This window comes from Centruroides vittatus, unplaced genomic scaffold (assembly GCF_030686945.1).
Source record: "Centruroides vittatus isolate TY-2023 unplaced genomic scaffold, ASM3068694v2 contig_452, whole genome shotgun sequence".
Lineage (NCBI taxonomy): Eukaryota > Metazoa > Arthropoda > Arachnida > Scorpiones > Buthidae > Centruroides > Centruroides vittatus.
Window position 1 is genome coordinate 1633260 of NW_027122248.1, and position 263491 is coordinate 1896750.

The 263491-nt window shown below is 31.6% G+C and overlaps 6 protein-coding genes and 1 long non-coding RNA gene across 8 annotated transcripts; 3 read left to right on the plus strand and 4 right to left on the minus strand.

The window, feature by feature from the left end:
* Window positions 1-2941: 2941 nt before the first annotated feature.
* Window positions 2942-50392, minus strand: pic (DNA damage-binding protein pic). The gene is made up of 25 exons (XM_067272664.1): window positions 50175-50392; window positions 29668-29816; window positions 25040-25156; window positions 24815-24960; window positions 19932-20122; window positions 19743-19840; window positions 19475-19633; window positions 19010-19210; window positions 18760-18938; window positions 18581-18689; window positions 17084-17262; window positions 16833-16996; window positions 16633-16763; window positions 12914-13098; window positions 11816-11911; window positions 11601-11720; window positions 10319-10440; window positions 10079-10243; window positions 9728-9993; window positions 9531-9640; window positions 9379-9464; window positions 8299-8382; window positions 8122-8224; window positions 3677-3800; window positions 2942-3597 (listed from the first exon to the last, which is right to left on the minus strand). The coding sequence occupies exons 1-25, from the start codon at window positions 50233-50235 to the stop codon at window positions 3514-3516; spliced, it is 3429 nt and encodes a 1142-aa protein (XP_067128765.1). The 5' UTR covers window positions 50236-50392; the 3' UTR covers window positions 2942-3513.
* A 4201-nt stretch (window positions 50393-54593) lies between these two features.
* On the plus strand, window positions 54594-81203 carry LOC136977202 (uncharacterized). Its single transcript, XM_067272665.1, has 8 exons — window positions 54594-54762; window positions 59072-59114; window positions 59231-59404; window positions 60249-60343; window positions 64103-64247; window positions 69779-70132; window positions 73162-73251; window positions 80276-81203. The coding sequence occupies exons 1-8, from the start codon at window positions 54649-54651 to the stop codon at window positions 80794-80796; spliced, it is 1536 nt and encodes a 511-aa protein (XP_067128766.1). The 5' UTR covers window positions 54594-54648; the 3' UTR covers window positions 80797-81203.
* Window positions 81204-81589: 386 nt separating this feature from the next.
* LOC136977236 (uncharacterized) lies at window positions 81590-83128 on the minus strand. Its single transcript, XM_067272707.1, has 4 exons — window positions 83033-83128; window positions 82245-82337; window positions 82001-82171; window positions 81590-81928 (listed from the first exon to the last, which is right to left on the minus strand). The coding sequence occupies exons 1-4, from the start codon at window positions 83126-83128 to the stop codon at window positions 81590-81592; spliced, it is 699 nt and encodes a 232-aa protein (XP_067128808.1).
* An 801-nt stretch (window positions 83129-83929) lies between these two features.
* Window positions 83930-86417, minus strand: LOC136977250 (uncharacterized). Its single transcript, XR_010881056.1, has 3 exons — window positions 86103-86417; window positions 85698-85781; window positions 83930-84285 (listed from the first exon to the last, which is right to left on the minus strand). It is a non-coding gene; the product is annotated as an uncharacterized lncRNA (long non-coding RNA).
* A 4692-nt stretch (window positions 86418-91109) lies between these two features.
* LOC136977210 (transmembrane protein 267) lies at window positions 91110-101073 on the plus strand. The gene is made up of 2 exons (XM_067272677.1): window positions 91110-91445; window positions 100648-101073. The coding sequence occupies exons 1-2, from the start codon at window positions 91143-91145 to the stop codon at window positions 100984-100986; spliced, it is 642 nt and encodes a 213-aa protein (XP_067128778.1). The 5' UTR covers window positions 91110-91142; the 3' UTR covers window positions 100987-101073.
* Window positions 101074-101136: 63 nt separating this feature from the next.
* On the minus strand, window positions 101137-178606 carry BRWD3 (bromodomain and WD repeat-containing protein). Of its 2 annotated transcripts, XM_067272666.1 has the most exons (33): window positions 178431-178606; window positions 178269-178327; window positions 178152-178181; window positions 177958-178017; window positions 157204-157354; window positions 153270-153374; window positions 151415-151575; window positions 149260-149481; window positions 145839-145939; window positions 145447-145517; window positions 143999-144102; window positions 143212-143351; window positions 141519-141672; window positions 141290-141424; window positions 140903-141031; window positions 140604-140829; window positions 137853-138029; window positions 135826-136067; window positions 133747-133875; window positions 131655-131746; window positions 131381-131579; window positions 127295-127507; window positions 127016-127220; window positions 122657-122830; window positions 121585-121858; window positions 120706-120831; window positions 111853-112000; window positions 109954-110109; window positions 106586-106738; window positions 106371-106495; window positions 106009-106247; window positions 104385-104498; window positions 101137-104272 (listed from the first exon to the last, which is right to left on the minus strand). In XM_067272666.1, the coding sequence occupies exons 1-33, from the start codon at window positions 178477-178479 to the stop codon at window positions 103452-103454; spliced, it is 5484 nt and encodes a 1827-aa protein (XP_067128767.1). In that variant the 5' UTR covers window positions 178480-178606; the 3' UTR covers window positions 101137-103451. The 2 variants fall into 2 exon arrangements, with proteins under 2 accessions (XP_067128767.1, XP_067128768.1); XM_067272667.1 differs by lacking the exon at window positions 122657-122830.
* A 32285-nt stretch (window positions 178607-210891) lies between these two features.
* On the plus strand, window positions 210892-229719 carry Dhdds (Dehydrodolichyl diphosphate synthase subunit). Its single transcript, XM_067272676.1, has 7 exons — window positions 210892-211062; window positions 213313-213501; window positions 216037-216179; window positions 217138-217254; window positions 223966-224067; window positions 229222-229438; window positions 229509-229719. The coding sequence occupies exons 2-7, from the start codon at window positions 213322-213324 to the stop codon at window positions 229716-229718; spliced, it is 969 nt and encodes a 322-aa protein (XP_067128777.1). The 5' UTR covers window positions 210892-211062; window positions 213313-213321; the 3' UTR covers window position 229719.
* The last annotated feature ends 33772 nt before the right edge of the window (window positions 229720-263491 follow it).

Genomic DNA, 263491 nt, shown 5'->3' on the forward strand with positions numbered 1-263491 from the left:
AGATTTTATTCAAAAGTTTTTTGGAAGTAAAACTTACTGTAACAGAAATGAAATAGTTTAAAACGGGTCAGCAACCTATGGCACGCATGCCACACAGGACGATTTTCAGTGGCACCGAATAGAAATGTAGTAAAAATTATATTTTAATTATTAATTACACATTTAAATGAAGCCATAATACAGTGTAGACCGTAGTATATTAAAAATGAATCTCTTGCTTGTGTATTTATATTACAATGCATGCATTTACGCTCTGTATTGCCATTTACGTGTTGTGCATGTGCTTCGCATGTAAGAACATAATTAACAACTAAACTTCAAAATCAAATTTTTGAAGTCCATTATAACCGGACCAATTTTGATAATACTGTATATGTAACAAAATTGGTAGAATCATGTCGGCACCAATATAAATTAGGTTTGGCACAACACTGCCGAAAGGTTGCCGACCCCCAGTTTAAAACAATACATGCGAGTTGGAATTTTAATGGTAAAAATTTTTCCATAATTTTGTAAAAACTACAATATTGAGCGAAATCTGTGGACAGCAGTATGACAAAATGAAATGTGCCTGACATCTATGAACAACTTTGTCCAAGTTATTCTATATACAACTTCATGTTTCAAATCGGGTAATATTTTACAGAACTATTTTAGTTTGGACAAATTAACTAAAAATAATAAATTAATATTAAATTTGGTACTTATGACTCAATACCATATTTCTTTTATACTTTTAATTAGGAATACACTAGTAATATTTGAGTATAATAAAGAATGTCAATTAATATGTATTTTTGAATTGGTTTTTGGAACTTTTTATTTCATTTTATTTTTATTCTTGACTAATTATATTTGTACAAGATTATAGTTAGGAATGATAATTTTACCAAAATTTCCAGAACATTGAGTGGACCTTGTAACATTAAATTCAAAGTTTTCAGATACAACCCCGTTTATTGTTACTTTTTGCCTATCCTCGATGCACCATTGCATGCGGGAGAATAGCTCTGGAAGCACCGACATGAGTCTTCTTCCAAGATGTTTGTACATGGCAACTGCTCCTTCTGGACTCCCAAAATGATATTCCTTGAGGACCTCCTTGGCTTTGGAATTTGTAGGGTGCTAAATCTGGACTAGAAAGTGGATGGGTGACCAACTGCACTTCAGAGTCGCTCAAGTAGTTCACTGTTCTCGTCGTATGCACCGTTGCATTGTCACGATGCAGCAAGAGTCCACGAAGGCCTGTTTTTGGGCACCGTTTGTGGATTTCTTGAAAGACTAAGACAAATGATGGCAAACCACTCAGCATTAACTGTCTTCCTATCCTCGAGGGTTACGGTGGCAACACAACCCCGTCTTCCAAATAATGTTGCCACCATTTTCCGACAGACACTTCTTGGACATTTGACTTTGACGGGTGGTGCTTTGTCGGAGAAGACCCAAACCGTCGTGGACTGTCTCGCTTTCATGGTCGTACTGGTAGAGCCAGGTCTTGTCACTAGTTACAATATCCCACACACATTTTACGCAGCTTCTCTGTTGAAAATTCCCAGTTTATACTGGCACCATTCCACACTTTCTTTTTGCTGTTCAGTCAGAGAACGAGGTAGACACAGACACAATCTTCCTGACAAAGATGATTGTGCAAGATGCCAGTCATTCTCGCCAATCAAATACCAAAGTGTGCTCGATATGCTTATGGGTTATACAGAGGTCTTCGCTAAGCAGTTTTACGACACAAACCACATTTTCCCAAGTCACTGCAGTTGCAGTTAAACCACTTCTCTCCATCTTTAAGGCTGTCTCTGCCACATCTAAATTCTCCAAACCACCTGACTACTTGCATTCTGGATGGACAAGAACTAGGAAATGCTGCTTGCAAACAGTGGAAGCACTGGGTTTCTGACAAACGAGATTTAAAGTCATAAAACATCATTGCTCAGAAATGCTCTTGCATCAGGTCCATCTTCAACATTCAGATTTGGTGGCACAAGGGAAATTTCAAAGATGCAGGTACACTGTTGAACTAGTGCTCAGAAAATGTTTGGCAGTAAAGTATCCCAGACAGTTTTTTCTACCTTCAGTGGTTTTCATGTATCTGGAAATTTTCAGAGTGGCCTTCATAAAACAGTCTTGAGGTTATGTATGTTTGTGCTTAATTGCGAAAATAATTTCAGAATTTCTATGACTATTTCCCTGATTATATTTAGCCTACTTTTAAAAAGCTCTGACCAGTAGACACCGAGAGGGCCTTTTTTCCGAGTTTGCATTGCAGCAGCCAAGTGGCAACGGGCTCGATGCGTACACAGTTTGCAAAACATTCGTGGGTTGTTTGCCCATCCGGATCCAATCTGTGGTCTCCTGGAGTGGTAAGCCAACACCTTGACCATTTTGGCCACTCGTCTGCACATTTAGCACACTATATTTTGTCTCTGTTGGTCTTTTTGACTGTTTTCAATATGACCCAAGTCGGAAAAATTTTATTTTAAAATTCCAGTTTTCTCCGAGAATTGTCGTCATCCAACAAACTTAATATTAAATTTTTCTTTCCTTGCCTAAAATTCAATTTAACTTTATAGATATTACTGAAATTGAATTATTGCTGGCCATCTTGTAATTTGAGATTCTCGTGACTGTCCAGAAATCTTTAAAATACTCAAACTTCAGTGACAATAAAAAAAAAATGCATTTTAATGATTCTTTCTAATTCTTTGTCACTAAAACATATACGCTTGTTCTTATTTGTAATGTAAAGAGCAAAAGATAAGTTATTAAATTAGTCAGCCATCATAGATGCCTAAATTTTGAAATTAATACGATTCTGCTATTGTAAGTAAGTTTTGGAATGAATACGTAATTTTGAAAAGATATTATTGTTGAAAACTAGAAATGAAATGGATTAATTTTCAATTTCCAAGTACAGAAATTCAAGAACAAATTAACCTCTTTGTTAAGGAATTTATTAATATCAAACTCTATATACAGAGAGTCAATGACATTCAATAAACAAAGAGAAATACAACACACGTGGAACAACGATCGTCTTTATTCCTTTCAGAGTATAAAAAGTTTCGCTCAGATGCTATCAATGCATTTGTTCTCTCTCTTTTCAATTTAGATTTATTTTTTAGCTAAATGTTAAAAAATACATGGCAACTATTTACAAAATGTTCTCGTAAAGACAGATAATCATTGACGAAAATTTGACATCTCTGTTTTGCCAATCACAAATCTAACTATAATAATAAGAAAGCCGAATTTTCTCTTTCTTCAATTAAAAAACAAAAAAGCCATTTAGACCGTGAGAGTGGCACGAGTGCAGATTCGGCAAAATGTTAACTTTCTGTGGAAAACACGACGTATCCGAAGGCGTGCCAGAGAATGAAATTTTACTCGCGTTCCATCTTTATTTACAAAAGGAATCTGGAAGATGCGATACACGGTACGGCATGCACTTACTAAATAAAATAAACTTAATGAATAAAGAAGTAGGGTCAAAAAATATCACAATTAATGAATGCGAGTCAATTCTTCGATAATCTTCACCAGATCGTCGATCGTGGCCTCTCTCTTCATCCCGCTTCCGTCGTCGATCTAAAATTTACGAAACCGCCCGATGCGTAACAAATTTTTTTAAAGATGTAAGAAATAAACGCAAGTTAAATTATCCTACCTGAATGCCTTGGACAACTTCTTGCATTTTATCCCTGCTGAGATCGAGAAAACTTTCTATTAAATCTCCGTCTATGAAACCCGTAGAAGGTTCGGTTTTCCTTTCCGTGGAGAAAGCTCTCCAAGTAACGTAAGTCAAGGAAAATAATTTAAATATACAACCTTCATATAACTTATTGAAACTAGATCTTAACATTATCCATTTCTAGTCACAATAAACAAACTTTCTATGCATTTGATTATTGTAAAGAAAAGACCATCTAACAGAAGATGACAATCTCTTCGTGCTATCAGTCTCAACGTATGGTCTTATTATTTTTAATGACTGCATGTTAAGACGATTAGCAGTTAACATTTAAATTATTGTGCGCTCTTAATGAAAAAATTTATAGAAATTAAAATTTCTCCTTTGTACTGTAGTCTTATTTGCTCAATGTCACCAGTTTAAGGAAATTGCAAGACATGTAATATAATATAAATTTATGTCACTTCGAAATTTTTACAAAGCAAAAATAACGTAAATTTACTTAAATTCTTAACACGTTGACTGCCACGTGACTTTTCAGGATTCTGTTGTAAAACGCCAACTTAATTTAATTATATTATATTATTAAAAACTCTAATCAGAGTACATAGAAATAATCAAAAAGCATATAGAATGTGTTTTTCTTAAAATAAAGGTATTACGAATTATCTCGTAGTTGGCTTATGTAACAGAAAGCTCTTCGCTAAAGCCAAACTACGAGTTAATTCGTGCACAGACACGATTTGTCCTGTCACTTCGCTACAGCCAATCAGAGATGTGCGTCTAAATTCATTAGTAATAAATCGGATATAGAGGCGAGCACATCACATTTACGTCTTTTTTGAGAGTGTTATTTTTTATTTATTTTTATAATCAAATTATAAATATCCCAATATGGATAAGAAAAGACCACTGACTAAAAAACAACTTGATTACTACACTAATCTAAGTGATTCAGAATCTGACAAAATTTTTGGTGAGGATGGTAACGACAGTAGCGATTATGTACCATCTGAGGATTCAAGTGAGGACAGTGATTATGACGTCGTCTCCGAACCTGAAGATGAGACTATTCTCGAACCTGAAGGCAATGACGATGCGTCTCAAGCAACCACATCAAATCCAAACGATAATTTGTGGACAGAAACTCAACAAAATCCTGAACTATTTATTTTCCAAGAAAATGTTGGTTTGAAATTGGATACGACAAACCTTACAGTGCAAATGCTGGTAGACCTATTTTTTTCGGAAGAATTTCTTGCATTACTGGTCGAACAAACGAATTTGTATGCTGCACAAGAAATTGCAAAACATAAAGAAATAAAAAAATCTAAAAGGGTATCACAGTGGAAAGACGTCAGCACTGCAGAAATGAAAGTTTTTATTGGACTTGTATTACAAATGGGTCCTTGTTCTTTTCCTTCAATAGAACATTACTGGAGCACAAACGAATTGTATAATATAATGTTTTGGCGATCACATATGAGTCGAAATAAATTCCAATTGTTACTGCGTTATTTTCATTTAGTTGATAGCTCAATACCATCTTCTGACAGATTATATAAGGTAAGACCTATACTAAACCATTTCAATAATATTATGCACCAAAACTATGTGCCTGATAAAAATATGTGTATCGATGAATCAATGATGTTGTGGCGTGGAAGATTGCATTTTCGCCAGTACATAAAAAATAAAAAACACAAATACGGTGTCAAACTGTATGAACTATGTGAATCCGATGGTATTGTTATGAAAATATCAATTTACAGCGGAAAATCTGAAGGAATTGACAGTAATTTAGGCCACACTACTGATGTTGTCTTACACTTACTTGAAGACTATCTTGATAAGGGATATACCGTATACATGGATAATTTTTATAATTCTGTTGCTCTTACGAAATTACTGACTACACGAAAAACTTGTGTGTGTGGAACTCTGCGAAATAACAGAAAGGGGAATCCCAGAGATGTGGTAAATCGAAAACTGAAAAAGGGGGAGTTTATTTGGCAGCGAAATGGTCCTGTTACTGTATGTAAATGGAAAGACAAACGAGAAGTCCTTACCATTTCAAACATGCACGTTGTTGAAATGGTAGAGGTGTTCAATCGCAATGGAAAATGTTCGATGAAACCGAATATAATTCGAGATTATAATCATGGAATGTCTGGCATTGACCGATCAGATCAAATGCTATCGTACTACACAGCTCTAAGAAAGACTATTAGATGGCCCAAAAAGGTTGCATTACATATTATAGAGATATATATACATAATGCGCACAAACTCTTTCAAAAAGCAACTTCTTCTAAAATAAAACTTATAAAGTTTAGAGAAGCATTCGTCAAAGCGTTGATTGGAGAAGAGATTCAACCAGTTTCAAAAAAAATTAAATTGCAAGAGCTTCACTATTTACAGAGTATCCCACCTACTCAGAAAAAACAACATCCGACAAAGCCATGTCGAATTTGTACCAAACCTAAGAAACGCCGAGAAACGCGTTATTTCTGTCCAATCTGTCCAGAGAAGCCAGCCCTTTGCGTAGAAGATTGTTTTAAAAATTATCACAAACAATAAAAATATCGTTTTGCTTTCGATTTTGAATAAACTTTTTATGATTATATTTTCTGTTCATTTATTAATAAATGTTCTGTTCATGTAAGCCAAACTTGATTTTTTGTTCTTGCCCCTGAAGCTATCTATTCATATTTACACTGATATACTACGAATTACATCGTAGCTGCACAAATATGGCAAGGAAACAAACTACGATATAACTCGTAGGTGGCGTCCTAGGCAGAAACGGTAACTACGAGTCATCTCGTAGATGGCAGTCAACGTGTTAATGATATATTTTTATAGTTTATGCAAAATATTCTCACCCTCTTTACAATGGCAAAATTGTGTTACAGTGTTGTCTTTGGTTAAAACTTTTATATCTAAATTTAAATACTTTCAATTTGCATATTTTAAATAAATATTATGTAACAGCTTTAGACTGAATGGATAAAATATTTGATAGGATCGCAAAATATAGTTGCATTGCATCAAAATGCATTATCTAAAACTATACGTGCTTGGTGATAAAATTATGTACCGAGGATGAGGTATGGAACAGAATGAAACTTCATTTGTACAAATTAACGATTATAGTAGTAAGTGATAGTATCATAGCAAAATGGCAGTTTCCTACAGAACAACAGTACAATTTAAATGAACCGTTAGACCCATGAGATATAGAAGTTGGAAACCTTATAGGATATCCAATTATCTGGATATATATGGTGATATGATTCAGTATGGAGGCACACGGGCATCAAATGCCATCTCCTACAACAAACGTTCCTATAGATGTTGCGACTGCCACTCCAGATCTTTCACGCTCTTAGATGGCCGAATTGGCGTCCTAGATATGCACGGTCAAACATTATATTGCAGGAAAATGGCTGTTTGCAGTTGTCATGAAAGGAAATACGTAATGGCTCGGGATTTCCCAAATGTACTGCTGTGCCATCAACACCTCTTGTACCATTACTAGGGGCAGTCAACTGTCATATAAAATAGTTTCCCAGAATATCATACCAGCAGTGATAGCAGTGTGCTGCTCAACAGTAAAGGACTGAAGCATTCACCACTGGTTCTTTACACTAATTGTTCCCAAACAGAATCAGGCTTTGCCTTAAAGATCATACGCTGCCAGCACAGTCCATGCTTCTCTTTCATGGCACCATTGCAAACAAAGCCAACAGAATTAGCATTAACAGCATGAGATATAGAAGTTGCAGCACAAATTTGCCTCTGCTAATTCCCTGACAAGGGTAGGGTTCTGTAATGAGGCTTCCGCCTGTCTCTGGATGGTGGACAAAGATGTCATTGAAGCTGTTTGTTTTTGTCTCACAATTAGATGATCATCTCTCTGTCTGTCTGTAGGGACATAGATGCAGTGGATATTTGGGGGCAGCTCTCAAACACTTTCTCACAGTATGGCAATTTAGCAAAACAGCCATCCAGCAAAATCCATGCCCCATCTGATGATGCAGATTTTTCAAACTCCATCAGTGTTTTTGACTGCATCGTATAGGCATGTCTGGCATTCGATGTTCTCCAAACAATAGGTACAGTAAAAATTCTGACACAGCCTGTCTAAACCTTTTTATGTGATATAGGGGTAATAAATTTTAAAGTATTCTGGTGGCATTACCTGGATGCAATTGGATCACAACTATATTCACATATTCATATACCTATCCAAGACAACTGTATGCCAACTTTTGCAGTAACCGCAATTCTAAGTGTGTAACTTTTTTGTCGAGTGTAATTTATAAAATTACTAATTTACGTCTGCTCTGGAATTTCAAATTTGCTTAATTGTTACATTTAAAAATTTCAGTTTATTATAGAAATTATAAAAAGGATATGAACTATGGCTTATTTTCCCTACAGATTTTATCACTTTAGTCAATTTGTTTTGAACTTCAAGTAGGAAGTTATAAAATTCAGCTGGCAACTGTGTTACAAGTCCTAAAAGAAAACAAATTGAATTAAAATCTTTAAATCTAGATATCCTATTAAAAAAAATATTAAATAAAACTTACCAATAGCACCATAAACAGTACCAAATAAAACAGATCCTTGGGTTGGAGTAGTGCTTTCACCAGGATGTTGCATCACTAACGATCCTATTTTACAAATAAAATTGCTTTTAACACATTTAAATTAGGATTCCTTAAAAAAATCACTAATGGTAATTAATGGATAAATGAAATTTATAAACTAAACAGTATATTAATATATTTATAAAAACTCTATATTCTATATTAATATAATACAGGGTGCACCAGAAACACCCAATGGTCTTTAACTTTTAATTTGCAGGATACCCATTAGGTATCACTGTAGTAAGATGATGTGCCTCGAATTTCTGCTTAAAATGGAGTATCCGTTTGTGCAACATTGCACTGCAGAGGTAGAAGCATTTATCAAAGACAGTCTATCGTAGCCATACAACATGACTTTCGACACGTTTGGTTGATGTGATGTCCCAGAAGCAATACTCTGTGCTCACAAATGAAGAAATAGCATCAAGAAGGAACTATGAAGGGCAGGAAATGTCCAGATCCTTGTTTGGCACTTAAACCAGAAGACATTGATCTTGTGTAGTCCTTGACGATCAGCTCAGTAGCAATTGTGTAGGAACACTGGTATCTACCAAAGTTCTTCACTACCACCCTTACAAGATCCAAGATGTTCAGAAGCTTATTGAACAGGACCAGGCAAAGTGAATTCAATTTTGTAATGTGAGACTGCAAGAATGTGTACAAAATGTTATTTTCAAGAAATAAAAGTGATACACATACATTCTTTCTTTAGTAGAGAATGAAACTGTGCAAAACAAATATTTATGCTTTCCCCTGAAGTGTTTCTTTATTATAAAAACTGTCAAACATTTCTGGCACACCTTGTATATAATATATACTATATTATTGTAAATAACTAATGTTTTCAGAAAAATAACAACTACTCAACAGTATTCTAAAACACTAAATTAGAGTTTCACAATTTGCCCCCTTTCACACCTTACAATTGAATAATAGAATCTGAGCAGAGCTTCCACCTATATTTTGAGGCTTTTTAATTAATCTAAAGTGTTATTTTGAATAGGATTCATGATTTACCATGTCTGAATACATTCACAAATTCTCCTAAATGAAACTGTCCAACTTCCTGTAAATATTGTCTTTCTTCATCAGTTGTTGCGGCACTAAATAAAATGATTATTTGAATAATTGCATATTTCAAAAATTTTCTTATAGAATTCATTACTCACCTATCTTTCTGGCATACAAAGAGATTAAATGAATTCTCTGCACCTAAAAAGGTATCGTCGTCAAGAATCTCTATAGCCGACATCCAATTTGGTTGGTAATCACGAGCAATCTAAATATATTTGAAAAATGAATCGAAATTGCAATACGAAATTAAATTTTTTCAATTTCTGAAAAGGCAGGTCGATAAAACAGCCACCTCTTCGAAACTTCCTTCCAGTGGTTTATACGCCAACAGAGTCACCGATCTCATCAGGTCTCCGACAAGTATGAAATCGCCTTTCGTCTTCAAGAAGAGAGCAATAATATTGTTGAAATAACTGCATTCGTTGTGTAATTCTCGTTCGGCGGTCCATTCAAAAAGCCTCACTGTGCTATTTACACTAGCCAATAACTTTCCATTAAACTCTAATAGAGTATATGGAGCACCTTTAATTTCTTTCTCTGCCACTTGTTGCAATTTACCTGTAGATAATATTTTTATTTTAATAATAATAAAATTGTAAATACTCAAACTATCAAGACTATCGTAAAAGTTCTCATTACAAACCGTCATTCCAATGAAAAATGACGATTCTTCCTAATTTTGGTTCAGATTCGTCGGGATTAACAACAGCTGTACCAACAATGTAATAAGTATTTGGATCTTCTCCTAATTTTGTTGATATAATACTGAGAGCATATTCATTGGTCATAAAATGATGAGCATGTAATACTATAGTGTGACGAAATGCTGAATAAGTTATTTATATTAACAGAACAAATAATTTTGCCAGTTACAACAGTTTACCTTCAAATGTATGTTGATCAAGTATTAGAAGATTGTGTATTTCTACTTCTTGGCCAAATTGTTCACTTGTACTGCTACAAAGTCCCATATTATTTCCTGTTTTAATGATTGAACCTAAAGAACTAACAAATAAAAATTATTCTTTATATACAAGTAGAGAATATTACAGTTGGCTGTATTATAATTTGTGTTTTATAAATTGACATTACAGTAGTTAGTTACAAAATCAAAAGTTTAAGTTTTATAGAATTTTATTTATAAGCTAATTTGCCAAAATAATTAAAAACAGCTCAATTTCTTTAAAAGCAAAATGCAAACTATTCTTTTCTTAGTGATTTATTCAACAAAATATCTACATGAATTGCTGAGCATCCTTATTATTATTTATGTAGTAACACAAAGGGATTAACTAGGGAAGGAAAGGGAGTTCGAGACTAATTTCTATAACTACCCAGATGTAAAATCCAATATCTGATAACAAATATAAATTTTTTATCCTATTTTAAATTATATTCAGCTCTGTATATAAGAATTTTGTAATGCTCAAGCATTAGCAAGTTTAAATTTACCAGTTTTGTTAAGTGCATTTAATAAACACTGACAGTATACAAATGCACCTACTCCAGCATTTATTGTTTTTCTAAGTCACATTTTTTACTTAAAAATAAAACAATTTATATTGATTTCCAAAATATAAAATGCATTTTAGCATAATGATGTTGTCGTTAGATGTTCAATGGGAAATACATTTCATTTCATATCATTAAAAATCTTTAATTGAAGTTCTTGTAAATAAATCAGTAATATTAGTTTAATAAATTTTAATTAAACTAGTATTATCAATCTGTACATGAACTACAAGCAAATGGTGTCATTAATAAAGCAAGGACATCCCAGTACTAAAGATCAAGCAAGTTACAATTTTTATAACTATTCGTACGATTTTTAGTGCCTAAATGTCCTAGCTCTAGTCATTACACTAATAATTAAAAGATTTAAATGAAAACTGAAATATTGTTAGTATCGAATAATAAAATATAACAACTAAGAAAAAAAATTAAGTCGCAAAAAGCTTGTAAATGTTAAAAATACAATAAAAACTAACATAAAATAAATATTTAACTGGTATCCAATCAATAAAATATATTTTAATACTCAAATTTAATTGTCGTAAATAATGAACTGAATTGCAATGCAAGAGTAAATAATAAAGCAAGGCAAATAAGTCACACTGTTCTCCTATGAAATTTGAATTATCAGAACTGAAATAAATATGAGTTACCTATGTGTAACATTCTGTGCTTGTGTACTGGCACTCGGTCTTATTCCGTTACTATCGGGAGTATCGATGCGTGCAGTAATAATGCCAAATGTTTGCGTGTTTTCTTGGTAAGCGATACGGCTATAAATAAAATTTATACTCAATTATTTACTGTAAAAATCTTAAAAATAGTTATTTACTTTGAAATAACTGTTAGGAGAGAAAATAAAACTCACCGGGACGACTCTCCGAGCGGCACAGTCCGTATATGCAACTTTTGAATTTCGTCAATTGTACCGATTAATAAAGTACTATGATTTGCTAATGCTAAACTGTAAAATTTTAGTTATATTTTATTAGAAAATTTAAAATGAGTATAAACAGCAATAATGTTAGATCAAGAAGTATATGCAATGTTTTTTTTTTTATCATAGAATATAATGAGCAAATATTTATTGTGATATTGTCACAATGCCAGGCTACAATTTTTAAACATATTTTAAATTTATTTATTTGAATATATATGCTCTATACCTCAACTTAGTAGTGTCTTGTCCCTGTACATCATACTTTTCCTGTTAGCAATAGAGTCGTGCCGATCATATAACTAACTCCTTTCGGGAAAAGTCTGAATTGAAATACCATGACTTCCGGTTTGCATTGGAAGTTTGTATCTAGTTAATTGGAGCCTCATGCCCCTAAGCTTTCCATATCTGGTCTCGGCTTTCATCCAACTAACTCTGTTCTGCAGATTAAGAAAGAACAGACAGACGACAGTGGGAATTTATAGGTCTAACAATTTTTCAAATTGCAGACCAATAATAGAAAATCAATACATGCATCAACACACACCCCACAGTCTTAAAATTTCAATTTGATTTTGATTTATTTTTTGTAAACTTCTTAATATTGGTAGAAACATGGTGATTAGATATAAAGCTGCATTACATACATGGCTTCTAATGACTTACTGTTATCAACAAATCACTATCTCTGTAGAATATCATTAAAAAATTCAGTAATTAAACTTGAACAGAATAAAGACATTAGGAATTCGCAGGCTGAAATCTCAATAAATTCAGTCTGCTAATTCCTTCCAATAATAGATATTTTTTAAAGGAGACAGACAGGAGCTTGGTCATTTCTATCTATGCCTATTTGAATGTCAAAAAGACTTCATTGTGACAAATTGTTGACAGTACACATATTAGTTATATTTGCCATTTGCGTCAAATGGCAAATATAGCTAAATTTACACAATGCAATTTATTTTATAGTAAAAAACACTGCATTTACCTTAAAACTGAACTTAATGTAAAAATATATACTTATACCTGTCAGGATATCCTTCAGAATTTAAAGGACACATATGATACACTTCTTTCAAGTTAACATTTGAAAAAACTAATTTATGATTGCTAGAATAAATAACAGTTGGTCTATCAGAACATGCAAATACATTTGTTGTTTGAAGAGATCTGAATGTCTTCAAAACAGTAGGTTGTGTTCCTAATGTAACCTATTGAATTATACAAATGTGTTTTTATTAGAACCTAGTAAACAATAATTAAAACATTTTTCAGCTTATAAATTTTAAAATAAACAGATTATTTATTATTAAAAAAATATACATACATATATATATATGTATATAGGGGCTCTTTCCAAAAAGAAATGCTGCCATTTTTAATTCTTGTAATTATGTTAATTATTACCTAAGAAGTACAAGAAGTACGCAATGCACACAAATCAATGAAGTAACTGTTTGAGTTTCGTCTCCCATCAGCATTCAAATGTCTTTTCATCTACTGTCCTGTCTGTAGGAAGTGCTATAAACAAAACATGGCCGTGACTCTGAATCAAGGAAGTGCTTTGCAGTCCACATGCTTGGAATCAATCATCATTGTGTGACAAGAATGTTTGTGTTACGTGGTGGATAACTCTGAAATTGTCTGCGAAAATGTTTCACAACGATGACCAATTCTGAATATGTGGACTGCAGAACACAAAACACAATTTCCACTGCAGAGTCTGTCTACTGCTATAAACAAAAATGACAAAAGATGTTTGAATGCAGATGGTAGATTAAACCTGTTACTCTAGCAACACACAATTCTCAAGCAATAATTAATGATTACGATAATTTAGAACAACATTCTTTCTGGAAGATCCTGTATGTATATTACTAATGTATTACTTTGAATATAAGCCACAGTAGGAGTTCAAAATTGGAGAAAATAAAAGTGATTTTATATATATGATTTACATCAATTGCAGGGTATCTTCCTTTTTTAAACCCTGAGAATGATTTTCTGTCTTTTTTACACTGAAATAACTTTTCCTTTACGGTTCTCCAACGATGCACATTATTTTTTGTCAACCATAAATCTACCAACTGTGCAATTTCCAATTTCTTCGGCATATAATATAACTTTTCTTTTGAATTTAGCATATGTAAACTGCTTTTCCATTATTAGTGAGTATAGGTAATTTAAAAAAATGTATACGGCTACTATCAAACAGCAACTAGATTAAATCAGAAAAGTGTAAAAGGGAACAACCGAATAAACTGCTGTCAATGATCATAATACCATGCACGTGTGTAGAATATAAAGCAAAGACCCGATTGTTGGGGAAGAGAGATCGCAAAAGTGAGAAGTTAAAATATTTGCTTTGAATTTAAGCCGCACCATAATTTTACGTCTTAAAAATTGAAATAAAAAGTGCAGCTTAAATTTGAAGTAATAAGGTATATTGTTTTTGATGTTAACATACTGAATTTCTCATGTATGTTATGTACTAACACACTTTTTCAATAATTCACTTAGAAGCTTTACAATTTTATCAACATATTTGAAGTTTTATATTTTGTGCATTCGGTAATTAATTTTATTTTTCTTCATTCCAATGTTGTTATTTTTAGTTCTTAAAAGTAACTAAACACAGTTTTACAAACCAAAATAAACAACAAAAGCAAAAAGAAATATTTTAGAGATTATCCATTTGATAACTATTATCATTAATAAATAAGTTTTACTGGTATAATTGAAATATTTTAATAAAGATTTTGCATTTAAATTTACTATAATTGTTGTTATATTGAAATTAATACTTAGCTTTTCTAAAATAGTAAAAAGAAAAAGTAGGATAATAGGAAAGTAGATAAATACAAGCTTTTTAAATTACAGGAATTTAAAGCACACTGATAACAAATTAACTATACTGAATTACACATTAAACCAACTCCTATCTACTGTGCAGATGCATAATTGGTAATGCATCTGCAAAGTAGACAGTAATTGCAGGTTTGAGTTTCATTCTAGATCAATCTTTTCTTTTTGGCTAAATCTAAATTAATTTCTAATGATTATATTTAACATGGCAGTTTAACCATCCATCTCTAGTATAATTTACTTACAAGTTAATATCTTAATAGTCAATTAGACACATTGTAACCTGATAAGAATCTGGCTATATCATTTGATTTCATTCCAGCTATTGATTCATTTTGAAACAATCAATTTTGGCTAAAGAACAATAACTCATAGAAAACAGTAAAAAAGATATTTTCTAGTTCTATAATTAAATTTAAAATTACATTCCATTCAATGAGAGCTGATTTAATGTGATAAAGCCCTAACGGATTGTATGCTCAGGCTATCCAATGGATGGTCAAATTCTATTTTGTTCATCCAATTAATATTTAGAAAACAGTAGTAAGGTAAATGTTTATAATGTTCTTAACTATTAAATATTTCCATGCTATCTCAAAGTTTAAACTATTAAATAACGCACTATGGGAGCCCTTCAAACTTTGTAATAATATGAAACGAGTTCAGCTGGAAATAAACAATGGAAAGGCCGAGATGTTTCTCAGAAGAACCAGGAAATAATTCTGTATTTTTCTGACATGAAATAAAGCCACAAAAACATTTAAATTGTTCAAGGTCATAATGCCCCAGACTATCTTATGAGGACAAGCATTCACAGTCACAGTGACTTGCAGATGGCCATGCATAGCTGACAAACATCCATGACATCATGAATATCTCTTGAATATGATAGTATGATGATAAAATCATACATGATTGCATGTGCACGACAGCAAATTTCTGCAGAAGTTAAAAGCCTGTGCTTAAACAGAAATTTTTATTTTTTACCAAAATTTTTACACAGATGGACAGCTTGCATTATGAGAATATCATGGAAGCACAGCTAAGTAAGTCAATTAGATAAAAAATGTCTGCAAAAAATACTAGTAGGCATGAAAAAATCCCTGCTATTCAGCATGATCATGAATTAAGATTACACACATATATATATAGACCTGGAATAGAACAAATTAATGCTAATAAATGAAAAGAGTAAATCCAAGCTAAAACAGGATAAAGAGACATTATAAGAAACTGTCATGCAAAAATGTCAATCCAAGCAAAGAAAAATATTTTAAGCAGTTGTTTCCTTTTAATTACTCAAATGTAGAATAATTATTTTCCCATTTTATATATTAAAAAAAAAATCTGCATTTACTAATTTAGATAAAAATCAATACAATGGTTAATTTGGGTAAAAACATCCAATGTTTTTTTTATATCAAAATTTGTCACGTAGAAAATTATATGATGTATCAAATATGTATATTTATATAATTCTATGATACTTTTTATTTACAGAACAAAGTTTTTAAACTTGTAATTTCTTGAAAAACTATTAGTCTACAAAAACAAATTATCTAATCGTTAATTATATTTTTCCCCACATTTATTTTTAAAACTTTATAGAAATACACAACCATTTCACCGTAATGAAACACATACACATGTATATTGATTGGAAAGCGGTGTGTGTTTTGCATGTATTTTGTTTTAAACAGTTTATATTTTACAGCAACTGTGAGCATCTTCTCTCAGTACACCTATGAAAACATTAGGAAAAAGGTAGGAAGTAATAACAATTAAATTAGCATATGACAAGAAATTCATATCTGACCATTTTTCTCATATGAACTAATTTTTAGAAGAATTATAAATGAATGACAATTCAAAGACATCACCTTTTTCCTATCTGTTAAGAATCCAGTTTCTGCATTTAAAATAAAATAGAATAAAGAACCATCTCCTAATGCACATAATAAATAATGAATTCCTTCAAATGTTGTCGCTAATACAGATCTAGGAATAATATCTGAAACAAAAGATATTCTATTTTTTATAGCTCAAATTATCAAAATATTTAATTTAATTAAACACTTACCACCGCCGAGCATTTCTTTATGCATCTGTTGTAATGAAGGAAAACTTAGAATTCGGACAGATATATCTGTCCATAATCCCACAGCGCACAAAGTTGTTTTTTCTGAATTTTCATCTAATGGGTTAATATCGAGACAAGCTACTTCATGTTCCATTACTGTAGAACTAAAATTATTTTTATCAATTATCAAAATATTTTTATCAAATTAAATGTAAAATTTGTTGAATATAATAAAGAGAATAAACAATTACCTTATTTGTTTAATTTCACCGGAATTAATTTCCAAATAAAATAATTGATTTCTGACTGCGCATACTATTTGACACATATTGCAAGCAACGACGCTTATGTTCTGTTCCGGAGGTGGACACCATTCAAACAACAACTGTCTGTTTTTCTTATTTACTAGACGTACCGAAGCAGCAGTAACCTTTCGTTAAAATAAAAATAAAAAATTAATTTTTATAATATTTTTACAATTCTGCTGCAAAGTATTTTTCATAAAGCACAAAGTACATGATTTTCTTTATGGAAAAAGTTAATGCCTCAATTTATATTGTTTTTCTCATACCTAATTTGAGTTTTTTGGATATTAATTCTCTCAAGATCACTTACACAAGAATTTGTTTCAAGAATACTGATCTAAAGTCATTTAAAATTTCTTAGATTTTATTCAAAAGTTTTTTGGGAGTAAAACTTACTGTAACAGAAATGAAATGGTTTAAAACAATATACCTGAGTTGGAATTTTAATGGTGAGAATTTTTCCATAATTTTGTAAAAAATACAATATTGAGTGAAATCTGTGGACAGCAGTATGATAAAATGAAACATGCCTGACATCTACGAACAACATTGACCAAATCACCCAAAAGATGTCGCAGTAGTTGTTTGAAATACTAGTGTTTGAACTACTCTTTAGCCGAGAATGTTGTAATCTTTGAAAACAGTGTTTTCAAAAATTACAACATTCTCGGCTAAAGAGTGAAGTGGCGCAGGATCAAACAGCAAAAAAAAATGGTGCTCTATCACATAGGTACAACAGTTCAGACGAGAACAAGTAAAAGTGTGCAATGCAAACCTGCAGTTGAAGAGCAAATGGTGGAATCACTGCTGGAAAGAGAGATTGTGGTCAATTTGAGAACTTGTTGCTGAAGTTGGACTGGAACAGTCTGCATACATTACAGACCAAATCACAGATGAGGAAAATTGCAGCGTTTTGGGTTTTCGTCATTTGGACAGCTTTGGTAAAAGACATGTTGACTTGATGCCATTGGAAACTTATGAAGCATTCTCCATACTCTCCCATAATGACTTCAATCTTTTCTGTAAAGTGAAGGAACCAATTCATGAGCAGTGCTTTAAATCAAGAGAAATTATATGTGCAATAGAGTACACAGTGGTGGTCATCAACTGAACTAAGTCTGATGATGGCACCAAACATATTCCAAAATTATGGCAACTGGTAGATGGATGAAGCTATACTGAAGAAACATATCTAACAGATACATTTATTTCATTCTGGGTATTTAATAAAGGCAACTTTCTCACTATTAAGATTCCAATATTCATACAAATATTAAATGTATAATACATTTATATAAAAACATACTTTCTTCTAAAATACTATTTGTGCAAATTGATTTTACCAAAATTTTAAGTATGCTAGTTTAAATAAAAATTTCAAGTCTTAAACTAATGAAATTTTAATTTCTTTGTTTTTAATATATAAAAACTTTTACAAATTACCTGAACAATTTGATCATATTTTACATTGGCACAGTAAAATGTTTGTTTTGAAGTGTCGAAACCGGGAATTTGTGTTTCCTCTACTTCTTCTCCATTGAAAGATACAACCCTAACAGATGCAACTAAATGTTATAATAATATTTTTTCTAATCAAAGTCAACTAATTAGTTTTTGCTTACCTAGTCTGACCAACAAAGGCAAGAATCAAAGTATTATCATATTGTTCTGAATTATCAATCTTTAATGGCCAAATTCCTTTTATTCCGGGTAGATCGATACTTGCATGCTCGTGTATGCCAATTCCATTTCGAATTATTCTTAATGAACCTTCTTTGTAGGCTCCAGAACATGTCACCAACTTTATAATTAATACGTATTTACTACTAATTTCAACATAAATTTAAAGACATCAATTTAAGTTAATCTCACCTGTCCTTGACCTTGTCTCTCTAAATCAACAACACACATATCTACAATTGGTCCTAAATTGGTAAAAGTTTCCATAACTTCTACGTAAGTACCATGATCTCCTCGTTCAACATTTAATTTGATTAACTGTGAATCTCCTAATCTGGACCCCACGTAAACAACACCATTATCTAAGTATGTGAGGCATTCGGGAATGGTAATCTATGGAGGAAAAACTATTATTCAATAAGAAGCTTAGATTTTTTTTAAATAATAAAATTTGTTAAACATTATTATTTGAAACTTATCTAGATAATGGAAACAATGATCTAATATTTCATGTTTTTAATTTAATGACAAATCTTTAAAATTATTATTATAATAAATTTATGATACAAAATAAAATATACAGAAGATTAAATTTTATTATAACCGATAGTAGTGTCTAGATTCCAAAAAATGTGATAAGCAAATATATGATCATACCTCACCCAAATATTCAAGTTTCAAATCTCTAACAGAAACAGTTCCATCCATTTTCTCTTCTTTTTCAATTAGAACCATAAATAATCTTCCAGACATATTACCAAGTAAGTAACGGGATCCGTTAGAATCTATTTTACCATAACACACAACTGTGCTTTGCTATTAATTAAATACAAACAGATTTATAAATTAAGAAAACTGAATTTTTATAAACAAATTAGTAAAAAATACAATTAGATTTCTATTGATAATTCAAATTTTATCTTGCCTTAATGATATGAGGAGCAATAGCAATATATTTATCACCATTATGATATGTAATTGATTCTTGACCAATAATCAGTGCCCCACCAAAAGGTTCTGGAACTACAAATGAAGTTTTTCTTAATTACTACATGTAAATCTAAATATAGCATCAATCAGAATAAATAATAAATAATGAAATATTCATATCTACCAGCAATAATTATGGATGCTTCACTTTCAACATTATCCTGTTTCCAAGGACCTTTAACAAATTCTTTATCTCTTAAAGATATCTCATATGTTTTCACATGACGTCCCTGAACATCTTGATGAATGAGAGCAATTGTCGGGGCTTGACAACCATGAAGGAACTCTATGTCTTGAACATTCAATTCTTCCATTCTATAAAATTATTTTATAAATCAATAAACTTTTAAGATTAAAAAAATCTATCATTCCTCAAATTTTTAATATAAATTAATACAAAAATGACAATCTATGCATATGTATATGCCTACATATATGCATAAATTAGATTTGGGCTATGATTTGTATTAAGATATTTCATATTTTAACAGAAACCATAATCTAAATCAGTGTTCCACAACCTTTTTCTACTTGTGGCACACTCGTGATTCAACATGGCACACCAAAATGTTATTACCCTCAAAAATATATATGATATGATACTATTAATAGAATTACGTAATGCCACCAACCTATTATTATTATTAAATAGAAAAGAATAAACAAACATCATCTTATTTCATCAGTGCTGTGGCAGAGAATGAAATACAAGCATAGGAAACACAGCAACTCTGATAAAAATATATAAATAAAACTTGACAATTAATAGAATAAGTAAAAGTTCACATCGCACCTTTCACTTTGCGATGGCACACTGATTGCAGAACACTGATCTAAATTACCATAATTTTATGTGGATGACGTGTTGTATTTAAAAATCAATTTGAAGTAGATGTGGATTACAGTTATGTGGGTTATCTGTTGATTTTAATTCATAATTATGAATTAAAATCAACAGATAACCCACATAACTGTAATCTTTAACCCCTTAACGACCATTGACGTGCATAGACGTCCAAACCCGAGATAACTCGAGCAAAATTTTATAGCTTTACAAAAAAACGGTACTTTGGGACCCGGAAAAAAATTTTTTGATCTTTGGAATGTTTTCTAAGTCTCCAAATTTTTTGAAAAATTTTTACCCGCGCGAAAAAATTTTATTGCGATTTTAATTAACCTTTAATGACCGTAATTAACGCTTAATTGTTTTTTTATGGGATTTTTTTCTGGAACTTCATTCATCCTTCTAAACTTCTAGTGCGTCGATTTTACTTCGGTAAAGTTATTTAAAGCTATTTTCTGATGTCAAAAACAACATCCAATAGTTTTTTAATTTTTTTAATTAATAGATTTTTTTATAATTACGTTTAACCCCTTCGTACCCGCAATCGAACTGAGTTCGATCGGTTTACATAGCGTTACACAGAAAATGGTGTTTTAGACCCTCGGAGAAAAAAAATCGGCGAAAAAAAAATGTTTTTTTGGACTTTCGGATGTATTTTCAGACCCCAAATTTTTTGAAAAATTTTTTCCCGCGCGAAAAAATTTTATTGCGATTTTAATTAACCCTTAATGACGGGCAATTAACGCTTAATTGTTTTTTTATGGGATTTTTTTATAGAACTTTATTTATCCTTCTAAACTTCTAGCGCACCGATTTTACTTCGGTAAAGTTATTTAAAGCTATTTTCTGATGTAAAAAACAACATCCAATAGTTTTTTAATTTTTTTAATTAATAGATTTTTTTATAATTACGTTTAATTAAGTCGGGGGGGTCGGAAATTTCAATAAAATCGTAATTAAAAAAAAAAGTTTTGAAATATCCAGCCATCTAGTATTCACCCTACTTTTTACCCTTCTCCTCCCGAGAGTTTCATGAGAATGTCCCGCGAAACACGACACCAGCTGTTCTCAAGGTCATCCAGCTGTGTAAACAATGACTCATCAGTGTCAGATTTCGCGATAGGCGAGAAAAAGGAAATTGTACTTTGAAGCTTTTTCTTCAAAATTAACACATTTCTTTCGTTTTTTTTTCGTTTTTATTATTTTTTAATTATTTTTAATTATTCTTAATCATTAATTTAAATTTTTACGGGGAAAATTCGGTGAATAAGGAGTTAAAGAAGCTGGCAAGGGCTCTCGCATGACTTTCCTGCCATTCATTATTTACAAAGTAAGTTATGTATAGCACCATCTGTTATGAGATCTTATTAAAAAAATTTTTTACATTATTAATTATTATAAAAAGGCAAAACTAATTTTAGGGTAGGAGTGCATTTTTGAAGATATTGTAAATGACAATGAGTAAAACTTCCTTCTTTCCAAAGTGTGTTAATTTGAACCTTTTGTGCACTAGTTAATTACCTTCCAAATCCCATTTTCATACACAGAAATGATAAATGCTTGTACAGTCAAATACCAGATGTTCTACAGTCCATAAAGAAATTATAAACTCAAGTGAAAATTTTCTGTGTTTTAATTTCTTTTCATCCACAGTCAATTGTTGCTATATGAGATAATTTTAATTAGTCTTAAGAATATATAATGAAATAAACAAGTCTTTGTATTGTATCATTTTAATAAACAATCAAAAATTTGAATTGTTATAATTTTTTTGTTGTAAACAATTTATAAACTCAAAGGTGAAAACTGATTATTACCGTTGAATGTGTAAAAACCGGGTTAAACCGGCCCAACAGATTTAAAAATTTTATTGTTCGAATCCCCTCGGGAGATAGCGATCAAGATTCAAAGGATGTGCAGCCTTCCGCCGTCAAACACGCTTCCCTCCTCTCCGGATCCGACTTCTGAGTCACGGAGATCAACTCATCACCCTCCGTCGCGATTGGTAATCGCAGCGGACGAGACCTGGAGTATATAAAGGGGGAAGATATCTGAGAACGGAGTCGCTGAAGGTCCGCATAAGACGCCCGACCCGTAGGATCAGTCCCGAGAATCGAGGGCCGAACCCCCGAAGCTACCGAAGCCCGCCAACGACACGCCGCCCCGACCGATCCTCCTGCTTACCTCCACGACCGGAGATCCGAGACGATTTCACCTTCGATTCCAACCGAGATATCAGAAGACGAGGTATGGTCCCCCAACATGTGTAAACTCTCTCTCCCGCGATTAGGGCCGGGACGCGTTAGACGTCTGTATGTTGTTTGTCCGTCTAAATAAATTGTCATGTGTTTTCATCCTGGGTCCGTTTATTTGAATATCGCGTTAACCTTATCGACAACCCACACACTTCCTCCACTCGACTTGACAATTAATTACCCAATCCCGACGAGTCAGGATATCATAAAAAGTTTGCCATCCTTGACAGTGGGGTGGGTCTTACCGACCTGAACGCCGACAAAAAGGGGGTACGACTCCGTCCTACCTCCCGGCGTTCCCACAAATGGAACAATCCACTATGCATGTATTTATGTAAATTAGTATGTGTAACATTTTGGGAGAGTCTAAGAAATCAAACTAAAAAAGTGACAAAAATGCCAAGGGGAGTAACCTTAACTGAAAGTGAAATACAAAAAATCTATTTCTTTAAGGGAAAAAGATGGCCAACTCATAAACTTGCTCCAAAACTTGGAATATCTCAAACTGCAGTACAAAATGTACTAAAAAAGGGTGATAATTATAGCAAAATTAAACGTACAGGACGAAAACCAAGTCTGCAGCCTCGTGATCATCACTGCATTGCTAGTCTTGCAACAAATGAATCATTGTCTACTCGTGAAATAGGTGCAATTTTACCAACTCCAGTGTCCCACCAAACTGTGTGGAAAAGCTTGAGAAAGAATAAAACAATAAACTTTATGAAAGTGAAGTCCAAACCAAAGCTAACAGAGTTACATCAGTCAACAAGGCTGCAATGGACAAAAGATCATGTTACCTGGACAACTGAATGGAGAAAAAAAGTTTTCTCAGATGAGAAAAAGTTTAACCTGGATGGCCCGGATGGCCAAGCATATTATTGGCATGATACAAGAAAGAATCCCAGGGTCAAATCCAGTAGACAACAAGGTGGAGGTTCAGTAATGATCTGGGCAACAATCGGATATGAAGGGAAAACAGATTTGGCATTTATTAATGGGTGAATGAATTCTGAGACCAAGCTATGTTATATGAACATCTAATCCCATTTGGTCCTCTCATTGGTAATCAAGACTGGATCTATCAACAGGACAATGCATCTGTTCACAAGTCAGCCAGTACTACAAAGTGGTTTTCACGTGAAAAAATTGAAGTGATGGTTTGGCCAGCACATAGTCTAGACCTTAATCCCATTGAAAACCTTTGGAGTCAACTTGCGGCATTAGTTTATCGCCATGGAAAACAATACAACACATCTGATGAGCTTACAGTTGCATTGTATAATGCCTGGGACAAAATTAAACTAAGGGACATTCAAAACCTGCTTGATTCAATGCCTAAACGAGCTGTGGAGGTAATTGAAAACAAGGGAGGGTCCACAAAGTATTATAAACATACTAAATCACCCCTGAGTTTATAAATTGTTTACAACAAAAAATTATAACAATTCAAATTTTTGATTGTTTATTAAAATGATACAATACAAAGACTTGTTTATTTCATTATATATTCTTAAGACTAATTAAAATCATCTCATATAGCAACAATTAACTGTGGATGAAAAGAAATTAAAACACAGAAAATTTTCACTTGAGTTTATAATTTCTTTACAGACTGTAGAACATTGTATCAATTCAAATGTATTGCAAAGCATGCACTGTTATACAAATTCCAAACTTTTGAAACTTTCAAAATAAGCTAATGTGTTAAAATAATATTAATTTAATTGTACGTTAAATTATTAATGTATTGATCTTTATCATATTGTTTAATATTGCTCTTTTGTATTTTAAAGTGAAACGTGTTCATACTTTGTTATTAATTTTCAAATTTGCTCATTGAAATGTAATAAAATGAATCTTTTCACAACATGACAAATATGAAAAGTAGTCATAAATTGCTGAACTTACCTAATATTAAAAGCTTTCAGTTCTCTATTTTCTCTTTCTAATGGGATAATTTTGAACAAGCCATCGTAAAGTCTTAATCCAATAACACGACTTTCTGGATCAATAATTCCAATACTACCTGTTTCTGAAGGTCTTGCAATTGTATCCTATGAGTTATTATAAATTAATCATTAGACAAATTATTATTTTTTCATTTTTTTTAAACAGAAGAAAAAAATCACTTACAGCAACATTTCCATGTGCTTTAGTAATAATTTCTAAAGACTCTCCATCTTGAATGCATTCTAATATGGCTGCATTATATTTATACGTGAGGAAAAAAAGAAAATCCTTTTTCTCACCCTAGTAATTACACAATACAGAAAATTTTTTAAATTTTATTATTATGAATAGTTACAAGTACATATAATAAAGTACATATAATAAACTTGAGTACAGTAAATGTATGATTCTTAAAAATATCATATTTACTTGAATAATCCATGCACTTTTTTCCAAAAAATCATGACAAAAATCAGACTATGTGATTTATTTGAACAAATTTGGTGACACTACTTGACAAGTTCAGGGAACTTCCAGTTATTAGTTACTGTGCATTTTGCTTAGTTTGCTAATGATAAATACAGTTGATAGTTACGAGTATTATTATTAAATGTAGTACAACTAATTTTGTGGAAATGATAAATAAAGTAAGTTACTGACAGTAAATGACCATTTTACCTATATTACTTCTTACTTTAAATTATTAGTCTATCAGCAGTTTTTCATCTATGATTCAAATTAAATAACACAAAGAACTCTTATTTCCATTTAATTATTATATTTATAATAAAATACATTATTATAATTTCTTATTTTCTTCCTAAGTACTTTTATCTTTTAATACCAAGTAGATTTGTAAACTGGGAACCACCATATTGAATGCTACAAAATACAGTAGAGCATCGATTACCCGAAACAATTCGGGACTGGGGTTGTTTTTCGGATAACTGATCTTGTATGAAAAATATATTAACCTATCCCATGTTGAAATTTTTCTTTGTTGTGTGTCGCTTCACATTGAATTTTCATCAATGTTAAGCCTAATGAAATTTTTAAAAATAATAATTGTGGCTATTGTATCCATAAAAATTATTTCTTTATTTTGTGCAAACAAAATAAATATATTGAAAAATATAAAAACAAAAAAAAATTATATTTTGCAAGTTAATCTAATATCAAAAACATCCCAATTCAGCACGACACATGTCCCGACACACAGTCCTCAGAAAAACACCACACAAAACAAGCAAAGCTCACCACTCACAATGGGAAAAAAGCCTCATTCAAATACTGGCGTGTCCTTAAGTACCCTCTCATGGTTGCACCAGTGCTGCCAGCTAAAACACGCACACCAACAAAAATAATATTGGAGTAGCCCAAGACATAGCCAAATATTGCAGTGCTGCCAAATTCAAATTTCTGCTAGTGCCACAGCACTAGCAGAAATTTGAATTTGCCGACTGGAACGCTTTTGGTTAACCAATGTTTCGGTCGATTGATATTCGGATAATCGATGCTCTACTGTAGTGAGAGTGAAAGTTGCTAGTTACAACCATAAATTATTAAAATTTGTTAAATTCATACATAGTTAATTGGGACCACCTGTCCCTAAGCTTTCCATACTTAATTTTGATGTTCATCTATCTAAATCTGTTCTCGAGATTAAGGAAAGACAGACGGATGGACGACAGTGGGAACTTATAGGTCTACAATTTTTTCAAATTGCAACCCAATAAATTAAATTGATCAAGTTGGGATGCACAGATTACTTAAGTAAATACAATATGTTTATAATTCTTTAATTTTTAAAACATTATAAACACTTAGTTATATCCAACTACAGTTAAAAAGTGACTTATTTTTTTTTACTAAGAATGTTGTACTGAACTACAAAAAATGTATATTTCAAATACATTGACAAACAAACTTTATATGAATAGCCAAATAAAATGAATTATCATGACAATTATAATAGCTGATTATCTTTGACAATAAGTTAGTATAAAAACTTGTCTACTTAGTTATGTATACAACTCAAACCAAATTTTTTTTTATACAGTAGTACCTCATACTTTGAACAACTGCAGCTTCAAATTCTTCAGAGTTTAAATGCTAAATTTAACAAAATTCTGCCTCAGAGTTCAAATGATGCTTTGAAGTTTGAACTGTGTGTGAAGCGAAAAAGTGTGCTTGAAGTATAAACCCCATCTGTTGTGTGCATTAAGTTGTCTCTCACGTTATACTCACATGTTTTCAGTGCTTTTTTCACTTTACTTTTAGTGTGTTTGGTTATATATATTGTGGGTTATTCTTCAATTTTTTAAAATTTTTCTTCATTGACAGTTTTTGGGCATCTGGTGCATTTTGTATCCTTTAATTCAAAATTTTCCAAAAGGAAAACTTTCTAATCCACATTTGATCCATTCAAAGTTTAAGAGCATCTTCTCCATAAAGATTAAAAATTTTTTTTACTGTTTGTATAGTGGTGTATCCTTTACAAAACTCACAAAGCATAAAATACCTGTTATGTTTTTTATTGGAAGAAATTTATACTTCAACTTGATTTTATTCAAACAAAATCTGAAGCAATAAGTTCAAAATGAGCCTATAAACAAAGAATAGGATCTCACATTTATTGATAAAATAATGTGTTAAATTTCACAACTGTTATATAATTAAATCACACAACTATGTTAGTTAACGACAACTGCTAAAAAACACAAAAACTTTCTGTTCAACCCAATTAAATTTGAAGTATGAGACACCACTGTATTTAAATTATTTCAGTTTACACTAACTTAGCATTTTTTGCTTTAATATTTTATTTTAAAAAAATTAAAAATATATAAAATTAAAATTTTGAAAAATTTTTCTGTATCCAAAGAAAAAAACAATTAAATTGGGAAATTATGTTCTATTTTTATTTTTTGCATCAACACACGTGGGCAAGCATTATCTTAGTGAAAGATGATCCTTTTCCAGTTGATCAAGTACAGACATTTCATTTTAAGATTTTCATTTACTCAATCCAATTGATGATAATAGATACAAGAATTTATTTTTATTATTCAGTACATTATCTAATTCTGTACCGAACAGTACAGTAAATAATTCAAACTTTCATACAGGGTAATTGTATATTATATGAAAGTTTAAATTACTGTATATTACAAAGAATGTATGCATAACATGTGAATTTTTTACTGTATTTTTTTGGTTTACTTTTATAATTTGTATTAAATTTTCAGCAGGATTCAGTGTTGTATTCTAATTACACTTCCGTGAATCAATCTTTTCATAACCCCATCCAGTTGACCACCTCACTTATGTGACCAGAAAGTGCATACCCCAAAAGTGGCCATATAAGTGAGGTTTTACTATATTATATTAATATACAGTAGAGCATTGATTATCAGACTCAATTGGGAACTGGGGTTGGTCATATAACTGAAAAAACAGATAACTGAAAAGTATGAAAAAAAAAATACATTATTAATATAGTATATTAGTATATCACTATTAACCTACTTCGCGTTGAATTTTCATGGATGTTAAGCCCAACAAAAATTTTTTCTTAATTCTGCACAAAACAAATACAGTACTGTACTGTATATTGAAAAATATAAAAGAAAGAAAAGGTTAATGTTACCTTAGGTAGCCAAGATGGCGGCTCGTCTCTAATTCCAGCAAGGAAACAGTGGGACACACATTCTAATCTAACCTATTCTAATAAATTACCATAATTATTAGCAACCAAATTATTAGAATAAGTTAGGTTAGGTTAGAACGTGCATTCCACTGTTTCCTTGCTGGAATCAGAGAGAAGCCGCCATCTTGGCTACCCAAGGTAACATTAACCAAAAAAAAAAAAAAAAAAAAAATATATTCAGGTTACATATTTTACATAAAGTAGGCCTATACATTAGAAAAAGAAGTCCAAAATTTTCTTTTGCTTCACAGTTGACACTCGTTTTTTTGCCGCTAAATCTCGCACACGTTTTAAAAACAGCAATTGGATAGCGTCGATAAATAAAATTAAGCCTCGTTTAAATACTGGCCTCCCTTTCATGGTTGAGCCAGTGTTGCCAGCTAAAACACGCAAAAATTTAACAAAAATAATATTAAAGTAGCCAAGACATAGCCAAATATTGTAGCGCCACATCACTAGTGGACATTTGAATTTGCCGACTACAACGAGGTCGGTTAACCGACGTGACGTTTGATTGGGGGTCAGATAATCGATGCTTTACTGCAGTGTTTTTCAACCTTTTTCATTGAGTGGCACCCAATTAAAACACGGCACCCTTGACCAGCAGTGGATCTAGAATCTGAAAAAAGGGGCTTTAATGGGGGGGCAGATGAATCTTTTGCGAAAACAAATATTATGAGCAATGCTGGGGTCAGGTCCAGGGAGGGAACTCCCTCCCCAGAAAGAAAAATTTTAAAAATTGACAGTTTTAACTAGCATTTTAATGCAAAAATAGTGTTTCTACGTGTTCAAAATCAAAATTTAAGTCCATTGAATTTTGTTGAAATACTGACAATGAGTTATCTTGAACACTTAAGTAAATTTCCAAGAAAATGCCTAAAGGTCTTAAACTTTGCGACACCCCAATCGTGGCGCCCTGGCACCCCGATTGAAAAACATTGCTCTACTGTATAGCCAAATTAAATATTCAATATTTGGTTGAATACAAAACAGCAATAAAAATATTCATTATACTTATGTTACTTACTAAACTTTGAAAATTTTTTAAAAAAATCAATATATACTTTCAAGAAATTATAATATTTCTTAAAAGTTAGCTTACCGGTGGTCTGAAAAGTTTCATACAAGTAATCTTTCCATAAATATTTATTTCTTTGATAGGTCTCAATCCTTCTGGAGATACAACGTATATTTCCAATCTAGTATTTTTTGCTAAAATCAAATTTATATCTTCTGGAGATGTAAAGTTACCTAGAAGTAGCATATACAATAGCAAAAAAATTAGCTTTCTTTATATCAAATGTACAATTTCAGGAAGAGTTTTACATTTGTAACTTTTAAAATCATAATTTGATTATAACAGTTATATATATAACAATATATAAAATTTAATATAAAATGAATAAAAATTTATTATTACAAGTTTCTAACACAACATTAATATTAGATCAATTCTGTTATCATATAATGTAAGGAATTATCATCATCTATTAATATTAAAATTAAAAAATATATTAAAAATCTGTATCTTGTTGAGTGTATTCATGTTCTCTCTTTGATACATATTACCAAATAACTATATTTCCTTTTCCTTGTTAAACGTTTTTATGTATAAAATTAGGTTTTTATTCCACTTTCTTTATGAATAATTCCAGAAAGAATTCAATAATAGGTCTGTGATGCCCTTAGATGTGTGGGGCCGCACACGCCCGACGCTGAAGGAATCCGCACGTTTTTCAAAATTTGCTTTTAGTTTTACAAAAGTCAACAAAACTTTTGTATTTTTTAGATTATCATTATTCTATTTATACATTTGAATCTGAAGATGAAGTGGATTAACTCCAACAAACATTTTATCTGGTCAGTGAATTTTGTTGGCAATTTTGGTGTGATTTAACTAATCATGAATTTTTATTTTCTGTTATATAATCATGTTACAATTAGGTAAGATAATCATTTTGATTTAATATGTCAAAAAGGAAGGTATGTTTGCCAGTAGTCCAAACAAAACAGGACAAAAATTTTTTACACAGTTACATTAGAGACAAAAATAATGGATTTGTTAGAGAGATCTTGATGTGAAAGATGGAATCTTGTTATTGATTCAATTGAATTTGAATCAAAATGTTAAGTTAGAGAAAATAATTGTAAAAGTAGGTACGATATTCTCGTGGGTGAAGAATTTAGATATTATGAGATTTGAATCTAGAGTGGAGCTACTGGAGAATTTCGTGCAGAAGGATTTGGCTTCAATTGCAGAATGAATGAATTTGCAATGAATATCTCAGAAATTAGTTTAAGTATGGAGTGTTACAAGATGTAATAACATGGTTATTTTGAGTTTACCTGAGTCAGATCAGGAAGATAAGATCCAAATTAAGAATACTGTGTTAAACATTTTTCATGATAAGTTGAATGTTGATAACATTTCCCTAGATGATGTTACAGATTAGGATATTGTAAAATTGGAAGGAAAAGATTAATTTTTTTATAATTTTTGGGATTATAGTGATAAATGTAAGACCAAAAATGTCATTTAAGCTGAAAGGCTCTGATATAATGGATGACCTACATCCTTTGACTAGGGAAGTTAGGAAAATAGTGAGGGCTTTGCTAAAGAAGAAAAAGGAGCACAGATGAAATTCATAACGCATCCTCAAAGAGGATGGAAATGCAAGGTGGATCATGACCTAGTTCTGATGTTTTGATAATGTCGTGGAATTATAAAAGAATTCTGAATAAATCTTATTTATTTTGTCAATTTTTGTCTTCTTTTGAAGTTGTCTTTCTCTTGAAAACTTGGTGGAAAAGTAAATCTGCTGTTATGAAGTTCTGCGATCATGAAAATTTTGTGATCATTCGGGAAGCTGGTTTATGCAAGATTAATAGAGGATATTATATAGGAGACTGAATGCTCTTGTTAAGTATATTGTTATCTTATAGACTTTTGGTACAGAACAGGTTTTATTTGGTGATCAAAATTATATAGATAATACATTGGTTGATTTTGTTTTTTGTATCTAAGACCTGTTATTTGGGAAGATATTTGGAATGAGATTGTTATGGTATTCAAAGTAACATGGGTGACTTTAATAAACATACAGGAATGGACTGACAGGATTGGGTCCTGGAAATTTTGGGCGACTGGGACTGATGTTGGTTATCAAGAATATCACAGAATCTAATAGTAAATCAGTAAGTCAGTTTTAAGTTTTTGTGAGAATTTTGGCTATCTGATTATGAATGGTAGAGGCCCATTTGCCTCTAAAGACTGTTATTCTTATGTAAATTTATTAGGTAGTTCACTTATTGATTTGGCTCTAATTGGATTAGGTCTTATACTGCTAGTTTCAGGTTCTGCAGTTTTGAATAAAGTATTTAGTAGTCATTTTCTGATTAGATTGAATTTAAACTGTAATTTGAAAGAGAAATTAGTTAAGAAAGTGGTAAAGTCAAGATCAGTAGATTCCAGTGGTGGTAAATCAAAAATATAATGAGTTAATATAGATAATTCAGAACCATTTAGAGTTGACTGCTGGTTTGTCAGTCCAGCTGGTAAGAGATTTTTGCTGATTGGAATAAAAAAACCTAAAGAGTTTGATAAATTTTTTTGGTTTGACCTGGACTGTAGAACGAATATTTTCAGAAGGTATCGGGAATTGAATGAAATGAGACAGGCAAAATTTAGGGATTGAATTGAGGTAGATAACTTTGTCAAGGAGCAGAATATTGCTCGTAATCTATGCAAAGAAGAAATTATTTTTGCAGAGACTATATAAAGACTTGGCTTTTGGAGATAATTAACACATTTCCAAAATTGCAGACTTTCTTCGGGCCAAGCATGTAAGCCTGCCAGATCTGAATTGAGTAGAACATTTTGTAAAAGCATATGGCTCAGTGTTATAAGCCAAATCTTTTCTTATGTAATTTGTGTTATAATTGGAAAGATAATGTTTCGGTTATTGAAATTACCCCTTTGTAAGTAGAGTCAGTTGTTTCATCAACGAATGACAGTACTACTCCAGGAATGGATGGTATTTCTGTAGAATTTTATAAAAATTGTTCTGGAACTTTCTAGGTAAAATACCGGTACCAATAAGTATCACCTCTAAGTCTTTAAGCCTTTAGAATTTCCAGTACAGTTCAAAGATAATGATGTACAAATGTTTTTGATCCTTAATCTAGATCTGCTTCAGGTTCAAAAATTGTTCCAATTGTAGAATGCCAAGAACTTTGAATGTTTTCAAATACAAATTGCTTGAATCATTAATGTATTGATAATAAAGATGTGAATGCTTGCACCCCATAACTATATTTTAATGCTGTGGCCGATCGTTGGAGGGAATAATAAATATCTACTGATGTGGATGATCTTCACAGGCATATTGCCACGCTTGTGATATCGTGTTGCTTTTCTTGAAGTTTATACAGTCCCCCAATTTGCTTGCCTTGTAAATTTCTAGTGTTTCTAAGGCCCTGATGTGGTCCATTTGGAAGGATTTCTTTATGATGTTGGTGTTGTCCAAGTCGGCCTCTACATCAGGGTTGGTAGCATATGTTGTGGTGGTACATCTTTTTCTGGTGATGTCATATTTGTGTTCCTGGTGATTGTGTATTTGTATTATGCAGATGATTTGTTCTAGACTATTTAATTATTTAGCTTCTTCATTTAATAATATCTACAAATCAGGAGATATTCCACCAGATTGTCATGTAAGTAAAATTATTCCAATATATAAAAAATGGTTCTAGAAATTGTTCAGAGCAGAGGTTGCAAACCTTTCTAGCCTCACAGACCACTAAATTCACAATTTCAAATCCCACAGACCACTGTCATAAATTTTTTTTAAACGGTACAAACATCTATAGAATAATGATCATAAAAGTTCCATTGTACTTTATTAATACGAAATTCCTTTGTTTAATTACAACAAATTAGTGTGGAGTTTGTTGCTGCTTGTTTGAAATAAGTTTTTGGATTCTAGAATGCTTCCCACAAAAGATGACAATCGCACTCACATTACTTATTGATTTATTGACATTATTATTTATTGATAACAGTCATTTCATGTCTGGTTTAAGATTTGAATTAAAAAAACCCCCTAACGAATGAGAAAAAGCATTTATTAACTATTAATGGAAAGAATACAAATCTATTTGTTATGTATAAAGAGGTTACACAGGGATGTGTATTAAAGCCCAATTTTGTTTAATTTGTATATCAACACCTTCGTTAAGGAATTATGTGCTTTAAATGTAATGGGATGCAATCTGAAAGGTTGTGTTGTTTTCTTACTTATGCAGATGATTTGGTAATGTTGGCAGATTCTCCAATAGAAAATGATTAATTTCACAGTAGAGGTTATACAAAAATTATGTCTTTGTATTAATATTAACACATCTAAGATCATGGCATTTCATAATGGAGGGGTTTATGCTAAAAAAGAAAAGTGGTATATTAAGCATAACTTGATTGTAGTAGTAGATAAATATAAAAATTGGGGAATAGTTTTTCAATAAAATAGATGATTTTCTAGACATTTAAATCATATTGTTAATAAAGCAAAGGTTAGTATAGATAAGATTATTGAAGTATGTAAATCTGGTAGATTAACAGTGTGATCAGACAATTATTTGAAGCATGAAACAGCTATGTCTATGATTTTACATTTACATAAACTAGAAAACTCTACAAAAAAGCTTCAGAACACATTATCCAATATTTATGTTCCGTTTTTGTTTGTTGATTCTGATGATGGGATTTGTCCTGAAACTTATTTAAATCTGAATAAAAAATTTGACTCCTTAACTGTTCTATCATTACTTTCTTCTAATATGTGATTTTGTTTTATTTGTCAATGAATGTGATATCCACTCTGTTGCAATGGTTTGTTTTGTCTGTGATTATGGCATGATTATATTATATTTTGAGTGCATTGTTAATCTGATAACCTAATGTCATGTTGTATAAGATTAATGACGTACTGTTTTTGTCTGCAAGAATTACAGCTTTGTGTAATTCTGATGTTTCTTGTTTTCTACAAAAAAACCTCATATAACACCAGTGTTTGTAATGCAGGTTTAAAATATGTGAGGCTATTCTATGAACAACTTAGGAATGTTTATGTTGCTCACATTTTTCTTTGCAGTTATTCTAGTTCTGTTTGTATACAATGTAAAACTCCAAATGAATATGTCAGTACTAAGGTGACATATGTGTTGATAGCTTTACATGTATGTTTTGCATTAATCTGTGTTGTTAGTATTAAGTTTAATCTGTGTCATATTCATTTGTTAGTCTTTGTTTCATATGAGTATGATCTGTAAGTTTGGCTTGTTGGTATCCAGCATAATTTATAAGAGTAAGTTAATAAACTTTCAAAAAACAATAAAAATGTGATAATAGATCATCAGTACTTTGACTCATGAAAGTTGATCATATTCCACCAAGCTGACAAGTTTGCAACAGAGCATTGTTTGTGTTTAACAGAGTTCCAAAAAAGATATATAACAAAAATTGAAGTCAAGATGTTTCATAAAATTGAAAATACTAATTTTTATGACAAACTTACACTATAATAATGTTTAACTAAATGTTTTATCTTTTATTTTTAAATTCCTACTATTAGTTCACACTCTCCCTATATATATATTTATATATCTTGTTCAAATTTTCAATTGTTAATAAAATACTTTTTATTCATCCACTCAAGTTCAAATACATTTTTTAAAACTTGTAGTGGATGACACTTGATGTTAATACAGTTTTTTCAAATATTAATTCATTAATTAATTAAATTTAAACTGTGACACCTGTCAGCAATATGCCAATTCAGACTGACAGAGGACGCGAGGAGAAAAAAGAGAACTTTGTAATTATTTAATAAAAACTAACTAAAATAAAATTTTTCTTTGTTGACCTAAGTAGGAATTTACTTTAAAAAATTTATTTTTATATTACTTGTTTACCTTTAATGTAAGAAACAAAAAAATCCATCCAAATTACTAGAAATATGAAGTTTACTGTCCTATTCTAACTTCTTGACTTTGAAAACTAACACTACACCACTGATCCAAATATGTTAACAAAGTAAGCTCTCATATAATTTCTTTATCAGATGATGTCAGATCCAGGATTAAGCACAAATTTGCCTATAAGCTCAAATGGATCTTCAAAATATATATTCCCAAAATACTACATCAGTGCTTGATCCCACTAATTGGTATAACAAGGTATGTTTCAATATATTAAAAAAAGGACCCTAATCTTATTCCCCAGAGAAATAAGTTTCGTACACATCATCTCAAAAACAGAGAGCAAACTAAAGAAGTCAATAGTCAATTACAATTACCTTTTTAGTTTACTACCATACATAGAAAGCAGTTACATATTACAACTCTATCCCACACACTTCTCATGCCCTAGACATACCATAACAAACAAAAAATGGCTTATAGACAAGATAATCACTAGAGCTGATAAAAGCAAACACTTCATCCTGATGAAAAAATTCATCCATTACATCCAAGAAACTTAATGAAAGGAAGTAGATGGCCACTACCTTAGCTTCATCACTGCCTAAATCTCCAAGGCTGTTTACATTTGCTAAAGTCTATGAAGAAGGCATAAAATTAAAAGTGATTGATAACTACCATTCCCATATGTACAATACTTTCTTGATAAACATCTACAAACCTTTATTGCCCATTACCCTAGAAGAATATACCTTTCTGCCATCAACTCAACAAAGTAGTCATTAGTCTTACAGGCATATCACTAATAGACAACTAGGTTGCATCTATATCTGACTTTGTAAGCCTGTGCCCCTCCATTAAACTTGAACTTTGCTTCTGTGCCTTAGAGACTTTCTACTATCCCACATTCCAAATGCATACCAATATCTCTCTGAAATCTTGGAGCTTAGAGATTTAATATACCATGCATCCTTTTTCTCCTTCAATATTAGGATCTATAAGCAGAAAAAAGTCAAAATAGCCCAGTGTCAAATTTGCTTTGTGAGGTATCATCAGAAAAAACTTAGTGCTCTCTACCCCTCATACACAGAACCATCCACTATAAACACTACATAGATGATGTCCTGATCATCTGGAAAAGCAAACTTGACTTAGATATTTTCTCTAGTGTATGAATAGTAATCCCTATGGCCTAACATAGGCCTGCACAACTTGGAGTAGATAGAGGGTCAAAATTAAAATAGATTAAACTTCTCCAGGCCACAGATAGATTTTTCAGTAGCTCACTTTCCAAGTACAGGTATAATTAATGATTAAACTATTTTGCGAATGAACCATATTATAAAAATCGAAAATTTAAATTAATATCAATTAATTACACTCATTACTTAAGATTTTTATATATCATGAAATCACAATAATATACTCATTACATCTTTATAGTCTTTTACATCCTGTACATTTTTCATAGCCTGTATGTTGTGCAAGTCTGGTCTATCACACAACAAATGGATCAGATAAGCACAGACCAACAAACTTTATTGACATTAATCTTTTATTTAGAAAGGAAATCCATACAGTTTACGTACACTAAAACTATTCAACCATTCTATATCCAACTTCATTCTTCAATTCCTTCAGCCACAAAATTTTGGCCTTCTGCATGCCAGTCAAGCATGCCTATACTTATTTAAACTCAATAAGCTGAATATTAAATTAAACCAGATTATTGATCTAAAATGGCCTCTAAGTAACATCCTCTATCTTGTCAAGAACGTTTCACACACCAATCAAATACAGCTGAATGTAAACAGTCCTCTTCCTTCTCTATGTTCCCATACTCCAAAACCCTTCAATCAATGGTGATATTCGAAATAGTTAACAAAGGGTTCGCTAGCAGAAAATTTTTCCCTGACAATCACCGACAAACGAAATGGAAGTTTTGGCTAGAAATAAATACAATACCTTTTCTTGCGATATATCTAATAATCAGTGGCATATTTGGAACGTAAGGGGCCCTGGGCGAAGACCAGGCAACAATAGTATATTAGTGCTGTCAACCTTTTTTTTTTTTTGAGGCAGAGAAATTTTTTACCCCAAATGGCACTGCTGATAATAGACAGATGTCATCATCTCTCGAAATACAATATCCTTTTTATTTCGCTGTCCATAGCCCGACACGTGTTCTGCAGCCATCTTGTATTTTCTCGCGTGCGTGGAATTCTGGGATCTCTCTTATGACTGGTCTAGTTTCAAGAACTCTCTTGAATCGATCGCAATTAAACCTCGTTTTGGTCGAGATTGAAACGATCGAGAGATATTGCACCAAGACATAGTCCCCGACCTTGCTCACAATCTAGACTGAAATGCTCGGTGTGAACGGGGTATAAGGCTCTAGTTTAGTAGTATTACAGTGTATAATACGTATATTTTAATATATTTTTTTAAAAAAAACAAAACCGCTGAGAAATGTTCCGTGTGTTTAACAAGGTTCGGAAAACTGAAAATTTTAACAACGGGTTCAGCCGAACCTGTGCGAACCTGCTGGATATCACCACTGCCTTCAACCTATTTTCAGATCCATTGCTAATAATAATAATAAATGCATAGCCTTCCAACTCAACCCAATTCTTTACTGCCTCCTACAGAATAGTCAAGACCTCATGAATGACAAATGGCACAGTGATGTGTACATTATCCTGGATACAAACCAGACTGGCATCAACACAATCAATGTTCCCTCTAACTTTTTTGTATATGAGCGAAACATATACAATAGAGAGTCGTTAATCTGAACCCTGGTAATCAAAACGATTTTCAGTCAAACTGTGTCATGCTGAATCGAACGTTTTTGATACTAGATTTACTTCTAAAGTATAATTTTCATGTTTTTATATTTTTCAATATATTTATTTTGTTTGTACAAAATGCAGAAATAATTTTTAACAATACGATAGCCTCGATTATTATTATAAAAATTTTCGTTAGGCTTAAAATCGACGAAAATTCAACACAAAGCGACACGCAATGGAGAAAAATTTGAACATCGGACAGGTTAATATATTTTTTCGTACATAATTGGTAATCCAAACAAATCACTAATCTGAACAACCCCAGTCCCCAATTGATTCCGATTAATGACTCTCTACTGTACTTCTCTAAGCAAAAAAAATTTTTGCTGAGCAGATTCTGAACAAAAAATTTCTCTGAGCATATATATATATATAAAATCTTATTTTTTCTATAAAAATTAAAATAATTATAAAGTAGATATTAAAATTCATTTTAAAACATACTTCCATACAAAATATTATCTTTTGTCAATAATTTAATGTATTTAATCGAAATATATGAAGCAACAAACATGTTGCAGACAGACTGAGAAATAAGTAAACAACAATTCAAATCAGTGTGCATGCTTGCCTGCGCAGCACATAAATTCTCATGTGTGGCAACAATTTGAGCAGTGCACGACTGTGCAGCCATGCAGCTTAGAGGGAACATTGAACACAACATATATCAGATACATCTAATCATGAACTCACTGAATAAAGAGCAACATTAAAATAGGAGGCTCAGCTACAGTTTTATCTTTCTTTGCTCAACTTCCTAGTACTAAGGTAGATTGACATGTGGCCAGAATCACCACAACAATCTCATCTCTTCCAAGCCAGTCATTACTAACACCATCACTAACACATGTTTAACCAGTCATTTTGACCCAGACAATTTTCAAAGTGATATAACATGGAAATGGTTAATTTTCCAGATTTATCACTATGTATTTTCTTTCGCCTCTTCTAAATATATATTAAAGAAAAGGAACTTATATTGCTTTCCTGATTTGGGATAGCTTATTGTTTTTATATGTTTAGGAGGTCATAGAGAAGCCATGGTACTTAAGGGAAGTGTCTTACACAACAAGTATATAGTACCTGACCTATTTAAAGTATATTTTATGTTGTTTGTTAGAATAAAACTAGAAATAGGTATAAATTATTTTGTATGACTCATTAATTCTTGCAATGTAAAATTGTGTTTTTGTTCTGGTATCACTTACTAGCTTACTACTATTGTATGATCTTTACACTTGATAAATGAATTTACATATTATAAAATACTGTCAATTATAACTCAAGAATATCTTAGTATAGAATTAAATTAATAGTCAAGTTCCAGCAGCTACACTGCAACCAGAAAAACAGCTATATCTCAGAAATAAAGACAGTAAACAAGTAGCTAGTACAATGAATGAAATATTTTTTACAACAATCACATTATAATCATCTTGAATTATGAAAATATTTTCTCTGAATTATTTCAATAGATTACATGAAAAGATATTAAAATTTAGGAATTTACTTGAAATTTTAACAATTTTGTGTCATTTAATAATTAAGAATAAGCAATTAAAAATTGGTTTTTATAACTATAAATACTTAAAAGTGAGAAAATGTTAAAAATAGATAATATCAATGTAAATTAAGTGAGAATATAAATAATCATTATTTATTTGCGTGGGTCAGATTGATTCCATAATACTGTACTAAAATATACATTTTTTTTAATGGTATCTAACACAGGTTAAGCAGCAGAGAGACACTCCCTCCCCCTGCCTGGTAATATCTGTCTTTTGTATCACCTACCCACTATCATAATCCACTTCCTCCTATTTGTTTATTGTATTCAATCTTTATTTCCTATCTGGCACTGGCTGTGTCCTTGCCCAAAAATAGCCCTTTACTAGATCAAAACACATTAGCATTTCTCCAATTTTATTCACTGTTAAAAAAGTATTGCTTATTTCAATTAATTCAGTATATTTTATTAATTATATTCAAAATGTTTAGTTATATTTGATATTCTTGGTATATTTATACAGTATATCCTTGATTTAGGAGTGTACCTTGTTCTTGAAAAAACCTCTTACAAATTGAAATCTCAAATGGTGGACAAGCTTCTCCATTATTTCTTATGGCTAAAATTTGTATCCTGTTTTGGCATAACCCAGTCATTCTATATTCCCCAAGTAACACTAAAGTGATATAAAACACCTATTTACCAATCATCCAATGATTCTAAATAAAATAAAATAAAAATGTTGAATTAAGTTATTCACTGATATAAAATGAATTAAGTATTTGCATTTCTCATCTTATGATAAGTTATCACATCTTTTTTATTTAATTAGAAAATAGAATTAACTGAGATAAGAAAACAAGCAGAGTAAAATAATAAATGAAATTTTAATCACCGATAGAAGGATCTGTAATGTAGAGATAAAGTTTTCTAAACTGCATAACTGCATTAGAGTAAATGGCACTATCTCTAACAAATAAATACATACAGACTAGGATCCACAAGCCATATAATTGGAGTGTACAGGAATTCGATCATAATTACAATACAGTATTTTGTTCTTATAAATATCAGTTGACACAATACAATGAGGGGTTAATATTACCTTAGGTAGCCAAGATGGCAGCTTGTCTCTAATTCCAGCAAGGAGGAAACAGTGGGACGCATGTTCTAACCTAACCTATTCTAATAAATTACCATAATTATGGTAGCAACCAAATTTATTAGAATAGGTTAGTTAGGTTAGGTTAGAATGTGCATCCCACTGTTTCCTTGCTGGAATTAGAGACGAGCTGCCATCTTGACTACCTAAGGTAACATTAACCCAATGAGGTATTAAAAATTTTACATCATTAATGGAAAAGAAATAAAAGGAGCTTGTTATACCAAATCAGGTTCATAGTGTATGCCAAATTTTTAGAAATGGGCAAATATCACTTTTCTCAAATTCAAACATTAGCCAGATCTCGAATATTTGGATATTTTGAATACGGTATGTCAAAAACTCAACGAACTTAATTATCTTATACAACTTATTTAGTTAAATAATAAATATTAAATAAATTAACTTATTTATTTCAGTATATTAATTAATTAAAAAATTTTGGCTTTGAGTTTTAAAGTAGCTTAGGTAATTATTAAATTATTCAAATATTTTTAATTTTTGATTTAGCTGTCCTTTGGGTACTTTAGGTCCACCAGTGCAATATACTAGAGGTATATATTCCAGCATAATATTTGAGATTTCAAATCTTGAATATTAGAAAGTATTCAAATATTGAAGTGTTTGCAGATAGTACTCCCCATCAACATTTAAACATAATACATAAAATAAGCAGCTAAGGTTGTCGATAAGTTTCATTCTAAAAAACATTAGCTATATCATCTTAATTTATATCTTCTTTTTTATCATAGTTTTTCAGTTTTTTACTGCCAAGTCTTTATGGCAAAAATCTGTCTTTAAACTTTAAAAAAAACTATAGTTTTTGAATTTACATTCTTTTATATTATATAAAAATGAACATTACAAATACCTAAGATATGTGCACCTTGCTGGTATCTTAGGTGTTTGCAGTGTTCATTTTTATCTAATAATAACCAGTTGTTAAGTAGTTGTCAGATTACTTTTATATTATACTAAAATTGCCTCTACTCATTGAAATTTAGTTTCATTATTATTCCACGTAAAAAAAATTAAAACATGAGTTACAAAGCAACAGAAAAGAAAAGAATATAAACAAAAGTAATATAAGAAAAAGAAAAAAATTGATTATGATGAATTGATACAGAACAAATGACAGAAACTGAAGAAGATATTAATAGCAGTAGTAAGAGAGAGACTGAGTTGCACAAAAATTAAATAAATCAGATGATGAAAGTCAGAAACACAGTCTACTGATGCAAGAAGTTAACATTTAAAGAATAGCAAATATATTTCAACCGAGCATGGAAAAAGGATATAGCTAAATAAGCAAATATTAAAACAGCAATAAAAAATAGCTCATTATGAAGCAATGCAAGGATGGTTTAAGAAACTGGAAACTAAAGTAAAAGAAAAAATTATATAGAACTGCCTGAGAAAAGTCAGTAAAGATAAGATATAGACTATTAAAGTTAAGAGAAATGGAAAGAAATAATTGAAAACTTGCTAAATATTGAAAACGAAGTAACAATTTACACCATATGCAAAGAATAGAAGAATCAGCAAAGATCATACAGAAAGGAAAAATAAAAGGAATTCATCAGAGAATGAAAAAGGGCCAGAAATATCCAAGGCATCTATTGAATTTGCCAAAACACTAGATGAAGCAAGATTAGAATGACTATGGACCTATTAATGATGATTTGAGAAACAGAGGATTGGAAAAAGAGCAGTTATATCAGCCTAGAAAAACAAAATGTTTCAATTGAACAACAGCTACTCAATGGATATTATTAACTTACAAGAAGAACATCACTACCTGAAACTTGTGTAATACTTAGTACTAACATTTATTTGGTAGTTAAACACATGCTGTTTACCCACCTAAGAGGATATTTTTCTAATGCAAATATTTCTATTTTTCTTAAGAAACTAAAATATTGACTATTTGATGAACAGAGTGAAGGTTTAAAGCTGATTATCAGTGACATCATTGTATTATCATAAAATGTTTCATCTTAATGCAATGAGATCACTGTTATACAAGTTTTCTAGCCACTCAGAGAAATTACTTTCCTTATGAAAAAACATCCATATTATAATTGGTAACTTTGGAGAGACGATGATAGGCAAATTCCAGATGATTCAGATGATATGCATATGCTCAGTTATGATTCACTGCACCAATACATGTACATTTTTTATTTACAAATTTCAATACATATAGAGGGTAAAGCATACTATTTTACTCAATTTGAATTGAAGTGTAATTTCAAATGGAACAAGCTGTTGCATACAAGTTTGTTTTCTGTTACTAAGCAATCATTTTACATTCTTCTTCCAAAGTATCTCATTTTTTACTCAAAAAATGCCAAAGAAATTTGACTATTGTTGGCAGTCAATGGTATAAACTAAAATTTATACCATTTCCAAACTGGGTTTATCATCCTTTTGCATTTTAAAATAAGTGTATAATAATAGTATTGTAATTTCTCAAATCTGTATGCAGCATTATTAATTTTAATGGACTAAGATGTAAAGCAAAATGAGTGTTCATACCCAGAAGGATGTCTTGTCAGGACTTCAGCAGTTAAGTAGGAGATTGATGATATTAGAGTATGATATCCAAGCAACTGAAAGTATCACAGCTGATAAAACAAAAGGTCATTAGAGAAGATTTGGATAAGAAGTTAAGCTGGACTCCACATCACCTAAATCTGTAACAGAATCATAAAACTGATAACCAAACTGACGAAACTTTCAGTTTTGGAACATTCAGTTGGACAGAAACAAGGCCAAAAGCAGAATTAAAAATTATTTAACTTTTCTATTTTCATTCTGCTTTTCTGTCGTACTTCAACCAATAAAAAAACACAGATTTGTGATGTGTAGCCACATTCAATATTCATGTGTAATATGATTGTTGTAATGGCAGAAAGTATAGCAAAGAGAATGAGAATCAATTTAGAAGTATTTATTTTAAAAGTCAGAAAATATAGATATCTATCCAACAGTGGCATGCCATCATTGGAAGCGATGGAAGCGCCACTTCCACCTTCCAATGACCTTTCCTTGTATTTTATAAAATATAAATTTTCATATTTTAATGTACTTTTAATTACCGTATTTTACGGACTATAAGACGCACCTTAATTTTTAAGCAATTTTTTTTTTAAAAATACCTATAAGACGCTACGGACTATAAGACGCACCTGAATTTTGGAGGCAATTTTTCGAAGAAAAAAGTGCGTCTTATAGTCTGTAAAATACGGTAATTAAAATTAATATTTTATTATAACTGCATTATGTATCTTTTACAAATTTCTATACTACATGTGAAAAAAATGATAAGATTGCTATTGTATATTCAAATAATTTGGTGGCGGAAGGAATGTCAAAACCGGATCAGTTTCCAATCAGCCAGATTATATAGGCATTGGCACATGTGGTTTACAGAGCACCAACCTCACCCGGTTTAGCTGGTAGAAGCAACACACGCGTAAAGCGTCCAATTTTATATCCCGAACCGGTTGTTGGCTGTTAGCCGCCTGCCTGCTAGATATTCGGCCGCCCTCGCCCGATTATGTGAATCACGAGTAGACTAGATCAACAGCGAGCAACCCCCGGCCCGCGGGCCAGCTACAGCTCGCAAAAAGTTTCTATCCGGCCCACGAGATCTTTAATAGATTATTAAATTGGAAAAATAACTAATTAATAGTTATTTTTCCAATTCTTTGTAATTTTCGAAAACGATAAGAGAAATAAACGTAGTAATTAACTTTTTATTTATTTATTTCATATTTGCAGACTAAAAAAATTACAAGTCACAAGAAGGCGTCAATTAACTACTACGGCCTGCGGAAAAAACACAAAATTTATTCTGGCCCATATTATAAAAAAGTTGCCCACTCTAGACTAGATTTATAACTTAACCCAACCGATAGGAGTTTACTGGCATGTTTTTATGATAGTTCTGTATAATTGACTGGAGTTAAAAAAAAACTCCATTAAAATATTTGATATATTTATTCTGCGTTTATTCTGCTCTCCCATCTTATATTACTCACAGATTTCAATGTTAAACCGGTGATATTACGATTTAGTATGTCCCATCTGTAAGGGGATGGAAAAAAAAAAACGTGTACAATTCTAGTAGTGTTAAAAAATTAACTGTTACTTTGGCAGCATTATTTACAACCAAATTTAATGAATGAGACGTACAATGGTACAAAAAAAGCTCTAGAATTTATTTTCCTTAAATTTACGATTTATATATCTATTGTCATAAAAATTTGTCTTTCCACTTTTTTCCCAAGACTACAGATATTCAGGTACAAGGAACTGGTTTCGACTTATTTCTACTAAGAAGTAGTTAAATAATTAAGAGATTAGGGAATGGGAACATAAATAAAACCCTGCCGAAAGAGCCAGAATTTTACTTAAACAAAAGCTTAACCGAACCAATTACTAGCTCAGTACAGTTGGAAACTGATTTCCGTGTACACCTGGTACTAAAATGAATTACAGTAGTTAGAAAACAAATGACTATTAAGTTTAACATATTTACATCTATGGTGAGAAACGTTTAAAATTTACAACAGCCCTGTGGTGTCCTTTGAGATATACTAGTGATGCGCCAAGAGGCATTTGACATTGACTGGTATCGGCACCCTTGGGATTTGGCAACCTGCATGCATGCATGCGCCTCACACCTACCAGGACGCCTCTGATTCCATTCATTAGCCACTCGTAGGAGCTATTTCACTAAGTGGATTGTTTTAAGATTAAGAAGTAAAGAATATTTTGTTCTTTTTATGTACATTTCTTCACAAAGTTATATTTAATTATAAGTTTCTTTAAAACTATATTCATACAATTGAAGAATTTTTTTGTACTAGGCATGTATATTCATCACACATTTTGTTTTACCAAGTTTTTTTTATAATTTTAATTTTAGCCCTTATATCGTGGCTAGTGATTAAAAAATTTATTTTAAAAAAGTTTAGGCTCAAGACCATATAATGAAAAAGAAAACATTATTAAAAGAGAAAGACCAATGCCTAAATTAAATATAAATACGTCAACAAATAAATTTCGACATTTTGACAATAAAATTTATGACGAATGACGATTCTTTCATAAAATTGAAGCAATTTGGAAATCAAAATAGAATAGAATTTAACATTGGTAGACAACACAAAATAAATATTGAAAATTAGAAGAAGATAATTACGATTAATAGATATATCTAAATTAATAGATGTTATATGTTTTTTCTCAAAGCAAGAATTGGCATTTAGAGGGCATTAGGGAATTTATTGAATCTAATAAGAACACATGTAATGCTTCTCTCAACTAAATAACAGGGAGAAGAAAAGCCAAGTGATCGTTGTAAGCACTATATTGTGTTCATAGTCAACAAGAATCAAGCGTGACACGGTTTCAAGTCATTAATCTAATAAGAAAGTTCAATATAATTACCTCTTATTTATTAAGTACATCAGATATTCTATTAAAAATACATTTAAAGAAGTATATGGTTTTTACTGGCTTATCGAACAAACGAATACGAACAGGATATGACGCGCAATTAATTGATTGGCCCAGTAAGTCGGCTTCTTACAGAAACACAGCTTCCCTATCATCAAATGTCACGGCACGCCACTGCTATCCAACAAAAAATATAAAAAATTTAAGGATACATCATTAAAACACTGTATGAATAACAATTAGCATGAAATCTGGAATGAATGGCAGGAAAGTTTGGTATACTGCACCAATACCCTAAAGTGAAATCATTTAGTTATAAAATGCTTTAAATAGAGAATGAAGCAGAGCAGAAATGGAAAGTACAGAAGGATTACAGAACTGATCAACAGGTGGAACATTTCAGTGTAACATTCATTTTGGTCAAGTTAAAATGTAAACATAATTGACAACAAAAACCATGTTTCAGATCTGTTTCTGAGTTTGTTTTCAGGTAATGTGGAGTCCAGGCCTTAGTCAGAAAAAGGTTTCTGCATACACTTTCAGTCTCACAAGGTCAATCCAAAAAAATCTATTTTAAAATAAAATTAAAACTGAGTAAAATAGAACCTCTCATCCTCTGTATAAGTATTGTTAGAAAATGTTATGATAAAATATTTGATTCCTTGATTGATATTTAACAGTTTTATATATATATAGTTTTTCAAGACTCAGCCACTTAAAAGTCTGTCCGTACCAAGATTCAGCATTAAGTCTTTTCCTGTTTGTATTGGTTATAGACAGATACAGCAAACAGAAAATTAGATTATAAAATATTGTTCAAAGATGACTGAGTTATTACAACAGATATAAAAGAGGAATTACAAATGAGAATTTAACTGTTGCAAGAAAAGATGAAAGTAAAAATTAAGGCAAAACAATGCAATACATAACCAATCTGCCAAGGAAGAAGTGATTCTTTGGAGGACTTTCTATGAGAAAGTGGCTCACATCTTAGACACATGAATAAAACCAGAGAGACTCCACAAGCCCAACCTATTGGTTGGACAGAAATATGTTACCAAGCATGGCCTTTCAGAGAAAATGCAAGGCTCGGGGCACTAGCAAAGGGATAATCACACAAGCACAAAGAAAGACCTTTGACATTATCAGGTGTGCTAGTGCAAATTTGCTAGAGTTTTACTCTTAGTATCATAAAACACTGTTAGCACAGAACTGACCAAACAGATCTCATTCTCTACTTTTATGCCCTTTTTGCTGGGGAGTGGGATTCAGTGATAGAAGAAGAGGTTACTTTTGAGTGTGGGTGTGTGTAGTGATTGGCCAGAAAAACATCCCCTCCAGCCTGGAGTTAGCCAATCAGGGACTGGCTCATATCACTCAATCCTTTGGCTTCTCCTACATTTTTGTCTAACATATTGAGTTGACAAGTTGAGGTCTCTAATATTGCAAGGCCCAATGCAGCTGCCCCTCCGATTGGCACTGGTACAAACTACCAGTGTTTGATGGTAGTTGGGCTTGGTGTAAGTTGTTACCAATATTTGATGGTGGTCCACTTGGCTACTGGTGGGCACAACAAACTACCAGTATATTTTTCAGATAAAAAGGTGAAGCCCTATAATAAATACAACAGTTTAAGTACTTAGATGCAGTTTTTCTCTTTGCAAAGGATATAAAGCAGAAGTAAAGAAAACAAAAACAACACAAGTAATAATGAAACATTAGGAACAGTATATGATAGAAAAACTAACCAACAAAATTAGTCTTCAAAACTATAGTAAGACTTGTACTGCTATAAGAAGCAGAAATATAGATCCACTGAGAGGCAGAAAAAAATTATGAAGAGGCCAGAAATGAGAATAATTAGTTAGATAATAAGATTATTATTAAGAAAAACCTGAAAATCAGAGAGAATATAAATAATCAGCATGAAAAGAACCCAGGGATATTATAACTATACAATGTGTAAATAACATGTCAATCTAATGAAGATAATTTATGAAAAACAATGGAGAAACAGATTAAGTTGGCAAGAAAGTAAGAAATGACGTAACAGAAAAACATCGACAGACGACAACGAAGATGAAAGAGAAAAAGGCAGACCTCTAAATATAAGTCAAATAGTAAATCGAAAGAATTAAAAAAGGTTTTTAGTTATTTAAATTCTACATCACCCAGTTTGATCATTTTGATTTTAGCAGTAATAGTACTATTTCATATTCTTCGATATACATCAGAACAAAAATAATACATTAATAAATATAAAAAACTAATAATGCACAAACTTACAGGAAAAACTTTTACGTAAATATTTTTAAAGCCGGGAAAGCAACACACTCTTATTAAAATATTTTGTTTAACAAAAATAAAGTCGTGACAAAGTCCATAATTTCATTTTGTAATACAACCTAACATTAGAAAAGAACTCCAAATATAATACAGCTGTCTTTTGATAGTCCGACATTTTGTAATTCGACATGCTCAGTAGTCCGACGCACCTCCCGTCAAGGTCACCGTAGTCCCCGTCCCCATTATGTGTCTGCTTGCACAGAAGGATATCGTGACACAAATCTCCCCCACCCAATTCTTACACGATTACACACATTTCTTGTGTTTTCTGTGAGCAGTTCTGTATGTACTGTATTATTTATGCCTATACATACTATATGTACATTTATTGGCTTCCATATTTCTTTTAATAAAAATGTTTTAGTTAACTGAAATGGGTGTTTCATTTTCATATTAACCTAGGCAGCACTTTACTCATAAAATGTAGGAATATTGTAGGCTACTGCTAGCAAAACAATGCCAAATATGTAATCACTTTTGGTAATACAACACCCCTTTGGTCCCATACCTGTTGGATTATCAAGAGACAACTGTACAGTAAACTCCCAATTATCCGGGCTAATGGTGGGGAGAGGTGGCACGGATAATCCAAACTATAATTATTTATTTCTAAAATACAACATATTACACATTTCTAAGGAAGACAATTATTTTAACATGTTTAATGCTCATTTTTAATGATTTTTTTAATGTCAGTTCGAACTTTTCTAAGAGCTATTATGTTGTTATACTCGAATTACCATTGGTCGATGTACTCCAACAAAGTGTCGATAGAATTCAGGGTCGTGTTGTAACTATTTAAAAAATACATACACATGAAATTATTTTTTAAAAATTAAATTCATGCACAGATAATCCTCACACGGATAATCGGGAGTTTACTGTAAATTTATTACATTATTTACAATTATAAATCAATTATCTTGCAGACTGGAAAAACTTCAAATCTAAAATTAAAAAACAAAAAAAAATATAGGATTTAAAGACCTTGTTATCACATATATTATGCAATTTTAAACGGTCATTCAATGTTAAAATAAGCATTTAATTGTTGGATAAGGCAAGGCATTGAATAATTTAAGACGAAAAAATTGTATATTTTTGGAACTCTTCTAATTTGGAATCAAATGAGGACATTAATAATATTTTGATGAAAATGATATCGTACGCAATTTGTGTCCACAGTGAGAATTTGTTTATAAATGACTTCGGCAACGTGGAATAAATAAATGGCGTTGAAATTAACCAATAATTATTTAAATATGAAATTTAAAAGACAAAAATCGTCAATTTCATACCAGTAGCACATGCAGAAACACCAGTTGGCTTGTGTGCCGTCACAACATAATTGTACGACATTTTAATTGAAGAATGTTCTCAAAACAAATTACTATTACAATCGTGTTCGAATAATGACGAAATTTTTTGTTTTCAAACCTTCTTAGTAACCAACTTTACCGGGTTTTTTGATTCGCAGAGACACCATATTAACCAATGCTCGTAGCCCGATTGTTTAGAATCGTATAAAATAAGTAACATATATATCCGCCAAAATTAAATTTAATACAAAATAATAATTTATTTTTTATTTAAAATTATTTATTTATTTATTTTTTAAAAATTATAATAATTAATATTTTTATAATTGAGACAAAATATAACTTTCGATTGTCGTGAGTGTATTTTTCCTCGGACTGGACACTAAGCGGACGAACCCACGATGGGCTTGAAACTCCCACAACGGCCAGGTGGGCCGGGGGTGAGGAACGGGGCTTAAATATGTCGGACCCCGTTTCTCATCCTCGAAATCCCGAAAAATTCCTAGAAATTTTTTTGGGGATTTACGGGATTGCCTGGATGCCTTCCCGAGTCACTCAGAGCGGTAACCACGCGGCCATTTGGGCGGCTATCGCGAATGTACTGTATTTTTAAAAGTTAAATAAATTAATGCCGTAATCTTATGAATATTTTATTAAGTATATATATATATATATATATATTGTTTATATTATCTATAAATATAAATTATTTCTCAAAATTTTTACAAGAATTTCTTCAAGAAACAATGCCGCAACTTTTAGAAATTTGCAGTCGGCAAGATGCAGTAACTGACTTGCTGATGAAAACTATTAGCACATTACTAGCTAATAATTTTAATTTCCTTTTTTATAATGGGATTAATTGCAGTATAATTGCCTACATAAATAAGAAATGAAAAAAATCAGTGCTTGTACAGTACCTTACTATTAGTCGAACTATTCCAATTACTCATAATGACAGTCGAAAGATTAGGAGGCAAAAGTGTAATTCCGAAATTCTGAGAAAATTTTTATGGTAGCCTAATCCAAATATATTGGACACAATCCTTTACCAACTGGCAATTTCATATAATAAAGTGTAATGTTATTGTAATAAAGTTTGCCTTTTCTTTATGCTTTGAATGAAAAATCTTGTATGTATGTGTAAATATGCCTAGTTTTCAGACATTTATAGTAAAAATTAAATTATTCCTCAAATGTTGTTATTGTAAAATTTATTATCGATTTAGTTAAATGCTGATATTCTGTCACCTTTCCTACTTTATTTATTTTTTTTAGCTCAAACTATTTGAATCCTTTAGTTATTTTTTTGGAAAATCTGTTGGTTTCTTGGGGTAAATATAATATGTAACCTAATTTAGATTATTACAAATGTTGCTTCTAGCCCTTGATATAAGCGGCCGGATGGCCGAGCGGTCAAGGTGGCAGCCTACCGCTCTGGGGGACCCGGGATCGAATCCGAACGGGTCGAAAAATCCCCAGGAATTTTTCGAGGGGTGGTCCGTTCGGATACGTCGGGCCCCGTCCCTCACCACCCGGTCGCCCCATTGGCCTGGCCGCCCATGTGGCCTGCGAACCCATAATGGGCTTGCTATAAGAGGCCCTCTTAGTGCCCACAGGGCGGAAAGAGTTACAAAAAAAAAAAAAAAAAAAAAAAGCCCTTGATATAATATATAATTTAATTAATTATAATGTAACCTGTTTCTTTCTTAATATCATAACTAATACAATAAATTTTTTATTTGTTATTCTGGATCGTTTCCGCCCTGTGGTCACTAAAAGGATATTTTTTCATGCTCATCGTGGGTTCGGCTAGGACTTCAACGGAGAGGTCAAGTGATGAGGGTCGAGGCCCAATATATCCGGGACAGAGCGCTCATGGAAAATTCCTGCGAAGTTGTTTACCCAGATTCGATCTCGGAAACCCAGTTTATCGGCCGTATATGTTAATAAATGAAGAATATATAATACTAGAAGACCTTTTCTATGTGAAATATGTTTATAATCGTCACAAACATTTTTCGTCGTAAAAAAAAGAAAGAAAAAAAGGCGGCACCAGAAATTTTTGAAGAAATGGTCAAGCCCTCTAGTTTATTTATAATATTTTTACCACGTGAATATTATTATTTATAATGACTTTAATAATACAGTAGAGCATCGATTATCCGACCCCCGATTAACCGACCGCGTTCTAGTCGGCAAATTCAAATGTCCGCTAGTGATGTGGCGCTACAATATTTGGTTATGTCTTGGCTACTTTAATATTATTTTTGTTAAATTTTTGTATGTTTTAGCTGCAGCACTGGCTCGACCATGAAAGGGAGGCTTTTTTTTTTTTTTTTTTAACTCTTTCCGCCCTGTGGGCACCAAGAGGGCCTCTTTTTTAGTAGGCCCATTATGGGTTCGGCCAGGCCCACAATGGAGCGACCGGGTGGTGAGGGACGGGGCCCGACATATCCGAACGGACCACCCCCCGAAAAATTCCTGGGGATTATTCGACCCGTTCGGATTCGATCCCGGGTCCCCCAGAGCGGTAGGCTGCCACCTTTACCGCTCGGCCATCCGGCCGTCTAAAGGGAGGCTAGTATTTAAACCAGGCCTAATACACTACTATACTAATAATGTATTTTTTCGTACTTTTCGGTTATCCGACCAACCCCAGTTCCCAATTAAGTCGGATAATCGATGCTCTACTGTACTTATAATTGGTTACTAAAATTATATGTTTCGAGAATATTAATCTCAAATAACTTTCATCGTAAACGATAATTATTGAATAAATATCAGTATTAATTACATATAATCAAATTCCAAGAGTATAAGGTCGACGGCCGGATGGCCGAGCGGTAAAGGTGGCAGCCTACCGCTCTGGGGGACCCGGGATCGAATCCGAACGGGTCGAATAATCCCCAGGAATTTTTCGGGGGGTGGTCCGTTCGGATATGTCGGGCCCCGTCCCTCACCACCCGGTCGCCCCATTGTGGGCCTGGCCGAGCCCATAATGGGCCTACTAAAAGAGGCCCTCTTAGTGCCCACAGGGCGGAAAGAGTTAAAAAAAAAAAAAAAAGAGTATAAGGTCTATAAACAAAAGGTCAAGACATTATATCGCGATGTATCGCGGTGGTCACCATATTGAGTCTTTTTCCGTGTGTACGGTGGTTTTTTTTTTTAACTTTTTCTGCCCTGTGGGCACTAAGAAGGCCTCTTTTAGCAGGCCCATTATGGGTTCGGCCAGGCACACAATGGGGCGATTTTATAAATATAATTTTATAATTATTATGGCTTTCATAAATTTATATTTGGTACAAATAACGCCATTTCCTTCATATAATGTCTTTCAGTGTGAACATGTTGCATTTTCTGAAGTATTGTAGTAAGTGTTGAAGTATTGTATTTTGAAGTATTTAAGTAAGAATGTTGCATTTGCTTAATAATAATTTTATTATAAAATAAACAATAAATAAAGTTGAAGTTGATATTTCCACTTGTTGGTATTGTCTAATTGTCTACAATTTTATAAATTCTTATTGATGTACTTATTTAATTTTCTATAAAAATAAATAAATTTTGTTTACATGTAGGCCTATAAGATAGTTTCTAAATGAAGAAAACTATTATCTCTTGCAAACTTTTGAAAATTTACTTTACATTACATTTAAAGTTTGTGAAAATGGTTTTCTTTTCATCTAAATTTATAAAAATGTTTAATCTGAGCTCCTGTTTGCGGTTTGTGTAATGTAGAAGTGCACATGAATATAGGAAACTAAATATCGATATGTTTTTGTTTTAAGAAATATCTCCAAATTTCTTCTCTAATTTTGCATTTCAAAACTAAATAAATTTATCCTCTGCTTTATTATATACAAGAAATCCAATTAATTGAGATCGAAAGAAACAAACAATCAGCTTCGCTCTAGAAACACCGAACACACCGAAAAAGACTCAACACGGCGACTGACGCGATTATCACGGTATCGCGTCTTGACCTAACGTTTATAGACTTTGCAAGAGTACAGTACACCTATCGCCATCTGTTGAGCACTCGACGTCATATAACTTATATTTTTCGCTAATGAATTCAGTAGAAAGTCACGATGCTGGGTCTGGTGCTAGTTAGTTACGCTTGTATAATGTTTCTAAGAAATTAATTAAAAGAAAAAAACAAGCAACTTAAGGCTGAGTGCCACCATTACGAAATTTTTGTGAAAAGTTGCTAGTGCCATCTTGTGTCAAATTTCGAATGACGAAACCTGTTGACGTAAACTTACTCGTTCTTACCGTTGATTGGGCAATTTCCCGTCAATAAACAAAATCGAAAGTAATTTTAAGTTTCATATGTCGTTCATTAATTAGGGTGTGGCTTACGAGATGTAGACTTATTTACATTTTAGAGTTATGGATTTTATGAATTTATATACTGAACATAGATTTTTATTTAAGAGATATTTTAAGAATGTTTTTTAATTTCGGTGTTTTATTTATCTTTGCTTGTGTTTCGTCATGTTTTACCTTGGAAATAGTTAAAAAATATCCCACTAGTTGTGCGACACGTGACTGTACTCTCTGGGTAAGAAATTCCAACTTTAAATTTATTTGTGTAGTTTTCATAAATTGAATATTTATTAATTACACGTGTTTAATTAATACGTGTTTATACAGTAAACAATTTCGTAAACTGTGAACACTCAATGAGGGTTCCCCCCACAATTGTAGACCCCTTGTAAGAGAAGAAAGTCAAAGGAACCGCACCTGCATATGCGACCCTTTGCGAGATGTTCGTCTCCAAAGACCAGTTTTTACCGTTTACTGGTATACGTCTATTCTCCGTGCTCTATGTTGGTCAAGGCAAGCGATCGCTCACCTTTCTTGGCTGATGCTTTGCACGTAGTCGCTCTACTCCACCTGATCTTGATGACTGATGCTTGACCTGTAGTTGTGCGCTTTAGTGCTTGCTATCACTTGCACCTCAGTATTCTCTTGAGGTAAGCCTCTACACCCCCTAAAACTATATAGCATCAAGTACTCCAAACAGTTGTGTGGGCTATTCAAAGCCAGCATAGTTGCTTGGGCTAAATAGTTAAATGCAATAGTCTTAGTGGAGTGACATGACTTACGATCACACGTGACCTGGAAGTAGGGTAATTTCGGAGGCTGTATCTCCTGAAGGGTCACATATAAAGGTATGGTTCATTTAACTTTTTTGCTCCTATGGATATGGTCTACAGCTCTGATAAGGTCCTAACTGTCTCATTCAGAGGTGTAATTGTATCGAGGCAGTTGAACAGCTTTGGAGCTCTCAACCTATAATTTTGAAAAAAGCTAGTATTGTGGTCATAAAACCCAAAAGCCAAAATTTCAATTGAAATGTGGCTTTAACAATTTTGAAAGTATTCTCTACTGCAAAGTGTACAGAAATGATAATCTTTTTTAACAATTTAACTTATTGCTCCTGTTTTGTACTTTTGATCATTTTGCATTTGTTATATTAATGCATTCAGCGCCGGATCCAATAAGTGCGAGGCTGATTGAATTTTTTTTTTCCGGGGCCCCTCAAACTTTAAATAACAAAATTAATTAACAGTTAATTTACATATTGAAATATGCCGTTTTATTTTTTAATAATAATATACCTAGATATTTATTTTTGTAACGTACTATTTTTAAATATATAAATTTTGACGTAATGCGGGGCCCGATTGGTACCAATCACTCCAATCGCCTCAAATCCGGTCCTGAATGCATTAGTGTAGAACAGTGCAGGGTCGTGCCGTGCTGTGATGCAGAGAAGCGGCTGCATCAGGTGGCACTGTTAGGGGCGGCATAAGCAGTAAAATCAAAATATTATTTGAACCATTCAATAATTAAAAATTTTTATGCAATGCTTTTCTATATTGGTCTATGTTATTCTGATATTGATGTATACGATTTATGATTTATTGCACACCTCCGTTTAAGTGCTTTCGGTTTATGGTGCAGGCGCATTGTTGGTGAGTGCTCGCCAAAAGGCTTTTGACGTGACAGCACAAAGCTATTGTTTTTGTTTGTGATATACCAGACGACTGCTCCTAAAAGCCGAGGCAACAATTATCATAAAAGACAATAGCACGTATAATGTGTCGATAGTTCTGCTTTGAGCTTAAATTATTGACAACATTTGATTTTGACGTCAGTTTGTTTCGAGAAGTTATATTCATTGAAAAGGATTATGTTGTGACAATAGGGACTCAAATTAAAAAGTAGCATTTGCATGGACTGGATATATATCAGGTGCAGAACATGTGCTTGTGTGTGATAGATAGAGAGTTATTTAAGTAATATTAGACTACTTTTACATTCTATGTGTGATAGAGAGAGTTGCTTGATATTTGCATTTGTCTACTTTTGCATTTGTTATTTTTTGCTCTATTTTTACTAAATTCATATATGTTGAAGTGGAGACAATACATTGACAATTTAAAGAAAGGCTTATGTCAAAATGGCTGTTAGCTGTCAATTTGACAGATATTCTTTATCTATTTGCTTGCAGATGAGCCTGGCATTGCTCATGCAAAAAGTAATGATAGCAAAGATTAAGATTTTTAGATTATAGCTGATCTTACCCATTTTCACCAGGTGCAAGAATTAGGTTTTCCTCTTTCAAGATTAATTAGAGAATTTTTACATGGTCTGAAAATATGTTGGATTTTTTGCAAAAATGCAAAAAAAACTCCATCTAAAATAGTACACTAAAGCAGAGTTCTTTAAGATAATCCTTAACACTTCCTCTCCCCCGCGGAGAAATTTCAAAAATTCCCTTCTTAGCATACATTCTCATGATGTATCCTAACTATGTACCACATTTCAACTTCTAACCATTTAGGCTCTGCACTTTATTATTATTATTATTATTATGTTGGGTTTAGTGGGTTATACTCTGTTGACACCGGTGGCTGTGTACTATGCCAGACCAGAGTCAAGGCATAGCAACCAAAACAAAACTAAAATTAAATAAATGTGTCATTGTCAGTATTCAGGAATTTCCTAACACGCTAGAAAATTATTGTACCTGTCTCCAGTCAATACATTCAGTCAAAAATGAATCAGATATATATGCAAATGATCTTCAAGAAGAATTACACGATACATCCCAAATGCTACCATATTCTATGAAACCTTTGGATGTTTTAAATAATTTGTGCCAAAATAACTTAATTACTTTGTATCCGAATACTGTTGTAGCTCTGAGAATTTTATTAACACTCCCTGTCTCTATAGCTAGTGGAAAAGAAGTTTTTCCAAATTAAGATTAATAAAACACTAAAGAAGTTCAATAAGCCAAACAAAATTTAGAAATCCATCGTTAATTTCTATTGAATTTACACTGGCTGCCACGCTAGATTACACATTCCTAATTAACTAATTTGCTAAAGTTAAAGTCAGAAGGGTAAAACTGTAGTAGATTGTTGTAGTTGGTTGATACTTGATATCATTATTTTAAAGTAATTTATATTTTCAAAATAAAAATAGTATTCGTACAATTTGTGCATTTCTTTAAAAATCACAATTGTAGGTTATTTTAAAGAAAAACATTTAAGGGGCGGCATTTTGAAGACTTGCATCACACTGAGAAAATCTACGGCACGGCCCTGGAACATTGATGCCTAAACTATGGCCTATGGACCAGTTATGACACATCACCTTTAAATGATACAAATAGACTTACTTTTTGTATGTACAGTACAGAATATATAAAATATTAAAAAGTTTAGAACTGGAGTAGAAAAGTGATTTTCAGTACGGATTGCAATCCCAAGTGGGGTCACAATTCTTTTGTGATTGCACATACACTTTTACATAAACATTCCTCTGCTTTAAAACTCTGAAAATGTTATCTATGCTTATAAATATTAATTAGAAAATTCTTGAGAATTCCGTAATCCTTCATCTGCAGGTGTATAGGAACACTACCGGTAAATCAATGTTGAATTATCAGTAGTGTTCCTATACACCTGCAGATGCAGGATTACGGAATTCTCAAGAATTTACTAATTGGAATATAGCTGGTAATTCAACAAGAAAGGAACTTATATGTATATATTATTTTTTTCTTTAGCTTTCTTTGGCAGCCAAAGAAAAACTATAGACAACACTCAATTGATTGTCAAATACAATTAACAAAAAGGCTAGTGGATTTACATGCCTATATTGTGTATATGACAAAACAAGTGAAAATAAAATAAAATTGTAAGAAAATGAAATAAGTAGCAGAATTTTTAAAATATAAATTTTCATATATGGAAATTAATGGCAAGCATCTATCTTTTTATATTATTTGTAGCAAAACTTTTTCAGATTTCAAGCTTTTAAACATATTTGGAAACAAATCATGCAATGTATGTTGGAAAAGCTATTATATTTTTTGAAAGAAAACCATTAAACTTCTTCAAAAAATTTGAAAAAAATTGTTGTTATTAAAATAAAACATAAAAAAAAATACCTTTAATTGAAGATTTGATAATTGGAAGTTTTGACAAAAAAGACAAATGACAGACACGAAAACAGCATCCTCAAAAAGCTGATTGTCTGCACAAAAAGTGGGCAGTTGAGAGCTCTGCAGCTTACTGTTCCAGGAGAAGTGGGATCAAATCTGGGCAGAACCCTTGGGCGGTCTGCCCTTGATATGTCAAGCTCTGTCTGTCATTACCCAGCCATTACCACTGTGGACCTGTTTGAACCCACAGTGAGTTTGATTAAAAGACCCTCTTAGTACCCACAAGGAAAAGAATAAAAAAAAAAAGTATATAAATATTAATAAGCATTTTGTTGTACACTATAATATGTTATGCATTATATTATATAATATAACTGAAAATGAAATTAAAATTTTGTATTTTTAGGCAGAAAATCAAACATATGGTTGTTTTATGTATAATAATACGGGTAAGTAAAACTTTGTATCGTATATGATATAAAATATAGTGTGTGTGTATATATATATATATATATATATATATATATATTTATTTATTTATTTATTTATTTTATAAAATTTACAGAATGCAAAGTATTTGACTTTTCAAACTGGACATCTGTTGAACCAACTACCAACCTCGCAACAGAAAATGATGCTCCTTTCATAGTCGATGTTATTTCATATATATTGGATGATGAAAATATATCTATCTCAAAATCACCCAGTTTTAACATAATGGTTACAAGTTATTCATCAGGTATAAATTATTAGTAATAATTCTTAAAAGTCAGAATTGGGCAAAAGGAATGCAAAATATATGATCCATAAACTTCAGAGTTAGTCTAGCAGGAATCAAATATCACTTTTCGAACAAAAACATTCGAAAAGTGATATTTGGTTCCTGCTGGACTAAGTCCGAGATTTGTGGATTGTATATTTTATAAAATTATTACTATATTTTATTAAATAAAATTGAAAATGTATGATTTTAAAATAGTTTTTATTAACATATATAAACATCTAAAATCAGAATACTTTATAATGAAACCAAACAATTTAAATTGGACTACATAAAATACTGTAATTTCTTTTTAAATCACAATTGTTTTCATAGAGAAATTAACCTGTAAAGTAATACACAACCAACTGTCAATCATACTAATTGGGCAGATTACAGCAACAAATATTAAATTTGGAAATTATATGATAAGGTATTAGGTGCCATCTTTAATTTAATCACTCATCCAAATTTAATGTTTGTTGCTTGTAATCTGCCCGATTAGTACAGTTGATGGTTAGTTGTGTATTAATTTATATTTATCGGGTTAATGTGATGATGTGTTGTTGTTGTTAACCTGCAAAGGTTGATAATCACATTTTTGATTTTGAATGGGAAATTTGAATAATAAATTTATAAATTTTGATTCTCTTTTACAATATTCTATGTAATTTATATATTTTAATTAGTGTCCATATAATAAATGATATATTTTTATAAATTTGAAACATTGAGAAATTAAATATATAATTTTAAAAAACATTTATAAAAAATTATATTAATTTATAAAATAATTTTAAATTTTTATCATTTTTAATTTCAGATATTACCGGATTTTTGTGGACTTTATCCTGTGGAACCTTCAACAGTTGTCGCATTTTTGATTTTCGGAATTCTTCTTTGCCAATAAAGACACCAGTATGTTTTTAAATTTAACATAAAACATATTTTTAGTATTTGATAAAATTATTAATTAGGATCTTTCAATCATTTCAAAGATTAAATGAAAACAAAATTTCGAGGCTGTATATTACCTCATTTGAGAAATATATATATTCTTTGCATGCAGCACTAAAACCAACAATAAAAATGTCTATGGGTGGTCACTTTGGCTCTGTAGTAAGAGATAAAATGACCAAGATTGGAAATTTGGTGCTCAACATGTTGAAATGTTTATAGTAGCAAAATAAAAGATCTTTATTTTATAAATGATTTATTTGTATATATGTTACAGTAAAAACCAGTTTTTAGTTAGAATATGTTTTAACTAGTTGAAACTAGTTTATACTAGATGCCTTTGTTATAACTAGAATTTACTACTAGTCAAAAATGAATTTGAGTGAAAACTAGTTTTAACTAGTCAAAACAGGTTTTAACAAAGACAACATGTACAGTACGAAGTAGTCCCTGATGAAGCTTCTGAGGCTCTTAAGCAAAGCCTGATTACTGATAAGTGCCTGTGCTGAGCAGGGCCAGTTGACTCCTTCGGAATTTGCCACCATCCTGATTTCCAGGTGGAAATTTTTCCATAATAGGGCATTCATAAAGGTAATGAATAGAGCCATCCTCCTCCCCACATAGTACACAATCCTCATCGCCCTGAATATCAGACAGACACAGACAGCTGAAAAAACAACAATGCCCAGTGATAAATTGAATTTCCTTGTGAGAGAGGCTGCTTTTTTCCAGGTGCCTTATCGAGTCCACTGTTGGGAAAAAGAGATGAGTGATTTCTCCAGTGCCCTCACCTTTCCACATTCTTTGCTACAGATAGTAATTGTGAGTATTTATCCAGGATATTATTGAGCTGAGTGGCTGAGCATTTTAGATGCAATCACACAGAAACATGCCTGCTGCCTCGTTAGCAAGTTCATCTGCTCTATCATTACCATTATTCCCTTGGTGACCTGTAATACACATCAAAGAATACTGATTGTTAGAATTAATGGTGCTCCAATTTATCCTGTTAACAATGCAATGGGTATTCCTGTCATTGTTTAGTGCAAAAACAGAGTAGCTAAGTCAGTGTAGATGTCAATGCATTGTCGATGACAGTAATTATTGCACCATTCGACAGCACAGAGGATAGCATACAATTCAGCCTGAAAAATAGTGCAGCTGTGCTGAAGATGACTTTGCCGAAAGGTAGTCTTTAGGTTGTTGGTATATGCCACAAAGGGACAGCCAACCCTGCCAACCAGTTTTTAGTTAGGATGCGTTTTAACTAGTTGAAACTAGTTTAAACTGGATGTCTTTGTTATAACTAGAATTTACTGCTAGTCAAAAATGAATTTGAGTTAAAACTAGTTTTAACTAGACAAAAAGGGTTTTAACAAAGACATCCAGTATAAACTAGTTTCAACTAGTTAAAACGCATTTTAACTAAAAACTGGTTTTTACTGTAACATATACAGTATATCTGCTTATTTTTTTATTTTTATGAGCAAGAAATTAAATTTATTATAACTTGTGCTGTTGAACCGAATTTATTTTAAAAAGACTAATGATTCAAAAATAAATGAAAAATTATATAAATTTGATGTTTCAGTCTCTAGAAATCAATGATGTAATATCTAGAAAAAGATTATTTCAAAGCAAAATAAATAAAACCAAGTACATAAAAAATTGATTATCGTTTTATAAGGTAATTTTTGTAATTTCGATTATTATTTTTCAAGAAATTGACCATTTCATTCGTATCATCGGTTTTTTATTTTCATTTTTTATTTTCATAATTTTATTATTATACTGTTTCACACAATTGTTAATACTGGTAAATTTAATTTCTTATTTAAAAGCAAACATTTTTGTCAGGTTCTTTTATGTAATATACAGTGAAAAATTTTTAATTTTATAACTTCTAGAATAATTAAGATAATTTTTATGCTGGAATTTTGGAAATGCCGGTTGCTAACAAATTTCTGACACCGTTGGTTCAAAATCTTACCAGATTAACCACTTTTCCAGATCAACCATGGTCACATATAATAATTTGTCCATGAATCAGGCAATAGTTGTCATATTGCCTGATTCATCTCAGTTCGAAATTGGAATAATAGAATTTGAGATGCGAGAGATGACTTGGAAGTACAGTACAACAAATAGCATTTACGTAGAAAGCACATTTTTTTACTTCACGCGCAGTGAACGTAGAAAAAAGCACGTTCGAATGTAGAGCATCATTCTAACTCCAGGTCAAATTTCTCTTGAATTTAGCATTCAAACTCTGGAACATTTGAAGTTAGTCATTGAAAGTATGAGGTAACACTGTATTAAATAGAATTGAACTGGATAACAATTTCAATTTGGTTGTTTTCCTAAATTATTTATGAGGAATTATTAATACTTTATATTTATTGTACAAATCAAATTTTGAAAAAATTTACTTGGATATCTGGAAGATATTTTGATCATTTGTTTTTGAATCTCTCTTTCAAATTGATAGATAGCTATTAGAAAATTTATTTCTGTAAAATACTTTCTTGTTTGTAATATTCTGAAAGATATTTGAAAACTTATTTAAAATAACTTTCGGCATATTCTATTGTACTTACTATTTTTATGTGATGATAAAAGTACAAGTATCCCTCGTGTAACATGGCAGATACGTTCTGAAAAATTGCCATGTTATGCGAATCCATGCTATATTAAAAAAAGGACTAATGCAAAATGTATGGTTACTTTCCAGAAGCTAGCAAAAGTATGCTATTTTTCATTACTAAGAGTAATATGTTTAATAAAGCAATCAATACTTTATTTCCAATCAATAATTATCTAACAAGCACAATTAAAAGTACTGTTAACATTAATTAATTTTAGTTAAATGAGGGTGTTTTCTTTGTATAAAGTATTGTCACCATCTCCATTTTTTTGTTGATCTTGATCAGAAGTATCAGCAACATTTTTCATATTTTTTACTTTTATCACAAGTAATTTTTTATGGATGACAAAATAAAAATATGTTATTAATCAAAAATTTGTACTAGCAGGTCACATTTGTTCAGTCAAGTATCGAGTGACTTTTTTCCAGAATTTGTGTTTGAATATTGAATTGTTCGAGTAATGAGATACTGCCATATTTTGTTTGTCATTTTACAAATGATTGCTTATCTACGGTTTAAAATAGTTTAATAGCACTTATCTAAAAATGCTTAAATAAACTTTACTAAATATGAAGAATAATCTTTAAAAACAAAACATGGGATCTTAAAGGCTAAGAAAACGGTAGGAAAACCGATAGGACAAATTGTCCTATTGGTTTTGATTAAAGTAAACCGATGAAAAGCACAAAATAATTCGAAAATTTCAATATTCTAAAATTAGTGAGCAAATTTGAGACAACACGCATACTTACTTGAATTAGAAAAAATATAGAATAGTGAAGTTTACACTTAAAAACTGTGAAATTTTATATGGAGGATTTCCAAAACTGGAAGTCGTGTTGTACAGGGATATCCCCAGTTTTCAAATTGTGTTGTAGAAGTATTATGTTGTATGAGGGATACCTATATTTGACATACAATTATCATTAAATACTGTTAGGATGTTTTTAATCTAGCAGTTTATTTGTTTTTTGGCTCTGTTTTTGGAGCTATTATTTAGTTATAAAATTTAAAAAAAATTAATTTTAATTTAATTTAATAAAGCATTCATTTTACTTTTTAAAAATCTTTTCAGTTTTCTTTTTCATATAAATGCTACAAAATGTTGGATTTAGATGGTTGTCATCATTATTCTTTAAAAGTGAAGTCCCTACCAAGTAATAAAGAATTTATATATGAGATAAATGTTCCTGAAATAAACCAGCTAGAAAATGATAATGGTTAGTACTTTATTTATTTTAATAAATGCAGTTTTTTAACATTTGTTTGAAATAAATTGTTTGGAAAGTTTTAAACAGTTTGTAATTGATGTTGCAATTAGCACTCTTGGAAAGCTAAATGTGTTTTGAAAGTTTTGACATAAATACATACCTAAAGACTATACATATGTACTGTACATGTGTATTCAGAAAGGCAACATTTCAATGTTTCATGTAAAAATACTTATTTCATTGTTTCTTAAATTTGTTTATTCCATTTCTTAATGTGTTCTTTTTATATACAACTCCTAAAGATGAACATTGCTCATTTGAAAGCATTTAATCTTTGTTTACTTACATTTATGGAAGTGCAATATCTATTAAATATGACTCAGGTTAATATAATAGGTTTGGAAAAATATCTGCTCTATATATGTATTTAAATATTACAATATTATTTTTTTATCTTTATGTAATAATGATTTATACTTTTGAAGACGACACTTGATTTTAATTATTTTGTTCTAGTGTACTACATTATGTGGACCAACATTACATTACTCACTCTTTGAAGGTTTTTTGGTACAGCTATTTATGGACTTGATATGATCAGTTTCAAATATAAACATCTGTAAACTTGATAGTTATATTAAAGCTAAACAACTGCCGGATTAGATCAGGCTATATTACTGCTACTATTAATAATTAAATGCCTAGAAGTAGGCATTAGGTGCCATTTCTAGGCCAAATTTGGCAATCATTTGGCTTTAATATAACTATCAGGCATACAGATGTTTATACCACTTGCATGTGTATACATTGTGCCGGGGTCAAGTGATGGCTGGTTGAGTGCCATACAGTGAGTTTATTGGCCATGGACAATGTTCCCCTTAATTTTTTTTGTAGATGAGCGGAACATATAATTCTTTGAGCAAAAAAAAAAATTTGCTGAGCAGATTCTGAGCAAAAAATTTTTCTGAGCATATATATATTTTTTGCTTAGTTGTAAAAACGGGTTTTTACTGTAACATATATATATATATATATACATGCAGTAAAAACCCATTTTTAGTGAAAATGTGTTTTAACTAGTTGAAATTAGTTTTTACTGGATGTCATTGTTATAACTCGTTTTGTCTAGTTAAAACTAGAATTTACTGCTGTACATGTTTTGATTTTAGATAAAACTAAAATCAAACATTAACTTTTTAACTTTTAACATTAGTTAAAACTAATTTTAGCTACATAAATATGTTTGGGGGAAATAAATAAAGTGATGATTGGGATTAAAACATTTGTATTATTTAATACGATATTTATTGAAAATATTGGTCACACATCTGTGTTATTAACATTAATTAACCCTTTGTCCCTGAAGGCACCGATCGATTGGTACCCTGGCTTTTTAAGCAAAACTTCGAGGGTACCGATTCATCGTTACTTTGGTAAATATTGATTTTTGTAAAATTTATTAACAACAGATATAATCTCATTCGATATGAAGTGAATAAAGTATAATAATTCATTATATTAGTTGATAGCAGTATAAAATTTTGATTTCAAACAAATGTTTGATATAATGTGTGATAATTTCACAACGAATAAACATACATGCATAAGTGTTATATCGAATTGTACAAAACAATATTCTACGTCTTTCTGGCTCAGTGCCAGCAAACAACTATGTAACTAGACAATGTTAATTTTCACAAAATGTTACAAATTATCAAGTTTATGTGTCAGTTCTGATATATATATTTTTTTTTCTTATAAATTTTTCTAATAAAATGCATTGAAAAATATCGTATTTAAAACTAAAAATATTAATAAATGTAAGTGATTTTTTTTCATATAGATATAATGATAATTTGATTTTTGGTGAACTTTTAAAATAATATCGCCTGACTGACCTATATTGCTTTAGGAGGGATTGCAAAATAAATGTAAACAAGATGTCGGGGGAAAAGGGTTAAAGCGATACGAAATTCATCATACGCAATAGGAATGTGTTAGCTGAATGACCTTGTCGAAACAGTTTTTACTAAGCCATTTTGTTAAAACCCATTTTGTCTAGTTAAAACTAGTTTTAACTCAAATTCATTTTTGACTAGCAGTAAATTCTAGTTTTAACAATGACATCCAGTAAAAACTAGTTTCAACTAGTTTTAACTAGTTAAAACGTGTTTTCACTGTAACATATATATGCTCAAAAAATATACCAAATATAAATAACAACACGGTTTCGATTGTACCAAAATATATATATATGTAAAATTTATTTTTTCCTATAAAAATTAAAATAATTAATTATAAAGTAGAGATTAAAATTCATTTTAAAACATACTTCCATACAAAATATTATCTTTTGTCAGTGATTTAATGTATTTAATCAAAATATGCATAGCAATAATCATGTTGCAGACAAAATGAGAAATAAGTAAACAACAATTCATATCAGTGTGCATGCTTGCCTGCACGGCACATAAATTCTCGTGCACGGCAACAACTTGAACAGTGCGCAGCCGCGTAGCTTAGAGGGAGCATTGGCCATAGATGATGAGTCAACCCCAGTCATCAGCATTAGTAACTAGTCTGGTTATATCTAAATTAATAGTTCTGGAAGTGACGATCAGATGGAGGTCTGGAAGGATTATTGAATATGGTTACTGAGAAAATTTTGTGCAGTCACTAAGTCAGTCTGTTGCTGGTGATAGCAATTCTTCAACCCAGGGAGAACATCTTGCTTACTATATTGTCAAAATATTCACCAGTTTGGATAGTTTTTAATTGAATTTTATCTTACATAGATTAGTCATTTCATTCATACTTTTTTAAAAAAATCTTGTAATATTGTAAATGCAGAAAAGCACAGGTATGATTATGAAAAAATGTTTTCTGAGAACCTCTGCACTAAACTATACAAAGGCACTAATGGAGCAAATAATTAGTATTCTAGAAATCAGCCATATCTGGATTATCTTCTTTGATCAAAATCAGTTTTTGGATTGGATGAAAATCAAATTTGGCTAAATTATATATCAGTATGAAGATTTATATAGCAACTAATTAGACTAATTAATTGAACTAATGAAAAACAAGATTTAAAATATCAGAGGTGTCACTTAATTAATTATCAAAATACTCCAAATTTATTCTGATTTATAAAAGATTAGTTATAGTATGTCTAGTGTTAAATGCAAATATGAAAGTAATTCAAATTTTTCCTTAATTTCAGAAACTGATGTAATAGCTAAAGAATTAAGCAACCAAAATTCATGAAATTTTCAGAATAACTTATTTGTGTATATGAGATAAATTGTACAGTTTTTGATAGAAATCAGTTAAGTGGTTAAAGAAAATATAATAAAGACTTAATTCTTAAGCCAATAGATGACATTTTTATACACGTGCCATGTTATTTAAAGTAAAAAAGCACACTTAAATAGTTTGCTACCATTCCTTTTTACATAAACTTCTATTTCGTCCACATTCTCTGAAAATTCTTATTAGTGAATTACTTTTGCAACATTTTCATTTTCTATTGTTTTTTTTGGGGGGGAATTATTTTTCTGTATTTTGGTTTCAGTGTTTATCTATCTCCATACGCTTTCAAAAAAAGTTTATATCAAGGAATCAACTTGGTCTAAAGGTAAATTGTTTAATACTATTTCATTTGTTAGTTATTCTGTTTTTGTTTTGTTTTTAAAAAATAAAGATGTCTAAAATGAAAAAAATCTGCTAAGACAAGAGCCATTGAAGCAAAACCAAACTGAAAAAAGTAAAATCAAGTAGTAGTGAGGCTGATTTTGTGCTGGAATTTGAAAAGCAGGCACTGGAAAGGCCTACTAATTAAGGCTTAGTAAAATTAGTAAGCAAAACTCTAAGAAATGATAGTATCCAAGTACTTCTCCACCAGTGCTACAGCCATCAAAGTGAATGGGAAAACAATTCACAGTTTTCTAAGAATTCAAATTTGTTCTAACGAATTAGTTGGAGAGTCACTTCAGAACTTTCAGGTTGCATTAAGTACTATTCAATACCTGATTTTTGATGAATATTCTATGATCTGGTCAAGACTAATGTAACAAATTCACAACAGATGCTGTGAAGCAAAGGGAACCATGAACTATTTGGAGGCATTTGTTTACATCTTTGGAGATATCTGGCAGTTGTCTCCTGTGAAAAGATATACCTTTCTTTGCAAATTCTAAAGACAAATTTTCTTCTTGAGGATAAACTTCTTTTAGTATGCTGCAAAGAAATGTTTCAATTAACTACATCTATAAGGCAAGATACAAGCCAACAACTGTTGAGAAATATATTCATGTTGCAATTGGAAAACTGAAGCAACAAGAATGGAAGACATTATTGACAAGAAGGCAATTTTATCTCCTTTAGATAAAAATTTAGTGGTGTGGATTGCATGAGAAGACAATTTCCAATTTTGATCATATTCTCATTGACCATAAACAAAACTCAAGGACTAACACTGGAAAAATCAGTAATTGATATAAAAGAAAAAGAAAATGTTGCAGAGTGTGAAAACTGGAAGATATGACGATAGATCCATATTTCAGTATTAATAGAATAAATAAAATTTGAAACTACAAAACAAGTACTATAAAGAGAACAGTTTTTGAATAGTGTAATGTGTAATCAATAAATAAACAATACAATCTTTTAAATTTATGTATTTAGACTCAAAATTTTGTTATACTTTAACTCATATGCTCAGACTTACCGTATATCTCGGCAGATAAGACGACCTTCAGATAAGATGAGGTATAAATTTTCATTAAAATTTTATAGTTTTAGCATATATCTGTCCTATAAGATGACTCCTGAACTATTGATGGCCTATGAATTTAGTTTAGATCGACAATCATCATCTGGATAATAACACTGTATAGCATATACGGAATTATGTCCTATTCGTAATTTTTTGAAAAACATCAAATTTTAGTTTCTTGCATCTGCAGCACTGCTTATGATTGTTGTAAACATTCACACTGATTCGGTCATTCGGGTAATGACCTTGACTATTCACAAAAACGTCGTATGGGCTATTCTATTTTGTGGACATACCCTACTCTCTATTAGTAAATAATTACGGTTTGTCTGTTTTACCATAATGGTTTTAATTTATATAAATTTTAATCTATTTTTTTTTTTCTTTTTTCTGTATCTGTCCTATAAGATGAGCCCGGATTTTTGGGGCCTTTTTTTATGATTCAACTATCGTCTTATCTGCCAAGATATACGGTAAATGCCTTTCATTTATCCAGTTTATAGTATCATCGTTTGCTTTACATGTGTATATTTAAAACTATAAATTATATTCATTTAAAAATTTTTAATAGATTATTTAATATTTTATTGTATCACTTTTTAAAATTTTTATATGAAAAGATTCTTATATAATAATTTGAAAGATATTCCAATAAAGCATTAAAAAGTTTTTAAAAGATTGAATTAGAGTTAAAATAAAATGGAAAATATTTCTATGCCTATTTATATTTTCTACAATAACAATTATTAATATTTATTTTCAGATTACTTGCAGAATACAGTAAATCCTTGCAAAATAAATACTAGTATCATGATAAATTTAGAAAGTCTCAATGAAAATGTTGTCAGGATTAAAATTCAGAAAGCAGCAGAAGTTTGGAATGTATCTCAGTATGAAGTGTGTTTGATATCTAAATCCGAAAATCGGGACAATGTTATCAAAAAAGAAATATTAATAGCAGAGAATTCAAAAAGCAGAAGCAATAAAATGATATTTAAAGAATTCCCAAATGTGAATAAAGGAAGTTATTATGTAACAGTAATGCCAATTTTTCCAAATAAATTTCAGAAATGTAATAAAAGTTCTTCCAAAATATTCCACATATATAAATCCATAAGTAAGTAAATGCAATTAATATATAAAATATATAGCATATAAGTATATTATTTCCTAGAATCTATCTTGTAATTATGTAAATGCTATATTTTTATTAAAACTGCAAGACGTGACTAAAAAAACAATCCAATTATTATTACTATAACTTCTTCCTTGATTTTTAAATTTGATAGAAATCAAATTTATTTCAGAAATAATATGATACTAACACTATGCAGCTTTCCACATAGTGTTAGTATTTTTTCAAAACATAACTTTATGGGATCAATACTTCATTACAATTATGCATCCTTTCTTTTTGCAAATGCTTATAATTTTCATCTGTATATTAATTAATTATGCAATGTGTCTGTATGTTGCAAATTTATTCTTTTATTTATATATTGCTATGTTTGCAGAAAAATATTTTATGGAATATAAAAAATTAAGTGTTATAATTTTAAAATAATTTTGAATCGTTAAAAGAAAATAATTTATTATAGTACTAACTTACAAAATGAAATTTTGCTTAGAAAAAAATATAATATAATAAACTACATCAACAACTGTAATATACTAAATTTTCTACATATGTACACAGATATCCCTCGTATAACATGGTAGTTAGACTCCAAAAATGTGCCATGTTATGTGAATCTGTGCTATACGAAACAAAAACTAATACAAAACATAGGGTTAGGTTCCAAAAGTTAACAAAAGTATATTGTTTTTATTTCATTACTAAGTAAAACGTTTATTAAAGCAATCGATAATTCATTTACAATCAATAATTAACTAACAATTGCAATTAAAAGTACTGTATGATGCATTAATATTAATTTTAGTTAAACAAGAGTATTTTTTTTTACAAAGTATTGATATTTTCTGAGCTTTTTTGTTGATCTTGTTCAGAAATATCAGCGTCTTCATCTTTTTTTATTTTTATCGTAATTGTTTAATGGATGACAAATAAAAATATGTTATCAATCGAAAATTTGTTTTAGAGGGTCATGTTTGTTCAGTCAATTACCAAACAATTCTTTTTCCCAGAATTTGTGTTTGACTACCAAATTGTTTGAATTGGGAACAGTTTGAATATCAAAATACTGTTGTATTTTGTTTGTTATTTTTATAAATAAAGTAATCAATCATAAGTAAGTACGAGGGTTGATCCAAAAACAAGGTTACAAGGGTAATAAAAAATTATTTATTAATAGACTGAAAATACAAAAGGGAATTAAGAGGCATACTTGCCAATCACTTTTCTACATAATTACCAAATCTATTTAGACATTTGCAGGACCAACTTGTATAACCTGGCTTGGTAGAAATCATGTCCCTGCCCATTGAGCCAGTTCTCGGCAGCTGTTCCACATCACTGAAGAGAGTCTTGTTCCAGATAAGTGTTCCTTCATCTTCGGAAAAAGGAAATAGTCACTGGGTGCCAAATCTGGGCTGTATGGGGGCGGCTCCAGACTTCCCACTTGAACTTTTGCAGCGATTGTTGAGTTTTGCAAGCAGTATGGGGCCTGGCATTGTCATACAAGAGGATGACACCATCACTCAACATGCCAGGGCATTTGCGTCAGATGCCCATAAGAAACGAATCACAGCTCGCACCGCCAAGCGAGACCACTTTTCTAAACGTCTTGCTATTTCAATCACTCTGATGTGTCAGAGAACTTACACTACCTATCTGTACAACTGCTGTAAGACAACTAGTACCATCAGTCTCCACTCTGGGGAAAAAATATTCCTACCACATTAATTACTTTTCAAGTGCTGCTGCTCGTAACCTTTTTTTGGATCTACCTACATAATATCTATACTTAAAAGAAGTTTAATAACACTTACCTAAAAATATTTAAATAAACTTTATTAAATACAAAGATTAATCTATAAAAAGAAAACACAGTGACAGTCTTACAGCCTAAGTCTGAAAGTAATGACGATGACACTTGGTTGATAGGAAAGCTAGGACAAGGAATAAAAAAATTGCACTATTGGTTTTCATTAAAGTAAACCTGATGAAAGGAACAAAACAAATTGAAATTTTAATATTCTAAATTCTGTGGGCAAATTTTAGACAACATGTGTGCTTATTGAATAACGGAGTTTGCACTTAAAAATTGTGAAATTTTGTATGAACAATTTCTTAAACCATGCTAGAGCAAAACCAGAAATCATGTTGCATGGGGAATATCCCAAATTTTCCAACTGTGTTAGAGCAAAGCTGTGTTATAGAAGTGCCATGTTGTACAAGAGACATCTGTGTTTTACTACCCTTTATTAATCATATTACTATACTATGTTGGATAACTGTTTTTCTACATATTTATAAATATTTATATAATTCCATAAATATTCATTATCCAAGCTATTGTGTTTTTAGTTAGAAAGCTATTTTTTATTATATATTTGGCACAAAATTATCGTTTTTAACTAAAATTGTATAATAAGGATATTACAGTTTCAGAAACAATGTCTGCCTGCTGTAAAGTACTTTTCAGAAACATTTTTGGAATGATGAGCTAAAACAGGGGAAAAAATTTAAACGTAACAACATATCTTGTTAACCTTTTAGCCAAACAATTGCATAATTAATTATAATTGCGTGGCTGATCAGAATGAAAGTATTTGTATTAGTGTTGCAAAAAATGGAAATAAAACAATGATCAAAAAGAGCAAAATTGTTTACATAATCAAAAATTAAGAAAAGTATATTTTTACTTCATTCAATTTGTAACAGAATAGCAAATAGTGTGTTTACTTAAAACTCGAGAATAACTAAATTGATGCTTATGATATATGCTCAACATGCTAAATTATACCCATAAAAAATTACAGTTCTGAGGTCCTAATACTTGATTAAGCTTTCATAACACTAATTCTGAAATCTGTACAGTTTATTTTTTATTTACTCATTAATATCTTAAAATGGATTACTACTATTATTTTTTGACTCATGACTTTGACTTAAATAAAAATATATTAATTAAATATAATAAATTCATTTAAACTAATTAGATATTGTTTTTATTTTTTTAATAGATGGAATAGGTTATGTCTTGGCTTGGACAATGGGTGGTATTTTTGTATTCATTTTAATTGCTATCAGTTCATTTTTTATATATAAAAGAAGTAAGTTAAATTTTAGAATTATTTAATATAATTTTTATTTAATAGATCAATTCTTGTCATTTTTAAAATTACTTATTAGTTCTTAATGTATTGTTGCTACATTTTTTTTTAGTTCTTAATATATTTATTGGTATATTGCATGATGATAAATGATATCTAATCAACACATCATATATCGTCAGAAGATAACAATATCAAACCAATCTGGCAATTGCTCAGATTGGTTTGATATTACCAGAGAAATCAATCTTGCTAGAGATTGTTTATCATCTCTGCATAATTTAAAAAAGTTCTATACTATACCTCACTTTAACCAAACTACTGAACATGTAGTTTGGTTAAAGTGAGGTTGTATAGTCTCAATTTAATAGTTCTTATTTAAAGTTATAACACCCAAGAATTATAGTCACAATACTTCAGCATTGTTAGAATTATTCAATTTTCGAACTGCCCCGTTTTATGACATTTGAGTCCAATTATCAAGTTTAGATTTGTTCTAAGAGAACCGTTTATTTGTAAAACATTATGTTATTATTGTAGATGATTTCTAAATCCTTGTTGTGTCTGCAAAAGTTGTCAAACTGATGAGGAGCCATCGTACGAAATACATTTTTGGCTGAAATGTAGACAATGAAATACTTCTAATATAGTTAATTGTCCTCGTTGTGTGATTAGATCCAGAGAAAGTATTGCAAAATGTATGCATAGATTGCACCTTATTATTATACTATTTATTTATTTAACATATGGCTACACATCTAGTTAGTAAAAAGAACAGACAGGAAAAAAGAACACAAATTATAAATGTAAATCTAAGTCATAAACATAGTTTAGAGCACTTTCAGTCACAATCAGGAAGTCACTCTGTTGTCCTGGATAAGATCTTATTGGACAGTCTTCCAAAATATGATGTATAGTCTGATATAGTATAGACATATTATTATATAGTCTCGTATAGATGTATTATTATACTAAAAAAGTATTAATTCACCATTCAATTCAGTTCAAATTTTATAAGGTATTTTATAATTTATTTAAATATAGGCTTTGTTCTCCTTTCTCAACCTTTTGAAGTATTGCAGATCTTCACGATTCCATAAATACCTTTCTTCAGTATACATATCAGTAACACTTGATATCTGACATGATGTCTACAGTCATTTTAATAAGAAAATGCTAAAACAAAGCACATGAGTACAGAACCATTTGAGATACTTCTAATGCCACGTGACATTGTAATTTCACTTTAGATTTGATATTATATGGAAGAAACTGTCTGATCTTATTACAAGCTGATTATGAATAAATCTGCTTGCAATAAGATGACAAACTACATTATGTTGCCAAAAATGTCTAGACACCACATGTTGGTGCAAACAGCAGTGTCCACACTGTTATTAATATGAAGTCTGACCTCTCTTTGCCACTATAACAATCATTATCCTTTGGTTGGCTTTCTCCCAGGTGTTGTTACACTGCTATTGGAATTTTCTTCCATTCTTCTTGTAGCATGGTGAACCATTCACAAGCAGTAGTTGGTTGGTTAGGTCTGACATGCAACTGTTGTTTGAATTCATCCTAAAGATGCTCAACGGGATTGAAGTCTTGTCTTTGGCTGGCTAGCTAACCTTTTCTACCTGCATATCTTTAAAGTACAGCACTAAGAACCTTGCTTTGTGAGTAGGTGTGTAATCATGCTGATAAAAAAATGGTTTGTTCTGAATTGTTTTCACAGTATGGGAAGTACGTACAGTGTTGTCCAAAATGGCTTGATAGGCATCAACATTTAAATATTTGCCCAAGAAACAATGGGTCCAGTCCATACCAATGTGGTGTTTACAAAGATAAGATATGAAGATAATTTTAGTTTTTTCTAAATTTTGAATATGTTTAATAATTATTACTGTCCTGGCCATTGTATTATTAAGACAAAACTTGTTCTATATCTGTTCATCAGCAGTTCTTTTAAACTTTCAAACTCAGTTTCTCATCAGTTACAAAAGTGAAGATTAAACTTTTAAGTGATTCTCAGCCATAGATATAGCTGCGTGTATCTGTGGCATAGATATAAATTACAAAACTTATTTTCAAAGACCTCCAGGAACTTATGGGGTTATACAAAATAATGTGAGGTTGGAACACTTTTTTCAGCAAAACATTTATTCAACATGGAATAGACAAATAAAGATTATGGATAATGTCCAAAGTAATATGTTCACATTCTTTATGAAGAATGAACTAAAGTTCCAAAAAGTGTTTGTGGAGGAGAAAATCCTCTCCACACCTAGGCCTACAAGATTTCTCACAATGGTTCAATGATGATGAGATCTGTGATTGCAGAAGCCAAGAAAGCTGTCAAACTTCATCCTGATGTTCATCAAACCACAAATGGACAAATTTGGCAATGTGGGTTGGCATTTTATCTCAAAACACTGCAGCTTAAGTTGGAAACAAAACTTGCTCCATGGGATAGAGTTTGAATGCTGAAAAGTTCAACATAACATCATACTGTTGAGTGTTACATAGATTTCTATCAATGCCAAGATGTTGTTGTTCATATCATTATAGAGCTGCAAGTGTTTGCATTATTTTGTTTAACTGCTGCAATTAAATACTGTAACCAGCTTATACTTTAAACTTATAAACGATTTGATAAGAATTGATCAAGAATTAAGAGATTTTTAAAATTGTTCAAGAAATATTCAGTTTTTTTCCCCTCTTGGCATCTGTCAATAATCTCAGTCTGATATAATTCATATGAACTTTAGTCATACTCTATTATAATTTGAAATACTGTATTCTGAATTAAATAGGCTATTGGTTATTCTCTCAATATGTTGACGAACAACAACAACAACCTTGATTTTTGATATACCAGTTCAATTTGAATTTGTATAGAAATTTATTCAATATTTAATATAATGATGATATACTGTATTCTGAATCTTAGTGCAAAAGTGTTTGTCTGATGTATCAACTAGCTTTATTATAAAAGAATACAGCTGTGTAGGCCTAAGCAGAACAATATTATTCCTATATTTTCTTAGTGATTGAAAATGTATAAAAGATGGTTAATTTAAGAGTTGGTTAAATATCAACTAGGAAATATTTCATAATGCATTTTTATGATGATTTAATTGTAATTGATTAATAATGGTTTATAGCAAGTATTTTAAAATTTTAAAGATAAAAAAATGAATACCAATAATTACCAATAGAGTAATTATATTATTAATAACAGTGAATTCATGTTAATTCAAATTATAAGAAGTGTCTGACAAATTAATAAAAATTTAGGAGGCAATACAACTTTTTACAAGAAAGGAGTATTAAAACATATTGAAATTGTAAAATGTTATTTAGAGTTGTGGGACAATGACTTAAAACTGCAGGGAGATTTCATTTTAGATTAAAAAAAAGGAAGATGTAGCAAGGTCGACTAGGTCATTTGGTCAATCTGTCTTTCTTATTTATGTAACAAACATCATTTATAATGCATAATGCAGTGTATTTTTATTTGAAAGATTCTGAGGTTAACTGGAACATTTTGAATGATTGCAGGTAGCGTAATGTTAATGTCAGCAGAGAATGATACTAGAAGGTATTCGATTCAAATTAACCAAAAATTAGAATTATTTGCCTTCCAATTAATAAAATTCTACCTTATCACAAAAGCTATTTTTTGCATTATTGAAAAATATATATGTATTTATAATTTGTGTCTGCTTGTATTGTACTTTTTTCACTTATTGATACATTATTGATTGTTTTGATTATTCATATTCTTTGATATTTTGTTTTCTGATATCAGGAAAATGTATCACAATGCACTGCTTAATTGGATTATTTTTGATATTACACACATTAAGTTATAAAGGTTGATACATGAAATTGTTAAAAGTTTGTACTAATTTTTTATTTGAATATTTCTCCCAAAGCCTTGATATTAAAGGTTGGTAATCCTAACCTCACTCTGAACATAATGAGGTTTAGAAAGATAGAAGGACTATAAATATATCTAGGACTACTCTGCTCAGGCAGATTCTAATAACCTATATTGATTGAGTGACCATATGCTGTCTATGTAACACATTGTTACAGAAACAAGATTGAGACAATTTGCTGAATTGTGTTTGATGATAAATCACACTTTTCTAGTTTATAATACTTTGCTTTTATTTCTTATGTTATTATAAAAACTTTAGCATAAATACTTTTAATATATTAAATTAGTTATATCTAATTTATTCCCTTACTGCAATAAGAGTAGAAAGGGAGATAGACGAACACAATTTTGCATAATTTAGGAGGTCAACACTATAGTTATAATGCCTCCGTGGAAGAGGAGGGAACAAAAATGACAGAATTATGTTTATGTAATACTTTAATGCCTGGGAGTTAGGCAGAAACACATTAATCTTAAATGTTGTCATTGAATAAGAGATAATAGTATAGTAGGGTTCTCGTTTTATAGTAGGCCGAGGTTAGTTTTCTGGAGATGCAGGAATATAAGGATTAAGTGTGTATGAAAGATGAATTATAATGTGTTTCATTTGAATGCGTTCCAGATATATAAAAGTTAATGTTCGATTCTTATGTAATACTCTATTATTATCATATTTAATCTGTGTTTAAAAGAAAACAGATTACAGACCAAGTGTGCATCTAAAACTTACAGCAGTTTCCTTGTAGTTTTCATTACTATTTTAAAATTTTATCTGCATGATACATTATTGTTACAGTAAAAGGAGTCGTATTTAAATCCCTCTCGAGATTACTCGTTCCATTTTTCTATTAACTTCCATCACTTCTTCTATTATTAGTCTTGCTCTATCTTCCACTCTTAGGACTAGTTAAAATGCCACTTTTATTCTTTTGTTTTCAAATATAAATGAAAATAATTAAGGCGCAATATTAATGTGTACAATGGAGTTGTGATGTAGCGCAGTTGATTATAAGTTACAGCATCCAACGAGTTTTAAAATAAAATTGACGTTAAATAATAATTCACTGTAGTTCATAACGGTGGATAGATATTATAGAGTTTGCGCACGACGTATTTTACGTTATAAAAACGTCCGTTATAACTTTATAAATAACGTTACCAGTATAAGCATAAGAAAAGTTTCACGTTAGAAGTTTATATTATAAATTACGGGGCCAATCATAGTTTATCCTTTATTGACGCCAATGCATAGTCATCGTTACGCACGCCATTGCGTTATGCGCATGCCCACATAAGAACAGCACTTGTGTTTGTCGGCCATATTGTTTTTTGCTTCGATACGCGTGTTTGGATTTTCTTAGAAATTTGGGGAAAACGAGGATCGTAGAAAATCCTTAGTTCGTGGATATTAAAGTCGGTATACAATAATTTAAAAATGATTGCTTGGAAATTGTATGGATGGATTGTATTTATATACGGCAACGTAACACGTTGGCGATGGACCGAGGGGAGATGCCTCCGGAGAGGACTTCGTAAGGGAAAGTGGCCACTATTTAGGTGTTAAAAACGTGAAGAAAACCCGGAAAACTCCACGAGTTTTCTTCACGTATGAAATGGGTTCCAACCTGGTCCGTAGTGATCGCATGTCAATCGATTTATCTGGAATTCGATACGTAGAGATCTTTTGATGGGATTAAATTTAGAAATGTAGTAGTAATTGATATGTTGCTAAGTTTCAGTAAAGTAAAAAAAAATATCCAACAAGTTGCTTAACTTTCCCGGCAACGTTTAAAACTATACGTGGCGCCATCTGTTACGATATTTTATTAAAAACTTTTTATATTTTTAATTATTATAAAATGGGGTAGGGATGAGTTTTATAAAAAGTTGTAAATGCTGATAACGAGTAATAAAATCGTCATTAAGTCCGACCCTACTCGAGATACGACACATGACCCCCTTTATCTTCCTACCCTTTGACCTTTAACCACCAAAATTTAATAGCATCAACCCCCTAATACAGAAACCTCCCTGAAAAATTTCAGAAATTTTCGACAAAAAGCACAAGAGTTATTAAGCTTCAGAGTAAAGAAAATCGTGTCCCCCACACACTATAAATTCCTAGACCTATAAATTCCCACTGTCGTCCGTCCGTTCGTCCGTCCGTCCGTCCGTTCTTCCTTAATCTTGAGAACGGAGTTAGACGAAAGCCGAGAAAGCTTATGGGTAGGTGGTCCCGATTAGCTATATACGAACTTTCGGCGCAAACCGGAAGTCACGTTACTTCAATTCGAACTTTCCCCGAAAGGAGTTAGTTATATGACCGGCACGACTCTATTGCTAACAGGAAAAGTATGATGTACAGGGGCAAACCACTAATTTGAGGTGGAAAGCGTATATTTTAAATCAAATAAAAATATGGTTAAAAATAGCAGCCGGGCATTGTGACGATGCCACAATAAATAATTGCTAGTTTCTTACATATATAAATATAATTTATTCTTATTTTACACGAGCATAGAAAAATGGTTGGCGAATTAAATGTAATTTTGGAAAGGGGTCTGTCTACTAGTAGAGAAGGTTGGAAAGATTTTCAGATGGTCTCGAGTTTTCTTCACGTGCAGCCCTTTGGTCCTGATCAATGGGCTGCACGCGAACAAACCTGGAAAACAAGTGGAATATTCGGGTTTTTTTTTCACACGTGTAACATCTGAATAGGGCCAATTTCACGTAGAAAGTCCTCCCGATTTATATTTGATACAATTATTTTCTGGATAGATCTCCTACGTGTTGCATTACCCAGTACAATTCTGTTTTAAAATCGTCTTTAACCCATTGACGAAAAGTTAGCGATAAAGAAATTAACCTTTATCGACAAAACTTGTTTGTTTTTAACGAAAAACTATCATTGAAACGACCTTAATATTTTTTTTTAACCTATATTTGATTTTGTTAATTGACAGAAGTCGTCTTAAAGAATATAATTATTATTTTTGAAAATGATAATAGATGATTTGAATAAACGTCTATATGAAATTATATATATATATATATATTTATAAATTTCTATTATTTTAGAATTAAAATTTTCAAGAAAGACCATTCTTTTACTCTATTGTCGGAATTCGAAAGCCCATACGAAAGTAGTCGCTCTACTCTCACGGTACTTAGAGCAGTGTTTCAAAATCAACGTTTTGGTGTACATAGACCAATTAGACCACCCCACTTCGTGGATCTACGAAAATTTGGACGGTGTCGATTGCATCGTTATCGTTTTTTCGAACGGTATGATCGAAAGTACTTCGCCAGCCGGACTCGAATTATATTTTCGAAACGATCTAATCGCAGTCCTCGACGAACGGGGACGTAAGAAATTTGTTAAAGTTTACTTCGACTATTTTAATACCCGATTGATCCCCAGAAATTTGAAACAGAGGGTATACGGACCGGAATATCATCTAATGAAAGATTTCGGGCGATTTATGTGCTATTTGTGCGACGTTCATCCTTGTTTCCGTGCCGTTTTCTCTCTCCCCGAATCACCAGAGAAAGAAAGTTTACTAAAAGCAGTCGACGCTGCTAGAGATGATAGTAACTAACAAAGTAGGATTTAATTAAAGATCCTGATGCTGGAGAGGGAGAGGGGGGAGCCGGAGAAGAACAAGGCCCCGTAGTGATTCCAAACACTATAAAATTAATGTTATTTTTGTTGACAGAAGAACAGTACATAAAAATCCTCAACATTACTGTTTATTAGTAAAGAAACATTCTACGTATTTCATTTGTTCATAAAACAAAAGATAAAGGGGCCCCTACTTGGGGGGCTCTACTTGGGGCCCCATACGAAAACTCTCGACGGCTCCTCCGCTAGTATCTATTATTTTTACAAAATAAATGGAAATTAAGCGTTTTTATATTTAATCCTGTTAAGATTTGTGGTTAAATTTTAAAAATATTTTTGTAATATTTATATTTACTTTATAAATAAAATTTAATTTGAAAATAACTTGTATTAAATTATTGATCTATTGGCCTAACGTTTACATTTAAGTAATGATATATGAGAAAATGTCTATAAATCAATATTTTTTGTTGAATAAATGTAAGTTTGCTTGTGCCTTTAAATAGCAATTTAATGCTTAAGAATATACAGCATATATTAAATTTTATTATTGTTATTTTCCATAAAAAACTAGCATTCATTATATGAGAAAAATGGGACATATTAAGACTATAAATAAAAAGAGGAAAATTTCTACTGGGTTAATTATTTAAAAGAGAAATTCTTCATTTCCTTTTGAGAAGTTATTAAATTCACTTAAAATATTATAAAATTAAAAAAAGGATAATAATTGTAAATTTTGTTAGGGTGTTAAATGTACAACTCGTATCTTATCGACATGGGCAATAACAATTTTTGGATTTCTGCTTAGGATCCTCTCTTTTTCTCGTAATTGCCGGTTTGTTAGTGCTTCTGTTTATCGGTGTTCGAGGTTTGGGAGGAACCACTTTTTTCGGTTCGGGTATAGGTTTGGTTAAGATCTTCCTAGGCGCAGGAGGAAGAACAGGTAAAGGTGGACGACGATACTTGTTTTGCTCGTAAAACTTCGGAGCTTGAGAACAATTAAAATGGAACCACCAGTCGCATACGAAATACCTTTGGTGAAACACTGTCCCGTTGACGCACAGGAAACTGGCATTTCTTCCATCCGGGAAGCAAACGTGAAATGCCTGAATGAATGCAAAAAAGCGCCAGATAATCTTTAAAATACAAAGAAATAAAAAGGAAAACAGAAAAATTACCTGGCATCCAGTTTCCGGGTCTCCGAAATATCCCGCAAATTCATAACGTAAACACTTAAAATTGGTTTTGGGCACAATATGATATGTGGGATAGTCTATACCCGCTCTTCCGGGGATATTATCGTCTAGATCTATAAGATTTGTATCCAGATCGTTCCTAATTGGAGGCCTCTAGTATTTAAAAAAAGGAAATATTCGTCAGTTCCGTTAACTTGTGAATAACTTAATTATAAAAATCGATTACCTGAGAATGTATCCTAGTTTGAAAAACACCTACGGATAAACGAATAAAATAATCAGATTTAAATTGCAATACTTCAGAAATATTTAAGATTTTCTTTCAGATTAATCTATGGAATTTAATCTTCCCATAGATTACAAAATATATCTATAAATGTTTATAATTATTTCTATAACTGAGCATTATTGAGTTACCTTCAGTACGTGAAATTTTAGAAACACGTGAATAATTTAAAAAATAAAAGATGGAAATGTAATTTATGCTACATGGAGTTATATTAGGGCCATATTTGCACGGAAGCTAAACAAGGACCTCGACTTATGAGTCTATGGTAGAGCTGAGGACTTCACATACAAGATGGAAGAGAAGGGCCTATTGTATGTTATGGTTTAGAGCCACAGCCCTGTATCCATTAATATGTTTTAGCCGTTATTCATGTAGGATTTAGCTAGTTCCAATTTTTGTTACCTTCCATTGTTACTCGAATTAGAAAACTTAACAAAGATACATCAATAGCAGACAGATCTTTCTTTCTTTACAAAAATCCCAGTGTATGGCGATGGGGGGAAAAAGATAATCGAAATCATTTAAACGAATAGAAGTAAAATTTACTTACATAAAAGAGCGAAAATCAGCTCGACCGATAACATTACAATACAAAGAGTATTCGTTGGAGTAGAAAAAAATCCAACAGTAAGTGGCACATATATAATATATCAGAATGGCAGGTGCTGAAAGTTTCCGTTACTTTCCACAACTATTACAACCTTCAAACATTTGTAGAGATTCACCCGAGAGGTCAAGTCGCCCGAGGATTTGGATTTTAGAAGATGACGACACGAAAAGAACTCTCGAGTCGAGTTGTCCAATTCTTCCCTGACCCACATCGTCAACAAGGGTGCAAAGGGTAAACAGATTCGTGATAGTTGCTCGGGAGGAAATTATTTGGCACTTCCTCAATTCTGTGAATTTCTTTATGATAATGGCATCTTTAAAATAAATTATCACCGTATTGTATTTGGTATACACAACAAAACAACCAATGAAGAAAGTCGTAAAGTATACGAGCTTAATTTTTATAATTTAAAAGTTGGCATGTGTCTAGAGGTACTCCTCTCGATGCTTTGGCGAAGAGGAAAATATGACTTCCCCACATTAAGGAATGTAATAATTATACCAAATGTGGCGTTCTTTAGTGGCAGGTGAAAAGGATGAAGCTTACAACTTACTAAAAAAAGGGTTATCGAACCTTTGATCCTGCAACCTGTGCTAGAAAAGAAACAGGAACTTTCTCGCCTATCGAAATTTCACATTAAATATCCAGCAGACAATAAAGATACATTGTTCCGTATTTTGGAAAGTTGAGTAAGTTATTATCTTCGCTAGTATGCTAACCGCAGGGCCCATCCACCCAGTAAATATACATTAAAAATGTGAGGCCTGAGCTGCAGCTTAGGGCTTCCGTTTGCTTCTATATCAAAAACATAACCCAATTATTATATTAATAATGGAAGATCGACGAGATTTGTGTAAGGGAGAAACTAATTTATTTGGTAGAATGAATTCTTCATTTAAAGGGTTAACGAGATGGACAAATTGTAGGCTATAAACTAACAAGAATCAAAAGAACGAGTCTCTCCAGTTTGTTTAGCATAAATGAAGGCTAAACTTTACATAGTATTATTAATTTCTTTATTGAAAAAATATATTAAATTATCATTAAACTTTTATAATTTTTTTCTTCGAAATTATGATTGGAATGTCGTTTAATTTTACTAATTAAAATAACGATAAAAATGATTAATAAAAAGGCATTTATTTAATAAGAATTTCTATCGTTTCACAGCGTTACGATGACAAAGTTCATACTTTAATTACAGATTTTAGAATGTGATATATAATTTTCGTTTATATTTTGAATTTGTGCGCGTTGTTTTATGTTTTCTTGCCTTCTGGAATGGAAGAATAGACGACATGGGCGTTGTCACTTCCCTCGAAGCGGGAATCTGTCTGTATGGACGAGAATCTTCGAAATCTTCCACATCTATGTTTAAAAAAATGTCTAAAGTAACTATTAATGTTCATGATAATAAATTGTTCAACTTAGTCTAACAATATTTCTGATTTTTAAAAATTTTTGTCTCCATCCTGTGAACATTAAGAAGGCATTTGTAATCATTCTGGGCCTGGTCGAACCCACGACGTGTACGTCGTGGGTTCGACCAGGCCCAGAATGATTACAAATGGAGCCGGAGAGGGACCTGGCTCGACATATCTGAGACTTACCACCTGTGGAAAATTCCTGAGTATTGCTCGCCCGGATTCCTGATTTTAATTCTGTAGGTGCCCACCAGTGGAAGAGTGGATGAAAACGTCTGAAAACTTATAGTTAGTCACGGGTTCGTGTCTCACCAGTGGGTTGGCACGTAAAGTTTTTTGGGCTTCCTTCACGTGCGGCTAAATTTACATTGAAAGTCTTTCCTTGACTGATCATTCGTGTGTTGTCTATCGCGGTGTCTTATCAAACCAAACCAATTCTTTACCTGTTTGGAGTATGTATTCTCCAGAAAAATATCGAATTTAATACAGGACTACTACAAATTACATGACTTCATATTGATTTTAACATTCTACTTTCCATATGTGTGTTCAATTTCGATTTAGTGGTAGTTTCCATTTAACCCGTGTTTTAACGAAACTACCAGTAATTTAATGGAATAAATTAACTAAATTTATAACGTAGGGTTTAATCAGTTTAAAAACATTAAAATTTATTAAATTCGAATTTTATAAACTTACTTAATATGTGTCATAATTAACAATTTTTCCCCATAAGAGTCATTTTACATAAACAGGTTTCCTTCGTGCACGCGTTTAGAATAATAAACACGTTTAAAATTAATGAGTAAGCTTTTAAGGTAATAAATATTTGCTTAATCTCTTCGATTAAAATTTTACTCGTTAGGGTAAAGACTCGCACACGAAGTACAAAAAAATATTTTAATTTAAATAAACTTGACACTAAAACGTTTCTGTAACGTTAATGAAGTTATTTTTTAATTAAAAGTACGGGTCAAATTTTAATCGCAAAGCTCGCTTGACCCAGTAAGCTTCGAGCAAAAAAAAAAAAAAAAAAGTTACGATCGATCTATCAAACTCGATCGAGACTTCGATCGCCATTTTTTTTAATTACGGCGGAGTTTGAATTTAATTCTATTTTGGAAATATTCGTGCCTTACCAAATATTACGTTGGCAAGATAATGCCAACAATTAATCCATCTCCATATGTTTCGTACCATATCTTGAGCATATTTTAGTCGTTCGAACGCATTAAAATACTGCACGGACGATCGATCAACATTAACAATTGATCTGATTCTCCGATACTATTTTTATCCTCATTAAAAAAAACCCCATAATTTAACGGTCTCGAAAATTATACAAAGATCACTGACCTGTAAGAATGTCCACCAACGGTGAATGCCCTTTTAGAGAGATGTCCGTCATGTCTTCGTAGTGTGACGTCTTAATTGAGTATTCTTAAAATGGTGGGGGAAAAAAATCGAATTAATTGATATCAACTACAGGCAAAGTTTTTGAGGACAAAAGACAATATGTTTTTAAAACTAGTTTTTTTTTTTTTATTTGTCTTTCGATCGTTTCAAGGTTTTGACCTAATTTCGGATACTAAAAGGGTACCATTGCCATCGATTAAACGCTTAAACGTACGAATTTTACGTTATAAATAGGTCTTTACACGTGGCATCTGAAAGAATCGTCTTATTTTACATATTTATAAAAATTATCTAGAAAAATATCTCAACTAGTAACGATCGGGTTTCATAAAATATTCTACTCACCCGTCAAAATCCCGCAGAAGAGTGCCAAAAAGAAGATCCATCCGATCATAATCGATTATCGACCGTTCGAGTCGTTTAATGTTGAAAAATGTCTATCCATCGCGTATAATCCAAGGTGAACTCCCTCCACGTTAACCGGGGCATTACTTTTCGCACGTGAGGACCTCGTTTGACCGATTCGGACACGCCTTCATCACTATTGTTTCCTATCCCCGATTACTTCCTTTACGTCGGCCATTGTCATTCGCCGCGTAAAACGATATTCAATTTTTATTTTTCTTTTTTAAATATAAGATTTTCACTCGCGTGTTAAAGTGTCTAAACCAGTTTCCATTTGTTATAAAGTGGAAATTATTAATTACGCATTATATAAATCGTGTTTTCTTTCTGCCCTTTGATCCATTTTTCGCGCGCGTAACAAGCCAATATCTGTTAATGTCGATGAGACATCAGTTCAAAAATATGAGGAACCAACCGGTATTATTATTTTTTAAAAATAACAAAATCTCCATCTAGAAAGTGGGTTACGTATACAGTACTTGTTACGTTTATCTCGATTATGTTACGTCGATTTTTCTATAATGTAAAATTCCTTTAGAAATCTCACTTAAAGTATTGATTCAACAGACTTTGATTATTAAATTAAAAGTTATCAACCATGCGATTAATGAATTTCACGCGTAAATTAACGAGTTACGCGTTTAATACGGCGTAAACAATATACACGCCACGCCATATTTGCTGTTCGTATTAAACAATACTTGTACATTAATCAAATCAATTCCTTAGAGGCTCGATGGATCGGATTTCACGTTAAGATTTCTTTCCTTTTTTTTTAAATCCTTTTATCTACGCCTAAAATCTTAATTGTTTCGTTTTGATTCGTTCCCTTTCCGTTTTATTTTAGTGTCATTATGAACTTCCTTAATCGCAGATAATGCAGCTATTATGTGTCGGCCGTTCTCATTATGTTAAATTGTAAAAAGGGAGACTTCACTACAAAGACAATTAGTATAATTGTGATGACAGAATGTCATCTTTATATTATGAAGAATTGGAACAACAGGAAGAGTTTTCAATATGTTATACAACAGAAAGGAAGAGTAAAACCAGATTGGATCGTCGTATACAAGTATAACAAAGCACAATTCTGTTTGACGTTTGTTGGGGGCATGAATTGTCATTATTATTTTTTTTTTTTTCTATTCCTGAAAATACCTTGACGTAATTATCTTCCTACGAAACTTCATTTTAAAGATCTTGCAGTTCATTTCTACTACTTTCAATTGTCAACTGTCCAATATATAGGCTATACTTCAAATATTTATTCCTGTTCGATAGTACTCATTATATTTAAAATCGGTCGATTTAACATATTGCGTGTATAATAATTACAACACTACATTTCTTAATCTAGTCATGGAAAAAAATTTGATAAGAAAAAAAATCCATCCGTACCAAGATGTAACAACGAAACAAATTTTTCCTTGTAGAAATGTTTTGCCCTCGATTTTAATTTATTTGTTTTGATATAAATACTTATTCTTTAATAAGCAAGCTGATTAATAAATTTAATTATTTAAAATATTATTATTTAAATTTAACGGACAACAAAATCAAGCATTACGTTATCCTGTGTTTACTTTGATTCTTACAAACTGTTGGTAGAGTGGATAACACCACTGAATACTGGTTAGTCGTGGGTTCGAGCAGGCCAGGTAGAGTTTTCTAGGTTTTCTTCACGCGTGAACGTACGTAGTGGCTAATTTTCCATTGAAAGAAAGGTCTTTCAATGAGGCACCCCCTTGGCAGATCGCACGTTTGTTGCGTTGCCTTATCCCATCACTCCCACTCCTGCTCGTCATATAAAATTGTGCGCCATGGTTTTTTAATGTTAGTTATTTATTATAATTTCTATGTTCCTATCTCAGTTTATTTTGCTACGCAGATATTTTTATTTCAATTTGTTAAATGTATTTTTCTATCTTTATATACCGACCAAACATATTAGAAATTAACAATGCATGTATATGTTTTAAATAGTGAATAAATAAAGTAATCTTGCTCTAGAAAAGTTTTATATTAAATATTTTTGAAGGTATTTAATAACCTTGCCGCAAAAATTATGCACACTTATGGAAAATCATAATTTAAACCCAGAATGATAAAGTCAATAATATCTCCCGTGGAACCCAATAAATGGGTATTTATATAATAAAACTAGCGATTGTAAAAGGAACAACAGTGCTATTTATTCATTTATAAATCTAAGAGTTAGATTTTAAAACAAAATTTATCTGTTTAACTTGGCTTCCCCAAAATTAAATTTTGAATGTGCCACTGCTTGACTCAGCAGCGTAAGGGATCGTCCGTAAAATTACGTAATGCAAGTTTCCAACTACCATTTCATCATCCCCCGACAGATTCCAAAATTACGTAACGCATATCCCCTATCAATCACCTTAATTGTACTAAGGAATAATACACGACACGAAGTACGTTGACGCCATTTGGCGAAAAATACTGACGGTAACTTAATCCGTATATATTTAACAAGCATCAGTCGATTTAAAGATTAGCGTTACGTAACGTTTTGTATATACTTCCACCTTTTTGTAACGCATGGCAACGATCACCCGCATACCCACTTACGTTTGTAACACCTAAATAGGGACCAGTTTCCCATAAAAGTCCTTCCGGAAGGCAGCATCCCTCGACAGATTGCCCACGTGTCGCGTTGCCGTAAACAAAATGTTTATCATGAAGTGTCAAGGAGATCTAATCGGGAGAAGAGTATGGTGTCCAGTTCTCTCGGAAGTTTATATTTTCAACGGAGTCCAGAAAATAAATGTGAAAAAAAAATTGATACAGATGGATCAAAAAGCTTAGAGCAGAGAGATAAACATTCTATCCTTACTTATCCCATCACTCCACTTCTGCTCGTCATTTAAAATTGTGTGCCATTGTTTTCGTTTAATATAAAGGTAGGTTCAAATTTAGTTACAATGAGCGTGAAAAACACGCATTACTCGTGGACAACACCATCTCGATACCAGTGTAACTAAATCTGAACCTAGGAAAACACCAAAATTTGAAAGACCAAAGGAGCCACACGTCAGCAATCGTTCCGGTGTGCCCGGTAAGATGCTAACAATTTAGCTAATTTTTATAACATATACAAACTACAGCGCCATCTTCTCGGAAGGCCTTGTACTTAAGCGTTTTCAAAATCAAAATAATTTTGATATTTTTATAATAAATTTTTTTTAAGGTCTTTTCGTCAGAAATTATTTCAAAAGTTAATTATAATGCTATACACGAATCAATAATTTAATAATTGCAGTTATTGCACGGTAAATTGTTACAAATAATATGCCTACTTTGTGTAGACGTGATAGGATTGTCATTGGACTGCAATTTGAAAAAATTGTAGACCTATAAATTCCCATCGTCCGTTTGTCCTTCCTTAATCTCGAGAATGAAATTAGATAGATGAAAGGCGAGATCAGATATGGAAACCGTAAGGGCAGGAGGCCCCGATTAACTATATAGGAACTTCCGGTGCAAACCGAAAGTCACGTTATTTCAATTCAAAACCTTACCCCCGAAAGGAGTTAGATGACCGGCACGACTCTATCGCTAACAGGAAAAATATGATGTGTAGGGGCAAGCCACTACTAATTTGAGGTGGAGAGCATATATTTTAAAATAAAAATTGCTGCCCGGCATTGTGACGACGTCACAATAAATAATTGCTCGTTTCAATATAATATACTTTTATCAACCAGTGAAACTATGGGTACGTTCGTAAAGTCAAACGAGTTAAACGCGTTAGTAACGAATCATTCGAAAAGTAGTAGTCTCGCTCAGTGCACATGCATATGTTTTAAATAGTGAATAAATAAAGTAATCTTGCTCTAGAAAAGTTTTATATTAAATATTTTTGAAGGTATTTAATAACCTTGCCGCAAAAATTATGCACACTTATGGAAAATCATAATTTAAACCCAGAATGATAAAGTCAATAATATCTCCCGTGGAACCCAATAAATGGGTATTTATATAATAAAACTAGCGATTGTAAAAGGAACAACAGTGCTATTTATTCATTTATAAATCTAAGAGTTAGATTTTAAAACAAAATTTATCTGTTTAACTTGGCTTCCCCAAAATTAAATTTTGAATGTGCCACTGCTTGACTCAGCAGCGTAAGGGATCGTCCGTAAAATTACGTAATGCAAGTTGGCAACTACCATTTCACCATCCCTCGACACATCCCAAAATTACGTAACGCATATCCTCTATCAATCACCTTAATTGTACTAAGGAATAATACACGACACGAAGTACGTTGACGCCATTTGGCGAAAAATACTGACGTATTTTACGAAAAGTAGTACTCTCGCTCAGTGCGCATGCTCCGCGGTGATGACGTATCGAACGAAACTCTAACGAAGCTCACAAAGGAAAGAGTTAGTTTACTTCGTTAAGAAAATGGCGCCCGACGATATCGATGTTTCTAGATCTACTCGAGTGTTTAAATTGTGAATTAAAAGGTGAAATGATTGAAATAACTGTCCATCCGAAGCAACCTAAGAAAAATATTTTGGATAAGGCTGCACTAGCAACATTCATATCTTCGATTTTAGAAACAGCCATTTAGTTATAACGAATCGTTCGAAAAGTCTAACGAAACAAGAATAACGATGACGTCATTCTCGTTTAACTCGTTCGACTTTACGAACGTACATTACTCTATGATTTAATTAAAGGTGCCATTTGTTCGCCTCCGAAATTGGCGGTGTATCGAGTTTGACGCTAAACTGAAGTGGGCCTACCTCAAACAATAAGAATTATTAATATTAATAAAATATTAGTAAGCCGGGGCGACATTTTAAAATTTTACAAAATCGTCATTTGAAAGAATCACGACACAGTATTATTTTTAGGGTAATCGGTAGCCGAGGCGGTGGCAACGTGTAACGGGCTCTTCAGCGCCATCTATCGCGGAGTTTGGGCGCAATCCTTCGAAACGACGGGATGTCGCCGGTATCCGAAGGAGCGCTTCTGTTCGCCTTTAAATATTTTATATTATCGAATATTCTACTGGCGATCGGTATATACGTAGACAGGTGGGCTGCGAAAACCATAAAGGGCGACAATCTGGCCTTTGTCGATACTCTGGTGCATTTCGCTCTGGGTTCCGTCAGCTGGTGCATGGTGATTTGCAAAGAAAGTTTCGCTCGTAATTACAGATTATACAAGGAACTGTTCCTGTGCGGGTGCTTGTCTAGTTTTATAGACGTCGATCATTTCCTCATGGCTAAGTCCTTTCGATTGAGAGTGAGTATCTTATCCTCTGTCAAACCACAGCCTAGTCAAATGGATGTCCGAAGGAAAATACTTTCTTCCGCGAGATGGAGCCACACAACAGACCATAACAACACACTGATTAATGCTGTCATATGCTTGTAAAACAAAACAGTAATTCAAACTTAGAATATAGCAAATTATTAGATTTTTTTAATTAAGATTTTGCCCGGATTTGTGCAGAACAGTCTAAAACAATAAATATATTATCAATAATCATCTAGACGGTTAAATGCGATGATAATTAATAGTGTAGATGTACCGTACTTGTGGCCACATTAAGACAATTTTCAACTTTAAAAAATATTTTTATATTCTTACAATTTTTTAAAGTAATGAAACATAGTAAAAATAATGCAAAAACATGTTCTATTTTACTTTATTACATTCATTTTTTATTAATTTTAATATTTTATAAACAAAATTTAGAATTTTTTAAAATATTGCAAAAATCACCAGTTTTGACTATGCCTATACCAGTTCTGGCCCACCCGTGTACCAGTTGCGGCCACCCTGTGTTTATAGAGGTGCCACTTTTATTATTTTCCGTGATAAAGGTTTATTATTTGAAGTTTTGGGTCTACGATTCTTTGAATATGCATGTCATGTGTAGTTGGAAATGTAGGGTCTGATGAATTTTCTTAGAATTAGATTACACAGTAAATTTGGGTGACCATCTTTATCACACATAAACAATGGATTTTTCTCCATCCAAGGAAGAATAATATAAGATGCATAAATTATGCATCATAGCTGGTTGCCGAATTAAAGATGGTAAGCCTGCATGAACGGCCTTCGAGTTGCTGCAAAAACCCAATAAATTCTACTTTCGGGTATAAGCCTGCCTAGATCATTTAAATTTATTATGCCCATGATAGGTGCAGGGGATTTCACCGATGGAAGTATGTCCGAACAGTCAGTACATGCAATATTCTCTTCGGTGATACGTACTAAGTATCCAGCAATGTATACCATTGTAGCGGATTAAATGTTTGACTTTATAATATTTGAAGGTCTAATCTTAGCTGTTTCAGTTGTGGCTCAATATGCTTAGTAACTTCCTCGAAAGTATGGTTCTTATCCATGCATACCTTTAAAAATAATAAATTATTATTATAATGATTACTTTATTATTAATTAGGTCTATTAAAGTAATTTATTAATTAAAATATAATATCTGATTTACAATAATGGCATGACTTTGTCAGGAGGCAACCATTCCTCAAGCTAAGCTTTTTGCATTGCTTTTAAGGGATGCACTAATTAATCCTGTTTTAAGAATTGTATGCAGTCCTTGCATTATGCTGCGGGCATTTGTTTGGTCATTGGATCCAGACATGGACCATAGTCCACTAAAAAGGTTCTCTATATCATCTGAATTGAATTTTCTGGTTAATATAAAATCAAAACCATTCTCCAACAAATATCTGATACACAGAACAGTGGATCTGGTTGTAAGGCAAGCAGCTTCATAAGTTTGCTTACTGATAAACTGAACATTGGGACTGTCACAGCTATCTTTCCAGGACTGTAAATATCCCAAAAACTCATCTTCCAACTAATCGAGCCTTTCGTCATTAGCAGAAATAAACTGCATCACTGTTGCATTTCTGAAATGAATGTGGTGTTGAGTATTGCTGATATTGTGAACAGCAAACCATTTTTGCATCATTTCCAAATACTCAATTGTGCCCTCGGCCTCAACAAAGTTCAACTTCCCAAATCTGGGTCCGTGCTTCTGTAAAAACTTCAGTGCAGCAATTGCATTTTGGCTGCATATGTCCACTGCATGCTTAACCTTCATCTTATTAAAATTTGTTGGGTAGACATATTTAAAAGTTAAGCGTCTTACTGGTTTAATAACATGATCTCTCTGTTGGTGAAACAAGTTTTGGAGAAAAAAACCATTATGTTTTCCTTGATTCACCATTACCCTACTTGGAGAAAGAAGCAATGACCAGAAATTTTTTAATATATGACATGGATCATATGATAGGAATATTGAACGATTATTGTCCAGTGGGTATGGAATCTTCAGAATTGGAGAGTTTACAGCACTAAGTAATTCAAATAACTTAACATTTTTACTATGGCCATATCCTGAAGTACTTTTAGACCTGCTGCCTCCACTGAATGGATCACATGTAAAGTTAAAGTATGAAGTTCCTGACCTTTTAAATCACTGGTAAAAAATATGCAACAGGAATTCGAAAATCCTGAAAACACAAGAGACTATTTGCTGTGACATGTTCAAGTCCGAGTTGTTTTTCCAGGCCATTCATCTTTACTGTTCCCACTAATTTGTCTGCTTGCTTGTTATACTGCTGATTAGGTTTAATGGTCATTTCATCCGAAATAAGTGAACCTAATTTTCCCCTTGTGACAACTTTTTTGCCTCCTGAGTTAATCGTTGCTTAATTAGGGAACCCTTACTAACCCCAGAAACAGAGCCTATATATCTTTTCAATGTTGATTTTAATGGTAATAATAAAAGTGGAGTTTTTCTAGCAAATGTAAATGCCGTAGAAGACTTTTTGCTCCATAAGACATAGTATTTTACCATGTTGTCTCCAATGAGGCTGTTGTTCATTGTAAACAACCAGTTGTTCAAGTATGAAATCTTCTGTGCTGTTACCTAAAAATACATATAATTTTATTAGTCACTAACACAGATCGACCAAAAAAATTAAACAATCAATAGTAGACTACATAAAACCAATTTTGTGTTATAATGTACTATATTGATATAATAGGATATTAGGAATATTAATATGTTATTGCATAAATTATTGTAACATACCTTGGGCACTGTCATTCTCTAAGCTTTTTATATGATATTTTTCAAGTTTTCCAGCTAACAATTTATTTTCTGCTTTCATTCTATGCTATTCTTCATATAGATGCTTGATAGTGTGATCTTGCTTCCTGCATTTCTGCTCCAAAGTTTTCAGTCTTGTCAGACTTCAGTAGGGACATTGTATAACTTGTCCCTACAGAAACTTCTATACTAGATGCAGAACTAGATGGCCCTATGTCACAGTCTGAAAGTTCACATGTGGGTGTGGAACTGGAGAACTTGCTTTCATAGTCTAAAAAAACAGCTCCGTGCACTGGACTCATTAATGGGATTTGATCATGTACATGTTGCTCAGATTGAACACACTTTCATTTCATACCAGTACAAACTCCTTTCTTGGGACTAACCTTTTTTACTTCTCTTCTGGCTTCTTTACGAACAACCTGCTTATAGGATGGGTATTCGTGAAAAACGCTTGGGACGGCATTTCGAATCAATATTCTCTTTTTCAATCCTGGTTTATAATCTTATTCCAGAAAGTGCTTACTGCAGACAACTGACCAGTCACTTGGCTTCCAAGTTTTGAACTGTTTTCATCTGTAAATTTTAAAAAGAGTTAGTATAACTAATAGATTTACTGTATAAGTTATCTATAAATAATTTGTATGCATAAATAGATAAATTGTACAAAAGTTTAAAATGCAACCGCAATATAATCTCATTGCAGTTAGAGGTGCAAAAACCGTACGTGTCCTCATTAAGGGAGGAGTATATGTATTTAATTTTATCTTTATTTAAAAAGCTGAAATTAAGTGCTTTTCAAATACACCCATGTCATTTTTAGCAATATCCTTTTACCGTTTTCGAAATATCCGAGAAATTCGATAAAAGGGAGTGATATATACATTTTTGGGGGTTGAAATTTTCCATGTGTTTTTTTATGGGGGTTTTATAAAAGCCACAAAAGACCACAATGGGGAGGTAAATTTTGGGAAATATGGGGACACGTGGTTTTTGCACGAGGTTTTTGCCCTTACAGTATATAATAAAATAATTGCAAAAGTAGCATCAAGTAGCATTTTTCCTACATTATTTAACTATGAAGTATTAAATAAATCTTACCTTTTCTGCTGACAGCTTTTATCCATTTTAAACATAGATTCTCTTCCGCGGAATATTCGTGAAAACTTGTTCCATCTTTTTTCGATTTATTTGAAGTACAAAATGACAGAGCAATGAACCATTTTAAATCGAACCTTTTTAAAATTCACTAGTATCTTGATATATAGTATTTTCAAAATATACCATAAGCATGTCTGCAATAGTATTATCATTGATCACTTGTATATAAGTAACATTGCTATAAAGCTAACTCCAATCAAATGCCGAATTCTATTGGGCTAGATATGGCTAAATACTAAATAAATTATTAGTCTCTTAATAAGAGATGGCACCTAACACCTCCCTCTAGTGCCAAATTGGTTGCATAATTTATTTAGTATTTAGCCATATCTAGCCCGATAGAATTCGGCATTTGGTTGGAGTTTAGATTGATCACTTGATCAAATAGTCTGGTCGTCAGTGCTCCTAGTGAAGAAAATGTGCAAACTGCCTCAGCATCGACATACGTGTTCAGAGCAAATGACTAGGCTCTGTTTTTATTGTAGGCTGCGGTCAAACCTACCGAAATGCCAATTATTTAATCAGTTTATCAGATGTAATTGTCGAGGTACAATTACACATCTGAATTAGATGGTCAGAACCACATTACCAAAGTTGTAGACTTTTTTTGCTCGTACTATTCTATTGAGATCCCAAACGTATCATTGAATCGAGGCCATTTTTACGTGTTTTAAAGAAATTTCATTATGAAAGATGCTCCAAAGGATTAATGCATAACTGTTTTAATAATGGAGTGCCCGCCGGCAGCCAAGCGGGTACAGCCACCCAATGCCGGAGGTCTGTCGTGGATTTGCACTTCTCCCATCAGCAAGCCCTGTGGAGTTTGCCATGCTTAAATGGGGGGGTCCGTTTTCTGTTGAAAGTCCCAGACATCTCCCCATAGCAGATTGCTCATACATTGCATTGTCTTATCTTGTCGGTCTATTAAGATTGGATCTCGTGCAACACTGACAAATATGGTCCGGATACTTTAGACTGAATGTCTGTTTTGAATGGTGTTGACCCGTTGTATTGTTTTATTTGTTAGAAAACATAAATCTAGAAGCCATTGTTCATTGTAGAACTCAGAAATATCATTGCCATCTTTAATCACAAAAATCCAAATTTCCTCTCAAGTTCCAAAATCTTTGTAGGCTATTTTCTAACTATTGAAGGCTGAATATGATCAAATATAATAAAAGATTTATTAACTATCACTCTTAAATACTGGAAGTTATAATATGTCTTTTTAAAACCTTTCTATTTCCAGTAAAACATAAGAATATTAGCTTGTTCAAACAAACGTTTTCGTATCTCTATCGAGAACTGCTTCAGGTTCATTAATGTTCTAAAATTGGAATGCGCAGAGTTTAAAAATTAACTGCCAATCAATACAGGTGTTCGAATTATTTGATGTAAATTATTTTGGCTATTTATGCTTTTCCCCATTATAGGCTTTCACCGATTGCATATTAATACTCTAGCCCATAATTCCACGAGTAAGATGTCACATCTGCTGTCCCTGGCATGCATATTGCCATGCATACGATATGGCGTTGCTGTCTTTATAATTTATGCAGTTTCCTGCTTTGCTGGCCTTGTATATTTCCAATTTTTCCAATTCCCTTATATGGTCGGTTTGTAATGATTTTTTTATAAGGGTAGCGGCCGTTAGGTCAGCATGTATATCTGGGTCTGATGCATATGTAGACAATTCGGTTGTATTCTTATTTTTGTCTATTGTATTTATGTTTTTTTAGCCTTTTTTGTATCGACTTTTTTGTTGATCCTATATATACTAGGTTCTTGTGAAATCTATTATCCTTGATTGGTACTTTGTATACTCCTGGTGCTCTCCTGGTGTTCATCTTGTCTTTGTCATTTCTTAGCAGCTCGTATATTGTCTGGGTCCTTGTATATGTTAATTTGATTCCTTTCTCTTCCACTATTTCCCTATATGTGTGATGGAGGTTTTTATTGTATTGGACAATTACACGATTTGTGTTATTTTCTTGCTCAGGAATTCTGGTATATCCCACTTGTCCTATGTCATTTCAGTTTCTATTGTGTGGATGGTGGAGCTTCCAGGCTAACTTATGAATTATGCTTTTGTTATATCCATGATTGGCTGCTATATCTCCCAGACGTTTGAGTTCTTTAGCAGTGTCTTCACTTCTGCTGTTGTGGGTGAACGCTCTTTTTACTAATGCTCTAAAGGCGACTATCTTATATTGGTATGGGTCTTCTGATTGTGCTGGTATATATAGTGGTCAGAATCCTGGTTTATAATATACCTTTGTTTGTATTTCCTTATTGTATTAATATTTTTATGTTTTACTGGAAATAGAAAGGTTTTAAAAAGACAAAAGATTTATTCTTTTACCTTTTTTACTTGTATGTATTTATTATCTATCATTCTCATGTATCAACTCATTAATTTATAACATGTTTTTGTTGACTTCACTCATAAATAATATATATATATATATATACATATGTTGTTATTAAAAACATGTGCATCTTGTAGATGCAACTGAACTAATCTGCTTCAGTTAATAAAGCAGCACTCAAACTGACTCAGATTGGAGTCAATTGTTTCTGCACCATAGAAACACTTGACACGAGTCAGCAGAGTTGGTGCACACAGAATTGACCGGTAGTTTTGGTGTCTTCATGGAATTTGAAATCTAGTTTATACTTGCTTGAAATGTGGATGCTCAATGCACTTTGTATGTTTAAATATAACAAAACTGCTTTTCAATTTAATCTGTGCCGTGATGTATAGAAATGCGTAAGACCGATCAACCCTCGGCACAGTTTTGTTACTTCAAAACACCGGATGAGCTGATTCAAGTGGAAAGGTCTGACCAGAGCAGAGTTGAAACAATTCACTTTGGCAGACGTAAGACTTACCTTCGGTTGTTTGTTATTGGCCGATATTGAACACATGCACGATCTGCTTGCTTATGATTTTTTACATGTTAAATCTACTTGCGCACGATAAGATTATTTTAATGTCATGAATAACAAAATGTAAAATATATAGATAGATGCAAACTTCAAAAGGGCTGTAGGAAAACTCCATTTTGGGCTGCATGCATCCTGTGGCTGTGGTTGGACAGGGCTGGGATAGGGAATGTTACTTCTAAAACTTTTTGGTAATTTTGGTGGTGGTGATAAACTCATATAGAGATATCCTGTAACGTACATTATATCATTCTCACTCATAGGAAAACTGTGTCCTAGTTTGAACAAAAACCTTGAAAGTAGAAATATACTGGCGAATGCGATAGTTTTAATGCTTTGAGAAAGATATTTCCTTTTCTTCATGAATGATGAAGTGTATGTAGATAAGTATCAAAGATTATACTTTATAACAAATTGTATAACACATCAAATCTTCTGAATTGCAATAAATTTAACTTATTCTGATCAATTCTTAAAGATGGATCTGTTTCAAATATAATAGGTTCAAAATTAGTAACACAGCTGTCTATTGGTGTTACAGAAAAAATTTATGTGAATACTTTCGACAGTTTATAACTGTCCTCTTCAGGCAATATAATCGTACACAGAGAACATAATGCTGCTATTTGACGAATGGTAAAGAACATTTTTCAAAATTGTTCCTCTTGCATAAGAATGCAACCGAAATATATAAAATTACAAAATTTTAATAACCAGGGTATACAATGAAACAAAAGTAAAAAAATTTATGCCAAATCAAAATACAAAAGTAAATTCTGTAATGTTGATAGACAGTTGTGTTGTTAATTTTTGTAGCATTGCACTGAGTGTTTTTACATTTCATAATATAATAGTTTCAAGAACAGTTGAATCAAATCAATTATTTACAAAAATAATTTACTTAATTCAACTTAACTCCATAATTTAATTTTTAATTGTATAAGCAAGAATGGTTTAAGATAAATCTGAAACGTTTTGTATAATTGATTTCTATAAAAATAAACAGAGATGAAGTGTTAATCTTTCATATTTTTCAATGTATGAATAAGGATATTTTACAAGGGCCAGAATACACGAATGGATATTTTTGCACGTAAAATAGGTGCAGAATTCTGTACCGTCACACCTGATGGATATTTATCACACAGTGGAGGACTGATCCAATTCAAGCTTCACTTGGTAATGGATTTGCTGCTGAAAGTTCTGTGTAGTCCACATATTTGCTCTTTTTTCAATCCATGTGTTGTCACATAGAAAATATCCATCTGTGTGTTGTGACAGTCAAAAAATTTTGGAGAGCTGATGTACTTAGTTTTCTTACAAAGTTAAAGAATGTTGTCCCCGTAAGTTCTATTTACAGATATATCAAAAATTTAAAATTAGAAGGAATTTTAAACTCAAAATTTTAAAATTTGCCTCATGGGTCCTAAGAATGTCTTTTTAATCATACCAGTTGAGTTTTGCCAAGACAAGGAACAAGACCTGACATATCCGGGACAGACTGCCCACGAAAAATTCCTGGGTTGCCGGCCGGGATTCAATCCGTCCCGACACCTTGTTTTGGCCATCCGGCCGTCAAGTTCACATATTTATTTTCTAGACTGGGATATTATATTTATATTGTCTAAAGAATAAATTCATTGTGTCTGCAAACTATCAAAATTTCAATGTATCGTAAATGTGACTGTCGTTAAAATATGAAAGACAAATGTTAAGGTCCATTTTTTAGTGATATGAAGAATCTTATGGGACTGCTATATTTCTGCAACCAATTATTGTTAACTTTCTTGTGGCAAGCGACTCCATCTTTCATTAGAAAACTAGAAACAAAAGCAATATTATGGTGCAGTAGTTAAAGCTGGTTTATTCTGGTAAAATTTTTTAGAAACACGTCATCTCAGTTGGATCAAATACGTAATGTTGCGTTTGAATCCATTTATCTTTAATAAATTTGAGTAACTTGTAAGAATAAAAAACATTCTTTAAAACTACTTTTGTTTATGAACTTAATTGTTCCAATAACAATATATTCTTTGTCTCGAAGTTATTAATTCTGTCAGTGTTAATTTTAAACAATTGCTAAAGAAATTTAAGGAGTCAGCATACTGATTTTTGATTAAACATTAGTGTTGCAATAATTTTCTTATAAATTATCAAATTTAATGTCTTCCATAGATGACAGCAAATTTAAATTTATTATTATTATTATTATATTGTATTTTATTTAATGCCATTTTTTTCCTTTTCTAGGATGCGCTGTCTCTACGACGGAGACCGCCACTTCACTGCACAAGCTTACTGCTTTCTGCCATTTTGGCACTCGTCGTGCTCGGAAATGTGTTGGGAAAGGAATCTGCCCGAATGGGTCTGCTGTCCCTGACCGCGGCCTACACGCATCACTTCAGAGACGGATTAAGAAGGGGCCTGTGGTTCTGGCCTTTTGGCTCCACTCCACCCATTACAAATCTGTATTATGTGATTTGTAGTCTGACATTCCCCTTACTATTTAACTTGATATTGTATAGCTCGGAATGGAAGAGCTGGTGTGGATTTGGCGACAGAAGCGTTAAATCAATCAGCATCGTATAGTTTATTAAATTGTAATTGCAAGTCATTCTCAAATGGTCACCTGTAGATGTCAAAATTTATCATTAAACGTTTTAAACTGTATATAAATTGTCACTATATTACATTATGCATTTAATTTTATTTATTGTATAAAAAAATCTTCACAGAATGTACAAAATTTCAATAAATATTTATTTTTACATTTATCTATAAGAAAGAAAACATTACAGTATTGAAGAACTGCACTATTTTATTTCCTGTCCACATGAAACAACCAACAGCCATACCAACAAATAAGCAAAATTAAATTTATGGATTCATTTTGATCGTGGAATGAAAATCTTTATAAATGGAAAGACTTAAAATTTTATTCGATACTGCGATAAAAAGATGTCGAAGGAATTAGTTTCGTTCGAAAGTTACGCAAAGTAAAACTTTTTACAGATGATTACGATCGTCGGACCTCTGGAGTACATCAACAATTTAACAAAGTGTACTAAAAAGTAATTTCCATAAATTGGCAGTAGTGGCTTCTCATAGAATTATCGTACATGAATGTCATAAAATATTTCCGTCACAAAATGAGACATTCTAATTTTCCACACGACAGAGTCGATGACCGAACGAGTAAGGAATCTCGAATTTAGTCTCGGATATAAATCTGTGCATCTTTATGTTACAAAAGGCAATTGTTTTAGTCATTAAAAACACCTTAGTTGGTCCACATTACACACAAATTCATAGCAATCTTTAAAGCTCTTCATTTATAAATGTAAGCTTATTTTGTGACATCTAAATGTTAGGCAGTGAGATTTGACCAGATGTGGATACGTACCGATGGGTCAAAACAAAACGGAGTGCTGCGGGCAATGAAGGCACTATTGAAATCTAATTTAAACATTAATTACCGATAGGAATTAATAAACATATACAGTAATAGCAGAATCTTTGTATTACAATTGTCAAATCTTACGTAAACAAAACAGAATTACAGTGTTATTTTAAATACAGGAAATACTTTAACGGATACAGAACATTTATGTAATCCCAACATAAAATAACTGAATCTTACATTAATAATTAAAAAAAACGGAACAATACAATAAAATAGATTTCAAATTTATGTGGAGTCGTCTCCCCTACTGGTGTATATATTAAATTGGTAGACGAGATCTTTTTTTTTAACAATTAGTGTCGAAAGTTTTATCGATTAAAAATCCAAACTTTTGACTTCTTTAAGTACAGCAGTTTTACTTTATTTTTAATGTAAGTTATAATTTTTACACATGATTCACTGCGACATTTGTAAAAAAAAGAGCCAAATTTAACCGAAAAAATTAACTTTTTTATAATTTCTAGTTTACAAACCTTTAGAAACCAATTTTAAACCTTACTACTTGATTCTCACCATCTCTATTGGGCAAATTAAATTTTCAATTTGTCCAATCCATTGTCGTCACTTAATAATAATACATTACAAAATATTAAATACTCTTACATGCAAATGACTAGCTTTTATAAGAATTAAATAATTGTATTTATAGATGTATGATCAAAGATCGGAAATTTTGTTGGACCTTGGAAAATTAAAGAGATGCGGGAAACCTGTTAATGGCTAATTAATTATCCACGTGTGTACGACGGTGTTAACTTTCAACCGTGTCATGGGTGTTTTTTTTTACTTTAGATGTACGACTGCTCTCTCTCGTCAGCAATTAAAAATTCGAGATACTTCAAAAACATTAATAATTTAAACATTTATCTTGAAGTGTTTAATGGCAGTAAGATATTCTTAAAGATATAATAGTTAAATATGACTTTTTAATAGCACTTTTATCCTTCATATCAGATAATTGATATTATTAACAATGGGGGAAAGAAAGGGAGATACACAAAGATACTAATCAGCAATTTCTTAAAGATTGCATAATACTTAAAGGGAGGGAAAAAAGCACTTGATTTAATTTATAGATGATTAACAATATATTACATTGATGATTAGAAAAAAAATTTCTAGAAAAATCAAATTTTATTGTCTGATAACCTCCTTTTGAATTTTGTGGCTAAATTATGTATGGTAATGGTAACATAACGTAACATGTGCCATGTCTTTAAGTCTCGACCGAGAAATTGATCAATGGCATTTTGAGTAAGTAGTCCGTTTTACTGATCTACTTGGAAAATAAAGGAAAAAACATCGTATATCACAGAAAATGAGATTTTTCAGAAATTAATATGAATGGAATGATGATTATATGTTAACACAACATCTTTAAGGAATTAATTGTAACTTTTCTAGTGACAAAAACGTTATGTCACAAAGAATCCCTGATGTGTGCCGATCTCTTCCTTCCGATGATTGTACAAGATGTTACGGATATAAAAAAGGAAGCCGCAACGCACTTAAATACAGTATGTTAGGTAGAGATCTATGAGCAAATGATATTGACAATGACATTCCATCGGCTATATCACACTAAATATTATCAATCGTAGAACAAGGCTCGAACGTGGCGTGTCAGTTTTCTTCTCCTACCTCTGCTACTCACCGAGAGTACTTCCCTGGCTTCCGAACCGATCGTGTTATCAGATTCTGGCTCCCCGTCACTCTCCTCGCGATATCTGACTGTCCTCTGTCCTCGGCTTCTCGTCTGCATTCTAGAAGATAATCGACTAGGTGCATCGGCGTGACGAGTGTGTAAGGCACTCCTTGTAGCTCGTGTGCAATTGCGTGTGGCCGTACGTGACGATCGGCGAACCGGTGCATCGTCGTCGTCCTCCTCATCTTCCTCATCATCGTTTTCTTCTTCACTGAGGTTAGATGTTTGTTCGGTGTTGCTGTCAGAACTATCATCATCACTACTACTATTCTGTTTGCTATTGTCATTAGAACTATCATTTTCACTTTCATCTACTCTGTTATCTTTCTCTTCCGAACTATTTGAACTAGTTTTTTCTTCTGATTCACTTTCCTCACTTGGTTCACTTATCACTGCTCTCAATCTTGTCCTTCTGGGTCGCAGAACAATTTCCGGTTCCGGTTTACGTACAGAATTGACAATTCTACATCTTCTCCTGAGACGAGTCCTTTGTGGTCTAAGCTCTTCTTCAGAATCTTCTTTGTCGACATTGCTGCTAATTTCGGTTTCACTATCCATGTGATTAGCTTCCTCCCTTAGTCTAGAATCCTGTCTTGTTCGTCTCCTAGGAACTGTTTCTTCTTCTGAAGAATGCCTGATAGGTTTAACTCTTTTTGGATGAGATCGTGTTACTATTTTTCTGGTTTTAATTTCTCCGTTAGTCACTCCTAATGTAAATAAATGTAACGATTAATAGTTATTACAGAATTTCATACTTTTATCTGTAATAATATTATGTCTTTTATGCATCAATATTATATTTATAAATTACTTATTCACCTGACTTATACTTGCTCCGAGTATTAAGTTTTTTCGTGGCTCCTCCCGACGACGACCTCGAATTATCTCCGTCTTCCTCGTCGCTTTTAATAATTCTTTCTTTTTTCCTTGGACCTAAAATTTAAAAATGTACTTATAATTTTTCAAACTACACGTTGGAAATTTTTTATCGTGTAAAACTGAAAATTAACATGCTGAAGGTAAGCAGAAGAAAATAATTAATATTAAAAAATTAACACTGTATAATTACAGAAAAAATTTCAATATAAATATTTTGAATTTATACTATAATGACATAACAAATAATGTCAATGAGACACTATTATTTATTTATGATAACATTATGCCTGAAAAACAATTATTTTTAGGTATAATGTTACCATAAGTAACTCTAAACAAGTTAGCCTTGCCATGTTATATACAGAGTTACACTTGTCTCAGTAATTATAAGAAGAGCTTTAGATATTAATGTAACAATAATTTAATTATTGTTTACAGTTAATGCTTAAATAAAAAATTTATTACCATCAATATTATTATTATTTAAACAGAGTAGTTATATTTAGTTATTCTTCTGGAGAATGCGTATAAACTAAAGTTTGCACAAATCTGAATAAGTTATACTGTAGAAATACACTAAAGTTTAGAGGATGCATTTCACAAATGAAAATACAATGACATTCTGCTAATCTGGCAATGAGACCAATGTGGAACTGGGTTATCGAATATGCCGACTTATTGGATAATGGAATTTTTTCCGGTTTTTCAATTTCCTGGACACAATTTGACATATCTATGCATGTAAAACTATAAATCTGCCTTTTATGATTGCTTAACACACCATTTCAATTTTTCCAGATTATTCCTACTCCCAGTTGGTTTGAAACAAGAGCACCTAGTCTTATTTTGTCCTTTGTACACTTAGATTTATCTGTCTACTTTATTTTCTTTATATTTTATATATTAAAAGCAAAATGTTCCATCATTGCCACAACATAACATGCCTGAAATCACAACTAACACTTTATAACTAAATCAATCAAGACAGACATGCACATTATCCTCACTTTCCAAAATTGATTTGATTTTAATTTTAATTATTACTTTTAGTTTTAATTAACTGGGTACTGGGTACCTAGTTGCGTATAAATACAGATACTCGATGCACTGATACTTCCCCAAAGATGAGCTGAATATGCCAGCTTATTGATTTGCTGGCATACCAGATGCACTGTTAATGGAATTTCACTGTAGCCACATTTACTTGAGAAAATAAGCCAAAAAACTGCTAAATGAAATTTTTTCAACATACAGTTTAGTTTTTATGCATAATAAGAGTTATTTATCATCATTATTATTTACACTATATTATTAAAGTGCATTACTTCAAAATTGCAGATAAAACACCATAAATTACAACCCCTGTATATTAGGTCTGCAAAATATAAGTTTTATTATACTTCAAGTGATTTTTGTTCCAAATAAACTTGGATATAATAATAACTGAAAAATATATTAATGAATTCAATAAAGTAAAAGAAAAGATTATTATTATAATTCACAAACATGTTTAAAAACTCTTAATGTAAATGGATTATGTAATTGTTTCTTTCAACTATCTTACCTGTTCCATTAGTTTTGGCTTGGCTTGATTTATTTTTAGATTCTGTACATGAGGTATAATTGCGGCTAGTACTAGGACGTGAAATATCTCCATTCCTTAGGGAGTAGGAAGTGGAAGGCTGTGACATGTTTGAGGTACTCGAACGACTAGAAGTACCGCTTGTACTTGGACGGTTTAAGGCACGTGATGAACTTAAAGAAGGAACTATGTCTGTTCTAACTTGTGCAAAAGGTCTCCTCCTATGTAATTTATAATATTTTTATGGTAAAAATTTAATTATATGCTTGATCTAAGTATATGACAGATATGAGTCCGTCAATAATTTACCAATGTCAAAAACACAAGTAAAAATATGAACTAACCTATGACTAACGTACTGGTTGTTCCTTAATTTTTCTTCATATTTAACTGCAGATCTCCAGTCGCTAGTAATACCTCGTATGTGTTCTTCGAACATTGCCGATAAGCGAATGGTCATCGAATAAATCTAAAATGCATATATATAAGATTTTATTATAAGAAAACTAATGATACGTACTTATATTTTAATAATAAATTATAGAAATGCATTACTTACACGGGATTTCTTATTAGTATTATAATTTCTAGAATTTTGAAATAAAAGTCTCATATCTTTGCAAAACTTAACAGGACTCTCGTAATGATCTGCTAATAAATTCTCTCGAATTTTTCCTAAATCCGTCGGGTTATCTATTATATCACGATAATTCTATTGAAAGAGAAAAGAAAGTTATTTTAGAATCAACTTTTCCAAATAAAACTTTAAAATATTTATGAATTAAAATAATAATTTATTTTACCATTTAAATTAGAAAAAGCTTTACTAAATTAATAAAATTTAACAAAGACACTTGGAGATTCTCAATCAGAAATGAATTTAAATCAAAGTGTCTCAACTAAATACATCAAATCCAAAATTAAAATTAGGAATTAAGAAATAAATTTTGAAACAGATTTGAGAGAAACAAAACCAGAACAGGATCCAAGCCAGCAATTTCCTCAATGTAACTCTAGCTTATCATTATGGCCAACATGATTATAAAAAAAACCATTAATCCATCTAATTACCATGTGAAATTGTTTGGATTAGTGGAGTCATATGTAAAGAAAGGTAAGCCGAAAAGGGTTAATGACATATTCAATATGCTTTTAAAGATTAATTCAAGATTTCTATTTTCCTGGCTAGAAATTTTAGTGAAAAAATGAACAAATTAGCAATGAAATTAGGAAAAATGAATGGATTAGCAAGAGTGCACTGCATTTGTGACAGAACCTCCTAAACTATTTAATCACGAAAATATAAATGGCCATCAAACACAATTTTTTATTGTTAAGTTTAATTCCTGTTTTATTTATCAAATAATATCAATTAAATATGTAATGATTTTAAATAATAATAAATGTTAAATTATACTGAAAAAATGAAATGCACTTTTAAGATCGATAATATCCAATGGCACTAGTTTGAGAGTTAATCGTTCGGCTTCTGTTCACAGTGGAAAATAAAAATACAGCAAAATTACAGATGGCTTCTACACGAAAGCTTTTAAACAATTTTTCGAGAGCCATTATATTTGAGAAATTAACAAAAACTCATCTGCCTTCAAGATACAAGTTCAAGTAAGTGTGTCTAATAATATTAAAGCATGAACTGACAAATAGAAAAATGAATGAAAAAGAACTGAAGACTAGGAATATGTATACATGCTTTTGGCAGTTTCGAAAAAAATCATAACAAATGAATATATCTATGGCATTCAAAAAAATTTCTCTTGTTTGTGAAGATGCTCTTGGAAAGATTAAATGATGGAAAAGCTGTTTAATGAGTTTTTACGAATAACTGAAAGTTAAAATAAGCAGACAATCTGTATCTGCTTTCAAATTAACTTTTATCAATAAATACAGATAATCTGCAGGTTATAAGCATAAAATTATAGTATTATTTAACTAGTTATTAGGTATGATTGGAACTAAAATACAGTCAACTGCCAATTATTTGTGGGTGGACTGTCTGCAAACAAGATCGATTACAACCACACCTGGTATAGTTGTCTATCAAACTGACCAGTCGTACATACGATTGCTAAGTATGTTCCATTTTCATCAATAGGGATGATGATTTTATATAATAATAATAATTTATATTTGAAAAAATGCTAATTACTATTTTTTGAATTTACTGTCATATAGTGAATTTTATATTATATATTTTTAATTTTTTACAAATTTCATTGATATTTATTGAACTTCGCTTGCTTGGCTCATTTCTTTACTTTCATTTCTGGTTTAAATGGAATATCCCAAGAAGCCTGGAATAGCTAACTAGACATTTGTGGTTAATGTAGACATGTTTGTAATGTAGTGGCCAAGTGCAATATACCAGTAGGTATCAGCATTAGAGGGTACAGAGAGTTCCAATCCAAAAAAAGAACAGTGTAATGGCTGGAAAAAAAAGGGTGGTTTTAACAATTCAACAAAAACTTGAAATTATAAACAAAGTAAAAAAAGATTTAAAGAAAGAGCAAATTTCTACACAATATGAAATAGGAGAATTAAGTATGTGACATTTTTAAACAAAAGGATAAGTTGTTACATTTGCATTGTCATCTGATTTGTCTTCGTAAAAAAAGTAATAAAGCTGTCTACATATGATAAACTTGATAAAGCATTATGTAAATGGTTTACAAAAGTGTGAACTAAAGGAATACCAATTTCTGGGCCTATAATTACTAATAAAGCAAAGTTTTTTTTGACGTACTTGGTTTGGATGAAAAGTTTGATACATTATTGGGATGGCTGACTCATTTTAAACAAGACTCCACATCAAGTCAATATGATCTGCTTACCAATACAAAATTGTCATATGATCAACTTTTTAACACAATGTCTCATTATTACACACAATTGTAAAATTTCAGATACATACTGCTGAATTGAAATAACTAACTGTTCTTCAGCATAGAAAATCATGTATACAGATATTTAGCTTTAAAGGAGACTCATCTGCTGTACAACATTCACATGATTTGCTGTAGTTCAAAAAGACTAACAAACCATTCCAAAACCAAAATTAAAACTTTGATAGTAGGAAGAACATGTATCATATCTATACTGATGATGTAACACACATGAACTACTGAGCAGAATGAAAATTAAATGATGTGAATGAGACCACAATAAGTCAACCTTGTACCAGATTCTAATATATACCCAAATTTTTTAGACTAGAAAAATCCAAAAAAAAATAATAATAAATAATAATAATAAGATGCACATTAGAATCTAGAAAACACAGTATTACAAAAAGAAAAAAATGGCTCGATGGACAAACAAATTTATTTATATGTAAGTATCTGTAATAAAAAAAGTATTTTTCTTTAAATTTTAAGTTTTTTTTAATATCTTTTCCTTTTTTCCCAATTATCATATTATTTGTGTAAGTTAATTATCCACAGTAATCGTGTCACCTATTACAGAGGGTAATTGGAAGTCAACTGTAGTCTGAATTTATTTATTTTTCTATAATCTTTATAAAAATTTGCAAAGATTACATTAAAAACAAAGTAAATATAGATAATTACCGTATTTTACGGACTATAAGACGCATTTTTTTCTTCGAAAAATTGCCTCCAAAATTCAGGTGCATCTTATAGTTCATAGCATCTTATATGTATTTTATATGTATTTAAAAAAAAAAAAAAAAGCTTAAAAATTAAAGTGCGTCTTATAGTCTGTAGCGTCTTATAGTCCGTAAAATACGGTAATATATTTAGTAAATAATTATTTTTCATTGTTAACTGAAATTCTTTGAAAATCAAATTCTTATTTTCATGACAATTTCATATCCGAATACTTGGCTGAAATAAACCAAAACTTTAATACAAACATTAATAAAATATATATAAAAATAACACATTATCTTACTGGATATTCATTTAAATCTACAGGATTTCTAAACGGAGTGGAATCTTCACATTGAAATATAATATCTAGTAAGTCTGTACATTGCTGCTTCCAAGATCTCGACGTGTATACTTGTGACGATTCTAATCGTCGTCTCTTGTTCGCACGATGAACGTTCTGTTCAAATCATAAAAAATATGTTACAAAACTTTGTCATTCAAAATTAAACCAAAAAGTTTAATAAATATAATTACTGTGATAATTTATTGGGAGATTAGTATGTAAAAAATTTTCAATTGTCTCTTTATAGGTAAACTGTATGTCAAATTGATAATATGAAAAACTCAAAACTTTGATCGCACATAAAATAAATCGATACTTTTTTTATATATATATAATCTGTTTCAGCATTTACAATTCACTAAAATCTGTGAACTATCATAACCATCAAATAATATTAATTTTGTAGATATATTTCTAGCTAACTTTTTAAAACACTGATTGAAAAATTAGTCAATAACTTTTCAAGAATATAATTTTCACTTAATATTTACTTTACCAACAAAAAGAAAAATCTTCAGGCCCTAGTTTTATTATGATTATATAAAAAGTTTTTTCATTATATTAATGAGTGAAATGAAAATCAATTTGCAAAATTTTTATTAACTGAATTCTTGACAACAATTTTACTTTTATAATTCATGTATAACTGTTTATTAAAATTGTTAAAATTTTTTAATAGCAAAACTTGAATTGTTGTAAGATGATTAGTGAAACAACATTTTTTGCCTCTTCTCTGATTTTTCTTTTTCTTTTCTTTTCTTACCAATGAGCATAATTAGAATTGTGTTCACAGAGCATAATCATTAGCCAACTTTATTAACAATTAACAAGTTTGTTAACAATTACGCATTTCATTAATATTTGCTTTAATAAATTTATTGTTTATATTAAATAATAAACTTAACTGTTTTAAAAGTAAAAATTTCTTTAGGTATGTATTATATTATTCTATAATATATATATATAGATTAATTTATAATCAGTTCTACACATCATTTAATGATTATTCCTTTGGATCAGTTTACATTCCAATGGCAGCATGGTGCTGCAACAAAGGAGTTCTCAGAGTTCTCTACATTCTCTATATTCTGCTCTGCTAGATATCAAACTATAGATGCATACTACTGGTCTAGTGGTGCAACTCCAAGGTTAAATAATGTCCAACGTCATCTGATGCCAAAGCCATGCCATGTCAAATTAGCTGCTGGCCAGAGTTTGACTATAAGCAAGACTCCGGCAATGGTCGGTGGCCTTAAAACTCCACAATGCTGCTGATATATAAACCAGCTTTTACTTATATTTATGCTAGAATATTATCATAGATGACAAGCATAGGCAAACTTAAGCCAGTGGATAATACTAAAATTTAAAATAAAGTTGCATGTTTCCATATTATTTTTATGGCTCATAATAATAAAAAAAATAACTTTAATGCTATAACAACACAAACAAATCATAGCAATTAATCAATAAAGTGCACATTAAATCTTAAAAATCCAAATTATGTAGTATAAATTTCAAAACAGTTAAAAAGGCATATTTATTAATTATCTTTATATTATTTTCATTATATATTAACATGATTAATGCAGCTATTTTAGAACATAATATCATTTAAGGGCTTAATATTGCTTAAAAGAGCACATTTTTTGTAAGTCTACATTAACAATTGAAGAATTAATTTAGAAAATTTTACATAGATGCATTAAAATAAATTCAATTTATTTTATAGCTCAAACGTTATAATTTGCAAAGACTTGTTTACAACAATTCAAATAATAAATTTTCAGTTTTATATTATGTTGTATTTAGTTCTGAATCAAATTCAATTATAATTAATTAATAATTTGAACTCACCATTCTCCGCTTTCTGTCGTTATTCTGATTGATATGTTCTTCGTCCGTGTCGGACATATAACTGTCGGAAGTGGCATCCGATTCATTAAATTGTCTAGCTTCCATCATTTCTTGATATATTTCCATTGGATCTTCACAATTTTGGGCACTGATTAAATAACAAAAGTCATCTTACTATATTTAACTGCAATGTAACTTTTAGATTATTATTAACAGATGTGAACAGCACATTTATATTATTAATAATTTTTAAGAAATATAATATAAACTATTAATACAGTATATAAAAATATTCCTTTTGAATAAACACAAAACATCAACCAATTTAAAACACTAAAATTAATTATTTTCAATTAATTTAAGTATTAATTCTTATCTCTAATTAAAAATAAATCTCCATTTAATTTGTGTTTCTGAGAAAATTGTTCTAGAACTTAGAAAATATTCTAGTTATTTAAACATTTTGTAAATAAAGAATATAATATCTAGATATTTTATTGACTGTTTTCATTTAATTACCTCTTACTTTCATTCCTAACTCTTATTTAAAAGTTAAAACTAAAATATCATACACCTATTGCATGAATTTTTATAAGGACAAAACTGTACTGCCATAAACCATTGAGTTATAATTTGGCAATAATAATTATAAATTACTAATAAATATAGCCTGATGGTTTATGGCAGTTGAAGGTGTTATTGCTATGTATCGGGTTTAATAAAGATGTTTATATTTAATAAATCTAATGGCAAAAGACAGTACAACATCTTCCTTATACTACATTTGGTGTCCTATGTAAGTATATAAAGTTTTATAATCATGAATTTTTAATGTGACTTTTCACAAAAGAAACTGAAATAATCAGAAAGTAGGGATTTATTACAGATTACTACAAAATTAAAGAAATCAAAAAAGTTTTACCTAATCTTATTCTTTCCTTCTACATTAAATCATTAAGTATTTTTTTTAGTTTATTACTCTAATAAAAAATCAATTCATTGTGAACCAATTTTGATTTATTTCACCAAACTTTTCTTACTTCTTTTAAAAATCTTTCCTTACTCAATATTTGTATTTTATTCCTTATTTATTTTAAAATATTTCATAGAAACAGATTCCTAAAAGCATCATATTATACATTATCATAAATAAATAAATAAATATATATATATATGAATGTGAAATCTGGAAGTTAAAACCCTAGAAATTTCTGAATTTGTTCACTCCAGTTATAAACAACTTAATCAACAACATTCCATACCCGGGAAATTATTGACCCTCAAATGGCAACGATTGTCCCCTATCAACAAACCGTTATTCCTTCGGAGCAGGTAGATCATCTTGCACGATGGTTTATAGTTAGCGCCCGAACTAGTCGTTTATTTAATATCCCGGGAACACCTATGGCCCTAATAACGATTCGTTTTCGATCACGTGACAGGTTTTCCCATCAAAAACTTATAAAAGACGCTTCCTTCCCCCCCTAAGGGGCTCTCCGATCGTCTTTCGAGTACGACGTACAGTACACTGCGGCCTCCTCCGGACCCACAAAAAGCTTCTACGACTCCACTCGCCGGACTCCGTCTATTACGGAATTTATAGAGGTTTTCTAAAGTTCTAAAGAATTCTACAGTTTTGAGTGCCCGTCTACGACAGTCTACAACTTTTTTTCCGGATTCCGTCTATTACGGACTTGTTAAGAGGTATGAAAAATAATTGTAAACTCTCTCTCTCCGGCCCCTTTTTGTATACGAGGGTAGAAGTGTACTTTAGTTCGTTTAGCTTTCATTAAATTTTGTTTTTGTTATAAAATGGTGTCTTTCTTGACTGTCGGCTTCGCCTTATCGTCGACCCCATCCTTCCTCCTCCTCCACTCGCGTAACGCGTAACGCGCCGTCGACGTAACAGCCATCCTTGACAAGTGAGTCACGGGAAAAAGAGGTACGACTCCCTCTTACCTCCCCGAGATCTCACACATTGGTGACAATCGAAGGGGTTGGCGTCTTTTTAGGCACCCCCGATTTCACATATTGGTTTGCAGGAGTGGGGTCTCGACTTTTTCGAAAAATCGATAAGGCGAAAAACAGCCACAGTCGGGAGAGAGGTCGAATTGAGTTGAATTAGGAATCATAGGAGTAGGGTCGTACTAGAATCTCCGACCTAGTTGTAAGAACTAACGAAATAAACATAATGGAAGACGATCCCCGCGATGCGGCTGGGCCAGCCCACCCAAATCCTAATCCGGCACCGAATCCCCTTACATTGGGAGGTTTAGGCGGAATAATACCCCTATTACCCGTATTCTCGGGAGAAGCAGGAGGCCCTCGGGTAACGGACTTTTTTGATTCGTTAGCCGATGTTACTAAGGTAGCGGCATGGTCCAAGGCCCAGATGCTGGCAGTGGCAAAATTAAAACTTACGGGTATCGCGAGAGAATTCGTCCGAAAGGACCGAAGAATAAAAGAAGTGGAGGACTTCGACGAATTCAAGCGATTGATGATAGCGCGTTTTGAACGGGAGCCATTTTCCTTTCGATTATCTAAATTTTATGCGTGCGTGCAGAAAAGGGACGAGGACGTACAGACTTATGCTGCTAGACTCCAAGCACTGGCGATGGAGATAGAAATTACGCCGGAGCCTGGCGCGACTGCCGCCGAGACCGCGATTATTGAACGAGTTCAGAGGAAGGAGTTAGATGAAAGGCTTAAAGCGCAATTTTTGAACGGAATAGACATAAGAATCCGGCAGCGCGTAATGAGCCGTGAGGCTGAGACATTCGATGAGGCTCTAAAAGCCGCGATCAGTGAGGAAACAATTGAAAGTCTCACCGCGCATCCAAGAGGAATCATGCGAACAGTAAGGGAAAGCGATAAAACCTCATCTCAGGAGGATTTAGCGCAACTAACGTCAGCGATGGAGGAATTAAAAGCTAAAATGGACGGACTAATCCGAAACTCTCCTCGATTCGGCTCTAGAGATCCTATATCTCGCCGGAATCATCGAGGAGGCTATACTCCTAACTCCTACAATAACAATTCCTATAATAATCCGCCTCTTAAGCGCAACGAAAATCGGTCGAACGCCCCTAATCGCCGATTCGATCGACCTAATCAAAATCGGAACCGGAACCGATATAATAACAGTAATGACCCAAACAATGATAGAGATAGGGTTCGATTCAGATCCCAGTCTCCAGCAGAGGATCGAAATCGCTGGAGAGGCCAAGTTCAGAGAATCAAAGGTCAACGACCTTCAAATAGACCTAGAAGAAATCCTACAGTTGAGCGGAAACGACGCTATACTGATTCAGGTAGAACCTTTTCTCCTCCTCAAACAGATTCATCAGGAGAGGAAAGCGACACGAGATGGAAAGGCAGGATAGGACTAACGACAATCTATTCAAGACCTAAACCTGTTATATTGGTTTATGTCAATAATATTCCTGTGAAGATGCAAATTAATCCTAGAGCAGAATGTACGATCATATCGAATGACCTAGCAAACAAATTGAAGGGAAAAGCATCTGTAAAGTTTGGACTTAGACGAAAATTAGGAAATCCTTTAGGGAAGCCAACCACCGCTATTGGAACAGCAACCCCCAGGTTCAAACTACGGGGAAAGAAATTTTCCATGCCATGTGCCATCGTGCGAGCCGAGATCACAAACCCGTGTGACGGGATATTGGGACGAGACTTCATCGAAGCCCTACAATTAACACTAGATTTTGCTAATGCACAGGTGATTTTACCCAATCAGAGGACTGTTCATTTCTGCACTTCCCGACGGCCGCGCAGGAAGAAAAGGAAGCGAAGAGATACTAGTAACAGGAAGAAAAACTTCTCTCAGATCACTACCCTAAATGAAAGCTCTTCGGACATCTTCCGAAATGAACGAGTTACTCCCGCCGAAAGGAAAAGGAATCAACAAACCCGGAGCACAAGAGGAATAATTGCAGCCCATAGGAAAAGAAAGCGACCTAGAATACAGCAAGATGACACTAACACGACTGTCGATCAACCTATGGTATCACAGGGAGAAAACCCATTAACGGCCACGCCACTACCTGGCAAGCTATCCGACTCTGAGGATGACTTCACTCAGTCCTCCATACTCCCTTCGCTACCGGAAGAACAGACAGAACCGGATAGCGAGAGCGAAAGTGAGAGAGATGACCGCAAGCCCGAACGCGAAGTTTCCGAACCGGAAACGGAAGAAAAACAGGAGACCACTCCACCCTATGCTCGTCGCAGTCAAGGGTCAGCTGCTGATCGACCTTGGGTTCTATCGAGACCCACTCGCAGTCGAATTCCTCGACTTATTTCTCCTGCCGTTAGTCGGTCATCCTCCTCCTTAAGCCTGTAAACGATTTATAACATGTTGATAGGACATTAGTCGCACTTCGAGAGTAGAAGTAAAAGTAATATAGAAAGGACTTTAACATAGAGGCATTCCTTGTGAAAACCTCATTCTTTGATTTTCATAAGGAATATCGAGACCTATCAGCCCTAAACACTTTACGCCGAAGTTTAATACACGGCGGAGGAAAAATTCTAAAATTCCTCTTCGGAACAGCTACCTCCGAGGATATTACGACCTTAAATGTCGAAATCTCTAACATCAATGAACAAAACGAGAGAATTATTCATTTACTGCGCTCACAAGCCACCTTGTTGAATGATACTCTAAATATCAGCAAAAATAATCGACACCAAATCTACGTGTTATTCAAACGGCAAGAATCATTTAAAGAGCTATTAAATCGCTATAGTTACGAACTTGCGTTTGAAATAATTAGTCGGATACTCGAATTCTCTATTCAAGAGTTCCATCTCCAACTAGTAGCCTTACGAGAAGCGATTGATATACTAGAAAAAGGTCAACTAAGCACCTATTTCGTATCACGAGAAATCATGTTACGTACCCTCCGAGACATTCAACTACAGCTTCCGGAAGGTTACACTATGGTCGAACCTATAAGACCTGACACGCTATTTAAATACTACCAGTGGATTACCACCCTGGCTGTAGCAGTACCTGGTAAGTTGAGAATCTTTGCTAAGATCCCATTAATCACCCCTAGTGGATACTTCGATATGTACGAAATTATCAAATTTCCTACATATATACCTGATCTAAATACATTCGTACAAATCCAGACTAATTACCCTATAGTCGCCTTATCCATGGACAGACAGTCCTATATGTTATTACAACACTACGAATTAATAATTTGTCAAATGGATCACTTTCCTATTTGTTCCGTAAACGGACCTATTCGACGTTTCCCTCAACAAAGTTGTGAATATGCACTCTTTAGTGGCAACGAAATCGCGGTCAAAGACCTTTGTACCCGCCAAATCGTTCCACACTTTCCGCCAATTTTTAAGAGGATTGATCAACTAGGATCGTGGATTTATTCTATTCCAAATCCTCTCACCCTAACTATTAGATGTCCCACTCGACATCAACAATCTCCATTTTCATCCACTACTCATAAATTAAACAAAACGGGAATACTCCATCTCCCAAACGCATGCACCGGCTATGTACCTGGATTCGTCCTTACTTCGCCGTTCCGAATGCAAACCACCATACAATTGGAGATAGCACAACAATTAATAGTGCCACAACTAGAACAAATCGTCAACAAATCTGAGATCCTGTTGCTGCAAAAACGCCTTAAGGATCCTGACCTCCCGAAACTCACATCGGACTACGATATTCGATTAGCAGACCGTTCTTTGAACAACGTCCAATACGACCTAAATCACCTGTTACGGGAGCCAACAAAATCATCTCCCATAACTTACCCATCTTTAATAATAACCATTATTGCTGGTTGTCTAGGCGCTATCCTCACGGGACTTTGTTTATGTTATAGTTATCGCAATTACTCACGATGCAAGAAGTACTCACGATGCAAGAAGACCCGTGCGACTAGTCACCGACCTCCGCCGGAAGAGGAACACGAAGAAACCGCCTTCAACGGAGACGGAAATCCGCCCGTACCTAGCACTCCACCGGGCACTTCTCACGAAGAAAAACCCCGAGGCAACCCGACTCCACGAAAACAAAAATCTATTGTTCAATCCTATTAACAAGGTCATCCCCCCACCGCCATTTTCCCTTTTATTCCTCATTTTAACGTACTAACGTTTATACCTATATTCATAGATTTGTCGCGAACGATTCTAATATTTAGTTCGTATCCTAGAATTGTAGATTAACTCTCTTTAACGGGATTTTTTTTTCTCATACTAATCTAGATATATATTGAATCTTATTTTAACGAGAGAGAGAGTAAAATAACCTTTTTATGTAACCTTGCATACCTCTATCCGGAATTCAAGGATTCATAACTCAAAAAAATGACTTATTATTAACATTTATTTTAAATCCGAGAACAGTGTCTTCATCACCTTTACCGAAGATGGCTGACTCACGCAACTTTACACCCGATTCACCAAATTAAGAACTATCCACCCGAATTTAATTTATCCACGTGGACGGACAACTCTATCAACTTACCTACGAGTCTTGCCCATCCAGAACAATTTATATCCAAACATCCAAGATTGTGATAGTGTACTACACACCACCCAATTCCAGCGAACAAAGAAATTCCACCAAACAGTCTCAACTCATGTGAACTTTGAACTGCAGTCTCGACCCTAGGTCAACGATGACGTCATCCACCCACCCAACCACTTCCAAGAACTCCAGACGCTCGCCTCTCCTAACCTCGAGTAATAAATATTGTCACGCGTCTAAAACGCGTCGGGATATATATTTTGTAAACAACTTTGATATTATGTATTATCGCAATGATGTCACCTATTAACCTAATCCTTTCCGAGAGAGAGTAATATATCAATCTAAATTGTAAACATACCTCACCCCCCCTCTTATGAATCAAATCTTTTAAAATCACACTAACTAAGTGATGATTTTAAAGAAAGCATGGAGTGAATGTGAAATCTGGAAGTTAAAACCCTAGAAATTTCTGAATTTGTTCACTCCAGTTATAAACAACTTAATCAACAACATTCCATACCCGGGAAATTATTGACCCTCAAATGGCAACGATTGTCCCCTATCAACAAACCGTTATTCCTTCGGAGCAGGTAGATCATCTTGCACGATGGTTTATAGTTAGCGCCCGAACTAGTCGTTTATTTAATATCCCGGGAACACCTATGGCCCTAATAACGATTCGTTTTCGATCACGTGACAGGTTTTCCCATCAAAAACTTATAAAAGACGCTTCCTTCCCCCCCTAAGGGGCTCTCCGATCGTCTTTCGAGTACGACGTACAGTACACTGCGGCCTCCTCCGGACCCACAAAAAGCTTCTACGACTCCACTCGCCGGACTCCGTCTATTACGGAATTTATAGAGGTTTTCTAAAGTTCTAAAGAATTCTACAGTTTTGAGTGCCCGTCTACGACAGTCTACAACTTTTTTCCGGATTCCGTCTATTACGGACTTGTTAAGAGGTATGAAAAATAATTGTAAACTCTCTCTCTCCGGCCCCTTTTTGTATACGAGGGTAGAAGTGTACTTTAGTTCGTTTAGCTTTCATTAAATTTTGTTTTTGTTATAAAATGGTGTCTTTCTTGACTGTCGGCTTCGCCTTATCGTCGGCCCCATCCTTCCTCCTCCTCCACTCGCGTAACGCGTAACGCGCCGTCGACGTAACAGCCATCCTTGACAAGTGAGTCACGGGAAAAAGAGGTACGACTCCCTCTTACCTCCCCGAGATCTCACACATTGGTGACAATCGAAGGGGTGGCGTCTTTTTAGGCACCCCCGATTTCACATATAAGAATAAATCATTATTGAACACTGAAATAAAACCTTTTGAATATATTTAATTAAATATGAGTAATTGTAAATAAATATCAATGCAAAAATTAATTTCTCATTAAATTTAAATGTTGTATATAGTTATTGCAATTATTTCAGAATTTAATTCTTAAAAAATAACCACAGAAATGGGGATGGAAATCAACTGCCTGACAGCATTTTCAAAATTAAATGAAAAAATAAATAAAAAGTTTTTATGAATTATTCTATTTTACTAGTTATTGTTTTAATGTAAACTTTACAATTCTTTCCTTACTTTTTTCCATTCATTTCTGATATGTGGAAGCTAAATCAATATTTCATTTAATATCCCATCAAATAGTAATCTTAATTTGTATTCATTTATCAAATAAAATCATTAACATAATTTTTTCAAGTAGTTATGTCCTGTTTTATATACAATATGCACTCGATTAGACTCATGGTTTCACTTATCCCACAGGCTGAAATATATCCATGTCCCAGCTGCATCTAAAAAAAATAAAGCCACACATGGATTTATTCAAAACACATTTTGTAAGCTATGCATTACTATAAACAACCTATTCAAAATTGTAACTATGTAAATTATTGCATCACATATCTTGTCATCCATGTTACTTTTAGAATTTTAGAATTATTTTTTAGTTTTCATTTAATGACTCCTGTCACCACTCATGCCAACAGATATGAAAGCACGGATTCAAATAGCCTGTAATGAGTCTATTTGAGTGCATACAGTATAATTATATAAATTAATTTTTTTCATTTCTTATTTACATACAATTAATTAGTTAATTACCAAATTTCAGTTAAATTAATTAATGTATGATAAGTAATATTAATTTCGGATCCACGATTCTAATTTAATTTTTTAGATTAATAATGATTAAAATTATAGATATTCCTTACTACTTTGCTGAAAAAGTTTAACTCTTATCTATTGCTGTATTAAATATTTTGACTAATAATTTAATTTGAGTTTTCCCAATTTTATGCAAAACTTACTCGATAAAATGCAGCAACAATTCGCAAACTATTCTAGCATCTTGCACGATTCGACTACTCGGTTCGTTGAATTTTTTAGCATTTGTCTCGATAAATCCGACGTCGAATTTTACGGCTTGAATTCTCCTAGAAAATTCAATTACATTAAAGGTTTAGCAGACAAATCTAAGATTATTAAAGTTATGGTAAAATTATAAATATTAATTAAGAAAATAAATTTGTCTCTGATAACAATTTCCTTTTAATACAATGGTTAGTCTGCAGTATTAGATTTAGTACAATTAGATTATAGTTTACAGTAATTATACATTAAACATTTACTTAGAATATGTATTTAAATATCTTACGTATGTACCGACGATCACGAAGGGGGCCTAAGTCAGTTTTCATTTGAAGCTAGTTTGACTTTTGAATTTGTAAAAATTAAAAATATACACATTTTTTTTATCATAAAAAAGAAAACACGTATATTTACTCTTGCAAAATAACTTTTTTTCATGTAACTGTATAATTTTATGAATAGTTTGTAAAATAAATTTAATATTTTCTCATTCTTAGACCACTTTTATAATCATCAGCATATATATATATATATAAAATAGCAGCAAATATAGTCAATTTATAAAATTAAAATCAAAAATATTTTTGGTAATCATCAGCATGATTGACTATTAACCTGTTCAAGGCGTTATTTCTTTATTCCTAACATGATACGCCAATAAAGACATCATCACATATAAAAACTATTACTTAACTTCTACAAAATTTAAATTAAAAAAGAATTAATCTTAAGAAAAGTCAAATAAACTTAATTATATGGTCGGTCCTAAAATTCTATTGCATTTTTAATTCACGCGCCTAATATTTACTTTTACAAACCTGTAATAATGATTTTCCAATCTTGCCTTTATAGTACTCAAATCCATGGGATATTCGACTACAAATGCATACATCGGATACTTGTTTAAATCTACCGGCGATATAAATGACTCCGCACAGGACAATTCCATTATTTTTTCGAGTCCTCGGATAAGTCTGTTACATTCTGCCACTTGACCTCTGGGAGACCATTCGTTATCTTTAGGAGAATACATCATTGCGAGACGTTCTTCCGGAGTGATGTCGACGCTACCGCCCATGACTGAAGGCATTCCTGTCGTAAACAAATTGACAATTTCTGTAATTTTAGTAAAGATCAAAGTATACAATAATTTTGATGCATTATTGAATATGACATTTAACTTCACATTCATATATTTTTTAAAATTTTAATCAGTGTGGTTATTAAATAGAAAACGTATTTGTTTGGAAATATATTAGATTATGAAAAAATTTAAGAATTTTATCTGTATTATCCTAGAGACTAGTAATAATGCGTGAGTCTCCGTGTTTAATACAGACAATAAATTGTCTTTGTTTATTGTGTAAACTTTAATAAAAATGTTTCAGTAACAAAATTTTTACACAGTTCAACAAAAGAGATTTTGCAACCACAGTATACCCAAGTTTAATGATAATTGCTAAGTATATTTTCACGTTCTGAATTTCCAATAAAATCAAGCCAGGATCTACGAGATAAAAATAATTTAATGCTTTTTCCTAAACTTACATCATTTATTTTGAAGAATTAAAACATGAATGCTAGAATATTGCCAAAAAATGAGTAGATTTGATGATAATTACAAAAGAATGATGAAATAGATATATAAATATTTTCTATAGAACTGTAATTATGTTTAAATGCACACATCTTATTTATGAAACGTTCTTTGTTCAACAGACAGGAAAAAGTTATTGGAATGTCAGAATTCAAAAATATACTCGTCAAATCATTACGTCTGCAAATCATAATGATTTCTCTCAACATTTGATATATCCGTTTCAATTTCTTCATAAGTCACATACAAATCTAATATTTTATAATGAATTGGAATTATGAATATGAACATACTACTTTCATCCACTCGTTCAAAATCCCAGGGGCTCATTTTCTCTGTCTCTCCATTGTCCCACATAACAAGAAAACATTGGAATGTAGAATCAGGCAATGAGCTATCTAAGGGTTCTTGTTCTTCAATTGTCCCTAACCACCATGCATTGTCTATCACAGATCTAAATCTATCACCTAAACAATTATAAACATCATCAATTTTTCCATACATATTTTCTTTTATTAAAATATACAGTAGACTCATGATTATCCATGTTTGCTTTTTCTAGTTCTATTAAAATATCTTCTATAATTAATTAACTGTTGGTTTGACTTCGCAAAGAAATAAAAACATCGTGAAGAGCAAGGTTTATCCCATGGGATACAAAAAATGGATACATACTAGTCATATGCTCGTTAAAACGATACATCTAATATCTATAAATTAATTTTAATAGTTATGAAATTATTTTAAATTAACCCCTTAAACATATGTCTTAAACAACTACAAGTGAGTTTTAATGATGATAACCAATTAAATAACAAAATCGCTAAAAATTATCATTGTGAGATGGTTCAGACTTCTTAAACAACTCTCGAACCTTCACCGACAGAGTTATTATTTATTATCTAATGTTTTCTGCTATATTATATATGACGTTACTCAAGAGTAAATAAATATAATATATTTAAAAAATTTTTTCATATGTTAAACATTGAATCTAATCTATATTTAAAAAGAACTAAGAACTGAATTCTGTCCAAATAATTACATTAAAAATTTGGAAAAATTTATAAATTTAAATTAGACGATTCCAAATGATTTAATGTCATTACTACAATGATGGTCCAGAATTTAATATAATATAATTAAATTTAATTTGTAAGAAACAAAATTAATGTTTATACAAAATTAAGTGTTATAGAAAAATAATATATAAATCTTAGGGAAATAGATAATTAAAATTTGGTAATATTTATTTCAATACTTAAAGAAGCTATGTATGGACTCATATCATTCATGCTTAAGGGGTTAAGAATGTGTACGTACATACATACACAAACACATTAGTTTTAAGTTTATCAACAATTTTATAAAGAGCAAATTTGTTTTCAATTTTGACAAATTTGCTTATTTAGATTAGAAAGAAAAGTTTTGGAACAATTTTCATCTTAATAAATATTTAATAAATCTTAATATATAATAATAAATTTTGAAAACGTCCTTAAAGTACATTAGATGACAGAATACCGAAAATGCCATTCTTGTATTCTTTCCATCTTTCGACATCCATTGGCATGGATAAACGAGAGTGTACTGTATATGAAAAATTAAACTAAAAATACTACAGTATTGACTTTATAATATTAACAACAAATAATATACATGTATTCAAACATAATTATATGTATATATTTACGTGGCACTTCTTATTAAATTTTTAAAACATTACTTGGTAAAAATAAATAAATAAAAGTTCCAAAACTTGTTTATTGCAACCTACTAAAAACAAATTCTATTCTTTCGAAATAACACGTCTTTATTAATAACCTTTTTTCAACAATCAACAACATAAAATCAATTGTCAACAGTGAATGTGAGAAATGCAAGTTGCAACTTTAACAGTACTCACTTTAGATTTTAATGCAATATCAAAATACTTAACTCTTCTATATAATAAATTAGCAATAAACACTACTGAAAATCCCATCTCGAACAAAATATTAACGTTTTTATTTTGTTTGAAAGAAAATTAAGATTGTTAGATCATATAAAAGCAAAATTTGTGTTAAATAATTTGATGAGAATTATAAATACTGTATTTTAATCTTTAAAAACAAATTTTAATAATACAAATTGAACAAAGCCTTAAATCTAGTAAATATGAAACACTTAAGATTCTTTATACAAATATTGTCTGTATAGAGAATTTGAGGGCTTCATATTTAAATTTTAAGACCCTGTTAATCTAAATTTTATTATACAATAAAAAAAAAATTTTGACCGACTGATGTATAAAAACTATTATAAAATTTATTTTAAATAGGTTGCATCAGTATACTGAAAATATTAATTTAACTTTTAAAATATAAATTTACAATAAGAAAAATTTCTACTGCAATTTAAAAAAAATTGGAAAAATTATTCTAAAATAAAATTAATATATTATTATTATTATTACTACATTTTTAATGAACTACTACTAAAATAATTCACAATGACAATTTCAAGTTATTAAATTTCTGAAAAAGTATTTTAACTATATTATTTATATTTTCATTTAAACAGAAAACTTATGATTACCTAATACGCAACATACAATTGCAAGAGTTCATGAAATAAAGATTTCAAATAATATTTATAAATTTATAATTAAAATAACAAATCATTAGAAATAAAGCAATAATATCAATTTAAGGATTCAATTCTTTCTAGAAAACATTATGATTAAATATTTGATCAATTACTGGGTTTGTGCATAAGTTTACACTGCATCATTTCTCATTTTTGTAGTACAGTAGAGCGTCGTTAATTGGAACGTCGGTAATTGAAATGGCCGGAAATTGAAACAATTTTCAGTCGAACTGTGTCGTGCTGAATCGAACATTTTTGATACTAAATTTACTTCTAAAGTATAATTTTCATGTTTTTTATATTCTTCAATATATTTATTTTGTTTGTACAAAATAAAGAAATAATTTTTAACGATACGATAGCCTCGATTATTATTATAAAAATTTTTGTTAGGCTTAAAATCGACGAAAATTCAACACGAAGCGACACGCAACGGAGAAAAATTCAACAGGAAGCGATACGCAACGGAGAAAAATTTGAACATCGGACAGGTTAATGTATTTTTTCGTACAAAGTCGGAAATTGGAACAAATGACTAATTGGAACAACCGCAGTCCCCAATTGACGCCAATTTTCGACGCTCTACTGTATTATGTTCTTGTTACATGTAAGTGTCATTGTTAGATTCATTAAGGTGATGGTTTGTTTTTTACAGGTTATCAAGAGAGTCAAGTTCAGAATGAAATCTCAAGTTTATAAGAAGAAACATTTCTGACACCTGTTTCACGAGTTCAGCAAATGTGCCATCACTACTGACACTGCCAGAAACATTTGTCCTGTGCACGGGGAAAATGTTATATCACAGAAGACCGCCCACAAATGGTTTTCCTGTTTTGGGGACAAAATTTTTTACCTCAATGAAGCACTCATATCAGTCATCCACTGAATTTTGATGAAGACCATCTAAACACATCATTCTAACAGAATTTGCCACTGAGATAGAATGCTGTCAGGCAACAATCATTTGACATCTACAATTTATGGGTAAGGTCCAAAAACTAAAAATGTGGATACCACAAAACTTCATTAATGCCAACTATACAAAAGCAGCAATTCATAACATGAACTGTAAAACCATTCTGCATCTTCTGTACTGTCTGGACCTGGCTTCTACAGATTTTCATCCTCTCTTGAATATCCTACAAGAGATCAAGAGATCTCATTTCAAGACAATGCTGTACCAGAAACTTGGGCAGATAACTTCTTCACGGTTCAACCCACGGCATTCCTCAAGCAAAAATTTAATTGCTTGTCCAAGCACTGGGAGAATGTCATTAACAATAGAGGAGAATATATAGTCAATTGTATTTCCTGTATTTCACATCCAAATTCCATCATTCAGTGCCAAAGTCAGCAGCACAAACTTATGCATCAACCCCAATAGTTTTCTGATAAAATTCTATTCATCATACACTAATATAAATCAGATATTTAAATAAAATAATAAATAATTATGCAAACTCTTCTCCAAAAATATTTAATGCTTTTTTTCATGAATTAAATATAGAATTATTTTTGTTAATATCCAAATCTTCAAAATCAATTAATTTTCAGCATTAGGAAATACTACCATATGTTTAATATGAAAAATAGCAAAGAAACAGCAAATATTTTATTTATATATAAACAATATACTATATTTGTTCTAATAAACAGCATAGCAGCGAAATAAAAAGTTTTTCTAATAAACTGAGTGCAACAGACATGCTGTTTATTAGCAAAAATATGGCATGTTTGTTTATAAACGCTTTATTTTAGTATTTTATGAGCTAATTTTTTTAAGTCATAAAAACTTTTAAAATAAAACAATTTTGGATATTTTTTTCCTTCAACATCAGTAAACATTTTTACAAGCAAACAATGTTCAAACATACATGTAATGAAAATGAAATTGTTTTTTGTTTGAATTTAATTCATAATGTATGTTATAATTAATTATCATTAGAAGTGGTTATTATTCAAGGTAAGATTAATCTTAAAGATTCTACCTTTTAAATAAAAATTCTGAAGTTCCAAAAACTTACCTGGCTTCCAATTACGTTGGATTGCTTGATCATAATTTTGTTTTAACACCAAAAAATCAATAACATCTGGCATATCGTGATATCGAATTGTAAATGTATCTCCCCCACTTTGATCAGAGGGATTAACTAAGAGAAGTTTTAAACAACAAAGTCTAGGTGGGCGGATCTCATAATTTATATCTACAATTTTTACAACTTCTTGCTCCTGAAAATATTTTTTAATTTTAAATTATAATAAGCACATAAATTATAGGTTAGTATTGAAAAAATTTTACACACTCTTAATTTCAATTTTTTCCAAGGCAAGTTCTTTGTATCGATTTCATAGATTTTCGCTTTCTTTACAGCTTCTATGTAGTTTTCGTGTCCCTGACGAAAATAAATATCATCATCTCCAATTTGAGGAACATAAGGAACTTTATGAGGTACAACATCTGTTAACCATTCAGGAGGTCTGAATTCATTCGGAATCTCCTTAATTCCTCCTGGAATCTGAATAAACATTTTCAAATATTAATAAAATTTATCTTATTATGAATATGCAAGCAAATAAACTAAGTTAATTTTGAAACTATTAATTTTTTTTACAATATATAATGTATGAAACTTAATGTTATTACATATAATAAACAAATATACAAATTATATACAGTAAAGTCATTAAGTGGAAGTTTATGGGGTAAAAATATCTCAATACAAAGGTAGAAAATTTTGAGTTAATGAGTTTAATATACAATTTTCTCAAATTTTTCTATGGCAATAAATTTCCCATATTAAGCTGTTTCTCAATAATCTGTTCACCAGAGTTGCTAATCCAAAACTGTTCTCATAATTACAGATCATAATTCCCACTATTTCCCACCACATTAAAATTTTATTGTTAAGAATAAAAAAAGACTTATTTATTGATATTTAATATACAGCAAGACCCCGCTTAATGCGGGGATGTGTTCCTAGACAACAAAGTGCTAAACAAAATAGTATTAAACAAGGTCATTTTAACACAGTAAATAGGGAAAGGGGAACATGCAACCAAAAATAAACAGATTTTACTTTAATTTTAAGTTATATTATTATACAAATTAATATAAAAGTATGTTAAATAACACACAAACATATGCACGCAGAAATGTAAAGTTCATTTTTTGTGATAAAGGTCCTGGCTTTTCTGAAATTCTTGTTTTTTTGTGATAAAGTTGTGTAATTTCATTTGTCACTTTTTTTCTTTCCTTAAGCAAATGTTGGTAGCAGAAGATCACATTCAAAACACTTCATTTTGCTTTTGTACTCCTTTCAAAATCTGGATCGATCACTACAATTTGATCAACGATTTTGGTTATCATTACCAAACTTTTACCAAGGAAATTTGTAGAGAAATTCTTTGGTGTCTTTGTTTTCAGAATCACTATTTTCCAGTTGTACACAAGTTCTTTGTTCTGCTAGTCTTGAAGGTCATCATTGGTAAGGCTCTTACCACAAACCTGCAGTAACTCCTCAATATCCTGCTTGTCTATATCTCCTAGTCCTGCTTTTTTTTTTTAAAAACTCTTTCTGCCCTGTGGGCACTAAGAGGGCCTCTTTTAGCAAACCCATTATTGGTTTGGCCAGACCCCAATGGGGTGGCTGGGTGGTGAGGAATGGGGCCCGACCACCCTCTGAAAATTTTATGGAAATTTCTTGACCCATCTGGAATCAATCCCGAATCTCCCAGAGCAGTAGGCTGCCACCTTGACCACTTGGCCATCCTAGTCCTGCTGTATCAATTGGGTTGACAATTTGGTCAACTTAACAATACAGCAATAGGCTCTTCTCGTTCAGAATTCTTGGATACCTTCAGCCATAACTTCTTCCACACTTTGTTCATGAATTTATCGGTTAATTCTTGCCAAGTAAAGTCGATATTTCCTATGGCATCCACGATGTTATATGTTTTCCAAAATTGTACAAAACAATCATAGATTTATGGGAAGTACAGTGCTATGACGAACTGCCACCTTTTGCTGATTGGTTCATGCTCATAAATAATCATATTATATATATTAAATATCGTATTTTACGAACTATAAGACGCACTTTTTTCTTCGAAAAATTGCCTCCAAAATTCAGGTGCGTCTTATAGGTATTTTTTTTAAAAAAATTGTTTAAAAATTAAGGTGCGTCTTATAGTCCGTAAAATACGGTATTAATAAATAAATCTTTTTTATTCTTATTATTTTTATTATATATATAAAAGTTAGATAATGTTTAATAGAAGTTTCTACATACGTAAAAAGAAATAAATCTATTCCTGATGATATATTGGTATAATGTATTTTTACATTGTACAGAGCAGTTGCAATCCCACCAAATTTCCTAGAAGCAAGTCAATTTCCCGAAATATGGGAAGTTTCTTGCCAATTGGCAACATTGTTATTTAGAGAGTGATAAAATTGCTCACAGTTTGTGATGCTTTTGAGTGTGCTTTCAAGGCACCCCTTGTGTCTCAGTCAGAACACTGATAATATACTGTATCAGGATGTTGACAAAAGATTTTAATGGTATAGTGTTGTGTTTGGCATGGAGCCATAGTGTTTATCTTAATTGTCTGTATTCACACAGAATATAAGAGAAAATGAAAATCACAGGCCTACCGAAGAATCAGGAATACATAGGAAAATAGGTATGAGTTAAAATTACTAACAATTCTGCCTTAACAAGACTGTATTATCTGGAAACCCCTACATACTGTGCCTAGGACTTGTGGACAACTTCAAGTTAACACAGTTCAACTTAGCAAAGTTTTACTGTAAATGTATGCTACAAATGTAAATCCATTGTGTTTTTTCTTGTAAAAAATAAAATTGCATTTAGATTTGAAGAGATTTCTAAAGATAATTGATATAAAATGTTCAATAATAAATTTTTATATTTCAATGTAAAAGTAAAACTTAATTGATATTTACAAAGAAAAATTTTTATAAATTTGAAAAATTCTAACAAAGCAACTGTTGATGTCAATATGACAGTTGTTGAAAATAATTACACAGCAGGAATAGCAAAAGAATGAAAATACAAATGGACTCTAGATATAGCAAACTCTTAAAGAACTGAACCAAAATATTCACTACATCAAGAGTTTTTAAAAATGTATCAGTCAATGTGCCTGGATTTCACTGACCATCATCTTTCTGAGGATACCATTTTAATATGATAGCTTTTTCAGACAGAAAGTAATGTTATTTGGATAGTTTGGACAACATGTACTGTACCCACACATGTTCAGATATGATCACATTGCCTCCAACCCATCAATGTGCGAAGCAAAAGCAGCAGAGGAAATTTCATAATTTTAGGGGCAGTCACTTCTAGTAGTATAAAAGCAATGTTTATCTGGAGGACCTTCTGCACATCTTTCTTCCATGGATCGAGTGCCAGTTTGACTGCAAAAAACGAATACTGTAACGATACGATACATCAATACATAAAGCCAGTCAAATCATCCAGTACTTCCATGCAGTGACAATATGAATGTTCTACGTTGTTTGAAAAAACAAAAAAAAAAAAAAAAAAGCTTAAATCTAAGTATCATAAAATATATCTGGCATTTTTTAAAAGTGCAGATTTACCAAGATCAACAATACAAACCTCAAGATTATGATTCAATTACTTGAGTTATTACTAATTTGAACAAAACTGTGATGAAAGACCTATATAAAACTGTGCCAAAACAACTTGAAGTGTGGACAAGTAGGATCAGATACAGTAAAAAACCAGGCCTATTTTTTGATATGTTAATTGCTTGATTCTTTGGTGGAATTAACAATATGTCCATATTAAGACCTTACATTTAATAAAAACTGTTTAATGGAGTCTCATACCTCATTGTCTGTCTCCCCATACCATTATGTATTCAAACCTCTACACTAGCCTAATTTGTGAAACACATTTTCTGCCAAATAAGAGTGCCAAATGGTAAAAAAAATTTTTGGCTTGACATGTAGTATCTAATCTATTTTAAAATTATCAGTTATGTTTTAATTTAAGAAATTTTTTCCTTGAATAAACTAAAGAAAATCTGTTGTTTTTTTTTTACAAGTCAAAATGTATTTTGTTCTTTCAAAAAAAATATATTTTGAAAACCTCCGGTTCGAAATCTTTTAAAATACAGTTGAATTTGTGGTCTTGCTTCAGAAGAAAACAAGTCTAAAAATTTTCATTCTAAAAACATTTTCATATACATATACAATGTCAATTCATAAATATGTAATGTTTGAAGTTTCTGTAAATTAATAATGTTAAGCACAAACAAGATTTGAATACAAAATAAATGAATTATTGAATAGTACATTATACTAAAATATTTAATAATATATAATAAATTCATACTAATTTTCTTCTGGTTTTCCTAGTTTTTTCTCTTCTGTGATGATTCTCAGTTTGTTCTTCATGTTCTTCATTCTCATCTTCATCCTCTTCTTCACTGTTAGATACCTGTCTTCTAGCTACCCTTTTTGTTTTATTTGTTTGACGGGATTTGACATTAAGTCCTGCATCAGCAGTCCAATCAGAATCCTCTCCAGAACCACTATAATATTAAGTAGAATAATAATTTTTAAAAATTTTGAAGTTTATAAATAACTTTTTATATTAAATTTACTACCTTTCACTATCCCTTGAACTATCTTCCCAGGGATCACAATTGATATCAGTATCCGAAGTGTTACTGGTACTAATGTGGATCGCAACTGGATTCTATAATATCATAAAAGTATTAATTAACCAAACTTTAAAAAATAAATATTTAAACTAATTTGCATAGAAAGTGAATTTTAGAAAAATATTCTTATTAAAAACAAATAAATATTTAAAATATTTTATTTGAAAAACCTGTAAAGTATTTTTATTTAATGAAAACATCTAACTTTATATAATTAAATGTCTTGCTATACAAAATTATTAAGCATATAAAGTATGATTATTAAAGAATTATAAACTTTGCTTGACTAAGAAATGGTACATTTATATGTATTTCCCTGCAATGACATTCCTAATTTTTAAATAAAGATTAATAATAATAATAATAATAATAATCCACACAAAAACGACTTCATCAACTCCTACAAATCACACATTCATACACCAATGACATACAAATGGAGTTTGGCCTAGACAAATGCAAAACACTTCACATAGAAAAAGGAAACCCGAAGAAAGAAGATTTGCACTTGGAAATGGGGACGTTATTGAATCCATGGAAGAGGGCAAGTTCTACAAGTATTTAGGATTCCAACAGGCCAAACTAACAGAACATGCACAAATAAAGCAAAGATTAATTAAAGAATACCAAAGTAGGTTAAATGCTATTCTCAAAACAGAGTTAAATGCAAAACACACAGTTAAAGCAATAAACACATTTGTCATCCCCGTACTCACATATTCTTTTGGAGTTATACATTGGACTCACACAGATCTTGAGCAACTCCAAACAAAAACAACAACAACACTCACTATGCATAAATAACATCATCCTAAATCTGCCATAGAAAGACTAACCCTTCCATGTAAAGATGGTGAACATGGTCTGATTGACATAGTTAACCTTTACTACAAATAAATACAGTCACTGCGAGAGTTTTTCTACAAAAAGCAAGAAACATCACAGTTACATAAAGCAGTAACTCTAGCAGATTCGAATAACACACCATTAAACTGTCGTGTCCATATGTTGTGAGTGTAAACTCACAACATGTAAAAAGCATAGACACCATTAAGCAATCATGGGCTCAAAAGGCACTCCATGGCAGGCATCCTTACGACCTGTCCCAGAATTTTGTTGACAAAACAGTGTCAAACAGCTGGTTAACTCAAGGATGCCTCTTTAGGGAGATGGAAGGATTCATGATTGCCATACAGGGTCAGGTCCTAAATACTAAAAACTACAGAAAACACATACTCAAAGATACAACACTCACAAATAACACATGCAGAAAATGTCACATCATGCCAGAATCTATACAACACATCACTTGTGGTTGCAAGCTCTTGGCACAGACAGATTATTTACATAGACATAATCAAGTAGCAAATATAATACACCAAGAGCTTGCAAAGAAATACAAATTAGTAGACATCCACGAACCATACTACAAATACATTCCACAGACAGTATTGGAAAACAACATGCACAAACTGTACTACGACAGAGACATAATCACAGAAAAAACAATTTACCACAACAGACCAGACATCCCACTCATTGACAAACACAATAAAATCACATACATTATAAACATATCCATTCCAAACACTCACAATATACAAAATGCATGCACTGAAAAAATTAGCAAGTACACGGAACTCGCCCAGGAAATAAGGCATCTGTGGAGGATGGATAGGGTGCTTATTGTACAGTACCTGTTGTTCTCTCCTCTACAGGTGTCATACCACACACACTACACAAAAGCCTGGGCACATTACAATTGAATAGAAACACATACATCACACTACAGAAGGCCACTATATTGAATACATGTCATATTGTGAGAAAATTCCTGAATACAGACACACACACACTGATACACTTCTTCAATTTCTGTTTTGGTTACTATGCCTTGACTTTGGTCCGGCATAGTACACAGCCACCGGTGTTAACCGAGTATATCTCACTTAACCCAACAAAATAATAATAATATTTGGTAATAATTGAGTATATTTCCCAAGAATTAAGGTCTTCAAGATTTTTGAATATTTACCTCATATCGATCACCATAAACTGCATTTCTCCTATTTTCTCTTGTTGCACGTGTTTGCAATGATGATTGCTGTTTATTCATTCTTTGCTTTCTTCTTTCTATTCTATTTTCTGTTTCATTAGAATGATTCTATAAAATATAAAAAATTAATAGAAAAAGCTTTAATGATGTTGTGTATGCTTAAAAAATAATAAAATTTACTAGTTTAATGTGACCCCGCATGTTTAAGGGGGCAAATTTTAGAAACTTTTAGATTGGTAAAACATTCTTTTTTCGAAAAGCTCATGTAAACATCCATCGCAATTGATAGAGAAAAAAAAGCCATTGCATAGCATTGGATAAGATGACAACTCAACTGTCAACAACCAAGTGGGAAAATCGATGCTATTGCAAAACGATGGTAGTCCATTATGAAACAACTCTCTGAAGAATTCAAGTCATCGCACACCTGCAGAAGTAACCTTTGGGATCATAAACAACCAATAAACACGTGATCCGTTTCCCACAGAAATTATATAAAAGACGGAGACACTAGAGGCTTGAGGCAATCGGCCCAGGAAGTTGTACTTGTGCTAGTGCCCATGTTGGTCTCCTGTCTCCCGATCCTGTCCAAGAAGACAACGGAGGAAAACATTTAGGACATTCACATCTTCCATACAGTGAATAATCGTCACATACAATTCTCCATTAAAACTTACAGAGGTATTTTAGCTAGAAACTGTAAACTCTCTCTGTGCGAAAAGGGAATTAGACACGCAGCATAGAAATTAGATTAGTTGCCATTCTTGTCTGTAGATAATTTGCATGTTAACTGCAGTTAACCTTATTTAGCCTTGTATAATCTGTATGTATTTGGACTTAGATGTTCAATAAATTCTTTTGTTATTTGTTAAACCCGATCTATTATTTGGAAACGGACACCTATTGATGTACTTCCGCACTCCCCACCCTCAAAATAGCCCTCCTACTCATCTACACTGTTAGAATCGCAAGTTAGGATGCAAAATAGAACTATCCTAACTGGTGTCAGTCCTGACATTGGCCGAATCTTGCCATTCCGCCAACAATTTATCCTCCAAGCCATCCAACGACCCCGAGGTTGGGTTCCAACAACCCGTGCAGTAAGTGGTTCATAGGGAGCCCCCTGGAGCCCCCTGCTTGCCTCATATTTAATATGACTAAACATATATATAACATATAACTAGCAAATTTGCCTGACACTGCTGAAGCAAAAACTAAAAACAAATGTTAAAATGAAAATCAGATTAGGAATTTGGTCACTTTAGCCTACTGTTTCATGTTTATTGCAATACCCAGGTGTTACAAAATAGCACACTTTCATTGGTCTGGTAGACAGGAATTGGTGTCCTTCAACAGAAAATAGTCATTGACTTCTGCCTGTATGAGAAGCAAATTCTAAACATCCAGATTTTTTCTAATGTTAACTATAACATCATTCACAGCTGAGTATGAAATGGAAAATGGCCAATCAATCAAAGTTTGCAAAATTGGACCAAATATTTAAACTCAGCACTCTTAATCCCAAAAATATATTTTGTACTCACTGGTAACTTTGTATTAAATAATTTTCTGTTTTGAATGCCATCATCCAGATGTTCAGAGAGAAGGGAGATCTGTTGCAGGCAAGAGATTTAAGTTAATTCAACTAAAAGTAGTCGTTGACCTCCTCCTGAATGAGAGGATGGTCCCTTGAAAAGTTTCATAGCATTTGCTAAATTGTGTTGAAATATACTTGTATATTTTATACTTGTAAGAACAAATTAACAAACTTTCTTTTTTATATATTAGATTAAAAAAATACAACAATTCGAACGACACACAAATTGTTAATATCTTAATAATCAATAGTTTATAAAAATACTGTACATTTCCAAATAAAGTATAAAAATGATAGATTAGTCATTTTTATACTATAATTGACTATCTTGAATTTATATTTCTAAAATAAAGGTCTCGCTACTCTAAATATTATGATACTTTGTGAAGAAAACATTTCAAAACGAATTAAAATAATAATTTGTAAAATTTTTTGATTAATTTAACAAATATGATACATACCTCTTTCACTACAGTAATAGGTCTTCTTTTCTTCTCTCTTAAATAATGTGCTAATTCTGCATCTGAAAGCACTGTCCTACGATGATACTGGTATGCCATCATTGCGGATGATAATGGTTTTACAACGACCCGTTTTGTCCACGTTGGCATTTCACTACTGTTTCCTCGCGACTGCCAATTTCCACTAGATTGACGAACGCCCTCTATATCACCATCATTTCTCATTCCTACTAATCGGTGTCCTAACATTTTTGATAATAAATTAATTTAATTATTTCGGTTCTTACAGATGAATAATTTTCTTCAGTATAAAACAATTTTACAAATAAAATAATTTACTAAGGTTACTATATAATAATAGTAATGTAGATATGTTAATCGTTTGCACAAGCAAAATGAAAAAATTAATCTTCCATCCATAAATAAGTAATTTATATTCTGAGATTTTTCATTCAGCATCACAGACATTTTTGAAAAGGCCCAAAAACAAACTTTGTCAGGTCATTGACAACTTGATCCTGACATATCAGCATCTTCATTTCAAGAATAGTCAAGAAGACCTATGCAGTGTAATTTGGTAAACTATGTGTAGTCTACATTGTATTGTGCTAAACATTGCTTTGTTAGAACTAGTATATATGTTTTGTTTAGTAACGTGCATGAATAGTGATTATTGTTTATATTCTGTCATAATTTACATTGATATTATTTACCTTTAACATTTTTCCCCTTAGAAGTACTTATAATCATATAACCCATTTGTTAATTGATAATTGTTAAAGTTATTAAATGACACAAAATTGTTAAATTTCATGTAAATTCCAAAATTCTTTATTTAATTTATTGAAATAATTCATAGATAAAATATCTCTTTTCACAATCCTTACAGATGATTTTCTTGTGATTAATGAAAACAATTATTTCATTTGTTGCACTGGCTACTTGCTTACTGTCTTTATTTATGAGATATAGGTGATGTCTTAAACTTTTAGTCTCTTTTTGTGATTGTGCTGAACATGCTGGAACTTAACTATCTGTTTTAATACCAATGCAAGATATTCCTGAGTGATGTGAATTGACAATGCTTTATAATATGCAAATTCATTCATCAAGTGTAAAGGTTATATGATTGTTCTGACTTGTTAGTTTTTCTTACTAACCTATAATTATTCCAACATTGAAAGAACTAATAAGTCATACAAGTAATCAATATCCATTTCTAGTTTTATTCTAACAAACAACATAAAATCCACTTTAAATGCTATGTAAAAAGCTACTATGGGGTCTATATGACCACAAAATTGAAACATACAATATCTTAAACCAATAAAGCAACATAAGTCTCCTTTCATTAGTGTGTATATTGAAGTGGCATGAGAAAATAAAGCAATAAACCTGGAAAATTAACCATTTCCAGGTTATTTGAGATCAAAATGATCCCATGGTATCTGACATTGGTTAAAATCAAATAAAAATAAAATTAAGTTTTGATAAAGTCATAAGATCACAGTATGATTTTTTCTTCATGATTTGACGTACCCAAATGGAATCTAGTGATCTCTGTTATTACATTATCAAGTAGCTTAATTTAACCTTAATCAATCAGATTTTAAAGTAGGAAAAATTATTAAAAAAAATCAATAATTTACAATTAGTAAAATGACAGTATATTTTCTCAACGTAAACAGTGCCGGATCCAATAGGTGCGAGGCCAGATTGAATTTTTTTTTGCGGGGCCCCTCAAACTTTAAATAACAAAATTAATTAACTGTTAATTTACATATTGAAATATGTTGTTTTATTTTTAATAATAATATACCTAGATATTTATTTTTGTAACATGTACTATTTTTAAATATATAAATTTTGACGTAATGCAGGGCCTCTTCAAGCGCGGGGCCCGATTGGCACCAATCGCCTAAAATCCGGCCCTGAACGTAAACCACACTGTACTATTATTGTACACTTTTGTCACCTGTAAAATCTAAAATTCTCTATATAGAAAATATAATTAACTTTAAAACTACCTTGTTGAGCAGATCGGCTACGAGGAGAAAAAGGCTCTTGACCACTTCTTTCTCCTGCTTCTGCAGAACCTGCAGCTGCTTGTTCGTGTTGCAATCGTTCAATCATATCATCAATAGTTGGACGATGTGGATCGACTACTTCAACTTGTCTCACAGGTTCTAATATTTCTGCTTCACCTGTTAAAATATTGAGCCATATTTTCAATAAGCCAAAATTAAAAAATGAGAAAAACCAAGTAAAAAAATTTAGATTACTATAAACATGAAAATCTTTCAATGTTGTTTAATAATTTATCAATGTATAATCTAACAACATTCAAGGAAATATCAAAATGAGATTTTACTAATAATGACTATTCAATTATCATCAGTTATAATAATTGGATTAATGCTGTATTTTATTATATCATACTAGAAATTCCCCCATCAAGTATGAAGGAATACTTTTTATGAGAAAGTAGAGATTGAAGAATTAAGAAAAGTATATATTTCAAGAAAATTTGTTAATATTTCTACAAATTAAGTAGTTTATACTATCTGTTGTAATATAGAGTTGTTTGTTTTGTTATGTACAGCAATACAACACTTGGGCAATCTGCCTAGTGGGGATGCCTTCTGGGAGGTCTTAAGGGTAACTGGCTTCCAAATCTTTAGTACCTAAATAGGTACTAAAGATTTGGAAAAACCTGGAAAACTTCACGTGGCCAGCCCATCCTGGCAAGAAATGACCCACAAGTGATGTTCTGAGAATGAAACTGCTTGGCCACTGGTGGGCCTTGAACATAAAGAGCAACAAAACAAAATTTCACCTGGAGTGGACAAAAACAACAGGAGTAATAGAGAATTCATTTACTCACACATAAATAGATGATGCCCTTTATATTAAAAGAAATATTGAAATCTTTCTTTATAAAGTTTTTTTATACTCTACATTCTGAGTAAATACTCCATTGTGTTTTAAAAGGTTTCCTTGCTGTCTTCCTTTAGTAATAGACAGCCTAATATTGTTTTGGTTTCTTGAACTGGATTAAGTAACATAGAATTGACCAATTTTACTCTTATGCTTTCACCTAATCTTTTTTTTTTTTTTTTTTTGACAAAATATTGAGTCTCTTTAATTCCACATTGATAAAACAAAGATGAATTGTATGTATGGTATGTTAGTTAGATGAGTGATAACACTTTCTAAATAATGGGCTTGTTAGGTCATTACTTCTGAATGGATAATAGAACAACATATAATCACTATAGAGAGATTTTTTTCAAAGAAGTGACCCAATGTGGCTACCCTTTTTAAAGTTTAAATTTAATGAAGTAAGTTTAAAATATGCCATTTGCCTAAATATTTAAAAATGTCACTGACATCACTACAACAATAGTGCAATCACTGATCCAAAATCAATAAAAATGTTTATTCTATAGCTAATATTTCTGCAAAATAAGTAGTCTATACTTTCTGTCAGAACATAAAATGAATATAACCAAAATTTCATCTGGATTGGACAAAAATTGCAGGAGTTATAACAAATTTGCACACATAAACAAGGGCTATTATATTAGTAGTTCTATTTAATATTAGATTTTAAAAATATTTGTTACACTTTATATAATTAGAAAGTACCACAAATACAATTTTATTATAAAAATTCACAAAACTTATCATCATCATAATTTTTGGTAACCCCAACTTTGGCAATTTATTTACTTATTTATTTATATTGTTACAATTTCATCGATGCATAGTTTATATTAAAAAATAGAGAAATAAAAGCATTATATCCCATTTATATCTAATCATTAATTACTGAAATATCAGAAACTTAAATTAATACCTCTCTTCCCATAAATCATTAATGAAAAACAAAACACACTGATAAGGTACTAAAGCTTAAAAACATTTTTCATTATTATTATATAAAGACTTCTTAACTAGTTTTTTTTCATTTGTTGTTTATCAAAAATACAATAATTTGTTCCCAAAATGCTCTGTACCAGGCATTAAGCAGTAGCTATCTGTTTTATAAATACTTTATTTGAATATTTGCATATCTTAAACATCTATCTAGCAGGAGCAAAAATTCCACTACTGTACAAGTGTACACAGGAGGTAAATGTTTGTTTCAATCTAAAATATCTAAAGAGAATTGATTTAAGACAATTCAGCATGCATAACCAATAATTTCTGATAGAAAATGATATAGAACACTACAGATTTAATACAAAAGAGTAAGCTTTATTTTGTCAGAGAACATGTTCAAAATGACCACCTTCAGCAACAATACAAAGATGCAGACAATTGAGCATGTATAGAATTATGAATGGCTATCCAGAAAAAAGTTGGCATGCCATATTGCTGGTACCAAACCTTCTGAAGTTGCACCAATGGCAAGTCATCAAGCCATTCACCCACCATCACATTTAGGACATCAAGATATCAATCACGATTCAGGTTGTGTTTGTGTAAAGATGCTTTGCCTAGTGGCATTTTTTAAATGAATTCATCTTTTGCTCCTATATATATATACATATACACATTAATGGTATATACATATAAATTTTTGAATATTGACATTTTCAGTATAAAACAAACAACGTTTTAGTTTAAAAAATTAATAAAGATTATTCTATATTAATGGAAAAATATATTTAATGTGAAATTTTACAATATGAAATAAAAATAATTTAAAACAACTATATAATTAAATAAGTAAAAATTTAATGCCAGTTAAAAAACAAAGAAAAATATCTCACCATTAGCAGAAACAGCAATATATGGTATTAACTGACTATCATTGCAATTTTCTCTTCCAGGAACCAATCTCTGTAAATTAGGTGGATAAGGATTTCCATCAATGTCCACCAGAAAAGGAGGAGGCATCAAATGAGGTGCACATTGTGTCTGTTCGTCTAATACATGATGATTAGCATCTCTAATTAGTGGACGATAATCGGTATGAAAAAACTGTTCATCCGGAACCTAAAATTGAAAGTTCCAAAGTAAATATTCCAATAATTATCCAGTTTTACATTACTTAAAAAGAAATATTTACTTTTTTATAATTATCGTTGGAACCATATCCAAAAATACTAAGATGACCATGAGAATCAGTTGATGCAAATATAAATCCATCAGGAGAAAATTTACAATCAAATACAGCACCATGCCCTTGACCTTCAATCTAAAAAATTAAAATTTATCGTGTTTATTAATTATTATAACATAACTGCAAATAATAAAATATCAGATATACATAATAAACAAAAAATTTTGATACTATCAGATGTAAAATTAATGATCTTTTATTTAAAATTACATATAAACAGTAAATTGCATTAAAAGAATAAATGGGATACCATTTACAAACATACAAAATTAATAGACAACTTCAATATAAATTTTCACATAATTTATATAATTATGGCAATGGAATACTTACAACATTAAAGAAACTTTTTATAACTGTTCCAAGTGTTAAATCCCAAAGCACAATTCTTCCATCGTGTCCCCCACTTAAGAGGACGCGAGGATCAGTAGGATGAGGTTCTAAAACAAATACTTCATCCTCATGAGCCTAATAACATTATATTATTTTATAAGTTTGAAATTTAACAAGCGAAAATTTTTATGAATATGATACTTGATAAAAAGAGAAAAAAACTACTCACAATTAACACATGCTTCAATTTCCCAGTATAAGAATCCCAAACTTTCAAAGAAGAATCATTTACAGCAGTGATTACAACAGAGTCATCAGTATTCCATCCAACCATTGTTACCCGTAATTTCTGTTTATTATCATCAACTTCATCTGTAGGTTTTCTATACAAGGCATAAAATTACAAGTTGTATTCATAGAAGTTACATAGTTACATAAATAATCAATAAATTCTCTATTGTTATATGAGAAATTTCACACAGCACCAATAAAAAAAAATGAAGTAAAAAAATTTTTAACAGAGGTTCAGATAAAATCATTTTTTGTGACAAACATCTCATCTTTAGTGCAATATTTACTTCCTTTTTATTGTGAATACTATGTCAAATTTATCATGCCTACTTCTAAACAACTGAAAGCTCCAATACATAATACATTAAGAAGTTAATAATGCAATTAGTTAAAAACTTTTATTTTATTAAAGAAAACAATAATTATTTGACATTTATCGCATAAAATGTATTCTTAAATTTATAAATTCTCAAATAAGTAGGAATTTTCAGATTTTTTTCTTAATGACAATCAAAACAAATGTTCCATGCTTCTGCAGGAAAATTTATTCTATAAATTTCATACATTGAACTCTGTAAAGAAATCTAAAGAATAAAATTTTAAAAAAAATTTTGGAGATTTTTCTCAACTAGAAATTCTTGACTTTCTCAACTAACATTCATTCCATCATCAGTAATTTGAGAATTTATGAATTTATAAACTATATTTGAACAAAACTGCAATATTTTACTAACTAAATAAGTCATTTAACATGTTATAGAGTAAAATTAATCTTTAGTTTGATATTAACATTAAAACTCCGATTATCTTACTAGCAAACACTTAATGTCACTAAAGAATATGTTTATAAGTAGTAATGCAATAAATATGTTTCTATAATACCTCACATTAGAAATTGTATAGTTTCTATAATTAGCATTTTCTTTAATATGAGGCAGACCTCAATAAAAATCTTGTAATCATACTGTACAGTATCCAATATTAATCTCCAATTCTTGATAAGTAACATTTTATAGTAAAATATTACTGTGTAAAATAGAACAACGAAAATAAACAACTGGAATAGTGAAAAATCTATTATAATGAACTGTTAAGTTGTAAGATTACACTGAAGTTTTTTGATAAAAATGACTTTAAACTGAAAAATTACATATAACAGATATGTGATAGCATAAACCATAGTCTTGTATTCAAATAGCCAAAGATCTAAAATGGAATTAGCTAGTTAAAGATCCTTGTTCTAGTAGGATAAAGAAACCAAAGAGCCATTGTAATTTCAAAAATTCTTAAATAGATTAGCCTATCAGTTTAGTTGGAAAACAATATTCTATGTTCCATATTTTTGTATGATAATCAGTTTAACCCATTGCTAAAACCGAATAATACATTCACAACATTTTCAATTTATAAAATAATTATTAATAATTTAATCTTGATATCAGTATAAATTCTTAATGTAAAATTTATATCATCAATAAATATATTGAATATTATATTTTAATGAAAATATTTAAAAGTAAATTAAATATTTTTGTATTTTAAATTAACTAAAAGATGAAAATATTAGAAGCATTTAAAAAACAAATATAATTTATATATGATAAAAAGAACATAAGTATCATAATATTTACCCTTCCAATTTGGTTGTCATCCTCAAAGTAATAGTATGCCAATGCTGACGTTCATATCTCCAAATAAGAGCAGTTCCATCTTTACTACCACTGATAAATCGGCATCCAATATTACTAAATTGCAAACTATCTACACGATCCTAAAATGTACAAATATTTATATATTAATAAACAGAATAAATACTATAGAAAAATAATATAATAATTATAAGTCATAATTTATATATATTTTTAAAGATACAAAAGAATTTTATGGGGCATAGAGCAAAATTTCCTAATTTGGTTTGTAAATATTTTGTACTTAAAAATTTTTTTACAATATTATCCATTTATTGTAATCATAGATATTGATATCAATCATTTATTATTATCAGAATTAGAATGCCCCAAAATATGAAAGTTATAATGTTTTGGAGAAGAATGAATAATTTAACATCATCTACATAAAAATATTTCAAAATTTTTTGAAATTTTTTATAAAGTATACAATACATAAACAGTTTATTATGCTAAAAGTATAAATTTAATCTAACAAGATTACTTGGCACAAGTAAAAGTTTTGAAATGAATATCTTGTAAAATATATTTTCTAGTAATTTTTAAAAATTTAAATTTAATGTTTTAGCATATACAACTAAATATTAGCAAATAATTGAAAGAAATGTATTCCATTAAGTGAGATAAATAGTCATATAAATTTTGATTGTTTATTTCACTGAATACATTAATTAAAAATTAGTAGTAATAATTTATAAAGCAAACATTAAATAGAAGCTATAATACTCACTGAATGAGATTCCATTTCTAAAATTTTTTCTGGTCCATTGTTCCCTAAAATATTATAGACCCGTACATGATGATCAGTACTACCTGTAGCAAGAAATATTCCCCCTGTAAATAATAACCAAAATATTAAATTCTGTAAAAAAATTTTAAAAATTACACTTAAGTTTTCTGTAATTTACACTGTTATCCAAAATCAGTCTTACTCTACATATACTTTTAAATTTAATAAAATATTTATTGTTACAGGCTAGTGCAATAAATTATGATAAATTTGTAGAAAAATATTTTAAAAAATTAAAGTAACTTGCAGTTAAATTAAATAGGTAACAATGAACACACAAAAGACCTTAACAAATTAAAAACCTTTTATCTCATAACAAGAAACTATGGGCCAGATGGGTGAGCAGTCAAGGTGACAGCCTACCACTCTGGAAAACCTGGGATCAAATCCAAATGAGTCAAAAAATCCACAGGAATTTTATGGGAGATGATCTGACCAGATATGTCAGGCTCTGTCCCTCACCATCCAGCTGCGATATTGTGGGGCTGGCCAAACCCGTAATGGGCTTCTAAAAGAGGTCTTAATGCCCACAGGGTAAAAAAGGAAGGAGGAAAAAAAAGAAGAAGAAACTATGAGGATTAAGAAGTGTAGATTTGTACATTTCAATTTTATTTTATATTCTTGAACTAAGCATTCATGATGTCTGCTTGGTTCAAGAAGGATAAAAAAGAAGCATTCATCATAGGTCTGATAAGAAAGAAAACAGATGTTTTTCTACAGAAGAGCCTGCTTTTCTACATTTCAATTATGTTCTATATTTTGATTACAAAATTTTCACATAAATTACATTACAATTAATAACATATTCAAATAATTTTATTTAAAATATATAACTACTCTGAATATCTCTAAATATATTAGAAACAATTTACATGTCTTGAAAATACCAAGTAGTCATTATTAAAGTACCCTTCTTCAATGCTGTCTAAGAGAGATATTTAGCAGTAAATGCAACCAAATCTAGTATGAAGATATTTCAAGACATACAAAAGATATTTCCATGAAAAAATAATTAGTACTAAAACTTGTCATCATGCCAGTTTTGGTACTGCAGTACAACATTTTATTTATATAAGACAGTGAAGCTGAAAAGCTTAGCTAAGCAGGGAATGCATTCTCCATTATAAAGGTATAAAACCTGGAGGCAATAAACTGTATGTGTTCAATAGTTGACCAACTCTAACTGATCCTCTATGGTGCTTCTCACATGCAGTGTAATACTGTCTTTTAAGGCTATCAAATATGCAGCATGTCCTCACTCAATAAACAGTGCTACTCTAGACAGTGCTGAATAGGGGTACTTTAATTACAATCACCCAATATAATAAATTATTTTATAAACATACATATCTTTAATATCATAAAAATGATTACAAAATTATATATACCTGAACTGAATGAAGAACATATCATCTGTGCTCCAGCTCGATTGCGGTCTGTAAATTTTAATGGTTTTGGACTGAAAGAATAAATACTTTTAATTAGTGATAAAAATTAAACCCAAGAAACCTTTAGAATTATTATGATGATAAAATTATTACTTAATAATTTTAAAGTATAACAATCATTTATAGTAATTTAAGCGAAGAAAAAAGTAAAAACAATTTTATTTTAGAAAACTGTTTGATAAGGGGCACTTTTCAATGAGGAAAGGGAACACGTTTTTTTTTATAAATACACAGTAAATAATAATTTTGAAATTATTCAAAATAAAAATTACATAGTTTAATTTATGATTTTCAGAATAATGTAATAATTTATTAATTTAAAATATTCTTACTTAAATTCATTTGTTTTAATATTCCATTGCCAAAAACATACACAGCCATCATTTCCTGTAGATATGAGGTAACGCTGTTCTCCTTTTGGATATGGGCAAAACTAAAATACAATAAAATTACACAAAATTTTTAATGAAAATAATATGTATAATATATATTATTAAAAAAGTTATCATAGAAAGAAATATTAGTGAGGTTGAGGTCAAAGTTTTAAACACGAAAATGTGTACGTTGGACGTCCAGCACCGCCTTCCTGTAAGCCTAGAAGTTTGACAATGACATTTGAAATGTCAAGCACAATTCCACTGACTTTCCAAACACCATTGTCAAACTTCTAGGCTTACAGAATGGCGGTGCTGAACTTCCGACATACACGTTTTCATGTTTAAAACTTCAGCCTCAACTTTGCTTAATTTTTACAGCTTTGCTTTGATTAATACAGTAAAACCTGTCTAAAAAGCCAAATGAACATTATGTTTGCTTTGTTTTTTAGACAGGTTTCACTGTATTACTTTTTAATATTATATGTAAACAGTAGCAACCAAAATTTTCTGTTTTGGCAATTTATTTTATACATGTTTATGTACTTATTAATACAGAAAAAGAGAAAGGTTAAAAATGTCACAAATTATATTTAATCAATGATGATCAAGTGAATGTACCACTTGCTAGTCAGCAACACTATTTAATGAAGTAACTGCTGACTAGCAGTTACTTCATTAAATAGTGTTAAATAATACAGAACTTTTCAATATTTATTTAAAGATAATTTTCTCTTATACAGTATACAAGAGTAATTGCTTCTATAAAGTAATTTTTGTTATTCTTCATTTCATTAATACAGTATTGAATTTTGGCTAGTTCTACAAATTTTGCCAAATGGCAAAATGTTTCTTGTTTTGTCTACCTAACAGAGTGAAAGAATTTCATCCTAAAACATTTCACTGTAAGTTATTAATACTTTTTATTTATGAAAAAACGGGAATACATTAAATTATTTTTAGTAACTGCTTTTTTAGATTTTTAATACATGATATCTTCCCTATTTATGATTTATGGGGGGGGATATTAGTATGTCTAGTTTGGAAGAATTACAGTATTACAGTGTCTGAACTACTTTCCAGATAACAAGACTACAACAATATATCTGCAACTCTTATCAGTGAGAAATTGACCATAATCCAAGTCATAGCATTAATTATGATTTAAAATTAATTGATATTATGCAGAAAAATTCTTCTTTGCTGTTATGTTATGCAATTAGTACACAAAAAAATGTTCCATTTTAATGTTAGATATGTTTCCAGTTTATAGTAGTATTCTATATTGCAGATAATTCCATTCCGAGATTCACTTTCTGTTTAAGTAGGTTACCATTTCGTAGATAGTCCATTTTAGACAAATAAGAAAGTCTTTAAATTTAAGTACAGTTTTTATCCCAAAAATAACACGAAAAAAATTAAGTGTAGTCAAGCTCAAAATGATGTATTATAATTTTGTGAGAAATTTGCAAAATAAGACAAGAGCATCTTATTCAGATACTAATGATATAAGTTATCAATCAAATAAATTTTTTGTTTATTAATAAAAATAAAACACGCAAGCAAAATAATCTATTAAAAAAATAACTAAGTACCACACATTAACTGACGGATGAAATGAGAAATGTGTCGTCAGCTATTTAGAATAATAAAACAAAAAAGCATGAAACAAATTATAGGTTGATGATTTTCTGTGATGATATATTTATTTATAAAAAATATAAAATAACTAAGATTTATCAAAAACAAGATATAAAACATTTATTAAGTAAAAAAGATTAAATTTCAATTTATCAGAATAATCGAATGATACAATCAAATTAATTATCAGGGAAAAACTTGAAAAATTAATTACACAGATATTAGATTAGCTGTATAATTAATTCAGACTAAAGGTAGGTAGTTATGCCATCATCTTGTATTAAATTTAAAAATTAGAAACAAAATAATCAATTAGGTCTATCCTGGAGAAAAAGATCAATATAGAGCAGAATTCAAACTGCAACTCCAGCTTACTGTGCAGACATGTTGTCAATTATAATACCTGGACCTTCATCTGATGTTCACTTCCAGATCAAGTCCAATAATTAACTGAGTTCTAGTCCAATAATTAATTCGGCTCTCTCATTTGATTATTAGTGCAATCAAGGCTTTGGTTTTCTATTGGAGAGAGGTAGTAATCTGTAGGTGCCAAATCAGGGCTATAAGAAGGATGAGATAGACCATTTCAATTAATCTTTTTCAAGTTTTGTTGTGTGATGATTTCAACAAGGGATTGAGTGTTAACATGTAATAAAATAATACTCTTCCTGTTTGTCAAATAAAGAGGTTTTTCTTGGAGTTTTTTACAAAGATTTTTCATTTGCTGACAGTATAAAATATTAACAGCATTTACTGTTTTGTTTGATTTCAACAACTCACAATGCAGTATTCCCCTCAAAACCACATGCAAACAGCAATACCTTTCAAGAATGATGACCATGCTTTAGTTCTGGAGCTAGAGTACCCTTTAGATCTAATCACTGTCTTTTTTGAATGTTATAAGCATATAATATTCATTTCTTGTCCCCAATTAACTTTTTTGTCCAGAAATGGGGTTTGTTGTTGCCTATTAATAAGTGAAACACACATGAATAATAAAGGAATATAAGGTAAGTCTTGGACAATCCAGATGATTCTGTTCAGTAAAGTCACATGGAACAGATATCCCATACTTGTTTATCTTTCCTAAATGGTACAACTGTCTAATTGCTATTGATGGGGACACAAGTTTTTCTGCAATTTTCCATTTAGATAATTTTCAGTCAGTTTCCAATACTGCAACAATATCAACATTTTCTAAGCCAAAAGGTTGTCCAGAGTAAAGCTCATCTTTCAGATTAAAAACCTCCAGTCTAAATTTTTTGAACCAAAGCTGATATTTTCTAACATTTAAAGCTTCACTGTCATACACACTACATATATTTTTTGTTGTGTAACTGCAGTGTAAACTTTTTAAACTCAAATAGCATTACACGCATTAAATATTCTTCTCATAAGCTCATTTTGATTGATGCTAATAATTTAATTTTTTAAAAATAATAAAAACCATTATGAAAATCATTACTAAAACTTATGTAATTAAAAAATTACCATTTTAGCTGATTACACCAATCAGCAATTATACAAGTTATGCTATAGAATGAAAACAATTATTAGAAAATAAAAAATTACTTATGTCTCAACAAAATATATATCAGAATAAAATCAAATATTATAAGAAAACATAAAATCAATATATCCAATTTAAAAAAAACTATTAAAATTGCATATATATTTTATATGGTTTTGAATAATCTTGTCTTATACAAATTATTTTTAAGTTCATTAAAATGATTACCTGTAATGATGTAACCATTCCTGTGTGACCAACTAATACAGCCAAAGGAGCAATGGTACGAAGGCACCAAACTCTAATAAGTTTATTGCAACTGCCTGCTGCCAATAATGTATTTTCATAATTAACTGCCATATCTGTAATTTCTGCCGAATGTCCTCGTAATGTAGCTAGTAGGCGACCATCTGAAGCACTCCAAATTTTGACTAGAAGATCATCAGCTCCCTAAAATAATTAAAATTTACCATCAGTATGCTTATATAACTGAATTATCACCAAAAGTTTTAAAAGAATTAAATTTATTATTCATGTAAAAATAGTTTAACTCATTTATTTTTTGAAAAACAACTAAAATAAAAATATAGATATCAATATTAAATCAAAGAAAAAATACTCAAATTCTCTTAACGTACAAAATTAATGCTTGTTAAATGTAAATAAAAAATGAATAAAAACAAAACTAATTGTTTAACAAACTGAAGTATTTGCAAATTAAAAAGAAAACATAATAATTACAATTTATCATCAGACAAACACTATTATCTAAAAATATTCTTTTATACAAGCGAAGTAAAAAATTTTGTTCACCATAACGTTTACATAGACTATTCAGTAAACATTTAACTTAAAACTTTCAGCATCTAAGGACTTCTCTGCATTAAATTTCAGATTAAAAATGACTATTAGATGCAAAAAAATTAAAAACAAATGACTTACAATCATAATCTTTTTCATTTCTAAATGAAAAAACTTATAAATATATTTTTATATTGTTAAAATTAAATTTTAACTTAGATGTAGTTGCTAAACCTTTGGGAAATGTTCTGCAGAACTCTAACAATTCTATAGATTTATATCAGTGAATATAACTGGCAAAAATTATTACACCATGTAGATCTATCTGAAAAAACTGTTGTTTATCCAGCAATATATAATTTTATCCAAAACTTCATTTAACGTTATGAATAATTATTATGAATATTAGTATATTCAAACAATAAAATAAAACTTAATAAATAATTTAAAAATTGAAATGGAAAGCACATAATATGAGGGCTATTTGGAAATCAATCTCTGGAGAGCAGTTAGAAAAAACAAGAAAGAAAGAAAACAATTGTATTATGTGTAAAAGTCAGTTATGTGTTGGGCTATTCTCAATACAATTGTCCTGTAAATTCAGGCACTGTCATACTGTAGGATAAGATTCTGTATCATCTCATCAAAGTTGCCATCTGGGAGCTGAGCCAGTCATTTTTCACCATCTGTCTGCTCTTTATTTGTGTGGAAATGCTTCATTCTCAGCCAAACCTTCATCCATAAGAAAAGATAAAAATCATTAAGAACAAGGTCTGGACTATTCAGTGGGTGTGGAAACAATTCCCAACAAAACTGCTATAGAAGATCTTTTGTGCATGCATCTATGTGTGGGCTTGCATTGTTATGCAGAAACACAACATCTGACATCAACATTCCTCTTCATTTGTTTTAATAGTTCTACATAGAATCTTCAAAGTTTCACAGTATGTCTGTATAGTTCCATGGTTCACAAAAACCAAAAACATTGCTTGAATTTTTTTGGTTTTTGTGAATATGTGAGTATCCACTTTCAAGACTGTTCTTCAATTTCGACATTGACAAACTTTATCTACGTTTTATTGCCTGTAAAAAACTTATCAAGAAATGTGTCCCCTTCATCATTATACTGCTGCGAAATGTCAAAGCAGCTGATATTCTTTGATTTTATGAACGGTGGTGAGCATTTCTGGTACCCATCTCACAAAATTTGTGATAATCAAGTAAGACTTGACAATCTCATACAATTGTATTCAAGACACTTGAGAGAACTCCAGTGAAAGCTCAGAGATTGTAAAATGGCATTGTTCACAAACCTATCTGTCAATTTGTTGCACATGATCATCAATCAATATCAACAGTCCTATTGACCACCTTTTCATTGTCTACACATTCCTATTATTATGAGTTAGCTTTAATAACAAACATTTTGTAGAATGTTTGATATAGAAAAAACAATGTATGGATATACTCTCCATTGTGAGACATAAATATTGGACTTTCCCATTCTATTATTCCCATCATTATTCTAATTATTCAAAAAATAATAATCCTAAAACATTTACAAAATCTTCTTAAACCTTACCGTAATGATATACTTTCCACTACGATCAAATAATACACAGTAAACAGATGAAAGATGACCCAAAAGACGACGATACATTTGTTTCCTTGAATAAAGCCGATATGGAAAGGAATGCATTCGACTGGATGGACCACTAATTTCTCTAGCCACAAGTACTTGAGCTGTTAATAGAATTTAAAATAATTGTATATTCTCTTAGTATTATAACATTTTAGTTCAAAATTTTATATATATTTAATTAATATAAATTTATTTTAAAAAAATGAATAGGAAGGAGAAAGGGCTTAGATTACAAACATCTATCTTTTGTACATCTCATTATCTTAATTGTTTTAACTAAATTTTAAATTCTCTAAAATTCTATTTTTCATTCTTTTGATTATAAATAATATTCATCTAAATGAATAAATTATTTGGACATTAAAATTGAATTTATTAATTAATTCAGTCAGATTAAATAGCATTTAAATCTGTAACTTCATTTATTTTTTACACTTACTTAACCTTTGTTGAAAAAAAAGGTCAAATAAATGTCCTTCAAACCTGCCCAAACACATCTAGCACCGATATATCTGAATGAAATGTAATTTAACTGGTTTTCATGAATCCAGTTATTTTAGTTCATCAGCATTGTCATAGGTGTTATATAGTTCATATTCATTGATAATTAGAAATGATGTTCCTTGGATTAGTTTCACTTTATTATTCCCTATATTACTAATACTTTTTCATAATTTATATTTAATTGATTGAGAATTTATTTATTATAATTTTTATATGTTTTTTTCTAATTTGAACTGGAAGTTACTTTGTTTTCTATTTATTTATTTTTTTTTTTAATGGACTTTATTAGCAGGTTGTAAATTCTAACCACTAGAAGTCAGATTTCTTTGCAGATAGTTTCATGTTATAATTTATTGTGATTAAAGTTATTAAATTTTTGTAAAATTTTATTCATTTATTTACATGCAATTAAAATTTAGGTTAATGAGTAATTTTAAAATGTTTTTACTAGAAGGTCATATATTTTTGTGATAATATGAGATAACATTTTTTTTAGTAGTCCTTCAAATTTAAAATATAAATTTAAATTCAATATTATAATATATTGAAATGTTTTCCATTAAATGCTACTTTTTTATTATAATTTTTACAGTAATTTTTTCATTATTTATCTTCTCTTATAGTCAAAGTTCTGCATAAATAATTTTTACTAGAAATTATAAGTACACATTCTTATGTGCATATTCTAACAGCATGCACATAAAAATTAAATGTTGAGAGAATAAAAATTTCTTTATAATTACAAAATTATTATTATTATTATTATTATTATTATTCAAAATAATGAAATTTATTATAATAAAATGTTATCATTTCTCACAGCATATTACTGTACTCATTACAATTTAACTCATCCAACATGTCTGACAACTTCAACTTGTTACCCCACTAACCTCAACAGGACCTGAATATATTTAACAATTTTATGAAATGATAAAGCAGAAAACATAATTTTTATGTTTAAATGTTTTAAATGTTAAAACTGACAAAATATTTGGACTGTCTCTTAATATTAATAAAGAGTAAATATAATTTTTCTCATAATGATAGGAAATTATAAATATATTTTTAAAAAGTTTAACATTTTACTAATTCATTTTCAATTTGTTAGATACATAGTTTAAATGTAAGTACATTTATTTATTAAAATTTAGACAAAATGTTCTTTAAAATCCATTAAAATCATATATTTATGTTTTGACTGTATAATTTTAAAAGGTTAGCAGTGAATATAAAGAATACTACCAAATATATAACAAATTTAATAAATTTATTTCTTATAAATACTCACTAATATTAGGAGGATAATTATGTAAAACTTCTTTTGAGGGAAATGGTGGATATCCATGACGACGAACAATAAGACTTGCTGAAGTAAATTTTGGTCTTAATAATTCTGAAATATAAATATACATAAATAAATTAGTACAAATCCCATTATCTCATCACATGATTTAATTCATATGTTACAAATATTTAGAATCAATGTAATATAGAAAATTTCAATGATTAAAAATTTCTAATTATTATTTTGAACAACAATCTTTATTTATTATTCTAGTATAGGAAATAATTTCCTAACGGATAGAGTACAATTTTCAATTATTATTATTCAATCTAAGTGCGATACTTTACTTTCACTCTTACACTTTAAGTAAAGTACTGAAGATGACATTGCAGGTTTTTACAATGTTCTTTGCAGCACGATAATTGTAAAAATTGTATGCTGCAATATAAGTACAGTAAGTGAAAGAAACACTCTGACTTCAAACGTTAAAATAGTATAATTTTACCATATTTTCATGGAATGATGGCATACAGATCTATCTGGGGAAACCACGAAATCAGATATTTTTGTATGGTAAAAACCAGCATGCTGGTTTATCCCAAGAAAATGCTGGCATGCCAGTTTAAGTGAGGTTATAGATCCTCTCTAGAGGATACATTAAAAAAACAAACAAAACAAGTTACATCACATAAAAATGAATGAGTTTTTATTCTAAAACTGTGAAACTGTCAGCATTACATCAAAAACTATGATTATACATTTAATTTCTTCATTTTGTCTTCTTTCTAACAATGTAAAACACTCTTGGAATGCCAAAAGTGTTTTTTTTTTATGTGTATTTCATTGTTATTTGATTCAAAAACCCAAAATAAACATATTAAATTTCAGAAACTGGCAGTAAATTATCTTGACTTATTAACATCTGCTTTGTAGGAAATACAATTTGAGAGAAAGCTGTTATTTTTAAGGTCAGTGCAGCCCACACTGACTAACTTCTAATACTACTAATGTCAATAAGCCATTAATTGTTTTATTGCACTGTAAACAAAGACTTTCTTCCTGATTTTATGTCAGTCAAATTATATATTATTTTATTGTAATCAAAAGAATACTTTTCTTTAATACTTTAAAGAATACTTTTTTCTTCGTAATTCTTTAACATGTAATTAACAATTAATTTTGTTACATCTAATTAATTTTATTTTTTAGTTGCAGTTTAACCAGCATATCAGGTAACCACAGGGATTCCGGCATACTGGTCCCTCCCAGCTGTATGTGGCACGCCAGTCATTCTGCAAAAATACAGTATATAAAAACTCGACACCATTACAAAAACGTGCAAAAACTTTCAACAGGAAACATTTCTGTCTTTTTTGGGCATACATATTTGAATTTTAAATATGTATGTGTGAATTGTTTCCTGTCAAAATCTATTGTATATTTTTGTAAGTTTTTATTGCAAAATATACTATTTTAATGTCAGAATTCAGTGTTTCTTTCAGTTAACATCTCTGATGTAAAGTGTTATTAGCTCTTTGTTTTAAGTAAAATAAGATGTCAGAATGATAAAACTGTGGAATAACCAAAATACATTTGTCTCATACTAAAATTTCATTAAACTGAAATATAGTTAAAATGCCAGAATGGTGAAAAAGTTATTTGAAAATAAAAAACTTTTATACCCTGAGAGCAAGAAATCTTAAAAAATTAGTTTTCCAGAAGAGCAAGTTAAAGTAAATTTTACTCTTTTAAAATTCTATAAAAAATTCACAATGAACTGACAATTTATTTTTGATTCACTCTACCACATGGTGACTAAGAGACCTCAAACATGTCCATCATCAGGTCAGCTAAACTCAACTAAATGGCCAGCTGATGAGGCAAAAGATCCAAAACAGCTGATGCACAAAATAGTAATACACCTAATAATCACATGTCTCTTTTCAAAACAGCCAACGTTTATGGCTGAAAAAATATATAATTTTTGATAATATACTGTCTATGTAATAAAAATGTCTCCTCCATAAATTCCTGAATTATGTTACAGCATTCCAGTATGCTATCTAGCACAAGCTTCATATCATCTTGACTGCATCTAAAATGGTATTCTCAAATTCATCTTCACAGCATTAGAATTAATCAAAAAAAGATTCAACTTTTAGGATGTTCAATATAAATGATTATCTTTAAAACAGTTCATCTTATTATGGAGATTCTGAATGAAATCTCTTTAGATAAAACCATTTTTATTAAATGCTCTCCAAAAGTGAACCTTTGCATTTAGGGTCGATTTACACACAACAGTGACATGCTGGCACAGTGACCATTTGGTGCAGTAAGCATTGATAAATATCACACATAGCTAATCAGAGTTTCATCTACGACACTTGTATGATTGACAGAATACAGATACATGTCGTAGATGAAACTCTGATTGGCTATGTGTGATATTTAGCGACGCTTACTGCACCAAATGTCACTGTCGTGTGTAAATCGACCCTTAAAGATGTTTATTAATTTTTTCTATCAATAATACAGTAAAATTTGTGTGAACCAGACTCATACAATATTGAATATTTTCTATTGATTTGACAGGTTTCTGTTTTGAACAAGTTTTTTTTTCAACACAGAAAATCACTGTGTTCTGAAGAATTCTTTCCATTTAGGGAGGTTTCCATTTTATTAAGGTTCTGTTTTGAACACGTTTTACTGTACTGATGAATAACTGAAATCAGTTTTTCTACAACTTTGGCACCATTATTATATAATTCTGTTTGATATAAAAACATATTGTCCTAATTGAAAAAAATAGAAATATAGGAACATATCCTATATCATCTATCAAAGAGCAAAACTCCATTGGAAAACAATAATTTTGGATCAAACTTCATAATTTTTTCAAAACTGTCCTCTATAAATAATTACCTTCTAATTTCCTAATTTTATACCAGTAATGGAATTATCGCCTGTTTAGAAAATCATCATGTTTTATTGACTCATTTATAGACATGAAGCAAATACAAGAAACTGTTAATACCTTCTAATTCATTAAATTCTTATAAATTAATACAAGTACTCATCTACTTACAAATGTTCACTTTATAAACTTTCAGGCTTATGAACAATTTCACTGCATGTCTAAAACTTAAATTTTACACAGATTCTGAAGTTCTGTTGTCATAAATAATTGATGTGAACTGATTTTTATTACATATTGTTATTTTTTGTTATTGTTTAAATTCTGAGGTTCCAATGCTGCTCGTGAGGTGACGTTGAAGTTGGTAGTGCTGGAGAATGGCATTTCTTGTTATTGTTTGCAATTTTTATAAACTTTTATGATTAATCAACATTTTTAAAGCAAATGTGTCAAAACATAGTAGTAAATCTAGCAGTGGAGAAAAATGCAAGAAGTATCACTCTATTACCATGGAAATTAAACTGGGCATTATAAAACTAAGTACTTTAAATGAAAAAAACTGTTTGAAACACCTGCTACTAAGCAGTAGCAAGTGGGTAAATGAGCATAATGTATTCTATTACGTACATTAAAGTATAAACACTAACAATAAGTGGTTACTCTGTACACAAATGTACTTTATAGGTTAGTTTTCGACTTACGACAAAATCTCGAGAACCTAACCAGTTCATAAGTAGGGGAACACCTGTATCTATAAATAATATCTATAAATAAAACTTATTAAAACACAATAGTCTGATATACATGTATTATAATGTACAACATAATCAAATAAACATAAATACATAAAAGCAAAAATTTGAAATTATTATAGTAAATAGAGAAATATTATTATAGAGAAAATTTAAATTCAAACACTTAAAATAAATAGTAAAGTCAATGTGATAATGAAAAGTAAAAATTATGTTAAGTATATGAATATAACTTAAAAAGAATTCAAAGTATTTTTATTTCTTTTACCTTCTTTTGATCTAAGAAGTGACTGATATCCAACACTAAGTAATGACTTTACACCAGTTATATTAGATGTAACTTCTTTATCTAGTATGGGTCCAATTCTAGCACAAATTTTAAGTAAATAGTCATTTGCTATATGAGGACAACTTTCATCCTGCAAACACACAAATAAGTTTTTCATTAAAAATTGTTAAAATGCTTCTGAATTAAAACATTTTTATTTAGATCTTACTAAGTAATATCCTAGTGTTCACTCAAAATTCTATCAGAAAAAAAATTATTTTGGTGCTGTATAGGATCCAGCATCAAAAAGGATCCTGCCTGAATCCAAAACATTTTATAAATATTAATACACAAAGAACAAATTTATTTTAATTATTATACCAAGACAAAAAAAAAAAAAAAAAAAGCTTCTCTAAAGAAATTTTTCCATTTAAATTATACGAGGGTAATCCCAAATGTAAGGTCTCCTATTTTTTTAAATACAAAGAAATGTTTATACAATAATAAAGTTTGTATCATTTTAAAGCTTGAACATTTATGTATTTTTCTACATAATCACCATTTCGATCAATGCATTTTTGTAGGCGCTGTAGCAGTTTTTGTATGCCCATGTCATACCTGCTTGCCACCACAAAAGTTGCAATATTGGAAGGTGTGTGCAAGATGGAACCCTCATGGGTCTCATCTTGCGCACACCTTATTGCAACTTTTCCATTAAAATCCTATGAATTGTGCTTGGGGAAAGCCTAATAACCAAATGCAGAGATCATCCAGAGTGAATCACCGATCTTCACGCATGGTTTGCTCAACCTTCGTGACTGTCTTGTCAGAAATTAATAGTCTCCTGCTTCTTTCTTTGTCGTGAATTTCAGTACGATCAGCTGCAAACTCCCTATACCACTTGAAGATGTTTTTGACATCTATGCATGACTCGCCACACACGTCCGTCAATTGGCAATGAATTTCAATCGGTTTAACACGACATGGAGGTGAGCTGGTATAACATGGGCATACAAAAATTGCCACAGAGCATACAAAAATGCATCGACCAAAATGGCGATTATGTAGAAAAATAGATAAATGTTCAAGCTTTAAAATGATATGCACTTTATTTTTGTATAAACGTTTCTTTGCCTTTAAAAAATTAGGAGAACTTACTTTTGGGATTACCCTCATATATACATATAACATCTTACAAAATACTCATAACAACAACTTCTAAATTATATGTAATATAAAAAGTTACTTTATTTAGAGAAAACTCAATTAAAGGCCTCAAATAGTGTTGAAATTGATTCTAAATCAGCACGTACTAATTTGGATTATAGATAAATTAATATGGCCATTTTCTATAAATATCAATAGCAGATACCTTCAGAACTAAGACATTTGTCTACTATTTGGAGGTGTTCGCTATTTGGAGGTACATGCCATATTATATTTTAACTCTTACTTTGTCGTGTATGTATCCAGCAGATACATGGCTTCTTTTTAATTGAATTTCTCAAAAATAAATAACAGTTGAACTGCAAGCTTTCTAGTAATCCTCAATTGATATGTTTTGAAGCAATTCCGACAGTTGTTTTGAAGTTTATGACTATTTTTTAGAGAAATTTTATAAAAAACAATATTGTTTTGTTTGGTGTCACTTGGTGAATTTATAGACACTTGGCAAATTCATCTATTTAATCCATAATCTTTACAGAGACGCGTTTCAGGCTTTCGCCCCTCTTCAGTCTGTTACATAATATACATATGTTGTATCTGGTGGGCATCTGTCCAGCACCTTCCGCACTATGTCTTCCCACTTACATTCCCCTCCCTGCTAACTTGACTGCTTCCCCCACATGTCTCACAGCATGTAACTTCTCCCTCCCTCATGCGGAAGGTGCCGGACAGATGCCCACCAGATACAACATATGTATATTATGTAACAGACTGAAGAGGGGTGAAAGCCCGAAACACATCTATGTAAAGATTATAGATTAAATAGATGAATTTGACAAGTGTCTATAAATTCACTAAGTCGTGATACAATACAAGAAAAAGTAGACATGGTTTCGACAAAACAAATAAACAAGAAAAACAATATGTTAATACCACCTGTGGTAAATTCTCTCACAGATTGTTATGCAATTCAATAAAAAAAACAATGTAGAATATTAAATCTTTTCTACAATACAACACATTCAAACTTTTCTCCTGGTTTCAATGACAGGACCAATCCCAATTCATTTGAAATAAGTCATTGCAGCTATTTTTGACAATGAGATTTTCTAGCTTCAATGTTATCGCCCCGAAAGGATTTGTGGAACTTAATACAATAAACCTATGTGTTAATCAAGTTCTTGTATGTACCATAATATTATTTTCTTTTTAATCCAAAATCCAGAAATCTAACACCCGCTGGTCCAATATATGTTGGATTACTGAGATTCTATTGTGTGTCTATATACAGTATCACTCAATTAGTGTGATTAATTAATTCCGTAATGTTATCGCGTATATCAAAATCGCATTAATCAAATATAGTGGTACTGTACCTTGGTACTCGACTGAACAATCATGATCGACTAGAACAAATTTTCAGTTAATAAATATTTCTATTTTACTTTTGACAGCCATTAAAAAGTTTTCTATGATAAAAATGATTAGATTATTTTAAAAATAAAACAAAACCTTAGAACTACCTATCTTTCTCAGTCAAAATTATACTCAATCCAGGGTTTTTTTTTTTCACTTAATGCATGCAGAACATAATCATCATGTCTGTGACGTGCTAAGATTTGTTGCAAGTTCACAAGTTATTTATCAATTTTGAACAATTTCTTCTTGAAATTTCTCTTCATTAACAGCTTTTGGTCACCCTGCACTTTTTGTATCCTTTAGTTCAAAATTTCCCACACGAAATTTTCAAAACCACATTTGACATGTGTGACATTTAGAAGCATCTTTCCCATACACACTACAAATACTTTTCACTGTTTGTATAGTGTTATATCCTTTACAAACCTTAAAATACCTACATAATATGCCTGATATGCATTTTATCTGCAGACATTTCGGTTTGATTTTATGCAAACAAATTGTGAAGTTTTAAGATAAACACTTTTAAACAGAGAATACAATATGTAATGTGTTAAATTTCGCAATTATCACAATTAAACTACTTATCTACTGTATATTGGATATCACCCTCAGCACAAAAATAGTAAATTCATCAACACCTTATTTGTCGAGAAAAACATGTTGATGTTAAGTAAAGACAGCTGTTAAAGCCACTTTAATTAAAACTTCTGCCACATATATAAAGAGATTGCTACAATTAATTTCACACGTTAATCAAATCCTGCATTAAGCAAGGGATATCTGTATACATAAATTGAAGTGTAATTCTGATATATGTATGTCAGAATTACACTTTATATTGCCAGAGTAAATTGTTTAAATGTTTAACTCAATTTGAACAATATACAAAACATGGCCAAGATATTATGAAATGATATGCAAAATTTGTCAACTACAAAAATAAATATTTAGTAATAATGGTTTTAAAGATAAAACATTATGAAATGCATAGATGAAACATATTGAAATGTCTGAAAAATTAGATAAACTTCTGACTATATCTATAAAATGGAAAATACAGTACAAAATAACAAAATTAAACATTAGTGTTTAATGTTGCTATATATAATTCTATTTTCATAAATCCTTAACACAACACGTAGGATTCAGGAATCTCAGTGTTCAAAGATCAATCTTTTTCCTAATATTATCAATCTTTTAAATTTAAACCAAACTGCAAACATTACTGACACATATAATAATTAAAAACTACTCTCTTCTATTTTCTGTTCAAATTGTAACTTATGAAGCCAAATTTTTATGTTCTGTACTCTTCATATTTTTATTACCATATTGTCTTTTTTCCATTTTTAACTTTATAATATATTAATGTATGAATTCATACATTAATAAACTATAATTCTTTATCATGAAATAATTCATTGAACTGTAGTAATAATTCTTTTTCCCAGAAAATGTCTAAAAAACAACTAAGTGTTAATGTTAAAATTCAATATATATAAATATGTTATTTAAATAAAATTTTAGTTTTAATAACTTATGGTACAATGTAAAATTTTATTACAAATATTTATGTTTTATAAATTATAAAAACAACAATATTAAATCATATACAAGTATCTCTTATGTTATAGAACTTCAATTTTATAAAAGACCTACATTAGTACCTGTTGTAACTAACCACAAGAAATACAAAGAGGATTTTCATTTTTATGATAAAGGACATGAAGTAAAAACAGCAAACTAGAACTTGTTATACTGAGGGAAGTGAATTACACAATTTCTAGGTAAAACACATTTAATGTAACATCCATTTTAATTCTTCTCAGTTCTTCAACTTGCATGTCCTCACTTTCCCTCAGAACATAGGCTTCTTTTAACTTCCTTTTTTTACATTTAAATATATGCTTTTTGTCATTAATTACTTATATTGTACTTTAATTAAGTAATAAGTAATTATACTTATTACTAACTACTTAATTACTTCACAAGAAAATCCAAAGTGGGCAAAGACAATATATATACAGGTAATCCTCACTTTACGACCGAGTTCTGTTCTGACGACTATGTCGATAAGCGAGGAGCTTGCACCGGGAATATAGGATCGTTGTAAAATTATACAAATTATGCAACAAACTTCAAATTTATTCATAAAAAGACTATTATAGTATGCTTAGTGCGCATTTCACCATTCGCCACTGACCGACACTCAAGCTGAAAAATGGGATTCCCCGAATTGCAGGTCGAAACTCGATTGGTCGTAAGTGTAAGCAGTCGTTAAGCAGATAGGTCATAAAGTGAGGAGTACCTGTATAAGTAATTAAGGACAAGAAGCACATATTTAAATAGCACTTAGTGTTTATTTTGCAGCAAACTATAACTGTTGGAAATTTTATTAGTACTAAAGATTAATAAAAATGTAGTACAGAACAAAGAACATTAATGCATATACGAAGGCTATTTTTTAAATAAGGTCTGTTTTTTAATAAGAAGAAATATACTGTAAATATCGTTAAAATATATTTTTTTCCATATTCTACATACTTTTATCTACTTTTCTACATAATTTCCATTTTGTTTAAACATTTGTCATACCGCTCAACAATTTTTTGAATTCCGACTTCAAAGAAGTCTGCCGCCTGTGAAGAAGCCCAATCCACGACTTCAGTTTTCACTTCTTCCTCGTCGTTGAAATGTTGACCACCAAGAAACTCCTTTAAGTATCGAAACAAGCGAAAATCACTGGGTGCAAGTCTGGACTGTGTGGATGATCGTATCGAGTCAAAATGATAAAGCACTGTTTAATCTTTTTGTTTTGTGATCGTCAGAAAGCAGTCTTGGAACGCACCGAGAAAACAATTTTCGATAATTCAGTTTCTCCGAAACAATGGTATACAAAACTGATCTTGAAATCTGTGGAAATTCAATTGATAACGTTGAAATCGTGAATCGTCGGTCCTCTCGAATTTTGTTATCCACATCATGAATCAAATCTTCAGAAATCAGAGGTCGGCCAGGACGTGGCTCATCATGCACATTAACTCGCCCATCCTTGAACATTCTTACCCATTTTCGAACTTTACTGTCACTCATAGCATTATCACCGTAAACTTCACAAATCTGACGATGAATTTCCGCTGCTGCCAAGTTTCTTGCATTCAAGAATCGAATAACAGATCGCATCTCACAGTCGGCGGGAGACTCAATTTTCTTAAACATTTTAAACTTCTACAGCTCAGCATACAGACAGACGATATGGCTGCAAATGGCGTCAAAACGCGCACCAAGCTTGCTCGGAGCAGAAGCGTATGCATACTGCCGTGATTACGCATTATTCTCACTTTCATTCACAAACGGACCTTATTTAAAAAATAGCCCTTGTACATTATCAATCCATATATACTTCACTTGTTGTATGGGTTCAGCCATTACAACAATTGATAATTGGGTTCAGCCATTATATTCATAATTATTATTTATAAATATAAAAGCCTGCATTACAGTATTAATCCACACAGTTATTAGCAACTAAAAAACAGAATATGCAAAATAAAAAAAAATCAATTTCATATACTTTGTCAAACATTTTTAAGTTTTAGAAATAAGCAGAAGTTACACTAGCTACTTGTATTGATCTGTAATTCATCATTCAGCAGATTTTCTGCAAATACAGAGCAGTTACAACTACCATATCACTGTTCTTTTAGAGCTGTTGTGTCTGCTGCATACAGTTAATGTACTGGTTACTTTTTTGTTGATCAAACACATCAATTCATAATAAATTTAAGTTAAATTTAGTAAATAATATATTATTGAGCCTTGACCTAGTATTTTCTTTTATATATTTTCTGATAATTTTTTGAATATCAATAACTTTTCAGTATATATAAATTCAATAAGAATTAAATTTCAAATTACCAATAGTAAAATGGCAACTCAGATACTGCTAAAAACAGCTATTGTTTGATGATGAATAAGGATAAGGAAACAGAAATTATATTTTTCAATACTGTAATATATAGGCTACTGTATTTTAAATTTATCAACATCTTTAAAATCACATTAATTCAGTATTCTAATCTGTCTTCAGCTTTTTTTTTTTCATCTTTGAATATAAATTATACTGATAGATCAATAACTAATATAAACTGATCTATTAAAAAAATAATTTAATATTTAATTTGATATTTTTCTTATTTTCATTAATAATATTTATCAAGATTTTTTTTTTAGAATCAAAACTAACAAAATATGAATAAAAATTATAATATACACAAGTATTATAATACAACAAATTTTCCCTAATTTTAAATTTTTATAAGCCAAAAATTAATTTTAAATTTCTAAATTAACTGGTCTTAAATTCAAGCCGATACAATGGTATGACCTTCAGGCTCAATTAAAAATAGCTGGTCTTTTAAAATCAGTTATTTTAAAAAATTTTTTGCTCAATTTTTTCATAGGGAATTCTTTTGATATACTCAAAATGAAATGATCAATTTTTAAAATTATTGTTTTAAATGTCAAAAAAAAAAAAAAAAAAAAAAAAGTCTTTGAAAAGTTCTAGCTTTAAGCCTCCCAAGACATATGACCTTTCATTAAAGTATATTTAGCTATCTTAAAACAGCCTAAAAATTCAAATTCAAAAGATTTCAAGAATTAAATAGTCCTTCAGAATTCTTTGTCGGGAATTTTTACTTTCTTTAAAACGTCCTAATTTTGTTTTACTCAAGTTGTCATATACCAAAATTATGTCCAGGAACTTTCAGACTTTTATGAAATTTCAACACAAGCATACATTTTCCTAATTACATTTTAATTAGAATTGCTTAAAGTTTTTAAAACTAATACAATAAAGTTATATAATAAAACTATTACACTATAATTTAATAATTTAGATGCTATTTTTAATGCAAGCGGAATTCAAATGAAGACAATAATTTTGTTATAGCATTCGTGTGATGCAGATGGCATTAGTGTATACTTTGATGTCAGACATGTTCCAGCAATACTCAAACTGGAATTGGGAGTGTGCATATACATCCAAATCGTGTGACATTTCCCCCTCTTTCTACTCTACAGACTCTAAGATATCCTTTCTACATGCTCATCATAGAATCAACCATAATGGAGACAGCAAAGTGGTGAGAGACAGGTCCATGAAAAATTCCTGTAGTTCTTCACTTGCTTGATTCAACCCCCAGTCTTCTAGAATAGTGGGCTGACACCTTTGCCATCTCAGCCATTTGGCCAGCATCACGTTACATTTGCAAGACAGCCGATTTGTATCAAATCATGTACAAGTTGAGAATACTGATTATCAAAAATTCTGGATTACTGGATGTTTTTGTATTTTCACATAACTTGGAAGGTTTCAATAACAAGAGTGCCTTTCAAATGACTGGCATTACTGCAGAAGGAAGCTCCTTTTATAGATGCTGTTGCAGATATAATGAAAATTGAATCCCTGTCAAAATCTGTAAACGTCAGATGATGTTTTCAAGTCCAATCCCTAAAGATGTTTGCACCAACTTGTTTGGCAAATGTAGCATAAACATATACATTCAAACCCTGGGGTTTTGAAGGCCTCACTATTTGAAAAATTTGATTTATGAACAAAATTTTGAACACCACATTTGCCCAGTTACAGAACAAGTTACTCAGCAAGAGTTGGCCACAGAGTAGGGTGACACAGATGGCCAGCTCCCTATACTTCCTGTGCTAAAAAAAGTCAATGAAACTACCAATTCAGAAGTTAGTGGTGCCAAGATTGACTCGTGTCATTAGACATCATGACACAAACCAACCACAATGTTGTTATTCAAATTAGATTTTAATGCGCATGCAGGTAAGATACTACTTCTGTTTATTGGTATGCATCCCAATTGAATTTAAATCAAATTAATTAATAAAAACTGCATTAATTAGCATTTGCATAATATAAATGACATCCACGAATCCATGTTTAAATGTGATTATAATACTAAAATTAAACAACAAAAATTTATTAATATAATAATACATATTATAATATTAATATTTATTAATACTAAATAGCCAGTTAATTAAAACTAAAAATAATAATTATAATTCTGGTTTTTACACTAAAACTGAGACTGAAAATAAAATCAAAATTAATTTATTTATATTTAAATCAAATCAATTGAAACATTTTTCAGAAAGTGAGGATGAAGTACTTGTCAGTCTTGACTGATTTGGTTATATTTCATCCAAGCAGAATTCAGTCTCTATTTATAGTACTTTTTTGTAAAGTGTTAGTTTTGGTTTCAGTTGGTGTTGACAGAACATTTTGCTTTTAATACATATGTAGAGTAAATATAGATAATAATATATTATATTGTATTTGTAGGCATTTTTATGGAAAAATTTGTTTCAGTTTGAGAACAAATTGATTTTTGAATAACTTTTAGGAATGAATTAAGTTTGAAACCCAAGGTTTGACTGTATTAGGCACAGGTAACCATTAAGAAAACTGTTCAACCTGATACAAACAAGATGCTGTAACAAAATGGGTTATTTTTCTTGATCAATCACTCTTTGTTCCACAGTCAACCTTCTGATATGTAGCAACATGCAAGGTCACATTCCATACCATCTTGATTTCAACCCAGGTTTTTAGCACTTCATGTGTTCAAACAAATTCCAATTAACAAAATAATAGTATTCCAGATTATTATTGGTTACTTTTCAAAGAATGCCAGATTATCACACATTCTGGATTAACAAACTTCTATATACTGTGTATTATAGTTAATGTCCTCATTAATATTTATTTCACAAAAAAAAAGTCGCATTGAAACTATACATTGAAAATCTGTACTTTAAGTAGGATAAAGCTTTTTAAAAAATTAGAAGATTGTTGCAATAAAGTTATAATAAGTAATTCAATGGTATTCCTACATAAAATATTTTTATTTTATACAGAAACTTCTAAATAAAAAATTGAATCATAATATTTAATAATACTAAAACATGATAGATTAAATCAATAATGCTTTATAACTTTAATAAGTTAAAAATTCTACTGATTGTATAAAGACAATATCCAAAGCTTTTTAGAATAATAGTTGTCATGAAAACATTAGCTATTATTAATATAAAATAATTTTAATTTGAAGATTTTAATTACAAAAATGAACCTTGTAGCGGATGACTTTGGCAGATAATGATAAAATTTTAAAATAACACATTAAAATTCATAATTGAGATCATCCTGTAATGTCAACCACACTTTTATAGTATGAATTGATAATTCTTTATAGTTATTTGCTTTGTTTTGTATACAACATTCTGTGTATAAAATCTTGATTTCGTTCAGCTTCCCAAACATCTTTACCAATCTCTGCAGAATAACATACCAATACCACAGCTATCACTGATAACATAGCATAAGCATACTTTTTTATGTGTTCATGTGACATCTCATCACTAATTTCTGCTTCTTCATTACATACGACTGTATTGCTTGTTGAGGATATGGAAAGATATAGAGTCAAAGGAACAATTGTATCTTCCTTGACCTCTTGACATTTGCACAAGCATCATTATCATTGCTTTTAATGATCCCATGCCTTGCAAAACAACTATTGCTGGAACATCTTACCAGATAGCCACAAAATTTCACATGACATCTAAAATATTCCATGATTTGATATCATTAAGATGTACATTGCTTGAAATTTCATGTATCAAATAACACATTAGTTGTTTTTGATACATTCTCTTGATATCATGAATGATTCCTTAATCAAGTGGTTGAATGTAGCTTGTCATGTTGGGAGCAGAAATAAAATGTAAACACAAAAAATAAAACAACATTAACCTTACACTTCAGCAAAAATTGGTATTCTCATCAAAACATGAAAAAACAGAGGTCTAATTCCTCTAAGTTATGTACCAAAATTGCAACATGAAACAGAATACGTCTGTTCTGCATGACCATTCGCCATTCAAACATCACTGGCCTGTTTCAGAAGATGAGTGTTGTCATTCAAGCATTTTTAGTGGCTGCATATTGATGAAGAATTTTACAAATTGCATGCATGGTCATACTCTTCATCCATTTTGGATTGGCAGATTTCTCAAAATTTTTAATGGATATAACTTTTCACTATGATTAGACTTAGAACAACATAGTAGTAATTGTTAGATTTTTAAGTTTTTCTCCAAGGTATTTCTAACTACAGAGAGCAAAGTTTTTGTGGGCAGGTTGTTACAGACTAAATCCATTTTGTTGATATTAAAAATGTTATGTTCCGCTTAATCCTCAAAAGTTGGTTTCTTAGCTTGGACCAATTCATCTATAGAAGTACAATTTATGAATGAAGACTCATTGGCAGCAATTAAGGACACAATGTTGAAACAGCACTCCACCTAACCCAATTTGCAAAGCAATTTTGAATGCCTTATTCTTCACTAATGACCCAGACACTGGAAAAGAAATTGTCATACCTGAAAAAAACCAATCAAACAGTTTGAATTCTAGATCAGGCTGTTTCGTACCTCAGATATGTTTTACATTCTTAATTTTGCATATTGAATGGGCAGTTCTTGTACTTTTGTCCTTACTCTTCAGCCTTGTGGATAGCATGTTTAGAGAAAATTCAAATTCTTCTGCTACATCTGTCTTAGTTCTTCTGCCTTTTTCCAACTTCACGGATTGTTCTCAGTTTCATGTCAGTGGAGACTTTCTTTTGTTTTTGTTTGGGCCCCATTGTATAGCAAAGTTTAATTTATTGTAATTTTTGCTATATTTTGTATTACTTATATAAAAGAAATCCTTGAATGTTCAATAAAATTGAACATTAATTCATTTTCGTTTCTATTTCAGAAAGCTTTTACTAATGAATAATATTAATTTCCAGAAAATTTAAACACAGATATTCAGAAATAATGATGATGTGAAACACTGACTTTTTAATTTTATTGTACTGGTAACTTACTCTACATAAAATCAGACTATGAGATTAATGCTTATACATACATTCATAATGCAAGCAATCCTTGATATAAAAAAATCCTATAAAACAGGTTTGTTTTGAACAGTTTTTATTTAGACAACAATTTTAAAAATGTGTTCCACAAAACCCCGAGATTTTGTAACAATATCTATAAATTTTTATTTATTTATTTACGAATGCTATAGACCAGTGATTCTCAAAGTAGGAGTCGCCCCAAATATTTTTCACGACCCCCTTGGGGGTCGTGAAAAATATTTGGGGGGGTCGCTGAAAAATTGATGCCAGATCAATTTTTTTTTCAATATATTTTATAAATTTACTATGGATTCATGTTTAGAAATAATAGAAATAAAAAATATATAAAATAATTTTTACTTAAATATATTGCACATATAAACAATAAAAACAATATAAATATTTAAATACGAGCCTAAATATAATATTCATAAATTTAAGGGCTATTAGGGAATCCCCGAGTGCCACTCTCTGCCTAAACTGTAACAGAACAGCGTTGTCATTTGGAACGGTGTTCGCTAGCAGCATTGCGTCTGTATGCAAGTCAAGTTAGAAATACAGTAGAGCGTCGTTATCCAAAAATCGATCAACCAAAAGCGTTTCAGTCGGCAAATTCTAATTTCTGCTAATGCTGTGGCACTGCAATATTTGGCTACGTCTTGGGATGCTCCGATATTATTTTAGTTTATATGCGTTTTTAGCTGGCAGCACTGGTGCGACCACGAGAGGGTACTTAAGGACGCGGCAGTATTTGAACGAGACTTTTTTCCCATCGTGAGTGGTAAGGTTTGCTTGTTTTTCTGAGGACTGTGTTGTGCTGAATCAGAATGTTTTGAGACTAGACTAACTTCCGAAATATAATGTTTTTTTGTTTTTATATTTTTCAATATATTTATTTTGTTTGTGAACAATAAAGAAATAATTTTAAAAAAAATTTCATTAGCCTTAACATTGAAAAAAATTCAATGCAAAGCGACATGCAACAGAGAGAAATTTCATTATTTTGGAATAGATTAATTACACAAAAGAAATTAACTCCTCCTGAATTTAAATTAATCCCTCCCTCCGGGATGTTTTTCTACGCATACTCATTCTTTGGGGTCCTTTCAAATTTTTAAGTGCAAAAGGGGGTTGCGGACCAAAAAGTTTGAGAAACACTGCTATAGGCAATAGCATTTGTATACAAATTTTGCCACCCCAAAATAACATATAACAACAAAACCTGTTAAAAATAACAAATAAAATTACAAAATTTTACTGAAATAACCAAGTTAATTACAAAAAATATAAATTCTTTTACAAAACAGTTTAAATTTATGGAAATAAATGTGAAGTTTATCTTTGATTATATTAATAACTCTGTGGTGATGATAGAAAAAGGATTTGGTGGAAACGGCAAAATGGCAAAAAAGAAACAAACATACTGGTGGACTGTCTTGTATTGACTGAAGTAATATGTATGTCGATGTAATGAGATCAGAGACATCCATTGAAAAATTTGTACGTAAGGATTTGATCAAAGTAATTGATATGTTTAAATAAATTTTGTAAACCTAAGCAAGATTGTGCAACTTTTTCATTTTCAATATTTTCACTAAAAATATTGAAAACAAAATTTCTAAACTGTAGCTTAATTCACTACAGAAACTTTTTCATTAGGGTTTAAAAAACAATAATGAAGTCTTTTTCACACATTACTTCTTTTACATACATTTAAACTATTGCTTAGAATTCCACAAATATAATACTCAAGCATGAGAGTTCTATAGATGTTAAAAGTTTAACACCTACTTAGACTAAATAGATATGGAAAACAATCACTCTAAAAAAAAAAAAAAGCAGTTGATTAAACTAATTTCAACTTTTGAAAAGTATTTTGGTAACTAAAACCTTAATAAAAAGTTTGTACTTGTGATATCATTGTATCATATATAAATCACAAGAAACTAATTATTATTATTTTTTAAAATTTATTTTTCCTATGTACAGGGTTTCTTTATTAGATGCATTTGCTCATCTTGTTGCAAGTATAAGAAAAAAAGCTTCACAGGACATATTAAAGTTAACCCAAATAGCAAGTTTGGATTTTAGTAATTTCAGGCACAGTCTGTTCCTGTCATCTCTCCACACTGACTGTACTGTACAAGTGAAGATATTCCTTCAGAAAATGCATTACTCACAGACATAGTTAATGCCTTACAATTGTTTTTTATAGAGAAAAAAATCAGGATATGCCTTTTGGTTTGCAACACATGCACAAAACATTTTGGTTTTGTGCGTGCGTTGAGTGGTTATATTAATTCATTGAAGATAAAACACACCTAACCTTTCATGTTATATTTCAAAACCAATAATAAACCAAAGAAAAAATGATGTAGACCTGGAACCTAAAGAAACTGTTCTAAACCTGAAATCTCTGGGTTAAAAAAGGCAGTTGGTAACCCTGTGTAAAATTTCATTTATAATTATATATCTATAGTGTGAATTTGATACCTTTCTAAAATGTTAATAGTTATACTAAATAGTAAATGGTATAATTATCTATAAACATGCCATCTCATTATCAACATTGGGAACTTCTTTAGTCTAATTATTATACAGTATTATGTATTATTTTAATATATATTTTGTTAATATTATTGTAATGTTTAAGTTTTTATTATGTTATACTGGACAGTTGACTTGAGATAAATAATAGACATATCTCTTATATATATATATATATATATATAATGTAACAACATGTAAAATAATCAGCTACAACAATTACAATTACTTTATTACTAGAATCTATTCTGCATAAACTTACTACTAGGAATAAATCCTGATACCCAAATTTTATTATTTATAGAAATAAAATATTATCAAAAATGATTAATGTAAAGTTATAAAAAAGATGTACAAATAAATAAAACCTTTAATGCTGGATTTATCATCTAAACTGATTCAAAGTGACTACCCATATAACAGTCACTTTGAAAAATGAAGTCAGCACATAAATCATACTTTAAAACTCAATTATCTACTTTTTTAAGCCATAGTTTTTATGAATAACAATAGTTAACAGAGGCCAACAACATGTCTAAAAAGGAAGAAATAACATTACATAAATCAGGTTAAACTTAGAGATTAAATCTGATTTGTGCAATGTATTCTCCTTAACATTTTGTAATTATTACAGAATATTGCATGGTATTGATAAGGATACTAATGTGACAATTCGAATCTACCGGCAAAATATAAATTTAAATTAGTCTTTATTTCGACATCAATAACCAAATTCCAAACCAAAAGCTGACCCGTCTTAGGGGAATGACTGTATTTCCCCTCCCCTCGAAACTCGAAACTGAGTCACAACGGAACTAAAGACAAAATTCGCTAATTGGCGAGAAAATTAACGAGGGGACGAAATAAAAAGGAGGGGAGCGCGGACAGAGGGGCCGTTTGTAGCTCCCGCTCTAGTCGGACTCGAGCCTCTACGCCGCCAGCGATTGGATTCCTAATTGACTCCGTCCTCCGACTTTGATCCTTGTTGAGGTATGACGACCACTTATTTGTAAACTCTCTCTCGGGTTCGAACTTTCCTAAGTTAGTACGTAATATCTCTGTCAATGTTATCCGGTGTAACTGTTCTTTATTGTATCGTAATAAATTCTGTTTGTTATTGTAACTGGTGTCATTTATTCGAATCTCGCCTCTGTCTTATCAACGAGCCCCCTCTCCTCCTCCACTCGACCTGACAAGTAATTAGTTCCAGACTGGACAGCCATCCTCGACAGTGGGCAGGTCTTACCGACCTGTTAACCGAGAAAAAGGAGGTCCGACTCCGTCCAACCTCCCAGTGGACCCACACTAATTAGGCATGATGACAAGTGTGGAACTCAATTTTCAGTTTTTTGAACATAAAGCCTTTTGCCTTCAGATGGCACAGCTCATGGAGTTTCTGAGGACTATGCTTCAGAAACTCCAAAAAAAAAAAACAAAAAAAAAAAAAAATATTCTATTACCATGAAAGCAGGAAAAAAACGCATCCTCAATGAAAAAGATGGCATCATAAAGTTACGTAAAAATGATTAAAATTACATATTAAACAATTTATAATAATAAACATGAAAAATTAGCTAACAATAGATAGCAGAGAAATATTAAAATTAATGCAATGATTGATTATCATAATGTAGATGCCATTTCCAAAGCACTGAAAAACTATCAGAAAGTTTCTGGTTAATCATATAGGATTTTAAAATCTGTATAGTTTTGGGTATTTGTAAGTAATTTTCATCTCTTAGGCTTTCACTATTTCCATTCGATCCCATGAAACCTTTTACTTTTGTATTAAGGAGTATTAGATAGATTACACCTTCTTAACACAAAAATTGTGTGTCAAGGAGGTATAATCTACATGAAGTTGATATCCCTGTAATGTTCTTTTATCCTCTCCTGAATGTTTCTATTATATCTATTTATTTTGATTTTCTGCCATTGGTTCTTTCATTAATCAAGATTTACACAATTAATACAAAGTTTTTCTTTACTGTTCCTTAGAGTGTTAAAAATTGAGGTGTTTCTTTTTTAATGTAATGGTAATATAATGAGGGTTATTGAAAACTTGTATAGATACAAGGTAGTATGGTGTGCCTTAGTGGGCCCCTTTTTCCATTTATTTTTGAACAAATTAAATACATAGAACATATCATCTTATATATAAAATTCTCGTGTCACAATGTTAGTTACCGAACTCCTCCGAAACGGCTTTACCGATTTTTACCAAATTTCATATGCATATTCAGTAGGTCTGAGAATCGGCTACTATCTATTTTTCATACCCCTACACCATCTCCCCCCTTTCAAAAATATATTTATATATAAATTAAGGCTTTTATGTCCAACAGATGGCGCTACCTTCCGACGAACTAAGTTTGCTTTTCTGTCAGGCATTATGCTTTTCTGTGAGAATGGACTGAAGCAGATCATTTTCTATCTATCTATATAAATAATATATAACGTTCGTTTGTTCTTTTCTATGTTGTTTATATTAGTTTTAGTTTACGTTGTTTAGCATCGCGCGTGAGTTCTTTTGTATTTTATTTAAATTTGAAATTGGTTATTCGGAACAGTATTCGAATGTTGTTAGCCTGACGATGGCCATGGAATGGGCCGAAAACGTTTGTTTATGATTAAAGTTAAAGGTTCTCAGCATCAAGGTGTTGTTGTCTTACAGTGTAATAGAGTCTGAGTGAGGTTAGGAGAATAACTATTAATTATTCCTATTTTATTAAAATTATTACTTAATATAAATATTAATATAAATAAAATATAACGTTCGTTTGTTCCTACCGATTCCTTTGAAATTTTGACACAACGTTGCATTCGAATACGCACGTGTTTTTATATAATATACATGTCGAAATTCCCCCCAGTGGGGGGAGATGGACGGGATTAAGGCTTACCGTGAAGAACTCGGCTTCTATTATACTATTTTACATGCGTTTTTTGCGTTTTTAATTGCGTTTTAATAGATTACGTCAACAGAATATACACTAAAAAGAGATTTTTCGATATTCCCCAGCGGGAAAAGTGACGGGATTAAGGCTTACTGTGAAGAACTCGGCTTTTATTATACTATTTTAGATGCGTTTTTGATTGCGTTTTAATAGGGTACGTCAAGAGAATGTACACTAAGAAGGGATTTTTTGAAATTCACCCCACGGGGGAAGTGTTATACATTTATAATAGATACATTTTGAGCCACAACAACGTGTGGCCGGGTCAGCTAGTTATTAATAAAAAAAGAAAGCAGTCTTAAAGGTTTTGTTTTTTGTTAATAAAAATAACATTAATTTATAGGAGCAGGGACCAACAGGAGTGCAGAATGTTTGATCTTGTGAATGAAGTTTAGAGGAAATTAAATCAGTCCTGGAGAAATATAAAAAATAATATGGTAATAATAACAATATATTAGGAAAATTACTGAAATGCAGGGATCTTGTTTTAAAATTGAAACTGAAACATTTATTTAGTTTTTGATAAATTCACTCACTCATTCCATTTTTATCTCAAAACTCTTTTTGACACTATGTAATGGGTGAAACTTCATGCAGACTCAAATTAAAATGAAATATTCAGACATTTCCCACATGGAAAATTTGCAAATTAATAAACTGTGCAATGTCATAATGCTGTAAATGCCAAAAAACAAACTTTTCAAGAGAGAAACGCTTTTTCTAGTGAATGAATTCCTTCAATTCTTAAACAAATTCATTTCAATTTTACAATAAAATGGTAAAAAACTTCATTAGCTTACAAATTCTCTGGAGTAACAAAATGCCACTACTGCCACAATATTGGATGTTGTATAGATTACTGGTGGAATTTTGGGACTGAGTATATATCTGAACTGAGGGGACCGAGACGAGTTCAATGGTACCCTACTTTTGTACCGGAGACGAAAAATAACAAAGTTATCATATTTAGGATTTCTTGCCTTTCACAACACATTCTATGCCATTTTAGAGTTTTTCACTAGGTGGCACTTTCTCATTCTTTATACATATTGTCCCTATTAAAAAAATATTTCATTATCTCATCATGTTTATTGATAATCAAACTTTAACAACTTACATCACAATTGGGAGTCGTGTTGCAGCCATATATTCTAAAGACACATCGGCAAAGATTTAAAAGGCCCACGTAAAAGGCCAAGAAAACAGATTGTATACTCACCTTCAACAGAGGCAGATGTTGATTCACAGGCACACTGATTGTCTGCATTTGGACTAAGTTCTTTTCGCACACCCCCCATGCTCCTCGACCTTGGGGCCTACGGCCCCTCAGCCGCCGACTTGCTCACAGTCAGCTAGTACTATGTGCCGCTTTTGTAGCTTGTCCAAAAAACCTAACATACCCTCCAGGAAGTGACCGTCCCTAGTTAGGTTAATAGAAAACCTTTTATTTCAGCTCAATCGATATTCAAGGCTGTAAGTCCACGTGCAGTTGGATTAAGTACATTACCATGTAAAACTCTAAAATGGCGTAGAATGCATTGTGAAAGGCAAGAAATCCTAAATATGATAACTTTGTTATTTTTCATCTCCGGTCCAAAAGTAGGGTACTGTCGAACTCGTCTCGGTCCCCTCAGTTCAGATATATACTCAAAGTCCCGAAATACCACTGGGAGTAATTTATACAACAGCCACAATATTTTTTTGCAGCAGAAAACATTACATTCAGAATTCATTTCTTCAATAAAACATATTTAGAGAAAAATGGTATTTACAACATTATGGCATTGCATGCTTCATTTAAAAACTTTCTGAATTGTCTTGATCAAATAGCTAAATAAAAGTTTTATCATTTTATAAACATTATTTCTTTTTATTTTTTCATAGATTTATTATAAAATAAAACATACTAATGTCAAAATATATTTCAAAAGATTGTAAAAATAAGATTATATTTTCAAAAAACTAATTTTTCAGTAAAAAAAAAAAAAAACAGTATGACTATCATTGTTTTAAAGAAAATTTTCATTATTGGACATCAAAAACTCTATTAGTTAGTGCCCTATGATAAAAACAAGTCATTTATGGTGTCGGCAACAGACTTCAATTTTATTTCTATTAATCAACATAGTACATCAAATTTGTAATTGTATATGCTAATCCTATGATAATGGTATATGCTTATATTAAACTATTCTTTTAGTTTAAAAACTTTTTTACATTAATTTTTTGGTTTAGTGTTGCATGACAAATTATATGATAGGCCTACTTAATTATTTGTAATGGTTTAATTTGAATTTTCCTACTATGTAGCAATAATTATTAAGGAAATTTTTAGTCCTGAAAATATTTTGCACCTCTGGGAACCACTAAGGACTAATATAGCTAGGGATTTTTCCCTGGGTCCAGAGAAAAGTTTAATAACTTTTCTCTGGACCCAGGAAAAAATCCATAGCTGCCCTCTCTTCTCGACAGCCCCAAATATAATACGGAAAAGAAACCAGTCATTTTTAGAACTTTAAAGAAGAAAAATTTAATCGTTTAAACAGAAGTGAACTTTATAAAATCCAATTATATATGGTTTTTACTTCCTAATGTTATCTGAATGTAGCAAGATATCGATTTGATTATTCAGATCAGATAATTTTTTAGATATTATAATTATTAATAAACAGATTTATACCAGATATTTCATAAGATACATTATTTAATAAAAAACCTTTTTTATATACCAAACACACTAAAGAATAAAATTCTAGGTAAGTATCTCTATAATTTGTAACTGAATAGAAGCAAATCACTGAATACGCTATCAAGATCGAGATTTAGAACTGATAAACGTATCATGGAGCTCAATTTGAATTAATAGTGCTATATATTCTCAATATGCCACTGTATTTAGGCATCATATATTCAAGTTTAGCTGGCTGAAATTAACCACCTCTCAATTTTTCCCAAAAACAAAAATAATTCTTTCAAATTATAAAAGTTTTAAAATTTTATTTCGATAAATCATTTAAGTGAGTTTCATTAATGGTTTAAAACACAGAAAATTGAACCAAATATCACCAATTCAATCACATAAAGGGAAGAATCCCGAGAGAGTCGACCACCATATTAATTTAAAACGATTCTGTTGATACAAAGAGGTCGAATATATTTCGCTGTATTTTTTTTTTTTTTTATCTGTACGCAAACGTTAACATAATACACTGAATGAATAGCTTTAGAAAGGCAGAATTTCCTTAGTACGATAATAAGTCGGGGGAAAACCCCGATCGTCAATAACGTGAAATTCCTTATAAGAGAAATGACCGTACAATTCACTACTGATGAAATTGATCCGTTATAGTAACCGGACTTTCCGACAGATGGCAGAAAATCGGCACGCGCTTAACATAATTTATTCGAAGTCACCGCCATTGGTCAACCGAGCTGATCCAGCGATTGACGTCATAACTAGCATTTACCTCTACCGATTTTTACGGGCCACGTATATAAACGGTTAAAAGCCAATCTTATAAATACATCGAGGGATTTTAACACCAAAGAGACGAAATTTACCACCAAAATATATATTTAAATATTAATATATATCGTTTTCTTCGTTCTGAACGTATTAATAAAACTTTCACTTTCACGGAAAAAGTTTGGTCCAAATTACTTACTATATCTTCATAACTTCTTCTATGTTCATTTCCTAACCAATCTAAACGTTTCGGCATCAACTACGGCAAAAAAAATTAATTTTTTAAATTATTATCATTTTTAATTTTTATGACGTAATTACTTAATTTCGAAAAAATTAATCCGGAAGTGGGCCGAACTTGTTTTGATTGTGACAGGAAGCACGTGGACTTACCTCATGTTGCTCGATTTCATGTCTAAGGATCTGCAACAAAGACCTCAACTTTGAAAAGGTCCCTCTCAAAAACGATACAATTTCTATAGTTATAAACGGCAATAAATAATATCTTACCTCGGCACTTTTCTTACATGGTCCAGTCTTAAGGAATTTAGCGATCAATAAATACAATTCTGCAGAAGAAAAGAGACATAACAATCAGACTAATCCTGCACTCGCACGGGTTACCATTCGTGGTTAAGCCTAACGAAAAGTACGGGCAAATTTACATCTTACCTGCCTCATACGAGGATAATGTTTTATCTTTATTATTGTTTTCAGACATGGTCTGTTTTTCCGTCTATCAAATTCGTTTCCGAAATGGGATTACAACATTTTCGGACCAACTGACGATCGTCGTCGCGAATTGGACTCTAGACGACATTGAGATACGTAGCACATCCATCGACGGGAAGTGAAGGCGAGCGAAAAAATAGTACCGACACATATCTACGAATCGACCGTAAACGATTTTCAAAATACCGACAGTCTTAATTATATCGGCATAAAATATATATTTTCGTAAACGTAACTATAAATTCCATCTTATCCGCCTACATAAAACCGTATCTGTTGACGTAAGGCGGAAGAACACAGTTTTTTGATCTCGAAACTTGGAGATCACAACGATTGCGCGTGAGCATGCGCACAAGTAGTCGACGACGGCATGCTGACTTTCCGATCTAAATGGCGTCGAAAGGATTTTTAGGTCAGAAACGAATTTATTTCATTTATAAAAGGAGGAAAATTGTAACGATCTATAAACTTACGCGCAAATACGATCAAATAACCTAACATCAGTAAACTGGGTCAGTTTAAAGCGTATAAACGTTTAGTAATTTCTTCGTGAGAGAAAATTCGGCGATTGGATCCAGTCGAAGACGATCGAGAAACACACAAAATGCGTTTATTGAAGTTATGACGAGTATTTTTTTGGGGGCGACCGAAAGGAAATCGAGTGCGACCATCCGTAACCTAAAACTTGGTGGTAATCGACTTTGTCTCATCGGCTTGTAAATAGGTAGAGTAAAAAAAAAACAACCTTTTTATCTGGTTTTAATGAATTTTTTGTTTGTTTGTCTTGTTTTCGGGTCTGTTTTTGTTAATGCTTCTCGAAAGCAAAACATTAAGCAGTTATGCATACTTAGATTATTTCACTTTAATACAGTTGGGTTGGAGTTACTTTCAGTTAATTGCTCCATGTATGATATATGCAAAGGTTACCTAAAAGTAATGGAGCTTCTACTTAATGGTGTGTATACGGTTGCCAGTTCATCAGATAAAAGATTTTTTTAATCGTCTGTTTGCCTTAAAGTATTAATTATTTCGGGATTGTCGCTTCTTGTTCAAATCTTCGCCAGCGGAGGGCCCCAACGCCCTTCAAAGAAAAAGAAAAAACGGACACCAGAAATCTTAACTAGAATTCACTTTTTATTTATATTGTGTAGTATCTTCTTTTTCTATGCTATTAATGAATTAGTAGTCGCACAAGGTGGGAATTTTGTTCAATTTGCTTTAAAAAATTTTTTATCCGTTTGACTTGGCTTCCCCGAGATTAACTTTGGAGTGTGCCACCGGACTTTGTATTAATAATTAGTTAACGAGCAAACTGAATTTTTGCCTTTCTTCCGGACTTATCAAACCCATCTTGGGTTAATGTTACCTATTGTAGCGAACATGGCGGCTCATCTCTGAAACAGTGGGGACTGTTTCAGAGATGAGCCACCATGTTTGCTACCATAGGTAACATTAACCCAATCTTGTAAGGTAATGACTGCCTTAATTTGTAATATTACCTTTATTTTTGTTTTTGCTTGTATTTAGTTTGTAAATATCCGGTAATTATAATAATTTTTGATTGTAGAAAAAGTGAAGTTGTAAGACTGAAGAGGGGTGCAAATAAAAAAAAATATACCAGAAATGAATATTGAAAATAAATGTTATATGATGAAATAAGGCTGTTGTTACCTTACAAGATCGGTTTGATAAATCTGGAAGAAAGGCAAATTCTGTTAGCCTATTAACTAATTAAAATATTAATATTTCAAATGACAAAAAATTATACACCGAATTCTTTTATTATTTAAAAATGTGGAGAAATTTTTCTATTAAAAAAATCTTATCGATTCATTACTTAATTAGAATATTTTAATACACTTTTAAGTTCTCTATAGGATGTATAAATAATATCCTATGACTGATAAAGAAACTGTGTGAAAAAAATCAAAATGACTAGACAATGGATCTTTTATTTTTTCTATTTGTTTATTTTCTGTAAGTTATTTTATCATTAATCTGATTAAAATAATTTGTAAGTATATTATTTATTATGTTTAAATGTTGATAAAATTCAAATTTTTTGTTAATAATGTTTTTAAAATAAATTTACTTTATTGTTGCTGTTTATTACCTGTTCAAAATAATGATGCTGTTTAAAAATTTACAACTTCTCTAACAACAATATTAGTCTCTAACTAACCTCTTGCAATAAAATTCATGAAAACAAAATTATCAGAAATAATCAAAAGTGGGTACTTTTTTGCAATAAATTGTTAATTTACTATATTTAAACTGTAATAATATATAGGAATGTATCACAAAGTTAAATTTCAAAATTTAAAACATTAATGTGTAAAAATATGCTGGTTTTTACCATTATATATATAAATAAATCAACACCGGTAAAGAAAGTTCACATTGGCATATCTGATGTTTGTATGCCTAGTTTTAGCAACCTTCAGTAAATTTGAGGTTGTTTAAGAATCAACTGACAGATGGCACTAATGGAATCTATAGTATCAAGATAATCTTGTGTAATAGAATTTTTTTTATAGGTTATTTTGAAAGATAAACAGATCTTGTATAAATGACAAATGTAAATATCATTAATAATGCATATAAACTCCAAGTTATTTCATCAAAAAAATTGTAATATTAAATAAACAACAACCAAAAGAATTGAAATTAAATCGAAAGCTATTATTTGATTAAGATTTTTGTAAGTATGAAAAATCAATATATCAATATAAAATAAATCATAATGTCATTTTTATAATATGAAAATATAAAAAAACATTTTAATTCAAATTAAGAATAGGATTTTTTTTAAATATAAAATGTTTGTTTTATTATATTAATTAAATACAGAGATAATCAACAACGCATAAAATTATTAGCTAAACATATTTCCAAGTGATTTTCTTTTTATGAATTATCTTCCTACTATTAATATTATAGGCTTACCTCTAAATTTTAAAATTAGTATTTATAAATTTTAAACAACAGCAAACTTCTTTATCTGAAAAATTAATGAAAAGGTATAGAGGAAGATTTTTCAATATTATCATTTCTCCTTCAGAATCTGTAACAAATGTGTGTAACTAAATTCATTCCCTTCTATCAATTATTATTTACTAGCAGGTAGGCTTGGCGTTGCTCGGGCAAAAAGTAACAATAGCGAAGATTAAGATTATTACATTATAGTCAACTTTACTCATTTTCACAGAATGCAAGAATTGAGTCTCCCTGTTTCTAGACTAATTACAGAATTTTTAGATGGGTCTAAAAATATGTTCGATTTCCCGCAAAAACGAAAAAACTGCATCTGCGTCTTGCACGTCGCTTTCTCTTAACAATTCCATTGTTAGCTGCATTGTTGACACTTCCATTGTTACTTAACATTTCCATTGTTGATGAAAGTGTTAAGCCTTAATCTTGTCTCTCTCCCCCGTGGGGAGGAATTTCGAAAAATCCCTTCTTAGTGTGCGTTCTCGTGACGTACCCTAACTGTGTACCAAATTTCAACTTTCAACTCCTAACCGTTTGGGATCTGCGCTGATTATTATTATTATCAACTCGTCTCGATTATATATATAGATTTGGTTTAAATTTATTACTACAGTTAAATTGTGATATGATAAATAAAGTAAATCAACTTATAAAGTATATTATATAGTTTTTTTATTATTATTAAGTTTGTTTATTTATTTTGCTTTATATCATATAATAGTTATACAACTGTGACTTTAAATATTAGTTATCGAATTGCTACATCACGATAACTCGTAACTACTACCATCGTCGGATCAGGCACTTATTAAAACATTTCTGCACATATAATCAATATTTGTCTACATTTGTTTGTTTATTTTTAGTTAAAACCTTTAATGCAAAGAAAATAAATAATTCTTTAAATACTTTTCATGAATTTTTGTGCAAAATACAGTGTGGTGTATTTGATGCCCCTAATTTTAAATGTTTCATGGAAGAAAATACAATTCACTTAGAAATTTTTTTATCTGCCACTTTTATTGATAAGCAAAACTCAAATACCTTTTATAAAAAAAAGTCAATATACATTTACCTGCTTTCTTTTGGTGACACAAAAAATATCTAAATGATCTTCAATATCAATTCAGGTCCTTTCTAGTATGTGTCTAGTGATGGTTGCTATTGCTTCTATCAATACAATCCATATATGTAATGTTGTAATGTTAAGTCTTTCAATGGAATAAACATTGTTTTTCATATAGCTTCAGAAAAAAAAATCTACTGGAGTAATATTAGATGAATGAGGAGACCGTGGTATGTGTCACTGCAATTACTCCAGCAGTTGGACAAGGTTTTGTTCGGAGCGGTATTTACATGGTTGTACCAGCGAGGTGATGCACCTGTCTTGTTTAAAAACTGTATTAGGTTTATAAAAATATACAATTTGAGGAAACTCTAACAGTATGTTCACTTAAGAAGAATGGTTTAATTATTGTGCTTTTCATAATAATTTGAAATTAATATACAAAGAATTTGTATTATCTGTAATTTATAAAAATAGTTATAATAAGATCTGTTTATATAAAATTAAAAGTGAAAATAATTGAGCTGGTTGCAAAAATGATATCTAAATGTAATCCACAGTTTAGCTTTACTCTTGTCCAGATATAACTATGGTTTTTAAAAAGACAGCAATATAAGTTAATAAATATAATTCTAAAAATAAAAATTCAGAACAGTTTTGAAGTAAAAACACCCAATCTTCACCGACTTTGAGTAAATTGTGATAAGACAGTTAAAAAATCATATTTTTTAAAATATTCAGACAGTTTTTAAAAAATCAAAATGCATTTTGCCTATTTGGCCTCTTCAGTGGATAATGACTTCAATTAACAAGTGTCTTCTTATGATGAACAATGCTATACCAGCATGCATCAACGATTGTGCCTGTATTCAAATTTATGTTATATGCATAACTTTTAATAATGTAATGTTCTTTAATAAGGCATTTAATAAGATTTTCTTCTTTATACAAAATTTTTATATTATTTTTGTTGATTTTACATTTCAAATGATTACAGTGTTGCAACCAACGTGATTCACTATGTTTCAATCTTATGGCTGCTTCAGGTTCTTTGAGTTGTTTTTCTAATTTTCTTTTAGTTTCTCCTATGTAGTATTCAGGCTATGGGCACGTACATGACATTCTATATATGACCCCCGCGGTATCCAATTGTTGATCTTGTACTTTTTCTTCTTTTTTATTAATAAAGTTTATTATAGTAAATAATCTATTTTTTTTATTTGCTATAATATGAATGGAAAGATTATTAAACTGACTTTTGTATTTTTTGTATAGGCAATTTATGTATGGGAACAGAATGTATCGGGAATTTATTTTTTTAAATTCCTACTATTAGTTCACACACTCCCTATATATATATATCTTGTTCAAATTTTCAATCGTTAATAAAATACTTCTTATTCATCCACTCAAGTTCAAATACATTTTTTTAAACTTGTAGTGGATGACACTTGATGTTAATACAGTTTTTTCAAATATTAATTCATTAATTAAATTTAATTATTAATACTTTAAATAGAGATTTAGCAGTTTGTAATTAAAATTGAAATCAACAGGCAGTAGATCAATCGGTAAAATGCAAGGATTTCAGTATTTTTCACGTGAAGGTGAAGAATGCGAATTCAATTCTTGTGAAAATTGATAAATTTTTGAAAATTTTTGCTTTAAGTAAACATTTTATCCAAATGATTTTCGAGAGTGAGTTAGCAGTTGTGGCTTAGTGGTTAGAATGAAGGATTTTTCTCAAAAAATAAAATTGAAGAAATTTTATGCTTTGGGTTCAATTCCGATTTCTCTTTCTATTTTGCCACTTAATATTGTGATTCTGTCATATGTATATACATATTTATATTAATTATAATTATTTAATAAAAAGTAACTAAAATAAAATTTTTCTTTGTTGACCTAAGTAGGAATTGACTAAAAAAAATTTTTTTTTATATCACTTGTTATTTTTAACATTGTATTGGTTACTTACATAATAATTATACCACTTACTTAAAATTTTTCCGGGTAATCATTCATTAAATATTTTCTGATTAACTGTTTTTCTTCTACTATGATGTCTTCAATTATTGTTCTTGTTAGTATTTTCTTAACTCCATCAAAAAGGTATTTCTTTTAATTTCTGTGGAACAGTATAATTTAAAATTGTTTTTTTAACATTACAAATTTTCTCATACTTATGGAAGTAATTCCTTATCATTTCTTTTTATGATGATATCTAGGAAATTTAATTCTTGGTTGTCTTCATCTTCATATGTAAATATTAGGTTATTATTTAAAGTATTAGCATGATCTTCAATTTCTTTTGCTGTAATTTTTTATGAATTATATATTATTATAATGTCATCAATATATCTAGCATAATAGCATATATCTAAGAACTGTGATATTTTTTCATCTATAGCAATCATTTAATTTTATCTTTTATAGACCAGCAATAGTTAAATATCAATTATAGGTGACATAATCTTAGCTTAATTTTTGAGTTAACCCATTATATTCACAGATAAAAATCTCATTGAAAGTGTACCAATCAAGATCAGAAAATTGAAATAGTTGTGTGTTATTTTTTACAAAATGAGAATTGAAAAATTAATCTTAGAGATGCTGAAAAATTGCTGTGTACATGCTCTCTGTAAACAAGGCAGCGAAACCACTTTCCAGCACATTTTTTTATTGATTATATTTATATTCTCAAAGTACTTTTAAGAAAAATGTAGGCACAAAAATTACTATTTAGAAATTAATATTTTACATTTAATGTAGTATATATAGTATATACTAAATACATTCACTTAAGAATTGATAAAATATTAATATAATTTTTAACTATAACACTGTAAATATATACCATACACATAAGTATAAAATTGGTTAATTATTAAACCATGTAGGGTGGGTGTACAAGTTTTGGCCAGTGTAGTACCAGTTCTGGCCAGAAAACAAATTTAACTTAAAAATATAATCACAAATGAAACAAACTTTTATTGTTAACTGTGTGAACAGTTAACAATAAAAGTTTGATTCATTGGACAGATTTGAATATGTGGTGATTATATTTTTAAGTTAAATTTGTTTTCTGGCCAGAACTGGTACACTGGCCAAAACTGGTACATCTACCGTAGTAAAGCATTGTCAGATATGAAGGTTTTGGATATTCGTGGTTTTTGCAAATTCTTAACAAAGTTACTATCAGTCAAAACATCACATAACTTTTAATATTTTATTAATATGATTATAACATTTTGAAGATATACCAAGTAAATGGAATCTATAGAAGCATATCATTTCCAAAAGATTTACACTTGTCTAGATCCCATTTACTTGATATATCTTCAGAATATTATCTTATGATTTAACATATCATCTAGGAAACAGCAATTTAACATGAAAAAGCCAATCCTTTAATCTACAGCATGTAATTTGTATATATTATTAAAAATAATTTATCATCACCTGTTGAGAATTAAAATAATTAACATTTTTAGTATAATATTTTATTGTCACTATTGGATGCAATATAAGTAATTACAAAATTTAACAGTTATTTTAATGTGTTTTCCATATACAGTATAGGGTTAAAAATCAAGCAAAACTTACATTAGGATAACTTTTATTTAATCATAGTAATTATAGTAACAAATCTATTTTAGCAGTTACATAAAATTGATATGACAATAAACTCATAAAAAATAAATATTTATATCAGATAATTTCAGTTTTTTTTTCATGTAGATATTTCATACATATAAATATTACAAAAAATCACACCTTTAAAAATTCCAGCAATGAAATTTACTAAATAATAATGTTTTCGATTGTTATCATTTAGTAAATTTAATTGCTGGAATTTTTAAAGGTATGAATTTTTGTAATCTATCTATCCAATTGATACAAAATATATGGGCATATAAATATATTTGTTTTTTCAGAATGTTTAAAAATATGTTCTTATATTCTTTCTTAAAAAATTAAGCACATATTTTAATTTTATTATCTCATTTGTTTTCAGTTATACAGATTTCATTACTTTACATTTGATTTTATTTTACTAAATGGAATAACTTAAGTGTTAAATTTTGAAATTGGTCTTTATACTTTAGATATTCTCATAAGCAACCTCTATTTGACTGACTTATTGGATTAATTGATCATTTTTCTATAGAAATTGAATTAAAATATCCAAGCTGGAACAATCAACACAATAACAATAATACCTTAGCTCACTATTCCAGCATTGTTTTACTCTTCTGACAAACATTTTCTGCCTACTTTACAAGCCTGCCTCAGGTCTGTCTTTGGTTTAAAGTTCAAAGTTCTGAATTAATATGTTAACCATTCTATACTCGTTATTCTTAAGAATAACAAGCATAGAACAGTTAACATATTAATTCAGAACTTTGAACTTTAAACCAAAGACAGACCTGAGGCAGGCTTGTAAAGTAGGCAGAAAATGTTTGTCAGAAGAGTAAAACAATGCTGGAATAGTGAGCTAAGGTATTGTTATTACTGTCTATAAGTATTGGAAATAAATTATACATATCAGTGTTTATTAAAATAACCAAGAAAATACTTTTTTAATAATATAATGCATAAATAAGATAAACAGCATAAATTTTCAGATTATTACAATGAGAAAAGTTTTCATTTCAGGCCACCTAATGTTCCAAAATCAACATGAAACCATCCAAAAAATAAAATATCTTAAAAGTTAAACATATATGAACTTGTTTATTCTACATATCCTTATAAGAAATGTTTGTGTATTTTTAGTAGTAATTTAAAAGTTCTTGCTAAGAATATACAAATACATATAACTTGTTTCAATAATATTTTTGTTTAAAAATTATTGCTCTGTTTTTCAGTACTACTTTTAATAATATAAAATAATTTATCTAATATTTTTATTTTGTTGATTATCTAGTGTATTGACAAAGTGTACATTATAATTTTGTTTATTTTCATCAATATTTTGAAATGATTGTTTCTATAATAAAGTAGAAAGTTTTAAGATGAGTTTTGCATAATGTTTAATACTTAATACATAAAAGTGATCAGATATTCTTCATATATTTACATATTCAGATATTCGTAACAGATCAGATGGGCCAATTCAAGTACTTGTTAGTGTAATGCTTGTTCTTGTGTCAAAGTAAGCAAAATGTCCCTAAGGGAGCAAAAGGCTGGAGGAAGCTCCGTCAAAGGGTACAGAGATGGTAAGGGTCCTCCCTTAGGGATGTTTTGCTTACTTTGACACAAGAACAAGCATTACACCAATAAGTACTTGAATTGGCCCATCTGATCTGTTATGATTCTATCTTTGCATTTGATGGAGCTGTTTACAAGCAAAAAAGAGGAGTCCCCATGGGTAGCCCAGTGTCCGAAGACCTATGCCGTCGATAACCCGGTTGAGCTTGTTCACCTCCTTTGGGATCTGTCTTCAGCACCACAATATATTACTGTATTGGACTTTAAATCTCTGTACCCTTTGGTAGAGCTTCCTCCAGCCTTTTGCTCCCTTATACTACGTTCTCACACAATCCATGACTCACTTCAATCTCGATTTACCTACAATCTGAATTGTGACTGTTGCTAGTCAAACATCGTGCTGTTCGCACAGGCACTTGAGAACAACCCAGCTATTACACACGATGATAAAACTAACATAACTACACGGTAAGTCACGAACACTAACAAACAAAATGGAAGTTTTGGTTAGAAATAAATACAGTACTTTTTCTTGCCATTTATCTAATAATAGACAGATGTCATCGTCTCTCCAAATACAATATCTTTTTTATTTCTCTGTTGATAGCCCAACACGTGTTCCGCCGCCATCTTGTATTTTTTTGCACGCATGGGATTGTGGGATCTCTCATATAATTGGATCTAGTTTCAAGAACTCTCTTGAGTCAATCGCAATTGAACCTCGTTTCAGTCAAGATTGAAACAGTCGACAGAGGTCGCACCAAGACATAATCGCCGACCTTGGTCACAATCTAGATTGAAATGCTCTGTGTGGACGGGGTGTAAGGAACGTTTTGCTTACTTTGACACAAGAACAAGATTTACACCAACAAGTACTTGAATTCGGATATTCTGTATATATTTACAATAAAATTCACTCATTTTGCATTTTAATAATTTACACAAAATTTTCTAACCAATATTTAAACAATTAAATGAACAGTTATTGAATTGAGGATTAGTATGAATATCAATTGAACAAAAAAGAAATAATGTAACTAAAATCTAATAATTAAATAATGTAATAACTAAAAAGATGGTACCATTCAACAGTTTAAGTTCATTGCTAACATAGTTCTAATTTATACCAATATTAAATTAGGCATATTTAACAATAATATTTTTTAAGAATCTTTACTAAAATGAAGAGAGCCTTTTGCAGTTTTTTCACATTTAAAAAGGTTTCAAAATTTATTAGTATTTATTTATGTAATAAATAAATAAAAAAATAAATTCAAAAATGTATGTTATTTCATTGTTATAGTTAAATTTAAAATCTCTAACATTTGAATTAGCTTATATTCAGAGTCTAGAGCAGTGGTTCTCAATTGGGGTCCATGTAACATTACTGGGGGTCCACAGAAAAAAAAATACTGAATTGGGGGTTCACGATGATATTTTAGTGGTGTAGGATAATTCTACTTCAGAACAATTATTTTACTGAGAATTAAATTTCTACAGTATATATATTGTTGTTCAATAAAAGTTAAAAAACAATGGGATCGGTAATATTTTAAAATATTTGTAAATTCTAAAAATAAAATATTTTCAGATTAAAAGATGAGTAAAAAAAAGGAACTACTCTTTTATAACCGACTTTGAGTGATTAGCGAACAAATGATTAACAACAGATACTAACTTCTACTACAACCAAATTTTTGCTGTTTATTACTTTCAAAATCTCCAAATGCATTTCGCTTTAGCCTCTTCAGTGGATAATCCAACAACAAACAACTTGTTCATTTTATACTGGTTACTCTTTCCAAGCACGCATCTACGTTCATCCTGATTTATTAAATTTACATATAAAAGAGTAGGGGAGAGCGGGGCTAAAAGTTTCCGGGGTAAGTTGCTCTTATTGAAATAGCTTCATAAGGAAAAAATATATATATAATTAGTAAATACGTCATGAAATCGAACGTTTCTGCGCACCGACGGCATCTATCTTAATCAGGCCAGTGACGTCCAGTACATTGGAAAGAGAGCCTGTACGTCGCTGATCCACATAAGTAAATATTTTTGTGTTTGATATTTTTGGTATATCTGGCGAATTTAAATAGTTAGCGATTAGTTGTTTGGTATTTTTATTCAAAAATATATCGAGTATCTTGATATACTACGCTAAAACTGTATATGTCTCGTAACCTAATCTAGTAGTTGCTGTTTTGAACCCATGTGTTATCGGGGCTAGATGTTCCCTTCTTTGGGGACATGTTGTGATTTTGGAACAACTTGCCCCAGTTCATCTGTACCAGTAATGCAGTAAAAATAATGTTTTTTTCCTTTTGCAGTATGCGGACTTATATTCAAAAGACAACGCGGGGTTCTGTATCTCAGGAGTTGATGCAAAGAGCTGCAGATGCAGTTATTAAAGATGGTAAAAAAATAAAAACTGTTGCCAGAGAATTAGATATTTGTCATATGATGTTATATAGATTTGTAAAGAACTTGAAATCTGGAGTAGAAAATGCTGCGATTGGCTACAGAAAAGTGAGATTGGTCTTTAGTGAAGAACAGGAAAACAAGTTAGCAGAGTATTTGTTAAATATAAGCTTTACTGACGAAAGACAAATCTTGGATCAGCCAGGGACATCAGGAGTTGTAAATTTGCCTGGTGTTATACAAGAACTTGGAAAGGATGTTCCTTTCTCCCCTTTTCTTTAAGTAAAAGTTATAAATGTTGAAACGTAAAAATGTTTTGTTTATAATAAATTTAAGAAAAACAACTAATTATTTATAAGATATTATTGATTAGTCCTTAAATACATACTTAGTTAAATAAATTTTTGTTGTTTTACATATTACACCTTCCATAGATCTCGTAACAACTTGCCCCACCCTGTTAACAACTAGCAAACCGGGGTAAGTTGTTACTTTCCGACTTTAGGTATTGTATTATTAATTATTAAAAAATCTTACAACATCAACCCCAAAACTTGTATTTATAGCAGTTAGATATATTACTAATTTTAATCTCTTAATATTTATGCTAGAATTATGTTTCCTTAACAAAATATGAGGTTGATTAAAAAACGGAACTTGTAGCCCCGCTCTCCCCTAGTTCCTGTTTTTTTTTTTTTTTTTTACTCGTCTTTTAATCTGAAAATATTTTATTTTTAGAATTTACAAATATTTTAGTACAGTAGAGCATTGATTATCCGACCCCCGATCAACCGTCACATCGGTTAACCGACCGTGTTCTAGTTGGCAAATTCAAATGTCCGCTACTGATGTGGTGCTACAATATTTAGCTATGTCTTGGCTACTTTAATATTATTTTTGTTAAATTTTTGCGTGTTTTAGCTGGCAACACTGGATCGATCATGAAAGGGAGGCCAGTATTTAAACCAGGCTTAATTTTCTATCTTTTCCTTTATTTTTGAATTTATTTTTGCAAAATAAAGAAATTATTTTTAACGATACAATAGCGACGATTATTATTTTTAAAAAAATTTTTAGGCTTAACATCAATGAAAATTCAACGCAAAGTAGGTTAATAGCGATATTCTAATATAGTATACTAATAAGGCATTTTTTCATACTTTTCAGTTATCCATTTTTTCAGTTATCCGACCAACCCCAGTCCCCAATTGAGTTGGATAATCGATGCTCTACTGTATATATATATTGTCAATTTCTTTATTACTAATTTCTTGCATAAGAGTTAAAATATAAATTATTTAAAATATTGAATACATATACGACATACATATCTCATTGACAAAGGTCAAAGAGAGATTATAAAGCCATGGTTTGTTAGAGGAATCTTATACCATCAGCGTCACATCACTTGACAGTGACATTTCTGAACATTTTCCTTTCTCATTTTATTAGTGAAAAATATAAGGTTTTTTTTCCTGTGCAATGTCTATGGGGGTCCACAAAAGAAAATTAAGAGGAAAAGGGGTCCATGGGTAAAAAAAGGTTGAGAACCACTAGTCTGGAAGCTGAACTTAACTGACAACATATTTGCATATTAGATGTGGGTTGCTAGTTAAATAATTTTCAATATCATCATAAAAAATTTTATATTGAAAACTATTAAATATTAGTATTTCAGTATTAATACATTTGTTATGACAAGTACAGTAAAGTATATTCTATAACAGTTATCTTCAAACTTTTTGCAATTTCTGCAATTATTTTTGAGGAACTCTAAACAATAAACTTTACAGATTTAAAGAATGAGAAAAAGACCTTAATGTTGTTATTTTTATTAGTAAAGTTACTTATAGTTAAATAAGGTATAGTGTAGAATTTTTTTATTTTTCAATATTTTTATTAAAAAATAATGATTATAAAAATTTCTTATAAATATATTTGCAGGTTCCATAGAACACAATATGAATATCACTGTTCTACAATGACAATATACACTTAAATAATTTTGGGTTAAAGTTTACCTATGTGCACCGTCATGGCAGCTCTTCCGGTTGCCTTGTTGTTCGCAACTTGTGCATGCGCAAACAACATGGCGACTGTCGAGAATTATCGATACACGCATATTTTTAAATGTTGTTCTTAAATTTAAAAATATATTAAAAATGTAAATTTGCTACTCACTTTTTCCGATATTTAGTTTTCTTGTTGTTTCTTCCAATTTGACAATTTCACTTCATCTTTAATAGACGTTTCTTCCGTTTCTTTCCTTTTTGGTATTCCATTCTCCTGTTTGCTAGAATCAGGGAACAGTGGGAACCCACGTTCTAACCTAACCTTTTCTAATAAGATAATAATTTTTTTTATTTTTCTATTTTCTGGCCTTGGGCCCAGTAATCTTCCACTTTCTAACATAACCTAACCTATTCTAATAAATTACAGAAATTTTCCATTCATCTGTTGTTGAACCAGGGGAAGTAGCCGCCCATGTTCTATCCTAACCGAACTTCCAAACTTATTCTTATAAAAAATCAAATTAATTTGTTTACCTAGATTTTTTTGCAGACAGATCTTACATTATCAAAAAATTCCTAGTTTTTAAAGTACAAAATAAATAAAACTACAAACATTCAAAAAAAAATAAACACAGTCTAAAAAAGACAACAAGCACCTTGTGTCTGCTTCATTGCAAAAATTAAAAATTTGCATAATTCCTTTTACTTTCGGATGGATGATTATTGAAGAAAATTTGCATAAAAAATGAACAATTTGATAGTGCCACCTACATCGGATTTCTAATTGCGCTTGCTATTGAGATTCCTGAAAAACCACCATAACGGTGCACATAAGTAAACTTTAGCCTAATTTTGTTTATGCAAATTGTTTATGGAGGCTAGAAAATGTTTTTCTTCATCTCTGTTCTGTTATAATGAAAACAATAAACTTATTTGCAAACATTTTTAATTTTAAAAATAGGCCAGGACAATATAATACAATAAAGAAAAAATATATTTCTCTTTACAGACAATAGGGTAGATGTACCAGTTTTGGCCAGTGTACCAGTTCTGGCCAGAAAACAAATTTAACTTAAAAATATAATCACCACATATTCAAATCTGTCCAACAAAACAAACTTTTATTGTTAACTATTCACACAGTTAACAATAAAAGTTTGTTTCATTTGTGATTATATTTTTAAGTTAAATTTGTTTTTTGGCCAGAACTGGTACTACACTGGCCAAAACTGGTACATCTACCCTACATACATAATGTGTCTTTAAACTCTCTCTCATCTGCGTGAGAAAGGACATATAGTTTAAAGACACATTATGTATGTATTGTCTGCAAAGAGAAATATTTTTTTTTTATTTGCAAACAGTTTATCAAACTATAATTGCCACATGATATAATGTTATGTTTTTAGGAGGAAATATACAGGGTGATCATAATTACAGTATAGTTGTTCAAAGATCTATATGGAAAAAACTATTGGGAAAATCTCAACTGAATTTGATATATATGCTGTCCAGATTATGTGGTTTCAATTTTCAGAAAAAGTTTTACTTAAAAATTTGATCATTTGAATTTAAAGGTATTCATAGTATTCATAGATGGTTGATCAGTTTTTGAAATAACCATTTCATAAGGTTACTTACTGAAGAGAGTACTTTGATTTAGTTTTACCAACTACACTATATTTAAATTCCTCCTTTATATAGACTATGTATTTATCATATCATTCCTGCTTTTACTATATGCTAGTATTATTTGATATTATTCAGTAGGTTAATTTTACAAATATAAATATCCATTAACCCAATTTTTAGATTGTTGAGATGTATTGGAACAAATGTTTGACATTTAACATTAACAAATTGAAATTTTAATGCCAATAAAAGGAGAGAGAGAGAGAGAGAGAAGATTCTCTCTTCAAAAAATTCTTCATTGGAACAATCACGTGATCATTCTGTGCATGACTCTTTTGACATTGTAAAATGGCACTAACTGTATGCAGTGATGTGTTGTGGGAAGACCAAGGCACATTTACCTCAACATAGATTAATGACAAATGATTGCCAGATTACATAATTAAATGTCAAATAATTTGGCATAGATATAGGTGTTAGGTGCAATCTCTTGATTAATTTAATAATTATAAATAAATTACTATTTAAAAATTAATTTAGAAGGTTCTGAAAGAAAAGAATTGTCCAGAGTGGGACTCGAACCCACAGCTTCTGTTTGTCATACAGCTGCATTGCCAGTTATGCTACCAGGATCTCCAGCTTGATGTAATCCAGCAATCATTTGGTAGGTTAATTTTTGGGTCTAGAAATGTTCAAAAAATTTTCCCATATAAATTAATTGTAATTACTTCTTTGCTTTGTATTTGGGCTGCAATTTTAAAAAAATGTAGACATAAATTCCCATTGTTGTCCTTCTGGCTTTCCTTAATCTCAAGAATGGAGTTAGATGAAAGACAAGACCAGATATGGAAACCTTAGGGGCAGGAGGTCCTAATTAACTATATCAGAACTTCCAATGCAAACCAGAAGTCATGTTATTTCAATTCAAAATTTTTCTCTAAAAGGAATTAGATGACTGGCACGACTCCATTGCTAATGGAAAAGTATTATGTACAGGAGCAAGACACTACAGTACTAATTTGAGGTGGAGAGTATATATATATATATTTTAAATTAAATAAATTAAAAATATGATTAAAAATTGCAGCCCAGCATTATGACAATGTCACACTAAATAATTGCTCATTTTGGCTTACAAAAGATTTCACAGGAATGTTCTACTTTCAGATAGTGTGAAAAACCTATACTTGGTAATATCTTGAATCAAATATATCTAATATATATAATATAAGATGTCATTCCAAAGTGCATCTTATCTGCTTTTGCTTAATTTTGAATATTGAATAAATTTTACAGCTTTAAACTTGACAGCACTAACATTGGTTTATAAACTGGCATATAGAATTATTTAAGCCTATTTTTGAATGATATAAACATTTTATTATGAAAGTTTTTTACACTAGTTATCAGAATAGTACAAAACTTTTAAAATGTTGATAAGACAGTTTGGAATGACACAACTTATATATTGTAGATAGAATACTGTATTCATCAAAAGTTCAGTTGGATGACTTTAATAATGCCATTAAATAACACATACATTGTAAAAATTAAAATTGATACTACTAAATGTAATAATTATTTATAATAATTAAAATGAGATTAAGTTTAAAGTCACTTATACATTCAGTATCGAGATATAGAGAATGTATAATATACAGAAAACAAAATGTTGCATTTCATCATGAATTTTTCACAATATTCTTTGAATTTGTAACTTTTTTACAGGAACTGTATTAAAAATAGACAATTTCAATAAAAAAAACAAAGAATTTTAAATTAATATAAATATGAAAACTTAATGAATTTATCAATCAATCAATATTTTATAGATACAGGATATAAATCCTCTATCTGGGTTACAAAAAGAAAAAGACAAAATAAGTTGTTCAACAGTGAAATAGTAACATAAATATCAATTAAATTATTTGATAAACAGATTACCTACTACAAAATCAATTTAGGGTCTACAAAAATTGCTTTAAAAAATTTAAATATTTATACATAATAAACTTTGAAAAAATTTTGTAACAGTTGTTTCCAAGAAGAATTTATGATATAAATATTGATAGTTTTTACAAGTTAGAAGAATGTGCAAGATTGAATTCAGTTCTTGACAGATTTCACAATAGTTGGGTATAAAGGAATTAATTTATTTTTATGAAGTAAGTTAAACTTGTTCAGTCTAACTTGAAGCATAATAGTTATGGTTTTGTAATATAACTTGAAGGAAAATAAGTAATTAGAATTGTAAAAGCTAGATGAATACCATGAGTGAGAAATCAAATTATTTTTTCTTAGTGTTATATCCACCATTTATTAATATGTAGTCAGTAAGAAAACTTAGTGAATTTATTGTTTATATCACATTTGCAGATTTAAAAATTTCTGCTTTATATGGAATGATTTTACTTGAAAATTATTTAAATAAGTTTTTCCACGATAATCTGAAAATATATACTTTTCCTGAAAGAATTGTATTTCAGTTTGAACATTTAGAGTTATTAAAATCTAATAAAATATGGTATTAAATGCATATTATATTAAGTCAAATATTTTGTATTGATTCTGAAATGTTACAAAAGATTTGTGAAAAATCTTAGTATAAAAAATGATGCTTAAATTCAAATATCATTATGTTAGAATATTATTACTACTGCATTATTTATTAGATGTACAGTACAATCAAATAAATATCTCGGTATAAAAACATTTCTTTAAATACAGTAATTATTTTTATCAAAAAGCTTTTCATTTCGAAAAAATAATGAAACTTACCATACATAAAGTTTAGGATATGTGATGTGTGTATATATTACACAAAAACAACTAAACACAAATTTCATCAAGTGTCTGGCTTATTTACCTTCACCTATTATTTACATCCAGTACTAAGCAGTTAATGTTTGCAAATCAGACTCTGCCAGACTGATAGAAATTGGATATTATTATAATAGATTTATTGAACAAATAAATAAATACATTTCCTTCAGAAATATTTGTTCATAAGTTAGTTATAACATTACTATATTTACTTTTATTTACTCAGAAATATTGGAGTAAAAATTATAGTAATAAAACATATATACAGAATCTACTAATTTATATTGCAGTGTCGTGTAATTATGTTTTAAATAATAAAAAAAAATAACATTTTTGTCAAAATTATTAGTTTAAAATAACTAATAATTTTAATATCAAACATAATTAGAAGAATTTGAATCAATTACTAATGTCACTGTTTTGCTAAGAAATTTAAAAAAAAAAATAGTATTTATGATTTTAAGAACAGCATCATAGAAATATAGATTTAAAGTATAACACTTTATCCTTACTTGACATTTGTTGTGTAGATAATCAAATTTATGTTTTATATATAGGTCGAGGTTATTTTGCTGTTTATCACTATTCCTTTTCATCACTAATATTATATAGGTACTGAAGTATATTAGAATCATTACACACATTTTGTTTGTCAATAATTATAATAAATTTCTTGGGACGACTGTTAAAGAGAGCAGTGATTGATGATACAATGGAATGTTTGTTGACATTTGAGACAACTTCCCTGACAGAACTGTTGTAGTCTGCACAGTAAGCATCAAACAGGAGTAATGTGTTAATTTTTTAGTCTTCAATTCTGTAACAGTTTAGTTTTTTTAAAAATTATATTTTGTACCAAATAGAAAATAAGTATTTTCTGATTGAAAAAAATTCATTTATTAAATTTAAAATTAGAAATCATAATTGTTATTTAGGTTATTTTTATTATTATATTCTAATTCTGTGTATCCTATCAAAAACAATCCAAAATTAATTTTGTATATTTACACTATTAATTCAACACTAGTTTGAAAACACTAGTTTTTAATTATTTGTAATGAAAAACTAATGCTTTCAATGTTGAATCAATATTAATACAATAAAGGTGTCATAATTGGAAAAATTTGAGCATACATTCTGATTCGTATCGTGATTTTAATAATTTATTATCTGTAAGCGATGTTAATTCATAATACAGAATATTAAATAGTTTTATTGAGTATTGATTGTGCCAAATTAAGCCGCAGGCTCCACTCCTGGTGTGCTTTCAATAGTATTGTGAAATGTAAAATTCAGAATCAAAGATAATTTAGATATAAAAATTTTTATACTTTTTCATAGATAATTTTTTCTGTATAACAACTATATAAATAATTTATTTCTGAAATAAATAAATCATTGATTCAAGCAAAAATATTGAATTAATGAGATTTACTTCTGTCTTATATGCTTCTAGTAATGTTGAATGAAATGAATATTGAAATTTTATTTAAAAATAAACAATATATACTTTTTCACAAATATTAAGTATTTTAGAAGAAAATTTCCATATTCATTGTATTTCTTTTAAATCTAGTGATTAAGTTTTGTGTTCTTTTTCATTTGAATAAACTGAAATTAATAGGGTTTTAACACATGATTAATCACTGATCTAATGGTATTTTTATTTTTAATGGTATATATTGCAATAAAGAAATGCTTAAAATGGATTTTTAATATTCAGAACATAAAAATACGTAAATACAGATAAAAAATTAAAATCTACAAAATAGAGAACAGAACATTACAATAAAAAATTAATTTAAGTACATGGATATTTCGGCGTATAGACGATGTATATTTACAGAGTTTTCGAAACTATGTGTAGCATCGAGAACATTTTACTTTATCGTTTTAAAATGGTCTGTGCGAGGATAATTTTCACTTTTATTGCAGTTATTTTTTATTTTAAAGCTGTTTCTATTTGTAAAAGAAAAAAAATATATATATATATATATAAAATATTGGTATGGCCATAATAGAAATTACTACACGAGAGATGTTTGTTTCTAGCGATACTTATGCGTTCAACTTCCTATACGTCCAATGTTTTAAAGAAAAAAAAAACAGATCGATCGACGATCAGCTGAGTTTAATAAAGGCATTATAGTAAATACGAGAGGTCGTGACGTTAAGATAAATGACGTAACAGTTCTTAGAACACATTTCGTCACTCGAACATTTCAACGTCTGTGTTTAAAAAAAAAAAAAGTGACAGTGTATCCGGTACGTCAGCATTAAAGTAGAATACAAGCGACACACAAAGCAACTGGTTTGTTGACAATTACGTATGTTATTCACCGAATGGAAGCGATATAATTAAAGTAAAACATTTTATTATTTTAAATAAGTCATTAAAGATAATTGAATTATATTTAACTTTCAGCTTAACGTAAATTTTGTCTCTAAATTAATTTTTAACGTTTATACAATCTGTCACTTAACAGAATTATATATAAGTCGTGTAATGCAAACGAGGGCATAAAAAATAAATTAGAATACATGTGCAAGAATAGAAAACACTGTATTTTATATACTATAGAATACTTCAGATATACGTTAAAAGAGGCAAAAGAATTTGATGACGTAAAATTATCATTACAGATGTATTTGGCATTCCTAAATAATTCTTTTCGAAAGTTTTCCACTCTAAAAATTTTTTGTACCTGTTACATTATTGTAAATATAATTTCAATTTTACGGAATTGATTATTGAAAGAGTTAAAACTAAAGTACTTATTGCAAGGCGTGACGACGGTTTACAAATTATTAGACAATATTTTATAAAATAAGTTTTTACTTTAATGCAAATTAAGCGTTTTAAAATTCTTTCGCTTCTTTCTTAATTCGTAATTACCCCAAGTGATTTTGGTACAGATGTTCTATTCAGAGTTTCAATTGTCTAGAACCGCAGCAATCCAAGTAACTACGTTAGCATTTGACACGTTTATAATCCGAAACCCAGTGAAATAATTAGTTTTAAAATTCATTTAAATAATTGTCTAATGGACGCGTTTGTAAGATCGTTTTGACGACAGCCTATATTGGAGATTTCATTAAATGGAGTCTTATATGTAAAACGATTTTGCACAAATCTCTTAATCCTACAGGATTTTTTTTTTAAAAAAAGTCTGTAGTACTCCCAGAAGAATTCTTGCGTTCGGAGAATCTCGAAGCTTTTTTTTTTTCAAAAGTCTTTTCACTGTCAATGAATTGTCAAATCTCGGCTGCACGATAAGTCTCGTGCAAATATGAACGTTTCAGGTTCGGATCCCGATTGGCTAATTCAAAAATTAAGATTTTCATTAATTTATGGACTCGAATTAAAATTCTTACTCGAGTTTGATTATATTTTAATTTTCGGAGCCTTTTTCCAAGAAAATAAAGTCGTAAAATAAACAGATACACAAAGTCTATTAACTGTTACGTAAGCATCTGAGTAGCGTGACCGTACTGTACTGTACGTCCCATCGATTTGTCTTTTCGAGAGATTAAGATTACATGACGAAATCAAAGTAAAGTTTACAGGTGGTCCTCACTTTCGGACTTTATTGTTCGACCTTTGTATGCATTTTTAGAAACACGTTGCATGTTATAGAGCTTCGATTAAAAGCTTAGAAAAACATTCCTATCTTAGATTTTAGAGTGAATATTTTACAATTCATAAAACAATCCAACTTTAAAGTGGAGGACCGCCTAAAAAATCATTTATGAGAAATTTTCCAGAGATCTTAATTAATGTCATCAATAACAGAAAATACGTTGTATTTACACTCATTTGTCATTAACATACGCTCAGAAATACTACGTTCACCGAGACAATCTGCAAGAAACATTTCTCATCATCGGGTTTTGAGTGGATATAAAAAATAAAATGTGCCCGTCGTGTACAGTATTCGTTATCTACTTCTAATTCTTGTAGTGTGGTATTAAGACAATTGGATGGCCGAAGGTTAAAGGTCATACTCGGATGGAATATGACAGTTCATGCTGTTATAGGACGAAAAAGTTTTATCAAGCGATTGTGTGAGAATAACTGAAGAAGCAAGTAGTGAACCTGAAACATGCAAAACAGTTTTTCCAACTTCAACGACTTCCAAATATATTCATAAATTAGACCCGGAATAAAGCCGGGTATTCCAATGTAGTATATTTCAGAGATTTAAAATATTCTGAAATAATCTATTATAACTATACACTGACGACCACTACGAAGAATTAAAAAAAAAAAAAAAAAAATGTTTCAGGAATATTTTGCATTTAGAAAACTTCGCAAAGATAGATTACATTTCAAGAAAATACGATCACCTTCAAGAATTAAAATTGAGTTGCTGCAAGATTGTTGTATGGCCAGTACGCCATTTTATATATTAATTTAATCATGTTTTCGGATATTTCTCTTTGTTCTTTGTTCCTTCTCACTTCTAGAACTTTGTTTCTTTTTCCCTTGGGTGATGAAGACCGACTCGTGGAACTACAAAAACAGAGAGGGGGGGCCTGAGGGTACCAGTTAGAGGGTGTGTCCCAGTTTCTAGCACAACAACGATTTCCATTTCGAGAACAGTTCTTCAATAGTGTTTAGTTGGCGGCTGTAAGATAACAAACTGCAGACGATATTCCCGAGATTGTTCCTGATAACGTTCTTCTGCAGTCTTTTGACAAGGGACTTCGTGGAAAACGAGTCTTCGAGTTTCGGACATAGTTCATTTAGAAACTTTAGATACAGATGAGCATTGTAGGAACGGTTTTTTACAGCAAAAATAGCAGACTCACGGTGGCCAACACCGAATGATCTTTAGTCCTTATGGTGGTAATAATTTCACGTAGTCGTTCCTCAAATTTATATTTCATGGATCTATTTCGCCTTGGAAGAGAACATTTGGTTCTTCTAATTGAATCAATCAATGGATGTATTCGAATTGCTTTTCTATCGTTTTTGTATTATTACACAGCAAAGGAATATGATTCACGCGTTTGAAGGACTACTGGATGTCTTTCAGTGCACGCTCGTGATATTCAAAAGTCAAATACGTTTAAGATTGAAAAACAATCTGTTTCGGTGTGATTGAACAATCTTCGTTCAGATGCTAAATGAGATCTCGCTCATCCGTAAGTAATGGTTCACCGGTCGAGTGGATAAAACCACTGAACACTAGTGGTTGATCGCGGGTTTGCGCGTGGAGTTTTCTTCACATGTCGATCACCAGTTACCCATAGTCCTCGTGGGAGGAGTAGCCCCTTGATAGATCGCCATCGTGTTGCTTTGCCTTATCCCATCCCATCATCCAAATCGTCCTCGTTTGGGTCCCTTCACTCATATAGCACGTGTCCAACCTTCTTTCCGATGTATTCATAAAAGTAAGCGCACAATTGTGCGGCGGAGGAAAAAAATTGTCTGCGTTATAAGTTGTGGACTTGCGCACATTAGGTGGGAGGGAGGATGGAACAGAAATCAGTCTCACGTTCTCGAGGAGGCAACATTTCCGCCCCTCTCGAATCGACAAGGTCAGGAACTCGTCCTGGGACTAAAATTTTCTATGTATTAATCGTATTTATATCATATCATATATTTATTTTTATTATATATCTATTTCTCGGATTTATTGATTTTTTTTAATTTTAATTTTTATGTTACATTTTATTACTTTCTGTTTTAATTTAAAATTGTATTACGTTGTTACAATGTTAAAAGGTGTGAGTCAATAGCAACAGAAAACATTGAAGAAAGCTAGCTAAAACCTACATATATTTAATACTAAAATATTATGAAGCGCACTTTAAAATTTTAAAAATCTTTATCAGAATTATATTGAAAAAAAATGCAGAAACTGCGTAACTTTTCTGGCAGAAGTTAAAATTGTGTGTGGCGCCATCTGTTACGAGATTTAAAAAACTTCATTATTATAAAATGGTAGAAAACTTAAATTTGAGAATAGAAATAAGTTTTATACTTAAAAATAATTGTAAATGCTAATAACGAATAAAATCTTCATTAAGTCCAACCCGACTCGAAATACAATACATGACCCATTTATAATTAAACAAGAATGTAACTATGTTCTACACAAATTACTGGGGTAATTAATTAAATACGAACGAAACCTTTTATCCAGTAAAGCACTTCAACGAAAACTCGAACGTTTTCGACCTTCACCAAGGGCCGCGTCAGGATTTTAACGAAACAGAATTTCCAAAGTCGAGATGATGATCGAAAATCGCATTTTTAAAATTTCGAATATCTCATCACGTGAGGCAAAATTTATACGGTGTTTGACTAAAACTGTAAAATAAGACCATGTGATCCATACCAATTTTTAAGCCGATTTTTTAAGATATTCGAAATTTTTTTTTAAAAAAAAAAAAGCAATATTCGACTTTGAAAATTTTGAGGCAGGCCTTGGTGAAGATCGAAAACGTTCGCGTTTTCGTTCAAGTGCTGTTACTGGATAAAAGGTTTCGTATTTAAATAAGAATGATTTTCTTAAAACTATATTTTAAATGATACGATTTAACTCACTCTTTATCAAGAAATAATGGCTCTTTTCCGAGCAATTATTTCTTGATAAAGAGGCGGGCTGCTGATTTTCAGGAAATCAGCAATTCGGGCCAATCCCGTCGCTATTTAAGTCCATACGATTTAATAATAATTCCTTCTTTTCCACGAAGATTTCTTTCTCTTCTTAGACTTGTAACTTTCGGACTGTCTCCTCTTGGTTCGTAACCTTGTTGTATATTTTTGTCTTTGTCTAGTTCTTTCGGCATTGCCCGAAAATGGGCTGAAAATTGTCCTTTCGGACTCTCTCCTTTACGTTTAATTTCATCTCCGAATTTATTTCGAAATGTACAGTAAGTAGGACTGTTCTGGTGAAAAATTACTTTTTTTTTTTTTTTTTTTTTAATCAATGCCTCTGGTCATGATCCTTTTGTATTCGTTGCTAAATGGAATGAAAAATTAGAATATCAGTAAAGCGATCTCGCTCTTCGTTTCAAATTCACCACGATGATTCTTCGATTACGTAATTTAATTTCTCGAATTTCAATTAAGGAACGTATGAAACATATTTCTAAAATATTAATCATTTTTATTATTGAAAAATTGATTAAATATAACAATAACAAACTGGTAAGAAGCATAAACAGTTGTCCATTTTGAGGATTGATATTTATTGCCTCACTGAAAAAATACGCTGAGGTGTACTGTTGCATAGTAAAATGAACAAGTTGAAAAGTATGCAAAATTTTCCAACTAAAAGGTGCTAAAAAATTTGCTATTTTTATGCAACTGATTGCGTATGTAATAAAATATTTATTTATTAAACAGTTCTAAAGCAAAATAATTATTTTATTGTAACTTCATTCGTGATATTTTCGAATTAAACTTAAAAAAAGAATAAATAAATCTTGTTTTTATTGTTTAAAAGTATGAAATATTGCTTATGAAAAAAAATTTAATTTAGTTAAATTTACAACCTTCAAATAAAATCCAGCAACGAGTTACGTAACTTTCCCGGCAAAAAAGTTAGAATTGTATGTGGCGCCATCTAATATGAGATATTTTAAAAACTTGTCATAAAATTAATTATTATAAAATGGAAAAAGACTGAATTTCGAAGATAGAGGTAAGTTTTATTTTTAAAAAATGCAAATGTAATAACGAGTAAAACCTTCATTAAGTCCGACCCGACTCGAGATACATGACCCCGCTCTATATCATCGTCTCCTAGGCCTTTAACTATCATAATTTATTAGTATCGATTTCTCTAATACACAAACCTCCCTTCAAACTTTCAAACAGGTCCGAATAGGGAAATGCCTCCTCTCCGTTCAAAGAATGTCTCCATGAACTTTTTCCATGCTTGGTCCCCGGAAGGAAGAGCCCCTTCCGCAATCGATGGAAGACGGTCCTTCTTCCCACTCGAAGGGGTAAAAGGTTCTCTCTTCATTCAACTTCCAGCACACTTCATCTTGGCTCTCCACAGGTGCCAAAACGGCCTGGTCTTTATTTTGTAAAAACTAAAAATTAAGTATCAATGTGATTCACGTATACTTAATGCATAAAAATTAAAATTATACTCACGAAGTATCGAAATTTTGGTAGCGTATAGTAGATACAACTGGAAATTGCTAATGTCTGAACTCCATTTGCATCAGAGATGACAAAAGACAAAGATCAACCCGGAACAAAGGAAACACTTTTATGTATAATTTATATTTGAAACTTATGATGTATGGCAGAAAAGTAATGAACAGCGCATATTGCGCAATAAGTTTCAACGTGTCGCCATGTGACCGACACCATCCGAAACTATTTGATCTTCAGTGCGAGTTGTGACATGTTAGTGGTAGTGTGGTGTTCGTAACAAGAGGTACACGATCCCGCGAGCGAAATGGTACAAAATAAAACTTAATACAAAGTAGTTTTATTTTCTCTGAACAGGTTCTTTACATAGGATCCCAACTTTACAACTTCTAGAATTTTATATATACAGAAATTAAAAGTTTGTCCTCAAAAAAAAAAAAAAAAAAAAAAAAACAGTTATCTTGCACACACGCGACAACCTGACGAGGACCGTATTCACTTACACTAACTTATACTAACTTAAAACTAAAAGAAATTGGAAGAATAGAAGAAATAAGGAAAGATAAGAAAAGTAGTAGACTAACACTTCTCCCACACCGGGTTGTATAAACAAAAAAAATTAATACCTTCTAAAACCGATAACCGGTGCGAACTATTTTTCGAAATGGCGAACGTTTTCACTGCCCCTCCTGGGCTCTTCCTCAGGCCAATTCTGGATTTGATAATCGAACAGCATAAATAAATGGAACGTGTTCCGTAATTTAAACGATCGAGAACGGCACGCGGTTGCCCAACGTACTCGATCGTTTAAATTACGGAACACGTTCCATTTATTTATGCTGTTCGATTATCAAATCCAGAATTGGCCTGAGGAAGAGCCCAGGAGGGGCAGTGAAAACGTTCGCCATTTCGAAAAATAGTTCGCACCGGTTATCGGTTTTAGAAGGTATTTAAAAGTAGTAGAAATACCCGGGTTTCTTTGCGATGTGTCTTTTGGTGGGGAACAACTTCGGATCTCTCTCTTTTGTTACGTTTGTAGCCCTTTTCCTTATAGATCTTTCGTCTATAATCTTTTTCTTTCAGACTGAGTCGTCTTTCCTCGATGATCTCTCTCTGCACTTTATCCTCTTAGATCACCCTTCTCCCTTTCTGGAGCACTCCTTTTTAGCTCCTACCTCTTCGGGATTCCAACCCAGACTGGCACTCTTTCTGTCTGTTTTGCTTCAGGGCCTCACTCCCTCTTTTGTTCTTACTATTGAGGGAAAGATAATCCTCCCCCAAGGGCAAAGAGTTAGACAAAGAGAGTTCTAGGAAGAGTTAGACAAAAGAAAGTTCTAGAAAGAGTTAGACAAAGGAAGTTCTAGAAAGAGTTAGACAAAGGAACAAAGAAAATCTAAGACTAATTCAATATAAAATATACAAAATATAGAATATCATGGCCGACGGCCACAGTAGAACGTTTTGTTCTAGAGCAATGTACTATAACGTGTGCACAAATACTCTTACGTAAATGGAACAATAGCATTTATAAGAGATTTATGCAGACAAATTCTGTATGAGAAGTGGATGAAAACACAGCACACAAACATACGAAAATGTGAAAAGTGCCTAAAGCTGTACTCAAATGTGTAGATGCCGCAGAGAGTTACGTAAGTATGGAAGATCAACCCCACTTAAGAAAGACCATATTCTGTGACAATGTATGATATTATGGAAATAGACAAACAGCTTAAGAAAAATAATTGTTCCTCTTCATATAAACAAAACCGACTGATGGATGCTGCATTACAATAACACAACATTGTCACCAAATCTTTGACCAAAAAGAAAAGTTCTCAGATCTGCTTTTGTCAGATTCGAGTCCCTGTAACATTTGTCTTTTTCAAAAACTCCAATTCCACTTGAAAGGTTGCCATTCAGAACCATGAACACTACCCAAACCTTCACGATAGCCCAGCTAAAAGCGATTCAAGTTCAAAACTCCCAGAATTGTCACGAGGAGTAGGTGTAACAACTTTAACCGCACAGTCTATGAAGGAACTAATTGAAAGGAGACAACGTTCATCTGTAAGTTATAACTATAGCGCGTTTGCAACACCAGTCTCGTTACTTTTTTGCCATACACGAGCAATCTTTACTTTTGAATTAACACACGTAACAAATAATACATCTACATCAAAAGCAGAGCATACATCTATGGTTTTTTTTTAACTCTTTCCACCCTGTGGGCACTAAGAGGGCCTCTTTTAGTAGGCCCATTATGGGTTCGGCCAGGCCCGCAATGGGGCGACCGGGTGGTGAGGGACGGGGCCCGACATATCCGAACGGACCACCCCCCGAAAAATTCCTGGGGATTTTTCGACCCATTCGGATTCGATCCCGGGTCCCCCAGAGCGGTAGGCTGCCACCTTGACCGCTCGGCCATCCGGCCGCTACATCTATGGTTTTTTTTTTTTTGTAACTTTTTCCGCCCAGTGGGCACTAAGAGGGCCTCTTATAGCAAGCCCATTATGGGTTCGGCCAGGCCCACAATGGGGCGGCCGGGTGGTGAGGGACGGGAACCGACGTATCCGGATGCACCACCCCCCGAAAAATTCCTGAGGATTTTTCGACCCGTCTGGATTCGATCCCGGGTCCCCCAAGGCGGCAGGCTGCGAACCTTGACCGCTCAGCCATCCGGCCGCTTACATCTATGGTTAGAAAATGTTGCTTTATATGCAAGAAAAATCAATTTGTGTAGATAATTGTTAAGTGTATTTGATGAGCAGGAGAGTGAGAAAGGTGTGTTTGAAGTTCTACAGAGCAATTTTTAATTCTCGCGAGAAAAGCGTTGTAAATTCAATGGAGAAGAAGTTGGAGGTCAAAGACCGACAACTTTCCTATTCTCCGACGTTTATTCTTCCTGAAAGTTCAACTGTCTCGGCAAATTTCCGGATAAACCAAGACCACTTCAAAATATGGCATATTACATGCATATGTCGCGTTGCCACTCTCCGGGTTTCAGCGAGTTGAATTCTAGCACCGGGTTTAAGTATTATTTCTCCGTGTTGTGTAGTAAATCCCCCACGTAATTATAAAAATAAATAATATTGTATATTAGAAATTTAGAACTTGTATGCAAAGCGTGTAAAGGACTAAAGAGGTCTGCGAGATGACAATTCAATGCATATTCTGGGGCGGTCTCCGTTTATCCGAGACGATCCTTAAGTCCACCCGCCCGACAACGTTACTTGCCTCATTCCTGTTTTAAGAGTATACTTTAGTTAAAATTACGAATATTTGCATAATTTAAAACTCAATTGCCATACGCTTTACGATGAAATTTGTACTTAAAGTTAATATTAAATGAACTTTAATTGAATTTCTATAAATAAAATATTTCCGGAAACGGAGAAAATTCCAAATAATTCTTATTCTTTGACTATATTTATAAAATATATATAGATTAAATACTATCTAAATTAATTAATTAAGAAAATAAATTATAAACAAATATTTAATCCTTAAATAGAAGTTTCCATCTATTATATTCGGCACCCCTATTGTTTTCCAATATGGCGGCTTTTTTAAAGGTCAAAATACGTCCATTTAAAGAGCTAAGATCCATTTTGGATCGTAATTCAATCGAATAACCTAAGCGACGGTGGTTTTAAAAGGAAATAACGAAAGGCTGTGTCGGCCGATGGACGTCGGATAAAGTGATATTATTTGAAAAGAACGATTTAATTTTATTTTTGTAATCAAACATTCAGTTTGGGATATTGTGCTGTTACCAGGAACCATTTCTTACAAGTTTTTCTGTTGTTTGGACTCCTCGAATATTTTTATTTTATTTTAAAATTTAAACACCAGGTGGAAGAATAACGAAAATTTTTTGATACTTAACCTAAACATTAAAACATGCAATAAAACATAGACGCGTACTCATGTGATCAAAATGTATTGGAAATGGTTTAATAGAACGCAAGATTTGAATTTATTCATCAGAATTTATTTTGTCTCCTTCAAAGTAATTCTCCCAATGCAATGCATTCATACCAACGTTTTCTCTGATTCTCGAAACATGCTTTAAAGTCGTTTTTGCGAAACCCGTTCAGGACCCAAAGAGAATTTTCTTTAATGGTATAAATCGACTTAAAATGGTGATCACAAAGCGGATATTTTAGTCGAGCAAACACTTGAAAAAGTCTTACAAGGGAATATCGGGTGAATACGGTGCATGCGGAACCGTATTCACCCAATACTCGTTAACAATTCATTAACAACAACAGAATTGTGAGCAGGGGCCTTATCGTGGTGCAAAATCAGTTCGTTTTCTACGAATTGCTTTACACAAGAGACGCAAAACACTCAAATAATATTATCCGCTGACAGTTTGGCCAGTAAGAAGGAATTCATGCAGGACAATAGAAGAAAACAGTCAGCACTACCTCGATTTTTGACTGACTGACGTGGTCATTTCGGTCTCGCTTCATTTTCGAGCGCATTCACTCGACTGTTGAGCTGATTCATTGTCAAAGCGTAGATCCGTGTTTCATCATTCGTAATGATGCGTTTTATGAACAATTCGCATAGAGAAAACATTTTCTCGTCCAATCGAACACGTTGTTTTGAAAAAATTCAACGTTTATAGGACAGCTCGAGAAGCAACTCGCTGCAAGCCTAAATGATTCTTTAAAATTAATTAGTAAGATCCACACAATACTGGAACATGTTCAATATTATCCCTAATTGCCAAATGGTGATTATCGAGCATCAACTCGTGCGACGTGTTGTTCATTAGTTGAAATGGATGGTCTATAGTGCTTGGTTCATTATCGTGCGTTCTTTGCCTTCTTTGAACATTTTGTACCACGCAAAAACTCTTGTTTTTAATAAACTACCGTCACCAAAGGCTTATTGCAAAGTGTCCAACGTTTTGGTAGCAGTAATTCCATTGTGAAAATAAATTTAACGTTTTTTACTCAATTACACGCAAAATTTTGAAAAATCGCCGGCGCAAAAGTTTACGCACAAAACGAGCGTTTATTTGTAAACGATAGCAAACGGTGACACACGGATGGCTGCTGAATGTTGATGAAAGTCGCACCGAACGACGGAAAAACGACGACGGGCACGCGCGCACTTCAAATGAACCATTCCCGATACATTTTGATCACAGTAGTAATTGCGTCATGGATATGTTCCTGTCCCATCCTTCATCACCTGGCCGCGCTTGATGGACACAAAAAAAGCCCTCTTATTGCTACAGGGCGGAAAGCGTAAAAAAGGATTAAAAAAAAAGGCCGTGATATTTGCCATTGTATTCTTTTACGTGGGAAGATTCATGTTGTTTAACTTTTTGTCAAAACTAATTTTATTGGAAACTCTATATTTGTGGGGTGCCAGGCTAGCGCTTCATGCCGGTATGCCTAATTACAGACTTGCAAAATACAATTTCCATTTAATACGAATGCTTTAAAAATCTAAATATTAATGGCTGGACGGCCGAGCAGTTAAGATAGCAGCCTGCTGCTCTGGATACCGGGAATCAAATCTGGACGGATGAGGGAAAAAACCCCAGAAAATTTTCGGGGTAGTCCATCCGGATACGTTGGGCTCCGCTCTTCACTTCCCAGCCACCTGTTGTGGGCCTCATCAAACTTATAATAGGCTTGCTAAAAAGGCCTTCTTAGTACCCGTAGGGCGATAATTTTTTAAAATTATTTTTAAAATTCTTTCCGCCTTGTGGGCACTAAGAAGGCTTCATTTAGCAATCCCATTATGGGTTCGGCCAGGCCCACAATGAGATGGCCGGGTGGTGAGAAACGGGGGCCGTCATATCCGGTCGTATTATTTCCCGAAAAATTCCTGAGGATTTTTCGACCCGTTGATTCCGGGTCCCCATAGCGGGAGACTGTCAACTTGATCGCTCGGCCATCCAATCGTCGGGGTAGGCGATAATGGTTTTAAAAAATCTAAACATTTCTTAATAAATATAATACTTTTAAACTTTTGTGCTTCAACTTACAAGTTTTGTAATAAAAATAATTATTTCGTAAATAATTTTACTAAAAATTGACCATTTCTGAAATTTCTAGCCGACGAATTAAGATTATTAGAGATGGCAACACTGATAAAAACAGACGAGAGATTCGTGTCTTTTGATGTAAGCCGGTGCTAACGATGAAGTCGTGACCTTTGACGTAAGATAATATACGAAGGCCGAATTATCTGAATTTCAGAATACGCAAGATTGTTTAAAAAGACTACATTAAATAGATAAAATGTTACATATATGATGTTTAACGAATAGTGAGTATATTTTAACCCAAATGGAGCTTTACATGCTAATAATAATGACTGTATAAATACCCTATTTACAATTAATTATAGTCACGTTGATGTAATTCAATGCAATTATTTCTATCTTTTGAATATGATATGGCGACATAATCTTAGTAATCAGATACATTAATTAAATACTCTAAAAGGCCAAAACATGAAATATTCTTAGAGATTAATTTTTAATTTAATATAAAATATATACATCAAATTTTTCACAAGTAAACACTTGTCTGTCAGGTTAATGTAACCCTTGGTGCCAAGATGGCGGTTCGTCTCTGATTCCAGCAAGGAAACAGTGGGATACATGTTCTAACCTAACCTATTTTAATAAATTACCATAATTATTAACAACCAAATTATTAGAATAGCTTAGGTTAGGTTAGAACATGCATCCCGCTGTTTCCTTGCTGGAATCGGAGATGAGCCACCATCTTAGCACCAAGGGTTACATTAACCATATGGCATGATTCCTTTAAACTTCATTAATCAATACAAATACAACACTTTTATAATTTGGTGATTATTTTACGTGACAGGTAACAAAGTAAACAAGCATATGACTTGTCTATGTAGGCCCGGACCAATAATAGACTTTGTCTAATTAGTTGCAGTTTTTCTGGTTGTCAAACACTGTATCTCTTCTATTGCAATGGTTGAACTCTTGTCTAGTGGGTGCAGTAAGCAGAGTTGGAACTATCTAAGCCAGTAATATTAATGCCAATATGTGGATTCAATGAGATTTAGGTGTTGCGGCTTCTGCTGTTGTTTGCACATCGTACTTTTTTTATAGCAGCGGGCATGTTTTTCTATGTACTAATAGATTTTTATGCATTAAAAGTTGTTTAGGTAAAAATTAAAATTTAGAGCTCTCGTTTTTTCCCTGGTTGTGAAACTGGGTAAAAAAATCTGAGCTGGTGTGAAAGAACTTTAAATAAAGTAAAAGAAATAAATTTTCAAAAATAACCGATGAACGCAATTAAAAATTTTATTTTTGAAAATTTGTTTCAAGTCGCTGGCTGTTTTGTGGTTCCTGGACTGGAATAAAAGGATACTAATAGGCAAAAGGACTCAAACTTGGTTTTGTATAGTCAAAATTTTCATTAAGAAATTTTGTCAAAATAATCCTGCGTTTCAATGTACAATTAAGAAATAGTTCTTATTCCCTTTTCCCAAATTTCACTTAAAGAATTAATAAGATGTGTGTGACTTTTCATTTTGATGAAATATTTGTTAGTGCAAGTTACATACCTGTAATAAATGGAGAAACTATGAGAATATGACGTGGAATTCCATTAATGTATAAATTAATGCAATTTCCACAATTTTACCAAATTTGCCCAAGTATTTTACAAAAGCTTTTTCACTTTGATGGAAAGATGCTGGTTTGAAAATGAAATAAATATTAAATATGAATGTTGTAGTCATGCAGTGAAAATAATTTTTTACCACACTGTTATTGTTACCCTACACAGTAAATCTTGCATCTATATCGATTAAATTATTTTTTAATTGTTCTCTGTAGAAGGTGGTCCCACAGATGGCCAAGTGGATAAAACTAATGAACACTGATAGTTGTGGGTTTGCACCTAACAACGGGCTGGCTGTGTGGGATTTTCTGGGTTTTCTTCGTGTTTTTAACATCTGAATAAAGCCACCTGCAAGTTTTCCATAGAACTCCTCCCAGGAGGTACTCCCCCATTGATAGATTGCATATGTTTTGCATTGTCTTTTTTTCGTCAATCCAGTCCAATCCAGTCTTTTCAAAAGATACTAAATCAACTTTATTTGAAGCTTTTGCATCATCAAACATACCTACTGTGACAAAAATTGCTCAGAACATCATTAAAAAATACTACAGTTCTAATGATGATGATGATTTAATTAATCCAATTATTATTTAATGATTTTTTGTTATTTGGGTAATGACCTTTGATATTTGGGAATTTTTTTTGAGATTTTTCAAAAGTTAATAAGTTACAATTATCTTTTTTTATCAGCAATATTTATTTAAATGTTCTTAAATATTACAAGCAATTAACCAATAATAAAACAAACACTAAAAAATTACGGCCAGTATTGCTAATAAGAACGAAAATCACTTGCATTATCTAAGTCAAGATTGTGTATATAAATAGATTAATATCTTTCAGCTAAACTAGAATTATTATTGTAGTTTAATAATTTCAATGTAACTCTTCTTATTTATGTTAATTTTAGGTATTCAAAATGGTTTGGTTGGAAAAAGTACAACGTACCTGGTTAGAATCTTTTGTTATCAAGGTGTTGCAGGCTGGTGCTATTCCTAAACATGTTGCATTTATTATGGATGGTAATAGAAGATATGCAGACAAATTAAATTTAAACAGACTGGATGGCCATACTCATGGATTTAAAAAATTATCAGAGGTAAATATTCTAAAAGTTCTAATGTATTTCAGAAATCAGAAGTCATAAACCCAATAAACTTTTTAAAAATTATCTTACGTTTTCAAACTTGTAACATATTTTTATTCATATTTTTTTTCATTTGTTACAATGAATAAATCTTGAATATTTTTTGAATAAGCTATATATATATTTTTTTAAAGCTACAGTGAAAATGAAATCTTGAAATAAAAATTCATGCAGTTTCAAATCTTTTTATGCAATTAATATTTGTAAGCAATATCTAATAACCAAATAAAAATATTTTATTTCGGTATTAGATAACATTGTCATCACTAAAACATTAAAATGTGTTACATTTGTTTTAAAATAAAATATGTAATATTTCTATATCATATTGATAAAATTAAAATGGTATAAACAAACAACTCTACCAAAACCCAATACATTATAATAAAGCCAACCACTGCCGTATGCCGTCGGGCTATATAGCTGTTATATATCCCGATGGCATATGGCAGTGGTTGGCTTTATTAAAATGATATTTATTATGCATTTTTTTCTTTTATAGAAAAAGAGAAGATATTTTAGATAAATGAAGTGGTCATGAATTGAACTATAAGTAATCGGAACATGAAATTTTTTTTTAAAATATTGGAATATTTTTTGATAGAACTAAAAATAAGAAGCTGACAAAGAGCACTATTATAGAAAAATCAAAAATGTGACAATGGACATATCAGTGAAATCACTTTAATCCAAAAATTTCCCGTTTGATTTATTTACATCCGTAACATTGCAATTTTATTAAAAAAAATAGTGAATGGCTGTAACTTAATTGAGAGGATATTATTATTATCAATTAATAACATTTATTAAATCTTATATTTTGTATTGTATTTTGGATATATATTTATTATATTAATAGTGACAATCAATTAATTAATGATATAGCATTCATATTTAAATTAATGTAATATTAAGTTGCCAAAATTTATGTAGATTTTATTGAATAGTATATGTTAATTCCATTATCTATGTAATTTTCTATTTATCATAAAGATTTGTGTGATCATTCTTAGGCTATGCAGACTTAATTATGTATTGACAGCAAAAGATTTTACTATTGTCACAAAATAAGAGATTGAGAAGTTAATATTGTGCTTAAACTGCTTTTACCTTATGGATGATATCTTATATTCATTGGAAAGTTAGATATAGATCAAAGAAAAATAGCATATTGATTGAAATGCAAGCTTTGTTCTCACAGTGGTCAGATTCTATGCTATTCTAGCCAACTTGGTACTTTTTGTCTATTTAACTGCAAATCTCTCCATTTCAGGTGCTTCTGCATAAAAGTTTTAATAATAACACAAGTATTTTAACTGTTTATTTTCAATTTATATTTATGTATGAATCAAATGAGATTAATAGCATAAAATAAATAAATAAATGATTTGTATCATGATTTGATCTTGTAAATTTATTTAAATTCAACGGACAACTCATTGAAAATAGAATCTACTTTTAAAACTTTTATTGGTAAATATATATATGATATATATAATAATTAATCATGGCTTATAAAAAAAAAACATTTTGTTAATTAAGATTGAATCATTAATTAAGAAATGTTCTTTTGAAACCAGATGTGTTTAGTAATTCATTCATGAATTGATAAACACATGGTTTATTATATATGGTTCTTCATATCTGATTCATCATTTGGCTTATATATTGATATGTTAATCAATTCACAAATTAATTGATAAACATACGTGCATTAGCTCTTTAAAAATTTATGTTGTATAGAATATTGTTTGATTTGAATTATAACTTCAATTTAAAGCTATTCAAGAAATTTTGTTCAAATAAGAATACAGGTAGGTCTCCTACAATGCAGTAGATACATTCCTTGAAAATACCGCGTTGTGGGAAATCGTGTTATAGGAGACACCAACTTAATACAAAAACTGGGATTCAGTTCTAAAAAGAGAAAAACTGCCTTTCATTTTTTAAATTTATGTACATAAAAAGCCTAAATAAAATTCAACATCATATAAAAACTAAAAAGATTATGATTTCAAGTCAAAATCAAAAAGAAACATAATGTTATGCTGACAAATTCAGTCCTTGTCGTCACTTATTATAGTTGTTCGAGAATGTTTGACTGGCCTTATTTCAAGATCTCAGCTTGTTTCATCAAGTTCCACTGCACTTATGTGATCTGTTGCGATTTTTCTGTTATGTGAAAGATGATTCATTTCTAAATATCCTAAACCGTGTTGTAAAAGTACTGCATTGTAAGAAAATTTTTGCGTTTTTCCAACCGCGTTGGAGCGAAAATGCATTGTAAAGGTATTGTGTTGTAGGAGGCCTACCTGTATATTTTTGATTTATCAATATACCAAAGAGTTTAAAGATTTTTTTTACTTCTATAAATGTAGATTATTATATTTTATATAAAATAAGCACTTTAATGTTTAATAATTAATTTCTTATCATTTTTTAAAATGAATTGTTTAATTTAATAATTATTAATTTTTAAAAATTTAGAGTTTAGATTGGTGCTTAGATATTGGAATCAAAGAAGTAACAATTTATGCTTTTAGCATCGAAAATTTCAAGCGTTCTAAAGACGAAGTTGAAAATTTAATGCAAATGATAAGAGAGAAGTTAAAAGAATTATTGGAGAAAAAGTATTTAACTAATTAATATATTTAATTTCTATTTACAAATAGTATACAGCTATATTTGTATTATTTTATATTATGTTGTTATTTTAAAGAAATTTAGTTTTTTTTTACACGTAATTATTATTTATAACAAATTTTTTTATTACAAAATTTTTATTTTTTTAATGATGTACAGTTATTGTAAATACCAAAATTTATATCCTTTTAGTCTAGACCAGTAGAATCCAAACTTTTTAATTGATGAGCCAAATTGTGCATAAGTCATAAGTAGGTAGGCCACAAATATTTTATATATTCCATAAATACAAAAAGTAGGCCTATTTCTATCATGTATAAATGATGTGTGGCAAATATGCTTGTGGGCAGGATTAATGTATGGTGTGTGCTAGATTTGGCCTGGGGATATAGTTTTGACACCACTGATATAGACAATGAGCTTACAGGATATAAGAAATACTTGTAAACAATAGTTTTTCAAATTATAAGTTTTGATGTTTAAATGATAAGGTTAGGAAGGTGTTATTTTCTTTAACATTTTAATTAGAAGAAACCTTAAACAAAAGACTAAAAAGTTTAATCAACAATAAAAAGAAAATGGGGAAACTCTACATTTCATAATTATGATTTTTTGGCAGGAAAGAGACCTGTAATGTTATCAGACTTATGTTTAATAATTGTTTACACAAAGTATAAACATGCATTGTACATTAGAATTTTAAACAAATGCTATCTAAATCTATTTGACAGAGGGTCAGATTCTCATAATTATACTTTGTATGTTTTATTGAATTAATTCTTTTCATAGTTGTGAATAAAGTTGTGGAATTAATTTTTTGGAATATAAAATCATATCAAATGCTTGTATTAATAGTAATACTTAGAGTATTTGATAACTGAATCTTGTAATTATTATATCTATTACCTAAACTCTTTATTTATTTTAAGTATATTGATTTTTTAGAGAGAAGATTGATAAATATGGTATTTGTGTGAGAGTGCTTGGTGATATAAATCTTCTTCCAAAGGATATACAAAAAGCAATTGCTGATGTTGTTTTATATTCAATGCACAACAATAGGTTTGTTTTTATAAATGTTATCAAGATTCTTTTATATTTAAAATTACATTAAATTGAATTTAATTTTTTATAGAAACTAATATTTTGACAAAGATTTTCATACAAATTTATTATATTTTACATAATGTTATATAAAATTGATGAATAATTTGTTTTCTTGTGTAAGATTAAAGATATTTATCATTTATTTGTTCAAATTTTACATTACAGTGTTGAAAGTATAAATTTTGAATATTCACGAATTGTTTTTCATGAATGTTCAAAAGTTTCAAGTGTAAAAATTTCATAATGAGCCCTTTCTAACAGTTCTTGTCTGCATACAACTAAGCATGGATTTAACAAAGTACACCTAATCCTTGCTTGAAGGCATATTTAAATTGCATGATTTTGATTTAACACAGTTGGAAAAATGTGAAATAATTTTATTTTACATTATAGAATTTTAGTCTAATGTGTTTTTTAAAAATTTTTATTACTATTTTATTTAAAATTAAGTATTTTTATTAACAATATATAAAATACTTCTCTGCTCTTTACTGACACCGGGTATTAGAACTATAACTTCAAAATGAACCTGTTACCGGTGTAAATCTTCTTATGAGCGTCTGACTAACGTTTTCGAACTTAAAACAGTTCTTCTTCAGGCGAAGATGGAATAATTTGAAAGATAGAATAGAATGTTTCAAATCGAACCGCTTCGTCTAATTCCGTCATGGCTGACATGCGCTGTAGTGTCCGGGTGTTGGTTATCGTCTATGCATATCTAAAAGGATTTGCCCGGCCGATGAAATGTCGATCTCTTCTTTTTGGTTGATGCAGATATTATTACAGCTTGTTTTATATATAGCGACCGCTTTAAGTTCGAAAACGTTAGTCAGACGCTCATAAGAAGATTTACACTGGTAACAGGTTCATTTTGAAGTTATAATATATAAAATTTTATTGTATATGGCAGGGTGGCCAACTTTTGTGTACATAAGATCTACTTTTTATCTTAAAAATGTGTCACGATCGACTTGTTGTCGTAGGCATAGTCTAAGTGGCGAGGGGGGTGTGAAATACATACTATGTTTATGCACTGTGCTTCAGTACAAGGTGCACTCCCACGAGCTATGGGTAGATAAGGAAAATATATGTTCAAAACTATTTTTTATTTTTTAAATCACTTATTAAGTTTTTGAGATATAGGCTCATAAAGAAAATAAATTTCCAGACCCAACTTTTGATATTTGCAGTTACGAGTTCATTTCATACAGGCGGCACCTAAAAAAATCGATTTTTCGACACTTTCAAGATAGATTTTTATTAACTTAAAATATAATTTAATTTTTTTTTATCAATTACAATGTATAAATTATGGTACTATTTGTTCGTAAACTTGAAAAAGTTGTTATAAAACTGCACAGTACGGCTGATAATTTGATTATAAGATTTTACTTTCGCGATTTTTTTTGGGCGAGGAAAATTTAACATGAATGAACGATATAAGATTTTTAGACTTATTTTTTGCTAATCTATCAATAGCTCGCGGGAGTGCTCTTTGTACTGAAACACCCTGTATAGTTACCTACGTAAAAAACAACGTAATTATTTAACAGGCCAAAAAACTCGCATCCAGGGGAATTAAAACAACATGAGTAATTATTAACAATATTTATTCATTCAAATTAGCTACTGATGAAGACAGATTTAGAATTTATTTTATTACGTTACATTAACGGGAGGACTGAGTTTGCACGTCTCTTACCAAGGAAACATAATTAGGTGTATATCCTGACAAAGATAATAATAATGATTCTTCAGTATGGGAATCAGTCAGGACAGAATGTTTAGTCTTCGTTAACTTTAAGTATGAAAATGCCAATTCACACAGGTATGTAGTTCTGAAACAGGAATAAATATATTTGCTACATTTGGTGATACTGGGATATTTTTCTCAATTGACGTATTTCCAAAAATCCAAAAATATAGAGGTCTGTTGCCAAAAATGCTCACTTATCAAGTAAATAGATAGGTAAGAAAAGCCATAATTTAATTTAAAACATAAAGAACAGGTACTTACATTTTAAACAAATGAAAAATTGAAACTCAACTTTGTCACCGTGGATAAATAATATTGATTAATAATAATATTGCTAATACTAAAGAAAAGAAGCTACCGCATGACAGTATCATATATTCAAGCTAAATGGCTGTGTTTTCTACGAGTCCAGTCATAACTGCATGCATATTGTTGCTTTTGCGCGTTACGTTCACACGTTGCGTTCAGTTACAAGTGTAACACATTAAGTCAAAGACATCGCGAGTGATCGACCAAAATTGGCATCGCGATCGACTTGTTGGCCACCCCTGGTATATGGCATAGAAGGTAGTAAAATTCTAATTTTATAAGCATCCAATGATCTCCTAAATGATCAGGCTACAATTTGGCTATTTTAAATAATTAATACAAATTAATTTGCTACTAGATTTAGTTTAGAGATGGCACCTAATGCTTACCTCTAATAGCAAATTAATTTGTATTAATTATTTAAAATAGCCAAATTGTAGCTCGATCATTTAAGTGATCGTTGGATGTTTATATATATTTATCAGGCTTTACAATGTTTGTTATATTTAAAATTCTAATTTTGTTTTTAGCATCTAAAATGTGATTTTATTTTTTTTTTTCAGTAGGCTGTTCAAATATGCTTAATATTTTAAAATCCATTTTAAAATGAACTACTTTCAAAAATACACGTTTCAAAACAGTTTTCAAAGCAAAATTTACAAATCTTTTTAACAGTCCGCATGCATTTAAAGCATAGATTTTTAAACTTATTAATTGGAATATTGGATTAGAAAAGTTTTAATATACATATCTAGTGCATTCAATATTTGTATTAGAAAGATAATCTTTTCTATCTGTTGACTCATCAATCATCATGTGTAAATATTCTGTGGTTGTCCATAATCTCTTTGCAACATGCAAACAAATAATTTTTATGTAGAATTCTTTCAACCTGATGTTTTTTTTATGAGAATAATTTTTTTAAGAATTATTGCACAGTAAGGATATTCAGTTTTGAAAAGGGTAATATTTGTTACAGCAAGAGTCCAACAAAAATCTTCATACTATTCTATTTGTTTTCTAAATGAAGCAGTGTTAAAAATATTCTAGCAAGCCTTAGCATGTTTTTTGAGGAAGTTGAAACCCATGTTAAAACACTTAAAAATTATGATTTATTAAAGTCACTTTCTACATGTAACTGTGCATCATCTTTACACAAAATTGACTTTACTTATAAATTATAAGTTTGGTAAGCAATTTCTGTGTTCTTCAATTTTGTATTTCTTCTCAGCTATGACTTGTTTTTGACAAACATTGCAAAAAATTATCTTTCTATCAGTTATTAGCATTGGTGTTTTATATTTTACAGTGAAGTCCACTGATATATTTTATAGCTACGAGACTGCTTAATATTAGAATTTTCCTCTTTTACTGACATAACTATTACAGTAACTTTAAACTATTGCAACAGTCTCTAAACTATTATAGTTGAATCTACTTGTAGTTTGTGAAATGATTGATAGAATTAGATTAACTGCACACTTCATTGCTATTTCTTCCTATATTACATTCAAAATACTAATTTTACATCTTTCTAACAGAGTTCTGGGAAATCTATTAGAGAGCAAAAGAGAGAACAATAGAACAGTTTTGTCAGAATGGTCCTAGAGCCGTGATGGCAAACCTATGAGGTAATTTTGGATGACATGCATCGACAGAGACAAAAAATTGAATAATTCAAATATTTGTCATATTATTTTCTCTTTTTCAACTATAAACCTAAAACTTTTTTCCTTGATTATTATTTAAATGAATATGAGCTAAAATATCTTAGTCAGAATCAGATAAAATTTTATAATCGTTGGATGCAGATGTATTTTTGCCATGTCGCCGCCACTTCTATTAATTTTAGCAGCTCAGGTCAGCACCACACTACTGCCATCTGTCCACACCACGTCCACCATATGTCTGCACCAGATATACAGTGTAACAGTGCTCATTGAAACATTTTGTATATCATATAAAATACATATTTGTTAGTTTTACAAACATCTTTAAATTGTTTTTTTATCAGGAGTCAGTGTAACAACACTGCAAAAAGTTAATAGGTAGGAAACCTATCAACCTTTTATAAAAAAAAATGTGATTTATTTATTTTTGCAGCCTTGTAATGGAGAGTCAAAAAAATAAAAAAGCAAGATTGGATGATAAAGGAAGTGGAAGTAGCAGTAGCCAGCCCTTTCAAGACATATGGTCTGAGCTGTACAGAATTATTGACAGAAACAATAGATCATTGTGCATACTGTGTAATGAAATGGTAGTAAGCAGAATGTGGAATGTAAAAAGACATTTTGAAACAAATCATAGTCAGCTCTTGAAAATCGATGAAAAGAAGGAATACATTTCTAGGCAGCTACACCTTTATAGAAGTCAATCAAATTCCATCACTAAATTTGTAAAATGCTCTACAAATTTAACATCAGCAAGTTACTGTATTGCTCACTCCATAGCTCAGCATGGAAAAGCCTTCAGTGATGGAGAATTTATTAAAGAAACATTTTTAAGATGTGTACCAGCTCTGTTTCACGATATGAAAAATAAAGATGTTATTATTAAAAGAATTTCTGAGTTACCACTAAGTAGAAATACTATCAAAGACTGAATAATGGATCTTAACAAAAATGTACATCAATTGAAAAAAGACATAAATAGTTGTAAATATTTTTCAATTTCTCTTGATGAAACTACTGATGTCACATCAAAGGCTCGGTTGGTTATTATTGCTAGATATTCTGATGGTCTCACAATGAGAGAAGAGTTGATAAAGTTAGAATCAGTGCCAATAAGTACATCAGGAAATGAATTATGTAAAGTTGTTATAAAAACATTTAATGACTTAAATATTGATATCTCTAAAATTGTGTCAGTTACGACAGATGGGGCAGCAAATATGGTGGGGAAAAAATGTAGGATTCGTGAAATTGTTTATGGAAGCTATTAGGCATTCACTTATACCTTTTCATTGCATTATCCATCAGGAGGTGTTGTGTGCCAAATTGGGATTTTCAGAATTGAATGATTTAATGTCAGTTGTAATAAAAATTGTGAATTTTATAGCTGCTAGACCCCTTCACAAGTGAGAATTTTCTGCACTTTTACAGGAAGTTGATTCATCCTACAGTGGACTACTGATGTTCAATAATGTGAAATGACTGAGTCGAGGTAAAGTACTTGAGCGATTTGTGGAGTGCTTTGAAGAAATTAAAGTATTTATTGAGAATAAGGATCTGGCAAACTTTCCTCAGATCAATGATCATAAGTGGGTCAGCAATTTAATGTTTTTACAGATTTCTCTATTCATATGAATGAACTGAACTTAAACATAAGATCAATACTTTTGCTAAAATCTTGTAATTTTGAATATATCAAATCTTTTGAAAGTAAACTTAAAATTTTTAAGCGAGATATTGAAACTAAAACTTATAAGTATTTTCCTCAAATAAAAAAGTACTTTGAAAAGGCCAATAAAACAAGTGTAATGTAGTCCATACTTAGGTACCAGAATTTAGTAAACTCGTTAATTGAAGAGTTCAGTGAAAGATTCAACCAATTTAGGAGCCTAGAACAGACCATTAATATAATTAAGTATCCAGATGTAGTTGTTTACAGTTCTTTGGAGTTAAAAGATTTCCAATGGATGCAAATTGATAATTTACAGATGCAACTTGCAGATTTTCATTTGGACTCGTGTTTCTCGACTTAAGATCGAAACTTCTAATAGATCGAAACACTAATAGCTGGAAGATCGAAACTTCTAAGATCGAAATACTAATAGCTGGAATGAAATTGTTTGAATAACGAAGAAGAGTGCAACTATGAACAAGAAATTTTGAGTTCATGGAAGAGAATACCTGACTCTTTTAGCGATATAAAAAATCCAGAGATGGCTTTGCTAACCATTTTTTCATTAACATATTTTTGTGAGACTTTGTTCTCAGCATTAAATAATATTAAAATGAACAAAAGAAACCGGCTAACAGGTGAAGTTAGTGGCACTTGCTTAGCCTTGAAGTGAACCAAGTATAAACCTGCAATCGAAGAATTAGCAGACAAACTTCAGTACTAAAAAAGTCACTAATTTTTATTTTTTCTACAATTTCTAGTTTTTGTATCATTTATTTATCATTATTTTCATTATTATCTTTTCCTAAGTGTGTATTGTTTTTTGTTTTTATTTTATACATGTTATTTAGTTGATTTTTCTTTGTTAAATTGCATTTAAATATATAAAATAAATATCAAAAACATAAATCTTTTTTTTACTATGGTTGCAAATATCAAAAAATTATGAATATTTTTAGGTGACACGGCACCAGAGTTAGGTTAGGATTTTTCAAAATTTTGACACGTCGAGCTCAAGGTTTGCCATCACTGTCCTAGAGTCACATCCTTCAATGATCTGTTGTCAGAGAGGCACTATCTTAAATAATTTTGAATTAAATACAAAACATTATCATAAATATATAACAATTATAAATTTAAACAGTATTTGTAATATTAAATAATATAATTATGCTATATCACACCAATGTTTATTATAACTACAAAAATAATCGTCTTTTCTTGATACAAAATTTGATAAAAGCTTTTTCTATTTTTAGTTTATTCATCAATGTTTGTCTTGCATATACTTCTCAAGAAGAAATCAGTACAGCAGCAAATGAAATAGCAGAAGCAGTTTCAGATGGTATTCTGAAACCTGAGTTAGTATATTTTTATTACATAAAATTTATTTTATGAATTATTGATCTGTAAATAGTGATTTTAAATGAAGTGAAGAAATTCAGTCAAAATAATAACTTATATTTCTATTATATCTCATCCAATAATTATCTTTCTTCATTATTGGTAATTGAGAATATCAATATGATAAAAGATTGCTGGAGGTTTGAATTGCTACTCTTGAAGATTACATTGGATTTGGTATTATAGTCATCAATGACTTCAATCAATTAGTATGATGAAAATAAATAAGCCAAAAGCAGTGGCAATCAGAATAGCTCAGTCAGTACATTCTTAGTACAGATCCTTAAAAGATAATACTGTATTTCAAATCTGTCATCTTGATTGCCAGATAGTTGAGTAGTTAAGACATCACCCTACTTCTCTGATGAATCTGAGAACAAGCACAGATAGGTTGAAAAACCAGAATTGTTTATGATCTGGTCCACTCCAGATATATCAGGGCCCATCCCTCACCATCCAGCTGCTCCATTTAGGCCTGGCTGAACCCATAATGGGCTTGATAAAAAAAGCCCTCTGTGAATACAGAGTGGAAAGAATCAGAAAATGATTATAATTTAACAGTTATCTTTTTCATTTTTGCATTAAATACATACATTATATGTTTTTAACCAGACACAGATTCTATATATTTTGAATAATTAAGTTTTTTACAAACCTACAGTCTTAAAAGTAAAATTTCTTTTTAATGAAACAATACACAATGTACACAGACAATTTTCTATCTTTTCTACAATATAAAGTACTGAAAGTTTTATGATCATGTTTCCAAGGGTCCTGCAATCCTGAAAAATTTGGAAATTTCAAGAATTCATTCCTTACTCTTAAAGTTTGGGAATTTTACTGAAATTTTAGTTTCTCAACTTTTCTAAACTGAAAGTTTAGAGAAGTTGAGGAAATGCACTAAATTGTCATTGGCTTGTTTAAATACAGAAACAGAAAACAAAAATTCTGTTTGACTTTTCAATAGAAATGTCTGCTGCACCAATCTTCAAATGTTTCATAACTTAAGTTTTTATAATTACAGAACCATTCAATAAAAGCTAATTTGATTGGGCAAATAAGGTGATTAAGAATTCAGTACAAAATACTGAAAAAAGAAGTATTGGTTTACTTTTGAAACTTATTTATTAATAAAAAAAATTGCACTATTTGTTATCAGGAGACTCATAATCATCAGTTTCATTATTATTATTTGTCTTAATCTAAAGAATCAAAAAATGATGATAAACTCTCAGATTAACCAAAATTGATCTAACAAGGGGAGGGCACGACCTGGGAAATTCACTTTGGGATGAGACTTAGTATATAGGTAGTACTCCTTTAGGATGTTCAGTCCTCAAAACAAGAAAGTGCAATGGCCAGCCAATTTTAAGAAAAAGGCCTTTAAAAATTAGAGCTCAGCTTATGTACTAATAAGTTATAAGTTTTGCTAGGTCGGTAGCTGCCGAGCAGCTCAGTTGACATCGTCCTTGGCTACCGCCAAGTCGTTCAGGGTTCAAATCTCTGTCTCAATTAGTATTTTTTTTCTTTCTAAAAATTTTTTAAAATAAGTATTTTGAATATATATAAATATTAAAATTTTATTATAATAAATAATTTCATTTAAAAAAATGTTTAACACATATTACATGTCATTTTAATTATAATAATACAAAATAATTAATAAGTGTATTAATAATCATCATCATCAACTGTTGGTAAACTGATAGTATCTTCATTCACAGACATTTTACTGTAAAATATTGAAACTATTTGTATTATGGTGTGATATATTACGAAACACTATGATCTCTTCGAAATCCAAAAGTAAACTGACACTCCAAATATCAGGTCAGTCCATAAGTCCATGGGCATTTTTATGACCTTGAGAAAAATCTTGTTTTGCTGTTGAAAATGTCAGTCTAATGTGATACTTTTCACACTGAAGTGTTAAATTGGATCTCATTTATATAATGCTGTTGGAATTGGAAACATTTTAGTTGTTTATTTTTGTTAAAATGGAAGTAAAGGATGAATATAAAAGACATGTTTTATACTTTTTATTTTTAAGTGGTGAGAATTAATAAGAGTAGTAACCTTCGAAAAATTTGATACAATAGAATAATAAATGAAAACTGTTGTTCCATAACTAATTATTTATAACTATTATTATTAATTATTTTGTATTATTATAATTAAAATGACATGTAATATGTGTTAAACATTTTTTTAAATGAAATTATTTATTATAATAAAATTTTAATATTTATATATATTCAAAATACTTATTTTAAAAAATTTTTAGAAAGAAAAAAAGAAAAAAATACTAATTGAGACCGAGATTTGAACCCCGAATGACTTGGTGGTAGCCAAGAACGATGTCAACTGAGCTGCTCGGCAGCTGTCGACCTAGCGAAACTTATTAGTACATAAGCTGAGCTCTAATTTTTAAAGGCCTTTTTCTTAAAATTGGCTGGCCATTGCGCTTTCTTGTTTTGAGGATTGAACATCCTAAAGGAGTACTACCTATAAACCAAGTCTCATTCCAAAGTGAATTTCCCAGGTCGTGCCCTCCCCTTATAAGCTTAGTGTTGAGTTTCTCTTGTGGCATTTGTAATGTTTTTGACCATTCAAGACTTCAAAACTACTATTCAGTGTCAATACAATAAGTTGTAAAACAGTAGAAATGAATTTTCAGAATGATTTAGCAATTCAGTTGTAATCTGTATCCATTTGTGAATTCTTTAGGTACATGGGATAAACTTTTTGTTATTGTTTAATATGTTGTTTGAAAAGAATGTCTGCATGTATTTTTATTGAAGTATTTTTATTATCTTTTGGAGACTTATTTTGCAGATGTAATTCTGCTTCAATTATATTATATAGATATAGTTAGTGTTTTTAAATTGTATCAAGTAAAGTTAGATTCTAAATCACTGATCTTAGAATTAGATTTACAATTGATGTAAAACAAAAACTTTACTCTTAATTGAATGCCTGTGCATATTGCAAGCTTATTGAATGTTTTTGGGATTTTTGATTCATTTTATTGCTAAAAGTAGTGTTCAAAGCTAAGATAGTTATGGATTACATTTTGTTAATTCTTTTTTTCATATACTCAAAAGTCAAATAAAAGTTTCAACTAAACTTGAATATTAATAGAAAATTTTATTGTCAAAAATGTTTTTACTTTTTTGGCTGTTATAGATTGTGGCGACTAGTCAAAGTTTGATCCCTGGTCTTTTGCATTTCTTGACATTTTGACTTTCCAGGAGCCCAAAATATAAAAAAAACCTACAAAATTGGGTGTTTGTGTATATTGTCATCTATCTCGCATTATATCTCGGGACTGGATAAACCAAAAATTTTGAAATGACAGGTTTATTTCTGCATATGGATTCATTGATGGTATAAATTTTGGCAATTAAAGTTCAAGGGGTGATGAGATCGTGTGTCATATCTCCAGTGGGATCAGACATTGAAGAAATTGTAAAACTAATAAGTAAAATTTTCGTTAAAACTCACTCCTCTCCAAAAGTAAGCCTTTTGCCTTTAAAAATAATATTTATATATTACTGATTATTATAAAAATAAAATCTCATAACAGATGGCATTGTGCATAACTATCTTTGTAAATCATGAGTAGCAGGAAAGTCATGCCAGAGCTCTTGCCAGCTTTTTTTTTATTTGTAGTTTAAAAAAAATAAGTATCTTTCTTTCAATTATTTTTAACAAAACTTGCTGAATTATTTAGATCATTTATTAATCACTAAAATCATTATAGGTAGGTGTATTATTGTATATGATAATTTTAGAAATATCTGAAATGAGCATAAGCACTCTGTATTGAACTACTATTGTTTTTCTGTTCAGTTGAGAACATAAGTCATCCATTTAAAGCAAAACTACTTCATCCTTACTACTTTCTACAGATACAGTAGTGAACTGAAAATCGGAATCAATTGGGGACTGGGGTTGTTCAGATTAGGGATTTGTTCCGATTACGGTTTATGTACGAAAAAATATATTAACCTGTCCGATGTTCAAATTTTTCTCTGCTGCGTGTCGCTTCCTGTTGAATTTTTCTCCGTTGCGTGTCGCTTCGTGTTGAATTTTCGTCGATTTTAAGCCTAACGAAAATTTTTATAATAATAATCGAGGCTATCGTATCGTTAAAAATTATTTCTGCATTTTGTACAAAAAAATAAATATATTGAAGAATATAAAAACATGAAAATTATACTTTAGAAGTAAATTTAGTATCAAAAACGTTCGATTCAGCACGACGGAGTCCGACTGAAAATCGTGCCGATTACCGACGATTCTGATTACCGGGGTGCCGATTTACGAGTCTCTACTGTATTAATGTTTTAATAAATAAAATTATCTGATAGAAATTTGTTAATTTAATTCTGAGATGTAAGATAAACTTATCATAATTATTAATATTTGATGCTTTAGGATATAGATATTTATGCCATCATCATCATTAAGATAATTATTTATTGACACTTTTGGTATATTTTGATTAGCAATAAAATATTTTCATAATTTTTTTGATATTTCTGCAGTTTATCCAACTTATTAATTCTAGAAATGTAAACTATTAAAATTTTATCCAGATGAAATTTATAAATTAGTTTGTCTTAATTAGCACCAAATATAAATGTGGAAAATTGAAATTTCATAAATACAATTTTTATGCAGAAAAATTTCCATAAATGTTGAAGTTTTTCTTAGAAAACATTAAAATTCAATTATATTGTTTTATAACCTAAGTAACTTTTATAACTTATATGTTTTAACAATTTAAACAGAAAAGGACGGCTTGGCAGCCTATTGCTGTGGGGAGCAGAGTCGAAGAACACGAGTAGTTTGTCGAGAGTGGTCCATTCAGATAAATTTGGCCTGTCTCTGATGAATCGCTCAGGTCCACAATGGGGTATTAAAACTCAGTGGGCTTACTAAAACAAGAAGGCCCTCTATTAGTGCCCACAGGGCAGAAAGAGAAAGTTTAGAAGTTTTTTTCTAAACTCTGCATTAAGTTTTGATACTAAATAAAAATTATGCAGTTTGTTTGTATGTTAGATGATTTTAAAATGTTTATTAACATATACTTATATTTAATATAGGGATGTGGATGAAGAACTTCTCGACCAGTGCATGTATAACAGTTCGGAACCCGATTTACTCGTAAGAACTTCAGGTGAAGTTCGGTTAAGTGATTTTCTACTTTGGCAGAGTAGCTATTCACTCTTAACATTTGTGAAAGTGTTGTGGCCAGAATACAGTATTTGGCATTTATTTGCTTCTATTTGGAGTTATCAACATTCCCTTAAATATATAAAGGCAAGATATTTTAAGAATATTTAAGTAAAATAATTTGCAAAATATAATAATGATGTCCTTTGTTTTCAAGGCTGGTCGCAAGAAACATTTTGAAGCTAGGAAACAACAAACAGAGAGAGAGATTTACAGGCATGCTATATCTGCACTTAGAGACGAAGAATTGACTGAAGAAAAATTGCAGGATTATATTTTGAAGAGAAAGGAAAGAATAAATAATTTCCTATGCCATCTGAAGCATAAGCGTGTAAGAAATTTGGAAGAAATAAAAATGGAAAAGTAAATGATGGTTTTTAAAAATAAAATTTGAATATTAAATTTATAAATTGAACTTTATACTGTCAGCCATTTTTATTAAAATGAAAAAATAAAAAGTTAGAATTATACAATACAGTTTTATCTTCATAAGTTTTGCATTCCTGGTAATTGTGAGTGACAAAGATATACACTATCCCCTTTTTTCCCTCCTGATGATTGTCTTCATAGGCTTCATTCATAATTTTTCTTTCTTTAATATAGTTTTTTTTTAGAATTAAAACATTAAAATTATATTAATTTGGCAATGAAAATTATAAAAATAAAGTGCCTATCACTATTGTAAATTCATTCTGAACGATATTTTGACAGTTATTTTTCTGTTTTCAATATTAAATACATTTATTTCCATTTTCTTTATTTTGTATTAAAAATATGCATGTCTCTTTTCTTTAAGAATTCCATTTTTGGAATTAGCTGTTAAAATCTGTCGAGATGTTAACCAATAACCAAAGATAATGCAAATATGAATAAGGCATGCTGCTGCCAAACCACACAGTTTTTGATGATATGTAACACAAGAAAGTTTTGTGGAATCTAAGTTACTTGGGAGTTTTTAACTTTGATTTTCTTGAAAATATTTGAGAAGTGCATTTTCTGTTAAGTCTTAGCACAAACCTTCAAACCAAGGCTTGTCTAGTAAACAGTATTATTGAAATCCCTGAAGACAATCATAAATTACTTAAAAGTTTGAACTTACTAATAAGCAGTGGTGATATTCAGCGGGTTCGCACAGGTTCGCCCGAACCCGTTGTTAAAATTTTCAGTTTTCCGAACCTTGTTAAACACGGAACATTTCTCAGTGGTTTTGTTTTTTTAAATATATTAAAATATACATATTATACTCTGTAATACTACTAAACTAGAGCCTTATACCCCGTTCGCACCGAGCATTTCAATCTAGATTGTGAGCGAGGTCGGGGACCGTGTCTTGGCGCGATCTCTCTCGACCGTTTCAATCTCGACCGAAACGAGATTTAATCGCGATCGATTCGAGAGAGTTCTCGAAACTAGATCCAGTCATAAGAGAGATCCCACAATCTCACGCACGCGAGATAATACAAATGGCTGTGGAACACGTGTCGGGCTACGGACAGCGAAATAAAAAGGATATTGCATTACGAGAGACGATGACATCTGTCTACTATGAGTAGTGCCATTCGGGGTGAAAAATTTCTCTGCCTAAAAGAAAAAAAAAAAAAACAGGTCGACAGCACTAATATACCATTGTTACCTGGTCTTTGCCCAGGGCTCTTACGTTCCAAATACACCACTGATTATTAGATATATCGCGAGAAAAGGTATTGTATGTATTTCTAGCCAAAACTTCCATTTCGTTTGTCGGTGATTGTCAGGGAAAAATTTTCTGCTAGCGAATCCTTTGTTAAATATTTCGAATATCACCACTGCTAATAAGGCAACACAACTGAAACTGAAAATGATGTTACATCTGGATTTTTTGCTTTTTGATTGCTTTCGGGTGAGAATCTAAGTTAAAAATACCTTAATTGAAAGTTGGACTGAAATGAAAAAGAATGCTTGTGATGTAAGATCATCAGCAAACCATACTAGTGTTTTTATTTAACAAATATCATAACTATTTTATTTATATCAAATATAATAGATTTAATTGATAATCTACAAAACCTACTCAAACTTACTGATTGAGATTGCAATTGCAATTCTCTCAGCAGCCTTGCATCATAACCATAAGTCAGTCCATTTTTGTAAATTTCTCTCACTCAAAATCATTGTTTTCACTTCATTTTTAGTAATTATTAACATTACTTACAGCAATATGGAAGCATTTGAAAAATCAGTTTTGAAAATTTCTGCAGTCTGTTGCAATTTTTCAGGTAGTTTGGAACTTAGCTTAACAGAAACAAACCTGAAAAGGAATCTTTTTTTCAGTTTTCAGGTAACATCCTGTAGGGAAAGTCCATTGATAACTATTTCAAAAGGTCAAAATATATGCATGAAGTTATGTAAAGATCTCTATTCGTTGTCAGAAATCACTTCAGGAATTCCACAAACTATAGCATTTGGAATGTAATTTTTTTTTTAGTTCTGTGAATCTAGGAATCATTGTAACAGTTTTTTTTGGCATGCTGGCCCTGGAATTTGCCACCCAAGGCAAGCCAAGTTTATGCCACCTTTTTTCACAGTTGCTGATAAGGGCAAAGGAAAGACAACACTTTTTAAAAATATGTAGCAATTAAAATAGTTTTAAGAAAAAAAAAAACATAGAAATGAAACAATGTTTTAAGTAATGTTATTGCTTTCTTAAAAAAGAAATCTAAGTTAATAATTCTACCCAGTAAGATATTTAATGAAATAGTTGTGGACATTTGTTCATTTAGTGTCATTTCAAATTTCAACTTTCAACTCCTAACAGTTTGGGCTCTGCGCTGATTATTATCATCATCATCATCATCATCAACTCGTCTCGATTATATATATACTAGCAGGTAGGCCTGGCGTTGCTCGGGCAAAAGTAACGATAGTGAAGATTAAGATTATTACATTATAGTCACAAAAGAGTAATTTCATCAACGAACTAAGTTTTTCTAAAGAAGGTCGAATTGAAAATCGAATGTTCTAATATTGTTCGATTTCACGACGTGTTCTGATTATATCTTCGATTTTCATCGAATGTTCTAAAGAAGAAAGGTCGAGAAAAACCTACTAATCTGTTTTAATTTGAAAATCGAATATGTTCCAACAATTAATCTTTTTCTTTTTCTTTTTTTATCCAGCCCGTAATCTGCACGTGCTTTCTCTTGTTCTCCATTGTACTTAAACACATTGGACTTAATCTGGTACCCTAACTGTGTACCAAATTTCAACTTTCAACCCTAACCGTTTGTGCTCTTAACATTTCCATTGTTACGTAACACTTCCATTGTTGACTCTTCCATTCTTAACGTTTTCCATTGTTACTTACATTTCCATTGTTGATGGAAGTGTTAAGATTTAATCCTGTCCCAACTCCCCCATGGGGAGGAATTTTCGAAAAATCCCTTTTAGCGCGCGTTCTCGTGACGTACCCTAACTGTGTACCAAATTTCAAACTTTCAACTCCTAACCGTTTGGGCTCTGCACTGATTATTATTATTATTATCAACTCGTCTCGATTATATATATAGATTAATAGATGAAATGTTCTTGTGTTGTTTTTTTTTGCAGAATAAGTACTGTCCAAAAAAATCAACAATGCACTGAATATGGTACAGATCAGATTGGCCTGAGCACATTATTTATAATCATTTGGCTGAGAGTAAAGCCCTTCAAGACCTGGCTTATACTTAAAGTAAAATGGCAGTCAATAGAAGATAGTACCTGTCATTGCCATGAGCGCTATGACTATGTACTGGTAGTATAGTCTAGCACATTAATACCCTTTCAAAATAGTGTGCCAACATTTTTGGGCTAATGGAGTGTCAAAAGATCGAGACATGAAAAAAGGGTTAAAGAATGTTTACTTAGCCAGTCATAACTTACCAGTAAGGTTTATACTATAGAACAGTAACTATAGTTTTTTACAATGGCACATTATGGCTTTGTGGAGCCCAGGCAAATTTGAATTCGGGTGCCCCAGTTAATGTTGATTTTGGACAGTTTTCTTCAGGGAAATTTTTTGTTATAAAAAATTGGTTTGAGGCCTTCTGTTGGTGAGGCCCTATGCAATTGTCCTTAGGAAAACATGCCACTGGTTTTTAACTGTATATAAAATCATTTCAATAAATGATTTAGCTCACGATATTGGCTCGTGAAGAGATTCGGCCACCCGTTAAATTCTTTTTAAGGGAAGCAAAACAATTTATTCAAATAAAACGGTAGTTTTTAAATTTTGAAATTAGTCATAATGGACTAACGCTTCAATGCAGATGGTAGATTACCTCGAATGTGCCAACTGGATCTAATGCAAACAAAGCATTCGATTGTGAAACAATTAGGTTACTCGTGCAAAAATGTGATTAGTGTCTAGAATTATTATAAAAAGAAAAATTAGTTCAGTTTGTTTGAACATTTTGTATCACTGTACTAAGCACGTGCATATTTTTTGCTAACTGACGTAACCGTCATAGTCAGGTGCAAGCTTCACAATTATGGTCTGGTTAGTAATTTTTAACAGTCGAACAGCACAAGTGAAAATATTTAATGTAATTAAAATGTAAAGTGTTCGTGGCATCTGTTTAAATTGACATTTAAATAGAAATTACATTGCTTTGATACTAGGTTACCTTATCTCTGACTCAGTGGCGTGCCGTGACATTTGATGATAGGGAAGCTGTGTTTCTGTAAGAAGCCGACTTACAGGGGCAATCAATTAATTGCGCGTCAGGGCCCGTTCGTATTCGTTTGTTCGATAAGCCAGTAAAAACCGTATACTTCTTTAAATGTATTTTTAATAGATTATCTGACGTACTTAATAAATAAAGTTCAATATAATTACCTCTCTTATTAGATTCAATAAATTCCCTATGACCCCTAAATGCCAATTCTTGCTTTGAGAAAAACATATAACATCTATTAATTTAGATATATGTATTAATCGTAATTATCTTGTTATAATTTTCAATACTTATTTTATATTGTCTACCAATGTTAAATTCTATTCCGCTTTGATTTCCAAATTGCTTCAATTTTACGAAAGAATCGTCATTCGTCATAAATTTTATCGTCAAAATGTCGAAATTTTTTTGTTCGACGTATTTATATTTAATTTAGGCATTGGTCTTTCTCTTTTAATAATGTTTTCTTTTTCATTATACGGTCTCGAACCAAAACTTTTTTAAAATAAATTTTTGAATCACTAGCCACGATAAGGACTAAAATTAAAATTATAAAAAAAAACTTACTTATAAAACAAAATGTGTTGATGAACATACATGCCTAGTACAAAAAATTCTTCAATTGTATGAATATACTTTTAAAGAAACTTATAATTAAATATAACTTTGTGAAGAAATGTACATAAAAATAAAAAATACTCTTTACTTTTTAAATCTTAAAACAATCACTTAGTGAAATAGCTCCCTACGAGTGGCTAATGAATGGAATCGGAGACGGTCCAGGTAGGTGTGTGCGTGCCAAATTCCGAGGGTGCCGATACCGGTCAATGTCAAATGCCTCTTTTGTCGCAATCACTAGTATATCTCAAAGGACGCGACAGGGTTGTTGTAGATTTTAAACGTTTCCTCACCACAGCTGTATTTTAAAACACTTCATCGAGTCGTCTTTAGAGCCGCCGCAAACCACAGGAAGCAAGAGCTAGCGTACTCTCGGTCGCGCTCCTAAGCCCCGCCTTTTTTCCCCATGATGCTATGGGCCATTTTTGCCTAGGTAAGCTACTCGAGCACGAAGGCAGCCGCAAACTACACAACGTTTGCTCGCGAAAACTAGTCCACATGACGTGGAATCCAGATGTGGATTGGCTAATAGAACAAAGATTATTATTATAACCTATTATACTTGTCAGTTTTTTTTCGTTCCTCAGTTTATTATGAACAAAAACCTATCTGTTCAGGTTTTCGCTTATACCAAACATGAAAATTGATACTTTAGAATGGGAAATCTAGTATGCACTAACGTTCGATTCAGCCAGAGTCGGTAGATTAACTGGTCTTTCGACTTCCTATCTTCGCTAGTAGCTAAAATCAACTAGAGACAAATGTTACCACCAGGGGCATTGCAATCACTACAAGAGCGCTAGATCGAATCTCAGTGAGGTCGAATATTTTTTTTTTATTGAAAGTTATATATAACCTTCGAGTTCGATTTCATAATTTTCTATGAATTTTATTATAAGAATGAAAAGGCTTTTATTTAAACCCAAAACCAGGTTTATGGATAAATAAATGACACTTAATAAAACATTAAACACCTTCCATCGCTGAGAAATGTTTATTTAATAAAGATTGATATTCAGTTAAATGAATGACAAGGAACAAAACTGACATAATAGTACAATTATTATACGTTAAAAATTTATTATACATACAAACAAATTATATTACACATAATTATAATTATAATAGTAATTATTATTATTTGCGCTATTAAAATTTACTTTAAGTGAGAAATTTTTCTATGTTTTTTACTTTCAATTGATGAAATAAATGATTGATTAATCGTTCGCGTGAAAAAATGCAATCGACAGGTAACAAAAAAGTGCAAAAATCTGGAGGTCAAGTAGGACTTGTGACCAGCATTGTGGCATCCTATCATCAATGTAACAGAACACTGATTTAATATAATATCCATTATTGAAAAATAAACATTCATGTTTGGGTTTGTTAATTGTTCACATACTTTGCTTTCTGCCCAGTACATCAATTGGCAAAGCTTATAGCTTGGATATAACAAACCTCCTCGAGATTTGATGAATGTAAATGTCTTCTCTGGTGCAGCATCTTCAGGTTTTGCTGTTAATATATTTTTGCATTCATCACAACCAAGTGATGGCAGCAGATGACGAACAATGTAACCTCCTAAATAATGTAAAATAAACTTAAATGTTTCTGGTGCACAATAATCGTGATCTAATAATTCATTATCAGTAGGATCTCCACAGGGCAGGCTTGGATTACAAAGCAAATTTTGTAAATGTTCTTCCAATTGTTCTTGAACTTCCTTAAATGGTTTTTTATGACTCTGAAGAAGATTTTTTAAAGTAACAAGGGAAGATCCAGGATCAGTTTGAACTGATGCTCGTTTGGGAGGACGAACCAAACTGTACACAGTCATCAGTCTATACAGGTATAAGAACTGTACTGTTGTGGGATGAGAATTGCTTCCACTTCCTTGTCTTATCATTCCAAAGAAACGCTAATTGAAAAGAAAACATAAGTTAAGAGTTTAATACAAGATTATATAATCATTACACTAAGTCAGTTTTACCTCTAATGGGTCCTGATTAAAGTGAGCTGTCAAGATATAATATGAGTTTGGAAGCAATTGTTTAATGAGTGCTGAGATACTAGTTAGCGTCAAGCGTAGATTTTCTGCTGTCTGGTGGCTCAAAAATCCCTTTTGATCACTGCTTTCAATCTGTAATCTGAATGTTTCCCATCTATTTAACCATTCTAGAGATTCTTCAATAACCTATTTTAAAAAAGTTGTTTATTAAAACATTTATAGTTTTTCCTAGTGAATCATTACTATTACCTTGAGATCATTTGAATCATGTCTGATTCCATCCTGTGGCAATCTGCGATTTAAAGCATCAAAAAGAGCATTGATGCGACGTATGAAACTTATTGTAACATCTGCATTCTTTAGGCTAGCAACCTCACGCTGTTTATAAAACAGCATAGCATCAGCAAAAGTATTACTAAATATCTATAAAGAAATGAGATAAATAAAAGTATTCTTATCAAATCAGATTATATAAGTAAAAAAAAAAAAAGTGTTACTTGAGCTGCCAGCAATACACTCATTCTCTGGAAGTTATTCGGATTAACATGTATTTCAGTTACTTTGGGACATGCCTTTAATCCCTTTGGTAATTTGGAATCTTCATCAACAACTGCTTTAAAATGCTGTAATTCTACCCTTCCTTCAGGAAACTAAAAGTAAAAATGAAGAATAATGCAATGGCTTATATTATAAATTAGGTGAAAACACTTTATTTTCTTAGTTTTACCTGAAAGTATCTACTTTTCAAAAGATTGTTTCGCATACATTTTAAAATATGTGGTACATCAATAATTGCCAGTACTTGTCTATCTGCAGCAGGATTTGTAAATGAGCATTGTACATTATTTGTGTCTGCACAAATTCCTAAAGCTTTTAAAGCTGCTTTGTTTGTGCTGGCACCATCACAAACTATTGCATTGACTATTATGCCACACTGCTCTAAATGAATAATTGCTTGCAAAATAAGTTTTGCAACAGTAGTACCTGGGACAGAGCTTTTTGAACAGAATGTGCCAATACATTGTACCCAACTAGCAAAGTGAGGTCTGAACATAAACACTAGGCCATGATCACCTGCTGTAAATTCACTCTGTGGCAACACAGAATTATCACCACAATCAACAAGTCCAATCATTTCACCAGTAGCTTTTGAAAGTTCTATATGTTTTTGAAGTGTAATTTCATCAAAAATTAAAACTCCCTGGCATTCTGTTTGTGGAATAGTCTCCAATTTTGACTTTAAAATAACAAAAAGATCTTCATCAAATCCAAATTTGGCATTAATGCCTCTGATATATTGATGCAGTGTAGACTGACAAGGTAAAGGCAAGTAATCATTATTTCTCAAAAATTCATAGACAGATGGTGACCTAATTTTTAAAAGCAAACAGTCAAGTAACCAATTAATGTCATATCTCATACCCTTTTTGCTTTTTATATGGCATGCTTTCAGCATGTGCTCTATTACAAGTTTCTGTCTCGGTGGTAAGGAATCAAGTTTATCAGCTGACAACTGTTTTATTTTAAGTTCAGCATTTTCTTGATGAAGCTTGAGATTTTCTGTTTGAAGAGTTTTCAGTTTCTTCTTATAGATCATCTTTTGCTTTCTGCACCGATACAAATCCTCTTTGACTTTTAACAATTCAGACTGCAAAGCAGAGATTTTATTGACATATAACAGCTCAGGATGCTGTGTAGTTGCTGCTTCAGATGTGGAGGGTTCTTCTATTTCATTTTCTACAGTTGTTACTTGAGAGTGTGTATCATGCAAATCTAATGATTGATAAAAAAATATTAAAAAAATCAGACAATTAATCTTAAAGTATTTATAAGAAAAGTTAGGCCACAGAGAGATAGCCCTCAGTGAATCACAGTGGGTCTCACAAACCCAGCTCAATCTTTAGTTAGCATTTTTTAAATATAAAATGTTCCTTAAAAATACTGAAAAAATTTATATTTTTCTCAACTTTTCGGCCCGATCAACATGAGATTAGAACGTTTTTTTTTATTTGATTTTACTTAGACTAGATGTCTTAAGCTTCCAATCGAAAAATTTATATTAAAACACAGGGTCCGAGAGACCCACTGCAACTCAGGCAAGGGCAAAAAGTTACATGGCTCACTAAGGATTAAGATTACATAAAAAACATATAAATATTTACCTTTGGTATTGACTTTTCGGTATCTCTTCGTAGATGGTTCTTCATTTCTTGTGAGACATCGCGTTGATCGTTTTTGAGGTACAGACTTACTAATGTACTTAGGACAATTAGGGAAGTTTGATGGATATGCATCTGACGTTAATGCCCAGCGATCTCGTGGAATTTCTACTTTCTCTCCATTTATAACATGGGAGTAGGTTTTTAAAATAAATCTACTCGCAAAATGTACGTCACAAACATAACATTTACTTGTTAGCATCTTGTCGTCTCGTGGAATGCATCGCATCCACTTCTCAATCTTATCGCTAGGAACACGGAAGAAATGTCTCTTCTCGTTCGATGACTTATATCCTGCCTTGCATCCTGGCACAAAGCACGTTGGCATTTTTATGTAGCTAAAAAAACAATTATTATAGGTCGAAATCACTGAGTTCCGTAAATCCAAAGCAAGAACAACGCTCTTCTGCGAACAGTGGCGCCAACTAGCGGCAAATATTGTCTCTAGCTAAGTTTGAACTATTAGTCGAAAGACCAGTTAATCTACCGACTCTGGTTAAGCCTAACTAGGCTTAAGCCTATTTATAAATAACTATTTTAATATACAACGTTATACCATTTTCTTTTCAATACTGAATGTATTAATCATGTAATTTACGTACATCGATAAAATTCTATTATTTCTTTTTCGACGTGCGGCATGTTTATGTAGTCATCCATTTTCCGCTGCTCTCTCTTGCTAGCGTAATGCTCTCGTTGTTGAATTCTGTTGAACTAGCGAGAGAGTTACTCTTCGTATCGCTTGCTCTAGCAAACGGAAAAAACCACGTGGGCATAGAAAGAGAAGCGGCGGAGCTCTTTGACGTCCATCGGCCTTTGATGCTTCAGGCACGTTTTTGCTAGCATTTATTGCTCTGCATAACAGTACTAGTTTGCGGCCGGCCCTCTAAATATGTTTAAAACTTATAGCAGATTGTCCGTGCGTTCGTGGTTTCTAGACTGAATTCGTTTTAAGGACCGAGTGTTCACGGAAATTTCCCAAAAATTTAACAACTGTTTCGGTCACTCTCGTTGCACTGATGATATTTGCTGTCTTTATTACATCTAATATTATGAAGAGATCAGACTCCACTGTACTCGGCAAGAGATTGGTTCGGTTAAGCTTCTGTTTAAGTAAAATTTCGGCTCTTTCATCAGGGTTTTATACATGTTTCTAATTCCCTAATCGCTTAATTATTTAACTACTACTTAAGTAGAAATAAGTCGAAACCGGGTACTTTGTACTTTTTTTTTTTTTTTTTTGTAACTCTTTCCGCCCAGTGGGCACTAAGAGGGCCTCTTATAGCAAGCCCATTATGGGTTCGGCCAGGCCCACAATGGGGCGGCCGGGTGGTGAGGGACGGAGACCGACATATCCGGACGAACCACCCCCCGAAAAATTCCTGGGGATTTCTCGACCCGTCCGGACTCGATCCCGGGTCCCCAGGGCGGTAGGCTGGTAACCTTGACCGCTCGGCCATCCGGCCGCAGGTACTTTGTACTCGAATATCTGTAGTCTTGGGAAAGAAGTGAAAAAAAATTTTTATGACAACCGATACATAAATCGTAAATTTAAAGAAAATAAATTCTAGAGCTTTTTTGTACCATTGTACGTCTCGTTCATTAAATTTGGTTGTAAATGATGCTGCCAAAGTAACAGTTAATTTTTTAACACTACTAGAATTGTACACGTTTTTTCTGCATCCCCTTATAGATGGGACATACTAAATCGTAATATCACCGGTTTAACATTGAAATCCGTAAGTAATATAAGATGGGAAAGCAGAATAAACGCGGAATAAATATATCAAATATTTTAATGGATTTTTTTTAAACTCTTGTCAACTAGACAGAACTATCATAAAAAACATACCAGTAAATTCCTATCGGTTGGGTTAGTTATAAATCTAGTCTTAGGGTGGGCGAACCTTTTTTATAACCGTGGGCCAGGAGAGAGTTTACCGTTTTTTTCCGCGACCGTAGTAGTTAATGTGAACGGCCTTCCCTTTTGTGACTTGTGAATTTTTTTAGTCTGCAAATAATGAAAATAAAAATAAATAAAAAGTTAATTACTGACAATTTATTTCTCTTATCGTTTTTTAACGAAAATTACAAAGAATTGGAAAATAACTATTAATTAGTTTATTTTTTCCAATTTAATAATCTATTAAAGATCTCGCCGGGCCGTGGGGTTGCCCGCCGTTGATATAGTCCCTACTTCGTTGATTCCTATATATTCGGGCGAGGACGGCCCGAAATATCTAGGCAGGACAGGGCGGCTAACAGCCCACAACCGGTCCGGGGATATAGAAATTTAGATTGCTTTATGGCGTGTGTTGCTTTCTACCAGCTAAAACCGGCCGGGAGGTTTGGCGCTCGGTGTAGGAACCGCATGTGTCAATGCCTATATAATTCTGGCTTGATTTTGGAAAACTGAACCCCGGTTTCGACATTCCTTCTGCCACTGAATTATTCGGATATAGCATACAATAGCAATCTTATCGTTTTTTTCACATGTAGTATAGTAGAATTTGTAAAAGATACATAATTGCAGTTATAGTTAACAAAATTACTTTTTAATTAATGCTAAGTACGTTAAAATATGAATAATTTTATATTTTATAAAATATCAAGGGAAGGTCGCATTGGATAGGTGGAAATCTGCGCTTCCATCGCTTTCCAATGAACGGCCACGCCAACTGCTCTGGACTGGCAATACTTTAACTTACTTTTCTATATATATAAAAACGAATGTATGCTGTCTGTTGTTTGTGTCCTTCATGCATTACCACACCAATTTATCCATATGCCATGAAACTTTGGGAAGTTGTTTAATACACTCCCGCGAAGGTTTCTGGGCATATAGTGGTTGAAGACAGCCTCGTCCCAAACATTTCCCCCCTTTCAAAAATATATTTATTATACGGGATTAAAGGCTTCTTATGTCCAACAGATGGCGCTAACTTCCGACGCCCTAAGTTTGCTTTTTTTCTGTGAAGAATGGACTAGAATGCAGATCATTTTTTCTATCTAATCCAGTATAAAATAAAATATAACGTTCGTTTGTTCCTACCGATTTCTTTGAAATTTTGACACAACGTTGCATTCGAATACGCACGTGTTTTTATTTGTTACTAAGCTGACCCGGCCACAGCGTTTGTTGTGGCCTCAAAATGTATCTATTACAAATGTATAACACTTTCCCCCCTTGGGGGGAAATTTCAAACAAATCTCTTCTTAGTGTACATTTTCTTGACGTACCTTCTATTGAAACGCAATCAAAAAACCGCATCTTAAATAGTATAATAGAAAGCGAGTTCTTCACAGTAAGCCTTAATCCCGTCTCTTTTCCCTGCTGGGAATATCGAAAAATCCTCTTTTTAGTGTATATTCTGTTGACGTAACCTATTAAAACGCAATTAAAAACGCAAAAAACCGCATGTAAAATAGTATAAATAGAAGCCGAGTTCTTCACAGTAAGCCTTAATCCCGTCCCTTTTCCCTGCTGGGGAATATCGAAAAATCCCTTTTTAGTGTATATTCTGTTGACGTAACCTATTAAAACGCAAAAAACGCAAAAACCGCATGTAAAATAGTATAATAGAAGCCGAGTTCTTCACAGTAAGCCTTAATCCCGTCCCTTTCCCTGCTGGGAAATATCGAAAAATCCCTTTTTAGTGTATATTCTGTTGACGTAACCTATTAAAACGCAAAAAACCGCATGTAAAATAGTATAATAGAAGCCGAGTTCTTCACAGTAAGCCTTAATCCCGTCCCTCTCCCTGCTGGGGAATATTGAAAAATCCCTTTTTAGTATATATTCTGTTGACGTAACCTATTAAAACGCAAAAAACCGCATCTAAAATAGTATAATAGAAGCCGAGTTCTTCACAGTAAGCCTTAATCCTGTCCCTCTCCCTGCTGGGGAATATTGAAAAATCCCTTTTTAGTATATATTCTGTTGACGTAACCTATTAAAACGCAAAAAACCGCATCTAAAATAGTATAATAGAAGCCGAGTTCTTCACAGTAAGCCTTAATCCGTCCCTCTCCCTGCTGGGGAATATTGAAAAATCCCTTTTTAGTATATATTCTGTTGACGTAACCTATTAAAACGCAAAAAACCGCATCTAAAATAGTATAATAGAAGCCGAGTTCTTCACAGTAAGCCTTAATCCTGTCCCTCTCCCTGCTGGGGAATATTGAAAAATCCCTTTTTAGTATATATTCTGTTGACGTAACCTATTAAAACGCAAAAAACCGCATCTAAAATAGTATAATAGAAGCCGAGTTCTTCACAGTAAGCCTTAATCTGTCCCTCTCCCTGCTGGGGAATATTGAAAAATCCCTTTTTAGTATATATTCTGTTGACGTAACCTATTAAAACGCAAAAAACCGCATCTAAAATAGTATAATAGAAGCCGAGTTCTTCACAGTAAGCCTTAATCCTGTCCCTCTCCCTGCTGGGGAATATTGAAAAATCCCTTTTTAGTATATATTCTGTTGACGTAACCTATTAAAACGCAAAAAACCGCATCTAAAATAGTATAATAGAAGCCGAGTTCTTCACAGTAAGCCTTAATCTGTCCCTCTCCCTGCTGGGGAATATTGAAAAATCCCTTTTTAGTATATATTCTGTTGACGTAACCTATTAAAACGCAAAAAACCGCATCTAAAATAGTATAATAGAAGCCGAGTTCTTCACAGTAAGCCTTAATCTGTCCCTCTCCCTGCTGGGGAATATTGAAAAATCCCTTTTTAGTATATATTCTGTTGACGTAACCTATTAAAACGCAAAAAACCGCATCTAAAATAGTATAATAGAAGCCGAGTTCTTCACAGTAAGCCTTAATCTGTCCCTCTCCCTGCTGGGGAATATTGAAAAATCCCTTTTTAGTATATATTCTGTTGACGTAACCTATTAAAACGCAAAAAACCGCATCTAAAATAGTATAATAGAAGCCGAGTTCTTCACAGTAAGCCTTAATCTGTCCCTCTCCCTGCTGGGGAATATTGAAAAATCCCTTTTTAGTATATATTCTGTTGACGTAACCTATTAAAACGCAAAAAACCGCATCTAAAATAGTATAATAGAAGCCGAGTTCTTCACAGTAAGCCTTAATCTGTCCCTCTCCCTGCTGGGGAATATTGAAAAATCCCTTTTTAGTATATATTCTGTTGACGTAACCTATTAAAACGCAAAAAACCGCATCTAAAATAGTATAATAGAAGCCGAGTTCTTCACAGTAAGCCTTAATCTGTCCCTCTCCCTGCTGGGGAATATTGAAAAATCCCTTTTTAGTATATATTCTGTTGACGTAACCTATTAAAACGCAAAAAACCGCATCTAAAATAGTATAATAGAAGCCGAGTTCTTCACAGTAAGCCTTAATCTGTCCCTCTCCCTGCTGGGGAATATTGAAAAATCCCTTTTTAGTATATATTCTGTTGACGTAACCTATTAAAACGCAAAAAACCGCATCTAAAATAGTATAATAGAAGCCGAGTTCTTCACAGTAAGCCTTAATCTGTCCCTCTCCCTGCTGGGGAATATTGAAAAATCCCTTTTTAGTATATATTCTGTTGACGTAACCTATTAAAACGCAAAAAACCGCATCTAAAATAGTATAATAGAAGCCGAGTTCTTCACAGTAAGCCTTAATCTGTCCCTCTCCCTGCTGGGGAATATTGAAAAATCCCTTTTTAGTATATATTCTGTTGACGTAACCTATTAAAACGCAAAAAACCGCATCTAAAATAGTATAATAGAAGCCGAGTTCTTCACAGTAAGCCTTAATCTGTCCCTCTCCCTGCTGGGGAATATTGAAAAATCCCTTTTTAGTATATATTCTGTTGACGTAACCTATTAAAACGCAAAAAACCGCATCTAAAATAGTATAATAGAAGCCGAGTTCTTCACAGTAAGCCTTAATCTGTCCCTCTCCCTGCTGGGGAATATTGAAAAATCCCTTTTTAGTATATATTCTGTTGACGTAACCTATTAAAACGCAAAAAACCGCATCTAAAATAGTATAATAGAAGCCGAGTTCTTCACAGTAAGCCTTAATCTGTCCCTCTCCCTGCTGGGGAATATTGAAAAATCCCTTTTTAGTATATATTCTGTTGACGTAACCTATTAAAACGCAAAAAACCGCATCTAAAATAGTATAATAGAAGCCGAGTTCTTCACAGTAAGCCTTAATCTGTCCCTCTCCCTGCTGGGGAATATTGAAAAATCCCTTTTTAGTATATATTCTGTTGACGTAACCTATTAAAACGCAAAAAACCGCATCTAAAATAGTATAATAGAAGCCGAGTTCTTCACAGTAAGCCTTAATCTGTCCCTCTCCCTGCTGGGGAATATTGAAAAATCCCTTTTTAGTATATATTCTGTTGACGTAACCTATTAAAACGCAAAAAACCGCATCTAAAATAGTATAATAGAAGCCGAGTTCTTCACAGTAAGCCTTAATCTGTCCCTCTCCCTGCTGGGGAATATTGAAAAATCCCTTTTTAGTATATATTCTGTTGACGTAACCTATTAAAACGCAAAAAACCGCATCTAAAATAGTATAATAGAAGCCGAGTTCTTCACAGTAAGCCTTAATCTGTCCCTCTCCCTGCTGGGGAATATTGAAAAATCCCTTTTTAGTATATATTCTGTTGACGTAACCTATTAAAACGCAAAAAACCGCATCTAAAATAGTATAATAGAAGCCGAGTTCTTCACAGTAAGCCTTAATCTGTCCCTCTCCCTGCTGGGGAATATTGAAAAATCCCTTTTTAGTATATATTCTGTTGACGTAACCTATTAAAACGCAAAAAACCGCATCTAAAATAGTATAATAGAAGCCGAGTTCTTCACAGTAAGCCTTAATCTGTCCCTCTCCCTGCTGGGGAATATTGAAAAATCCCTTTTTAGTATATATTCTGTTGACGTAACCTATTAAAACGCAAAAAACCGCATCTAAAATAGTATAATAGAAGCCGAGTTCTTCACAGTAAGCCTTAATCTGTCCCTCTCCCTGCTGGGGAATATTGAAAAATCCCTTTTTAGTATATATTCTGTTGACGTAACCTATTAAAACGCAAAAAACCGCATCTAAAATAGTATAATAGAAGCCGAGTTCTTCACAGTAAGCCTTAATCTGTCCCTCTCCCTGCTGGGGAATATTGAAAAATCCCTTTTTAGTATATATTCTGTTGACGTAACCTATTAAAACGCAAAAAACCGCATCTAAAATAGTATAATAGAAGCCGAGTTCTTCACAGTAAGCCTTAATCTGTCCCTCTCCCTGCTGGGGAATATTGAAAAATCCCTTTTTAGTATATATTCTGTTGACGTAACCTATTAAAACGCAAAAAACCGCATCTAAAATAGTATAATAGAAGCCGAGTTCTTCACAGTAAGCCTTAATCTGTCCCTCTCCCTGCTGGGGAATATTGAAAAATCCCTTTTTAGTATATATTCTGTTGACGTAACCTATTAAAACGCAAAAAACCGCATCTAAAATAGTATAATAGAAGCCGAGTTCTTCACAGTAAGCCTTAATCTGTCCCTCTCCCTGCTGGGGAATATTGAAAAATCCCTTTTTAGTATATATTCTGTTGACGTAACCTATTAAAACGCAAAAAACCGCATCTAAAATAGTATAATAGAAGCCGAGTTCTTCACAGTAAGCCTTAATCTGTCCCTCTCCCTGCTGGGGAATATTGAAAAATCCCTTTTTAGTATATATTCTGTTGACGTAACCTATTAAAACGCAAAAAACCGCATCTAAAATAGTATAATAGAAGCCGAGTTCTTCACAGTAAGCCTTAATCTGTCCCTCTCCCTGCTGGGGAATATTGAAAAATCCCTTTTTAGTATATATTCTGTTGACGTAACCTATTAAAACGCAAAAAACCGCATCTAAAATAGTATAATAGAAGCCGAGTTCTTCACAGTAAGCCTTAATCTGTCCCTCTCCCTGCTGGGGAATATTGAAAAATCCCTTTTTAGTATATATTCTGTTGACGTAACCTATTAAAACGCAAAAAACCGCATCTAAAATAGTATAATAGAAGCCGAGTTCTTCACAGTAAGCCTTAATCTGTCCCTCTCCCTGCTGGGGAATATTGAAAAATCCCTTTTTAGTATATATTCTGTTGACGTAACCTATTAAAACGCAAAAAACCGCATCTAAAATAGTATAATAGAAGCCGAGTTCTTCACAGTAAGCCTTAATCTGTCCCTCTCCCTGCTGGGGAATATTGAAAAATCCCTTTTTAGTATATATTCTGTTGACGTAACCTATTAAAACGCAAAAAACCGCATCTAAAATAGTATAATAGAAGCCGAGTTCTTCACAGTAAGCCTTAATCTGTCCCTCTCCCTGCTGGGGAATATTGAAAAATCCCTTTTTAGTATATATTCTGTTGACGTAACCTATTAAAACGCAAAAAACCGCATCTAAAATAGTATAATAGAAGCCGAGTTCTTCACAGTAAGCCTTAATCTGTCCCTCTCCCTGCTGGGGAATATTGAAAAATCCCTTTTTAGTATATATTCTGTTGACGTAACCTATTAAAACGCAAAAAACCGCATCTAAAATAGTATAATAGAAGCCGAGTTCTTCACAGTAAGCCTTAATCTGTCCCTCTCCCTGCTGGGGAATATTGAAAAATCCCTTTTTAGTATATATTCTGTTGACGTAACCTATTAAAACGCAAAAAACCGCATCTAAAATAGTATAATAGAAGCCGAGTTCTTCACAGTAAGCCTTAATCTGTCCCTCTCCCTGCTGGGGAATATTGAAAAATCCCTTTTTAGTATATATTCTGTTGACGTAACCTATTAAAACGCAAAAAACCGCATCTAAAATAGTATAATAGAAGCCGAGTTCTTCACAGTAAGCCTTAATCTGTCCCTCTCCCTGCTGGGGAATATTGAAAAATCCCTTTTTAGTATATATTCTGTTGACGTAACCTATTAAAACGCAAAAAACCGCATCTAAAATAGTATAATAGAAGCCGAGTTCTTCACAGTAAGCCTTAATCTGTCCCTCTCCCTGCTGGGGAATATTGAAAAATCCCTTTTTAGTATATATTCTGTTGACGTAACCTATTAAAACGCAAAAAACCGCATCTAAAATAGTATAATAGAAGCCGAGTTCTTCACAGTAAGCCTTAATCTGTCCCTCTCCCTGCTGGGGAATATTGAAAAATCCCTTTTTAGTATATATTCTGTTGACGTAACCTATTAAAACGCAAAAAACCGCATCTAAAATAGTATAATAGAAGCCGAGTTCTTCACAGTAAGCCTTAATCTGTCCCTCTCCCTGCTGGGGAATATTGAAAAATCCCTTTTTAGTATATATTCTGTTGACGTAACCTATTAAAACGCAAAAAACCGCATCTAAAATAGTATAATAGAAGCCGAGTTCTTCACAGTAAGCCTTAATCTGTCCCTCTCCCTGCTGGGGAATATTGAAAAATCCCTTTTTAGTATATATTCTGTTGACGTAACCTATTAAAACGCAAAAAACCGCATCTAAAATAGTATAATAGAAGCCGAGTTCTTCACAGTAAGCCTTAATCTGTCCCTCTCCCTGCTGGGGAATATTGAAAAATCCCTTTTTAGTATATATTCTGTTGACGTAACCTATTAAAACGCAAAAAACCGCATCTAAAATAGTATAATAGAAGCCGAGTTCTTCACAGTAAGCCTTAATCTGTCCCTCTCCCTGCTGGGGAATATTGAAAAATCCCTTTTTAGTATATATTCTGTTGACGTAACCTATTAAAACGCAAAAAACCGCATCTAAAATAGTATAATAGAAGCCGAGTTCTTCACAGTAAGCCTTAATCTGTCCCTCTCCCTGCTGGGGAATATTGAAAAATCCCTTTTTAGTATATATTCTGTTGACGTAACCTATTAAAACGCAAAAAACCGCATCTAAAATAGTATAATAGAAGCCGAGTTCTTCACAGTAAGCCTTAATCTGTCCCTCTCCCTGCTGGGGAATATTGAAAAATCCCTTTTTAGTATATATTCTGTTGACGTAACCTATTAAAACGCAAAAAACCGCATCTAAAATAGTATAATAGAAGCCGAGTTCTTCACAGTAAGCCTTAATCTGTCCCTCTCCCTGCTGGGGAATATTGAAAAATCCCTTTTTAGTATATATTCTGTTGACGTAACCTATTAAAACGCAAAAAACCGCATCTAAAATAGTATAATAGAAGCCGAGTTCTTCACAGTAAGCCTTAATCTGTCCCTCTCCCTGCTGGGGAATATTGAAAAATCCCTTTTTAGTATATATTCTGTTGACGTAACCTATTAAAACGCAAAAAACCGCATCTAAAATAGTATAATAGAAGCCGAGTTCTTCACAGTAAGCCTTAATCTGTCCCTCTCCCTGCTGGGGAATATTGAAAAATCCCTTTTTAGTATATATTCTGTTGACGTAACCTATTAAAACGCAAAAAACCGCATCTAAAATAGTATAATAGAAGCCGAGTTCTTCACAGTAAGCCTTAATCTGTCCCTCTCCCTGCTGGGGAATATTGAAAAATCCCTTTTTAGTATATATTCTGTTGACGTAACCTATTAAAACGCAAAAAACCGCATCTAAAATAGTATAATAGAAGCCGAGTTCTTCACAGTAAGCCTTAATCTGTCCCTCTCCCTGCTGGGGAATATTGAAAAATCCCTTTTTAGTATATATTCTGTTGACGTAACCTATTAAAACGCAAAAAACCGCATCTAAAATAGTATAATAGAAGCCGAGTTCTTCACAGTAAGCCTTAATCTGTCCCTCTCCCTGCTGGGGAATATTGAAAAATCCCTTTTTAGTATATATTCTGTTGACGTAACCTATTAAAACGCAAAAAACCGCATCTAAAATAGTATAATAGAAGCCGAGTTCTTCACAGTAAGCCTTAATCTGTCCCTCTCCCTGCTGGGGAATATTGAAAAATCCCTTTTTAGTATATATTCTGTTGACGTAACCTATTAAAACGCAAAAAACCGCATCTAAAATAGTATAATAGAAGCCGAGTTCTTCACAGTAAGCCTTAATCTGTCCCTCTCCCTGCTGGGGAATATTGAAAAATCCCTTTTTAGTATATATTCTGTTGACGTAACCTATTAAAACGCAAAAAACCGCATCTAAAATAGTATAATAGAAGCCGAGTTCTTCACAGTAAGCCTTAATCTGTCCCTCTCCCTGCTGGGGAATATTGAAAAATCCCTTTTTAGTATATATTCTGTTGACGTAACCTATTAAAACGCAAAAAACCGCATCTAAAATAGTATAATAGAAGCCGAGTTCTTCACAGTAAGCCTTAATCTGTCCCTCTCCCTGCTGGGGAATATTGAAAAATCCCTTTTTAGTATATATTCTGTTGACGTAACCTATTAAAACGCAAAAAACCGCATCTAAAATAGTATAATAGAAGCCGAGTTCTTCACAGTAAGCCTTAATCTGTCCCTCTCCCTGCTGGGGAATATTGAAAAATCCCTTTTTAGTATATATTCTGTTGACGTAACCTATTAAAACGCAAAAAACCGCATCTAAAATAGTATAATAGAAGCCGAGTTCTTCACAGTAAGCCTTAATCTGTCCCTCTCCCTGCTGGGGAATATTGAAAAATCCCTTTTTAGTATATATTCTGTTGACGTAACCTATTAAAACGCAAAAAACCGCATCTAAAATAGTATAATAGAAGCCGAGTTCTTCACAGTAAGCCTTAATCTGTCCCTCTCCCTGCTGGGGAATATTGAAAAATCCCTTTTTAGTATATATTCTGTTGACGTAACCTATTAAAACGCAAAAAACCGCATCTAAAATAGTATAATAGAAGCCGAGTTCTTCACAGTAAGCCTTAATCTGTCCCTCTCCCTGCTGGGGAATATTGAAAAATCCCTTTTTAGTATATATTCTGTTGACGTAACCTATTAAAACGCAAAAAACCGCATCTAAAATAGTATAATAGAAGCCGAGTTCTTCACAGTAAGCCTTAATCTGTCCCTCTCCCTGCTGGGGAATATTGAAAAATCCCTTTTTAGTATATATTCTGTTGACGTAACCTATTAAAACGCAAAAAACCGCATCTAAAATAGTATAATAGAAGCCGAGTTCTTCACAGTAAGCCTTAATCTGTCCCTCTCCCTGCTGGGGAATATTGAAAAATCCCTTTTTAGTATATATTCTGTTGACGTAACCTATTAAAACGCAAAAAACCGCATCTAAAATAGTATAATAGAAGCCGAGTTCTTCACAGTAAGCCTTAATCTGTCCCTCTCCCTGCTGGGGAATATTGAAAAATCCCTTTTTAGTATATATTCTGTTGACGTAACCTATTAAAACGCAAAAAACCGCATCTAAAATAGTATAATAGAAGCCGAGTTCTTCACAGTAAGCCTTAATCTGTCCCTCTCCCTGCTGGGGAATATTGAAAAATCCCTTTTTAGTATATATTCTGTTGACGTAACCTATTAAAACGCAAAAAACCGCATCTAAAATAGTATAATAGAAGCCGAGTTCTTCACAGTAAGCCTTAATCTGTCCCTCTCCCTGCTGGGGAATATTGAAAAATCCCTTTTTAGTATATATTCTGTTGACGTAACCTATTAAAACGCAAAAAACCGCATCTAAAATAGTATAATAGAAGCCGAGTTCTTCACAGTAAGCCTTAATCTGTCCCTCTCCCTGCTGGGGAATATTGAAAAATCCCTTTTTAGTATATATTCTGTTGACGTAACCTATTAAAACGCAAAAAACCGCATCTAAAATAGTATAATAGAAGCCGAGTTCTTCACAGTAAGCCTTAATCTGTCCCTCTCCCTGCTGGGGAATATTGAAAAATCCCTTTTTAGTATATATTCTGTTGACGTAACCTATTAAAACGCAAAAAACCGCATCTAAAATAGTATAATAGAAGCCGAGTTCTTCACAGTAAGCCTTAATCTGTCCCTCTCCCTGCTGGGGAATATTGAAAAATCCCTTTTTAGTATATATTCTGTTGACGTAACCTATTAAAACGCAAAAAACCGCATCTAAAATAGTATAATAGAAGCCGAGTTCTTCACAGTAAGCCTTAATCTGTCCCTCTCCCTGCTGGGGAATATTGAAAAATCCCTTTTTAGTATATATTCTGTTGACGTAACCTATTAAAACGCAAAAAACCGCATCTAAAATAGTATAATAGAAGCCGAGTTCTTCACAGTAAGCCTTAATCTGTCCCTCTCCCTGCTGGGGAATATTGAAAAATCCCTTTTTAGTATATATTCTGTTGACGTAACCTATTAAAACGCAAAAAACCGCATCTAAAATAGTATAATAGAAGCCGAGTTCTTCACAGTAAGCCTTAATCTGTCCCTCTCCCTGCTGGGGAATATTGAAAAATCCCTTTTTAGTATATATTCTGTTGACGTAACCTATTAAAACGCAAAAAACCGCATCTAAAATAGTATAATAGAAGCCGAGTTCTTCACAGTAAGCCTTAATCTGTCCCTCTCCCTGCTGGGGAATATTGAAAAATCCCTTTTTAGTATATATTCTGTTGACGAAACCTATTAAAACGCAAAAAACCGCATCTAAAATAGTATAATAGAAGCCGAGTACTTCACGGTAAGCCTTAATCTCGTTCATCTCCCCCAGTAGGGGGTGTAGGATTTATTTTTTTCAACAGAAAAATGGGTTAACATCTGGCTTGAACAGGACTACAATAAAATATCGGTTTTCGCGACAAAATTACTTTCTCCTGACACGCGTATGTTTACAGAAAAACTATCATATAAATACCGTATACAATTTTATATATGGACGAAACCGTCGAGATGCTATCTTCACACTCTTTATTCCTCTTCCCCTTCAATCGTCGATACGCTTCATTCGACGTTCCTTGTTGTTCCCGCTCGTTTTTCAGAAGTTCCGAAAAAGGTCCCGTTCCTACACTTTTCTTTCGCTTGTTTGATATGGAGATTATAGCCTTTGCGGCTCTTTCTCCGACCGACGTTGCCAGTTGCTAAGCGAAACGACCAGTGAGGCTAATGTAGCGCTCCAGCGCCGCCACGTGGTGACTAGGAGTGATGGAGGCCGGCGGCCAGAAGGTCCCGTTCCGTCGGCCTCGCCGCTATTTATACCGTCCTGCCTTCCCCTGCTGAGTTAATCGTTCCTTCCGGATCGATGGAATGTTAGGGCAAGGCCAGTTGATCGCTTCGCTAGTAAGGCAGTCCGCCGTAAGGAAAATTGCCGTATTCACAAAGTTTCCATTTTTCGCCGCTGCGAAAGATTTTGGCGCTAGTTAACGGTGAGACTCACGCGTTCAGTGAATTGGTCGTTTTGTACTTTTGTGTGCAGGTATAGCTATTTTATGAAATTGTGATAATTATATATAGTTATACTTGTATATTGTTATATTTATTCGTGAGTTATACACAGTTGACGGGACTTACTCTTCAACAGCAGCTTGGTATATAGATAAAAATACATTCATTGTGTAGCTCTCTATCTGACAACACTCAGCACAGTTGATGTTGTAAAGTACTTGCTGAATACCGTCAAATTCAGATATGTTTTGACGAGAGATTTAACAGTGATCCAATTGAGTCATTCTTTAGCTGCATTCATCAGTTTAATGGAGGAAATGACAAATTAGATGCACGATCAGCATCTCTTACAACGCAAATGATTTTAAAAGTTGGTATCTTACAGGCTGCACAGAATGGAAATGCACCATGCTCTTCTTCCTCCTCAAAGTTGTTACCTGTTATGACAGAAACCAATTATAATGTTAAAGATAAAGTCTGTAAATTGCATGATTCTTCACTGTCTATTTTGCAAAAATTGCAATCTGTTACACAACACTGCAGTGTTCCTTGTGCAATTGAAAATGCTTCTCTGGTAGTTATCAGTGGTTACTTAATTAGAGTTCTTGAAGAGAAGGTTGCATGCTATGAGTGCCTTGAAATCCTCAACCATCCTGCAAGTAATGGAGCTCTTTTTTGGCTTAATATCAAACCAAGATAGAGGACAGCTTCGTTATCCAAGACCAGCGTTGGTGGGAGTGATTAGAATTCTCACAGATTTTTTGTTGATGTAATGACATTCAAACTAGCCTGACAAGGATTTGTGTAAGTTAAGCTGATAAAGGTCATTTTGTCATACTTGAAAAACTGCCCTGTACTGTGGTGTAAGGCTAACACTGATGGTACACATTCAAATCACAATAATCGCATGTGCAATATTATAGCAACAAAGTTTGTTAGCCCTTTACTATCCAATTAGACTGGACAATTAAGTCAAACTGTGGAAAAAGTACTCAGACTGTATCATAAGCCCACTTCTAGAAAAATTTTTTACTAATCTAAAAAAATGTGCTTACTTTTGCGAAAAAATAAGCAAATTTTTTCGAAAGGTTATATCGATATTTATTCTTAGTCTTAATTAACAAAAGTAATAATTTTATAACATTTGTGGGATTGCGAAGATCCTTAGGGTTGAAGATCGCAGGTGTGGATGTTTGATTACCACGAAAGAATGGAGACAAACGAGAAATACACTTAGAACTAACTTTATGTACAAAAATTTTATATACAATGTCAACTTCTCCACAAAGTTGGCACACGTAGCACAAGGCGGTTCACAAAATAAAAGTCCTTCGGCGAGAAGACAAAGAGTTGAGCAAATCCAATCGGTTCAAATAAAAAAAAAAAACTATTTGCTCCGTGAGGTTATAAACCAGCAACCGATTCGCTTGTCTAAATCTTATATCGTACTTCCGATTTCTCCCTCCGATAGAAACGGATTACCAAAACCAGGAACTTCCACACACACAAAGAGAAGAAGACTGTTCACACCTATGCACACAGCAGTCGTGAAAAATCGTTCTTTCCTCAAACACCAGGAACCAGAATGGAACGTTGCCAGCCCCTCACACTTTATATAGCGTGCCATAACATATATACGATAAAAAAAAAATATATATATATAATAATAAAAATAATATTTTACAATTTTAAAAACATCGTGCGTACAAAAATGACAAGAGAATAAACAATAAAATAAAAATATTCCGACAATATATAAGAACGACACACATTTAATACACAGCATTTTTTAAATAAATTATCATATATGGTCCGAAAAATGTTGAAATTTTTTTATAGTAGAACACTCTAGTTTTGCTAAGTTTGCGGTACTTTTCGAGTTAAAAAAAAAAATATTTAAATTAACGATTAACTACTCTTTTACTACTGGTATCTTTAAGAATCGAAAAGAGATCATTAAATAGTATTAGTGTGAAAAAGTTTGTATTGTGAAAATTCGAACCCACCGGAACTAAACCGTTAATAATAAAATATTTTATTGCTTGGTTCCCACGGAGAAAATATGAATCAGGAGGAACAACAGCCGAAAAAGGCTGGTTGGTGAAACTGAATAACGTGACCGAGAGGATAAAAGGGCGACGAGGGAAGACAGGGGGTCGGTTACGTTCTATCACTTTGACTGTGTGCGCGCGCAATATCGAGGGAAACCGCCCGAAATCCACGAAATGACGTTGACCAGCGAGGACCGACCCGGATCACGAGGTATGACCCGAATTTATGTAAACTCTCCCTCCGCGGATCCGAAAAGAGGCGACCGTCGCGCGCCTCCTCTGTAATTGTATCGTTAGCCTAAATAAATTGTTGTTGTTGTTATTATCCGTTGGCTATGTCTTTTATTCGGGTATCGTCACCGCCGCTCTATCGTCGGACCCATCCACTTCCTCCACTCGCGTAACGCGTAACTCATCCGAACCGCCATCTTGACGTGGGCAGGTCTAACGGACCTGTGAGCCGAAAAAAGGAGGAACGAGACTCCGTCCATCTCCCGGCACCCACAGTATTTTCCATGCCAATAATACTGTTATTATTTCTTCCTAAAAATAATAACAGAGTATTATTGGCATGGGAAAATACAAACTTTTTCACACTAATACTATTTAATGATCTCTTTTCCATGCCAATAATACTCGGTTTATTATTTTTTCTTAAAAACGTCTTACAAAATAAAGGTGTGAAAAATACTGTATTATTATTTCGCTTTTTTCATGAACTAGGGAACATCGTTTGCAGCAGCTCATTTCTTGATTGTCAAAAGTTTCCATTGTTAGCCGAGTATATGAAATAACAAGACCCTGAGAGTCGCTCGGCTTTGATAGAATAAAAAAAAAGGTTTATTAATTTCAGCGAACATAAATAATTTACAAAGAAACGATTACACACACTTACTAATTACTAATACAAATACATTTGGGACTGCGCGTAACAATGTCATCAATTAGTCCCCGCGTGCCGACAAGACAAAGAACTTATTCTAACTTATATCTAGCTTAACTAAGTACAGGGCCCTAGAGAAAGATAAGGTGGAAGAGAATTAAACAGAGATGATAAGACTGAAAATTGGTTCGAAGGGGTGACTGGCGGTAATAAATAAGAAAAAAAAACCTCGGATCCGTTCCTTAATAACTTTCTTTGTTTCTGTTCGTCCCGTTTTTCTCTCTCTCCGAAAAATCTTCCTTCCTCTCGCTCCTGTCCTCCTATCTCCTCTGACGTAACCCCTCGACCCCTCGGTGTCACACCCTTTTTGTTTTTATTACCGTCCAGGCCACATGTGTCGACTAACTACCGCGTGGTTAAGTAAATAGAAAACGGAAGTAAAATTGTTACTACAGGAAGATAGTATAAGGAAAGTAAAGAAAAGAAAATAAATAAGGTTTAATAAAGCCACATACGTCCCCACCAAAAGACATATTAACAATTAACAGAAACATTAATATGGATATACACAACCATTAATGGATGATGAACTACAGTTCATCTTCCAAAGTGAAGCCGGCGATAGTCCACTTTCTGCCCCCGTAAGTTATACGGGTGGGAGATATTACCCCTCTGTTCCAGCATGGTCTCATTACCCGAATCCTTGCGGTCTCCTTGATGCTGCTGGTTATGTTGATTATACCTATTGTAGCTCGCCCGTTGCGCAGTGGGTAGGTGAGGGATGTCTTCTTCCTCTTCAATCTCCTCGATCTCTCCGGATTGTGATCCTTCGTGTCCAATTGGGATGTTACGCTTCCGTCTAGGCTCACGGAAGTTTGAGAAGCACGGTTTTAGTCTGTCTATGTGTACAACAAGTTTTTCCTTTTTATTACAATTTTCGATTTCCGCGTTAACAGGCCCCAGGAGGCGAGAGACACGGAAAGGACCTAAATATTTTGGAGAAAACTTGCCTTGCTTCTTCCCTTTCCTTAACATCCAAACTTTCTGCCCTACCTCAAAGCTCCTCACCTTCCTCCCTGTGTTGATGCGGTTACGGTTAAGTTTGTTACGGTTGCGACTTAATTCGTATGCCGATTCACGGATGCATCGTAACTTATCCATAAGGAAATCACGGTACTCCCGAATACCCGGGTAGTCATTTGTCTGTTCAACAGGGAACGCATGAGGGAATTTAGGATCAAATCCGTAAAGAAGAAATGAAGGTGACTCACTAGTAGAGGAGTGTGTAGCATTATTATAAGCGAACACAGCAGTCTGTAAGAAGGTATCCCAATTGTTGTTGCTGCCGCCTGATATTCTGGCCAAAAGGTTACTGATGGATTTGTTCACACGTTCACAAACTGAGTTCGAACAAGGGCGATATGATGTCGTAACATTGTGCTTGACGGTAAGGATGTTGCACATTTCATTAAAGATGGAGGACGTAAAATTCGTGCCCCGGTCAGAGATGATGATCTCGGGACTGCCATATCTGCAGACTATCCTTTCGAAAAACACATTGGCTACAGAGGCCGCAGATTGGTCCCTTAAAGGGACGGCTTCTGTGTATCGAGTAAACATGTCAATTATGGTGAGAATATAACGATTACCCTTATGTGTTTGATTTAAAGGGCCAATTATGTCGATTGACACCTTTTGAAACGGATAATTAGCGACTTCCGTTTCTTGAAAGGGGGCTCTTCCTTGATGTAAGTTATGTTGTTGGCAAACTTTGCAGAACTTCACGAATCTATCGACGAGTTTTTTCATCTTCTTGAAGTAGTAGTAACGGTTGATCAGGTCACACGTTTTTTCTTTGCCGTAGTGTCCGGCTAATGGTGATTCATGGAATGCTTTAATTACGTCATTAATTGCTGTTTCCCCTACACAAACACGCCTCCATTGACGTATTCCAAACCGTCCCGGTCGTACGTGGACTAATACATCACCATCTACTTGATACTCAGGAAGTATGCCACTACTCGGGTAATCATTGTAAGAGGGTGGGAATTTAATTAAATGATTTCTCATTGGACCAAAAATTCTGTCCCCAATCTGGGACTTCTTTACCTTTTTCCACAACTCTTCACTGATGCAATTAATGACATCGCTGTTTGAGGGGGCTTCTTCTCTACTACCATGTGGTCGAGACAATAAATCAGCCACTGGGTTACTCTTCCCTTGAACATGCGTAATGACCAAATCAAAATTAGATAATTCTACGGCCCATCTCATGAGGCGGTTATTGTGATTTTTCATATTTTTCACAAAGGTTAAAGGTTTGTGGTCGGAAAGCACAGTGACCTTCTGACCAAGAATAAGATGTTTAAAGTGGCGGAGGGCTAAGATTATTGAGTAGCATTCCTTCTCGATAGTGGAATATTTTAGTTCGGGCCCACGGAACTTCCTACTAAAGTAGCCAATGGGAATGAGTTTCCCTTCGCTTTCCTGTTCTAAGACCGCACCAGCCCAGGTATCTGAAGCGTCCGAGTGCATGAAAAAAGGTATTTTAAAGTCGGGATGAGATAGCACAGGGGGTTTAGATAATAGTTCTTTAAATTTTTCGAAGCTTGATTGGCACTGGTCGTCCCATAAGAACTTTACATATTTTTTAGTCAGATATGTAAGAGGAAGAGCAATCTCGGCAAAGTTTGGGATAAAGTTGCGGAAGAATCCCACCATTCCGAGGAAACTCCTGACGTCTTTCACATTACGCGGGGGTTGGACTTCTTTAATCGCATCCACGTTGCAGGGATCAGGTCGTATCCCCTTACTATCGATGATGTGTCCCAGATACCGCACTTCTTTCACCATGAATTTCGATTTTTTTGGGTGCAATTTCAAGTTGGCTTTGTCTAATATAGAGATTACCTCCCTTAGGAGTTTCACGTGATCTTCAAAGGATTGGGAGAACAACACAATATCGTCTTGAAAGACGAAACAATTGATATCTATGAATCTCCCCAACAGCCTAGACATGGCGTATTGAAAATACCTCCCGCTATTCTTTCCACCTTGCGGGAGGCGGCACATCTGGAATTTTCCCCAAGGAGTAGAGAAAGCAAAGAAATGACGTGTTGATTCATGTATGGGTATCTGGAAATATCCAGACTTTAGGTCGATTACCGAGAAGAATTTGCTTCCCTGAAACTTCGTTAAGATCTCATCCACACGGGCTAGAGGGAACTCCTGGGACTGGGTTACTTCGTTAATTCTTCGTAGATCGAGAGTAACCCTTAACTCGCCGGACTCCTTCGGGACAATGTGAAGGGGGGAATTCCATTCAGAAGTACTCTCCTCGCAAATCCCCGCCTTCAGATATGAAACTATCATTTTCTTTAGTTCACTCAAATAACATTGCGGTATTCTATATTGTTTTGTATTAATTATTTGGTTACTTTTAATGATAGGTGTATGAAGAAATTCCTTAGTACCGGTCAAATCTTCTATTTTCCGTGCGAAACATCCGGGGTGTTCATTAAAGATACGCTCCACTTCCTTTTTTTCGTAGTCTTTCAAATGGGATAAATTAACCTCCATCGTATTATCGGATTCCTCCCTTCTGAATCCACAACACTGATAAAAGTCATCAATTTCGGTTCTATTCCAAGATGTTACATTCTCACCTGTTTCAATTAATACTTCCGGGAACCTGTTTAACACATCCATACCCAATACTCCTTCGTATTCGACTTCGGATGGCAAGTGCATGCAAGTCATTTGAACATTTTGAGTTCTCCCTCCTCTTTCGATCTTGATATTAGACTCCCATTCGCATTCGATAACCTCCCCACCGATTCCTCGTAGTCGTTTCCAACTCCTGTGAAGTGCACCGTTCGGTCCCCTACTCCATATCTCGCTCTGAGCGATCTTCAGGCTTAGCACGGACCTTTCCGCACCCGTATCGACCAGAAACTTGATACTGGTACCATAAGCATCACCAAGAATGAGGGGAAGGCCCTTTTTAGAGAAGAACACATTAGGGGCCAGGGTTAGCTCGATGCATGGGACGTGATACTGGCTATCATCACGCCCCGTAATTAGTTTAAATCATTTATATTCCGTTGAGGGCACTGGCGGGCCAGGTGGCGAGGATTCCCACAAATGTAACACCTTTTTAGGACAGATCGGTTCGGGCTATCCTTATTTTTATCTAGATTTCCACCCAGTCTTTCGACCAAACCATTAACAGTACTACATAACGACCCCACCATTTTTTCCAACCTTTCAAGTCTATCGTCTTCCTTTGTTTTCACAATATTCATCACACCATTCGGATCCTCATTAGCGGTTGGGTTCTTTATTTCAATGGTGTGTACAAATTTATTTTCTCTACTAACGTTACACTCGAGTTCGACCCGTTCTTCCCTCTCCGCTTCCTTAATTGCCTGATCTAAGGTCTGGGGTTCTCTCCTTAATACGTATCCCTTTAGCTGGGGCCTTAGGCCCTTTATAAATCTCTCTCTAATAATGTCATCCCTCAAGGCACCAATTTTTTCGTTATTGGAAGCGGCCTTCGACAACAGTGTATTCATGCGGATGACATAGTCACATACCGTCTCATCATGGTTCTGCTTAATACTTAAGAGTTGGTCGAGTGCATTCTTTTCCTTAAGTTCTCGCTTTTCGTAACATTGAATTAATTTTTGCCTAATTCCCTCAAAAGTACAAGGATCTTGGTCAGCCAAGCTGAAGAACGTCGATAATGGCCCCCCTTTTAACCGAGCTTGTAAGACAGCCAATTTCACTTCACTGTTCCACCCAGCCAGGCGAGATATATTATCTATGGTCTTGAAGAATTGGCGGACATTAACCAAATCACTGCCACTATTAGAAAAAATGGGAACCATTCCTAGAAACCCTGTGACTACAGGAGGGATCCCCTCACCCTCGCCTCCTGAGGATGTAGCAAGATTGTTCTGGTTACAATCATCCATAATTAATGATATAAAAATAATACAATTGATTACAAATTGTAGGGCCTTAAATCTACAGGCACGATAATACAATGCTACGTTCTATACAATAAAAACCGTATCCCGTTACTAACAGAATCCTGTCGCGGACGCCATTGTTGGCCGAGTATATGAAATAACAAGACCCTGAGAGTCGCTCGGCTTTGATAGAATTAAAAAAAAGAGGTTTATTAATTTCAGCGAACATAAATAATTTACAAAGAAACGATTACACACACTTACTAATTACTAATACAAATACATTTGGGACTGCGCGTAACAATGTCATCAATTAGTCCCCGCGTGCCGACAAGACAAAGAACTTATTCTAACTTATATCTAGCTTAACTAAGTACAGGGCCCTAGAGAAAGATAAGGTGGAAGAGAATTAAACAGAGATGATAAGACTGAAAATTGGTTCGAAGGGGTGACTGGCGGTAATAAATAAGAAAAAAAAAACCTCGGATCCGTTCCTTAATAACTTTCTTTGTTTCTGTTCGTCCCGTTTTTCTCTCTCTCCGAAAAATCTTCCTTCCTCTCGCTCCTGTCCTCCTATCTCCTCTGACGTAACCCCTCGACCCCTCGGTGTCACACCCTTTTTGTTTTTATTACCGTCCAGGCCACATGTGTCGACTAACTACCGCGTGGTTAAGTAAATAGAAAACGGAAGTAAAATTGTTACTACAGGAAGATAGTATAAGGAAAGTAAAGAAAAGAAAATAAATAAGGTTTAATAAAGCCACACCATCCTGCATTAATGAGAAAAATACTTAACGCAACGACGTCTCCAAACTCCTCTATACTGAAACGCTGACGATTGGAATGGTCACCGATCGTCAGCGCCACAAGCAGAGAAAATATCAACTAGCGTCATATACGCTCGGTACAATAGACAGAGAGAATTAGTGGACGGCCTTACTAGCGAAGCGATCAACTGGCCTTGGTTAGGGAAAGCAACCAAACAAAGGGCATTGTCTACTAAGGGAACAACATGGCGAACAATCGCCACAGGGGAATTTCGACATGTATATTATATAAAAAACAACGTGCGTATTCGAATGCAACGTTGTGTCAAAATTTCAAAGGAATCGGTAGGAACAAACGAACGTTATATTTTATTTATATGGATAGATAGAAAATGATCTGCTTTAGTCCATTCTCACAGAAAAGCAAACTTAGGGCGTCGGAAGTTAGCGCCATCTGTTGGACATAAAAGCCTTAATCCATTATATAAATATATTTTTTGAAAGGGGGGAAATGTTGGTCTTCACATATGCCAGAAACCTTCGCGGGAGTGTATTAAACAACTTCCCGAAGTTTTCATGGCAATTGGATAAATGGTGTGGTAATGCATGAACATGCGCCGGATCCAATAGGTGCGAGGCCCGATTGAATTTTTTTTTGCGGGGCCCCTCAAACTTTAAATAACAAAATTAATTAACTGTTAATTTACATATTGAAATATGTTGTTTTATTTTTAATAATAATATACCTAGATATTTATTTTTGTAACATGTACTATTTTTAAATATATAAATTTTGATGTGATGCGGGGCCCGATTGGCACCAATCGCCTAAAATCCGGCCTGTGCATAAAGGACAAACACACAGTACAGACAATAGACATATTCATACATTCGTTTATATATATATATATATATACACACACACACGTCGAAATTCCCCCCACTGGGGGAGATGAACAGGATTAAGGCTTACCGTGAAGAACTTTGCTTCTATTATACTATTTTAGATGCGGTTTTTTGTGTTTTAAATAGGGTACGTCAAGAGAATGTACACTAAGAAGGGATTTTTTGAAATTCCCCATGGGGGAGGTGTTATACATTTAATAATAGATACATTTTGAGCCACAACAACGCCTGGCCGGGTCAGCTAGTAACCTATAAATACTAATAATCATTTTTTCAGTTGACTGGTTCTTTCCCCCTTTTAGGCACTAAAGTGGAATTTCTTTCACACCCAACGGGGACTGACCTAATATAACGAATTCCCGGGGTTCTTTAACTGCCAAAATTCAATTCTGGTCCCCAGAGTGGTAAATTCTTGAGAGCCCAATGTAACTGTGTTAGAACACTTCATTTGTATACTGATCTTCCAACTGGGGATAACGTATTGCTGTAGTGCGTCTGATAGGTATACCACAAACTAAATGCTAAGAAACTCATCTAGTTGACTTTTGGAATCTTTAAAAAATGTTTCCTGGATTCAGTCAGTCTTCCTGAGTAGTAGTTGGTCCTTACACCCCCTTTTCGGTATCATATACTCTCTTGAAATTGCTTTAACCAATGTTTGACAGTATCATCTGAAGGAGGTGGATCTTTTCCATATCTTTATTTTGAATGTTGTAGTGACATTG

Coding starts and splice junctions, on each gene's coding strand:
- LOC136977210 (XM_067272677.1), top strand. CDS start 91,143: ATGTCGCCGGTATCCGAAGGAGCGCTTCTGTTCGCCTTTAAATATTTT. Junction 91,446..100,647: donor CTAAGTCCTTTCGATTGAGA/GTGAGTATCTTA, acceptor TTCCTTTTCTAG/GATGCGCTGTCTCTACGACG.
- pic (XM_067272664.1), bottom strand. CDS start 50,235: ATGTCGTACAATTATGTTGTGACGGCACACAAGCCAACTGGTGTTTCT. Junction 20,123..24,814: donor CTGAAAGCTTTTAATATTAG/GTAAGTTCAGCA, acceptor ATAATTTTATAG/AATGGAAGAATTGAATGTTC. Junction 19,634..19,742: donor TTGCTCCTCATATCATTAAG/GCAAGATAAAAT, acceptor TTTAATTAATAG/CAAAGCACAGTTGTGTGTTA.
- LOC136977202 (XM_067272665.1), top strand. CDS start 54,649: ATGTTTTTTAATTTCGGTGTTTTATTTATCTTTGCTTGTGTTTCGTCA. Junction 64,248..69,778: donor CCAGCTAGAAAATGATAATG/GTTAGTACTTTA, acceptor ATTTATTTTCAG/ATTACTTGCAGAATACAGTA. Junction 70,133..73,161: donor CCACATATATAAATCCATAA/GTAAGTAAATGC, acceptor TTTTTTTAATAG/ATGGAATAGGTTATGTCTTG.
- Dhdds (XM_067272676.1), top strand. CDS start 213,322: ATGGTTTGGTTGGAAAAAGTACAACGTACCTGGTTAGAATCTTTTGTT. Junction 213,502..216,036: donor GATTTAAAAAATTATCAGAG/GTAAATATTCTA, acceptor TTAAAAATTTAG/AGTTTAGATTGGTGCTTAGA. Junction 224,068..229,221: donor GATGGTATTCTGAAACCTGA/GTTAGTATATTT, acceptor TATTTAATATAG/GGATGTGGATGAAGAACTTC.
- LOC136977236 (XM_067272707.1), bottom strand. CDS start 83,128: ATGTGGGTCAGGGAAGAATTGGACAACTCGACTCGAGAGTTCTTTTCG. Junction 82,172..82,244: donor AAACTAGGATACATTCTCAG/GTAATCGATTTT, acceptor TTTAAATACTAG/AGGCCTCCAATTAGGAACGA. Junction 81,929..82,000: donor ACCCGGAAACTGGATGCCAG/GTAATTTTTCTG, acceptor GCATTCATTCAG/GCATTTCACGTTTGCTTCCC.
- BRWD3 (XM_067272666.1), bottom strand. CDS start 178,479: ATGTCTGAAAACAATAATAAAGATAAAACATTATCCTCGTATGAGGCA. Junction 140,830..140,902: donor CCAACGATAATTATAAAAAA/GTAAATATTTCT, acceptor TTTCAATTTTAG/GTTCCGGATGAACAGTTTTT. Junction 133,876..135,825: donor CTATTACTGTAGTGAAAGAG/GTATGTATCATA, acceptor TATATTTTATAG/AATCATTCTAATGAAACAGA.